Source organism: Periophthalmus magnuspinnatus, chromosome 17, assembly GCF_009829125.3.
Source record: "Periophthalmus magnuspinnatus isolate fPerMag1 chromosome 17, fPerMag1.2.pri, whole genome shotgun sequence".
In the NCBI taxonomy this organism is placed as follows: Eukaryota; Metazoa; Chordata; class Actinopteri; order Gobiiformes; family Gobiidae; genus Periophthalmus; species Periophthalmus magnuspinnatus.
The window spans coordinates 12653125-12932165 of record NC_047142.1 but is presented as its reverse complement, the minus strand read 5'-3'; the positions used below and the strand labels follow the sequence as shown (position 1 = coordinate 12932165).

The following is a 279041-nucleotide window of genomic DNA, read 5'->3' as shown; positions in this document are numbered from 1 at the left end:
TGGATCCTGCTACAGTCTGGTACCTGCACTGTCTGTCCTTTCTACATTCTGTTTGAGTCCAGAAGAGTCTGGAACAGTCCAACCACAGCCAAACTGTATCATATGTCTCTCAAATGCAGAAGACATCTCCTCCCCAAAATTCCCTTATCAGAACAAAATATATAACTTCTTTTATTTGAGATACATAACAGTTTGGTGCTTTACTTGTTGATTCAGCATAAATCCCTTTTTAGGTCATATTGTGCTATAGCTATAATCTATGACATCTGTGGATTATTGTTAGAATTTGGACATTTTATAGTGCAATACTGATAAAAAAAAACGACTTAATAAACGAAACAAGTCCGCTCACTTCTGCATTAGAAAATAGTGGGAGTTGACGTCGCCCCAAAAATCATCACAACAAAGAGTCGGCACCTCCAATGTTTAGCTGCAGATCACACTAGAGACCCGTTGATTTTTTAAATTTGTACCAAAATGACTACACGACACTACCAAATCCTATGTGTATCACTTATTAAGAGAATTCAATTGGAGAAAGAAGTAAGTAGAGAGGAGTATGTGTGTACTGATGGCAGTGAAGAAAAGGATTTATTAGCTCTGAAAAGGTGTGCTTTAATGTGAGTCGCCACGTGTTTTCACCCAAATGGAATCCAGACGCACTCGTCTAAAGTGGGTGTGGTTCTCGCTGGACGGGTACAGTCTGGTGTCACTGATTTGAAGAGAAATGTATCTTTTATAGGAATATCTATGCATTTTGTGGTTTGTTTACATTGTAGATCCAGGAGAATAAAAGCAGTTTTTTATCCATGTAGTCTGATTTGTTAAAATATTGTCAAAAATGTCCGTATACTATTTGTACTATAAGTCACACATACATTATTTATACCTTTACTTGTTGTTTTATGTATATTTAAGAGTTATATTTCAAAAGTTCACTGTGTAACATTTCAGAGGGTATACAACCTGCTTGTTACCATGGATAAGAGATTGCTTTGTCCAGAATGTTCCCCAATTATGGTCATGATGAAGACAAACCAGACACCACAAGGCCAAGTTATAAGTAAGATCTGTGGAGAGGAGAGCCTGGTTAGAATGCATGTTTTAATGCATTTTTGTAATAAATTAAAACTCCTGTAATTGAATAACACAAGATAAACAAGTCTATGTCATACTATGGTACACAGCAGGCAAAGCAGACAAGCACGAAGCTGATCCTCCACTGGAAAAGTTACAGAATGCATCTTTAATCTTTAACATGGCTGCTGTTTTGTAGTGTGGTTTTGCAACACTGTAACTACCCTTTAGTAAAGATGATCTAATTTTATCTTATTAAAAGCTGTGCCTAAGTTACATTTAGTTTCATTTGTACATAAACCAGCCCGCCTCTCCATCAGAGCTCGGCTTGGCTCCACTCCGTGATGTCATCAGGAGGTGATTCAAGAAGTGCTCCTTACCATTTTTAGGGGTGCTATTGGAAATGCCTGGAGATGCCTGGAATGCTCCGCAGTATGGCATTAGACTATCTCCATGAATAAGTAGGCAAGATGTCATCTGGTGTTGCATGTTTTTTCCCAATAAAATAACCAGTTTTTTAATAAATCCAAAATAAGTATGTTAAATGCCATACTGTGGAACATTCCTCGTAAAGCAATAACATTATGGAAAACAAGTGTTGCACCTCTAACCATGAAAGTGACATAGTGCCCCTTTAAAGATATGCAGATTCAAAACTAGAACGTGTTATTTTTACCTTTGTACATGTTTGTAGAGGGTTAAACTACAGCGTGAGCCTCTTTTATACAACATAACACCCTATGGAGACACAGGAACATTTAGTTCTCAAAGAGGACAATATATTCGCTAATTATTTAAAAGCTTTTGCTACTGCCTACCACTTAATGACAAGTCTCAGTGAAACCTGCACAACACGTATCCATCACATGAGATTTTATTTGCCTTTTCTGTTGGAACAAAGACAGTGAAGAAGACAACATGCAGCTTCATGGACATGTTGAAATGGACGGATTCAGTAGTGTTCCCCAGAGTCCTGCAGTGTCCACGTGGAGGTAAGTCTGTCCTAGTGTCTCCTGTCCTCAGCCCGGTTCATTGCCATGAACCAGGAAACCAACATTCACATTTATATAAACCAGGAGGGCTGACAGCCTTAAAGGATGCCAGAGACATTTCAACTCAAATTCTGTTATATTCATACAAAATTTGTTTCATAATCAAATCTTTACAAAAATATCTCAGTTTGGTGTTTTGAATTTTAACGATTTACTTCTCTACCTAAACGGCAAAGTGCAACTAACTGAAAATACACAGGGTAACTTCACAGGTGGAAATCTGCAACCTGCTTATCTCTATGGAGATGTTTATTCTTCCATGAAATGCTCCACAGTATGGCATAAAACTGAAGATAGATACGTTTAAAGTGCACATGACATGTTAGACTACCCACTTCACCATAACATAGTTCACACCTTTATATTTAAGATTTTACTACTTGTTTAGGTTTTTCTAGTTTTGTAATTTTGTTGAAGTTTCTAATTTTACTGCTGGATAGACTAGGTGGAATTTTCCATATTGATACTTTGCAGCTGATGTCAACAACATTCCCTGGGGGCATGATGCTAACTAGTTAAAGTTAAACTTTAATCTGAGCTTTATTTGAACACAAAATTTGACCAAAAAACTGACTACAGGACCTACAACAGGTGAGCTGATTTGTGCTGTTAAATAAGTCCCTCTCAGATAAAATTACAGTCATAAACTAGCTAGCATTAGCCAACAGTTTTTCAGATAGTCACTCTCACCTTTTAGTTGATAATCAAATACCTAAACAGGACCATGAACGCTCATATCACAGGCTCCTGAAAATGTGTTGTTTAAAATCATTTTGTATTTTTACTAGAGTTCTCAGACAATCTTAAAACTTTTATGGCAATGTTTGCTACTTTGTGTGTTGTGTCAACACTGCTCAGCATTCCGCCATAGGAATACAGCCAGAACGCCCCCAGCATGTTTTCACTGCAAAGTATCAACAGATGACAGAGGTAAACGGATTTTGTTTTAGATGTCTAGTTCCTTGTTTTGGCATGTTGCTTTTGTCATTCGTTTAATAATGCGGAGCATCCCAGGCTAAGCATTCACATCACCACGACACAAACAGGTAACCGACACTACACCAAAAATGTTATATAATCGTTTTGCAATCTGTGAAAACAAAACAAAAAAAAAAAATAAATAAATAAAAAAAACAATATTGACATTGCTTGATTCGTTGTTGTAATGTTCTCAAATACAGAATTTCACTCACAGCCTTTTGGTTCTCAGCCCTCAATTTGTAACAGTTTACTCTATAACCAAAAGATTCCAACATATTTTACCCCTAATGATCTGTAAATCAATAATAATCATGTTTCAAATACATTCAACCTGGGGCTGGGTACTGTTTAAATGCTTCCTCATGGTATAAGGAAGGGGCATTATCCTTCTGTGGGGTATTAACTGCTTGTACACAACATATTTAAATCACCATGTTACCTTTTACGTTTTTAAAAATGCTATATTCGCCAAAAACAATGTATTAACATGTTAAATAAGTTTTTGTTTTTGACACTCTGAGTCTCCCCTCCCTTTGCTCTTCGTGCTAACTCACTCAGTGTGCATTCTGCAAATGAAGCTTCTGCACATCACAACAGGTTTGTCAAGTTACTGTGTACAGTTTTATATCATTTTTTAAATAAATTTATGGATAGCTGTCGTGTGGCAGCATGGATGATGTCGGCCTGTGGGCAGAGCATTAGACAGAATCTTACAACTAATCGTGAGGAGGGTTAGAATATGACCTGGGAAAGATCACTAAATTACTCAAACATGCATGGATGACATCTAAAACCTCTTCAGGCATGTTTTTGATAAGGGAATGTTATAACATGGTAGAGAGCTCAAAAAGTAGATTTTGCATAATAACCTCAAAAAAAAAAAAAAAAAAAAAAAGTTACAGTACTGAACTTTAACCAAAAGATTTGATGTCTGTTGAATACTGAGGAAAAACCCTGATTATGAGGCAGAGGCATTGACACTGATGGAAAGTACCACAGCCAAATTTGTACTCAAGAAAAAGGGTTACTACTCAAACTAGTAGTTACTTTTTTTTTACACAAATCAGATGAATTGTGTGGTTTGAAACCACAATCCGCTTATTCTCTGAGCTCTGCCCAATCAGGACTGACGACGCAGTGCTCTTAGGAGTTATGTAACTAACTCCTATGATTAAAAAGTAATAAAGAACAATTACATGGCTATTACAAGTTTAAATATATATCCTCAAAAAGTACAATTCAATTAAAGTAACCCAAGAATTTTTTTTGTCATTAGTTACTTCCCACTCCTGGGTAACGGTGAAACAACTGTAAACCACGTACTTAAAAAATACATATTGTGCTTGTGTTTGCTTTATATTTATAATTTCTGACACCAGTCGATCATATCATTGCACATTTTAAATCGCAATATTCATCTCAAACAACTTAATAAAAGAAACACGTTCACTGACTTCTCTGTTAGAAAACTGTGGTGCCCAGTAGGAGCTGACATTGCTGTAAATGCCGTCACAACACAAGAGTCATGTAGCTGTCAGCACCTCCGATGGACAGCTGCACATTACACTAGCGAGTAGCGGATCCTTCGACCCTTCATGTATTATGGATTAAGAAAATAAAATTGGAGAATGAAGAAAGTACAGAGCAGTGGCTATGTACTCATGGTGGTGGAAACGAGGGATGATGATGATAAGCGATTAAAGATTGCGCAAACATGTACTAATCACTCCAAATATAACTTCGGGTGAGTAAATGAGAACATGGTTGAAAGCTCTGAAGTTGATATTGCAGAATAGGTCTGCTTTAAATACTGGTCCCGAAAACTACTCTCAAACAGTATCCAGCCCTAGTAACACCTTCATGTAGCCTTCACATGTTGATATTGTACCTTATGATTGTAACAGAAGTATTGTAAACAGACAATAAAAAAAAACAGCACTGTGGAATGTTCAGTCAAAAAATAGATAAAATAAAACACTAAAAAAAAAAACTTGATGAAATCCAAACACTGTCAAGGTGATTAGGTGTAACAACTTTCTGATATTGACCCATGGATTTCAATATTAAGAGAAACTGGCAATGGAGGCGAAGTGTCTTGCCCCATGGCACAAAACATGCTCAGGGAAGGCAACCGATACCACTCACAACCGTCCTTGAAAAGTTTGACATCACTGACCACAAACAAAACATTGAGGTTACTGGTCCTTCTGTTCTTTAAAGGGAACTTGGAACTTTTCTGGGAGAGAATGCTTGTCTCCATAGAGATCTTATGGCTTTACCTGGAACGCTACAGTACGGCAATAAACTTCTACTTCTACATAGAGACAAGCAACGCAACCTTGCTCACAGTATGCATGTTTTTCAAGGTATTTTTGACCAATAAAATTATAATTGAATAAATGCAAGATATATAAAAGTTTAAAGCCATACTGTGGAACCTTCCAGGCAGAGCAATAACAAGTCCATGGAGACAACCAGGCCTCAATCTCAAACAATCATTGCATCTTTAAAGAGGGGGTATTACACTTCTGTGGGGTATTAATTGCTAACACATAATATATTTAGATCACCATGTTACCCATCATTGTTTTGAAAATCTTATATACACCATAAAACAACTATTACATTTTTTTTTTCAGTTTCTGTTTGATGTTAGGCAGGCTTGTGGCGCTGTCGTACTGCTAATCAAAAGGAAGGTTTGAATAGGGCCTGTGAGAGATCCCTAGATTACTCAAACATGCACAAATGATTCAGGAAACCACTTCAGACATTTTTTATGCAGGAACAATATTATAACAAGGTATAAAGCATAATACCCCCTCTTTTTGTTTCATGTAATGGAGGAAATTTAAAGAAACTATAAGGATTTTACTTTTTTATCTGAAGTTGTCTATTGCGTGAGGATTTGCACACATGCCTTCGAGTTTCCCTTTAGCGTTGGCTTCATGAGGTGAGGTGGTGGCTCATATACAGTATGAACACACATGGATCCACAGACAGACACAAACACTTATATAGTGGTCCCGATGACTCTTGATGCGTTTTTTTCATCAAAGCTTTTTCAGTCTTTTTTTCTCCCAAATAAACAAAAAACTCCAGCAGTAGCATAAACTAAAGATGTCTATGAGCTCAGCATTGGCCCTCCTCTTGGGTCCGTCTGAGCTGTGGGTGAGGCTCAGTGGCGTCCGTCATTGGCCCAGGTGCAGGCGGATGCGGTGCTCGAACAGTGCGATGAGGAGCATGATGCTGAAGCCCAGGAGGATGCCGGCATTCTGTAGGCCGAAGAAGCCCCAGTGACTGAAGCCGTGCTCCCCCGCGTCGTTGTGCAGCATCTCTGGCATCTGCACACAGCAACGGAGGAGCGGTTTAGATTTAATGTCTTATATTCATATATATTTAAGTCTTATATCCAAGAGAATCTGCCAAGAGAATCTAAAATCTAGACGTCAGGGACTGATAGTAATTTCGCATTAGCACTAGAACTTTGTAGCAATAATTTCTACAAAACAATGATATAGATATAACCAAACTTGCAAATAAATAAATATATATATATATCACTCAAAAGTTTGGACACACTTTCATTCATGTTTCTTCTTTATTTCTATGATTATTTACATTAGATTAGTTTCACAATGAGCTTCTTCATTAAGAAGTTCACTGAGAGAAGGCAACCCTGTCAACAAAGTAAAGGGTGGCTACTTCGAGGATTTGAATAGTTATGTTACTTTTTTTCTTGGCTAAATAATTACAGAAGACATCAAATATATGATGCGAGATATCTGGATGATTCTAAAATGTAGAAATTACTAAACAAAGAAAAAGACATTGAATGAGGAGTTGTGTCCAAACCCTGGTAGAGTAAATAACCAACAACTTATTTACATTGTTGAACATTTCGTTTTCAGACATGCTACAAACGCTCATAAGTCAGGGTTAGGGTTAGTGTAGTGGAGAGTAAATGACACTATAATAGTAGCTGTATTGTGGTTGTACTTGAAAATAGGAATATAAAACAAGCTTCTTTAATGTACTTTTAGAGTCGAGGTACAAGGCTCACACTGTCCTCTGCTACACTCAACTCATACTGGACTAGTGTTGTCCCTATACTAACGTTTTTCAATATAAAGGAATAGACTTTTATATTACTCTGTGGTCTTATATCTGTGTAATTCCTCAGTCGTCCACATAGGTTCCATAGTGGTCCATGGGTGTATATTAGTCTACATGGTCTTATACTTGTTCTGATACAGCTCAAGATAAAATAAAGCTATTAAGGAAAGGTTAATTTCTGCTGTGACTGTGACTATTTTAGTACTGATATCTGCTCAAATGAGTATTTAGTTTCGATACTAGTTTTAGTATTGAATGCATCTGATTTTGGATTTTTCCACAGTTTTTTTACCCTATAATGGACAGAATGCCTATGAACACTTGTCAGCACAATGAGCTGTGCAGTAAGGAAGGTATAAAGAACAAAACTGTCTGTACAAGCCCTCTGACTGAAGGGAAGTGGTAGCGGTTAGACATTATTGATACTTTGCAGCTGGTGTCATCAAAATTCCCTGGGCAAGCTAATGTAGGCACTGCTCTGTCTAAGGCTTTGTTACTTAAATTAAGACTTTCATCTCAGCTTTATTTTAACCAAAGGCATTAACATAACATAAGCCTTTCCTACAAATTCACTGTAATTTGACTAGATCCAGCTCAAGAGAACGACTGATAATAAATGTAGAGAAATCAGTTCTGGTTTTGTTCATACATGTTCACAAACACTAGCTATATAAAATTATTATATTAATGAATTATGCTAGGTTCTGAAATAATCCATGTAATCTGGGACCATTTGATTTCTGCTTTGAAATGGGAAATTCAAATTTGAAAAAACAACCAGTTCCCTGTTTCCCAATCTCCTAAAATTGATAATAATCGAGACATAATCTGATTTTGGATAAGAAAAATGTAAATTGGAAAACGTTATTTCATTATTTACTGTAAATTATCATTATCACTGATAAAACAGACTGAATTTCCTCTGTTAGCCAATATGATTATTCAATGTCACCAGTCCTCCCATGGCCTGGGAGGACTGGTCTGGGAGCCCCTGCTCAGACTGCTGCCCCAGCGAACCGGCCTCGGATACGTGAAAGAAGACTGGTGATATTATACCAATATAATATTACACAAGGACTGGTCCATCCATCATAGGAGACAAAACAAAAACCCTTCAAAAGTTATCATGGCAATGGACAGCACAGGTCTGAGCCAGCAGAGGGCAGTATGTTAACAATGGCAGTAGCAGAGTTCAGTGTATGCTCCTCAGCAGCTGCTTATGACAGTGGAGAAGGTGGTGCAGACAGGCACTTCTTAAGAACAGGTAAATGCAGACAAGTACCAGACTGACACTCCACCTCATAGCTCTCCTCCACTCTGGCACAGGCAACGGGTTCATAACAACCTGAACGGAACCCTTTTTTTTGTAAAATCAGTCTTTTATTACATCACTGATCACGTGCGTTTCTCTGGCATGGGAGGATAGTTGATATCGGTTGTTGCTGATATAGATATTCAATTTATTGCCGCAGCCCCACCCTCTGTGTGCCCATATATCATTCCCGGTTTGTCCTTTTGTGCATTAGAGTTGTCATTATGTGGTTTTACAGTTAGACCTTGACCAGTAGGGTTTTTTTTCTGGCTGATGCAGATACCAATTGTTTAGACTACAGAGCAACCAACTGACCCCAAGCCTTTTTTACCACAACCCCATAAGAGCTGTGTAGTCCTGTTTTGTGCAGCTATGTCTTCGTATTAAAGAGGTAATATAAAGTTTTGTGTGTATTTTTTTAGGCAGCAGACTAACCAAAACAAAACATTGGCCCTATGCTGCAGATTTAAGGCCGAATAGTCCAAATATCAGTCTGATATATCGGTCCATTTCTAGTTTGAGAGTGTTGCTGACAGTGGTCATAAAGTGTAATGGTACTGTCACTCACCATATCCACCAGGGCCACATACATGAAGAGCCCGGCGGTGAGGGCAAAGATCCACATGGACACATTCTCAGCGTAGTGTCCAATCAGGATGCCCGTGATCATTCCCAGGTATGCCATCATAGCCGACAGCACGTTGTACAGGATGGCCTGCTTCACTGTCATTCCTGCCTTCAACAGCACCGCAAAGTCTCCTAGGAAATGCAGTCCATATAGTGATCAAATCAGTTAAGACAACTTTTCTATTAAAGCCAGACACTACAAGCACTTTTTTTCTGTTGCTTGTTGCATCTGGCACAAAATGAAGCAGGGCTTACGTAAGACCAAGTTGTGCATTTGAGGTTTTAAATGCAAAGCCAAACAGCCCCGTTAATATCAGTCGGAGCCTTTACTTTAGTTTTAAAGCACAATAAAAACAGCATGTGTTAGCTTGGTTGTGTATGTGTGCATGGTCTATGTGGCCACAGCACACATATAGTGTCATACATCCAGTCAAAGAGGAAAGAAACTGTTGCTTCCTGGATGTGTATTTGTGCATCATGTTTCACAATGAAACCTCCCTTATTCGCTCTCACAATTTTATGTTTTTCACTATTTTATCTATTTTACACACAATGTATGTGCTATGGAAGGAAACAACTAAATTTAACTTTAATTTTAACAGATTTGCCTTAATTAGATAGACAGGTGATATAATTAGGGGACGGTATGACTCTGCTGGAGGTACTTACCGAGTTCATGTGGCAGCTCATGACAGAACACTGCCACACTGGTGCTTAGGCCACTGGACAGGCCCTGTGTGAATGCAGCCCCTAGACAGAAACACAGAGGGAATCAGACCAGCACCCCAACATTCTCATGACCAAGCACATCAGAGGTTAAGGGTTAGCTGCTTTATTTGTCATTCTACATATCTGTGGACATATCCACAGAGAGCCAAAAGACAGATTTCTCTTACCGATAGCTAGCCCATCACTGAAGTTGTGCAGGCCATCTCCCATCACTACCATCCAGGCGAGCGAGGCGATGCCGCCTCCCTGCAGACGGCTCATCCCGTGGGAGTGTGAGTGCGAGTGGGGGTGGTGGTTCTGGGAGTGGTGATGGTGCAGGATGTGGTGGTAGTCATGGTGATGGTGATGCTTCTGGTCAGGCTGTCCCACCGTGTCATGAAAGTGGGAGTGGCACTTGTTCTCACAGTCCTGCTCAGTGTAGCCCTGAGCCGAGAGGACCTGCACCGCCGGGGTCAACATAACCTGCTCCTCCTCCGCCACACCAGCAGGCAACGCCGCCTCCACCTCTGCACAGACACATTATCAGGTCCTGACCATTGCCTGTATAAGAAGTAGACTAAGGGAGTGCGACGTCACTAATAGTGTTCAGGTCCAGCCAAATGAAGCCAATCAAGGCTAGAAGTTAAAAAATTTGGAGCAGAGTTACAGATTTGGAATTCCGACCACGAGCATCACAGCAATCAAAGAGCCAATCCGGAGCAAAGCACTTGAAGGCAACACCTCTTCACACCAGCACTAGGGATGGTGCTTAACATCAAACCAGCCGCTAATGCTAACGGGAGCAACCTTGGGGAAAGAAGGGAGCTGATTTGTCTGTTATTAATGTTCATATCTTCTCGAGTGGGCTGGAAGCTCATGCTCACTTCCTTTTTGGAACACAGAGGCTACTAGATTAGTTATGAGTATTACAAGTTTCTTCAGAGTGGAGTGCTGACCTTCATGATTCTTGAGCAGATCCTCCTTCAGAGCGGCCTGCTCCTCTTTGTCTTGCAGCTCGGCTTTTTTTTGGGTCTGTTAAAAACAGTAAGCTCACTTTTAGTTGGAATTAAAGCAGTCTGATTGTGACTGTGCTTCAGTTACACCTTGACTCAGCCACAGTTGTTTCATTGTTGTTATTATTACCTTGTTCTTCTTGTCCTTGTACATCTTGCCTAGTGTGAGGAAGTGTTCGATAAGGAACATGAAGTAAACCCCTCCAAGAGCAGTTAGGCCCTTCCAGACCCCGTCCAGGCTGTCCTCCTCATGCTCCATGTGGTCCCCGTGATCCCCATGGTGTTGGTGATGTTCATCTGAGTGGTGGTGTGCCACCAAGGACTAGACACAGAGAAATGTTTTAGTTAAAGCTGCACATACACCTAGTTTCTCTCTGTGCACTAGTACAGTCAGACCTGAATTCTGATAGGAAACATTAAATTAGAAAGCTCTTTACTCGAGTACTTGAGTTAAACACACATCTGAGTGAAAGGAGTTAGAACACTAATGATCAGAAGGACTCTGGTTAAGGTGTACGGACGTTTAAAACAGAGGAGCTCATTCTGGGTTTGTTTTCGGTTGAGGAAACATTGGAGTAAACAACAGTGATTGTGATCCTCTAAATTAATTATTAATTAATTAATAATTATTAATTAATTTGATAGGGACAGAGCATATTAATGAATATCTGTAACTGTTACAGCGTAAGTATGCCAGGTAACTGTCTGTCTCTGAGTGACTGACAGAAGAAGTGGGTGGAAAAAACAACAGAGGTTGACAAAACATAGGATTTCAAGAACCCAAATAATGTCCTCATCAAAAACATCCCTGGTGTTGTGTTTTATTTCATTTGCACGTGTTTAACACACAAACCCTGCATATTCAGGCTACGTACTTCTCTCAAAAAAAACCCACTCTGTTCCAACTTGCGATGTCATATGGTAATGTAGGAAGTGCTCCACTGTGTTTTTAAACTCCATACACCTTCACTAGAATCATTTGGATTATTTCAGATCTGGAATTGGCAATCTCTACCGAACTAGATGTATAAAGTAGCTGTTAAACTACCACTACCTGACATCACAAAATGGAACATAGCATTTTGAGCTTTGGTGATGTAAACAAACTAATTAGCCAGGATTACTAAAACATATGTGAATGAAACAAAACACAGCTCCAGGTATGTCTGAGGTGGTAGCAGCATTATAGCATGGCTTAAAGCTCACAAGAGTCAATTTTGTGTAATATAGAACCTTTTAGCCAGTCACTTCACATGTAAAATTTCATAAGAAGCAGATAACTTTATTTACCTCGTAAAGGCAAAAGTAAAATACAAAGTGTCCTTGAATCATGATACATACATGTATAATGTGTACTCACGTGGGGGATGAGGTGCAGGAATGCATCTCCACTGAGTGTGCCCACAGCCAAAGCCACCAGGAAACTGAGCAGGAAGTTGAAGAAGACCTTGTTCATGAGGGGAATGAGGACCACTCCCAGCAGAGACAGCAGGCTGATGATGGTGATGGAGGTGAAGCCCCCTGCCCACGCTGCACACAGGTACGTCACAGGTACGTCACAGGTACGTCACAGGGACGTCACAGGGACGTCACAGGGACGTCACAGGGACGTCACAGGGACGTCACAGGGACGTCACAGGGACGTCACAGGGACGTCACAGGGACGTCACAGGGACGTCACACTGTCCTGCATGCCTGTGTTGTGCCCGTGTTGTGCCATGTTGTGCCTGTATTGTCACATCACAGGCACATCACAGGTACACAGGACAGTCAACACACCAACTAGAGCTGACATTATTTGAATATACATTATCATACAATTATTAATTTAAAATTAAATATTAGTCACCCTGAAAATGGTTGATATCATTTATGTTATTTTCTTAAAGCTGGGGTACCTAATTTTTAAACTGAGAAAAATTAAGTATGTCTTTAAAGATATATAATATTAAATCTAACTAGTCCCTAGCTCTCAAACAACTCTTGTAAGAATTATGTAGCCCTTAGCGCAGCTGTAGAACAGCTTTTTCAGACAGCTCTCACGCAGCCAATCACCTTTCTTTCTTTCTTTCTCTTTATTTATACAGTGGAACTCATTGAGAGCACTAGGGCTCTTGTTTTCATGGGTGCCCTGTTTAAAATACAATACAAGCAGAAAAACAAACAAGTATACAAGTCCATATAAAACATAAAAAACAGGTGCAGGTGTGTGTATAAAAGTTTGTTACCAGATTATTAAAGTGCAATCGTGTCACTAAAGTATCCAATGTTGCTTTTCCTTGGAGTGTATTATATTTTTGTCAAGAAAAACAGCTAAAAGCCCTCTTTCAGGTCTCAGTTTTGGTGCATCTAGTCCTTGGCCGTATGTAGTCATGTGATCTGGTATTAAATGTTCCGTTATCAATGATTAACAAGCACGTGAGTTATTCTAGCACTTTTTGAAATAGTCCCTACATTTCATACAGTGCTGTGTAGGGCATTCACTTTGAGTACCTGTGAGGACGTTCCTGCTCTCTCCAGCAGGGGTGTCACTGTGCTCCATGTGGCTGTGGTTTCCATGGTGATGCTTGACTCCGGTGCCAAGGCGGGGACCATGCTGGACACAGGCCCCTAGGTCCAGCTGGTCCAGCAGGGAGGGACACAGCAGACTGAAGTCCCCCATCGTCAGCCCTCCATCTGGGGTCAAACCATGAGAGGAGAGGAGGGTGGAGGCGTTCAGGCACTGTGGGAAAACACACATGCATACAGATATACTATCATGTACTGGTAAAGATTTCACACTAAAGCCTACATCAGCACAACTCTATCTCTATAAATGCCTGTTCCAACAGTTTTAGTCAAAGGTTGCTGTGTGTTAGCAATTATTACCCCATAGATCAACAAGTTACCTTTTATTGTTTTAAATCTATCAACTGGACAAATCGTAAGAGTAAAGACGTTACGCTGTTCATCCAAGCCGCTTCTTCAGTTCTTCAGAACTGAATTTAAGCTTCATCTTTTGCTATGGATCAGACCTGGACGACTGAGGGTTTACACAGACATCTTTTATTGTTTTGAAAATACTATATTCACCAAAAGCATCAGGTATCAGGTTTGTGAAGTTGTAGTGTATTGTTTTGTACCCTGCTTTTGTATATTTATGGAGAATTGTCTTTGTGGGAGCGTGGGTAACTTAGGCTTGTGAGCTGAGCTTTGCATAGTTTTGAACAGCTTCAAATAGGGCCCAGGAGGGAGCACTAAATTACATGCATAGATGACATCTAAAAACATTTCAGGCATGAGGGAACGACAAAATGTTGATTTTGCATAATATCCCTCTTTAAATATTTTGTAACTAGATTTTTTTTTAATTATCATCTCTTATGTTACCTTTTGAGACAAATGAGCTGTGTACACATGTTTCAGGCCTTGTATGGCAGTTTTAGAAATGAGTCCCCCCAATCAAAAGAAAGTAAACTATAGATCCATGGCAGGCACCACCTTAACTGTTTCAAGGCAGTCCATTTTTCAGCGCTTTTATAGTTTTTATATTTGTTTCTCCTCACCATTTCCTCATCCAAAATTTTATTTGGAATGATTAGTGCATGTTTGAGCAATGTACAGACTCACAAAAAAATACAACAAGAAAGCAGTATGGTACCTAAGCAACACAAAGAACCAGGAGGTCCTTGGAAAAACAAAACAAATACCAAGTAAGATTATATTTTCAACCAAAAACATAAATAAACATACATTTGTGAAGCTTTATACTAAGGCCAAACATGGGAATTTCAATAAACAATTGTGATGATTGTCTGGAGTCAGTCCAGTGTGTATTGATACTTGTGACATCATGCTGGGGGTGTTCTACCTTTATGTCTATGATGGAACATTCAACAGTTACCATGGAGACACAATATACACTTAAGCAAACAAAAACGTTTTAAGATCGGTGGGAAAACTCATGGATTTAAACAACATATTTTCAGGAGCCTGTGATCAATACAAACATTAATGGTCCCATTTAGGTGATTTTCAACCAAAAGGTGAGAGTGACGAACTGTAAAAACTGTTGGCTAATGCTAGCTAGCTTCTGTGAGAGACACTTGTTTAACATTACTAATCAGCTTACCTGTTGTCCCGCCATCTAATTAAGTTCTTTACAGTCAGATAGTGTTAAAATAAAGATCAGATTAAACTTGCGTAACAGAGCTTCAGACACAGCAGTGTCTACAGTTAGCTTCACATCCTCAGGAATATTGATGACATCAGCTACAAAGTATCAATTTGCTTATCTAAATTATGACTATGAGGAGCATATACTCAGTAGGTGGTTAAATATTTCACATGTCTGTAAAAGAAAGAAGCAGAGACCTAAGCCGTGGCCTACCTGCGACTGGTCCAGTGTTGGATCCTCCTGCTCACTGGCTCCCTCCTGTGGATGGAGGGGGGTGCTCAGGTTGCGGGCGCTGGTTGGATCCTCTCGTTTCACTCTGCGCACTCCAGAGGCTGTGGTGCTTTCAGGGACCCTGTTTTTCTCAAACTCATCTTTTTCCACTTTTGGCCCCGCTTCGCTCAATAACTTCTTAATTGGCAAATCAGACTTTTGGTCCTGAGCTTCATTATTGTGGTCATGAGTATGCCCATGATTGTGGTTGTCGTGGTGATTGTCAAGATGATCGCGGTCGTCATGGCTGTGGTCGTCATCGCTATGGTTATGATTGTGGTTGTCATTATGATCATGGTCGTCGTGGCTGTGGTCATCATGGCTGTGGTCATCGTGGCTGTGGTCATCGTGGCTGTGGTCATCGTGGCTGTGGTCATCGTGGCTGTGGTCATCGTGGCTGTGGTCGTCGTGGCTATCCGGTTGCTGGTTCTTGTCGTGTTTCTGGACCGTATGGCTGTGATTGTGGTTATGATGGTGATGGTGTTTGTGGTTGCCGTGGTGATGATGGTGATGATGGTCATGGTGATGGTGGCCCGGTTTCTCGTGGTGCTGGACTGTCACGGTCCTGATCCGGTCCAGACCCAGACTCTGCAGCAGACGCCTGAGTCCAGCCAGAGAGATGGAGCCATTCTCCCCATATCTGAAACAATTCAGTAGAAAAACACATGAACAAAGCCAGATACTACAACTCAGTTCTTAAATCAGACTCATTCTGCAAAATCAACTTTTTAGAGCTTTTAACTATGTTATAGTGGTTTCCCCTTCTCATTTACTGTCTCGAAGTTGTATTTGGAGAGATTCACGTATGTTTGAGCAATCTTTAATCACTTATTTTCAAGATGCTATATTGCCAATCAACCCCCGTTTTAACTGCCTGTTTTAAGTGCCCGTTTTAAGTGCTCGTTTTAACTACCCATACGCCCACTGCTCTGTACTTACTTACTCTCCAATTATTTATTTAAAAAAAAAAACAATTTAAAAAATAGTAATTTTGATACAAATGAAAAAAATCCACTACTCGCTGATGTTCAGCTATCCATCAGAGGTGCCAACAATGTCACAGCTCTTTGTTGTGATGTTTACAGCGACGTCTGCTCCCACTGGGCACCACAGTTTTTCTAACATGGAAGTCAGCAGACTTGTTTCTTTTGTTAAGTCGCCTTATATAAATATTGTGACTTAAAATGTAATGAAAAATGTTAATTATAACAAAAATGCTCCATGAGTGTCCAATTATAACTATGTAGCACACAAAAGCAAAATATGTTCTTTTCTTTACAAAGTAAACAGGGGTATTTTAAAACAAACAGGCATGTATTTTATTCTACTGATTGTCCATAAATTAGGAATAATATAATATTAAGAGCAGACCTTTTGAAGAGCGCCTCCAGGTGCTGTCTGTGGCTGAGCTCGGCCTTGTGTCGGTCACTCACGGAGGACAGTGAATGCGTCGTTGTAGTGCTACAGTCTGACCCACTGGACGAGTTTGCCGGAACACACACCACCAGGAGCACCAGGGCCCAGCAGCCACGCCACATGTCCTGTACAAGACCAGACAGCATGGAGGGAGTGTGGAGAGGTGTAGGAGAGGAGAGGGGAGAGGTGGGAAAAGGGGGAGGCAGTGGGATTCTCATTAAAATATCATGACAGTGCCTCAAAAGTTCAAGGTTAAAGGTGCACTATTCAACTTTTCTGGTAAACAGTCCGCCACCTGCTTGTCTCCATGGAGTTGTTATGGCTTTGCCTGGAATGTTCCACAGTATGACATAAAACTTCTGTATTGCCATGGAGACAGGTGGTGCATCAAGCCAAGTTATAGTTAGTCAGTCAAGCTCGTTCACAATAAAAATGCAAAAGTTTTTCAGATATTATCAGAGCAATAAATACACCTGTAATTGACAAGTCCCTCTGCTGCTGCAGTACACTCTACATACTGAGAATGAGGAAAAACTTGTATGTGTCTCTATCTTCAGGTTAAAGCGCTGGTAACGCAGGTTCAGTGGTGATTCATTCTGGCATCTTTTTAAAACGGCAAGAGCACAATTCAATTCAATTCATTTTATTTTTGTAACGCCCAAAATCACAACAACAGTTGTCTCGAAGGGCGTTCATGTTTTGGTTGATGGGGGAAACCGGAGTACTCGGAGGAAACCCATCCAGACTCGGGGAGAAACATGCAAAACTCCACACAGAAAGGCCTGGGCGACCCGGGGATCGAACCAAACCTTCTTGCTGTGAGGCATGAGTGTTGCCACTCAGCCACCATGCTGCCTACACACAAAAACAAAACAGGAAAAATCTGACAAAACAAGAACAAAACGGTACATACAGTTCCTTTAAGAGGAGCCAGGTGCATGCAGTTTTGACAGCCTCCTGTAGCTGCACAGTTTGACCTAACAAATTTTGAAGTACAATATATTGCTACAGAAAAATATCACATTACAAAAAAATATTGAATCTATTTTTTACCACTGACTCCATAACCCTAAAGTAGGATTGCAGTAAACATTTTTGTAAGTGAACCATAGAACTAGTATTTAGTTTTCAGTATCTATAATGTGTCAAGTAAATTATTCCATTATTACCAGCAACCACTCAAACGTTATCAGATAGCCTTAATACTCAAAAAAAAAAAACAACAAAAAAAATTACACCCTATTAGTGCAATGAAAAGGTACACATGATAAATACTGAGCCTAAAACATATTGTTCTACCTTTCATATATTGAACGATAAGTCCATATAGTAATCAATGTGCCAGGCCTATGTACAGTGCATGCCACAAAAATTCTGACCCAGTGCTCTGGTTCTATCTCTGAAGGATTGCCAAAAAATGTTGCTACCAAGATACTAATTGATACAAAATCTCAATTTCACTACTTCGCCATATTTCAAACATTTGCATACATTTATATTTTAACAGTTATGGATCAAGAAATATGTAGTAAATAACTAAGGTATAATATTGCAATACTGTTCACAAATTATATCCAAGAGGATTAACCAACAGAGTCCATTAACACCATTTAGTGTTGTGTCAGGAGAAACAACCTCCCACAATACTTTTAAAATGAACATTGTGTTATCAACATCTATATCAAGCCTTTTCCTTAGACTCAAAATTATGTATGAAATTTTAGTATTGTGAGAACACTGGGTGAGACTAGCTTGATATACTTTACTATAGCCTATAGAATAATTTCTAAAAACTTGAGAGCCATAAAATTATAAGAAAATACTGGAAAAATCAACACCATAACTTCCAAATATAATTTTTTGCAGCCTTCACTGAATCCCACCCCACGCAAGTACTTGATAATGAGCTTGTTAAAGCAAAAATATGTACAATTCACAGTGTGGTAGTTTATAAGTGGAACATATTGTTATGGTCTCGTAGGCCATAATTTTTCCATCCATAAACCGTTTGATCTGGACAGTAGGCTGAATTAGTAGGTCTACTACCAGTGAAACAGTTTGAACACAGCATCTCATTCAATGTTTTTCTTTATTTTTACTACATATGAAAGACAAGTAAAATATATGACATAAGATACATGCAACTCTGTAGCAAAGAAAAAAGTTAAATAACTCATCCTTTTTTTAATTTTACATTCCCAAATCTTCCAAGTAGCCACCCTTTGCTTTGTCGAAAAATATTTAGTTTTTTTTTTTTTTTTAACTACATAATTCCATATACCTCCAGAGTTTGGACTGGTGTTATTCTGTAGGAAACACTGTGACTAAATTGCTGTATTAATCACTCATTTAACCCCATCTGCATTAAACATCATTGGCCTATAAAATGTTGTGATGTCATCTGAAATCCTGCAAATGCTGTTCCAATCTCTTAAAACTAAAGTTATTGAGGTGTTTTGGCCCTTCCCTCCATATCCCTCTTTTTCTATCTGAGGTGGTCGCATTAACAACAACTTACACGACCAATAATGTGCCAAACAGTGGGATACAAAATGTCACTTCCTCATAAGTTTCAAGTCACTGTCAACATTATAAAGGCATTGTGAAGTCATCCTTCAACAATGTTTACTCTTGAGGTTTAAACTAGAAATGATGTCACTTTATAAATCATTTAGCTACACTTTAAATCCCTTGTTAAATATAGCTTCTCATGCGCGTTAGCCTGTTAGCTCCACAGTTAGCATGTAGCTATGTCTGGCTGCGGGCGCTAACAGATGGCACAACCGGAGCGTGTGAGGCCCGGGCCCAGTCACATGCAGCGGCCACACGCCTCTCATTGCGTCCATGGGCCTATGGAAGTGTTTGAAAATCACATTTCGGCTCATTTCGCAGCATGTGCCCCACGCTAACTGCACCGCGGCTCTGCACGGCGCGGAGGTAAACAGAAACACGTTGTTCTGTGCGCTCGGCTCTAAACGCGCTCCCAATGCAGTGCCGTGTGCAGTGCAGAGCTTGGCCGTGTGCACGCAGCCTTTGAGGAAACCCGGGAACAGAGCGAGGCGAGCGGATACACAGCAGCACAACACCGCGAAAACACAGCGTACGGCGGGTTTTTGGACACTCACGGTGGTTTGAAGCGCTCGGTGTGCCTTTGTAGCAGATCCCGGTGTCGTTTTGGAATGTGTCCGTGTCCGTGCTGCGAGGAATCAGCCCTGCTTTGGTCGGCTTTGGTTTAGTGCTTCCAGCCAGAGGCGTTCATGCGCTGTCGGAAATGTGACGCGCTCGGTGAGAAGAGGAGGGAAAGTACACGATTGCTTTGTTGATTTCGATGTGTGAGGTGGACATATAGGGCCAATGAGCAGGACACAGATAGCACTAAAGCTGGCATGTCCAAATTAGGGTCCCGGGCCCAAATGTGGCTCTCAGACCAATTTTTTTCTTTTTCAAATGATCAAAATCGGCACTTTTTTAACTGCAAAAAAATATTATCAAACATTTTAGTGTGTTTAATTTAAAAGGCCCGTATTACGCTATTTTCTGAGCTATGTTATAATGTTTCCTCATCATCAAAACCATACCTGGAGTTTTGTTTTGTTTCATTTACACATGTTTAACACACAAACTCTGCATATTTAGGCTGAGTTCTCTCACAGCAGAAAACACACTATTCCACCTTGTGATGTCATGGGGTAACATCGGATTATTTCAACATTGGAATTGCCAGTCTATTGAATTAAAGGTAAAAGGTATCTTAAATCTACCACTCGATGACATCACAAGGTGGGCCACAACATTTTGAGCTTTCAAGGTGTAAAAAGACTTATAAACCAGGATTACTCAAACATGTGTAAATGAAACAAAACACAACCAGGAATGTTTTTGATGAGGTAACGTAACATGGCTAAAAGCTCACAAGAATCCATTTTGTGTAATATAAGACCTTAAAGGTTTGGTGGCTCATTCTGACCTGTTTTAAAGGTAGCCTTTCCATTTTAATAATTTTTTGTAACACCAGTTTGACCTTGATTTTGTGTTTTAACATGTGGCCCTTGATGACAAATGTTTGGACACCTTTGCACTAAAAAGTCATCAAGTCACTCCCTTTTACAAATATGCATGAACTGTAGACTGTATATAGCAACATGTTCCAACCAGAGCTTACTCTGACCCTGGGGGTACGTGGAATGATTTCAGATTTTAAGGAAAGATAATAATAATATTGTGGTGTGAAATGTTAGTTGGTTTGAGTCTTAGTTTGTTCACATGATGATTCAAATTTCAAAAGACCCAGATCTATCCAGCGGTTTAAAGTGTTAAATCTGTCTGCTAATACCTAACCAAAACAGTAAGCCCAAATAAATATAAGATAACACACATATGTTTATCTTTGGTGGGGCATATTTGTTTTGGAGGAGTGGTTAGGACCTAGTGAGATGTTGCTCTTCACACAGTTCACTGACCCCTAGCAGGAGGGTCACAGCTTTTTGTTTTGATCTGATAGCAAGAAACTTGTATTGCAATATTGGTCCAATACCACAGATTTTTTTTTTTAAAGCCCCACCATGTAACATTTTAGCTAGTGGGAGGCTAGTGAGGGACCATAACTGGGATTTTTGGTTTGATCTGATAACAAATAATACATGATCTGTATTGCAATATTCATCTGATACCAAGTAATACTATGGCCTGTATTGTGATATTGATCGGATTTATTTTAATTTTTTTTATTAAGGCCATTTTTTTTTTCTTAAAGCCCCACCATGTAAGTTCTTACCTTATACGGGCTATGGGCCATACTAGGGATTTTTGTGTCAATCCAATAGCAAGTAATACTATAACTTGTATTGCAATATTGATCTGAGTTGTTTGTTTGTTTTGGGTTTTTTAATGCCTTCTCTGCATATGTCAAATTATAGGCCTTTGTTAAAAATGCTATTGTTGTCAGTTAGTAAATATTTTAGATAGTCAAAAGTAAATAAGACAGGTGTGTAGAGTCGATCCCTGCAAATGATAAGGTTCAACATGGACATCTCTAGTCTAGTCCAACCTTTCTTGTGTAGTTCCCCCAACATCCACTTGAAGGCAGTGTTCAGCTGAATATGGGTTTACCACAGGCTTAAAGTTTCTGTACCTTATTTTTACTGCAAATGTGAAAAACAACTAGATCATTTTAAACAGTTTGCAGGGGTCCAAGTTATTCTTCACTTACCTTATGCATTCTGAGCAGCTGCGAAGTGCTTTTTACAACTTTCAGAGACCAGAGCTTATTTTTTTGGATTTAAAACTATGAACAATTCCTTATGCACGATCTGTCAAAATCTTGTTAAGTGAAGTTGAAAAATTTGGTGTTGGTGCTACTTGAAGTAGTAGTACTAGCCATAGTAACTAAAATAAAAGCATGTTTCATTTCATTATTACCTCCAGAAAGTTGCATACTATCTTTAAGGGCTGATCTTCTTTGACAAATCTCAAATGACATTTCTTGAGCCAGAGCCAAACATGTTTGTCCAATCAGATTTTTTTTTTAGTGACACATGTGAAACGAAGGAGCTCATTAGTCACTGATCATTTTGAATAAAATCACATTTCTCTCCCCTCAGATGAATGGTTTAGTGTGCAGCTCATTGATTCTGCAGAAATTTGCCAGGTTTTTCAGTCCACTGTGATATGTTTCCATTTTTTCCCTCCTAAGCAGCTGATTTGGCCTTGATTGGCTAATCCACCTGTCATGCTCATCTGAACTCGGAGAGATTCACCGGTGACCAGACTTACATCTTCATAAAGTATTGAAAAGTGTGTATTCTGGATCCCAGGCAAGTGATCTTTAGGTCCCTATGTGAGAAACATGCATTTTGACAGAATGCCTTTTGACGTTACCATGTCCCACGTTCTATCTATGGCTGCAGGCTGATTAAATAATAGTCTAATATTTAGTTGTAGATTTGACAGTTTTGTTGTGTCCAGGTGAAAGCGTGCATGTTGAGAGCAAAGTGGCCAACTAACCATTGCCTGTGGTAGTTCTTAAGAGAAGAGCATCAAGTGTAATGAGATAATGGATGAGCAGCTGATGAGAGGTTTAAGGCTTCTCTTAAAGTTCATTTTTTAATCCTGGCTTTACGGGGTTAGTCTCTCTCAGCACAGCAGGGGGCAGTGTACTCAGTGACAGACTGAGCCTAAAGGACCAATGGACAGTGACCATCGAACTGGGACAGTATGGTCTTTAAGTTAGCTTTTTTTTTTAATTGAACAATAGTTATGATTTTTTTTCTTTTGACAACACCTTTATTTTGTTAAATCAAGGTTTAAACTGCCAGAAAAATACCCTCCTTGCTTGTAAATTGTCTGTGATTTGGAAATTCCAGTGTTGATGACATAGATAGAGGGATTCTGTAACGCAGCGTTGCTTTTTTTTTTTTTACTTCTCAATGATTTGTTTAGGTTTTTTTTCCTCAAACCGCCATTTACCTGATGTAAAACTATGATAAATACTGACTTCATCAAATCAAGTCAGAATTAGAAAAACATGAAAACCATAAGCACTCTGTGGCACGGGCTTAGGTTTGTCAAAAGTATTAAAAATCACATGCTAATCAATACTAATACCAGTATCAAAACTAGATACTCATTTGAGCAGGTATTGATACTAAAAAAGGCACATTCACAGGATGGAAATTAACCTTTCCTGAATAGCTTTAGGATGATCTTGAGAAGTATAAAACCACATTGACTAGTATACACCCATGGACCACTATGGAACCTGAGGGATTACACAGACAGAAGGCCACATGGTAATATAAAAGAAAGTACTACACGTTAAGGTTGAAAGTCACATTCTATTGACTAAAGAAAGACGTGGTATCTGATTCAGTATTGAGTATGATGTCTATTCCTTAGTATGGAAATCGTGTTTGAAATTTTTGTATCATGACAAGAGAGCGACACAGGTTCAGTTATGTACTACCTTTTTAAAGACTATAAGAGCTCAGGCTACATACAGTTCCTTAAAATGTTACATAACTTAAATCTTTCCAAGAGAATTTGTATGATTGGTCTATAAAATGAGGGGGAGATTGTTGGGGGGCAGACTGAGCTGTTTCGGGGGTACATATGGAGCCGGGGGCGTAAGCCGACCACAGACACAGGATCAGACAAGCTTAGACCAAACGCAGGATTAAGCTCAACCTAAAGCCTGGCTCATTAGCTGATCACCACAGGTCTCACTGAGAGCACATGAGAGTGGGGTACAATGTTTTCTGTCGGGGCTTTTTGAGATTTAAAGCTGTACTGGTGGAGGTCTTCTTGTTTCCATGCCAATGTTACAGAAGGTCCTACAATATTGCATTAAATTTCTCCATCTCCAAGACAACCAGGCCAAGTTACGCGTCAAATCTGTGGAGAGGAATGCATGTTTCTTAAGGTATTTTGAAGCAGTAACAAGCAAAAACTGCATTACGTTTTTAAAGAATTTTAGGGGATTTTTTATCATTATATTCTGCTTCAAACAAAAAACAAACTACACAGACCACACATGTGCTTTTTGTAATGTTCTTTTAACTCATAATTCTGTTTAATATCACTCATTACAAAAAGACATTCGTTCTTTTTCAGTTTTTGTTTGTTAGTAAGTCAGAAGTAAGACAGTACTACAGTGTTTTATATGGAAGCGTAGAAGTGACAAACGAGGATTAAATATATTTATAGGCTTAGGTCGTTATTACAAGAAAGTATTAAATTAAAACAAGAACATTTTCTCGTTAAAACGTAGTCATCACAGGTTATAACGGCTTCAGCTTCTTGTTTGAACAATATCAGTTTTTTTATTTTACTGTAAACATATCCAAAGCACTGAAGAGGGGCCAGTCACTGTAAGTAGGTCCGAGTGTGTGATCTGTAGCAATGTGCAGGGGAGGACTATGCACTTAATGATTTTGCTTATGTTAAATGACAGGGCAGGTTGCATGACACCCCTGCTCATCCAGCTCGTAGGCCTACCGTAACAAGCTCGGGACCTGACTTTTAAACGTTGTGCCAAGCCGCCTTGAGACCAGAGCCCACATCCAGAGTCCGTTTGTCTATGGGTGACCAAATGCACTGTTCAGTCATAACACTTAAAGCTGAAAGGGTCAACTGTGTGCACATATGTGTTTATCCCACACTGCTGCGTTTGGTTCACTAGTTGCTCCAAACTGTTCCATAATTCTGCTTTATATTTGGGTTTCAAGAAAAAGCTGGTGCCAAAATCTTTTTCTGTGTAGATCCAGAGCGGCTGTTTATAGCCACTGATTCCACGGCTTCTTCCCATGTGCCAAAGAGCACGCGGGCCTTGGCCTGCATGGAGATCTAAAGCGAGCCATAAGCTTGGGACATGTGTGCCTAAAGGATTTTTGCTCTGCTCGAGTGCAACAGCATGTTTCTGATACATGGGGTTGGAGTAACTCGGGTTCCACATATGTTCAGCGGTCTGTTCTGTGGAGGGTAAGGCACATCTGAATGCGGCACGCCAAGGAGTGAAGCAACCATAGTGCACATGCATAGCCTCGGAGTGTTAGACGAGATGGGACATGACTCACTGAACAAGAGATGGTGTCTGGACGGAGCTACAGGTCATTTTCAGTGCGATGGCCTCTTGTGACCATGGCCAAACCATCTGCTCTCCCTGAGTAACATCTTTGAAATCGGAGTGTCCAGGCAGTGCACTCCAAACAGAGGAAATGTGTCTGGTTACTGTACACCTGTATGCAATGTGTGTACTTTGGATTTCCCCATTGAACCCAAATGGATCTCCCAAGCTACATGAAACAGTGCAACAGTGATTATTGACGAAATTGAGAGGGCAGGGCCTGTTTCTGACACTGGTTATGCAGCAGACCTAGACAAGCGCTGGGTCTCCCTCCAGTCCCTGTCACGCAAACACCAGGTCTGTGGGTGCCGTGATAATAACTATAAACAAATGCACACATTCAATAACCGGTCTCCAACAATGCAGACCTGCCACTCATCTGAGATCGTTTTCACACAGGTTAATGTGCTCTGTGGACCAACCCCAGTGGCAATAGATTTAGTTCTGTTTACTTCACTTTTGGATGCGGAGTTTTTAAATGTCAACTATGCATGTTTAAGTATTTTAGCGACCTCTCCCGAGCCCTGTTCAAACCCTCCTTATGTTTAGCTGTAAGATTCTGTGCAATGCTCCGCCCACAAGCCAACAAAAATATGATACTAAACTGTACACAACAACTTGACAAACTGATGCGGTAGTTTCATTAGTGGGATGTATGCTGATTGTGTTGTGATAGCGCTCTGAAGGGGGAGTGACCTAGCACAGAGAAGGGAGAGTAGACTCAGAGCATCAAAAATAAAAGTGAAACTTGTAAAACATGTTAATATGTTGCTTTCTGCGAATATAGCATTTTCAAAACAAAGGTAACATGGTGATTTAAATATGCATTAATGATGAATACCTCATAGAAGTAAAATAGCCCCTCTTTAAATAAAAAACCTTTGCAGTAGCAGTTTTATATGCTATTCATAAATTAATTCAACACAGCAGCATTGATGTAATGATGGATTGATACGGTGTAGTTTTAATAGAAACCTTTGTGAAATATGAGCTCTCATTCTTTATCCTCTGACTCACTTGATTATGCATTTAAATCTGTGCTATGGTCAACCACTCTTCTTGTTTCCATGCAAATGTTACTCATGGAATGGTATTATCTTATGTCTGTCCATGTAGATAAGCACAAAATCACGGGTCGGGTCTGTGGAGAGGCAATCCTGGTCACAGCTAAGTTAAGTCAAGTTATTTTGAGCAATTAAAACAACTGTGCTTGATTTGATCCAAGACAGATAAGTTTAACGCCAATCTGCACGGAGACATACAGGTGCCGACCCTCAACCAGAAAATCACATGCTATAATGTTGTTTTCTAATCAAAAACACACCCAGAGTTGTGTTTTGTTTCATTCACACATGTTTAACACACAAACTCTGCATATTTAGGCTGAGTTCTTCTCTCAAACAGAAAAAACAGTTCCACCTTGTGATGTCATTTAGTAATACAGGAAGTGCTCCACTGTGTTGTTAAACTCCATACACCTTCACTAGAATCATTTGGTGATAAAGATGGGCTAATAATAAAGAGTTACTCAAACTTGTGTGAATGAAACAAAACTCCAGGTGTGTTTTTGAGGAGGTAACAACATTCTAACATGACTTAAAGCTCACAAGAGTCATTTTTGCATAATATAGGACCTTTAACTAAACTGACAATAAGCTCCATTAACCCAAGGATTTCCCAGCAGTAATGCACGTGCTCTGTCCATGGTGCTGAAGGATTAAAACTACTCCTCATGACAATATTGTAAAAAGTCATTTGTAATCTCACTTATATTTATTAAATACTACTAATACAGAAATAGCTGATAAAAAATATAATATTAACATCAATTAATATTAAAAAGCAATAAATGTCCAGTGTGTACCTCAACCTCTTGACTTTTAATTCAAGGTGTACTATGTAACGTTGTCTGATGGAGGATACAGCACCTATTGGTCCAAAGTTACTCCTCATTTATCTGATGCACTCTGATCTTATTGAATTAGAAATTAACCCAGGTCAAATCAGGTAGGCCTAACAAACTACAAGCTATAGGCCTACAACCTATTTGGAAAAAAAAGTTATGTTTGTGTTTATGTCATGAATAAATAAATCTTTCTCCCCTCCCTTCCTCCCTCTTTCTGCCACCTTTTCGCTGCCCCTCTCTTCCTCTTCCTCTCACTCCCTCTCTCTTTTCCTCTTTCTCTTCCTCTTTCAAGCTCTCACCCCTCTCTCTATTTCTCTCGCCCCCCTCTCTCTCTGTCTCTTTCTTTCTCTCTTTCTGGCTCTCTCTCCTCTCCCTCCGCCTCTCTCTCTCCCTCTCTACTCTCTTTTTCTCTCTCTCTTTGTCTCTGTCTTCCCCCTCTCTCTCCCCTCCCCCCACTCTCTCCTCTCTCTACCCCCCTCTCGCTCTCTGTCTTTTACTCTTCCTCTCCCCCCTCCCTCTTCTCTCTCTGTCTTTCTCTCTCCTCCCTCCCTCTCCCTCTCTTTCTCTCTCTCCCTGTCTCTAACTCTTCCTCTCCCCCCACTCTCCCTCCTCTCTCTGTCTTTCTCTCTCCTCCCTCCCCCCCTCTCGCTTTCTCTCTCTCTCTCTCTCTCTCTGTCTCTAACTCTCTCTCTCCCCTCTCTCCCTCCTCTCTCTCTGTGTCTCTCTCTCCCCTCTCTCCCTCTCCCCCCATTCTCTCTCTCTCTCCCCTTTCTCTACCCCCCTCTCTCTCTCTGTCTCTAACTCTTCCTCTTCCCTCTCTCTCCCTCTCTGTCTGTCTTTCTCTCTCCTCCCTCCCTCTCTCTCTCCCCGCCCCCCCTCTTTGTCTGTCCCTCCCCCCTCCTCTCCCTCCCTCTCTCTCTCCCGCTTTCTCTCTGTCTCCCTCTCTCTGTCTGTAACTCTTCCTCCCTCCCTCTCCCCCCCCCTCTCTCTCTCGCTTTCTCTCTGTCTCTCTCTCTCTGTCTCTAACTCTTCCTCTCCCCATCTCTCTCCCTACTCTCTCTCTGTCTTTCTCTGTCCTCCCTCCCTCCCCCTCTGCCCCCCCCCTGTCTGTTCCTCCCCCCTCTCCTCCCTCTCTCTCTTTCCTGTCCTCTTCCCGTGCATGTGTCTTTATTGTGTGTGTGTTTTTTTGCCGTGCTGTTTTCTTTACGCATCACGTCTGCAGCAGAGGCACCGCGCCTCCTTCACCGCTGTGGCGCGAGCCTCTGACGCGCTCCGCCGCACAGCAAACCGCGACACGAGGTGAGCGCTGCACAAAACAACTAATTTCTGTCCACGCGCGGGGAGATTTTCAGTCATAGGATTTCACTTCCTTTTTTTTTTTTTTTTATCGCCAGGATGCTGCCCTTGAGTCGCACCGCTCTCCTGCGCCTGCATCGGATCAACGTGGCCGAAAACGAAGCATCTTAAGACGGGCATCTCCTCAACGAGCACTCCCCTCTCCACGGACCAGGCCAGCGCTCCATCCCCGGACTCAGACTCGGTTCCAGCCAAACTCCTGCGTGTTTTCGTCTCGGTTCAGTTCGACTGCGTCATGACGCGCGGGAGAGCTCCGGACAGGGGGTTGGACAGGGGCCTCCGGTGCCGGGGCTGGTGCCGGGGCTCGGTGTACTTGCTGTGGCTACTGCTGTACGTCCCTCCGGCGTGTGCGTCCTACTCGCCCCAGAGCGGAGAATGCCGAGGCAAAGGCCGCGACTGCACAGGTGAGCGGGACCAGGGGGGTTGTGGAGCTTATATCAGCCTACTGTTTATTTATTTGTTGTTATTTATTTGGAAAGGTAGCTGTAACCAAAAGGCCTACCAAGAGTTTAATGGTCCGCAAATTGACTCTTGTGAGATTTAAACCATGTTAGAATGTTGTTACCTCCTCAAAAACAGACCTGGAGTTGTGTTTTGCTTCATTCCCACATGTTTGAGTAATCCTTTATTATTAGTTAGTCTACATCTCCAAAGCTCAAAATGCTCTGTTCCACTTTATGATGAAGCAGTAGTTTTAAAGTTAACAGCTCCTTTTGCCTATATGGCTATGCTGAAAAACAAATTCCTTCTGGGACATTGTAAAAATATAACAAAACTTGCTTGTAAAAACAAAACAAAACTGAAACACTTTCTACTTCTATATTTCTATGATGAAATCTGAGTTTGTGATAGGCTCCTCTGTTGTGTTTGTCTAAGAAACCACATTCAGGTGGATTTCACTGTAGGACTTTGTTGAAGGACTGATCCTGAGGGCTGAGTACACAATGGCATCACATGGGGCAAGCGGGATTCTTTTAGCTTCAGGAGGCAGAAATTGGGGGTATACTATAGCCCAATGTAAATATGCAGGTCATATTTTTACATTGTGTTCATCGCAGACCGCAATATTGGGCTGAAGTGGCTTAGTAACAGAAACAGATTGAAGGAACTGTGTGTCACCTGGGTTTGTACTGTTAAAAAGGTCACTTAATCTGGGTTGCCACAGCTTTAACCTGCAGATAGAGGATTTTTCTCTAGTTTTTCTCATATTCTTTGTATGGATAGGCCTTATGTGAAAGCTCAGAACCTCCAGAATTCACTCACTAGCTTTGATTAATGAGATGCTTGGGTTTAAGTAGCACCGGATCAGAGAGAGGCATTTTAGGTTTAAACCAAATGGATTGAGACTGGCAACCCAAATACGAGACTCATGTGAAGCTCATTATGTTTTCACGTTTAGAACTAATTTAACAGCTACTTAAAACTTTACCTTTTACCATTGGCAATTCTAGAGTTGAATTTATCCAAATGATTCTAGTGAAGGTGCATAGATGAAGATGCGCGTCTGTATTTTTTATACAGAGGGGTCTTAGTTAGTCTGGTCCCCACTCCCTTTGTCACGTCTCAAACCAGGTTTAAACTCGTCTGTCCAATCAGATTTGTTTATCTCAGTGACACAGGAGAAGCAAAGGAGCTTATTGGTCACCCACCGTTACAAACAAAATGACATTTCTCTCAGTTCAGATTAACAGGGTTTAGTGCTTCGCTCATTGATTCTATAGAAAACTGCAAATCTGAAATGTGATACTTTTTTCCTTATAAACAGCCATATTTGTTTTGATACGGACAGACCTTGCACGTCTTTGTAAAGTATTCAAGAAAGAAGTGTATGTTCTGGATCCCCGGCAAAGTGACTCCTAATGTCAGTCAATATGCTTTTTGTGCCAGTTTTTTTTTATGTTTTGTGACCGTAACTCTATATTTACAGAGATATTAGCCATAAACCAGGCCAAAACATCTACTTTGACTTCCGAACTATCCTCCATCTTCATTTTCTTTAGCATACTGCATCTCATTATCAGACCTTAGACCCCGCAGAGTCTTGGTTAAGTCCCGGTCCTGTTCAGATCTCAGTTATTTTTGTCCTTTTGGAAATCGAGCACCAGGAGAGCGATCAATATTCCCCATGCACCGCCGAGCCCATCCGCATTCTCCCACATAGTTCTGGTCTGGTCCTGGTTTTATGAACAAGCCAGTGCGCCTCTTCTTTTATTGATGCAGAATAATGGAGTGTACAATGTGAGGGTAGACTGACCTGTTACCATGGTTACAACCAAAACAATGAGACAAGCGCATAAATAATAGAATGCTCTGGGATTTATATCAAATCAATATTTCTCCCTCCAAGAAGAGAGCAGCATGCGGTTTAGTCCTGGTCCTGGTTTAGTCCTGGCTGAGTGCTTGTTAAGACCTGTTTAGGCCTGTTTAAGTTCTTGTTTAGTCCTGGTAAAGTCTTTTTAAAGTTTTGGATTTAAGAAATGGTTTAGTTCTAGTTCAGTCCTTGTTTTGTTCTGTTTTAATCCTGGTTTAGTCCTAGTTTAGTCCTGGTCTTGCTTAATTCTGGTTGAATTTTGATGAAGGTCTGGATAAGTCCTGGTTCTGGATTTAGTCCTGATGGTAGAACTGGTTCAGTCCTGTACTAGTCCTGAATTAGGCCTGGTATGGTCCAGGTTTAGTTCTGAATGTAATTCCAGTTTAGTCCCAATTATGAGGTGGTCTATGCTCAACTGTGAACACACCTTTAGTTTAGTCCTGGTTTTGTACTACTTTGTTACGAATGTGTCCTGCTATAGTTTGAGTTAAGTGCAGTTTAACCTGGTTTAGGTTCTTGTTTAATCCTGGTTAGACCCTGTTGAAGTTCTGGTTAAGATTTGGTTTTGCCTTGATTTGGTCCTCAAGTCTTGGTTTGGTCCTGGTTTGGTCCTGGTTTGGCCCTGGTTTGGTCCAGTTTTAGTGCTGGTTTAGTCCTGGTTTGGTCCTGGTTTGGTCCTGGTTTGGTCCTGGTTTGGTCTTGGTTTAGTCCTGGTTTAGTCCTTGTTTGGTCCTAGTTTGGCCCTGGTTTGGTCCTAGTTTGGTTCTGATTTAGTCCTGGTTTAGTCCTGGTTTAGCCCTTATTTAAAACAACCACTATGACAAATGAGTGATGTGCAATGATTATTTTATTCAATGATTAAACTCAAAGGGACCTATAGATTCTGTTGGTGACAGTGAAGAGGAGCAGATGGAAAGGCTGAGGAGGCTGGTCGTTCTGCTGCTGCAGTGGCGATGGGGCAGAGTATCAAATATCAAGAATCAAGTATTGCACAGAAAGCGTCACGTTATTTCATATTGTAAACCACAATATTCATCTAAAACCACTTAATAATAAACAAAGGTCTATTGACTTCCTGTTTAAAAATGCAGAACAAAGAAACCCTGCCTCGTCATATAACACACATGTTCAAATATGGCTATGTGACATTTGATCATTTACAAGTAAGTACAGAGGAGTGGTTAGAAACAGGGGGTGACTACAATATTTTTCAGACCACCAAAGCCTCAAATGCAGGGCCATACTTTCTCAAACACTCATGTATCACGCAAAATACAACGCTAAGACAATGATGAGGGAACACCATTATTACATGGGTAAAAACAAAATAATAAAAGAAGAATGAAAAAAAAGATGATTTTACATAATATGTCCCCTTTAATTTTGGAGTCCATCTCTAAAGGCAAAAGACGCAAGCTCAGTATCCTCTCCACCTGCCTATGCACCAACATGTTTCCATTCAATAAACTCCTCATTACTCCACACTCATTTACTCATGTCTGATGAATTGTACCCTGTTGAATTGTCCATAAGTCTCTTGACTGTCCCCTGTGTCCCCACAGACTTGTCCCAGAGGAAGAGTGACCTGCGCGTGTGTGATGAGTGGAGCTGTCGATATGGGGGCGTGTGTAGAGATGATGGTGCTCAACTCAAGTGTGTCTGCCAGTTCCAGGTCAGTGTTCACCAGCAGCGCCCGGGGAGCCTTCCCCTGGTCTACAGCTAGATCTATTCTCAGCCCCAGTACAGATATACTGTAGTCTTATAAGCAGCTCTTCAGGTCAAAATAAATCCTTTGTGTATTGGCTGCATCTAATTATAAAGTATTTTATTGTCTGAGAATCAAGAAGTGCACAGTTAGCATACTAGTTGTTACTGGCTTTACCCTGACAGCAAAACTACACCATGTTCTCTCTAAGCACTTCTAAAATCATTAAAGTGAATAATTTGGATGTTCTGGATGTATAAGGTAAGTGATGAATAACTTTGGACCACTGCAAACTGTTTAAAGCAAATATGTGTGGTTTTTTTTTACGTTTTTAAGAGAGTAAACATCAGGTAGAGTCTTATGCTGCGTTCAGAAAAAAGCCACTCTCTCAACCTGATCTGCCATTATTCACAAAGAGACTGGGAAAACAAAACATCCAAAGGCACTCGTAGACCGCAACAGTCGCCCTGGATGAACGTCAAGCAGTTTCCTCTGATGTGTGTCCACTGTGTCCATGACGTGTGAGAGGCATCTGCCCTCAAATGCAAATGCACCCTACTAGAAGCGTCCAATTAGAGACGTCCAAAGTGATTTTGACGCTACAGTTTGAACACAGCATTAAAATCTTTCTTTACACAGCACAATTCTGTTTTTTTTTATATTTTAATCAGATAATTTTTGCTACTTTTTTACTGACAATAAAATTTATATTTTTATTAATCACAAGTCCAAAACAACAAAATCAATTTTTCGATATCCCACCTGTAGTCCACTCTGTCCATATAGTCTCCTCTGTCACACATGTCCCCTCTGTCACACACTGTCACCTCTTTTCCACACTGCCCCCTCTGTCCACACAGTCCTGTCTGTCACACACTGTCCCCTCTGTCCACACAGTCCTGTCTGTCACACACTGTCCCCTCTGTCCACACAGTCTCCTCTGTCACACACTGTCCCCTCTGTCCACACAGTCCCCTCTGTCACACACTGTCCCCTCTGTGTTTACACTGTCCCCTCTGTCACAGACTGTCCCCTCTGTCCACACTGCCACCTCTGTCACACACTGTCCCCTCTGTACACACTGTCCCCTCTGTGTTTACACTGTCCCCTCTTTTTACATTGTCCCCTCTGTCACAGACTGTCCCCTCTGTCCACACTACCCCCTCTCTCTCTCGTAACACGACCCATTGACCGCCGTGTGCAGGGGTCAGAGGTCGGCTCAGATTGATGGCTGAGGTTTAATTGGATATAGATTCAAAAGCTGTGAACGTGAGACGTGTCCACAGATAAACAGCTGTGTTCATAGGACTGTGGTGGGGACACAAGCCTCGTAAATTTCTATTATTTATTATTCAATCAATTTATTATTCAATTAACATTCCACTGCAGTGTTCTGTCTGAACTAGACTCATGCATATCTGTCACATTTATTGAAAACACGTTCTGAATAATTTCATGAATAAATTAAACTGAAGCCTTAAAATTATGACCAAATTGCAGCTAAAATAAATATTGTTAAAATGTAGATTTTTTTTAATATTGTGAACTGTAGGATCCAATTACTCACAAATATTCAGGGTCAACATTTGTGAATGTAACTTAGATATTTTTAATGAGAATGCAGTGTAATCAACAGAGAAAAATGTGCCTTTCCCGCCATCTTGGAGTACGATATCACCTTCTACAATCTGAAAATCACAAATGGTTAGATAAATTTGTTAAATAAATTAATAGCAATATAATAGTAGTAGATCAGTGAACATTTATTTTAGCAGCTGAATATATGCAATATAAATGTATTTAATTAGTCTAATAGTCAAACAATCATTTATATTGTACAACATTATTTTAAATAACTGAAAAATTACAATTTTCAAAAATAAATTCAATTTCCCATGTTTTTGCAATATCAACTTATACTACATAATATACTTAAGAGTCTGTATAATCCAAATAATACACAACAAAAAAAGAAGTTGATTAGTAACAATTATTTCTTCATTGAACCCTAATATTCAGCTTCATTATTAAATGTATTTAACTAAATGTATTACTACCTTATACCCACTTATAGTAACACACTCCGTTGTTGTTGTTGTTGTTGTGAGCTGGTTTGGCTCACTTCTCCCACATGAATCCGATGTTGTCTCTTAATTTCAGTGTGATAAGGACTACATCCCAGTGTGTGGATCTAATGGAGACACGTACCAGAATGAGTGTTACAGACGCCAGGCCTCCTGCAAACAGCAACGTCTCATCAGCAAGCTGTCCGACGGGCCTTGCACTCATGGTAACACTGCATACGCTTCACAGTAACACAAGGCATCACCATTACCACATCACTGTAACACCACACATCACAGTAACATCACATACACATCAATGTAACACACATGAGTATAACACCACTGACTGTAACACCATATACACATCACAGTAGCACACATGCAACATCACCATGACCACGTTACTGTCACACCACACATCACAGTAACACTACATGCACGTCACTGTAACAATATATCACTGTGACACACATTACTGCAACATCACATCAGCACCATACCACACACATCACTGGAACACCATATGACTATAACACCACATACACACCACTGTAATACCACATGAATGTAACACCACACACTCATCACTGGAACACTACATATATATCACTGTAATACTGTAACACCGTAACGCCACACACATCACTGTAACACCACCCACACATCACTACAATACTGCATTCCTGCAACACCACATACACATCACAGTAACACCACATCTCTGTAACGCCACATACACATCACTGTAACACTATATACCTGTTACATCACAAATGCATCACTGTAACACTACATGCTTGTTACATCGCAAATGCATCACTGTAACACTACATGCCTGTTACATCACATACACATCACTGTAACACTACATGCCTGTTACATCACATACACATCACTCTAACTCTACATACATCTTACATACACATCACTTTGACACCACATCACTGTGAAACACATCACTGTAACATCACATACACATAACAGTAACACACACGGCACAATAGCACACACGGCACTGTAATACCACATCACTGTAACACTACACACATCACTGTAATACCACATACACATAACTGTAACTCTACACACATATCATTGTAACATTACATCACTGTAACACACTCACAAAAAAATCCATAACACCACATGAAGGTAACACTGCATGCATGTCACTGTAACATCACTGTAACTGTACATCAGAGTAAGTAAGTAATGTTTCCATCAAAGTACTCAAGGACATAGCTTGGTGGTGGTCTAAATCAAGTATTTTACAGTTATATAATAATTTTTCTACATGCACCACACTTTCCCAGGAAATACCTCTGCTGTGGTCCTGACAGACTGGACAGTTTGGTGTTGCTCCAGACTTGTACTGATTTTTCCTCTGATTGAGTGGCAGATCAATTTTAATTTGGAACCATAATTACCACTGGATTAAACTCATCATGCTGAGTCAAAGGCAAAGAGAGCCATCTGGTCCTCATCTGGTGCTTTCCTGATCTCTGGTTATTGTACCTTGTCCTGGTCAGGTCCTGGTTTGATCTTCATATGATCTCACTTGGGTCTTAGGAGTGTTAGGGATATCACAATATAACATTTTAGCATTAAGATTATTATGAGCATTGCAATTTTTTATGATTACTCATGATTATGACAACATGTACAAACAATAGTAAAATCCTAGAGGGGAGACACTACAGGAAAAACTTTTTTTTTTTTCCCCAATCTTTATGTTTTTTGTTCAGTGTGGTCTCTTATCTTTCATGTGGAAACAACAAAATCGTTCACTCTGCACCAAAAGAGGTTTTAATATTTAATCAACTTGCATCCATAGAGTTAGTACAAGGGACATGTACCTTCAAAGGTCGTGTTCCCAAAATGCACTTTTCTCCCGTAGTAACATGAGTATTTGTAATTAGTAATGTAACAGTAATGTGAGTATTTGTAATTTGTTATTTTCCACCCCTGCCCAAACTTAGTATTCTAAATACATATTTACACTACATGTGTTTAGTTACTTCCCAACACTTAACATTTATTTATTTAATTTTAATTTTTTATTTTATTTGTATTTTTAATGTATTTTATATTGATTACTTGCTGACCTGTTCTCTCTATGTTTGCCAGAGCCGGGCTCGGGTTCTGGAGATGGAGATGGTAAGTGGACTTTTATTTTGTAAGGGACATGAGGAAGTCCTAACCTCCACAGTCCTCACCCCTGACCTCTGACCTCTGTGTGGTATGCAGATGCTGAAGGCTCCACACCAGACCTTAGCCGCAAGTTCACCAAATGTAGCACCTGCAAGTACGGCGCCGAGTGCGATGAAGACTCTGAGGATGTGTGGTGAGGAGCAGCCACAGCTGGACTGCACCAGGACTGGACTAGATTAGACCTGGAATGGACCCGGACTAAACCTGGACTAGACCTGAACTGGACTTGGACTAAAGCTGAACTAAACCTGGACTGGACTTTGGCTAGACCTGGACTGGATTTGGACTAGATCTGGACTAGACTTGAACTAGACCTGGACTGGACTTAGACTAGACTTTGACTAGACATGGGCAACACTGGACCTGGAATGGACTAGTATTGTTATAATACAACAATTTCAAACTTGATTCAAGATTCAAGATTTTATTGCCTTTGTAATAGAAAACAACAAAATTACGTTTAGAGCATCAAACACTGCATAGTTTTGACGTAATGTGCAATGCCAAAGGTGCAAGAGCCCAACCAGTAACTCCATAAATAACCCTAGTGTAAACATGAGCGCAATAATGACATTCAGGTTAAACTAATTTTGCTAGTGCACGTGTACAGCACACCAAAATGTATTCAGTACTATGGAATAGACTCAATACTCAATACTGATTCCGATATCACGATGATATTTAAACAAACTTTTAATTCAGACAGTAGAATGTGATTTTCATCATTTAATCATAGTACTTTCTTTTATCTTCCATGTGGCCTTATGTCTGTGTAATCCCTCAGTGGTTCAGGTCCATGGGCGTATACTAGTCTATGTAGTCTTATACTTATTTGTATAAGATGCAACATAGGATTAAAAACAGCTTTATGTTTGTTTCACAGTTTGTTATACATTTCCTGTCACTAATTAGAGAACAAAAAATGACACATGCACTCACCACAAGAGCAGTGTTTTTCTCACTGATACTGTGCAGACTGAAGCCTAAATTGTTTGATCAAATACCACAATGTTATTGTTTTAGTAACTGTAAGTAAATGTATTCTGAATACCAATCAATGAGTAACTTGATTCTGGTGGTTACTCAACATTCGTATTCTGAATACATATTCATATAAATATTCAATTACTTCAAGGAGTGACATTTTTAGATTAGTTGCTTTGACACATTTTTCAGACCAGAACATAACATTTCATACCAGTACTTCAAATCTTTCAGTTACTTTTGTAAATCATTAGGCCATTTTCTTATTTGAGTTTCCAAAGAGCAAATCCTTTGGTGCATTGTTTCAAGTGATTTTCTTACACTATCATGTGCCAAATTGCATTATAGTGGTTCCCATCTATTTGGGCAAACTATTCCAAACATTTAAAGAGGGTGTTTTACTTATATTAGGGTATCAACTGCTTTCACACCTATTAGCATCCTGGTTAGCCCTATTGTTTGGTCTGAGATGACATTATCGAGGGGAGAAAGATGATGTCTAAGGCAAGGATTGTTCTTCTTAACAAAAACTGCTTCTTTAACTCTTCTCTGAAACCATTCCTTTTCTTTGGCTCACTATCTTCAAAGGAATAGTTAGTGGCTTTGAGCTGGAGACGTAAGGCAGACTGGGGTGCCAAGGAGCTCTCGACGTTGTTGGTACATTCTCATCTATCTCCCCTCTATGACTTCATCCTCAGACCCAAATCAAAACAAAGAAAACAATAGGACTAGTCAGGATGCTAATAGGTATGAAAGCACTCATTAAGGATCCATTAGGGCCCTGAATGATAATGCTAAGTATGGCTCAGGCACAGTGCACAGTTAGTGTAGCTTAACAGACCTATCCTACGAACAGAAACTGTAAGCAATAGGTGTTTTTTGTTTCAATGTAGTTAACTTCCCCTTTAGATAGATTTAAGGCAGTGTCCACCAGTAATCTAACCAGAACTGAAGAAGCAACTTGGATGAGCGGCGAAACGTTTTCACTCCTACAACCTTTTGTCCAGCACATTACATTTTGCTTTTACTATGGATTATACTCGGACGACTGAGGGATTACACAGATTTAAATAACAAAAATATAAGGAAAAAGTTGACTAACTTCTATGAACTAAAACTGGGAAAAAATACTCATACATACTTATACGTACATATTCAAACTATTTACCCAAACTCATGTGAGACTCATTCTGCTTTCTGATTGGATAATCGCCTTGAGAACCAAAACAGCAAATTATTGTCTGATGTAATGAACTTGTAAACACAGCATTAGAATTGTAATCATTAAAAGCGATATTTGATTTGAGCTTGCTTGTAGTTTACCTCATATCTGGTGATACAGATAGGTCATGTCTATAAAATCTAAATCTTACAATGGTTCTTTTAAGATAAACCAGGATTTAACATAACCAAGACTACAGCAGGGTAACCCAGAACTACACCAAGGCTATATCTGTGGTAAACTTAACCAGGACTAAACAAAAACTCACTCCAGACTCAACAGGACCAGACCAGATCAAAATCAGTTTTTTATAGCTGACATACTGTTGTCCAGGTGCATCTGTAACATCGACTGCAGCGGTCACAATGAGAACCCGGTGTGTGCCACAGACGGACACTCGTACTCCAACCCCTGCCTGGTCCGAGAGGCCTCCTGCATGAAGCAAGAGCAGATCGACGTGCGCCACCTGGGCTTCTGTGCAGGTCAGCACTGCATTACCCACAATCCATCAGTCAGTACCACATTACCCACAGTCCATCAGTCAGGACAGCATTACCCACAATCCACCAGTTAGGACCGCATTACCCACAATCCACCAGTTAGGACCGCATTGCCCACAATCCACCAGTTAGGACCGCATTATTCACAATCCTACAGTCAGGACCGCATTATCCACAGGCCACCAGTTAGAGCTGCATTACCCACAATCCTTAGGTCAGGACCACATTACCCACAATCCACTATTTAGAACCGCATTACACACAATCCTTTATTCAGGACTGCATTACCCACAATCCTCCAGTCAAGACCACATTACCCACAATCTACTATTTAGGACCGCATTACCCACAATCCTTTATTCAGGACCGCATTACCCACAATTCGCCAGACAGGACCGCATTACCCACAATCCTCTATGCAGGACCGCATTATCCACAATCTTTTATTCACGACCGCATTACCCACAATCCACTAGTCAGGACCGCATTACCCACAGTCCACTATTTAGGACCGCATTACCCACAATCCTTTATTCAGAACCGCATTACCCACAATCCTCCAGTCAGAACCGCATTACCCACAATCCACTATTTAGGACTGCATTACCTGCAATCCTTTATGCATTATCCACAATTCTCCAGACAGGACCGCATTACCCACAGTCCACTATTTAGGACCGCATTACCCACAATCCTCCAGACAGTCCTGCATTACCCACAATCCACTATTTAGGGCCGCATTACCCACAATTCTTTATTCAGGACTACATTACCCACACTCCTCCAGTCAGAACCACATTACTGACAATCCACTATTTAGGACTGCATTACCTACAATCCTTTATGCAGAACCACATTGACCACAATCCACCAGTCAGAACCATATTACCCACAATCCACCAGTCAGGACCACATTACCCCCAATTCTCTGGAAATGGTGTTATTTTAGCGAGAATATTCCACAGTAGGGGATAACACATATCTATGTCTGTGGGGAATGTTCCCAAGTATGGTTTTAAATTTATATTTCCGTAAAATCATGCGGGTCAGGTAACTAGCCACCTCCATAAAGTTACACACTGTACCTTCAACACTGATGTCACCTTATATATAAAAATGGACTATCACTGCTCATTGCATCAAAAGAGAAGCAAGACATTTTTAATGCCTCAAGTTTACATCTGAAGTTATTATCAGTGACACTCAGTCTGAATGTCCTGCAGCCTCAGATACCAGGGGCCAGTCCCATGTACAGTCTATGATTTCAGAATGATCTTTGTGTTCACAGCTGACAAGGAAAAAATGGGAAAGAAGGATGACAACAGCCCCTTCAAAGTCCTGGGTAAGACAATTCTCCCTCACTGTGCTGCTGCTGCTACTAATACTACTGCTACTGTTACTCCTACTATTATGACTACTACTACTACTACTACTACTGTTATTACTACTACTGAAGAGACATGTGTTAGGGCATCCTTGCTGTGAGTAACTCAGTGCTAACTCATTTCGTCCCTGTGGTAGACACCGGAGTGGACCCAGGGGAGGGGGCTCGTGCTGGGGTGCCTGTGCCCTGCTCCAGCACCTACGCTGGATACTGTGTTCACGGCAACTGTGAGATGCACTACAACACCGCCACCTGCAGGTCAGACACAGAAACAATATTGGTTATTTTTTCACTACAGTGTTTTTGAATGATTGAACTTTTATGCTGTGAGTGTGAGGCCTTGTGCTTGAATGTACATGTCTGACAAAACAGCAATTAGAGGCCTTCCTCTTCTCTAAATTCACAATGTTTGGTGCAGTAGAAGGAGCTCCTCCATGTTTTTAAAGTCCACACATCTTTCTTTATGGGTTAAAGCATGTCATTTTACTATTGTCACTATACTGAAATGTATTGATTTTGATCATGTGATTTCAATACGACAATCATAATTTAAAAAAATAGAACATAGAAATGATAAACTGAGTGTAACAGTCACTTCTTTACATTATACCATGTGATCTTTGTATGTTCTGATATTGACCAAGACCATATAAAACAATTCACGAAAAGTCCAAGTTTATCCTATTTATGTATTGATTTCTATTGTTTTGATAACTGTATCTCCTAATGCTCTGATACTTGCAGCTAGTATTTTCACCTCATTACTTACTTCACACTCCCCACCTTTACCAGCAGAGGGCACAAGCGCTGTTTTAATATACTGTCAGTGCTTAACTACTCAGTCTACTGTACATATTATAAATATAAGTTATAAAATATGTTATAACAATACTCAAAGGAACCGTATGTTAGATTTAGATTTTTTAATTCAAACAACAGGTTTCCAGATACGAAGTAAACATGTTCAAATCAGGTACAGGTTTTATTGATAACAAAAACAGTGGACATGATGTCCCATTTATTTATGTTATAATTTAATGTTGTCCAGTCAGAAGGCAGAATGAGTGTCACATGAGTCTCTACTGCAGCCTCTGCAGCTCAGTGAGTGAATTCTGGAGGTTCTGAGCTTTCACATGAGGCCTGTGCATATACTTAGAATGAGAAAAACATGTATGTGTCCTGTATCTGCAGGTTAAGACACTGGCAACCAATGAGTGCAGGCTACATACAGTTCCTTTAAGATGCCCAAAGGTGTATAAAATAGCAGAAAGGTTTAAACCAACTGGATTTCAGCATTGAAACTGGCAACCCAAATGAGAGACTCATTTGAGGCTCATTCTGCTTTCTGATTGGATGTGCTTTGGCTGTCTTGACAACCAAAGCACTAAATTATTGCATGAGGCATGTCTAATGTTTTTGTAACATGCATTACAATTGTTATCAGTAAAATCTATATGATTTGAATATGTTTACAGGGGACACAAACAGGACATACTTATGGAAATTTAAGTCAAAATGTTACATACCATTCCTTTAGCAATTCAAACACTACAAAGTACATAGGACAGCAGCTGGCAAAAGCACAGACTCTAGAGTTTCTGTCTCTGTGAGGTTCAGTGAGCTCTGATCTGATCTGTGCTATGTGTGTCCTCCACAGATGTGATGCGGGGTACAAGGGCCCTCAGTGCACTGAGCCCCAGGACTTCAACGTGCTCTATGTCGTCCCCAGTGGACAGAAGCTGCACTACGTCTTGATCGCTGCCATCATTGGAGCTGTGCAGATCGCCATCATCGCTGCCGTGGTCCTGTGCATCACCAGGTACTAACCCCACTACTGAGCACTTCTGTCCAGTTTGTTGTTGTTTTGGGGATGTCTGAAACCACAGACCTGAGCAAAGGTGGTCAGAATACTGCATTTCATTACTTGTGGCAAAGTAAAATACTCCTGGTCAAATATTACTCCAATACAAGTAAAAGTACCACTGACAAATGATTACTCTTAAAGTACTTTAGTATTTGTTGTAGAAATGACTGACAAATCATTTTAAATAATGATTCAAAATTAATAAAATACAGTACTTCTAAAGACAAGATGCAAATTGTATTTTGTTTGTATACTGTTCAGTTCAGCCTGTAGAACTGATGTAAAAGAGATTACAATGATAAAAGACATGATTAGAATGGGTAAATCTCAAGCAGGAATTCAATATATTTACTATCAAAAAATTAATAAGTACATAAAATAAAAGCAACAATAAACAAACTCCAAGCTTCTTAGAACTGCAGATGTTGTTACCAAGAGCCCTAAAATAGAAACAAACTGGATAATCAGTGGCATTGCACCCACAACCTGTGCACGAGCAAACCTTCTCCGGTGAATTTGTAACAGCACATCCTCCAAAGCACTTTGTACTTTTTTGTTTTTATGTAGTGAAGTAGAGAGTACTATATTTCCCTTTCAAATGTAGTGGGGTCAAAGTAATAAGTACTCAACTCAAATAGGAGATATAAGAATAGATCCTCAAAATCTATTCTTATATATCCGAAGTACTGTACTTAAATACTGATTTTGAGGATCTGTACGGTACCACCTCTAGACCTGGAGTAGTTTGTACTAATGATTAGTTTGTAGCAGGGAGCACACACCTGACTGTGTATAATATGGATAATGATGCTTTAGATTTATGATCCTCAAAGCAGTTGACATCATTCTGTTGCACTTTACCATCTCATCTGATTTGATCAGCCCGTGCTTTTGTCATTTCATTTGCAAGAGAACAAAACACATTTAAATCTTCAAATGCATGACCATTGACCATTAGTAAAAAGATATATTATCAGACCAGTTGTCCTCTAAACATATTTATTTATAACAGGTATAATCATAGGCACCGATTGATGTTTTTTTACAAACACACATACACACATAGGATCAGCCCCTATGGGTACAACAGTTTAAACATATTAAAGAGGCGGTGTGTGATCATGGTGTTTTTATTTTGCTATTTTATATGAACATTAATAATGTTAGTAACAGGTTTGACTGACAGCGTTGCTCAGTGCAGGCAGGAGGGGTGTTACCTTCAACAGCCTCGCTCCGGATTGGCTCTTTGTTTGCTATGATACGTGCTTGTCTTGCCCTAGGACACAACAGCACACACTGTACGAGTATCACCTGGGATTGAACTACCAACCTTTATGTATAAATCTGAAATCTTGTGTTTTTCAGAAAATGTCCGAAGAACCAGCGCGGTCGCCGACACAAGCAGAACCTGGGACACTTCCCCTCAGAGTCCAACTCGCGCATGGTATAGCTCTGCCCCCTTCTGGAGCCTTCTCACAATTTGGGAGGGCATCTGGACCACAGCAGAGGGCAGGGCTGGTATACGGGGCCTTACCACTGGACCTCCCTCTTTTTTAGAGAGACTTCTGGTTCTATGCCCAATGCCTAGCTCCAAGGAACAATGGCCTTGATTGTCTTGTGGTGGAGGAGACGTCTGCAGCTTCTCCAGGTTTGGTCCATGATTTTGGGTCATCATTTTGGTTGGTTCATTCTGATCTGTGATATTATATTATGGACTTTGTTACTTCTAAGGTTGTGTTATTGTCTTGTAAATGAAACCTAATTTCTCATGTCAAATTTAAGTCGAGACACTGCAGGTGAATAGGATCAAATCTTAAATGTAGAGATATACATTTCAAATTTCTTCTGTAGTTTACTTAGGTGAGTGTAAGAAAAAAATATATTAAAGTTTTTCATCATGTAATGTTAAGGCATTTTATGTGTAAAAATGGCCAAAATTGACCATTTTTGGGACATTCTTATTTCTTTCTTTTTTTATTTTATTTTATTGTAATATTAGATACTAAAACATACAGAAGGGATTTTGGATCATATTTAGAATTTGAGTAAACTAAATCTCACAGAAAAATTGCCTAAATAATCAAATTTTGCCAATTTTTTTTAACTTAAAATTTGAATAATTCAGACTTGGAATTAGATATCAACAAATCCTTTTGTACGTTTCATCAAAATCTTGTTAAGTACAAGACTGTAAAGTCTGGTGTATAGTTGCTACTTTAAGGGTGATCCTCATGTCCCAATGGGGGGAAAATGCATTTTGAGGAAACCTTTGAAGTTACACTGTCTCATATGACTCCAGGGATGCAAGTTGATTGAATTAAATACATCTTTCATTACAGAGTGGAGATTTTTTTTGTTTCCACATGAAAGCTTGTTGCTAAGAGACCAAACTGACCAAAAAACTAAACATAAAAAAGAGTTTTCCCCTAAGTGTCTCCCCTTAAATGTTTTTGTTTCGTTTTCCTCCATCTTCAGACATTGACCGTTGAATGTTTTATGAATTACCTGGAATGTAAAAGCTGATCACCAAATCACTTTCTGTTTTTTGTTGCCATCAATTCATTTTAGTACTTTTTATCACAAAAAATCTACATGATGTTGCATTTGTAAAAAAAAAACTGGTATGAAATTAACACATACATAAAACAAATAAAATAATAATGAGTACATTTCCCCAATGCATCTTTGTGAGAAAAACAGTAATGCATTGTACTTTGTTTGATCTTTTTTGTTTGTTTGTTTGTTTGTTGATCTGGTGTTTCCATGGACCTTTCCCACTGATGCTCACAGCTCAGGTTTTGAACAATATGTCATATGTTTTATATTTATTGACATTATTGACAGTTTTAAAGCTGCACTTAACCTTACAGCACAGTAACAGCACAGTCACAGTATAGTAATAACATTGTAACTGGAGTAGCCTTGTTTCCTTATTAAGCTATTACCAAATTTTTCCCTGGGATCCAGAAGTTATACTTTGCAGTGACATATACCTCTATGGTAGAATCGTCAGCAATGCACACATTAGCAATACGAGCATTCATGATCTTGTTCCAGCTAAGTCAGTTCTTTCCGGTCAGATTGTATTAAAACAAAGCCCTGATTAAAGTCTAACTTGAGTAACAAAGCTTCAGACAGGGCAGTCCTTCCAGTTAGCGTCACACCCCCAGAGAACACTGGTGACATCAAGTATCAATACACACTTGTCCGATATTTTACAAAGATGTGAACCTAATCTCCAGTGAATCTCCTTGATTTCAGATGGGCGTGATTGACAGGTAAATTAGCCAATCAGGGACACACATGGTCCATTTGTATCAAAACAAATACAGCTTTTGAAGACATTTTTTTTTTTTTTTTTTTAGATAATTCACTGTCTTGATACTGGGTTAAGGTCTCTATTGGATTAATGATTTTCTTTTTGTTCCTTTTCTCTTAAAACCTTTTTGGCAGCGTTTGCTACTGTGTGCACTGTATCACCGTGGTAACTGCTGTACATTCCACCATACACATAGATACAGAACACCGCACCGTGATGTTACTGCAAATTGTCAATTACTGTGCTGTATAGTGAAGAGTTACCAGTGTTTATTAGAGTTTATATAGAGTCTTAATTTCCTGGTTTTGTCCTTGCATTATTGTTGCTTTTGTTGTTGAAAATGAATCATCTTTCCAAAAGCACAGCCCATTGTTCAGCGTTTGTGCGTCCAGCGTTAACATGTTTGTATTGATTTGTTTTTTCGTTTCAAATGTTGTTGTTGTGGTGAGTTCTGATTGGACGGTCAGAGGAGAGGAGGGGTCTACAGTGATGTCCTGTACTTGTCGTATTCTGTGAACTGGAACTGTGTTATGACCACTTTTTCTGCATGTTTCCCATTGGACTCAGGAGCCATTTTAAGCCCCGCCAAAATAAAACTTCTTTCTACAAAATAAAGGACTAAAGTTTTTTTTTTTCCTGTTTCATATTTTACTACTTTGTTAAACAGCCTGTATCCGATTCTTTACATGTATTTGAGTCCGCTGTGTGCATTTTTTGTGTCTGATAATTATGAAGTGCCGGTTAGCATGCTAGTGGTTGTTAACATTAACCCGATGCCAAAACTCCGCTCTGGTCTCTGCAAGTTGTGAAAAGCACTTATAAACTCATCATGGTGAGTAATTAAGATGCTCTGAATGCATAATGCACCACTGCAAACCATATCAAATGAAGCAGTTCTCTTTTTTTTACGCGTTTAAGACAGTAAAAATCAGGCACAGCGTCTTTAAAGTGAAAAACTAAAACATGGTTCACACAAATTTCTACCTAGTCTTCTTATTTTGACACTTTTACGTAAAGTTTATCGTTTTACTTACACAGGGTTAGAAGCATAGATTGTATTAAGAAGTAGACTAAGTGAGTCTGACGTCACCCATAGCGCTCAGGTCCAGTCAAATGACGCTCATCGAGGCTAACAGTTACAGTATTTGGACGCAAGTTGTAGGTTAGAAATTAAAGTGGGTTAATACGCACATTTTAAGACCCAAATGATGAGCCTGACTGCAGCAGTTATGGAGAGAGAGGCGACAGCTTTTCAATATAAAGTGAATTGGAGCCAGAGTTGATGGAACAGGAAGTGTGCTCGTGATCACTTCCTATTTGGAGTTCAACGGCTAGCAGGTTAGCTACGTCCATTTATACATACAGTCTATGGTTAGAAGTGACACAGGTAGAAGTAATACTATAGCTGTTACTTAGCAACCACGCTATAAACACGAGTCAAAGCTAATTTACACAATGAAGGTTTAAACAGCTAGAAAAATGCCTTCCCTGTGTGCAAACTGTCTCTGCATTTTAAATAGAATAGACAGAGATAGGTAGAGTTATTTCTTTTTATAACCCAGCATTGATTGACAGGGAAGAGACGGGTAGTTAGCAGTGGTTAGCAGTCCAGTTAGCATGCAGAGTTAGCAGTGATACCCCTGTCTGTGGAGGAGTATTTTTAGAGCACTACGGCTGCACTCGGGTGGGACAGGACAGCTGCTGGCTTCACTCGTCGTATAAACACAGAATGTCCATGTCCCGCAAGTGTCCAAGCCTCAGAGACATCCTCACACTGTCTCACACTGTCTCACACTGTCATCTCACACTGTCCCACACTGTCCCACACTGTCCCATGCCCCCTCTGGACTATACTGCAATTTAAGGCTGCACAATATGGAGCTCAACAGTGGCAGTCTGCTCAGGTTAAGGAAGTACATTTTCCATTCATTTTTTCCATAGACTTTTCGAAAAAATTCAAATATTAAGAGTTCAAAGGCATCACCGTTGTTGTAGCTGATTATCTCCGAGAAAGCTTTTATTATACTTTTTTTTTGGAAAGTTTATGAGAAAAATCAATGGGAAATTTAGTTCTTGAACCACAGGGTGGGGGTTCCCTGTTGAGCTCTATTGGAAAATCATGTGATATGGCTGTTAAGAAATGTGATATCGATATTATTGTGATATTTAAATACAGTTTTGAATAAATAATTTTAGTAATATTAAAGTCATAATTTTGTGAGAATAAAGTCGTTGTCAAATAAAGAGCTTAAATAAATCATACGTATGATGGATGTAGAAGTTTTTATTGCTGACCCACATTGCTGACGAATTTATTCTTGTATTTATTTTTTTAAAGTGACCCTTATAAAGTACAGCTATAATAATAATGATTAAAAAATAAAATAAAACTTTAATTTACTAATGAAAAAGTGCCTATGACATTTTTCCCAGTGTGGCAATTTTTTGGGTTACAAATTTTACTTCCTGGTTGAAATCATGACATCACACTAGGGAATTTCATAACTTTTACCTAGCAACCATTTTGTACACTGGGCCAAAACACTGTGAATATACACAGAAATTATTTTTTTAGCAAATAAAAATATACAAAAACACCTTTATTTTGTTGAAATAATGTTTAAACTTGCAGGAAAAAACATTTTTGTGTGTAATTTGTGCTGAACTTTTGGAAAATCATTCAAAGGAAAGTCATTCATAAAGTCACATCTTTACAAAAACAAAATGCACTTTTGTCAGATGAAGAATCTTGGTGTTACTGAGCTTGTTTTGATATATTGCGTGTGTTTCGATATACTGAGTGTGTTTCGATATATTGAGTATGTTTCGATATATTGAGTGTGTTTCGATATACTGAGTGTGTTTCAAAATACTGGGTGTGTTTCGATATACTGAGTGTGTTTTGATGTATTGAGTGTGTTTCAATATATTGAGCGTGTTACGATATATTGAGTGTTTTTCGATATATTGAGTATGTTTCAATATATTGAGTGTGTTTCGATATACTGAGTGTGTTTCGATGTACTGAGTATGTTTCGATATATTGAGTGTGTTCAACATAGATTATTGCATTAGTCAATAACGCGATATTGATACTTTTGCAATATATTGTGCCGCAATACTACTACTCGTTAACATCATTATCATGCTTTAATCTTCATAGCTTCCTGTTGTATGGTGCCATTTTGAGGACAAATGACCATTCAAAAGGTATAATATTTTGTTTTGACTTGTTAATTGCCATGGTAGCAGTCCTAACTTTTCATCATTCTGAAACCTTGGACACAGATTCTAAACATTCATATAGGTCTATGAAGATGGTAAATGTTTATGTATTACATGTGTTAATTAGACCTAAGTTTTACAGTTAGAGTAATGTCAAAACATAATATGCACACGCGTTTCCAAAGAATAGACTATAAAAAAGAAAACAAGTCCCTATTCTCATAAGGAAACTCTCGAGTATTCTGATTGAAAAGATATTGAACTTTGTGCCAGTTTTTGTATCATAGATGGACCCAGTGATTACATAGATATTAACCATAAACCAGGTCAACACATCTGCATTTTCTAACTAATCTATGACAGTGGCTGCTCAGTTTATTTGAACGTGTAATACTTTAGTGCAATTACAGTAAAGGTACTCCTCCTAATCTGTGTAGAACCTTTTGGTAGTGGCACACAGCCTGCTTTGAGTGTACAGTAGAGCTAGCGTGACAGTAGTAAAGTTTATATTAGCATGAGTGCAGTGAGAGTGAGATCATGTCCCCAGTGTACTCTGTCAGCTGTGCTCTTCTTCCATCACCATCCTCATCCTCATTATACACTCCAGCGATCACCAGTAAAGTATGTAATCTGAACATTTAAAACTACTTTAAAGGTACACTGTGTAGCTCAACTACCTGTTTGTCTTCATGGACAGGCTTTGCCTGGAATGTTCCACAGTATTACACTTACGCATTACACTTATCTCCACAGAGACAAGCAGGTACAGGTCACATCTGTGGAGAGATGAGCCAGCTCGAAGTAAAAATGTATGTTTTACAATGTTTTTTTGACATGGCATTCAAAAAATGCAAGATAGATGCCACACTGTGGAAAAATCCATGCAAAGGAATAACATCTCCATGGAGACAAGTAGGTGATGGACCGTCACCAAAAAGTCACATAGTGTATCTTTAAAGTTATTCTAAAAGTTCAGATTTGATTTCAGCCTTTTCTAAAATTGACAATAATAATAATCATCATCATCATCATCATCATCATCATCATCATCATCATCATCATCATCACCATCATCACATTTTTATTAAATTTAGGTCAGAGTATGTAACTTTTTTTTGTTTATTTTATTCGTTTTTTTTTTTTTTTTTTTTTTTTTTTTCATTTTGCTTGTGTTTATTGCACTGGAAATCTTAGGAAACACACGTCCTTACTTGCATCTCCACAAACCTGACTCATATTGGGCCTGGAGGAGGGGCTCCTCTTGCTTGTTTCCATTGAAATGTTGTTCCCTTGGCTGTACTATTCCACAGTATGGCATAAAACACATCTATCTCTATGGAGAATGTTCCAAAGTATGGTTTTAACTTTCTATTTCCATGGAATCGTGCCTCCAGAATGTTCCATATATGACTAATGAAAGTACCTTTTCTTGCAGACTTTTACTATTAATCAGCTAAGAATGGCTCAAAGCTCTAAAAAGACAATTTTGCTGAATAGGTCTTCTGCAATTATTAAAACAATAGCACTGCCAAAATACCTCAGATGTGACGTATTTTAGTGTGTCTTGTTGTCATGTGTGTACCTGGACAGATAAACCTGAACTGGACCTGTATAAGAGTATGCGACCCCTCTCCCAAATGAGTGGGGGGTTTCCGCTGTGCCCTCTCCCTCAAATGTCAGATGATCAGCTTTCAGAGCGAGCTAAGTTTAGCCTCTCAGGGGCCACACCTCGGGCCCCAAATCAGGACTGAAGCCACCCGGGGTCTTTTTTAAACTCTGTCAGCTGGATGTCCCCTCCTCCGCATGCTGCACTTCAGCTCTCTCCACACACTACACAAAACTTCTCAACTTTTTAAATGAGAAATTGAAAGTTACGCAAGATTTTTTGGCCACCGGTGGAATCGTATTTGACGAAGCAGGACTACAACATTGGGCATCAAAGTAAGTTCACTGACGATGTGGCTGATAAGAGAGAATATGTGTGTGTCAGATGCCCTACCATTAATCTATATTTGTGTTTAAAATGGGGGCAGGTAAAATGTCTCTAGTTAATCTGTAGATGTTGTGGTGTGGCTGGATAAATATAGTAATAACCAGAAAAAAGACCTTGTCCCTAATTTAAATGATCAGGTTCAACATAATGAATTTTCCATGAGGATAATCCCTGTGAAAATATAGTAGTGACGAAGTAGGCCCTCATACTGAGAGGTCTCTGGTTCCAAACGAGCCCAAGGTTGTGTCTTCACTCACCACACCCATGTGCATTTGTGTGAGTGTGAATGGTGGAGGGTGAAAATGCCTTATGCACAGAATGGCAGTCATGTCTCCGTTAGTCCATCTCAGGACAACTGTGGCTACAGAAGTCAGTGCCAGTGACGCTGTAATAGACATGCTATATAAATCCAATGCATTAGTGTGATGATCCCACAGATAGCTGCTGTCATTGTGTCCTCAGGCAAGGCACTTAACCCACCTTGCCCCCAGTGTCTGTGTACACTGGTGTATGAATGTGTGTGTGAATGTGTGAGTGGTTCCTTCTTGTAAAGAGCTTAAAGTGCCTTGAAAGTGAAAAGGCGCTACATAAAAACGTGACTATTTACCATTAACCATCATTTTACAGTGGAATTGAGGAGGAGAAGTGAGCGTTATCACCGTACCAAATTTAACTTAACTTAAAGGTACGGTATGTAACTTTCCAGAGGTAGCACGTCACCTGCATGTAGTTAAAAACAAACCTTGGGACATTCTCCATGGGGATAGATCAGTTTTACGTATTGTAGCTTTAAAGTTGCTGCTAAAGAAAAGGCCAATTACCCGATACTGATTTCAATACCACAATGATAATTTAAAAATAATTACATTTTCAACATAAATCATTAATTAGTCTTAAATATTACAATGTGGTATAGCTCTGATATAGCATACACTAACACAATTTAGATACATTTTTTCCCAGTTTAAGTAATATTTTGTTTCGCATAACTAGCTGTTCAAATAAGTATCTAGATTAGATACTAGTCTGACAATCGATATCTGGGCAGTATTTGTCTTTGATAACTCCAGGTCATGCATATGGCTGCCAAATATCTGTCAATCTGTCCCAGGGCATCTGAAGGAATTGTGCCATCTGTGACTGGTGAGAAATAAATGAATGAGTGTCAAAGCAAACACTACACTGTTGAAAACTTGTACCCAAATGATTAGACTCATGCGTCGTTATTATCATTGGAAACGGGAACACTGTCTATGCTAACATTCACACCAAAGCTCTGATTAATATCGGATTTCAAGCATGATCAGATTATGGAAATTCAGTTACATTTGATGTGCGTAATCGGATTTTCTTCTGATTGTTCAACCTCTGCAAGCTTTGATTTAAGAAATTATGCAAATCGGGCAAACTAATGTGGCAGATACAAAAATGAAACCCAAAACATGCACAATAAAATCCTCCAGCTAACGTAGTGCTGACCAAGACTAGCTTAAGAAATGTAGATAGGTCCCCCTGCTCCTGACAAACGACATAGGTGACCACAACTGGGTTAAATGAAGAACACGCAAATGTACCTTAAAGAGGGGGTATTCTGCAAAATCGATTTTTTGAGATTTCTACCATATTATGACGTTGTTCCCTCACCAAAAACATGCCTGAAGAGGTTTTAAATGTCATCCATGCATGTTTGAGTATTTTAGTGATCTCTCCCAGGAGCTATTCAAACCCTCCTTATGGTTAAGTGTAAGATTCTGTGCAAGGCTCCGCCCATAAGTCTACATCACCCATGCACACACGTGACAATCCTCCATAAATACATAAAAACATGATACAAAACTGTACACAACTTGACAAACCTGGTGCAAATTGCAGTAGTTTTATTAGTGGGATGCTGATTGTGTTGTGATAGCGCTCTGAAGGGGGAGCGAGTTAGCATTAGGAAATCCAGAACGTTAAAGCCATGAAACTTATAAAACATGTTAACATATTGTTTTCAGTGAGAATATCAAAAAAACAGAAGAGAACATGGTAATCTATGTCATGTGTTAGCAGTTAATACCCCATAGAAGTAAAATATCCCATTTAACCTAAAAATATAGTGATTAATAGAGGTGTTTTTAAGAATCAGATTATTTTTGTGCACGTAAACACACACCAAAAATCAGATCTACTTATGACCAGATGTCCATATTTACCTGGGACAGTCCCAGTTTTGACCCCTGTGTCCCCTGTCCCAGTCGATTTATCCAAAACCACTAATTTGTCCCAGTTTTATGCAAGAAATGTCCCAGGTGTCTCTATTCTGACCATTTCATTTGAAAAGTAAAGAGGGGCAGAAATTGTCAACCATCCCAACCCGGGCGTGTCCCTGTTTTAAATCTATGCCAGTTATCTGCTTCCACTGACCATATGATTGTACCCACTAACAGAGGGAGCTCACCTGGCTACTGTCTGAAAGCTGAGTATTAAAGAGCGATGGAAGCCCAGAAGAAGCTGGAGATTGTGGGGGTGGAGGACGAGGCCGGGAACCCTATCAGCGCCCTGACAATCCTGTCCTTGCTGGAGCGCGTGGCCGGCATCATCGACAACGTGCAGGCCTGTCAGCAGCGCATGGAGGAACGCCAACAAGAGCTGGAGAACAGCATCAAGAACATCCAGGGAGACGTCCTGAAGCTGGCCAAGGACCACGGGGACACCAGCGGCACCGTGGACAAGCTGCTGCAGAAGACACGCAAGGTCAGCGCCAACGTGAAGGAGGTGCGCAGCCGCGTGGAGAAGCAGAACGTCAGGGTCAAGAAGGTGGAGTCCACACAGGATGAGCTGCTGACCAGGAACAAGTTCAGAGTGGTCATCTACCAGGTGAGAGAACCAAGCATCAACAACACACCAGGCTCAAACTTAATGGCCTATATTACACAAAATTGAGCCCTGTGAACTTTTAGTCATGCTATAATGTTGTTTCCTCATCAAAAACAGACCCGGAGTTGTTTTCTGAACTTTAGTAAAATGAGTAGTCTAACCTGTCCCCTTTAAAGTTGGACTATCTATCTTTTTGGTGGAGGTCTGCTACCATCGAGATGTTGTTGCTATGCCTGGAATGCGCAACAAGCATTGAACTTATCTAGTTTGTATTTGTTCTTTTTAGTTACGTGCTTAGTCTGAGCAGAGTTATCTTTCCAGATCTGACCTATAACTCAGCGTGTTTGTCTCCATGGACATAGATTGGTGTAATGAGAAAATGCAATCTCTCATTTATTTGTTGAGAAGGTTTTAGAGTTAGTCATCTGTTTTTGGAATCAAGACCGTTCGACAGTACTGGTCTGAGACACTGATATTTATTCTACTCTGAAATGTTTTCAACTCAGTGTAGTTTAAATAGCTGTCTTGAATGCACAAACAATGTCCTCTCTACACTCTTTACAATAGATTAGTATGATGCAGTACTATGGAACATTCAAGGCAAAGCACCAACACTTTTATGAGACAAGATCCACCACCAGAAAAGTTACTACATGCACCTTTAAATGAGGACTATGGATTAAAACGGTGTAAGGCAAAGCATGGCAAGTTTATCTGTATAGCACAATTCATACACACAGTAATTCAAAGTGCTTTACAGAATAAGAACAAATAAAAACATTAAAATAACTCCCTTAAAACATAAAGGAGCGGGCAAACAATATCAGAATATAATTTTCATTTCATCACAATTAAAGTACACTTTTTTATTTTTCTATTGCCTTTAAGAGACAAATAAAGTCAACTACTTCCTCTGAAGGTGCACACTTCACCAGGATTGGCCGAATCCAACTCAGCCCGAGCCGTATAGAGACTGACCAGTGGGTGTGTTTGAGCAGACAGCTGCGTTAAATAGAGAAATAGTGAATCATGATATGACGATATCACCAGCACAGCTTACAGTCACAGGAATGAGATCATAATTCAGTGTATTTTAATCACCCTATCACCAAGCCTTAGTTTAAAATGATTCATAAAATTGACACTCTTACATTTGTGTACCCCACCCAGCATCCCAATGACTCTGGCTCTGTACCATCGGGTCCTCTGGAGGCCTGCTGGTGAAAGCGAATACCTCAGCACTGGCATAATATCATGAACACAGCTATAGTGTAGTAGTTAGTAATGAAGCTGTGTATGTGCCCAAGAATATGACTTATGATTTATTCTCAGCGTCCACTACTATTTTTATTCTACTTACCTGTACATATTTAAGTATATGCACATATGAACTAGTAGGCTGCATTCTGTGTCCCTTCTAGTCCTATACAAGTGGAGGTGTCAGTGCAGGGGTTTATATGAATAGCATTTCATAAGTGTGCTCTATTGGTCTTCATTAAGTTGGACATATTGTTATTGGTAACTATTTCTGTGTAAGGTTTATATGTTTAACCTATTACTGAAATGATCCCTTATCCAAATGTATCAAAGATTTCAATTAAGTATTCTAATTCCACCCTGTAAGAACTTTTCTGTGTGCTATTAAATATAGAATCCTGACAAAGTGGTAGCTCTGCTGTTCCTTTGCAAACCTTTCTGATCACTGGACGTAAATTCTGACCAACAGCTTCCAGGTTTTTACATCTCAGGCTTTGTATTTAGCATTATGGACGTTTCAATATCAATCATTCGTTTCCCAGTTTATGGAGAACTGTTATTAAAACCAAGGTGCCAGGGTACTTAGGGTCACTGTTGGGTCCTATTGTGTCGTAGTGAGTGTAGCGGACCAAAGGATGCAGACTCGGGGAATATTTACAGGATTTATTGTAAGAAAAGGACAAGTACAAACAGCGGGTGATCCGGAGGTGAGCAGGTGAGCAGGAACACAGGAAACACAGGGACCGGGGACATGAAGGGACCACAGGACGACAGGCAGACCAGAGGGGCAGAGCAGGCAGGAGACATCCAGGGCCGGAACACGGAACGCAGGAACAGACAGGAATGCAGAGACACGACAGGGATGAAGTGAACACGACAATGATCCTGCCAACCATGGACCAAGCGGACTCGGGGTTCATTGGACAAGACTACCAGCCAACCCTGCTTACCTGTTTGTCTCCGGTTCACGGGCCTGTTCCCCATTGGCCGTCCAGTACCAACCGGTCCACTCCCAACCTGTCTGCTCCTCGCCTGGACCGTTGTGGCTCCGCTGGACACCGTTTCCCGTCCAGGGACCTCCTCGTGTCTTCTAAACCTTGCCTGGACCGTGGTAGCTCCGCTGGACACCGTTTCCCGTCCAGGGACCTCCTTGTGTCTTCTGAACCTTGCCTGGACCGTGGTAGCTCCGCTGGACACCGTTTCCCGTCCAGGGACCTCCTCGGGTCATCTGCCCCTCGTCAGGACAGTCGCAGCTCCGCTGGACATCATTCTCCGTCCAGGGACCTCTTCTTGTCCTCTGCCCCCTCGGTGGGACCCTTGCAGCTCCGCTGGACACAGCTTTCCGTCCAGGGACCTCGTTGTGTCGTCCGCCCGTTTCCTGGACCGTTGTTGCCCTACTGGACAGTCTACCGGCCCGCACCGGTGACATTTTTGCCCTCCGTCCGGCTCCCCTCCGCCCACCCGTACCAATTTTTGGGCCACCAGGAGGTGGCCCTTAGGGACGGGGGTACTGTCATGATCTGCACTGTCCACTCCTGGTTTTACTCCTGTCCTGCTCCTTCCCTCCCTCACCTGCCAGATCTGGGCTGGGCTCCTGGCACCTCCCACGCGCACCTGCAGCCCATCAGTGCAATCAACACGCCTGCTGTGCATAAAAGGAGCTGGGAGAAGAGACTCAGGGCGGGATCATTGTCGTGTCACTACCTTCCTGTCGTGTCTCTGCATTCCTGTCTGTTCCTGCGTTCCCGTGTTCCGGCCCTGGATGTCTCCTGCCTGCTCTGCCCTACGCCCGTCTGGTCTGCCTGTCTTCCTGTCGTCCTTTCATGTTCTCGGTCCTTGTGTTTCCTGTGTTCCTGCTCACCTGCTCACCTGCTCACCTCCGGATCACCCACTGTTTGTACCTTGTCCCTTTTCTACAATAAATCCTGTAAATATTCCCCGAGTCTGCATCCTTTGGTCCGCCACACACACCCGTTACGACATATTACTAAGTATGAGTGTATGAAGTATCTTCTTTATAGAGACACAACAAATATGCATTAATTGAACTGGTAACCATCTGGTAAGAGGGAAGACCTTTACCAACAGTGCCACACTCACTGTCATAACACTCCTTAAAACATAACCTTTACAAAAGTTAGATAAAGACCAGACAGAACACACTTCTAAACATTTTAAATCACTACATGAGTTTGCCTTTATCATGGTTCAATGTTTCTATTTCTATCTCCAGGGTGAGACCGAGGTGCCGTCGGTGGCTGTGACCAAAGGACCCAAGGGTGGTGGTCTGGAGGCTGTGGAGATCGAGCCGGACACCTACGACGCCCCCGCTGACCTCTCCTCCGACGAAGACTACCTGAGCGTGGAAGATACCGAATCCTCCCGCACTGCCCGCATCAAGAAGTCCGTGGCCAAGAGCACCGAGACCCTGAAGGCCGCTTTCTCCAAGGAGAACATGTCCAAAACCAAGGACAACCTGGGCACCAAGTTCCACAACCTGGGTGAGAAGGTCATGCCTCCAGAGCGTAGGGAGAAGATGCACCAGGCGGGCGAGAGGCTCAAGCAGTCCGGAGAGAGGCTGAAGGAGAACATCGCCAAGAAGGCCCCCACCAAGGAGACCTTCAGGATCAAGCTGAAGAAGGAACACGCAGTGGCTGAGGGGCAGGAGGGAGCGGAGGCCGAACCAGAGGCACAGCCCGCAGCCGTCACCTACACCGAAGTGACCACCGACACCAAGAAGGACGAGGGCCGGACAGCGGAGTAGAGAATCTTCATAGGAGACAGAGGATGGAGATACAAGAAGGACAGGATGGAGAGATCTGGAAGTAACTCAAAGTATGGATGGAAAGAACTGCGATAAACAGAGGGACTTGAGAAATGAGAAAGTAAAGAGAAGAAAATTTCAGAGCACGTTTGAGAGAAACATGAGAAAACCTGTGGAAGAGGTCGAGGGTTGGCACAAGGAGGATGACAACCACACTAGAGGAAAACTGGACCTAACCATGATCGGACATGGTTCTCACTGTATGCTTTACAGAGAAAGTCCATTTCGTATAAATCCATTGGAGTTTGATTTTAAGAGGTTTACTGTATGCCGCCCTGATAATCAAACCAACAGTATCGAATTAACTTCCTCTGTGTAGAATTCAATGAGAAAGACATGAAGCTAGACAGATTCATTCACTCAGAAGGTGCTACAGAGGTCCAACACACAAGATTTTTACCCAGTATCTGAGAGCAGAAGAAGCCTAGAAGGTCTTGAAGGCAGGGGCGTGTCCAGACTTTTTTTTTTTTTTTTAACTGGGGTCACTAAGGTTGCAAATTTGGATTTTAAAACTGAATACATTTTATTCTTTCTAAAATACATTCAGTTATTAAATAATTAAATAACTACCTTGTAAAACAATTATAAAAATGTGTGAAATTTCCTTTCTTTTGATACATTTTTGTTAAAATATTATAAGTAAATGAAAATAGCTATTTAACCCCAGCATATTTCTTCAGCTCATCAGCCAGTCAAATTGTAGGCGGTCATCCCAGTCGGTGTCCTCATTGGCGCTGCTCATTAAATCTGTAGTTTGGTAAAAGGTGGTTAGCACATGTGGACTTTCCATCTGAGAAAACCGGTTCTCAGCTGGTTTCTGAGAACTACAGCCTCTTCTCCTCATCATAACCGGAGAAGCAATTCACTACACAATTTCCAAATACTCGTGTATATGTTTTCAATCACAACTACGTTTTTAAATATTAGATCAACATAAGTGGTAGACACAGAATGTATTTCATGTTTGAAGCCTGTTTCTAGCTAGAGTGGGAATGAATTATTTTATTGCATAGGATGTCTACGCAAGCCTCCTGATTTGTGATGTGTGCTTCTTCTTTAGACAGCTGCTCCTAGAAATGTATTACTCTTGTATTATAAATGTATTGCTCCTGTTGGTGGATTTCAGACTCTACAGTGTAATGACATCATACTCACAGATGGGGGCAAAAGCCAGAATTTACCATTGAAAACATTGTACTTTTATAAGAAATATCTAAAAGGAAAATGTGCAAATGTTGAATTGGATCATTTATATTTGTAAATAAACCTTCAAACCAGCTATATTTCCATTTTAACAATATTTATTTGAGCTGCCCCCATCTGTATTAAACAAAATTGACCATTAGAATGTTATGATATCATCTGAAACCCAGTAATTATGAGGTTACAGCTGAATAGCAGATCCTACTGTAACTCTTATAATACGCCATCATACAAGACCTAGTTAAAGAAATTTTGTCTATCTGTTTATTTATGATTGTCCTTGTTGGTTCTTCTTGACTTAAAATCTTTGACAAAAGGGGAGTTGCACAAGGCCGTTATAGGAAGTTGTCAAAAACCTTAAAGAGCCTATATTATGCTATTTTTGATTTATGTTATTATGTTTCCTCATCAAAAACATACCTGAAGTTTAAAGAAAGACCCTGCTTATTTAGGCTGAGCTCTTCTCTCAAACTGAAAACGCTCCATCTTTTAACAGAGGAAGTGCTCCACTGTGTTTTTAAACTCCATACACCTTCACTACATTTTGCTCATCTCTAATAAACAAAAGGTAAAAAGAAAACTACCACTATATGACATCACAAGGTGGAACGGAGCATTTTGAGCTTTGGAGAGTTAGACAGACTAATAATGCAGGGCTACTCAAACATGTATGAATGAAACGAAACACCAGATATGTTTTTTGGGAAGGTAACAGCAACATTTTAAAGCTTACAAGAGTCAATTTTGCGTAATACAGGACCTTTAAAATGTAATATAAGTTGACATGTAACTTTGTGTTGTAGAACATTTTAAAGGTGGAGTCTACTGCCACCAGTTCTGATGCACTGTGTGTGTGTGTGTGTAGTCGCTTGAGTGAACATGCTTGAAAAAGATTTATATTTATTTAGTTTTGTGTTGATTATAGACTATAGAATGTTACCAGATTTTAACCTGCGCTAAATGAAATTGTCTATGAAATGATATAAGGCCAGCAAGTGTGCAATACTACAGGTCTGTCCATATACTATGCATGTTTTACTACACGGCTTATCCACAGACGCCGACTCACATGCACATTTTTTAATAAACATGATTTAAACAAATGTTGTCATTTCTTTTTTAGTAATTCCTTTAGCATATCATTGTGGGAAAGTGTAGGGAACATGCTAAAGTCAGGAAGGATGTGGTATGACAATGGACAGGAGGCCTGTCACTAAGCAACTCTTCACTAGGACTAAAGCAGACAAGAGTGAACACACCTAGATGAAACTGACAAGAACGTACCATCTTACACCTTTGATAAGACAGACCTATGGTGATATATTAATCACTGCCGAGATCATCTGAAAACTAACAAATATAAAATGGATTTAAACTGCACATTTTCAGGAGCCTGTGATCAAAACGAGCGTTCATGGTTCTGTTTGAGTGTTTGATTTCCAACACAACGGTGAGAGTGCCTGAAAAATTACTGAAAAATTGTTGGTTGTTGTTATCAAGCTTGTGACTGTTATTTTATGTGTGACAGGTTTGTTTAACAGCACAAATCATCTCACCTGTTGTAGTTCCAGTTAAGTCAGCTCGCACTGGTCAGATTGTGTTTAAATAACTCTTAGACAGAGCAGTGCTTACAGTTAGCATCACACTCCCAGGGAATGTTGATGGCATCAGCTGCAAAATATCAATAGGTCTGACAATAGCAAATGGATATGATATGACGATATGACATTGGGCAGTAGGCCTTGAACTAAGCAAATGGCTAAACATTAGCATAAAGTGTAAATATATACATACATATAATAATTTCTATAAAATGAATACACCTTTTCAGTTCAACAAACACAGCCAAAATGAAAAAAAAACAAAACAAAAACAAAAACAAGCAAACACACAAATGAAAACAAACAAACAAGCATTAATTTAAGCATATTTTTACAGCAGAGTTCCATACTGTGGCTTTTAGTTTGTTGCTAAAGACTAAAAGGGATGGGTATTGGAATAATAGGGGCATACAGGCCTAATGTATTTAGTATGACTAAATTTGTAGCTTACTAACTCAACAATAAAATAAATGCATAAAAAACTAAAAACAGTACAAATACCCCAAATACTTGGTCCATTTGAGTGGCGTTATGTGTAATTAATTACTTTCCCTTGGTATGTTGGAGTTGTGGACCAGTGTTTTGTTTTGTTTTGTTTTGTTTTGTTTTTTTGTATTGTACAGTGACCCGGGGTGTCCAGCAGGGTGCAGTGACGTGCTGTATAAAACACTTCTACAACAACATCCGCTTCTGTTGCCATAGCTCCTGAGGTGTATTCCGAGAAATAATGTTTTAATCTGAACTCATTGACGCTTTGACTAGTTGATGTGAATTAGAGTTTTCTTTCATTCTTATTTACAGAATTACGGGATTGAGACAGTAAAAATACACTTTGAAGGTACATTTTTTACCATTTTTATCTCCAACAGATTCCGTTAGCATTAGCTCATCGTTGCCCCTAACAACCGAGCCAAGCCAAACGCGCGTCTTGTTAGCTCTGCGGCTAACGTGATTAAACAGCAGACACACCGGCTGAATGCTGCCTAAATGTGACCCGGCTTTGTGTCTCTGAGCACCGCTGGATCATGGCGGAGGACGGGCGGCGGGGAGAGGAGGAAGACCGCGGTCCCGGAGCGGTTTACCAGGTGTATGTGTTAATGGAGAACCTGCTGGAAAAACTGAAACTGCTGCGCTATGAGGAGCTGCTGGCCCGGCATAACATGAAGCCCCTGTCGCGGTGAGTGACTCCGGGGCTCACCCTGATCATGGGAGGACCACCTGACCTGTCATCACCGTCCTTACCATGGATCTATTATAAAATCGGTCCCTATGCACTAGAAACTTGGATTAGGTTACTATACACTTCTTTATGGCTAATCAAACCCTAAAGCTAATACCATACAAGACTAAACCTGGATTAAATCTGTTCTACCTCAAGATTATGCCAAAACTAAACCAGGACTAAGCACATACCATAAACTGGGACTAATTTATGTCAGATGTCAGGACTAACCAAGCATGGTTTTGTCCTGGTTTGGACCTAGTTTAAGTACTAATGTAGATTTCGGGTCTAGTCTTGTTTTAATTCTGAGTTTGGTGTCAAGCTTGCTGTGGTGATTATGAAGTGTGAAAACGCACCAAACAAGGTCTAAACCTTAACCCCCAGTTCAGAACTAAACTGCTCTAATCCTGATATAATCCAGGTCACAATCAGGACTATTCTGACCAACATGATGAATCTAAATAATTGTAATCTTTGCTAATTTCCTCCATACAGTTTACAATTACAAATTGACTCTTAATCAGCCCTCATAAACATTTGATTGACATGTGGAGAGGTGGGAGATATAATAAAAAATTGATGATAATAATATTGGAGCTATGCAAAATTAGAATTTTGAATTATGGTCATGGAATTACATTTACCGGTACAGGCACATTTTAGCACATTCCTGATGTATTGTTAAATTATTATCTGACCACTGTGATCAAGGTAATACAAAACAATAAAGTAATGTTGTCATGATATTACATTACAAACTCAATATTGATACTAAGGAATAGACTCAATACTCAATACCAATTCCAATACCACGATGAAAAAAAAACACTCTTTCTTCAGACAATAGAATGTGTTTTCAACACTGAATCATGATACTTCCTTTTAAGAATGTGATTATTATTATTTTTTTGTAGTATTGATTCAGTTTCAATACTAGTTTCAGTATCGATTTGATTTTCAATACTTCTGACAATCCTACTGAGTACTACCAACCACTTTACAGAGAGGATAGGCAGGTGACATGTGCCTTCTCTCCTGTGTTCTGTTTCAGTCATTACTTTGTATCCAGTCCATACCTGGTGGCTAACCCGGGAGAGCAATTTTTCATGTTCACTGTGCTGGCGGCCTGGCTGCTGAATGCAGCTGGGCGGAACTTCACAGAGCCGCAGGAGTTTGACGAGCCCAATGCCACAGTGTCCAACATCCTGGCAGAGCTACGGACGTTTGTACGTGAGGCACACTATATGTATGTGTGTGTCCAGAGCTGTATAGAAAGTGTAGAAAATTTGTTTGGTCATATTCTGTGATCCTCAAATGTTTCACTACAAACACCACCAGGGCTAATACAGGTCTAAATGAAGACTAAAGAGGTTGTCTATGGTAGATTTTTGCCTTGTAATAATAACCCGATTTATAATGATTATCTATGTTATTACTGGGCCCAAACTCCCTCTATCTGAGCTCAAAGGAATATATTGTTAACAAAACTAGAATATTCAGCTAACCCTCAACTTTTCCCTTGCCTTCAAACTAAATTTGAAGCTCTACAGAGTTGCACAGTTTTATGTAAACAATATCCACTCATAACAATGTTTTTTTCTCCTTACAGAGCCTAAAATTGAGTATTATGTGTAATTATCCAAACTTACTCTTCCTAAAGTTGCACTGGCCTGTGGAGGGTCCACTACATGCTTGCTTTAGCTAGAGTGCTTCTCTTTAGATGCGTCTATCTCCATAGGGACAAGCAAGTGATGCTTCCAGACCAAGTTATAGGTCAGGTTTGGGGAGTGGCTACCCCACTCACATTAAGAAATTCTTACCGCAGGACTCCAGACTAATTTGAATGACTGTTTGTCAAGGCATTTCCTTTAAACAATAGTACTTGCATAAATGCAAGATGCTGTACTGTGGAACTTTTCCATGCAAACTAAATCTCCCTGGAGATGACCTTTAATATAACTGTACAACTAAATGACACTTACACATTTCAAAATAACAGACAAACACAAACAAACGTATGTATGTTTTAATTTAATTGACCTAAAGTACACAAAATAAATGTTATCACAAGATTCAGCTGCATACAGTGGGCTGGTCTCCTGACATTTGGATCTTTTGTGTTTTACTTTATAATTGTATCTGCATGTGTGCTCTCAGGGGGTGAAGGTGGACTTTCCTCCCTCCAAGCTCAAGTCTGGCTCTGGAGAGTACGTGTGCTTTGTGCTGGACCGGCTTGCTGAGGAGGCGCTTAAGAAGCGGGGTTTCTCCTTCAAACGGTGAGTTCAGGGATAGTTCAGAGAGTGGGGAGTAAAAGGAGAGATCAGAGGGTGGTACGTTCAGAGAGAGATCGGCAACGGGTCTGATAGTGGTGTGTTCAGGACAGGCTGAGGGTGGGTGACTGGAGCACTCTACTTTGGGATGGTACATGTGTGTTTTGTGTACTGTGTTCAGGCCCATTTACCCCACAGAGAGTACTGAGGAAGAGGAGCAGATGGAGGATGATGCTGAGCTGACCCTGAGTCGGGCTGAAGATGAGCTCATGGTGCGTTCACTGACATGCACCTCATTACAAACTTTGAAATTATTTTAAAGTCCACATGACAAGGTTGGACTACTTTAGACAACTGATTTCACTACAACACTTTCACTTGAACATTATATTAAAGTTTTTAATAAAAATTGTGATTTTTTAAAAATTTATTTTATTTTGGTGGTGTTTATCAATTTACTTCCTGGTTGGACACGGGCAGCAGATGTGACATACATACAAACTCCTAGTTACCTAGCAATAGTTTTGATTAGTTTATTATTAGAATAATAAAACTAAGTAACAACACCTAAAATGAGAATTCAAATGACCAGAAAAATCTGTCATATTGGATGTAATTTTTGGTTTTGATGACAAAGGGAGAGGAATTCGATTTTATTACCCTAAAGAACTGACTTTGTTGAAACTACAACAGGTGAGCTGATTTGTTAAACAAGTCCCTCTCGTATAACATTACAATCACAAACTAGCTAGCATTAGCCAATCTCTTTTTACTGCATTGTGTTTCCTTGGGAACTATTGAACATTCCACCATAGAGATACATGTAGAACATCCCCAGCATAATGTCACTGAAAAGTATCAATAAACACACCCCAAATAACAATGTATTTACTAGAATAATTTAGTTATGAGATGTACCCATAACTACATTACTGAACTGTGTTGGCTGAAGGTCAAAATGCTTGTCACGAGATATTACTGCTATGTGTGAATTGGTCCACAGTATGGAATTTAACTTATTCACTTCTGTGGAGACAAGCAAACACCTGTATTTAAATAAACTCAAATTAGACATGTTTAATGCCATACTGTGGAACATTCAGGCAAAAAAATAGCATCTCCATGGAAGTGACTTACTAGAAAAGTTTCATAGTGCAACTTTTAATCATCTTGAGGTGATGTTGGTGCTTTGCATTCACTGACCTTCAGTATTTCATGACTTTATACAACTTGCTGGACATTCAATATTTTCCAAGTCCAGCTGTGATTCCCTGTGTATCTTCTAAAATGTTTTATGCATGTTCAGGAGGAGGCAGATGAGGAGGAGGAAGCCGGGATGGACCTGGACACTCTCAAACTGCGCTCCACTCACTTGGTAAGATCAAGCTCACCTGGTGGAAGCCTCTCAGATGTCCTCAGATGCTCCTCACTATGCTCCTGTGTGTCCAGCAGCAAGAGCAGGAGTCCCGCCTGAAGCCTGAGGAGATCCTGGAGTCCACAGTGGATGCAGCCGAGTGGAGCCTGGAGGTGGAGAGGGTCCTGCCTCAGCTCAAAGTGACCATCTGCACAGACAATAAGGTCTGCACCCATAGCACATGTTCAGTGGAGCAATCTGATAACTTTAGGTTTACTTTATGTACACTAGTATTGAAGCATCAGTCCTACATATAAAATATAAAAAGGACATGCCTTATCAGTAGGGCTGGGCGATATGGAGAAAATAAGAATCGCATTTTTTTCTCACATTGATGGATCCTGATTTTCGATTAGCTTTTCTTCCATCTTGTTCAAAATACAGACAGGTGGACTTCAGACATAGGGAGCACTACAGACCCAAACACACATTCATGAAACAGTGCCAGAGAGGCTTGTGTGAAGCTGACGGGCACAATGTCAGTGTGAGCTTTGAGATGAAGTTGCACTCGCATTCTTGTTCTTGTACTGTAAGTGTGTTCATGTGTGGTCATATGTGTGCACAGGACTGGAGGATCCATGTGGACCAGATGTACCAGCACAGAGACGGCATCAACTCTTCTCTGCAAGACGCCAAGGTGTGTGTGACCACTGCCCCCTGCTGGGCCTTGGTATTCGCCAATTTGAGTCAGAATTTGTGTCAAAATTTGTTACGTGCATGCCCAGATGGTTCTGTACAATCACACAAATGTTTCTCACTTACTACACTAACACATACATGGACAAACTAGATGTAATATGCTATCAATTTATTTTAGGCTTTAAACATGCATAAAAACACAGCATTTAACTGTTAATAAACCTGAGCAAACATATCAATACACTGAGGTAAACTGATTTGTGTAATGTAATATTCAAAGTGACTTTTTCGAGCTTTCTACCATGTTTTAGATCAAAACATACCTGAGGAGGTTTTAGATATCATCCATGCTTGTTTCAGTAGTCTAGCAATCTCTACTGGGCCTATTTCAAACTCTCCTTACTGTTATCAGTGTGATTCTATACAAAGCTCCGCCCACAAGTCCCACCCATGCTCCCTCATGCTTGCATAGAAGAATCTTAGTCCTGATTTAGTGAGTGGGTTTACCTGTGCTGTACAGAGTCACCTGGACAAACTGCAGGAGGATATCAGCAAAACTCTGGAAAAGGTCAGCAGCCGGGAGAAGTATATCAACAACCAGCTGGAGGCACAAATTCAACAGTACAGAAGTGCACAGGCTAAACTACGAGAGGTCAGTGAACGCACCTCACAGCCAGCTCATCTAATAGTCCAGGCTTTACTAAATGTTTAGCAGAGTTATTTCATTTTTGTCTTTACTACATAATTCCATATATCTCGCTTCGTATATTTGATGTCTTCTGTATGTAAAAAGTAGTCAAACTAAAAAAAAACACGGAATGAGAGGGTATGTTTAAAGTTTTGACGGATAATGTATGTCCGTTTGTGTCTTATCCGACTGTGAGCTGTATTTGTGTCCCAGGTGAGAGAGCAATACAAACAGGCAAGTGGAGGAGTCACAGAGAGAACCAGAATCCTTGCCGAGGTCAGTGAACAATCATGTATTATTGAAAACTGTTCAAAATCTGTAACAATGAAATACATAATGATAATAATACAGCAGATTTTATTTTATTTTTTTCTGTGCTCTGAGTCAGATCAGTGAGGAGCTGGAGAAGGTGAAGCAGGAGATGGAGGAGAAGGGCAGCAGCATGTCTGATGGAGGTACGCTCTTGGAGCTCAGTACAGTACAGTACAGTACAGTACAGTACAGTACAGTACAGTATGTGGACCTGGTTTACCCTGATGTTCTCTCCTCTGTCCTCCTCTGTACCCCCTCTCTGTCCCATCTTTGTCCCCTCTTCCAGCTCCCGTGGTTCGTATTAAACAGGCAGTGATGAGGCTGAGGCAGGAGACACAGCAAATGGAGGTGAGGATGGGCGTAGTGGAGCACAGCCTCCTCCAGGCTAAGCTGAAGGTAAAGAGCAATATGACGCGAGAAATGCACCACGTCCCTGAGAGCGCCACGGGGCCCTTCAGCTGAGGGGAGAGTACCTACAGCTCCCTTCGCGTCAGAGGCCCCGGGGAAGACACCAGGTCACCAAGAGCGCCCCTTGATAATAACCCTGTATATTTGAATGTAATATAGAGCAATGCTTTTTATGATGGATGAACTGTCAGCAGCGCTACTATGGACTCATACACAGAAATTAACTATCCCAGAAGTCTATGTTTTAATATTGTATAGTTTTTTCAGGAATCTTTTGGGGAAGGATCTATATAATACAAATATAATATGAACAAGTTTAGTAAATGAGATGAATAGCTTTTATATCAGTCAGTGGTGTTGATTCCACAGTGCACCAATCCAGCACCCAGTATCAGGACCACTTACAGAAGCAGAGCAGTGGTCTGACCTGGCTCTCCACATGACGGGGGGAGCCCATTAAAATGCCTGTGCCTAATTTCAAACCATGAGTCAGAAGCATGTTTCAGTTTGAACTTTTAGTCCCGCCCACTTAGTCTTTTCTGCTACTGTGACATTGCACCAGGACACAGAAACTACTGTCTAAGATGGTCAGACAGTTGTTTTCCCATGATTCTTGGTAACAAATTGCTTGATAGGATGATAAAAGGTGAACCTGTCAGCAGCTTCTGTATCAGTTATTATCTGACCAAATTATATATCAAATGAATAGGTTATGCTTTTCTGTCTCAATGTTAATTTCTCATCTGGCAGTTTTTACCAGACAAAGTTGATGTAAAGCATATATCTTGACTAGAATAAACTAAAAGTAGGTACAGGCCCTTTAAGAAGATCCTCACAGTGCCTCTGACTGATGTACTACTGTGTATACTTTATAATATATATTTTTTATTCTTTTGTATTGTTCAGGACTAGAACTATAATACACCTTGCTTTTAAAATGTATTTTCTGCATCTGTCCTTTTGTCCACACAACAAACAAAAAGCATAAATAAGTTGCACCAGATGCCCTTCCTCTCACAACCAATGAGAAGAATACATTGAAAATGTTTTTAGTTACGGAATATGTAATACCTGCATTAAAATGTATTGTAATGTATTCTACTACATGGGCCAATCAGGGCGCTGTATTCTTAATATTTAGAATACTTTTACACCGTGTTGCATTATATTATAGTGTAAAAAACAACATTTCAAAACAACCTGTTTGTTGTTTCCATTGCATTTATTTATCACTAACAAATTGCACATGCACTCATCACAAGAGCTGTGTTGTCTATTTTCTTCACTCCAGCTTAAAGCCAAAGCTGCGTGATCAGGTAACACAGTGTAATTCCTCGATTTTAGAAATGTAACTATTCTGAATACCATCAAATGAAAGTGTAACTACCAGAATATTGTGGAGTAAAGTTTCACAGGGGCACATGACAGTATGTGTTTGGGTGGAAATAGAACCAGCAACCCTTTGGTTCATAGACAGGTGCTTTAGTCACTATACTACTGCTTCCCTATTAAAGTATTGTAAAAAAAAACAAAAGAAAGACAAACCAGTAAATTATTATTTTTAGATAAAGTTATGTAATAAAAAAGTAGAAGAAACAGTGGAACCATATGGGTCTGAATCTTATAAATGCCTCTTTATAGATCTATATTGGTTGTTCATCAATGGACACATAGGACGACATTTTCAGATTCTCTTTTATGTTATTTCCTCATCACAAACATACCTGGAGTTGTGTTTTGTTTCATTCGCACATGTTTAACAAACACACCCTACACATATAGAGTTCTTCTCTTAAACAGAAAACACTGTTCCACGCTGTGATGTCACGGTGTAATACAGGAAGTGCTCCAATGTGTTTTTAAACTCCATTCACGTTCACTTAAATTATTTGGAAAATTTCAGCACTGAAACTGGAGGTGGAACGAAGCATTTTGAGCTTTGGTGATGTAGACAGAAAAGGATTAGTCAAACAGATATGAATGACACAAAAAACTATTTTGGATATATTTTTTGATAAAGAAACAACATTATAACATGGCTTAAACCTCACAAGAATCAATTTGATGTAATATAGGGCCTTTAAGATGCAAAAAAAAAAAAAAAAAAAAAAGAATTGTAAAGCGTTTCCGGTCTGAGTACTTTTATTTTGTAATAGTTTCCGGTTTGTGGCTTGACTAACTTGAACTTGGCAGGTTTGGAGAGCGCTGCGCCGTTTCCTGTGTTTTCAGGGAGAGGCTGTCAGCTGCTGCTCACGGCGCACTGCTCCCTTCTTCACTTTTACGGAAATATTCACTTCAAACTACGGGAAAAAAACAACAAACCAAGACAGAAACCTACTCCAGACTAACCACAGTCCTTTTGGAAAGTCCGATTTGAGCTTTAACCCCACGGAAAACCAACAAAAGGGTAAGTAAAGTTCCGTTATCTTTGTCCTGTCTTTTTTCTAGTCTAGAGAATGCATCCAGCAAAATAACTTTATTACGCACACAAACGCACAAAAAGTGGCTCTTGTATTGTACCGTCTTTTGAAGTGCGTAAAAGTGGTTGGGTACTACTTTTACGCACTGCTGTAGTTGGACAATAATAGTCTGTAAAGCCTTTGATAAGGATTCTTATGTAAGAAATGGAGAGACGCACTAAACTTAGCGCAGTTATCAGCGCTGGTTGAGAAGCTTTCTCCACTTGGTTTTCCTTTACATAACTATCTAAAGCTCTACACTTCTAAAATGTTCCGTATTGTGCTGGCTCTAATGCAAAAAGAATAGAATTTCAGGAAAATTCTTTCTATTATGCTCCCTTGAATATGAATGTGTTATTTTTGTGCACCTTATTCTATAGGTTATTTTCTACGGTATAAGCCAAGCGTCTGAAAAATAAATACATAAATAAAAAAATATAGTATTGCAATTTTAGACTATATACATTTGCAGATTGTAGAAATATTTACAAAAAAGCAGTATGATTCATTTATTCCAATAATAATAAAATCATAATAATATAATTTAGTTGAATTGTATTTGTCAGTGCAGGTTGTGTCCTTTATTTACTTTCCGATCAATTAAAAATGAAACTGTAGAGTTTGAATACGACTGTTGTAAAATGGTAGAGTCCAGGTGATGACGCGATTAGCTCCAGCATCAGCAGCTCCCTGTTGTTCTCATAGACACCACTGCAGCAAGGCATGATGGGTAATGTGTTGGGAGTGGGCGAGACCACCACAGAAAGAATGGGAGGAGGAGGAGGGACCCCGCTATGTGCACAGTCTACAATGTGACCGCTTCCATTCACTTTGCAACCAGATGGAGCAGAGGAGAGGGTCAGAGGAACAGACGATGCAGAGGAGAGGGTCAGAGGAGCAGAGGATGCAGAGGAGAGGGTCAGAGGAGCAGAGGAGAGGGTCAGAGGAGCAGGATGCAGAGCAGAGGGTCAGAGGAACAGAGGATGCAGAGGAGAGGGTCAAAGGAGCAGACGATGCAGAGGAGAGGGTCAGAGGAACAGAGGATGCAGAGGAGAGGGTCAGAGGAGCAGCCATCAGCTGCAAAGTATCAATAGAATGAATGTTTCAATAGAATTAATAAAATGAATGGAATATCAGTAGAACTCAACATTCCCTGGGGATGTGATGCTTCCTGAAGGCTCTACTCTGTCTGAAGTTCTATTAGACTCAGCTTTTAACACAATTTGATCATAAAAAGCTGATATAGTCAGAGCTACAACAGGTGAGTTGAATTGTGCTGTTAAACAAGTCTCTCACACATTAAGAAAAATGAAAGTCACAAGCTAAGTAGCATTAGCTCACAGTATTTCAGTTAGTCACTCTCACCTTTTTGTTGAAAATCAAACACATAAACAGGATCATGAACGCTTGTATTCATTACAGACTCCTGAAAATGTGTTGTTTAAATCCAATTTGTATTTTTCTTGAGTTTTCAGACAATCTTAAAACTTTTTGAGCAGTGTTTGCTAATATGTGCATTATGTCTCCATGGTAACTGCTGAACATTCCACCAAAGAGATACATATAGAACATCCCCAGTATAACGTCACTTCAAAGTATGAATAGCACTTTTATACCTTCAAGGCACTCAAAGCACTTTACATCAAGGAACCATTCACACATTCATACACCAGTGTACACAATAAATACTGAGCCCCAAAATATATTCTTCCAGCTTTCATATAGTGAAGGAAAAGTCAATATGGTAATTATCGTGACAGGCCTTAGTCCTCTTGTGGACCTGTAGCACAGTGCCGTGGTCTGTTGGTTATTTTCAGTTGAATGCATAGTTTTTTTCTGACCCACTTTATCTGAGAACAACGACTCTCTTTGGAACAGTCCCTTACAACGGCTCATGTTTCCTCTCTCTGTTTGAAAGATGCACTTTTAATCACAAGGGAACAAAATAACCCCCAAAATACCCTGGTTTAGTCCTGTGGCTTAATCATGTTTTAGTCCTTTTGTGTCCTGCTTTAGAGTGCATTCACACTTGTTTGGTCCTGTTTGAGTTCATTTTAATTCTGATGTAGACTTGGTTTGGTCCTGTTCTAGTCCTGGTTCAGTTTCTGTTTAAGTCTGTGGTTAGTCCTGGTTTAGTTATGGTTCACTCCTGGTTTAATCCTGCTTCCCTCACGGTTTAGTTCTAGTTTAGTACTGGTTTAGTCCTGGTTCAGTCATGGGTCAGTCCTGCTTTAGTTCTGCTTGTGTCCTGGTTTAGGCTCGCTTTTGTCCTGGTATAGTATTTCTTTTGTCCTGGTTTAGTCCAGGTTTAGTCCAGGCTTAGTCCTGTTTTAGTCCTGGTTTACTCCTGCTTTACTCTTGCTTTAGTCTTGCTTTAGTCCTGCTTTACTCCTGCTTTACTCCTGGTTTAGTCCTGGTTTAGTCTGGTCCAGTCCTGGTCCAGTCCTGCTTTAGTCCTGCTTTAGTCCTGCTTTAGTCTTGCTTTAGTCCTGGTTCAGTCCTGGTTCTGTCCTGGTTCGGTCCTGGTTCGTTCCTGGTTTGGTCCTGGTTCGGTCCTGGTCCAGTCCTGGTCAAGTCCTGGCATAGTCCTGGTATAATCCTGGTTCAGTCCTCCCTTGTAATTGATGTTTGTTTTTCTCTTTGCAGATCTCACAGGACTCATCATGTTCTCTGGAGCTGTCACCAGTACGTCTCACTTCTGTTATGTCAAATAAATCATACACTGTTTGAAAACAATCATTCATATTCTTTGGTTTGTTTTTAGGTTCACCCATAAAACGCAAACTCAGGAGCAACTTCTTACACAGGTAAATACTAAAATTGTGGAACTAAACATTGTAGACCTGCTTTAGTCTTGGTTCAGTCCTGGTTCAGTCCTTGTTCAGCCCAGTTTAACCCTCTCTCTGTTGCAGTCCCGATGAGTCCTTCCTGTCCCCGGACTCCTCATACTTTCTGGACTCCTCAGACAGCGCCCCCTGTTGTTGTCGCCGCTCCCCGCGTCTCCTCACCAACGGCTACTACGACGTGACCCAGGGCAGCTTCACCTGGGACGAACACGGCAACGTCTCCCTGGCAACCGGCAAGACCAGTGTGTGCTACAAGGAGAACCTGGTCCGGTAAGAGCAGGGTCCCTTTAATCCGAGTTTAGACCGAGTTTAGTCCAGGTTTAGTGTGGGTTTAGACCTGATTTGTGGGGCATTTCTATATCATTTTTTCATATAAGAATTCACTTACCGTTCAAACATTACAAACCTGTTGTGGAGTATTCACATTTGGCAAAGACTGAAGCCTGACGTAATTACCTAATCCAAGACTCCCATGCATTTCAGAGCATGTGTGTAGAGGTCTAAACTACAGGGTTAGCAGGGTTAGCACTGCAACTTTTCAGAACAGGTTTGTAGGGATCTAAAGGACGTTGTACCGTGGGAAAAAAAAATCCAACTGTAATTTTGATATGATTTCAATGTACTGTGTAGTCCTACTCGTTGATCTTCAGGCTCATCGCAACCATCGTGTACAGTATTGTTGTCGTGTTGTAGTATCTCTGGGAACAGCCTGAGCACATGTTACAGTCACATTCCTCTGAGCTGACTTCACCTCACATGTCACACACCACCCAGCTGTGTGCTCTGACTACACAATATGTCACAGTCAAATCAGAATCACTGTTTGGACTGGTGCAAAGGCTACAGTTATTTTTGTACAACAATAAAATATCCTGTAATGTAATGAGGGGGAAAAGCCTTGTTTATTCTGTCGTATACATCCATCTGAGCTTATTGCAATGGTTGATTGTAAGAACTCGGGAACTTCAGTGTTTTGGTATTCTATTTTAGGCATTTCCCATTTTAAACACAACCAGCTCTGCTCTTTGGTTTTATAAATTACACATTTGACTGGAGTGGCCAAACAAGTGATCTCATTTAAGCTTAGGTTCTGTATCTCTCTTTTATCCTAACCTTCATTTGCAAATAAATAAGTGAAAAGTCCCTCTTGAACTGACAAAGAAGACCCTCTTGTTGTACCAAAGGGGCCAAATTCCAGTGTCCAGTCACTGTTAGCGTAGTGTCCATGAGGATTTAGCAAGGTGAAGGTTAGAACAACACTCACTTCCTGTTTCCTGTTTGTCCTCAGGATCTTCAGGCGCAGGCGGCGTCCTCATAGCGCCCTCGTCAGTCTGCTCCACGACGTCAAGGACAACTGTCAGTCATGGCTGGACCAAAGGGTGTTTGGAGGGATGTTCAGGACCAACCAGTGCCAAGATCTGAGCCAGGATCTAAACCAGGACCTGAGTCTCGACCAAAGCCTGGACCAGAGCCTAGATCAGAGCCTAGACCAGACTCTAGACCGTAGCCTAGACCAGAGTCCCTTCCTGAGTCGAGACAGACCCCGCTGGGACCTAGATCAAACCCAAGATCAGGACCTGGACTGGAGCAGGACCGACGAGAGTCTGTGGACCAGGCTCAACAGTACCGAGATGGAGGACAAGCGGGACTTTGTATATGGTATTTATCCAGACCCCTCTCCTCCTCATTCTCCCCTTTAGTCCTCCAGACCTCCACCTCCCCTCTCCCCTTTAGTCCTCCAGACCCCACCTCCCCTCTCCCCTTTAGTCCTCCAGACCCCACCTCCCCTCTCCCCTTTAGTCCTCCAGACCCCACCTCCCCTCTCCCCTTTAGTCCTCCAGACCCCACCTCCCCTCTCCCCTTTAGTCCTCCAGACCCCACCTCTCCTCTCCCCTTTAGTCCTCCACACCCCACCTCTCCTCTCCCCTCTCTCTCCCCTTTAGTCAGCCCAGTTTAGCAGCTCTGTCAGAACTGTGGCAGTGGATTGAGATGAAAGTGCGGCGTGAGTTACTTTATTTTAGCAGAGTTCATTATTTATTCCAGTCTAGTCCAGGTTTAGTCCTTTGATTTGTCTCTGTTTAGTCCCAGTTTAGTTAATGCAGGGTTTGTGTGAATGCACCCTAAGACTAAACCAGGATTACACTTGGACTAAAGCAGAACCACAAACCTGGATTTAAGTGGGACTATACAGATTTAAACCCAAAAAATATTTAATTTTAGTATAAACCAGGACTCAACCAGAATTAGACCAGATTCAAATCAAGACTAAACCAGGACTGCACTAGGACTAAAGCAGGACTATAAACTAGAAATTTAAACCAGGACTAAACTAAGGCTTGCCCCTTTTTGTGTAGTGGGTATCAAACCTACCACATTTTGGTTAGTAGCTAGGTAGTCAACCAACCGTGATGAAACTACAGCACTCCCTCCTCCTTGTCTGTAGCATTTCTGATCTGTAGTATCACTTCAGACCCTACCAGAGATGACACAGCCCTCATACTTAAGGCGTCTGGTTGGGTTTTGTGCAAACAGAGCCAGAGTCACAAACAATAGTCCTTTATGTGATCTTCTGGCCCTCCTCTGTACATATGACTGTAAACATACTGCAATCAGTGTGTACTTGGGCTCTAAGACTAAGTGCACTAAGATTGACAATGCAGTTTGAATGGAAAGGAGTGTATTATTATAATGTTCCTGTTCCACTGTGGGGTCTTATTCTGTGTAAAAGCTGCTAACCCTGTAGCTTAGACTTCTACAAACATGATCTGAAATGTATGGGACTCTTGGATTAGTTTAGTTAAGCTGTACTATGTAATTTTTTCTGCTGGAAGGTCTGCCACCTGCTTGTCTCCATGGAGATGTTACTGATTGCCAGGAATGTTCCACAGTATTGTATTAAACCTATCTATTATGCATTCCTTCAGTTGCAGGTATATCTAATGCCTTGAGAAACAGTGAACGGTGAGCAGACTTGCCTCTCCACAGATCTAACCTGTTATTTGGCCTAGTGTCATCATCTGTTTGTTTCTATAAAGGTATTCAAGTTTAATGCTATACTGTGAAAGATTCTAGGCAAAGTAATAATCTCAGGTGACAGTCCCACTCCACTCTGAACTGAATCTTGATTTTTAAATTGATCCAAAATCTTAACTCAATTATTGATCAGGATATTAGATTTTTTTTCTGAACTTGTGTATGTGTGTGTGAGTTTTTTTGTGTTTTTTTTTTTTTTTAGACCCCACTGAAGCCCCGCCCCCTCCAAATAAACAGCCAATGATCCAGGAAGAAACCCACCCTGACACCTGTCAATCACAGGACATCTTCAGCCAATCCGTGGGAGGCTTGTCAGAGGTCCCGCCCTCCTTGTTCTCCCAGAGATGTTGTTGCCAGATGTCAGAGCAGAAAACAGGTAAAAACTCTTTACTCGTTTGGTTTGTTTTTACTCTTAACCTTACTGTCTTTAACTGTATTTATCCCAGGTTTAACTATGAGAGGCTTCCTCCTCTTCATCTTCACACTCTTCATCATGGCGGCTCTGTACTCACGGTAATCACATAGTTTTGTTGTTGTTTTTTATTACAGTTTTTCCAACTACACAGTTACGATGTCGTTGTTCTCAGCTAGGTAGCTTCCATGATGAGCAGTAAATGCAAATGAAAATACTGAATTCAATTCAATTATGAAAATAACAATGATAATTTACAATCCACAAAATATCAACACCAGAGTTTTGTGTTTTCAGATTAAAATGAATAATATAAAATTGTACATATGGGTGTGCTTTTAGCATTACTGAAATGACTGCTTCCTTTTTAACTATTATTATTATTATTATTAAAAAACAGCACTAAAATATTAGCTACTATATACTCTTTAAAGGCCCTTTATAATGCAAATTTGACTAACTGCTGTTACCTCCTCAAAAACACACATGGAGTTGTGTTTTGTTTCATTCACACTTGTTTGAGTAACTCTTTATTATTAGTCTGTTTACATCTCCAAAGCTCAAAATGCTCTGTCCCCCTTGTGATGTCATGGAGTGGAAGTTTTCAAGTTAAGAGCTGCCGTTAGCAATCCAGGAATGAAATTGTCTAAATGATTCTAGTGAATGTGTTTGGAGTTTAAAAACACAGTGGAGTATTCCCTGTATTCTCACATGACATCACAAGGTGGAACAGTGTGTTTTCTATTTGAGAGAAGAACTTAGTCTAAATTGCAGGGTATATGCAGGGTTTGCGCGTTAAACATGTGTGAATGAAACAAAACACAACTCCAGGTCTGTTTCTGATGAAGAAATAACATAAGCTAGATCAGAAAATGGGTAATATGGGCCCTTTAAGATCTGTTAGCTCAACGTAGGTAATGCCCAAAAGCTCAAGTCAGTTTAGCTAAGTGCTTTGTAGTTTATACTTTTTGATTTCTGCTCAGAGATCCTATGTTTACTCTGATGCTCATGTGTTGTTTGTGTCAGGTGTGTGTGGTGGAGCTCGGCGGTGACTTTGGCTCTCTTCCTCACAGTCTGCACATTCATGGGTGAGTCTCGTACATAGAACAATAACTCTGTAGCTCATGTTTGCAAAATGAATATACAGTAAAGTATGTGTCATTTTTACATCAGTGGATAAACAGCCGGGGTCTCAGTGCCACACAATGTTCTAAGACGTCCACATCTCATTTTTGTTCAATGATAAATCTTGATAGTATTAAAACACTGTGAGAGTTGAACATTATTGTGCTTGTGTTTTTCAGCGTTGACAAAGTCTGGTCCCATGGGCGAGTGGAGAAGGGCCAAGACAGAGGTACAGCTCCTCTGCTTTATGTGATGGTCATACACTGGACTGGAGCCTGCAGTTTTATTTTGAGTGACAGGACTTCACCTGACGGCTGCACTACGAAGCTGTTTGGACATAGCCAGGCTTTAATTCAGCTCAGCTCAGAGATAATGAGTATCATGAAGCCGGTTAGAGACAGAGTTTGTAAAGCCAAAGTTTGAGCTTCAGTCTGTGTGTGCACCAAACAAAAATAGATTTCTACGAATTGAACCATATCTAGCAGATGTGATTTGATTTCCTTAACTCAACATTCTGCACATTTTAACAGGTGCAGTTTACTGAAGTGTAGCCTATAAATGCAAAAAAGAAAGTAAATGATATACTTATATTATCATCATATAGTGATTTAAAGTGAGCTGTCTTCATGATACAGGAAATCCAGGGTTTGAGCTTAGTCACCTATCTTGCTTCGTACTATACTGCTCTCGATCTGAACCATGAATAAAGCAGGTCTAAACCACTAACACCGAACTAAAACAGACAAAATCCCATGATCTAACTCTGGTTAAAATGTTGCTAAACCCTCATGCATCCTTGATTTTTAGACATAGTTTAAACCTCATACTAGTTAAGATCTAGTGTAGTTAGGGTTAAATTCTGATTTTATACAAGTTTAGTCCTGGTTTCAATTCTGTAAATTACACTTTAGAATCTTTAGAGTCTTACGGGTGCTGATTTAGTCCTGGTTTAGTCAACCCAGGATTACTAAACCACATCAGAACCAGAAATAAGCCAGGTCTAAATCAGGACTTTCTTTGTTCATGTTTGTATATTAAAAAAAGGACAGTGTCTAACAAGGTTGTCTTTACAGGACATCACCTCAAGGAACGAGTAGATGGAACGAGTAGATGGTGAGATGACTACACTCCAAAATGTCCGCTATGAAACCGTGTAAAGGTTGTCCTCCTGTCTCTGAAATATCCACTGCGAAACACTCCATTTGCATGTCCTACTTTCCACTGCAAAATATCCACATCCTCCTGTCCACTCCAAAATGTCCCTATGAGACGATCCTGAACCATTTTCCTGTCCACTCCAAAATGTCCACTATGAGATGATCCTGCTGCTTGTTCTCCCTCTCCACTCCAAGATGTCCACTAAGATGCGAACTTGATGTGTGCTTTCCTGTTCACTCCGAGATGATTCTGAAGCATCCTCCTGTCCATTCCAAAATGTCCACTATGAGACCATGTAAAGCTTGTCCTCCTGTCCACTCTGAAATGTCCATTACGAGACACTCCATGTCCCATGCATGTCCTACTGTCTTCTCCAAAATGTCCCCTATGAAACGATCCTGAAGAAGTCACCTGTCCACTCCAAAGTGTCCACTCCGAGACGATCATGCAGCTTGTAAGGTTCATAAGGGAATATAGAGGACTCAGCTCAACCCTTTAGTGCCAATCGAGGAAACAATTTGGACTCAGAAACAAGACTAGATTTTAAATATCTCAGACTCAGTATATTTTGTAATATTCAGGCTACATTCCTGCTTTATTTTTGGAGAATACAAAATTGGTACCTACTATTTACCCAGACGTATAGCTACTATTGTGATCGTACATTTGTGTTTATTGAGGCAGCTAACTGAGGTGGTGTCTGTATATTCTGTAGCAGCCTGTAGACTCGTGTTACAAAATGATAGTATGGGTTTCAGGTAGGTCCATCAGGGATCCTAGAACTAAACTTCTAGGAACAGGAATCTAACCAAATGGTAACATGTCCATTCTGTGGCTTAGAGTTTTGTACGCCTGAAAATGCATTAGTGATGGGCGATACCAGTGTTTTTTTGGCAAGTATTGCGATATACCAATGCTAATACCAGTTTGAATCTTCTATATAAGATCTTCGCTCCACCCCAGTTTGAACTGATCTAAAAATTAATACTTTAGTCAGTATTGATATTTTCTATATTCTTCTCTATATTCTGGCTGCAGACCTCCACCAGGATGCACCTCCTCAGACATGCCCCTCACCAATTTTCATAAGTTTACTTTATAGACAACTTAATTACACTTTCTATTAGTTGTTGCCTTTGTCCATTGTCTACTAAAGGTCATTAAAGGTGACACAGCTAATTACTAATTGTTTAGGACGAAGCAAAGGCATTTAATCAACAAGACATTTGATTGGATGGAGGTAAGTCACGTGAGGAGGTGCAGGTCTGCAGCCAGATCCCTCTCCATATTCTGTTATCGATTCACCCATCACTAATGGATATCATTTTTAATAGTTTTTGTTTAGGGGACTGTGCATGCTAAATACAAGAGACCCCTGTAAATAGGCTATGCTGGATTTTAGCCTGTCCATGGGTTTTAAATGATGTGAAACTGTGACTGTTGCCATGGCAAAAACATTGAATTTACAAAATAATGCTCTTTTATCTTTTGGATTATGAAAAAGTTCTCAAAATGGTGTCACAACAGAAACCCATCAATAGGGCAAGATCTCATCCATCATACTCACAACAGTGGCTCAGGGTGTAGAGTGGTTAACCTGTAATGAGAAGGTTGCACGTCTAAACCCACCGCTGTTGAGTGTGACATTTAACCTCCTTTACTCGAGTATAACTGTGTGTAAGTCAGCCAGCCTAAAGGGAACTGTGGCTACAGAAAAATCAAGTGAGAATGAAAAGATACTGAATAATGTATAAAATTGTGCAGTGTGCTTTGAGTCTGGAAAGGCTGTGTGGGACTATGGTGTTTTTTTTTTTTTTTTTTATAGTGTTGTCATTATATGTACAAATGAGCTTAGACCAAACCAGCATGTGTTAAATCATACATTATACTATCATGATTAGAGCTGGGTGATGACCATGGAGCAGGCTGATGCACTCTCTCCACAGGGGACTGCCACCGGACCTGCTCCTCTAGGGGGCGCTTTATTATTATGTTACAACATTTTTATTAAGCATATTGTTTTGCTATAGTGACAAATGTACTGTATGAAATTATGGGGCTGTTGTTTCATAAAAAACAAAAACAAATGTGTAGGAATTCTTTCAGATATGATCAGATCTGAGACAAACTGATAATGAAGTTGAATTGAAATTTATATCAGAGTTTTATAATAATGATGTGAATGAACCAGCGCAGGAGGGACCCTTTCCCTTTTGTTTTAGCAGGTCTGATTCATAAAGGTAGTTATATTATTATATCAATCGTAATAAGTTATTAACTAGTGCACTAAAACTTTTCTAAAAAGCAAAAGTAAAGCACACAGGGAGGTAAATGGGGAAAAGCCACATTTCAAAGTTATCCGAGCCCTTAAAGCTGGGATGTGTACTGTGTGTAATTACATGTGCTTTTGTATTGATTATGTGGCACTTACTGTGACTCACTAGAGTTGTACTAACACAATGTGCATGTGCTGAACTCTCAATAAATGAACTTTATACAAACACTGCTCTCATCACTTTGGTCTAAAAGCAAGAAACACATCCACAAACCCAGTATGTGTGGCTAATGGAAAATAATCATGCAAATAAAGAAAAAATAAACAAAAAAGTGTCCAAAGTGATGGTGTATAAGCCTCTAAAACAGTTATATGAAGAGCACACATATTGAGATTATGGGTGCCTCTAGGTGATGCTGGCTTTTAGGGGCCTGAGGGTGCAGAGCCTGTGGGTTCAGCTCAGTGGTTTAGTTCTGGTTTAGTCAAATCAACAGGCTTCACCATGAAACCCAAAAACAGTTAAATCAGCGCTCCTTGTCTAAATCCCTTCTACATAGAGACATCTAGTGGTGGTGATTGTATTTATTTTTATTTATGCAAGGACACCCAATGAGAGAACGTAGACTCTTTTTCGTGAGCACCCTGTTCAAAATGCAATGCAAACAAAAAACAAAACAAATCAGTATATAAGCTTTGATTGTGAGACCAGGAAGCAAGACTGTAACATTGATTTAAACAATGATTTAAACAAACCACATCCTATTATTTGATAGGAATACGTTGATCAAATTTATTTAAAAATAGCCCATCTTATATCTCCTTCTACTATGCATGACATCAGTTCATTGTTTCATGAATCCTCCTCCATTTGAAAAAAAAAAAAAAATCCTCCTAGTCCTGACATAGATTCTGTTAGTCCAGTTCTTGTCCTGGTTTAGTCCTGGTCTTATCCAAGTTTATTCACAGTATTGAACCTTTATTGTCCCAAGGGGAGTTTGTCCTGCACCTAAAATTACAAACACGAATGAAGACAGAGACAAAAGGAAAAGTACAGTATAGCCCATGTGTCAGAGCATAAACAGTGAGGTACAGTTTAAAGGGCCCATATTATATGATCTGATCTATGTTATAATGTTGTGTCCTCATCACAAACACACCTGGGGTTGTGCTTGTTCCATTCACACATGTTTAACACACAAATCCTGCATACTTTGTTTCTTCTCTCAAACTGAAAACTGTGCCACTTTGTGATGTCATGTGGTAATACAGGAAGTGCTCAATTGTGATTTTAAACTCCATACACTAGAATCATTTGAATAAATTCAGCCCTAAAATTTCCAATATCCACAAAACAAAAGGTAAAAGTAAGCTGTTAACTTGTAAATTACCACTACATTGCACAAGGTGGAACAGAGCATTTTAGGCTTTGGAGATGTAGACGGGGTTAGACAAACATGTGATAATGAAACAAAGCAAAAGGTATTTTTAGATCAGGTCACAACATTCTAGCGTGGCTTAATGGTCACAAGAGTCAGTTTTGCATAATATAAGACCTTTAATGAGCAGTTGAAGACAGTGTGGGACACAGGAGATAACGCCTCTCCCGATCTTCATTCCCAACATCACCGTTGTCCTGATGGTAGAAGACAAACCACAGAGGAGGTGGCGTTGTGTCCACTGTAATCTTCTGAGTATGATTCAGTAGTGTATTTGTAGGCCAGACATGAGATGCTGTCCACTTGTTTCCCTAAAAGCTTGCTTCCTGGTCTCACAATCAAAGCTTGTTTGTGTTTCGCTCCACCCGTCATAGAATGCACAAAGCTAAAAAACATTCAATAAAACTTTGGAGTTTTTGTGCTGTTTTCTTTAAAAAATACAAATGTTAGATTTTTGTAAACCTGGCTGGCAAAAATAAAATCTAATAAAAAAAACAAAAAAAAACATTTGAACACTTTATGGTAATGATTTGAATCAAAGTCACTGGTGACTGCGACGTGAGGTAGAGAGCTGAAAGACACTGCACTGACTACATGGCCCACTGCTAGAACTCTCTGTGGAAGAACGAACAACAAACATGTGTCTATCATCACAGATTTAACTACATGAGACACACCTAACAGGTCTTATGAAGTAGTCACTAAACAGGTGCTAGGTTTTAGTTGGTCCTTTCTCCGGAGATGACCACAAGGGAAATGTACGAAAAAGCTGCAACTGTTAACCACTCTCTGCACATTTTTCACATCAACAAGTATTTGATGAATTTCATTTATTTGATTAATCTCTATAGCCCAGTGGTTCTCAAATAATGGGGCGTGCCCCCCTGGGGGGGCGCGGTGAGATGCCGGGGGGGCGCGTATGACTCCGCGTATGACACTGTAGTACTGTACGCAGCGCGCGCACAGCAAAGAGCAGGAGAGAGCGAACAGATCGTGACACAGGGCAGTGAACAAGAAACACTTTTGCTAAAGAGACACTATGGAAAACATTTTAACAGGGATGAAAAGAAAGGCAGATATAGACGGAGGTAAAGTCACCCGAAAAATAAGACGAGGAAGTCTCATGAAGAGTATTTAGCACTTGGCTTCACCGTGACTCCGGTGGGACACGAGGACAGACCGGTGTCTGCTGTGGCAGTGGACAGTTTGAAGCCAAATAAGTTAAGGCGCCACCTCATTACACCTCAGTCACGCTGATAAGACGCTGGAGTTTTTTCAGTGTAAACGTGCCAAATATTAACAACAATCATCCACTTTGTAAATGTCACTTAAAGCAGCAAGCACTGAGCATCATGTAAGGTGGTGTAACGAATTCCTGGGGGGGGGGGCATGATAGAAAATAATTGAGATGCACTGATATAGCCCCACTTGGCTGTAGAGTTCACAGTAAAGTCCTTTTTTAGACATGGTGTGTGATTTTCCCATATGGACTGGTTTTAGTCCTGGTTCATCCCTAGTTTGGACCTGTTTCAGTACTGATTGAGTGATAGTTTGGGTGCCACCTCTTCAAGTGTGCCTGCAGGGGCCCCGGGGAGCTGAAGCCGCGGCTGCAGATGGGGCATGGGTGGGGCGGGTTGCCGTGGATACTGAGGCAATGAGACTTAAGGTGACATGCCTGGGTGAACCTCTTCCCACATTCTTCACACTTAAAGGGTCTCTCTCCAGTGTGGATCCTCATGTGGGACTCCAGGGCCTGCGCTGTGGCCAGGACCTTCTGACAGATGGTGCAGTCAAAGCGCTTACATTTAGGGCCAGAGCCTCTGCCTCTCCCTCTGCCCCTCATCCTCACTCCTGATTTCTCCACAAAGCTCTGCCCAAACCCAGGTTCCATTTTACTGAAATCTAAAGTGGAGTTTTCTGACAGGCTCCCGCTCACACTGACCACATTCAGCCCAAAGGCGTCACAGTTCTCCGGTTGGTAGGTCTCAAATGAGCTGCTCCAGGCCGAAGGTATCTCCACCTTCTGAGCTGGAGTGTGCGTGCTCACCACTGTTGAAGAGGAGAAGATGGGTCCACAGGCTGAAGGTGGATCCAACGGATGCTGCTCCACCATTTGGAGGTCCAAATCTAACACTTCACACTGAGAGAGAGAGAAAAGGTGATGAGCACAAGATATTTGTATTTATTCAGTGTGTTTATGTTGCACCTTTTCACCGAATCAAGTTCCTAGTTTGTGAACTGTGTTCACAGACTATGGCAATAAAAGTCTTCTGATTCTGATTCTGATATGATGAAGTGTTTTGTAGAGCTGAGGAGCCTGGAGGGACCAAGAGAAAATTGAAATTTTGAGTTGTAGAGCATAAGCAAGCTATCAAAACTGGTCATCTTCAATACAACATGGCGGCACATTCTAGAAAAGCAGGGCATGGGAGCTGTAGCCTGAAAATAGTGGGCATCATATACATAAGCATGCCTACATGGGGTGGAGACAAGCTTATGCCGTTACTCAAGGAAGTCCTTTTGGACTTATACACCAAAAGCTACAAAATCTCCTGGCCTAAACTATGACCTGAGTTTTTTTGTGATTAGAAGTTCATATTGAAAAGAGGAACATAAATAAAGTTTATGCTGTTTGTAATTAGCTTGAAATGCATTCTGTATCATTCTGCACAAAACTGGAAAAATAACTTTCTAACACCGGTCACTTTAATAAGTCATGTTTGCACTGTTGTTCTGATGCTGCTGTGGTATATATTTTCTACCTCTAAGTATTTTATATTTAAGCATATCTTTTTTTTACTCTGTGCATGCACTTATTTATATTTGTATTTATTTAGTGTGTTTTTATGTTGCACTTTATCACCGCAGCAAGTTCCTAGTTTGTGAACTGTGTTCATAGACGATGACAATAAAAGTCTTCTGATTCTGATCTTTGTCATGTGAGAAGATCATGTGACCTGCCCGTATAAAAGAGGCCTGGCAGCCATTTTGTTCTTTTAATATCTATGCCCTTGTGAAGGACCATTAAGGCCCAAAAAGAAATCATTAGCCACGATTGAATAAAGGCTTTTTAATATTTTCCAAATCCCATGAATGGCTTTAAACGTTGCCTGATCCTCATCCAGAAGAACATCTAAAACCCTCACTATGGCAAAGACACTCAAGTAGCATTCCAGTAACTTGGCTTTGAAGCCTGGAAGATTACTCAAAACATACAAGATACAAGAAAAACAGGATGGAAAAGGGCTAAAACTCAATGCTCAGAAAGTAAATTTAATGCAGGAATAATTTTATTGCTTTACAAGTTTCATAATTACAGCAACTTGGAGTGACCAGTGGGAGTAGACAATAGTTTCAGATTTATTCATTAGTGTGAAAAAGTATCAAGTTAAAATGAGATACAGGACCACAGTTCAATAATAATAATAATAATAATAATAATAATAATAATAATAATAATAATAATAATAACCACCTATGTTGCCTGTTCTATTCTGTCACAAAGCACAAAAACACAAAATGAAAAGCACTCTGCTCTTCCCCTGCACATGGGTACAGTTAACACCTAAAAGGACTCTCTCTGATCTGAATGGTCACTTCCTAAAGCCCAGGACCTGCAGCCAATCATGAATCATGAGTGCTAGTGCAGCCTTTGCACCTCAGTGAGTGAATTCTGGAGGTTCTGAGCTTTCACATGAGGCATGGCCTGCCTGTCCATACACTGATAATGAGAAAAACAGGTATGCATCCTCTATCTGCAGGTTGCATTGGCAACACAGGTTCAGTTGTGATTGTAGTACCGTTTTAAATCTGTCACTGGCCACATACAGTTCTTTTAATGCCTGTAAATATTCTTATTCTTTTAAAATTCTTATCTAATTACTCCATATTAGCAGCTAAAAGCAAGAGCACATCTCCATTTTCCCTTATACAATTTAACCTAATTCAGGTAATTAAGATCATTTGGGTTTTGCCTGAGCTCACCTTGAACGTGGGGCTGCTCCCAGGCCCACTGGAGCTTGAGCCTGCCTCCAGACAAGGTGTCCTCATGGAGGTGCTGTCTTCCGTTCTGTTCATGGGCGCTCCTCTGCTGTCCCCACACTGAACATCTGAGAAACAGATAAATATGAGCCAAAACTACTATTCACGGCCATGTAACGTTCTATACAAATGTCCCTGTGTCTCCATGGGGGCTTATTCTGTATAAAAGCTGCCAACTCTGTAGTTCAGACTTCTACAAAGATGTTCTGAAATGCCCTTGTGTGCCAGATGTGCTCCCCGTGTCTCTGATGCCCTCCCCTGTGTCTCATATGCTCTCCCCGTTGAGACTTCTACAAACATGTTCTGAAATGCATGAGGTTCTTGAGTTCAGGTGAGTGATTAGCAGGTGAATTAAAGGGATGGTATATGGTACATAAAAACTATATGGCGGTTTACATGTAAGAAACATTAACATTTGAGAGAGGGCTGAAATATTAATAAAGAAATTAATTCATACATCTGGTGCAGTTCATGTTGATGGGGGTTAAAAACTGTCCACAAACCAAATCTCAATATTGCCTAGTCCTACCTAGTTGTCTTTTCTAGGTTTGTAATATTGGCAATTGTCTGTGTAATCCCTCAGTTGTCCAGGTCTGATCCATAGTAAAAGCTAAAAGTTAAATCTGTCAACCAGACTAAAAGTTGTAAGAGTGAAGATGTTTCGCTGTTCATCCAAGTTGCTTCTTCAGTTCTGGTCATATGCCCTTTAAGCTCTCCATTTAGTTATCTTGTTTCCTTTTGATAATTATCATAATTACCCTATTGCACTCTCACCTTCTCCCACTGCACCTCCCAAGTCCGGGTCTTCATGTTTGATTCCCACCACTTCCTGAATCTGCACACAAAATATGACCAAGAGTTATTCTCATGACAGATTAGACCACTCATTTCATTAAAACAAATTTAAATGTTTAAAACAGAAAATAGAAAAATAATAATAAGAAGAATAAAAAGGTATTTTACTTCCTGGTGGACCAATGGACACAGGCCGCAGATATGACATACCTAAAGGCAATTCTATAACTGCTACCTAGTAACCATAATGTAAAGAAGGACCAAACATGTATAAATTGGGGACCAAAACCTACACTATAGTTATGACTAATAAAAATACATCACAATACCATTATTCTGTTAAATGAATTTAAAAAAAATAATAACTAATAATAATAATAATAATAATAATAATAATAATAATAATAATAATAATAATAATAAAGACCTACATTTGAAAAAGAGGACACAGAACTGTAGTTATGACATTTCTATGGAGTGAGTGGCAGAGTAGTTTCAGCTGTTTGTAGTCCATGACAAGAACAGCAAAATGTCTCTGTGCGACTGAGTGCTCAAGACCTTCTTCTTCAAGTGCATATGTCACATTAGACACAAACAGCAGATATGACATATGTAGGGCTATGTAGCACACTTCATTAGCACTAGTTCAGCTGTAACGTGTCTAGAGCTTACCTGGTCCGGCGCTTGCACCCCCTGCAACTCCTCTGCACCTGAACCTCCGTCTGGCCCCTGCTCCTGCAGACAGAGGTGGGTACTAGTACTTGGTGAAAGGTGAGTTACTTCAAAATATTACTCAAGTTGTACAAACATACCAAGTAGTCGTCAAACTAATTACTCAAAGTAAGAGTAAAAATATATTTGAGGAAACTACTGCTCATGTAATAGTATTTTAGTTATAATTTAAATGACAAAATATTATCTGGCATTTTCAAAGGAAACACCACAAAAATTTTAAAAAAAAAGCTTTAACTTACACAGTGGTGCAAGAAAAAAAATTAAAAAAAATAATTTAATATTTAGTACTAATCATGTGCAATTCTGTACCTTAATCTGAATCATCTGCTGTACAATACAATGTAGTCACTTTACCTGCTCTTTATTCTGTCCGTTTGCTGCACTGTATAGTCAGAGCCACTTATTGTAGATTGTGTTGTATTTGCTTTTATCGTAACTCTACTCAGAGTATATTATTCTAGTTATACATTTAAATTGTGATAGTTTATTTATTTTTTATTGCATGTTCTCCTGCTGTTCTTGTACTACAAATTTTCCCATTTTGGTTCAAATACAGGTTCTTATCTTATGAACTTATTGTCACTTGCAGGCTTATTCACAGTGGAAAAGTACCAGAACTTTTCTAGTAAGAATTGTACTACTATTAAACAGTGGCGGATGAAGAGGTACTCATTTTTGTTACCTCTGAGTACAGATATGGAAGCAAGAAAATACTCACGTAAAAGTAGTGAAGTATACACCACTGCTGTTACACTTAGTCACGATAGAAACTATATTGATATATGGGTTTGCAGGTCAACATTTATCATGTGGGTTATTTTTCTGTACTATGACGAGATGATAACGAGATGAGCAGGGTTGAATTATGAACTTCTATACGTCATTATAGACACAAACTCACTACTTAAATCAGGCATGCCCAAACTGTGGCCCTGGCCCAAATGGCTTCCAGGTGAATTGACCCATATTACCTTAAACAGTACTTATAACTGTACATTTATGAAAATCTACTTTGACAAGCCCATATCAAATATTTAATGTTACACAGTGAGGATGTAAGCATGAATAAAGATCTAGTGGTTCAGTTTAACTTGAAATAAACACACAGATGTGTCACCAATACAGTGAAGTATTCACTGTATTGGTGACCAGTTTAGGGCCCTCAGCTTTGTCTGTGTTTTTCTATGTGGCCCTTAATGAGAGAAGTTTGGACACCCCTGTCTTAAGTGTTGCATGTTATTCATTTATTTCATCTTATGTTTTTAACAATATGTAAATTTATAATAATTTTAGGGGAAAAAGTGTTTTATAGTCTATATTTTCTTCAGCATTATATCGCACTTAAGAATGTGTCATCGTGACTCAAATATGAATGAAAATATTCTGTCTGAAAATTACTACAGTACTACTGAATACTGAGAGAGGTACTGTTTTATTAAAAGGTAAATGCAACTAACTGAATGTATCCCGAGTGGTCTACTACCCACTTCTCTTGTCCCGGTGCTGTTCACCACGATGGACTCGATCAAGTGCAGTTTCTTCTTGAGCTCCTCGTTCTCCTTGTGCTGGCGGAGGAGCTCTGCCTGCAGCGCGGAGAAGCCCTGGTCCACCACAGCGCACATCTGGGACAGCGCGGCCCGGGACAGCGTGGACATGATGGCGGCCAGCTGCTCGTTGATGGCGCGAGCGTTTAGAGTCATTTTCGGGACAAACTGAGGCAAAAAAGCCGGGGAAGAATGATACAAAATCGGACAGAGGAGGGAGAGGATACGCCGCTCTGGAAACAACTGACTGAGGAAGTGTTTTTGTTTAGGTCTAGGTACTTCCGGTAGCGTGCGCGGTTTCACAATAAAAGCCTACATGTGAGAGTCACGTGACAAAAATAAAAGTCTACATGTGTGATTCACGTGACAAAAACAAAGCCGGACTACATTTTTATTTTACGGCATTTCCTTTCTTTTTATCCGTGTATTTTTACGTGTTTCGCTGGGTTTGTAGAATTTTGAATATTTTAAATCAAAAATGCATATTCAACTGTATGCATATAAATAAAATTTAAGGTTGTTATAAAATGTGCTAAATGGATTGGGTTGGATAATTTAATGGCTCAGAATATTATAGCTAAAATACGGCAGGCACCTAAGTTTTCACAAGTAAAACTCCTAATTAATTATTTTCAGTAGCAGAATATTTAAAGTGCATATTACAGGTTAGACAACTAATTTCTCTAAATCATAGTTAACATGATTAGACTTAAGATTTTACAAAAAATCTTGCCTAGACTTTTCTAGTTTTCTAATTTCAGTGAGGTTTATAATTTTACTTTATTTATTTGTTTATTTAATGAAGGACAGTGTGCAGATACATTAAAAAGATGGCTGCACCAGATTTAGCAAAATGCTAATTTCCATCTGTAGTCCTTGGTGTCTGGTTGGACAGAGGCAGAAGATATGACAAAGATGGTATGTTACCTAGCAACCATAATGTTAACAAGGGCAAAACTTGTCTAAATTACACAATAGTTTTCATTTGACAAACACAAAAACCTTTATTTTGTTAAATCAGCTGATGACAGTCAATGAGGGATTCTGTTTTAAAACTCAGCGCTACTTCCCGTATTTTACAACTTTTATTACACCGTTTTTTTTTAAGTTTTAATTGCATTTTGTCAAATTTACAAGTTTTCAATATTTTCTTTGTTTTGATTTACTGGTGTTCCCATTAAATGAATGGGACCTTCTGAAATGATGTGGATGAGCATTGTTGCTTGTCTTCTGTAAATAAAAAAATATGACATATTTCAACATTAATATTCAGAGTGTTTTGAGTTCTGTAGCATGTGAATGAAACAAAACACAAGTCCAAATAGTCTTTTGATGAGGAAACACAAACACACTGTTACACAGAATGTAGCACTTGCATTAAAAATAGATCTGTTCAGACAAAAGTTTTAAAATCTCTCACTCTTTTATTTACAATTGAATACAGCACCATCCAGAACTGGAAACCTGAGGAGCTACTATCTGCCTGCTCCTGAAGTGATAAGATTGTGGTGTTTGGGAAGCAGTGTTGTTCAGATTACTTTCAGATTACTCCGTCAGAATATGACTATTCTAGTTACTTTATTTCAAATGTAATTAGTGATTGCTCTTTTAGTTCCTTTGAAAAAAATGAAAGTTACAGCTCAGGAACCAATTTATAAAAAGCATCAAATCTTCACACTAATTACACTTCTTGTGTAGGGGCAGCAGAGGCGCTCACATGGCCCTCACAGCTGATCTGCATCTGTCACCAAAAGACATGTATACTACCTGTTCATCTTTTTCATACTGTTTTATAACAGAGTTCTAAGGATTATAAAACATTTTGGCTGGGAAAAAGTAACTAAAAGTTACTAGGGCTAGTTCTTGACTTGTAATTAGTTAAATTACTTTGTTACTAAAAAAAAGTAATTGATTACTTTGTAAGTAGTTACTACCCAACACTGATGGGTAGACACAGGGGTAAAAAATGTATTTTTGTATTGCATCCTATGCAGAGAAATTCAGTTTGACTTTGCTAAGGCTGTATTGATACTTTGCAGTTGGTGTAATCAACATTTTTTCTTGAGTTTTCAGACAAATAGTAAAAAAACAAAAAACAAATCTGCCAACTGGACAAAAAGTTGTTGGAGGGAAGACGTTTTGCTGTTCATCCAAATGGCTTCTTCAGTTCTGGTCAGATTACTGGTGGACACAGCTTCTCCCTTCAGATAGATATAAAGCAAACTACTTTGAAACTAATACATCTATTGTTTACAGTTTATGTCTGATGACTAGGTCTAATGAGCTACATTAAATGTGACCTGTGCCTGAGTCATGTTTAGCATAATCATTCAGGACCCTAATGGGTGCTCTCACACCTATTAGCATACTGGTTAGCCCTACTGTTTTCTTTGTTTAGATTTAGGTCTGAGGATGGAATTAAAAATACAAGATAAATTATGTCCAAGGCCCTCATTCTGGTGCAAAAAAGGATTGTCTTTCCTATTAAAAATTACTTCTTTAACTCCCCTCTCAAACCATTTCTTTTCTTTGGCTAAGATCTGATTGGGTTCCCAAGGAGCTCTCCTGACGGTGTTGGTACATTCTCTGGCGGTTTTGTTTCTCCAATATAAAGCTCACTGCAGTCTTCACTACACTGGACGGAGTAGACGACATTGCTTTCTTTGTGGTTCAGAGTTTTGTTCTTTGGGTGAACCAGTGTCTGTCTTAAAGTGTATGTTTGAAACAGACCGGAATTTCATGCTGTCTGAAAATCAGCTATGTAAGGAATGGTTACACCTTTCCTACTAAGTGATAATTCTCTGTTGTCCTGCTTTTTAGATCTATTGAAGGCCGAGAGAATCAAACAGCCAGTATTGGTCAATGTGTGTGGGCTTCCTGTAAACTTCTACCAGGAGTCGCCATCCTCTCCTATTGTTACTGTACAATCTAAGAAGGCCAGCTTGTTCTCCTTGCCCTCTTGCCATGTTGATGTTCAGATCCACAGCATTAATATGTGCAGTAAAGGGCTCCAGATCTTGAATGTTGATTTTGGTCCAGTTGTAATCCACATATCGAAACCAATATGTGGGCGAAGTGCCTGGAAATGAGGCCAATGCCTCCTGTTGAAATTGTTCCATGTATAAGTTAACCATGATAGGAGAGACCAGTGAGCCCACGGCACAGCCGTGGATTTGCCTGTAGTTTCCAAGTTTCCTCTGAACTGGAATGATGTGGTATTTAAACAAATTGCCAGCAGTTGGCAGATCTGGTCAGATGACAGTTTAGTCCTCTTTTTTGCTCCTGCATTAGCCTCCTCCATGCTGTGGGGATACAAATGAAAAGAGAGGTCACATCAAATAAAATAATTGTCTCATCTGGGTCAAATTGGAGAGGTTTGACTTTTTCTAAACAGTCCTGCTGTAAGTTGGCAAAATGTTGATGCTGTGGTCCTTCTCAAGAGCGGTAATAGTCTTCCTTTCCTCTGGAGGTGTTCATCCCCTTGTCTCTCCAATCCCTAGGGTTAGATTGTTTATGGAGTTGCATAAACTCCTGTGACATTCTTTGGTTTCCTTGTGTCGTTTTAGCTGACCTGTAGCTATATAGTTGCTCCTCTGAAATATTTCTTCTGGGAATAAAGTAGCCATCCTGTTTTGCAAGCTGTTTTGTAAGCTTTCCATTTTAACCTTCAAATTCAAATTCATTATTCCTGGATGACTATGGGATTCCACAGACATCTTTTCAGACAAAACTATGTTAAATGCACCATCTGAATTATCCACTGTATTGACCACTGTGGCCCTCCGTGTCGAATATTTTTCAAGATATGGCCCTCAGTGAAAAAAGTTTGGGCACCCCTGTCTTAAACCTTTTTGACAGTATTTGCTATTGTGTGCGTTGTGCCATCATGCCACAACTAACTGCTGAACATTCCACCCTAGAGATATCAGTGTTCTCCAGAGAATGAAGAATGAAATATACAACATCAGAATTCTTCAACCAAAACATTAACAATGACCACATCAGATCAATTTTTGTTTGTTTTCAAACTAATTAATTCTTAGGGAGTCCCAAAGGGGTTCTTAGGGAAAGTTCCAAACTTTCTAGAGTTCTGTAAAGTATTTCATAGTCATTCCCATTCTATAACATCTTATTTACCAGACAATAATATTGTCCTTTTAAGACAGTAGCTTCTCAGGTAGAAGGATGTTAGGGTCACCAAAGTATCCATGGATAAAATAGATGTCGTTAAGGTTGGGAACCACTGCTCTATAAAATTGTTAAATGGTCACATTTCTATAGCCAGTGCTTTTCTAATCTTCAACCTTCACTCTACCACTCCACTGCCACTCCACTCTACTCTACCTGCCACTCATTTGTCAGTTAGGGGACAATGTCGCTTGTCAAAGATGAGATGTCAAATGATGTCACAACTTTTTAAAAAGCTTATAGTTTAAGTTAAGTAGGAGTTTAAAAATAACACTTTTATGGTGCTAAAGATTCAAATAAAGATGTTTTGACCTGGTTTCTGGTCAATATCTCTAATTACTGGGCTTATCCACATGAAATAAAAACTGTTCAGCATCTTTTTTGCCAGCATCAAGCTGCTTGTTTGCCTCCATCTGCTTATGTCCTGCTCTTGATCTCTTATGTCACGGTGCTTGCGGTTCATTAGGGTGGTGCTTCTGCTGATGTATCCTCAGGTTTTGCTTCCCAGCAAACCTTTTACCACAGTGCAGGCAGCCAAAGGGCCGGTTCCCAGTGTGCACGCTCTGGTGGGTCTTGAGGTGTCCAGACTGGGTGAAGCGCTTTCCACACTGCGCACAGCTGAAGGGTCTCTCCCCCGTGTGTACCCTAATGTGAGTCTCCAGGCCGCGTGCCGACGAGAAGCCTTTACCGCAGTACGTACAGACAAACCGCCGTTCACCATTCAACTTCGTCACTTCCAGCTGCGTCGCACTCAGGCCAATGAATGGGAAGGCATTTAAGTCCCGGTCCGGCCTTTGCATCGTGGGGACACGCCGCGTGCTCCGGTTGGGCCAAGTGTTGTGAGGGGCAGTGTCATTGGCAGACGGGATGTTATGGGAGGGGTTTAGGGTGAAGGGTTTGTGGGTGGGCTCTGGGGTCAGGTCTATGACTGTGTGCACAGCGCCCCCTGGCGGAGATGACTCCACAGGTTCACAGTGTAGACTGGAGGGCCCTGCAGCACTCACTTCTGACTCTGACACAAAGAAAGAAAGAAAAAGAAAGAAATTTGAATTTTGGATATGTGCTCAGCCATGAATGCAATTGCAAAGTATCTAGAAATTTACCATTTAAGATTTAACCCATTTTCAAGATTCTATTAAATCCAGTGTTTCCACTGCACTCTTTGTGTGTGGATCTTGGCCACCACTGTCAAAAGCCCCTGGGGTTTAGACGTGTGTCACATCATCAGTGCAAAGAGAATACGCTGTTGTGTAGAACTGATAGCAGCTTATGCCGCAACTTCATTAAAACAGTTGTTGAGGTGTGTCACTGGAGTAACTTTCCTCTTTCTCTCCACCCATGCATATACATACACACAGGGGGAGACTTATGTGGCATTGCAGTGAAAAAGAAGAGGAGAAATGAACGGGATATTGGCACTATTGTTAATAACTTGGCTGCTTTGATTGTTGTTAGCTGCACAGGACAGCCTCACTGGGATGTTCCACAAAAGTAAACTAAATAATATACAGCTGCCTTATGTTGCCTTTGTAATATTTCAGGTGAAATATTATGAGAACTACAGAGCACATTTGTAGGACTGGGCAAAATTGAATCCTTGACTTGTTCATGTTATTGCACAGTCTTGTGAGTTGCCTCACCTGTGTGGCTCAGAGGCTGTTGGTCTGGAGCTGCAGGACTGTCGTCGTCTTCCTCCTCCTCTGTGTCCTCCTCTTTTATCAGCACCACATCTTCACTGTCTGCCTCCTGTGTCTCCTGTGTGTCCCCTGTCTCCTGTGACCCTTGTGTCTCCTGTGACTCTTGCGTCTCCTGTGAGCCTTCCGTCGCTGTCTCGTTCCTCCACTCTATCTCCTCTATCTCCTCCTTCCACTCTATCGCTTGTGTCCCTTCTGCAGCTGTCAGCCTCTGTAACACAAGCATAGTCAGTCAGACACCACCACAGCGCCTTAGGGCATCTGAGAGAATATGTCCTGCAGCCCCTCTATTCTCTCACCAGGCTGAAGTGCAGAGTGCTCTCTGCGGCTCTGGGACTGCACCCATGGGTGGTGGTATCAGGAGGAGACACAGCAGAGCCGTTCCTCGTCACTGTGGCCCCACGTGCTGGAGTTGTATGGCCCTCTGTGTAAACACAAGACTGGTATTATACTGGCATTAAACAAGTCACACAACACAGATTTGGTCATATTCACCTCATGGCTTCTTTCCTTTCATGTGACATCAGAAATGAGAAGATTGAATAATGGCACAGTTTTATATAGTTATTGTTGAAAATAAATTTTAAGGCAAAAGAAAATATAATTCTGTCAACTGGACCAGAACTGCAGAAGCTACTTGGATGAGTGGCAAAATGTCGTCACTCTAAACTTTTGTCCAGTGACAGAATTTCATTTTCTTTTTCTATGGAACCTACCTGGATGACTGAGAGACTACACCGACAATGAACTGAAAATGAATGTTGTTCTTGATCATTTTGCTGGCAGGGAAGATGTTAAACTTTGTGCCAGTTTTTTTTACATGAATACACTATGTATTTAACCTCCTGAGACCTGATGTCCTTATCTGTGGACAACACATTTTGGGTAGTTTAGGCCACAGTGCAAATTTTTAGAAGAACAGCAACAAGAACATGTTCAATTTTGAATATTTCTAAGAGTTTGGAATATTTATGTATTTTTTATTTTATTTTAATTTATGTATTTATTTTATTTATTTTTTTATTTAAAGGCATAGGTCTTCCTGCACCTGTTAGCAGCACAAATGAGACACATTGTTCCTAGAGGCACAATTGTTTCTCATTTTGTTTACACAAAATGTATGTGTTCAAGCACTTAATAGTTTTTGCAAATAAAGTCCTGCAAGAGCTCGGGTCTCAGGAGGTTAAGATAATAACCAAAAGCCAGGCTAAACATCTACATTCTGACTGTTAAAGGAACTGTATACACTCTTACCATTAAAAAAGTATCAAGAGTACAATTACAAATGAACCTGGGTTGCCGGTGCCTCAAGGACATATCGCGCTTGTGCCTGCTACATAGGTATAATTTATGACACCCGTGGATCATTGTGCTATAATTTGCACATTTGAAATATTTTAATAAAAGAAACAAGTCAGCTGACTTCCATGTTAGAAAACTGTGGTGCCCAATGGGAGGTGGCATTGGCGTAAACATCATCACAACAAGCAGAGAGGGCTTTCTCCACATGTTGCTCCTCCTTTACTTTTCCCTGTGTTTGTGGGCACCACTTGAGCTCTGTGGTGTAGTGTCCGGATCACTTCGAGTTTGTGCTGCAGTGGATGGTGTGAATCAAATAGCAGGTATTGGTCTGTATGTGTAGTTTGTTCTCCTCGGGAAGAAGCCAAGGAGAACAAACTGGCCTTTTTAGATGTAGTAACAATAGGAGAGGACCGGCGACTCCAGTAGAAGTTTACAGGAATCAGAATCCTTTTATTGCCATCGTTTGTGAACACAGGAAGCCTACACATACGGATCATACAGAGCAACATGTGGAGAAAGCCCTCTCTGCTTGTGGATATCCAAAATGGGCCTTCAATAGATCTAAGAGAGCTAAAAAACAGGACAACAGGGAATCTGAACCTAGAAGGAGAGGTGTTACCATCCCTTACACTGCAGGTGTGTCTGAAAAACTTCAGAGAATCTTCAGACAGTATGAGATTCCTGTCTTTTTTAAACCTACAAACATGTTGAGGCAAAAATTGGTTCACCCTAAGGACAAAACCCTGAGCCATAAACAAAGTAATGTAGTCTACTCCATTCAGTGTAGTGAAGAGTGCAGTGAGCGTTACATTGGAGAAACTAAACAGCTGCTCCATAAGAGGATGTACCAACACCGGCGGGAGAGTTCCTCTGGACCCCAGTTCGCCGTGCATCTCCATCTCAAAGCCACTAACCACTCCTTTGAAGATAGTGAAGTTCAGATCTTAGATAGAGAAAAGAAATGGTTTGAGAGAGGAGTTAAAGAAGTTATTTTTGTTAGGAAAGAGAATCCTTCCTTAAATGGGGGCCTGAGACATAATCTCTCCCCCATCTACAACTCCATCCTCAGACCCACAACAATGAGAACAATAGCAGGGTCGTTAAGGGCTGAATAGGGTAGTTTCAGCTGAAACTGGAGACAATAGCTGTTTACAGTTTCAGTGTAGTTGGCCCCTCCCCTCAGATAGATTTAAAGGCAGTGGCCACCAGCAATCTGACCAGAACTGAAGAAGCGGTTTGGATGAGCAGCGAAACGTCTTCACTGCTACAAGATTTGTCCAGTTGACAGATTTAACTTCGTTGTTTGCTATATATGTATTTAATTTAAAATCTAAATCTTACGTGGTCCCTTGTCCTATATTACACAAAATTCAGTCTTGTGAACTTTAAGCCATGTTATAACGTTGTCATGTCATCAAAACACACCAGGAGTTGTGGTTTGTTTCATTCACATACGTTTACCTTGAATATTAGTCTGTCTACACCCCCAAAGCTCAAAATGCTGTGTTCCCCCTTGTGATGTCACATCACTGTAGTTTTAATGTTAACAGCTACATTTTACAGCAGACATAGACAATTCCAAAGATGAAATTATCCAAATGACTCTAGGGAAGGTGTAGAGTTTAAAAACACAGTGGAGCACTTTCTGTATTACCACATGACATCACTAAGAGGAACAGGGTGTTTTCTGTTTGAGAACTCAGCCTAAATATGCAGGGTCTGTGTGATAATCAGAATCAGAAGACTTTTATTGCCATCGTTTGTGAACACACTTCACAAACTAGGAATTTACTGGGGTGATAAAGTGCAACATAAAAACACACTGGATAAATACAAATAAGGGCATGCACAGTTAGTGTTGAAAAGATATGCTTAAAAATGAAATAAAATACTTAGAGGTAGAAAATATATACACCAGCAGCATCAGAACAACAGTGCAAACATGTGAATGAAACAAAACAAGACACACCTCCAGGAATGCTTTGGATGAAAAAACTACGTTAAAATGGAGTAATATGGGCCATTTAAACAAAAAAGTCCACTCCGCAGCTCAGACCACATTGTAGCAACAGGCCCGTGTTTGTTTATCCAGCACATGCGGCACAGCACAGACTCTCACCGGTGCTCGGATCCAGCCTCTCCCCGTCGCACTGCTCCTCTCTGCCGCCGTACACGAGCACCTCTCCCCGGGGCGCTCCGCGGGCCACGATGTTCTCGATGAGCTGCAGTTTGTTCCGTAGCGCCTCGTTCTCCCGGTGGCTGCGGCTGAGCTCCTGCTGCAGCGTGGAGTAGTTAACGTCCAGCAGCTCGCACATCTCCGCCACCGCCGCCATGATGGAGGCCAGCTGCGCCCGGAAAGCCTCGTACCCAGACATCCCGAGAACAGGCACCGGACACCGAACCGGAACTGAAGAGCACTGCTACCCGAGCGGAGAAGAAGCAAGCCCCGGAGGAGTGGAGAGGAACAAAGCCCGGAGGAGAGGAGGAGGTGTAGCGTCGCCTGGTTTATGTCCCGTCTCCTGTGGATGTGTCTCTGCCCCGCCTCTTCCTCTGTGTCCCTGGCAACCACCGGAACTCGCGCCCTTTCACAATAAAGTGCTGTGTTTTTGTGTGTGTGTGTGTGTGTGTGTGTGTGGGGGTGTGTGTGTGTGTGTGTGTGTGTGTGTGTGTGTGTGTGTGTGTGTGTGTAATTGAATCTGAGCTTAACTGTTTGGACGCTCATTGAAACACATTAGAATGTATTTGGCCTGTCTTGTTTCTTCATCATGACTGTGGCACATATTGATTTTATTTTTGTTTGCCACAGTTAGTGTTTCGCCCATTTTCTGGTACTTTGAATCAGGCCAACCCACCAGCCCTCCACATTCTAATAATGGGACAAATAGTAGGACCAAAAGAAGGGTTGAGGTCAGGTTATCATTGACTTGGAATGCCACAAAATGGTACACTTGGCTCTCCTCCGTTGCTAATTTATATCTCCCAGGTTAGCCCAGTCTGGCATGTTCACCTGCTTATCCAAAACCAGAGTATTTAGTTCCCATACCCTTCTTTTGTATTTATCTGCCTCCTAGCCCTTTGTCACCTACTGCATGTCTTGCTCATATGTTGTCATCTCTTTATGCCATGCCTAATGTTTCTGGCAACCCTATACAAAGTGATCCCTGCAGACATTTTCCTTGGCCATATATGCCTGCAAATATAAACCCATCTCACTTCTCCAAATTTCCCACAGTACAATTAGAATGCATACAGAGAGCCCACACCCACCAGTCTACTTTAACTGGAAATCTCACTACAACCCTGTGTTTTACCATCACCATAGTTAGTGTGTGATGGAAATTTAAGTGTACTCATTGTGTAAATGAAGAGACCCAGACCAGACGTCAACATGTGTAAAGGCTCTGTCCCATCCTCCAGGAAAGTCTTTGTTGTCTTAGCTGTCCTCAGATGTAAAAGTTCATTATCTCATGGGTGTGAAACAAAAGTCACTACTTTGAAATGCATGTAGCTTGTAGCGTGCAAGTCCCTGCTATTTAGTGAACAGTCACTAGGTGAAACTCCTATCTAGGCTTACTAACTAGTAAAAAAGAAAAAGGGTGAGAGTCCCTGCGTAGATAAGTGTTGAAGACTTTTCTCATGAGGGAGAGTAAATTCAAAGGGGCAGTGCACCTCCATCAGGTCTAAGAATGTAGATATTATGTAAGTGCCTCATCACTGCAGTGAGTTTATTGACATGCATGTCCTAAGAAAAGTCCAGCTGGTACCAAAAACCCTCCTCAATTGTAATTGTAAAGAAGAAACCAAATTCTTTCACGAATTCCCAAAATGTTAATTAGCTCTCTTGAAAACAAAATGAAGGCTTAATCAAAGCCGGTAGTGTCTTGACTGACTTCATCATCCTTGACGACTAAGCGCCTGCGATTTCGTTATTTTATTTATTTATTTATTTATTTTTATAGGAGATGCAGATGCTGTATAATTTATCTTCTTTTTCTTTACATGTTCCTATGAAATAATCACACACTAACAACACAAACAACTAACAACTAACCAATAACAGTTTTGTGATTCACAAAATGCTTCTTTCAGAACTGCAGTTTACCCAAAGTGTCGTCTTACAGCAGAAGATAACTAGGTCAGCACAGATGCCTGATCTGAAAATTGACACATATATCTATGTGTATATATATATATATATACCAGCTAATATTTATTTTTGATGCAGTTGTTATACCTAGAGGTGTGCCCAATGAGAATACAATTGCTGACCAAGTTGCTGTGTGCCATGAGGCATGGTGTGAAAAGGGGCAATTGTAAGGTATCTACACTTAGCAGTGTGCACTACAACAACAACAACAACAAATTTAATTTATAAAGCGCTTTTCATACAAGAAAAATGTAACACAAAGTGCTTTACAGTGCATTAAAACAGTCCCACCCACCAAACCCACCCAACCACCCCACAGCCAAACAACCCAACCCCAACACATCAATAAACACAACCAGACAACCCCCCACCCCAAAACACACTCCCACCCCCCACCCCAACACTTGTTAAAATACCTTTGGTTTCATTGAAATACGTTTAAATGCCATAGGCTGGATAAAGATGAACCAGATGAGAGAGCGCCACCAGAGGAACCATCTGCACCAGGAGCAGGGTCACCCGCAGCCACAGGACACCAACCCAGGGCCCAGAGAAAAGATGAGGTCAAGACCAAACCTCCAGGGCCCACGAGCCAGGGCCCAGCAGCCACAGCCAACCACAGCTCCCGGTGCAGAGGCCTCCTCAGAGGAAACACTGGCAAATCTAAAATTATTAAAAATAATAAAATAAGTCAAAGCTAAACAAGTAAATAAAACATAAGTAAAACATTTATATCAACATAAACACACTAGCCAGCCTAAATAAGCCTAAATAAATACAGAAGTAAACTAAAGTGATAAATACTAATCAAAAGCTATGCTAAAAAGATCAGTCTTGAGCCTGCTTTTAAAAACCTGAATTTTCTCTGTGGCCCTGAGGTCCTCCGGCAGACTGTTCCCTAGACGGGGGCCATAAAACTAGAAAGAGGCCTCTCCATGAGTGTGTCCTGACTTTGGGGATGACTAGGAGCCTGCTGCCGGAGGAGCGCAGGGGCCAGTTAAAAACCAGTAAAAGAACTTTAAAATCGATCCTGAAACACACAGGGAGCCAATGCAGGGATTCTAAAACCAGTGTAATGTGGTCCCGCCCCCTGGTCTTAGTCAGGACACGTGCTGCTGAATTTTGTAATAATTGTAGACCTGAAATAGCCTTTTTGGGAAGACCAGAGAGCAGGGCATTACAGTAGTCTATACGACTGGTGATAAAAGCATCAGCGTCTCTGTGTTGGCCCGAGAGAGAATGGGACGGACTCTGGCTGTTTTTCAAATGGTAAAAAACAATTTTTGTGATGTTTTTAATATGTGGAATAAAAGTCAGCTCAGAGTCAAAAATAATGCCCAGGTTTCTTACTTAAAAGACTGTGACTGTAATTTGGGTAAAAGTTTCTCTCTCTGGGCCTCAGGACCGATGATTAAAACCTCAGTTTTGTCCTGGTTAAGCTGGAGGAAGTTTTCTGCCATCCAGGATGTGATGTCTAAAATACAGTTAAAAAGAGCATCCATTGGGCTGGTGTCATCAGGAGACATGGAGATGTAAAGCTGTGTATCATTTGCATAGCTGTGGAAGCTGATTCCATGTCTCCTGATGACATCACCAAGAGGGGAGCATGTACAGGTTAAAAAGTATAGGACCTAAAATGGAACCCTGGGGCACTCCACATGTGATTTTATGAACCTGAGAGGAGTAGGTGTCTAAACTTACCATAAATGTTCTGTCTGTAAGGTAGGAAGTAAACCATTTGTGTACAGTACCAGAGAGGCCGACCAGGTGTTTGAGTCTGTTTAAAAGAATAGTGTGGTCTACTGTATCAAAGGCAGCGCTTAGATCCAGTAGAACCAACACTGTCACCTGTTTAGAATCATAATTTAGTCTAAAATTGGTCTGCAAACTGCTCACAAAGGGAATCAGTGGGAGGGAGTTTGAAATTGTTAAAATTAGTGTTAGTAAGATGGTCGATAGTGGAGAAAAGAATTTTGGGGTTGTTTTTATTGTTTGTGATTAGTTTGGAGAAATATAAGTTTCTATTTTTTCTGATGGCATTATTATATGTTTTTAGATGTTGGTTATACATTTGAAAGTTAATTGTGATTTTGTTTTTCCTCCATTTTCTTTCTGCCCTTCTGCAATTTCGTTTGAGTTGTTTTATTGATTCAGTTTTCCATGGTGCCACAGGTTTGGAGGGGGCCTTGCTTAATTTAAGAGGAGCAACTGTATCTAAAGTGGATTGAAGTTTGCTGTTAAAATCATCAACAATAAAATCACAGGAGGCAGGTAAAACAATGGAGTGTTCTTTAAAATTTGAATAAAATTTGTAGCCACTTCAGGGGTAAGATGACGCTTCCTCACAGTTCTCACAGAGGTCTCCCACTGAATAAAACCAGTGATATTAAAAAACACACAGAAATGATCTGACACAGCCAGGTCAACAACAGAGGACACACTCGCAGACAGGCCATGAGTGATGACCAAGTCCAGAGTGGGGGAATCTAGGAAATCACAACTTCTTCTTTAAGAGGCTCCTCTGTCCTCCACTCGTTACCTGTTTTAATGGCACCTGTTTGAACTCGTTATCAGTATAAAAGACTGCCTCATTGTTCACTTTACTTGTGTGGAGCTCATTAAACCCTTCTGACTTTATTTTTCAAACTCTTGGCCCTCTGTGATGCTTGCACCAGAAACAAACATTCTTATAGTTGGCAAGCAGGCTTGGGGTGGTCATCAATATTTAGTCAATAAGAATTTCATAATACCACTTTTATACAAGCTAATAGCAAATTAGTATACCATATTAATAAATACATCAATAACCAGAGTCAAATTAGAGAAGCCTAGAGCTCCATAGTTTATTAATATTTTTATATATTAGACTGAGTATATATGAGTGACATACAGCTCTACAGATGTGTGATGCACTTACGGCACAGAATGTACATTCATGAAGAGATACTAACAACAGTGCACTGGCCAGACAGGTGCACAGGTCAGACACGTGCACAGGTCAGACAGGTGCACAGGTCAGACAGGTGCACTTATAATACAGCCTCATATGTTGACCAGTAGGGTGTAATAAAGGACACCGTGACTTCAAACATGCTTCAAACAGGCAGTAAAGGGAAAACGGGTTTATTTGTATATATTTCGAAAACATTTAATTATAATTTTGACATGCGATGATTTTAGATTTTACTGGACAGGCACTGCTTGCCTTGATTGCCCTGAGCTCACGCCATTGGTCCACAGACAGAGCAGACGGTCCACAGACAGAGCAGACGGTCCACGGACAGAGCAGACGGTCCACGGACAGAGGAGACGGTCCACGGACAGAGCAGACGGTCCACAGACAGAGGAGACGGTCCACAGACAGAGCAGACGGTCCACGGACAGAGCAGACGGTCCACGGACAGAGCAGACGGTCCACAGACAGAGGAGACGGTCCACAGACAGAGCAGACGGTCCACAGACAGAGCAGACGGTCCACAGACAGAGCAGACAGGGCTGTGTGCGGGACACGTGCGGCGGAGGCAGCTGTTGCCACGGCAACGCCCCACAACAACCCAGGACCATGGTGCACAGTAAGAAACCTCTGCTCTCGTTCTAAGCAAAGTTTACTCCATTATCTTTATTTTATCTTACTAACTTTTGAACTGAGTGAAATAATAGAAATGTTTCCTAGACTCAGCAGTTAATAAAGCCCCTTTAAACAGCACGTGGTACGTTAGCTAACGTGCAGCAGGGCCATGGATCTACTGAGCACAAAGGCTAAAGTTAGCTCTGTTTGGAGGCTGTTATTACTTTGGCTCTGTTTTTAATTCAGGAGTATTTGAGGCTGTCATTTAAAACAGAATATATCCTGATAAATAAATATACAAATACTATACAAAATTATTTTGTAATCTTGTTACTTAGAGAAAGAACATTAAACATTTGACATAACCTATTAAATGTTTCATTCATTCATTCAGTCATGAATGAATGTATTCCATAGTGCAGGCAGTGGTTTAACAAAGACATTATGTTGTAAAAATGATCAGATCCTTAAAAAAATTATATTGCATGTGCAATGTATCAATAATCACATTATGTATTGTGATATTATCGTATTGTGAGCCATGCATGGTGTGTCGTATTGAATCATGAGCAACCTGTGAGTAATTCCTTGTTGTAACATTAATAAAGGGAAAATGTCTAGACAAAACAGTTATTATCAACAATAGTAGGGCATGACTTCATATCCAAAAGCGTACCTACATTTGGAATGATGCATCACTATCCTACAAATCATAAACTGTTCATTGTTAGTGCTTCTACCATCATTATCATTATCTCTATAGAAAATTGTGTGTCAGACTTGAATTTTCTGGTTCACGTGCATTAGCTTGAGCTTGAGCATGTTTGTCCCCAGTCACAGAGGAGCTGGTGCGGAGGCGTGCTGAGCATAATGATGGGGAGCTTTTCTCTCTGGAGGAGCTGTCTCTGCACCAGCAGGACATCCAGATGATCCAGCACCTGGAGCACTGGTGCAGACAGCTGCGCATCCTCTACCTGCAGAACAACCTCATCTCCACCATTGGTATGTCTGAACAATGACTTAAAAACAGAGTTTAGCTTTCTGGAGGTGGCTCCTGCATGATTCCATGGAAACAGAAAGTTAAACCAAACTTTGGAACATTCTACATGGAGATAGATAGTGTTATGTCATACTGTGAAAGATTATATCCAGAGAAACAACATCTCCATGGAAACAAGCAGGAAGAGGCCCTATTGCAGGCCAAATAAGTCAGGCTTGTGGAGATGCAAGCCCGTTCACAGTAGGAACACATTTTTTCTGTGCTTTTTTGTACAATAAAAACATCCAAATTGAAAAAAACAAAATTCTTTTATGATTTTTTGGCTACATAGTTCCACATAGGGACTTTAAGGAACAGACAGAGAAGTACAAAGGTTCATCATATTTATAAAAGCATTACTTAAGGATTGAAAGCTACACTTGTCTATGAAAAAAGATATCTATGGGAACAAGCAGTTGACTTCACAATGTGTGTATTTTTTTCTTTGCAAGCAAGTCCTGTAATCGATTACATGCAAGATAGAGAAATTTAAAGCCTTACTGTGGAATAACATACAGACTTATGCCTGTAGTTTACAGTTTACACTGTAGTTTTACATGGGCACAGTTTTTGGTCACTCCACTGTGTGTGTCAGTGATTGTTTTGAACATCAATAGTTGGCTTTAACATGACCCTCATCAGAACATAACACATATGTGATTATAATGATCAGGATATCATAAGTTGTGTTATAAAACCACAACAAAGTGTGACTGTGTGTTGTGTTTTAGAGAACGTGGGGAAGCTGAAGAAGCTAGAGTATTTGAACCTGGCTCTCAACAACATCGAGCTCATAGAGAATCTGGAAGGTCAGGATCTGTTTGGACCACATTTCAATTGATGATTGAATATGTTTTTAGATAATGCATTTAGTCCACATTTTGTAAATAATATTAGTCATAAGTGTTGGCCCTCTAGTGTTGGCCCTCTAGACCATAACACAAACGGAAATGTTTTAAGCCCTTCAGTGGAGCATTTATTGAAATTCCTGTTTTCAGTGTGTGTGAGTCATGTGCTGTAGGTAAGGAGACATGTTTTTCAGTGCAATGAACACAACCAAAATTAGTTTTAGTCTTTTTTTTGTCAAAAAGTTGCATGCGATGGCTTAAATTAAGTGTTTTTTTAATCAAACCTTCAATTAAATATTATTAGTGACACTTTAAATGTCATTTTAATAATTACATTACCTGAGTTGCTGTTTAGTGTTCTCCTCACAGTCGTTGTGACCTCTGTATATGACCTCTCTCCAGGCTGTGAGTCATTACAGAAGCTGGACCTCACAATAAACTTTGTGGGGCATCTGAGCAGTGTGCAGTCACTCACACATAACATCCACCTAAGGGAACTCTTCCTGGTGGGGAACCCCTGCGCAGACTTCCAGGGCTACAGGGAGTATGTGGTGAGCACTCTGCCCCAGTTGCAGGTCAGTATTCTGGGCACACCAACCACAGCTCGGCCTTCCTACTGGGGCCTTTATACTGGGGTTTTAAGTTAAAGGTTCTATATTACGTAAAATTGATGCTTGTGAGCTTTAAGCCATGTTAGAGAGCTGTTATCTCCTCAAAAACAGACCTGGAGTTGTGTTTTGTTTCAATCCCACATGTTTGTGTAATCCTTAATTATTAGTCTGTCAGCATCACCAAAACTCAAAATGCTCTGTTCCAACCTGTGATGTCATGTGGTAATAGAGTCAGGAAATGCTTCATTGTGTTTTTAAACTCCAAACACCTTCACTAGAATCATTTGGATGATATTAGCTCTGGAATTGCCAGTTATAAAGTCAAGGTTAGCTGTTAACTTGAAAATACCTGCTTCATGTCATCACAAGATGGAACAGATCGTTTTGAGCTTTGGAGATGTAGACAGACTAATAATAAAAGATTAATCAATAAAACACAACTCCAGGCATGTTTTCGATGAGGTAACAACATTCTAACATGGCAATAAATGTGTGTAGTATAGGACCATTAATCTGTGATATATGAGTTTTAACAAAGGTTTGTCTTTTTTGTTTCTCAGTTTCTGGATGGCACAGAGATCAGCCGCTCGGAGCGACTCAGAGCCGCTCAAGGATTAGACCAAATCAGGGCTCTGGTGCACCGACAGGAAGAAGAGTATGTGAAGAGGAGGGAAAGAGAGAAGGAGGAAGAGGCTAAGAAGGAGGAGGGAGAGAATGATGAGAGCGGGTACCTGCAAAGGAGGGAGAGAGAGGAGGCTAAGAAAGAGCAAGGAGAAATGGAAGGAGAGAGGGAGGAGGGAGAGAGGGAGCAAGGAGATAAGACTGAGAGAGAGAAGGAGAAGACTAAGGAGCAGAAAGGAAAGGACAGGAGACCAGGCTTTGATGGGCGCTGGTACACGGACATCAACAGTACACAGTAAGTACACAGTAAGTCTGAATAACAGTTTCAACATATTCTACCTCAATAAAAAGTCCTATAGTGTAACACTACAGTGTGAGCTTAGGTTTAACTCTGAGAGAAATCCGATTTACACTACCAGTCAAAAGTTTGGACACTTTTTCAGTCATTTTTCTCATTCTTATTTCAATGATTATTTACATTGTAGAAGGCATTTTTAGCCACCCTTTGCTTTGAATCCTGGTTTGCACGTTTGGCATTCCTTGACCCTGACATGGCACAGCTGCGAAGTGAAAACTATTTCAGGAAATTCCAACAAGAAGCTCATTGAGAGAAGGCGTGTGGATACTTTGAGGATTTTAATATAAAAAATAAAACATATTTAGTACAGTTATTTAACTTTTTTTATTTACTACATAATTCCATATATCTTGCTTCCTATCTTTGATGTCTTCCGTATGTATCTAAAATGTAGAAAGTAAGAAATAAAGGAAAAAAAACAACAATGAGAGTCCAAACTTTTGACTGGTAATGTATGCATCAGTAGTATCTAAGATCTTCAGCTACTTTACAGCTGTCTGGAGATGGGAGGGAGGCCAATCCTGTCTATTTCTTAATATTTTAAGTCAATTTAATCATACATTTCTTTGCAGAAGAAACTTTTTATCTGCAAACTGTCATTAGATTTGACCCTTTACCTGCTAATGTGCATTCATTTCTCCCTTTTGTCTGTCCCATATTACTTGAGTCTAGCACTTGCTTTGTTTTGTCTTCCTCTAGTGGTGCAGAGCAGAAGCAGCAGACACAGCAGGAGGAGCAGGCTGAGCTGGACTTCTGGCAGACTCCATGCTCCTTCAGTCCTGAGTCCAGACTGGCAGCTCACAGACACTTGGAGAAGAGGCGCATGGCCCAGGACAAGTAAGAACCCAAAACCTCACATCGTTACGCGCCTCTAAAAGCACTACTCTGTTATCAGTTTTCATTCATTCCACACAACGCATAATGCTGTTCCTTTTATGTGTAACTTAAAATGTTACTTAACTTAAACAAAGCATAAGATGAAAACTATAAATGTGTGTTTATTGACTGTATGTTTGTGTTGCAGGGACGCTCAGAAGAAGCCCCCTCCTCCTCGGACCCTGATCACTGCAGACGGACGAGTGCTCAACGCCAACGAGCCCAAGTGAGGACCTGCTCTAGTGCTGTTTGAATACTTATTTCTATTTTACAGAGGGTATTATACAAAATCTTTTTTTTTAGCTTTCTACCTTGTTATAATGTTGTTCCCTCATCAAAACATATCTGAAGTGATTTTAAATGTCATCCATGCATGTTTAAGTGTTTAACAAGCTTACATCACCCATGCTCCCACAAGACAATTCTCCATAAAAATTCAAAAGCATGATACAAAACTGCACACTACAACTTCACAAACCTGATGCGATGTGGAGTAGGGGGGATGACTTAGCACGGAAAGCAAAGGAACAAAACAATAAAAGGTAACATAGTGATCTAAATATGTTATGTGTTAGCAATTAATACCCCATAGAAGTAAAATATCCGCCCTTTAAACTGTCTAATAATGCAGTTTTAGACTTGGTTTAATCCAGTTTATAGTTTTACTTAATCATGGTTTAGACGTGCTTCAGTCTTGATACAGACCTGGTCTAGTTCCAGATTAGTTTGAGTTTAGCCCTGGTTTGATCTGTCTTTATTTCTGGTATAGACCCAGTGTAGACCAGGTTAAGGCCGACTTTAGTTCTTATTTAATTTTAGTTTAGACCTGCTTTAGACCTTGCTTGCTTGTTTGTCATATCGACAGTTTTTGTGGAGCCCTGTGAGGCCATTGCAGCTGTTGTAACATTGGTAAAAAAAATAAATGTAATTGAATTTAGTGCTTCATGGATATTATAGTTTAGGCCTATTTTAATCCTGGCTTAGTCCTGGTTTAGTCCTTATTTAATCTATCCTATATAGACCTGTTACCTTATTTCATTATGTTTGTCAGCTCCCAAAGCCCTCATGTTAACCCTTTATCTGCCTTAGGCTGGACTTTTGTCTGACTGAAGATGAGGAGAACAACACTATTGTTCTGGACCTGGCTGTTTACAGGTGAGCAGGAGTACAAAAGTAAAAGGACTGTACTTCACTTTTTCATGTGATAGCTTTATTTCTACTTAGTTATTTTGCCCACCCATGTGGAGAGTCCCTGCCCCAACTGGAGGAGTTCAAGTATTTTGGGGTCTTGTTCACAAGTGAGGGAAGAATGGAGCATGAGATTGACAGGCGGATCGATGCAGCGCCTGCAGTGATGCTGTATTGGATTGTTGTGGTGAAGAATGAGCTGAGTCGAAAGGCAAAGCTCTTGATTTACCAGTCAATCTACGTTCCTACCCTCACCTATGGTCATGAGCTCTGGGTAATGATCGAAAGAATAAGATCAAGTGGTTGAATCGAGTTTCCTCTGCAGGGTGGATGGGTGCTCTCTTAGAGACAGGATGAGGAGGCCCCAGGGAAGACCTAGGACACACTGGGGGGACTATGTCTCTCGGCTGGCCTGGAAACGCCTTGGGGTCCTACCGGAGGAGTTAGGAAGTGTCTGAGGTGGGGGAAGTCTGGGAGTCCCTGCTTAGACTGTTGCCCCTGTGACTCTAGATAAACGGAAGAAAATAGATGTATGGACAGTTATTTTGCTCCTGTACTTCTGTACTACCAAAATGAAGTACTTCTTCCACCACTGCCGGTTAGACACATACCTTGATTTTAAATAGTCTGTTACTATTATTGATATAGCAGAGCAGTAGAATTTTCCCTTACTGTCAAAAGGCAGATATTTGACCTGGTTTAAGGTAAATATCCCTATAATTGGATCTATCCACATGAAACACTTCTCTGTCAGCAGAACGAACAAAGGTGAAATTATTGTTTTAATCACAGTGGCACAAAGCTGAGATATTATTCACTCTCACCAACGTGATTAGCATGCATCCCCTTATAAATATATAATTAGTATTTTTACTGCAAGTGAATTTCCAATTTAAGCTTTCTAAAATTAGAGTAGAAGTAAATTTGAGTGAAATAACTGAACAGAAGATTAACCAGGCCATAAATTGCTATATTAATCTTGTGGCTTTAAGTCATTTCAACCGAAAACAGTTCTGCTAGTTTCCCCATTTTGGCAGCTAAAGTGCCTTAGACAGGTTAGAGTACTCATTTTACTAGAACACAGTTAAGATCATTATAATTCAGATTTTACCAAAAATGTTACAGTTTTTTCCCAGTTTGCTCAATTTTTTTAATTTCAGATTTTACTTCCTGGTTAGAAATGATGACATCTGTAACTGTTACCTAGCAAGCATATTTTACACTGGGGCTAATGTACAGAAAATATTATTTGACAAAGAAATATAACAGAAAACACGTTTATTTTGTTGATATAATGTTTAAAGCATCAAGAAAAAGCTTCCTGTGTGTAAATTGTGCTGAACTTCTGGATAGAATTCTCTGTAGTGTGATGTTGTCAATATAGAGCTCTGTATATCCTGTAATCTCAACGTATTTTTCAACTTTTCTTCACAAATTGTTTCTCGATATCATTTATATTGACAGTAAGTATCATTCCACCATGTAACATTTAAAAAGTTGTCTAAAATCAGTTTGTATGTCTCCTCTCAGACACTTGGACACCTCTCTGATAGACGTGGATATTCAGCCCAACTACGCCCGAGTCCTGGTCAAAGGGAAGGTGAGATGGTGAAGAGCTCGTAGTTGGTTCTATCCTAGATTAGCCTGATGATGTGTTGGTGGTTGCAGGTGTTCCAGATGGTGCTCCCCACTGAAGTAAAGCCTGATGCCTCCACAGCTCAGAGGTCCCAGAGCACAGGGCACCTTGTCCTCACCATGCCCCGGGTAACTGCGATAACTACACATTTTATAAAGTGCTTATGACTTATGAAATTATGACTTTGTTTGCTTCGGTAATACCTGATTAATGAGTTTAGTTTCATACCAGTCATGTAGCAGTATGTGAAGTAAAATAAGGTGAGCAATACTGAAAGTAGTGCTGAGTTCTCTACACTAAAATTAGAATTAGTGACCATTCAAATCAAAGAGTTCTTTTAGGTTTAAACTAACTGGATTTCAGCATTGAAACTGGCAACCCAAATGAAAGACTCATGTGAGGCTCATTCTGCGTTCTGATTGGATAATCATCTTGAGAACCAAAACACAAACAAATTATAACTTGGTCATCATATCCAATGTTTTGTAATTAAGAATGTCTGTTTCAGGCTGAAGGGGAAATCCGAGTGAAGAAACAGAAGCCTCCTGTCCCCAAACACAGGACTACAGCAGCAGGTGAGCACGTGGACTACAGCAGCAGGTGAGTGCCACACAGCCTGGGTCATATTGTATGTCAACCAGCAAAAATTCACAAATACTCCTTAAAGTGGGACTAAACTAAACACTAAATATACTTTTTTTGTTTGCTCTTCAGTCGTGTATATGATTTTAATACTATTGGCTATTGGTCCTGATCCTTCTTGGCATTTTTAGTACAACCAGGTCAATTTGCAACTTTATGGTCAAAAACAGTCAAAAATTGAAGGTATGCTACCTTCATAGGTCACTGCAGTATCAAGTACTACATGACTGCCCTGATTACAGCCACTTACACTTGCAGACCCCATCCATCCTCCACTCTCACTGTCCACTTTAGTCCTCCAGACCCCGCCCCTCTTCCCTCTAAACCAATCATAAACTGTATGATGAATATTTAGAATACTTTCATATTGAGTTGCACTGTATTATAGGACTGGCTCAGCCCATGAGAGTTTGGAAGTAGATTCCAGCAGACGGGTGGATTTCACAAACATCGTCCAGCGTCCTCACAGCAGAGAGGGTCCTCTAGAGACCAGAGGAACAACTGTCCAATCAGAGCCCAGTGTGTCCCCCGAGTTTGTGGACGACCCAGATGTCCCGCCTCTCATGTAGGACATCGCTCAAGACATAAGTATTTAACATGGACTGGACTGGATTTTTGTTTATGGGGTAATGTCAGATGTTCTCCGAAATTGTACATAAATAAAATAGTTGAAGTTGTATTTTATTGTCGTGTCACCTTTGCTAAAAAATTATTTGCTTACAATTTTTGTATTTTTAGTATTCAGAAGGGCCACAGGATACATGTTTTGTGGACAGTGAATTATATTCCTGGAAAGCTACTTTGTGTAATTTCTGAGGTATTTTTGCTCTTGCTTGAGTACAATTTAATACTCTATCCATCAATGGTCTTTTTGACAACAGATTTTTATTTAGTCTTGTGACTATTATTATTTATTTTTGAAATATAGTTGACTAAATATAAAAAAGCTTGTCGACCAAACAAGAGATTTGAAATTGCAATGCTTCATAGACTTTCTGCAACATGTAGAACTGGATTTGTTCTCTAGACAGAGAGTTTAAATGGTTTGGTATTTGAATGCATTAAAATTGCAAGAGCATAGATCTGGTCTTTACTCATCCCTTTTTCATTTATATCTGTACTTAAGTCATAGTTTTAGTCATCACAGTTTAGTTTTTATTCAAGCTTTAGTCAGTAAAAAAATGTTCATTAACAAAAACTATGACAATATAAGTCAATATAGGTGACGTATCACTCAAATTACATTTACTTTTAAATCAGGCCCCATACTGTAACTTTTACTCTAAATAATATATTATATAGGGTAAAAGTACTTTTACTTGAGTAAAATTAGTTGTTATTCTTTCAACTATGAGTAAGTCTTCAAGTGACAAAAGTTTTATGTCGACATTATGAAATGATCTGAACATTTCTGTTTCTTACACTGCCTCTTCAAATGTGATTTAGTTTGTCACATTTTTGTGTCTGTCCTTTGAAAATACCAGATTATATTTCAAATCAGATGAGTTGAAGTGATAAACAACACAACCAAGACGTAAGAAAAGTAGACCCCTTTATTGTCAGTTTAAATAGAAAAGAAATACAAAATAAATATTGTTATTGGACATCGGGGCCGAGGGGGCGGGGCAAGGGCGGGGTGTAAAAAAAAAGGAAACAGCACAGTCTTTATCCTCCGTTTTAAAAGCAACATTCATAGAGGCGCCGTTTGGAGGCACCTGATTGGTCGAACAATTGCAGTGGGTGGGGCCAGAGGTAATGTTCTGTTGGAATGTTTCAAATTCAATCTTTGTTTTATTCTTTGCTCCAGTGGCCTGTATGTCTTACTGACTGGCACGGCATCTGAAGGAATCGGCCCACTGTGAGCTGTTCACAATCATGTACTGACCTACGAATTACAAGGTGTTATCACATTGTTCAGACAAGGTCCCAAACCCATGATATTAGTGCTAGAATTGTTGAATAGAATTGCTGAAATGGAGAAAATCATAGCCAAAACTGCTACAACAAACCCTTAAAGATCCCATATTTTGCTTAACAGATTTTATATACCTTTTTGAGATTTGACAATGGATACTGGTGTGTTCCTCTGTGTTTTTAAAGGACACATATTACGCTATTTTCTTATCGATGTTATAATATTGTTTCCTCGCCAAAAACAGACCTGGAGTCATTCACACATGTTTAACATACAAATCCTGAATAACTGACTGTGTCGGCTGTGTTCTTCTCTCAAACAGAAAACACTCCCACCTTGTGATGTCATGTGGTGATACAAGAAGTGCTCCACTGTGTTTTTAAGTTGCATATACCTTCATTAGAATCATCTGGATGATTTCAGCCCTGGAATTGCCAATTTCTTCAAGACAAAATCTAAAAGTAGCTCTGTTAACCTTAAAACTACCACTACATGAGATTGTGGAAAAGAGCATTTTGAGCTTTGGAAATGTAGAGATTAATATAAAGGATTACTCAAACATGTGTGAATGAAACCAAACAGAAGTCCAGGTTTGTGTTTGACGATAACACCATTCAAACATAGCTCAATTTCATGTAATATAGGACCCTTAAAGCCCATACACTTTCACCAGATTCTACTGATACTAGCCTCATTTAAAGGCCCTGTACCTAACTTTTGTTCATTCGTAAACAGCCATTTAATATAAGAGAGACTGTGTCATGAACCATTGAGATCGTGAACTCGAAAGGACTCGCTGGCGGTTTAAATCCAACTTTCTACGTTACAAAGGGCCTTTAAACTGCCCCACTCCTCACTGTTTCCAGCCATTTGCAATACACTCAAATGTGACGTGAATTCTTCATTTAAACAGGAGTGTAAAGTAACTAATTACAAATACTTACTTACTGTACTGTACTGTAATTGAGTAGAATTTTGGGGTAATTGTAATTTCTGAGTACATTTTTCAGCCTGTACTTGTACTTGTCAGTGGCTATACTGTATCTTTAGCCATATTATTGTAATTAGGTTTAAATCATAGAAGCAACTGAGTACTGTAGTACCTAATTGTCCTAATCCACGACTGTCTCTGCTTTTTCTACACCGACAAACTTCTAACAGCACTGCACCTGCTCAGAGAATATCCAATTTTTGATTTATCAAGTTTTGACCTTCTAAAAAAAGTAAATAGTACTCAACAACTTTTACTTGAATACACATTTTCAGTACTCTTTCCACTCCTGCTTAAACATAAATGTAAAGGGACTGAGTCAATTTTAAAAACAGATTAACAGTTTACACGCACGGCAGCCATGTTTATTTTGATACAAAAGGACAAAACATAGCTCCTGATTGGCCAATTCATCTGTCAGTCACGCCCATTTGAACTTTGAAAAGTGTCCAGAGTACTTGTCTTTGTAAAGGATTGAAGAAGCATGAATTCTTAGCTTCCCAGGCTACTTTTGCTAACAACAACTGGCCTGCCAACACTGCACCAGCATTGCTTCCGGGTTCACGATCAACATTACAGTATCTGACAAATTAAGTTCACAACCCAAGCTAAGGCCTCTCAAAATGAGCTTAAAAAGTCCAAAAAGCATAATATGGGAACTTTATAATATGTATTTATGTCATTTAGACGTTTGAGATCACTGGACAAAACCAAGCGTGACACTGGACACACCACCACAAACCATAACCCAAATCTTCATTATCTCCTTTTTTACGCCTCTGTTAAATAAGTTAGCCTTTAGCGTTTAGACTTTAGCCTTTAGCTTTAGCCTTAGTGACACCCGCTCTTCCCCTACATTGCTTTGCTCATAAATCCCTGGCTTCGGATCCGTTTTTGTGCCATCTCTTCAAGTGTTTTTTTTTTTTTTTTTTTTTGTAATCGCTGTCCCTCTCCTCCTTTCCTCAGGACAGCTCGGTTTTATCGGTGGACTCGGCGTGGTGCCCGCTTGTGCTATCCGATCCCGCGGGCGCTAACAACGTCCTGCGGTTGTAATGGTGTCCTTTCATGATCCCAGAGTTGTTGTTTTCATTGAGTATCTGCTTCTGCTTCTGCCGGTTGAGCGACTGCACCAGACCCAAGACCACGGCGGCTAGCGAGTACTGCCCGGTGATCTTGCGCGGTTGCAGGATGAGCGGGTTGGGTTGCACGCGGCCCAACAGGAAGTGGGTGCGAATCTTGCCCTCCTGCTCGCTGATGCCTTTGACGTAAATCTCTCCGCGGTACTCGAAGGCAAATCCGCGCTCTTTGAGAATCAGGTAGGTCTCCTCGGGGACTTGGATCTTGCCGCTGACCCCGGTGCTGTCCATGCGGCTGGCCAGGTTCACTGTTTTGCCCCAGATGTCGTACTGGGGCTTCTTGGCTCCAATCACGCCGGCGACAACCGAACCATGAGCCATGCCTGCGGGAGGAGAGCAGAGGAGGTCAATATTTTTCACTTCTACACAAAGAAAACTACACCAATATGTATTTTTGATTTTTTCATGACTGATGCCGATACCGATTGTTTAGAATACAGAGCAATTGATGGCTGATATTTTTGGGCCGATATATAGCGACAGTTTTGATGGTTTTCCCCAGTATTTTTTGTGTTTTTTGATTATTTTGATTATTTTTTACAAGAGAGATGTGTTGTCACTGTTACTGCTTTTATACATATTTCTATATATATCTCTAACACATATGGAGCTCAGTAGTGACCACCCACCAATCATTTTTCCTATAGATTGTCCAAAATAAATAAGTAAAGTTTGAAAGTTTGCTCAAGGCTACTCGCTATATGGTAATGACCACATAGGTTACTTATAATATAATATTTAAATCTGTTTTTGAAACTTTATAAACTACTAATTTATTAAACATTTCACTTATTTCAGGTGTTTGAATTGAAAATAACCACCTTATGGATATGAGTTACCACATAGCCAGTTAGCATCTGTGGTATCTTTCAATTCTTAAAGGTCCTATATTACGCAAAACTGACTTGTGTGAGCTGTTACCTCATCAAAAACACACGTGGAGTTGTGCTTTGTTTCATGTTTGAGTAATCTTTTATTATTAGTCTGTCTACATCTCTGTTCCACCTCGTGATGTCATGAAGCTGTTGTTTAAAGGTTAACAGCTCCTTTTACCTTTAGTTCAGAAGAGCCAAGGAATTCCATAGTTGAAATGATCCAAATGACTCTTGTGAAGGTGTACAGAGTTTAAAAACACAGTGGAGCACTTCCTGTATTACCACATGACATCACAAGGTGGAACATAGTACTTTCCCTTAATATGCAAGGTGTGTGTGTTAAACATGGGTGAAAAGAAACAATACTCTGTGTATGTTTTTGATGAGGCAATAACATTATAACATGGATCAGAATATAGCGCAGTATGGGCCCTTTAATATTGGATTAAAAAAAAAAGTCTAAGGAAAAAATGAATGAGTAATTTTTCTTTCATCTTTCAAATTGAGTAGGACTGTTAAGCTCCACTTGGTACTATTATGGGATGCCCCAATGCCAATATGTTGTGTTCCAGTCATTGTGAAAAATAACATCACAATTGTACACCATTTCTCTAGGAAATAACCAGTTGTATGAAATCCAATATTTTACGCGAATTTACATTCCAAATATGCAGTACTAGTATATAATATCGGAAGAGAGTTCTTTAAAGTTTAAGTGGTATCGTTCGTGTGTTTGTCTTACCAATCCTCAGCTCAAAGTTGTTGAAGGAGTGTTTATTAATCTCCTGGATGCTCTCGTTCAGCGCGATGGCAAAGTCGGCCAGAGCACAGAGGTGTCCCCACTTATCCTCGCACTGCTGTGAGGGGAACAAGCACAACAATGTTAGTCACAGCAGTGAAGGGGACAACACAACAATCTGACACACAGGGACATTTCAGGACATGTTTGTAGAAGTCTAAACTACAGGGTTAGCAGTTTTATACAGAATGAGACCCTATGAAGCCGCAGGGAGGACATCTGACATGCAGGGATTATTTAAACATATATTAAGAGTGTATGGTCCCTGCAGTGTGTCCCTCACCTGCTTCTCGGGGGACAGGCCGGACACTGCCATGTATGTGCTGCCGATGGTTTTGATCTTCTCAATGTCCTGGAAGCGTTCCTCTCCCAACAGCTGCAGGAGAACAGAAGGGTAGTATTAGTGGACTGCTTAGGTCATGCGTAGAGGAGGCATGATTCATTTTGTGTACAATATGTTTTATGTATGCATGTAGCCTGTGCCTGTGTGGGTTGACCAAGCTGTAACCCACAGATAGAATAGAGTACACATCAGTCATCATCATTTTTAGTTCAGAGTGAGGTCTTTTCGATTCAAACCAACTGGATTTTAGCATTGGAGTATGAGAGGGATGGATGTGGGTTTGCTCGAAAGGTATAGCTGGGTGGATATTGCCAAGGTGTAGAACGTAAATGATGAAGAGGAGTTGGCCAAGTACAGAACCCTGTGGCATACCAAAAGTGGGTAAGGATTGAATCTGAAGGACCAGAGAGGTAAAACTGAAACCAGAGTGCCTCGAGTTCCATTCCTAATCTACATTATATTGAAGAGTCATTTGTGTGCATTTTTAATAGTTAATCTTTAGTTTTAGAAGGGTGCCTATGTCAGTAGAGTGAACACATGAAAGTGCCGCTCACCTCGTCGAAGTCTGCGATGATCTCGTTGAGCAATCGCAGACACTCTACACCCTGGTTATTCATCTCCGTCTGCGAGTAAAAGTCTGCAAAGCCCGGGATGGAGGCGAACATCACACCAACTGCATCATATGACTGAGAATACAGCTCCTGCACACAAATACAAGTACATATATTATAATACTACTACTGCTAAGTGAACATCACGTCCACTGCGAGAATACAACTCCTAAAAACACATCTACAAATACATATATAATGTTAGTGCTACTTCTCATTCTATGTTGTTTGGCTGAGAGTACAGCTCCTGAAAAACATATACAAGTACATTTAATACTACTACTACTGCTCATGGATACATAAGGACATTTAAGAATTTGAAATAGTCCCTAATCCCAAAAATGGCACTAAAACAGGAAAGAAGAAAGAACAATCCAACAATCAAATAAATCCCACTCCATGAACTGTGAGTCTGCCTGTACTTCTCTGGTACCACCACCAGAGGACAGTATGTACCAGCTGTATCCATGGGTTTCAGAGTGATGAAAAAATGTGCCCTTCTGCCATAATAATTAACCATTCAAAACAAATGGTTGTATCTTTTGAATCACTAATATTCATTGAGCCTTTTATTGAACTTTAGTTTATCAATTTTGTCCTCCTCCAACCAGCCCCAATGAGATGCTCCTGCCAAGCATCTGGTTATAGCTTCAGAATACAGGAGGTTTAGGGCAGCCACTAAGTCTCCCCCTTCAGAGTGCTATCACAATGCAACCAGTGTACCTCCCATTAATGATACTAGTGCACATCACATCAGGTTTGTCAAGTTGTTTTGTACAGTTTTCTATCATGTTTTTGTGCATTTATGGAGAATTGTTGTGTAGGAGCATGGGTGATGTAGGCTTGTGAGCACAGCATTGCACAAAATCTTACATCTAACTGTAAGGAAGGTTTGAATAAGGCCCGGGAGAGATCGCTAAATTACTCAAACATGCATGGATGTCATCTAAAACCTCTTCAGGCAAGTTTTTGACAAGGGAACAAGCATGCATGTTTGAGTAATTTAGCAGTCTCTCCACTATTTGAGCCCTCCTTAAGGTGTGCAGTACTATGACACAAGCCTACATCACCCATGACCCTGCACAGAAATTTTCCATAAATATACTAAAGCATCATACAAAGCAATACACTACAACTTCACAAACCTGGTGCGATGTGCAGTAGTGTCATAAGCGAGATGCACACTGATTGTGCTGTGATAGCGCTCTGAAGGGGGAGTGAGTGAAGTGGAGAGCAGAGCATGAAAACTGAAACTGAAACTTTTCAAAACAATGAAAGGTAACATGGTGATCAAAATATGCTGTTAGCAATTAAAACCCCAGAAGTAAAATATCCTCTCTTAATGTGGACTACTACCAAGTACACACTTTATACACTCTTCTTAGACAGGCATTAACATTTTCTCACATTTCTCTCTTGTTTAAACACTCTCAAAGTTCAAACCTTCGTATATTATATTCCCTTTCCTCTATGATTGCTTTAAATTTGTTGTTCACGTCCCTCTGCTTCAGCGGTATACCTCTCCGTGCAGAGAAACACTTCAGTCCAAAGTGTTTCTGAAATCTGTCTGTGCAGAATGTTTTATCGACGTGGGTTTTGTCTGGGACAAAACTTGCAAACATACAGCACTTCAGAATTATACTGCGATCAAACATTTATGTAAATTTGGCTGAACACATCTGTACTGTACAGAAGACACAGCATGTCCCTTAACCAATCAGGATGCAGAACACAATGCACATTCATACACAAAAAAAAAAATCGCGAAAGGTGAACCGCGAAAGGTGAACCGCGATATAGCGAGAGACCTCTGTACTTCAACGTAAAGAATATTATTGTGAAGTAACGTTACTCTTTCTTGAGAAAATGTTTTGACTACTCTACCCACCTCAGTCAGTCAGATGAAAATTTAGCTTGTAGCATTTACTTGTACTATTACTATACTGTCACATTGTCATTTTAGACTCTGACCTGTGTAAAAGATCACATGACCTGTTTGACCTGTCCAATCAGAGCGTGTGTAAACAGGTCTCCATAATCATGAGCCATAATCATGAGCCATACTGAATAATACAGTACTGATGACCCACCTCTGCTCACATGCATCTTTAATCTGATCGCTTTAATTAGCACCACATCCTCTGCTCCTCTGTTGAGCACCACCACGTATCCCCTTTGTGTGGAGCGCAGCGGAGAAGGGGACTCACACACAAAGATATTAGCAACAAATTAGTCCTGGTTTAGACATGGTTTAGACCTGATTTGGACCTGGTCTTTGTGTGGAAGGGTTAGTGAATGGGACTTTGCTGACTGGACACTCACATGCAAGGTTATAAGATACTAGTAACAAGAGTCAAGAGTCCTGATTTAGAACTGGTTCAGACCCGTTATAAGCCTCTTTCAGACATGGTTTAGACCTGGTTTAGACCTAGTTTGGAGCTGGTCTTTGTTCAGCAAAATGGACAATCACATGCAAAATTATGACATCTACGGGCTGCAAGTTAATTTTCGTTTAGACCTGATTCAAACCTGGTTCAGACCTGGTTCAGACCTGGTTCAGACCTGGTTCAGACCTGGTTCAGACCTGGTTCAAAACTGGTTAGACCTGGCTTAGACCCTGCTGAGACCTGGTTAAACTTTATTTAAATCCAGTTAAGACCTGGTTTAGACCTGGTTTGGAACTGGTCTATGTGTGGAAGGGCTAGAGAATGTGACTTTGCTAATTGGACAATCACATACAAAGTTTTATGATTTAGCACCTAAAACTAAATCTTGGTTTAGACCTGGTTCAGACCTGGTTAAACCTTGTGTAGACCTGGTTTGGACTTGGTTCAGTTCTGGTTGGGTCCTGCTCTTTGTTCTGCAATTGGACAGTCACAAGCAAATAAGATCTACTGACTACAAATTAACCTTGGTTTATACCTGGTTGAAATCTGGTTTACACCAGATTTAACCCTGGTTTAGACCTGGTTCAGTCCTCATCTTTGCAAATTGGACAATCACATGCAAAATTATGTGATTTATCCATCCATCCATCCATCCATTTTCTTCCGCTTTTCCGGGGCCGGGTCGCAGAGGCAGCAGTCTAAGCAGGGACTCCCAGACTTCCCTCACTCCAGACACGTCCTCCAGCTCCTCCGGTGGGATCCCAAGGCGTTCCCAGGCCAGCCGAGAGACATAGTCCCTCCAGCGTGTCCTAGGTCTTCCCCGGGGCCTCCTCCCGGTGGGACATGCCCAGAACACCTCCCTAGGGAGGCGTCCAGGAGGCATCCTGAGCAGATGCCCAAGCCACCTCAGCTGGCTCCTCTCGACGTGTAGGAGCAGCGGCTCCACTCCGAGCTCCTCCTGTGTGACTGAGCTCCTCACCCTATCTCTAAAGGTGCGCCCAGCCACCCTGCGGAGGAAACCCATTTCGGCCGCTTGTATCTGCGATCTTGTCCTTTCGGTCATTACCCAGAGCTCATGACCATAGGTGAGGGTAGGAACGTAGATTGACCGGTAAATCGAGAGCTTTGCCTTTGGGCTCAGCTCCTTCTTCACAACAGACCGATACAGCGACCGCATCACTGCAGACACTGCACCGATCTGCCTGTCAATCTCACGCTCCATCCTTCCCTCACTCGTGAACAAGACCCTGAGATACTTGAACTCCTCCACTTGAGGCAGAGACTCACCACCCACCCGGAGAGGGTAAACCACCTTTTTCCGGTCGAGAACCATGGCCTCGGATTTGGAGGAGCTGATTCTCATCCCAGCCGCTTCACACTCGTCTGCAAATCGCCCCAGTGCCTGTTCTCCTGGGGGACTTCAACGCCCATGTGGGTAACGACAGTGACACCTGGAGGGGTGTGATTGGGAAGAATGGCCGTAGGCCGACACAACAGTGAGAGACCTGTCCCCGACCCAAAGGCGCACTGGGGTGAACCCCAACACGAAGCGGCTGAGCTGTGGGGCAATGAGCAAGCCCACACCAGCTCGCTGCCTCTCCCTGCGGGCAACGCCAGAGAAATGGAGAGTCCAGCCCCTATCAAGGAGTTGGGATCCAAAGCCCAAACTGTGCGTGGAGGTGAGGCCGACTATATCTAGTCGGTAACGCTCAACCTCCCGCACCAGCTCAGGCTCCTTCCCCCCCAGCGAGGTGACATTCCATGTCCCCAGAGCCAGTCTCCATGTCCGGAGATTCGGTCGTCGAGGTTCGACCGCCACCCAGATCTCCATGCACCAGATTTATCGGCTGCAAATTAATCTTTGTTTAGACCTTGTTTAGACCTGGTTTAGCCCTGGATTAGTCTTGATTTAGTCCTGGTTCAGTCCTGGTTCAGTTTTGTTTTAGTCCAGTTCCAGTCCTGGCTTAGTCTTGCTTTAGTCCACATGACACCCTCTGCTCCTACATCCATAATGCAGTGATCTTTTATCTGGAAGAAGGAATAGAACATGACTCCTTTTGCCCAGAATCATGTAGCCATTTTCGGGTCTGCTGCTCTACAATGAGACCTCACAATGGACCATCTTTTCCGGTTTGGTCCAGGCTTGGTCTACTGGACACGGAACAGTGGAGATGGAACCCAAGCTCCTCCTCAGGCTCACATAACAGGTGATCTTTGGCCTTTGGGTGCTGTGCTCTATTGTCATCCACATAATGACTGATTGAAGAAGTACTTCAATAGGTTGGGTTGCCATGACATCACACATCAGCACATTGTAGAATCCCTTTAGTTTAACCTGAGCTGGACGACAGGGCTGAGCTCTGTGGTGGAATTAGCTGTTTTGTTGACCTGGTTTATGGTTAATATCTTTGTAATCACTGGGCCTATCCACATGAAACAAAAGCTGGCACAAAGTTCAGCATTTTGTCTGTTAGCAAAAATAAACACAAGTATTTTGGTTTTGTTTTTTTGTTTTTTTCACAAAAGCTTCAGAAAGAGGCGCCATCAGATTAATATGGCAAGTTTGTGGAGCTAATTTGTGGATCATAAGTTTGGCAATTTCTTTAAAAAATAGTGAATCTCCCATAGAGTCATCCAGACCCCTGCACAACATCTGAAATAATAATGAACAGTATTATATTCATTCTATATTCATAATTATATTCAGTCTCCCAGTCCAAAAGCTAAAAGGCTCAATTCCACAATGGGACATTAAGTGGTCTGTGCTTTGTACAGTCTATTTTGAGTTCTTAAAGTCCCAATTTGTAGTTAGATTGGTCAACCTGGCCCTGTTGCATTCTCACTTAACACCACTAGACACTATCTATGTTACTGCCTCTCTGACACATCCATATCTAAATCTTGAACTAAAAGAAGATACTTTTTTCAAATAAAAGTACTAATATTTCTGTCAAATGATACAAAACAGAAATTAAAGAGGGGGTATTTTACCTCTGTGGGGTATTAACTGCTAACACATAACATATTTATATCACCATGTTACATTTAATTGTTTTGAAAATGCTATATTCACCGAGAACAACACAATGTAATGGTGTGATATTTTGCGTTTAGTTCAGAGTTGACACCTTTTGTTGTTCTTGAATCTGTTTATGTGTTTGCTGTTAATGTAACTGCTTTTGTATGTGACACTTTAGCTGTTATGTTTATGTCAAGGTTTTATTCATCAGACTGGATCTAGTGAGTTGAGTCTGCTGTTGTTTTGCTCTTGTTTTGGCGTGGGTGACAGCCTACAGTAGCCAGTGTGTTCAGAGAATAAACAATTTCGCTGCGTTTCCTTACAGCAGAACGCTACGGTATTAACATGTTTAATACTTTTCACTTTCGCTGTTGACACTCTGAGTCTCCCCTCTCTTTGCTCTCCACGCTAAGTCACTCTCCCTTCAGAGCGCAATCACAATTACAACAGCATGCATCCTGCTAATGAAACTACGGCACGTCACATCAAGTTTGTCAAGTTGTAGTGCATTTTTTTTTATATCTCTTTTGTATAGTTGCAGAAAGTGACTGGGAGCATGGGTTACATAGAGCCCCAAACCAGCCCATAAACAAGCCCAACAAGCTCCGTGATGCAATGACATGGGTTGTGGGGCAAATAGAAATACATCTTGTGGTTGACTAAGATGATATTTCCACTAACTAAAACTAAACTAAAACCAAAAAGAATCATTATTTGCTGCTTGTCTGGGGGATTTACTAACAAAACACTCTCCAAAACTCTCTCTTATCATTCCCACTGCCTTAGCTTAAATTCAAATCCATTTTAAGGTTGCAACTAGCAGTTAAGCTTTACTCCTCAGTAACTTTAGCTCCACAGTCTGCTATCTTTGTCTCTCAACCACTCTCCAAGACATCAATGTTTGTGAGAAAAAGTACAAATACTAGAAAAAGTATCTCTACATTGTTCAGTCCTTCTCAGTATTAGCCCGTGCTGTTTCCCGTGCGGTTGCCATGTTGGACTCTCCATAAACAGCAGGTCGTCTTTGCTTTGGAAAAATCAATGTTTGAGAAATGAGAGACTGCACTTAGGGACTTGAGCAGCAGACGAGAGGCACGGGACCAATGCAAAAACACAGGAAGGAAAATCAATGGGAGCACTCCAACTGGCAGCATCTCACTGCAGCCAGAACTATCTTTCCTCCTCTGCACAAACAAGGTATTTATAGAGTCCAGTCTAAAAGTTCTGTTTCATGCATGTGGAGAAAGTTTGTGTATTTGTGTGTACTCCCAGATGGCTGTCAAGATTCACATTTCACTATTAATAACATTGTCCTTTGTCATGAAATATCCTAAAAGTTTACACAGAAAGGTAAGCATAGCCTTTTATATCAGTGACTAGACGCATTAACTTGTGATATTACAACAAAAAAGCTACATTTTAACTGTATTGTAGTGTGAATGAAATGAAACACAACTGCAGGTACATTTTTGAGGAGATAAGAGCATTATAACACAGCTTAAAGCTCAAAAGAGTCCATTTTGTGTAGTATAGGACCTTTAACAAATCTGTCCCCAGTGTCTCACCTCATTGTCGCGATCTTTCTCCAGGAAGTGTCTTGCCACGTGGCTAGGTAGGATGTTCCTTAGCATGTTCTCGTTGTGCTCCCTCAGCTCTTTCATCTCATTGATCTCCTCCTTCGCCTGGACCCTCCACAAGAAGTCCAGACGTGCCGTGTACTCCAACTGACAAACAGAGAGACAAGAAGGTCAGAGGATCAGAGGATGCAGACGATGCAGAGGAGCAGGGGATGGAGAGAAGAGGATGCAGAGGAACAGAGGATGCAGAGGAGAGGATCAGAGGAGCCAAGGATGCAGAGAAGATCAGAGGAGAAGGGTCAAAGGAGTGGGTCAGATGGAGCAGAGGAGTAGAGGATGCAGAGAAGAGGATGTAGAGGAGCAGAGGAGAGGGTCAGATGGAGCAGAGGATGCAGAGGAGAGGGTCAGAGGAGCAGGTAATCAGAGGAGAGGGTCAGAGGATGCAGAGGGGTATCATATGAATAATTTATGTAACTAATACATTATAAATGGCATTACTATGCTGCAGCATTTCCAACACGTTGCTACAGAAAATGTGATGTTAAACTTTGGACCAATAAAAACATGGCATTCCTGTAAACACATTTCTAAATTAAACATATCATAAGATGAATTATGCAGCTTTTGTGGTGAAGGGCCCACCACCTGCGCCATGATGGCTGAGTGCTAGTGATCTCACCTCACAGCAAGAAAAGTCTGAGTTTGCCAGTTTATCTCATCCACCTAAAACATGCACAATGCAGCTAAGGTACTTCGGACCAAGGCTAGCTAGCGACAGTATAACATTAAACATATCTATCTCCATGGGGACAAGCAACTGCTGCCACAAAGAAGTCCCACCACCAGAACATTTAAATAGAGTACCTTTAAGGGGAAAAACATGAGCTGCAATAAATAAATAGGACACCCCATAAAGTAGTGTATCGGTATCGACCCTCTACAAATGTAATGAAAGGTATATCTGATCAATACTAAGATGTTTGATGTATTGATGAGTAAATACAGAGTTAACATTCAAGCAGGCGCACGCATTACTCTGAGAAGTGGTTTATTTTAATCTTTTTTTCAATCAGGAAATAGATGCATGATTAAACAGCATGATAATAATCTTTATGAACACAGGTTTGGCGATATTGAAAACACATTAGCAGACAGGAGCTGTGAAGTGTCCCTAAGCTGCAGTGGTTTTACAGTTAATTCTCAAATCAATTACCGATTTCAATTAAATATGAGCGAACAGGCATTATGGGAACACGGGTTAGATTTTAATAAACACTTGATGTCTTTATGCTCCACAAGAGTACAGAGGAGTGGAGAAGATGGAGCAGAGGATGCAGAGGAGCAGATGGACGGAAGATGAAGAGGAGAGGAACAGAGGATGCAGAGGAGAGGGTCAGAGGAGCAGAGGGTGCAGAGGAGAGGGTTAGAGGGTCAGATGTAACTTGAGGAGATCTCCACAGCCTAACCTGCTGTCCATGGTAGAAGACGGCCAGGAGGAACATGGCCATGAGAAGAAGAGATGTTTCTTTGGTCCCCAAGAAGTTCCTACAACAACAACAACAGACAAACACATAATTTTGGGAAACTGAGATTTTGACTGTTTGAACTGTTAAGTATAAGGCTGGGTGATATTGACAAAATATCTTTATTCTGTCGATAGCAATAACCCATCCATCCATTTTCTTCCGCAGCAGTCTAGGCAGGAATTCCTAGACTGTCTTGGTTGAGAATCAAGTCATGTTATTGCTTTGCTTGGAATGTTCCACAGTACTGCATTAAAGTTATCTATCATTCATATTCATATTTTTAACACTCAAAACATGAATTCTTACTACAAACACGGTCACCTCTCCACAGATCAGACCTGTAACTTGACCAGGAGGTGCCAACAGCTTGTCTTCATAGTTACGTTCAATGCCATACTGTGGAACATTCCAGGCAAAGCAATGGCCCCAAAATGAATTGATTAAATCCATCTTGGAAGCTTCTTTCCTTATCTCTGACCTAGACGTGCGTCATTGTCAACCACGACAAGCACCATCCAAACTGATCAGTGAAGTTAGGAAGGAGTAAGGAAAGGAGACATTATTCTTCATTTCAGAACTTCTTACCGCTGGCAGTAAGAAACTATGAGGCATCCCACAATCCACTACGCAGATCAAACTAAAAGTTTTCAGATACTAATTTACAAGTTACACACTGCTGCAGATTATTAATTAAAATCTTCTGCATAAATAAACTCAATTTATTTTTTATTTTTTATTTTTTTTACATTATTATATCCTCATGTACCTACCACTTCTGCTGTGATGAAAACATTGACTGTAAAGATTGAAAGGTTGAAATATTTCCCATAAGACTCGGTGCAGAAGTAGAGCATAGTGGGCTTGTTATAGTCGTTTTTTTGGTTGTTGTGGTTTTTACTGAACAGCTGTTGTTCTCACCTCTGGTTTTGAGGATTTGGATTAACTAAAAACAGTAACAGCTACTCCTCCTTGGTCCTTATAATTGTGACCCCATGATGTAAGTCTCAAAGGTCAAGGCTAAGGAAAAGGAAGGAGGTCTTTTTGCCCCATTTCAGACTGAGCCGTTCTCTACATCTTGGATCCTCCACCAGAAAAGTTACATACTGCACCTTTCATTTTTCTGACATTTTAAATGACAAAAGATGAAAATGACGCCAAAATTCAAATATTTTAATCTAGTCTAATGCTATGACTCGAGGACCATATATATGCATAGCAGTGTTTGTGTCACATGACCCGGTGCTGTCAGAGGAAAGGTCGTGGTGCATTCATGGCCTGCCTGAGGGTGGGATTTCTCACCTCTGTGTCATGTGATCAGAGCAAAGGCCAGACCTGCTCACACCTCTGCAGCTCCACAGCTCCACACTGCTGCATTCATCATGGGCTACTGCTGTAACTGTGGTACTTTTACTGTGGTATTTTTACTGTAGTACTTTTTCTGTCTAAAAGCTGCAAATAACTAACTTATAATATTGTTTTGTAATATTGTTACTTGTAGAATAGGGTATTGATCATAACTGGTAAATCCTAGTTTGGTCCCGGTCTAGTTCTGCTTTAGACCTGGTTTAGTGCTGGTCCAGTCCTGGTTTATTCCTGGTTCAGTCTTGGTCCAGTTTTGGTTTGGTCCTGTGTACTCACTGTGTATTATGGTGAATGGGATCTACGTTTAGTCTGGGCTTAATTCTGGTTGAGTCTTGGTTTAGTTAGGGTTTAGTCCTGGTCTTGGTCTTGGTCAATTTCTGGCTTAGTCCTGGTTCAGTCCTGGTCTAGTCCCTGTTACTCACTGTGTATTGTGGTGCACAGTATCATATCGAACAAACAGCGCAGTATAGAAGGCCTCGGTCAGCAGAGAGTACACTCCCATCATGAGGAGGAGGATGGCCAGTTTGAGCACAGAGTTGAGGCGCAGGAACACAGCGCAGGTCACCATGGCCAGCACGCCCGTGAACACAAAGTACTGAGGAGCAGAGAAACATACTTCAAAGCAAATCCAAACTTTACAGACAAGATAAACGGGTGTAGTGGAATTTTGGGGCAGAAATGAGTAACATACAATTCATCTCTATTCTATACAAAATATCACAATACATAAATAGAGAGAGTGTATTTCGACACTTATACTGTCCATCCACACACTGGACACTGGACAGTATAAGTGTTGAAATACATTCACATGCATTATCATTAGGAGCCGTTGAAAGTTGAGGGTGAGCTTACCTCTGGGTAAAGGCAGATATCTGGGACTGCTCCTGACATGTTGTATGTCTGGTTTCGGAGCGTGCTGGGTTTATCAAAGTCACACCACAACTGTAACACACGAGGACAGAGAGCTGCAGTCAGGCTGACTGTACGGGTGGACGATAATACAGTTCTAGTATGAAAATCAGACAATGAAGATTTGTCAGTATCAGTACTGGCTGATATCAGTATTCGATACCAATATCATTTTGGCTCTACCCATTTCTCACATTGTCCTCAGTGCAACAGATTAGTCTGTTTGAACAGACAAATAGACTATCTATGGTTGTATTTTTACACAAACATGTAATAACTGATTGTATGTCCCATTTAAATAAATGTTGTTAATTTATGATCTTAACAATTTAAAATACATTTGTGGGCCTTGCTATGGATTTTAAAAACTGCATTGGAATTGCCAAGTATATCTTACCAGTCACAGCAGCAGGAAAGATATCAGAAATCGGCATCAGCTCTACAAAAATCCATATTGGCCCATCCTTAGCTAACTGTACTCAATTTAATAGCTCATGATATTGGTATTAAATATGTCTTGAACATTCTCAAGAGGAGACTGCCGCTGCATGCCAGAGGGTTTCAGAATAATACTGCATTGGATTTATATAGTGCCTTTCAAGACACCCATTGCCCTTAACAGTGCATTATTCATTCACTCCACACTCTGTGGTGGTAAATTACTACTGTAGCTACAGTTGTTCTGGTGCAGACTGATGGAAGTGAGACTGAACCATCTGCCCCTCCGACCACCACCAACACTCACACACACACCACTTTTATACTAGGCAATGTGGGTGTCTTGCCTGAGGACACAATGGCAAGGCAAGTTTATTTTGTAAAGCACAGTTCGTACGCAACGTAATTCAAAGTGCTCTACAGATTAAGAAAGACATTAAAATCACAATATAAACAAAGAAAAACATTTAACATTAAAAGAGAAAAGTGCAGATTAAAAACCTTTCAGTCATATGCACAGCTAAACAGAACCATTTTGAACCTGGATTTAAACACTGTCAAAGTAGAGGCCTGTCTCACATCTTCAGGAAGACTGTTTCAGGTTTGGCTGCAGGAGACCAGTCCCTGAAGTCCTCAGAGTGTGACATGGTTCATATGGCACCAACATGTCAAAGATGTTCTTTGGTGCTGGTCCATGGAGAGACTTGTTCACAAGCAAAGCTGCTTTAAAGTCTATTGTCTGAGCCACAGGAGCCAGTGCACAGACCTGAGCAGAGGACTGTGCACAGTCTGAGTCCATTATTACCCCTAGATTTCTAGAGTGATTTGAAGGTTTTAGAGAGAGAGACTCGAGGTGACTACTGACTCTTTCTCTTTTTTTTTCTGTGCGTCAAAGGCTATGACTTCAGTCTTGTCAGAGTTTAGCTGGAGAAAGTTGTTTTGCATCCACACACTGATCTGTTGGATGCAGTGGCAGAGTGAATCCACTGGTCCATATTCACCTGCTGCCACTGAGTGTCATCTGCATAGTTGTGGTAGGACACATTATTGCTGCGTTTTAAGTGGCCTAATGGCAGCATGTAGAGTTTGAACAACAGGGGTCCCAGGATTGACCCCTGGGGCACCCCACAGGTCAGCGTCATTTTATCCAAGACCCATTTTCCAGTTTCAACAAAGTACTCCCTGTTTTCTAGATAGAACTTGAACCAGTTTAGTGCAGTACCAGAGATGACACAATGACAAAACTTGGTCCATTGCTCTCACCACTGAGCCACTGTCACCTCACATGCACATCTGTGCTGCTGTCTTGGCCAGGACTTCCTTGAAAAAGAGATTAGTAACTAGTGGGACTTTCCTGGTTGAATAAAGGTTAACGCAAAGCCTCTCATGAGTCTCTCTTTTGGGTTGCCAGCTTTAATGCTGAAATCCAGTTGGTTTAAACCTAAAAGGACTCTCTCTGATCTGAATCATAGCAATTTAAACCCCAGCACAGCAAAAATATGTATGTATCCTCTACAGGTTTAGGATCTGGCAACACAGGTTCAGTTGTGATTGTAGAATAGAATATTTTTAAACACAGTGCATGCTACACACAGTATCTATAATATCTTGGTGTTGCGGGGTCACCTCTCGACCATTTGTTCTACACCTTTTCTCCCCATGTTACATTGCAAAATGACAAATAAATGCAACTAATCACAAATAATACATCCCCTTTATGTGTGTCGGCGTCACTTACGATGTTGATCATGGCAGCCAGGAAGTTGATGAGGATGGAGAGGCAGACGATGGCGTTACGGGCGGAGGCGGTCTCGTTGACCCAGCAGCACGCAGTCCTCAGCACTAGGGGGAGACACTTGTAATCCTCTGCTGTGGTGACCAAGAGCAGGCAGGAGTGCAGGGCAATGAGGATGGAGAACTGTACGCCCATCGTCACCATGCTGAGAACCACAGACACTACAGCTTACAGTGGGTTCAAGTGGATGTTTTATTGCTGGAGGTTGTAACACATTATCACTCCACTGTAAGTAGTCTCTTTGTATGACAGAAGGAGGTCACGTTTACCTGGCGGAGGGCAGCAGGCTCTGGATGGACGTGATGAAGATGAGCACGATGAAGGCGCACACCAGGTTTGACTTGAAGACCTCATCCCTCATCTGAGAGTACTGCGGGGACAGAGGAAAGGGTTATTGAGAGACGGAGCTGCACTGTTCTATTGCAAAACAAGCATATCCACATGAGTTAAAATGGCTAGAATTCAGAATAATTTTTTTTTTATGGTGTGTTTTTATTAGTTTATTTATTGATGAGGTCTAGATTATTTCAGTTGGTTTATGACTTAGTGTAAAATGTTCTGAAATCAGACTTAGCCTCTTACTTAGAGCTCACTAGGGATGCACCGATAGAGCTTTTTCAGTTACGATACTCAAATCAATACTTGGACTTATATCTGCCCATACCCGATTTTAACCAAAATGAGGGTAGGGGTGGAAAATGGCACTTATTTCCTTAAAACAGTTAACTTATCACACAAGAGATCCAATTGTGTTATGTAACTGTTATTTTATTCATAAAGTAATTACTGAACAGCTTTGTATGAATAAAGGTTCAAATATTATGAGACATTCTAGGCCAAAATCCGCCTGAAAATAGCCTTACTACATCCAGTTAAAAGCCCAACCAGGATATCATCTTAACCGATACCATAGAACAGATACCTGATACCAACTAATAACCGATATTTAAGCAGTATTGTCCCTACCAGTATCGTATCGGTGCATACCTAGAAAAATATCTCTCTATTGTCCAATTTGTTCTCTGTTTACAAAGCAAACTCTAGGACTAATTAACAAATGAGTCAAGACACATCAGGATTGTAATGCTGAATTCATTTTAACTCATGTAGATATTTATTTGATGAACTACGCACAAAAACACACCATGGGTAGCACACGACACATGCAGGGGACCAACACAAGCAGCAGAAAGCAAAGAGCAGAGGCTGGAAACTCACTGATGAAATAAAAGTTAAAGTAGACCCTCTATCTACCTTCTCCACTTGACCCACTCTGGGAATCAGACCGGCAATCTTCCTACTGTGAGGCGAATGTGCCAACACAACTGTTCTGATATCATTTTTAAAATCCGATCCTCCTCAGATGAAGCTAGTGACAGCGTGTACCAGACTGATCCTAGCCTGCTGTGTGTCTGCTAATTATGCAGAGTATTTAAGTCAGTGTTAGCCTGGTGTCAACTTATTTTACACAGTTTTACACCTCTAAAAATAAAGGCATTAAAAGAGGTATCATTTTTTGTATTTTTAGAGCTTTCACAGTCTGTATTTAAGCTGCTCAGAGCATTGTAAAAAGCTGCAGCTCTCAAGTACATGGTCTTCCTTCAGAAATATACAGTATTTGTCAGGGAATTGGTTTGGGTGCTCCTCGAAATCTGAAAAAATGTGTGGTATCTGAGCGTTTCCTGCTACACATATCAGTACTGGAACAACCCATTTGGCATGCCTTCTAAAACGGAGAGAAAAGTCAACTAAAAAACATGGGTCTCTACCAGTGCCAGAAGCTTTGTTAGCTTGTTACCAAACACTGGTGCCAGAAGGGACATAGACCTCAATGCACTCTCACTGGCAGATTTAGCATAGCACTTTCAGTTCAGTTTCACGCCTGTTTTATACAAGCCTAAGTAGTCACCTGACCAATCATGTGACAGGAACGCTTATGTACACAAATGAACCCAGCATGCAATCAGAACTTTTTATCAGATGTGCATGTCTCAGTACTAGTATCGACAAATGATAAGGGATTCATTTATAAGCTAAAGACTGCTTCGTGGGTGTCCATTAATATGCTTTAGTAACTGTGAAATGTTTTTACTGTATATTTTGTAATAAACTAAACAAAAAACAGATAAATTAAAATCTTACTAGCTTAGTTTAGTCAGTTTTGGGTACCTTTATTGAAGTGTAAATCAGTATGCACTTTTAGACAGATGTTTTAATATGAAAAACAATTCAAAACAGTTGCCGAAGCGCTCCCATTATACACGCATAGCTCCTCACAGATAATTAAAGAGACTAACTACTAACTGTTCCTGATGCCGTACCCTTAACGCTCTTTTAGTTACCTAGAACCACCTGGGAAATTAGGTAAACGTTTCCTTCAGAAAGAACACAGAATCCTCCACGCACAGTATCTTAAAGCAGGTACATGAGGAGAGAAGCCCACAGAACACAGCCAGCTACAGAGCACAGAGGGGAGGGGCCAAACCATCACCCAGAAGGTCAAAGGGCAACACAACCACGACATCAGCAGCAGTGCGTTACATTCACCAAAGAGGACAAATCTGTGGAAATGACCTTTTAAGCACTTAAGGAGAAGATTGCATGCTTTAAAGGAGCACTATGTAACATTTCTGGAGGGAGGGGGAGGGGTCTGCCAACTGCTTGTCTCCATGGGGATGTTACTGCTGTTTGCCCACTACACCACTAGCAAAAATTAGATATATAGATAAACTCAATACCATACTGTGGGACATTCAGTGAAAAGGAATAACATTTTGGAGACAAGCAGGAGGTCGACACCTAACCAGAAAAAAGTTCCATAGTGTATCTTTAACTTTCAGTGTCCTTCAGTGAATGTAAGGCAGCAGAGAGAGGAGGAAGTGGTCAGGAGGGAGCACAGCACAGAGGCACAGGACTGTCTAGAAATCAACTCTACTTGAGTGAATGAACTTATCAGTCAATTCATCTTCAGAGATACTAAAACCCCTCTGTGTAACATTTCATCCGTCAGGTATTTTTGTTGCTCAAAAATACCTTATAACACAAACATTATTAACATTAGGAGGCTTGGCTTTCCTTGGAACTTTACCTGCCAATGTAAATGTTGCACAGTGGAGCTTTAAACTGAAGTTAAAAAAAATCAAAATGGTTACAGCATTTGACGTGTCAGCTCGTGTTGAAATCAAGCTGTTAACTTTTTACTGAAGCTTGACTCAAAGGTGAACACAGTAAAATTACTTTTCTGATGTTTTGTTATTGCCTCTGTGCTTGGTTCCTCATGAGCTGGTCAGTAGGCCTGTCACGATAAATACTACACCGACTTGACGTTCAATAAAGGATGTATGAAGTTGTTGTTTTTTTGCTTCATTCGTAACCCTCTGAGCACTCATGCTCAATGCTCTGTTTGCATTTTACCAGTTTTGTTGCATCATAGATAAAGCTTCAGACTTTCCGGTGCAGTTTTTAAGCCCATAAACCACCACCAGATGTCTGCAGTCAAAGTGTTCACAGGAGATAAGGACCTCATTTGTTTATTTTTAAAATGTTCTTTCTAACAGCAAAGGGAGCTCCAGCGCCTACATTGGTCACTGGAAACAGAGGTGAAGTTTATAAAGTGAGTTTTACAAATGCAGACATTCTTTTAAAAGGCTTATATTACACAATTTTCTGATCCATGTCATACTGTGGTTTCCTCATCAAAAACATGCAGTTTCATTCACACATGTTTAACACACAAATCCTGCAAATTCTGAGTTCTTTTCTCAAACAGATGTTTCTGTTCCACCTTGTGATGTCATGTGGTAATACAGGAAGTGCCCCACTGTGTTTTTCCATACTCCATACACCGTCACTCGAAACGAATAATTTCAGCCCTGGAATTGCCAAACTCTATTGAACAAAGGTAAAAGCTAGATGTTAATTTGAAAACTATAACTACATGACATTACAGGGTGGAAGAGAGCATTTTGACCTCTGGGGATGCTGACAGTGTTAATTTATTTCCTTTTAGTCAAACATGTGTGAGTGAAACAAAACACAACTCTGGGTATGTTTTTGATGAGGTAACTACATTCTAACACACGATAGTTCATTTTGTGTAATATAAGACCTTTAAATAAATGTGAATTATTTATTATACAATGTCAAAAAGTACGTTTAAAGAATATTAAAGCCACAAGAATGCATAATATGTGTTCTTTAAGGTTATTAAGTGAGTGGCATTAATTAGTCTCCATAGTATTGTTTATAGTATATTTTACTGTATTTCGTGACAGGTCTACTGATCAGAGAACACTCCAAAGCCCTCTACCTTCTCTTCCAGACTGGAGACTCTAAACATGAGTGACAAAAGCTTCATGTGCTCGCGTCTCAGCTTATCTCCGCTCCTCTGATGGATGGAGCTGGCTATGCGCTTGTTTATCTCCTCGGGCCCACACTGGACATGCAAAGCTTGGGCGAGATGGTTTGGAAGCAGGTTAATGGAGTTTCGTGTTAGAGCGGCCAGGGTCTACGGGGGAAGCACATGCAAACAGCAAAATCAACCCAATGTCCCATGTCCCAGACCGCACAGGTACACATCCGGTATAGGTACACTTCCAGCATAGGTACAAATCCAGCACAGGTACACATCTGGTATAGGTACGCATCCCGCACAGGTACACATCTGATATAGATACAAATCCAGTATAGGTACAAATCTGGCACTGGTACATATCCAGCATATGTACAAATCCTGCACAGGTACACATCTGGTATAGGTACACATCTGGTATAGGTACACATGCGGTATAGGTACACATTCGACACAAGTACACATCCGGCATAGGTACACATCTGGTATAGGTACCCATCAGACATAGGTACACATCCCGTATAGGTACACATCCGGCACAGGTACGCGTCTGGTATAGGTACACATCCGGCACAGGTACACGTCTGGTATAGGTACACATCCGGCACAGGTACACGTCTGGTATAGGTACACGTCCGGCACAGGTACACGTCTGGTATAGGTACACGTCCGGCACAGGTACACATCCGGCACAGGTACACATGCGGTATAGGTACACATCCGGCACAGGTACACATCCGGTATAGGTACACATCTGGTATAGGTACACATCTGGTATAGGTACACATCTGGTATAGGTACACATCCCATATAGGTACACATCTGGTATCTGGTATAGGTATGAGGCATGTGCTACGGGCGACATGCAGTGAGCACAGTGATCACCATTTCGTGTCAAGCTTTACTATAGTTAATTCCATAGACATTCATAGATGCAGAATTCTCTATGTCCACCTGCTGCTACAGCTCGATCACTCTTTCACAGACAAATGAACGGTGAAGCAAATCATATTAAACTATATACAATGTTTGTTCATGATATGCATGTCATTTATCTGTTTTTTTCACCAGTAACAGGTAAAAGAGGAGGTTCAGTGCACACTAGATGTTTAACAGAAGCACCCAAATCTAAACTGAAAGTGCTTTTAGCTCAGATGTCAGTTTTATGCTAATAATTATCTATAGAGAACATCAAAAGGTTTACACACTCAACAATGTGTCTAAATAAGGCTCTGACCTAAATGTGGTGATGGGTTGGTACCAGCTGATACCCTCTGGATTATTCAAAATATTTGCGGGCTAATGCTAACAGCTATAGGACAAAATACAGGGGATTGGTTCCGGTATTCCAAAATCTTTCCGGACTAGCTGAGTTGCTGAGTGGATAATAGCATTAGCATCGAACGCTGCGTCTACTGCTATATGTTATATTCAGGAAGATGGAGAAGGTGTTTTGGAAAAGGAAAGTCGAGGAATGGGTCGGGAACAAACATGAAATATATGATTTTAAAGTATTGTTCAAAGGTCCGAGTAGGGCTCGGGTGTCTATAACATCAACTAAACAGTATTGGTAAAAGTAAACAGTACATTGTATTATTCATCGGACAAAGGTTAAAATGTTGGCTTGTTTTGTCCTCAGTGAAAGGAAATGTATATTCTGTCACTGGACAAAAGTTTAAGAGTGAATGTGTTTGACCCATAGACTGTGAAAAGAAATGGACTAAGGGAGTTTGATGTCACCCATGGCACCCAGCTCCAGCCAAACAAAGCCAATCAAGGCTTTTATTGGCTGTGGAGCTAACTACACGGAATCTTCCACACCCTCATTGTTTGTAGTCAGGGGTATCTGTTATTAGTCAAGTCCTAGAACCACCCTGAGGTGTGGACTGTCATCTGAGCTATATTCTGCATAATAGTTCCTGTGCTTAATGACTCATCCAGCCTGTATTAGTTTTCCTCCCCCTCCATCACCATCTCAGCAGTAAAACAACCCTCCTCCTTCTCCTCCATCATCACCTCAGCAGCAAAACAACTTTCCTCCTCCTCCTCCTCCTCCTCCTCCTCCTCCTCCTCCTCCCCATTCTCCTCCTCCTCCTCCATCACCTCCTCAGAAGTAAAATAACCTTCCTCCTCCTGCTCAATCACCTTCTCAATGGTAGCACAACCCGCGTCCTCCATCACCTTCTCCATAGTAGAACAATCCTCCTGTTCCATCACCTCCTCAGCAGTACAACAACCCTTCCCCTCCTCCTTCATCTCCTCAACATTAGAACAACACTCGTCTTCCTCCTCCATCACCTCCACAGCAGTAGAACAACCTTCGTTCTTCTCCTCAATCACCTCCTCAGCAGCAGAACAACCCTCCTCCATCACCTTCTCCACAGTAGAACAACCCTCCTGTTCCCTCACCTCCTCAGCAGTACAACAACCCTTCTCCTCCTCCAACACCTCCTCAACAGTAGAACAACCCTCGTCCTTCTCCTTCATCACCTCCTCAGCAGTAGAAATCCGCTCCCCAACACATCCTAGATACGACTTGTGATACATGACTCTCGATGTGATAAGACAATCTTGCGATATGTACTTTTTTTCAGAAATGCAAACATTTTGACAACTGAACAGTATTTCTGCGCTAAACCACAACCCACAACCTGCACAAACAGGTCCCTGTACCAGTTTTTTCCATGTATTTCTGGACTTATTTACAAAACCTTTTATTGTTCCATAGTTAGGAAGTGTGCGGTTAGCATGCTAGTTGTTGTTGGTGTCTGAAAGTTGTGAAAAGCGCTTATAAACTCATTATGGTGTAGAACTAGGATGCTCAGAATGCATGTGGTAAGTGATGAATCAGACCATTGCAAACCGTTTAAAATGAACTAGTTCCAATCAGGTACAGTGCCTTTAACATCAAATACATACATTTTAAAAATACAAAAAATACAAAAAGTTAAGTTAAAGTTGATAACGAGAGCCCCAATTCGTACAGGCCAACTGTCAGGAGAAGTGTAGTGACCAGGGACCCTCCTCCAGATCTCAGAGTACCTAGCTGAAGGATTAGCCTAGGATACTGTACATGTTTTGGGTTACTAGGGAAACTCACCCAGGCATAGGAAGAACATGCAAACTCCAAACAGCCCCATAGTCTAGGATGCAAACTCTGAAATGAGGAGGTTCTTAAATGAGGTAAAACTAATGAGCACTTTGTAGCAGTGATGCATCAAATATGTATGAGGGGCTGGACCAGCTCGTGATATGGTTCTCAGAGATGTTTACAAGACTGCTACTTTCCACTGTGCCAAAACACATTTGTACATCGTAAATCACTCGATCTAAAAATACATGTCTTGATGTCTTAAAGGTGCACTATGTAACTTTTTTGCTATCAACTCTTTGTCTTCAGGGAGATGATCATTTTGGCTGGAAGGTTCCCTGTATGATATTGAACTTTTCTGACTCTTTGGAGATAAGCAGGGAGCACCAAGACCAAGTTACAGGTCAGATCTGTGTAAAGGTGTGCCTGGTAACACTAAGAATGCAAAAAGAATGTTTCACAAGTATTTTTTAGCAATAAAAACATGTTATTGAAAAAATGCAAGATAGATTAGTTTAACTGTGGAACTTTCAAAGTATTAACATGTCCATCAAGACAAGCAATTAGTATATAATCATCCAGAAAGGTTACATAGTGCACCTTTAGCTTTAAAGGAACTGTATGTTAGATTTGAAGAAACTTGCACATCATATCAGGTTTGTAAAGCTGTAGTGTACTGTTTTGTATCATGCTTTTACATATTTATGGAGAATTGTTATGGGTGACATAGACTTGTGGGCTGAGCATTGGACAAATCTTTGACTAGGGCCTGGGAGAGATCACAAAATTACTCAAACACGCATGGATGACATCTAAAACCTCTTGAGGCATGTTTTTGATGAAGGAAAAACATTATAACATGGTAAAAGCTCAACCCCCCCTTTAACTAACATAGATCTATTTTTGCACTGTATAAGAATCCCTCCTGAAGGTGACATTGATGCACGGTTCTGGCTCCGCCTCCCCGCCGCCCATGCTCTCCGCTCCAGTGCTCTGATAAGACACTGCGGCGGCATGCGTGGACTTGACCGCTGCCCCTCTGTTGAATATGGATGCGGCCGGGTAAGCGCGCACTGCTCATTATGCCCGGGACAATCGCTGACATTTGGACCAATCAAAATGAGAATACCAGGGGTCAGAGTTTAACAGCGGCCCTCCACATTAGCGCGTCGGTGAATGGAACTGTACACTAAAAATAGAACCTGTCTTTCCCACACACACGTCGAGTTTGCTAATATCGGAATCACGTGAGTGGGAGGGAAGGCATCATTATCTAAGAGAAGGGAGAGGAGAGATGCTGTGTAAGATAAACAATGTTAGACCAATCCAGGCTCAAGACATAATGCACAGTATTGGCTTTAATGATACTTGTTTAGTCCGGGTTTATTCTTAGTTCGGACTTGATTTAGTTCCGGTTTAGCTGTAGCTTAGAGTTTTGAGAGCTTTTTTCAACCCTAGTAGTCGACCTTCTTTGGTAATCAGGGCCGGAGACAGACATTTTTGGTAGGAGGAGCTAAGAGCGCTAAGATATTCAATGTGCGTGCTCACTTAACAAGTTAATTTAGAGTCTTTTAACAACTGAGTGTAGCCCCCACCCACCCAGCATGTTTGTTCCGCTGTTTTAAACTAATGAGTGACTTCAAACCCAGCAAGGAAGTCTCATTTTGAACAAATCTGTAGGTGCCATTTGAATGTTTTTAGTCGAAACTGGATGTGCTATGAAAGTGAGGAAAAATCTGTGGGGGAGCTATAAGGGAGCGTTGGTCATTCTTGGGGAGGATACTGTCCCCTGAAGCCCATCCGCCTGGTGCCGCCCCTGTTGGTAATGATTATTGTTGGTTTAGTTCTTGTCTAGTCCAGGTTTATTCTCGGTTCAGACCTGTTCTAGTTATGGTTTAGATGTAGCTTAAGAGTTTTGAGAGCTTTTTCCACACCCGCTTTTCAGTCAACCCATCGATTGGCTGGACATGTCTTTGGTCCACCAAGAATTTCTTTATTTGACCACAGCCCTAAAAGTAGAAGACCTTCTTTAGTAATTCTTATTGTTGGTTTAGTTCTTGATTAGTTCTGGTTTATACTCAGTTCAGACCTGCTTTAGTTACAGACCTGGTTTAGATATTCTGCAATATTGGTTAGTCGTGGTTTGGTAGTGATGATAAACGGTCACTTTTCCACCTTCAATTCACTCCAAGCGCTTTACGTCAAGGAACCACTGACCCATTCACACACACACTCATACACCAGTGTACGCAGACACTGGGGGTGAGGAGGGTTAAGTGTCTTGTCCAAGGACACAGCGACAGCATTCATCTGGGCCAACGCTCTACCGTTTATGTCGAGAGTGGGATTCAAACTCTCTACCAACTGAGCTACTGTCGCCCTTCTTAACTCATACTTGCAATCCTGGTTTAGTTTGTCTTCAGTCTTTGTTTATACTGGATTAGACTGGATTTATTCCCTTTTGATAATTATTACATATCGACTTATCATTCAGTATATGAGAAGATGCAACAATATTTATCGTGTGCAGATTTTCTTTGCAATAATGGGGAGATTTTTGTTATGTTTGTTGATAAGATTTGAGCTGTAGAGGATTGAATATGTAATTTCTATGGCTACATATTGCTTAAATCTGCTGTTCATCTGTTGCAGCTCAGGTCTTTTAATGATGCAGCTTATATTAAAAATGATTTACTGGGATTAACCCGCTTTACTGCTATTTTGTCAGTGGCATAAAGCAGTTTCAATATTATTGTTTATTGTTATATTTCTCTGTAGCGACATATATCATGCTTCAAAATGTGTTATCATGACAGGTTTAGTTCATGTTTATCCTTGATTCAGATCAGGTTTAGTCCTGGTTTGGATGTAGTTTAGGGTATGTTGGAGTTTAGTATTTTGAAATATTGGTTTAGCCTTGGTTTAGTAGGAGTCCTTCTTTAGTAATGCTCACGATCCTGGTTTAGTTCTTGCTTAGACCTTGTTTATTCTTGGTTCAAACCTGGTTTATCCTCTAGTTTATAGTAAAATAAAAATTCAAATCTGCCAAATGGACAAAAAGGAGTGAAGACATTTCGCTGCTCATCCAAGCCTCTTTTTCTGTTGTTGTTTAGTCCTAGTTCAGTCCTTGCTTAGTACTGCTGTAGACCTAGTTTGGCCCTCATTTAATCTGCATCAGAGTAAATTAAACACGGAAGACTGGATTTCCTACTTGTTTAACCAATGCAGTCTCAAGTCATAATGCTCAATATGGTTTACAGATGGTTAAGTTCCTGGTTTATTATCACACACATGTGCTAATATCAGAGTCACGTGAGCGGGAGGGAAGTTATTATTATCCGAGAGAAGGGAGAGGAGAGATGTTGTGTAAGATAAACATGGAAGACTGGATTTTCTCATTGTTTGACCAATCCAGGCTTTTTAGTGATGGTTAAGTTCACGTTTAGTCCTGGTTTAGACCTGATCCAGGCCTGGTTTACTCCTGGTTTAGACATACAGCTTAGTCCTGGTTTGGTAGTTGTGTAGTCCTAGTTTAGTCCTGATATCGTCATGGCAATTTTAGATGTGCTTTAGTTCACATACAGTCAAAATTTAAACCTGATTTAGACCCATTTTAGTCCTGGTATAATCCTACTTTGGACGTCCTTTTAGACCTGCTTTAGTCCACATACAGTCTTGGTTTGGATCTGTTTTAGTCGTGGTTGAGACCTGGTTGAGACCTGGTATAGCCCTGGTTCAGCTCTGACCCGGGGCTTGGTTCATTATTCTGTTGTGTAGATCTTTGAGAGTACAAAGGCCAGAGACTGACATTTGTGATCTGCACTGGAAACATGTATGGCCCATAGGAAACATGTTACACGGAGAGCTCCGGGAAATGCCACGGAAAGGCCACCAGCGAAAAACAACACGCTATCAACACAGAACACAAGGCACCATACAGCTGTTCAGACTAAACAACAACACAAGGCACCATACAGCTGTTCAGACTAAACAACACAAGGCACTATCCAGCTGCTCAGGTCAAACAACAAAAAAACAACAACACAAAGCACCATACAGCTGCTCAGATCATCACACAATACACTATCAGAGCGGAACACAAGTCATCATGCAGCTGTTCAGACCAGACAACAACACCATCAGCCAACATACAGCTGATCATATTAAAGACAACACAAGCCTGCATACTACTGGTGAGACAAATTACTATTACTATATATATAGATCACCTTACAACTGCACAGTACAAACAACATAATCGCACATATCAGCTGCCATACAGCTGATCAGATCAAATAATATACAATCACTACAACACTAATGATGATATTATTCAGACCAAACAACAACACCAGCCACCATACAGTTGATCAGACCAAACAACATGTGCTTACCATGACATCAGCAATTATACAGCTGGACAGACTTGATACCATCACAACATATATCCACCATACTGCAGATCAGATTTCAATTCACCAGCAACCATACAGCTGATCAGACCACTAGGATCACATCAGAAGGTGGGGTAGCTATGAATTGCACTTGAGTGTTAAATTAAGTAACCTTTATTTAACAAGGAAAACTGCCCAAAGACTCTGTCCTGTCCCCTAATATAGGCCCCCAGGATTCCTTAAATGTAGGTTCTGCCATACAGACATGAAAAGACTCCATAACATTCCCATCGTCATGTTCAGTAACTGACCACCAGTCTAACGCCTATATTCTGTATCAAAGACTGATCCCGTCAGATCTCAGAAGCGCCTAGTATGAATGTGGTGTGTGTGTGTGTGTGTGTGTGTGAGTGTTGGTGGTGGTCTGTGGGGCCAGTAGTGCAGATTGGCAGCTTGGCTTCTGTCATTCTGTCCCACTGCCTCTCTGACTACAATAAAATGAATGAATAAAGAATGAAATTGTAAAGCAACTTTACATGGAGCAACTTTGTCCTGGTTTGGACCTGGATTTAGCCTAATCTGACCTCAAGAGTATACTACGAAGCATGATAGAAGGCTAAATTGGGTTAGTCAAACTCAAACCCTGGACTTCCACAAAGACGGCTCACTTTTCAACCTGGCTGCATCACTATAGTAACAGAACGTCAGAGCTAACCCGGTCAGGAGCAGGTTAAGAGCATGAGTTAAAACTTAGATCAGATCTGTCTCTCTTTGAACAAGTCTTTCTGCACATGTTGATCAGTGCTATACTATAGTTAGTGTGTAGATGCTTTGATAAACCCTCTCCATCACATGTAATTACTTAGAAACACGAGTGCTCAGGTGAAGCTTTAACTCCCCAAGGCTTAAAAGGTGTAGCACTCACCAGAGGGGGCGCTCTTACACACAGCTCCAGTCCTTTACAAGGTTGCTTTTCTCAAGGTCCTCTGAGAAAAAGTCAGTCTCCAGATTCATAAGTTTTATATTCCATCCTATGGGCATCATCCTCCTGGAGCCTCTGGAAAACCCCACTTGGTTTGTTTGCACACTGGGAGCAATGTGTAGAATATTATGCACACCACGCACTTATGCTCACAACTACATTATAGGTGAATGAAGCAGTGGGCAGAAAGTGAGCTGAGTTTTGAGCCTGGCTATATCCAATCAGCTTCGTAGTATACTCCATATCAAAACAAGTAAAAATGTGTAATATGTATAAAACACGTTGTCTGACATGAATAGGAGGAGTATGATGGGTAAAGGTATAGGTAGAAGGGTTGTACAAAAAAAAAGATGCCCAAACTACCATTTAAAACTACCATGAACAAAGATTAACTTCACAATAAACAAATAGTTTATTAAGAATAATTCAGAATAATTCCCCCCTTGCTCCCCATGCTAAGTCATTCCCCCTTCAGACTGCTATCACATAACAATCAATATGCATCCCGTTAATGAAACACAGTGCACATCGATTCAGGTTTGTCAAGTTGTTGCGTCCAATTTTGGGTGACCTGGGCTTGTGAGCAGAGTATTATACAGAATCTTATAGGTTACCATGAGGAGGGTTTGAATAGAGCATGGGGAGAATAAATATTCAAACATGCATGAACCTCTTCAGGCATGTTTTTGATAAGAGAATACTGTAATATGGTTGAAAGCTAAAAAAAAAAAAAAAAAATACCCTGACTCCTAACCGTAACTTCTCATTTAAGTACTTGCTAAGCCCGAGTCATTCTTTAAGGTCCTATATTACACAAAATTGACTCTTGTGAGCTTTAGTAATTTTTCGATGAGGAAATACTGTTATAAGATAGACCAGAAAACAGCGTAATATGGGCCCTTTAATAAACTATTTGTTCATGATGAATTAAATCTGTGTTCATGCTTTATGAAGGCTAATTAATGTGCACTTATCACCATGACAACACTACCAGAAAAGGCTAGCTTACGTTCTGCTTGCCCATGATGTTGTCGAAGGGCAGCTCGGGGCTCCACGATGCCTCGTTGAAAGTGGCGGTACTGGCCCTGCGATCGGCTCCGCCCCCCGCCTCCTTCATGATGTCCTCGGGGGGGCTGAGGCTGCTCTCCTCCGGCTGCTTGATTAGGAACGTCTCGATGTTGTGCCGGCGCAGAAAGTCATTGCGGTCCTTCCCGTGTCCCTCCTCCACCTCGTAGTCTCCGTTCAGACAGTCCAGAGCCGCCTTGGAGATGTGGATTCTCCTGGAGGGAGGAGGAGCAGGGAGATGTTTGGGAGAAGGTGCTTTTGTTTGTGTTAACCCATAATGTTCAGAACAAGATGATGAAGAAATTATCACCGCATCATAATTCTATCCTAACATTTGTTTATTTCTCCTTTGGTCCTGGTTTACTCTTGTAGCAGCCCTGGATTAGTCCTCATTTAGACCTTGTATCCTAATGTAGTCCTGGTTTAGTCCTGGTTCAGTCCTGGTTTAGTCCTGGTTTAGTCTCGGTTCAGTCCTGGTTCAGTCCTGGTTTAGTCCCTGTTCAGTCCTGGTTCAGTCCTGGTTCAGTCCTGGTTTAGTACTGGTTTAGTCCTGGTTTAGTCTCAGTTCAGTCCTGGTTTAGTCCCGGTTCAGTCCTGTTTAGTCCTGGTTTAGTCCAGTTCAGTCCTGTTTAGTCCTGGTTTAGTCCAGTTCAGTCCTGTTTAGTCCTGGTTCAGTCCGGGTTTAGTCCTGGTTCAGTCCTGGTTCAGTCCTGGTTTAGTCCCGGTTCAGTCCTGGTTCAGTCCAGGTTTAGTCCTGGTTTAGTCCTGGTTCAGTCCTGATTTATTCCTAGTCTTGCTTCCAGACTTTCATCACAGTTCATCCATGAGTTGATTTTCAAACATTCTGTTGGTTAAATCAACAGTTTTTTTGAAACTCTGCGACACTACTGCTGTTGAAATTTTGGCCTCCACAAAAAAATACAGTTTTCATCAAATAAATTCAGCAGTATAATTAGAAACAGAACATATCCTCTCTTACTAACTTGGCTACATCAAACCGTGCTCACTGGTGGGAGGGTGAGATAGTGAGACCGGGCAGAGTTCCAGAGCAGACTGTGCCGGTCCACAGGGGGCGCTCTCAGTCATGTGTGCTAATGGAGCATGTCTGTGGGGTCAGAGGTCATGGTGGTGACATCACAGGGTCAGTGAGCAGGTGAAATGGTCCGGACAAGGCTGTGGAAACGGCGGTATCAAAGGAGCAGACCACAACAGCTTCGGTCCAGATTCGTGTGGCATTCATGTGATCTCGAAAACTTGAAAATAACTACGTTCTTTCTAAAATCAGAGGGTTGATGAGAGCCCCCTGTGGAACGTACGTGGAACTGCAACAATAACACACATGCATAACTTTGACTTGATTATCTTTACTGGTTCATTGGAAAGACACCAAAAATAATGTGAATGGACGTGTTATTTCTTTTAGGTAAATTCATGATAGACAAATTATTTAAAGTTGGGGTATTTTACTTCTATGGGGTATTAACTGCTAACACATAACATATTTAGATCACCATGTTACCTTTCATGGTTTGGAAAAGTCTACATTTGCTGAAAACAACGTATTTATAAGTTTCTGTTTAGTCTATCCTCATTTTGCTCTCCATGCTAAGTCACTCCCCCTTCAGAGCGCTATCACAACACATCACCGTACATTCCGCTAATGAAACTACCGCATCAGGGAACAATTATATAGCATGGTAGAAAGTTCCAAAGTTGTATTGCTGATAACTTCATTAATTTGAATATAATGCTGAATTGTGGGTTAAATAATAAATAATAATAAATAATAAATGTTTTAATTTGAGAAGTAGAACCACCATCGTATTTCAAAACACAGCACGTGTCCAGCGTCCAGTTTAATTTGCCTTTTTAATATAAATACCAAAAAAACCCTCTCTCCCTTCCTCTCCTTTCACCCGGATGCCCTCCCTTACCCAGGAATGCCTCCAGACTCCAGCTTGTTGGCGATGTCCACGTCCCAGGACCACACGTCGAACTGCCACTTACGCAGCCCCAGGACCCCACAGAGAACGGAGCCTGAGTGGATCCCGATGCGCATGTCAATGTCGTGTTTGGTCCGCGAGCGCACGTACCTGGAACACAGCACAGGCATAGCGGCACAGTGGGTTTAGCATATGCCCAACAACCATAAGGTAACTGTTTCAAACCCCAGGAAAGAGATTTACATATATTACTCCATCAGCATATATGTGAAATGTGCTGGGGGAATTCTGAAACTGAAAAATATACCATGTAAACCAGGACTAATGAAGGACTAACATGAGAGTAAACCATAAAACCATAAAACAAGAGGACTACAGCGGAACTAAACCAAGAAGGACATAGTACTAAGACTTTTTTTTCATTTTGGTTGTGTTTATTGCACTGAAAAACATTGAAAAATATGCATCCTTGGTGTGAGCAGGCTTGCATCTCCACAAACCTGACTCTTACTTGGGCTGGAGCACATGTGTCAAACTCAAGGCCCGCGGGCTAAATGTGGCCCTCCACATCATTTTAATAATTCATTGAATAATTGTAATTTGAAAAAGTAACAAATTCAGAAACAGTTAACAGTTTTTAAAAGTAGTTACATTTATTTTACATTTGGCCCTTTGACGGCAGCCATTTTGCTGATGTGGCCCTCGGTGAAAATGTGTTTGACGCCCCTGGCCTAGAGGGAGGGATTCTCCTGCTTTCCATAGAAATGTTGTTCCTTTGTCTATAACATTCCGCAGTGTGGCATAAAACCTATCTATCTCCACTGACTATGTTCTGAAGTGTGCTGTATATTAAGGCTGAGTTCTTCTCTCAAACAGAAAACGCTCTGTTCCACCTTGTGATGTCATCATGTGGTAATACAGGAAGTGCTAAACTACATAGACCTACACTAAAATCATTTAATGGTTTCAGCTCTGGAATTGCTCATCTCTGCTGAACTAAAGGTAAAAGCTAGCTGCTAACTTGAAAATTATTACTTCATGACATCACAAGGTACAACAGAGTATTTTGGACTTTGGACATGTAGTCAGGCCAATAATAAAAGGTTACTCAAACATGTGTGAATGAAACAAAACACAACTCCAGGTGTGTTTATGTGAAGGTAACAACACTAACATGGCTTAAAGCTCACAGGAGTCAATTTTGCGTAATATAAAACCTTTAATATGTCCCCTGGTTCAGAGACAAAAGCGTGTGAAGCCTGGGTCTGCTCCCAGCGCACTGCGGCACTCATTTCACGCCTCATAAGCCCTCTGTGCTGAAGGCCAGGTGAAAGGCATGATGGGAGTTTGTAACAGGTGCGGTAGGGCAGGCAGCACAGCACCAGGGGCAGAGCATTAGCCCCACACTGAGAGCAGCATGGGGCACTCTTAATGTCTCAACTTATGGAGGACTATTTATCCAACACTGGGATCTTACTCCTGGTTTAGCTTTGGTGCAGTCCTGGATTAGTTCAGTTGAAATTCTGGTGTATTCCTGGTTTAGTCCTGGTTTGGACCTTGTTTTTTCCTGGTATAATCCAGATGTTGTCCTGGCATAGTCTGGTTCAGTCCTTGATAAGATATAATGTAGTCCTTGTCTAATTCTGATGCAGCCCTGGTTTAGTCATGGTTTATTTATGGTTTAATTCTGATTTAGGCCTGGTCCAGTCCTAGTTACGTGCTGGTCTAGTCCTAGTTCAGTCCTGGTTTAGCCCTGGTCTAGTCCTGGTTTATTCCTGATCTGTTCCTGGTCTAGTCCTGGTTGATTCCTGATCTGTTCCTGGTCTAGTATTGGCTCAGTCCTGGTTTGGTCCTGGTCTCATCCTGATTTTTTCCTGGTCTATTCCTTGACTAGGCCTGGTCTAGTTCTGGTCCAGTTCTGATTTAGTCCTGGTCTAGTCCTGGTTCAGTCTTGGTCAAGTCCTGTCTAGACCTTCAGCCCTGCCCAGGTCCCAGTGTAGTCCTGATGTAGTCCTGGTCTAGTCCTGGTCTACTCCTTTTCTAGTCCTAGTATAGTCCTGGTCTAGTCCTGGTCTAGTCCTGGTCCAGTCCTCACCTGATGGTCTTGATCATGCTGAGGCCCATCTCCACGCAGCAGTGGGCGTGGTCTGGGCGGGGCTCTGGCAGACCCGACACACAGTAGTAACAGTCGCCCAGGATCTTTATACGCAGACAGTGGTGCTCCTGGAAAGAGGGAGAGAGGGTTAAAGGGAGGAGAGAGGGGTAAAGGAGGAGAGAGCGGTAAAGGGACGAGAGGAGGGGAGAAAAAGGGAGGAGAGACGGGGCAGAGAGAGAGGAAGGAAAAGAGAGAGTTAAAGAGAGGGAGAAGAGATGGAGCAGAGAAAGAGAAGAGATGGTTAAAGTGAGGGGGAGAGAAAGACAAAGAGAGAGGGGGGGCGAAGAAAGAGGGTTAAAGAGAGTGAGGAGAGAGAGAGAGACAAAGAGAGAAGAGAGGATTAAAGGCAGGGATGTAAAAGAGAGAGAGGAGGAGGAGGAGGAAGGTTAAAGAGAGGGAGGAGAGAGACAGAGAGAAAGAGAAATGAGAGAAATAGAGAGGTGAGGGAGTAAGGGTTAAAGAGAGGGAGGAGACATGGGGTAAAAAAAGAGAGAGAAGAGAGAGTTAAAGGGAAGAAAGAAGGTTAAAGGGAGGGAGGAAGATGGGGACAGAGAGAGATAAGAGAGACAGTTAAAAGGGGGGAGGAGAGAGGGGAAGAGGAAGGAAGAGAGAAGGTTAAAGAGAGGGAAAAGAGAGACAGAGAGAGAAAGAGAGAGAGTTGAAGGGCTAGTCCTTGTGAGGTCCAGAGCTGGTTTGTCCTCCTATATCTGCTGTGACTCTGGGAGGTGCAGGCTTTCCGGAGAACGGGGTTGTCATGTGTTTAGATCTGATATAGTCACGTTCTACACATTTCCTTTTTTTCCCTCTCATCCTTTTTTCAACCCTTCTACAGAGCTGACATTTTCCTCACACTTTTTCCAGCTCCTCCTTGGGCTCCCACACCAGAACAGACACAAGGCCCATATCTCATTTCTGCCCTCCAGCTTCCTCCTCTGCTGCAGTCCTCAGCTTTCAAACACAACCCCCTCTCTTCTCCTTGTCCATCCACTCGTTCACTCCTTCTCTTATCTGTCTGCTCCCTGTACTCAACCCTTTCTCCCCTTCTCTCAGTCTTCTTCCTCTCCCCTTCTCTCTCCCTATCTATCCACTCCCCTACCTCCCTCCCTATCTATCCACTCCTCTATCTCTTCTTCTGTTCTCTCTCTCTATCGCTCTGCTCCCTCCCTTTACCTTTTCCTTTCTCTCTTTGTCTCCCTCCCTTTAACCTTCCCTTTTCTCTCTCTCTTTTCTCTCCCTCTTTCCTCCCTCACTTTAACTCCCTCTCTTCTCTCTCTGTCTCTTCTCCTCTCTCCTCAGAGGACCCCTCAGAGGAGCGAGTGAATGAGATTATAACATCGGCCACTTCACTTCTGCTCTACTGAGGAAACAAGGAGACTGGGGAGCACAAATGGAATATGTCCCTGTCTCTCCAGTGTCTCGTCGGGACACATATACCAGTAAACTGCCGGGTACAAAATGCCAGAACACACAGCGGTGACCCCCATTCACACACGTCCCAGTCCCAGAAGGTTGCCAGGTCTGCTCTGTTCACACATAAGTCAGTTTACCTGGTAAGTTGCCGGATAAAAACTACAGGAAAATCAACTCTGGTTCTGTTCACACATAATCCTGCTCTGGCAAAATGCAGGTAAATTCCTGGGTTATGTGAATGTGTGAAAGGGGCTTCAAGTGTGTGAACAATGTGTGTGATTGTGGGGTGTAGTTTGGAAGACTTTCTCACCTCAAAAACAGACTAATTACTTGCAATTACAATACGTGCATTTGTTTGTCTCGCATCTCCACATCTCACAGTATGACATAAAACTTATTTCCATGGAAAATGTTCTGAAGTATGGTTTTAACTTTCTATTTCCATGGAGATGTGCCACCTCCAGAAAGTTACACGCTGTTGCTTTATGTCTACGTTGATTCCTAGTCCTGCCTCAATCTGTCAAATCCTGGATTATTGTTATTCCTGGTTTAGTCTTTGCTCAGTCCTGGTTCAGTGTTTAGTCATTTTGGTTCAATCCTGGTTCAGTCCCTGGTTTTACTCCAGTCCGCTCCTGATCCAGTCCTGGTTCAGTCCCAATCCGGTCCTGGTTCAGTCCCGATCTGGTCCTAGTTCAGTCCCGGTCTCATCCTGGTTAAGTCCCGGTCAGATCCTGGTTCAGTCCCGGTCTCGTCCCCATTCAGTCCCGGTTTTGTCCCGTTACAGTCCCGGTCTGGTCCTGGATCAGACTCACATGTGCGAGGCGGTCGAAGCGGGCGAACAGTTCGTTGAGCATACGCACTAGCTCCTGCGCAGACAGCGTGGTGGACAGGTTGGTGAAGCCTTTGACGTCTGCGAAAAGAATGCTGCATAAAATATGGACATGTCACTGTCTGATCCACAACAGAGGAAGCATCAGAGAGCGCCCCCTACAGGCAGCTACGGGAACCACAGGAGACATGCTAGGCTATACACCTTTACATTGATGTTTCATGTTTTATACTAAATTATTACAGAAATACAGAACTAGCTCATTTTAAATTGTCTGCAATGGTCCAGAGTTTATAAGCGTTTCACAACTTCCAGAGATGGTAATGCTAACAACAACTAGCATGCTAACGGCGCACCAGTCTTACTTAATCTTAACTCTTACTGGTTCACAGATGATAAAACACTTTATAATTACATGCAAACAATAATTAGACACTTTGACAATATAGCTGTACTGGGGCTAAGCTAATTTTAACTATACTTATACTTTTTATTATATGAAACAAATCAGGAATAGCCCTTATAAAATCCTGTCCTATTTCAGGGTATAGAAAAGCTCCCAATGATGGTAACCTGAAGTCGGTTAAATGAGGCTATTCTGGTCTTTTTTTTTTTTTTTAGACAGATAAGAAAAAGGAGAGAGAAAGGAGAGAGAAATAGGAAAGCAGAGGAAGATAAAGAGCCAGATTAAACTCTCCTAAAGGTTGGAATTAGCCTAGCCTAGCATGTCTCCGCTTCCCTCCTGTGGGGCGTACGATTCCCCAATTTGAGTCAGAACCAAATTTGCGTCAAAATTTGATATGCTCTTATTCAAATGCTTTGGTTACGGCAACACATACATGGACAAACTACAGCTAATATGCTATCACTTTATTTTAATATTTAAAAATGTTTATGTTACTTTAAATATAAGCCAAATATGTATAAAAGCAGAAAATTTAACTGCTAATAAACATGAGCAAAGTATCAAGGCTAACTGTTTAGTTTAGCTATTTTTGTTTAGTATTCGGTACGGTGGTATGGTGATTATGACATGAGTCTGTTTCTAAAAATAAACATCATGAAACTCTCTTTGCAAACTTGATTTCAAGTGGAAATAACCACTGAATCAACTGTTTTGCTATCGTGTTTTAATGGCATCGCTAACTAGTGCTTTCTGACTATATTAGTACAAACTATTTTGTAGCTTTTATGTTCGAAAACAAACAAAAAACTGAGTGTGTGCTGCCTCCAGTGGCCACTGTAATTTCAAGCAACGAGGGACATCAGGTAGGACTGCCCTGATTACAGCCAGGTGTTTCTGATTAAAAACACCTGGCTGCAGGGGCGGAGTTTGTAGTGTGGATACCTGTTAGACCAATCACACTGCTCCTCCAGCAGTCCTCCAGGTACTGCCCGGTTTAGCAGCTCTATTTGAAATGCGATTGTGGATGGAGTTTAGGTGTTTAGTCCCATTTTATCAACGCTAATATTGATGACTTATAACATTTTTAACCGTATCAACAATCATTAAAAAAAGTATTCAAGCTAACGACTAGCATGACTGACGCAAATTGGGTAAGTGACTCAAATTCGGGAATGCAAGTGTGTGTGCTAGCTAGCTCACCTGACATTCTCATAGCGGTGGATGTAGATGCGGTGGAACTGGTGCTGTAAGTTCTCATCCTCCACATTGGTCATGTCGTTGATCATCTCCAGGACGACGAAGCGCGGCAGCACTGACAGAACCAATCGCTCCTGAGCCAAAGCAAAGGAGAGCAGGTGAGAGACATGCTGTTGATCACATATACCACTAGGGGGGCTGCAGCTGGGGTAGAGAGTGGGGTGCAGGGTCTTGCCCAGGGACACAACAACAGGATGTCTGGAAATTTCCATAGTCTGGCATATATCCATCTATCAATTTATTCAGTTACAGATGTTTTTGTTGCAGAAAAAAATGGATACACGCAAACAGCTATTATTTAGCCGTTTGCTAATTTAGCTTCTGAGATCTCATGAGATCAAGCTTTGACAAGGAGGTCTGGCCACAAACCTCTGTTTGGCAAATTGATTTGAATAAATGGCAGATAGATGAGTACAAAGCTATACCATGGAACATTCCAGGTGAAGCAATAACATCTCCATGGAAACACACAGGTGGCAGACCCCACAACCACCACACAAACAGTTTGACACCTTTGCATTTTTCTTTTTTGTTCTATAAATTAGACCCAATAGGCGAGTATGTAGTATGCATATGTGTGTGTATAGATGAAGGAGAATAGACTAATAGAAAACACAGGACTTGCTGGATTGCAGCAGGGCATTTGGAGCACAGGATTATGCAGGATTATGGAAACATGAAATGAGTTAAAGAAAAATACAACTCTAGATTCAAAACTGAATTTAGCACATTAGACAGTTACTGTTTTGTAGTGAGGGAGTGTGTAATCTAATACTAATGCTAATCTCAGTAAGTACACAATGTATGTGTACAATATCAATTTGCATATGATTAGGTACAGTGCTTTAGTGATTGTGCTGGTGGAGACTGGAGGAGCTGTCCATTGTTCTGAAACAGATTTGAGGGCAAGGGTCAGCACTGCCACTGGATTCTTGTGAGTTTGAGAAATCACAAATGGATCTTATTTCTTGCTAAAGTGTTGAGGTTTTCTTTGTAGATTATATAAGTGTTTTTTCCTTCAGATTTGGAGGGGCAGAGCCAACTCATTTCATTCATAACAAAACAGAAATAATGTGTGTTCCACTCTACAGTTTTGCAATTGATTGGGGGAGTCACTGACCAGCTTGTTTGCAAAAAACAGATCCGCTTTCTTTGAGTGGACTTGATCGAGCAGTGATGGCATAACGTTTCGTGTTGCACTAAAAGAAATTTGGCTTTTCAAAACATGTCGTGTGTAAAGAGTAAATTGAAAACCTAAGATTTTTTTCTTTCACTTGGCACTGATCTGTTTTAGCTAATGCAATTCTGATTTGTTATGACACAGAACTGATTATCTGCACAGCCCTACCTCAATTACTTTTCCAATCCAAATATATTTGGGATTGTAAAACTACTTTACTACCTAACTTACTAATTAAATAAATACACACATACATCAATCCATAACTAAATCAAGTAAGAACTCAAAATCTCCTCTGCTCAGATGACAGACTTGTAGATGTGGCTGTTGGCTCTTGGCCCTGGTCTGTCCCTGTCCTCGCACAAATCCTCCTCAGGTCATGTGACATCATCAAAACGCCATGCCCACAGAACAGCTCTAAGCCCAGACAGGCGGAGTGCAGCCAGTCCTGTACAAATGTGTCATACACTCAGAGGTGGGCTGTGCTCAGTTACATTACGCAAGTATGGCTTTTCAAAGCCTGATCTCATCAGATCTCAGACGCCAAGCAGGACTGGGCCTGGTTGGTACTTGGAAGGGAGACCATTGGGAATACCAGGTGCCACAGTGTCAAAAAACTGTCGTTGTGTCCTTAGGCAAGACACTTCACCCACATGTGAATGTGTTGTGTGTGTGAGTGTTAGTTGTGGTCAGAGGGGCCAATGGTGCAGATTGGCAGCCTTGCTTCTGTCAGTCGACCCCAGGGCAGCTGTGGCCACAGTAGTTGCTTACCATCACTGAGTGTAAATGAATGAATAATGCACTGCAAAGAGCTTTGGATGTATTGAAAGATGTTATATAAATCCAATGGTTAATTTTTAAATAAAATGATGCGTGTCATGGACACCACGGAAGCACGTCAGAGAAAAATACTTGATACACGTGTCCATTGCGGTCTCTGCGAGTGCCTTTGGATGTTTTGTTTTCCCTGTGTCATTGTGAACGCTGCAGACCAGGTTGAGAGAGGGACTTTAATGCATTTATTATATAAAACCCATCAATGGAGGATATCGGCTCTGTGGCGGCGTGTCTGGGTCCGTGACTAGCCTTTAAGCTAGCAGGTGCACCCTGCACAATTAAGTTGCCGCTAGTTTGTGGCTGATGTATTTCTACTTGTTCCAGATAATGATGATAGGTTGATGCTGCGCATCAAACGCCAAAAAGTTCAGCTTTTTCAACTTTTGGACACGCAAATAAAGCATCCAACGCCTGGACGCTCAAGGAACGCCGCATCATGCGTCAGAGCAGCACGAATCTGGCATTGAAGACGTGCTGCAGAAACGCAGGGCAGCCAAGACGCGCGTCCACTAGAGACTTTGCATGTGAACTTGACGCCCTGATGTCCCAGTGTGAACGCACCATGAGAGTACTCTTACCTGAGTAATATATTGTACAGTGTACCAGTACTCTTGAGTAAAAGTTGTGGTTACTCTTCCCAGTAATTCTATGAAGTCTATTTCACAATATGAAATGATTTGAACATTTGTGCTTGCACCGCTCCTTCAGATATGATTTAGATTGTCTCATTTTTGTGTCTGCCAGATGTTACCTCCAGACAATTACTCTGTCAAAGTCGTGAGCAGCACTTATACTCATTGAGGTGAATAATTAGAATTCTCAGAATGCATAAGGTAAGTCAGGAATAACTTTGGCCCACAGCAAACTGTTTAAAATAAACTAGCTCTGTTTTTTATGTTTTCAGACAGTAAAAATAAGGTATTATCAGATGTCAAGAGTGCACAGCAGTTTGTTTTTGCCACGTGCTGCTTTTATAATATACTTTATGACAGAAAAGTACTTTCTCCTAATCTCACCCCCTGTTGCCTGTCAGCCAATAAGAACTCTGCTCCCTTCTCTTCTGAAGTCATTCATATAAACTCGCTCTCAGGGGATCTTGAACCTTTTGCCATTGTGTTTTTGTGAATGGGTTTACTGTGACTCAGACAGAAGGGGGTCTGGTGGGGAGGGGGGCAGACTCTACTGTATCTTCGGGAGAGGTTATGAGAGCTCTTGAGCCCCCATGAAGAGGCTCTGCTCTGACAAACTGCACACCGCCACAACAGGCTTAGATCACCTCATATGTGCTACCACAGCTTTCTGAATGAAGGCCAAACTGACACAGAATGGTTTGGCCTGGGTAGTCTGGGGTTCTCTGTATATTATCTAAAAATCTCCCAGTCTGGTCACTATCTCTTCCTCTGTCACTACGTTTACATGCAAATAGAAGTCAGAGTTTGCGAAACAACCAAATTTAAATTATCAGACCACTTGTTTCAATCTATAGCAGGTCAAAGAACTGACTAGGTGCAAATGGGGGGCTAAGAGGCGTTCATGTGAGTCTAGTAAGTTGCAGCTATAATGTCAAATAAAAAATGGCTATCATACATTTATCCTCATTTTTGGCAAACACAAATAAGTGGCATCTCATTTAAGTAGATCATGTGATTTTTAGACATGTTAGGAACTGCATTATTCACATGCAGCACAAATAAACACAACAAAGCTCTGGTAGGTTTCACTTTCACTTTAATATAGCGAACAAAAACAATGAAACAACACAAAAGACCGCAATAGAAGGACTGTATTTCATCATAGCTGCTGATTCAAAATGAGTTAGTAAACGTCCAAACGCATGTCTAATATTTTCCTGGCTGTTTCTTACCCAGTGAAGTTGAACGCCTCTCCTAGTCTGCGCCATGTAACTCGTATTGTGCTGTTACATGCAGCAGAGTATCCAAGTATGTACTGGCTTCTCCAGATGTGTTATTAGGATCTTTGAGATTTGAACCATGACGTCTTAATCATAATCCTCAGGTCTTTTTAAATTGGAGTAGGTCAATTATCTAGTTTTCCTGACATGCATGTAAACGGAGTGTGTCCAAGGCCAAACTCAGACAAAGCCGTCCAAAGAGGTTTGTTTATTTCAGTGACACATGGCACAATGGCAGAGCTCATTGGTCGTTATCATTTTGAACAAAAACTAATTTCTCTCACCAGACTTAAAGCTACCATTTGTAAGTTTCGATTTCTTTGTGTCAATAAATGGCAGAAACCATCCTCCCCCTCCCTTCATCCTGTCACTCAAACCCCTTCATCAGTGTCTGAAATCAGGCCTCCAGTGATGTGGAAAATGCACTGCCCTGTAAGAAACACATTTTCTGACATTTAAAAGAAACAAGAAACAATAAGCCATTATACTTATTTGCAAACCTGTGATAACCATTTTTATTTACTATATTTTTGCGTTCCGAAGTTTTATTGTTTGACTTTCTCAGTCCCTCTGAATGCATCACAGCACTACACGTCTCGCCTGGCTGTATTAGACTCAAACTTCACTCATGGCAGATATTGGATTATACAAACAAATGGATTATGGATGAAGAGGCAGATGCTTTATCAGCTGACAATCATCTCTAAAACTTTCCCTTATAATGCTGTGTCTAGTAGTGTTAGCGAGCTAGCTGTTAAAAGTTGAATCTAAACAGGGAGTCAGCTATGATCCATGGCTCTGATGACTGATTTTGGACTCATGAGGTGGGGACTACTGCTGTGTTCTTGACTATAAGAATAATAATGCCTTACACTTGTACACTTGCTCTTTACAGGCTTATTGAAGCCTCTTAAAGCACTACACTGTCGTCATTATTCACTCGCTCTATACTCATTCGTGCTAAGATACTATTGTAGCCACAGCTGCCCTGGGGCAGACTGATGAAAGCAAAGCTGCCAATCTGCACCAGTGGCCCCTCAGACCACCACCAACACTTACATACCACTTCCATACTAGGCAAGGTGTGTGAAATGTCTTGCCTAAGGACACAACAACATCAGATTGGGGGACCACTGCTCTAACCACTGAGCCACTGTCGTCCTGAACTATACTAAAAACTGTCACGCAGTCAGACAGTCACTACGTTTAAACTGGTTTATCAGAACGCATATAAATGAGATGTCATGAATTGAATGTCAAAGATTAATAACACATCTGGAGAAGCCAACACTCAGATGCATGAAACAGCACAGTTCGATTTACATTAGGTGCAGACTAGGGGAGGCATTCAACTACATGTGGTAAGAAACATGTGGTAAGAAACAGCCAGGAAAATATTAGACATGTGTTTGGACATTTACTCACTGATTTTAGATCAGTAGTGATTGCAAACTACAGCCACTTCATGGAGCACAGAGATTATATTTGTGCAGCGGAGAGTAAATAACTTATGAGTAATGCAGTTCCAAGCATGTCTGAAAATCAAATAATGAATGTAATAGAGATGTTACTAATCCATTTCTACCAAAAGTGTGGTTATATTTTGGGGCAAAGACAGTTTGAATTTGGTTGTTTAGCACACTTGGATTTCCCTACGCATGCAAATATAGAGTGGTAACACAGAGCACAGGGGTAGGTAACTTTTTTTTTTTTTTTTTTTTGCAGTGGGACAAATTAGACAGACCAAGGTCCAGATCTGGCCCCCGGGTTGTAAAATGCCCACGTCTGATCTAGCATCTAGTGATGTTATGTGAGAATACAATAGGGATCAAGGCGATCAATGTAATTACATATTAGGGGTTTAAGTGCTTCACTTATTGATTCTACATAAATCTGTGATGTTTTTCAGTCCTGTGTGATTTCTTTATTTCATTCTTTTTCCATTCTTTTTGTTTTGATGGGGACAAATCATGTGTGTCCCTAATTAAAAGATAAAAAATCCATAATATGTGTATCGTAAATTAAAAATATGTTGAACTATCCATAAAACTTAAAAATGTAGCATCTTCTCTATAAAAAATATAATTTAAGAAATCCATAGCAAGATGGTACTGAGTATGGATGCACTGGTGAAATGGTGAAGAAAAGATAAAATAATCCCACAATGGTCAGTGTTCAATGTTGCAACACAATAGGAGTAGAATAGAGAAAATATTCTAGGTTTAAACTAACTGAATTGCAGCATTGAAACTGGCAACTCATGTGAAGCGCATTCTGCTTTCTGACTGGATAATCACCTTGAGAACCAAAACACCAAATTATAACATTAATAAATGGGTCGTCATGTTCAGTGTTTTTGTAATTAAGAAAAAAATCAGCATTACAAATGTTATCAGTAAATGCTATATTTGGTTTGAACATGTTTACCTTGTATCTGGAGACACAAATAGCTCATGATTGTTAAATTTACATCAGAATTGTACATACAGTTCCTTTAATGTAGTGCATAAAAGACAATGAGACACTGGCAAGATCACAGTATAATTTGTGTCATCGCTGATCTAAACTAAGTACGTCCAAGCAGATGTCGAATATTTCTGTTTCTTTCTTCATGCAGTTGAACGCCTCTCCTGGCACATTTGACACTATTTCTCCTTTAGTTTTCAGACTCTTCATTGATCCAAATGTGCCGAATTGAAGTGGCTGTGGCATTAGTGGTACCTGATCACCTGCTGAGCCCTGGGCACTCGGGAGATACGGGAGTGGCCAAAGAGCGGGGTCGATGCAGCAGTGGTCAGTCTGTGTGTTTGTGTGGATCAATGCGTGTGGTCACTGCCTTATTGTTCACATTAGAGACAACAGAAACATTTGTGCTGTCCGATCAATCACTCAATCTCCATACATGCCAGATGGAACAAAGAGGTCAGAAAATTACACCGATCACAAGAACAAGACTCAGATTTTGACAGCTAATGAAAACCTGATTGGGTAGATTTGGTCATTCTCACAGGTCACACACCCAAATCACTCACTAAGTTTATACGCAGGCCAGGAAAAGCCAATTTCTTACTTATAAGGCGGTTGGCATTCAAATCTCTCAGATTGCATAAACATGGAGCAGCCCTGTCATACATGGATGCCCACTGCATGCAAGCGCAAAGTTCAATTACATTAGGCAGACTAGGAGAGGCATTCAACTGCATAAGGTATTTTATGTAAATAAGCAGTGTAATGTCTTCTGTACCAAATAAATGAATGAAGAAAAATCAGCGATGACACAAACTACAGTCTTTCTGCGGACTAGCTTGTGTTGGGTCTTGTGTGGTGTTTCTTTGTTTTGGTCTGCTATGTGAAAGTAAACATAAAAACAACCAAATCTTTAATGTGTTTAATTGCACTGCAGGAGAGGTAAATAACTGGACCATACCTACCACTCCCAATTATTCACAACTATACACAGATATACACAACTATGATTGGTATTTCTCATCGCATCTATTTTTCTACAGAAAGCAGACTAAAACAAGTGCAGTTGAAATATTTAGTGTATGCAAACTGGGTCAAGGGCCATTGTCTTTATTTCATTTTCTCTGTTTTGTGTCTTACCCTGATTCTAAAACAGACTTAATGCCTTCTCTAATCACCAAAGACATCAGGGGCTTGGGACAGAATCACAGACAACAAGCGGCCAATCACAATATTGACACATGCATTTGAAAAAGTAAAAAGAACAATGAAGGTGATAATGGAAAAGAGGACATCAACATGTGAAATGATTTGGTACCAGGACCAGGCCATACCGGACCCAGCCCAGCGCACCGACCTGTCTCTGATTCTCCGTCTCCAGCCTTAGTCGAGCTTCGATGCAGCGTCGTGTCTCCAGAAAGGCCTGTCTCTGAGCGCGGTCCGAAAGGTAACTGATGAAGACCCCTGCAGTGTTCACGCAGAGGAAGAGCACCGCCTGAGCTGCCACCTGAAAGAGAGATAGAACCGTCAACATAACCATAAACCTCATTATATATAACGCACTGAACATGTGTAAGAGAAACAAAAAGGAACCATCAACAGAGCTACGGAGCAGACTCACACCCACAGCACCAGTATATCCATACCACCAACATAACCATAGCACAAATATAACCATAGCACCAACATCATGATAGCACTCACATAATCATGCCACTAATATAACCATACATCCAACAAAACCATGTCCCAATACGACCACAGCACTAATATAACCATGCCACCAACATAACCGTACAACCATACCACCCACATAGCCATACCACCCACATAATCACTAACATGTCCATACCACCCACATAACCATCTTACTAAAATAACCATACCGTCACCATAACTACAGCACCAACATAACCATACCGCCAATGTAACCATACCACCAAAATAACCATAGCGCCAACATAACTCTGCATCCAACATAACTATACCGCTAACATAACTACACCACCAACAAAGCCATACCACAAACATGACCACACCATACTATTTCATAAACGTTACCTCAACATAAACATCAATATACAACTATACAATCACCATAACATAGCTTTTGCACATAATTTGGTCTGAATTGTATCGTAACCAGTAATGATTTAGTTAAACCTGTCTCTCTTTCCTCAAAGTTTTTTTTTTTTTTTTTCATGACTGTCCCCACAAATCCAACGGCCCCCAAGAAGTGAGTGTGTACCGATTCCCGTCCCCACAATGTGCTGGATACCTCCACACACACAGCCGGTGGTGGGCCCCAGCTGCGGAGGTTAGCGTAACAGAGCCTGATGAGCTGTGTCTCTGGGGGGCCTCTGTTATTAGGTTCAGGCAGGTACAGACAGGTCTGCCCCCCTCTCCCCTCAGTCCCCAGGGACCACCCAACGTACTCCATAAATAACAGTCACCACATCTCTCCACTGCTGTGTCCTCTGGCGCTAAGCTAACACTTGTCTTTGCCACCCCATGAGTATTCCCTGGAGGTGAGAGTAACTCACTTTTATTGTCTCTTTAACCTAGCCAATAAATTGCACTTTTAGGAGCATTCAATTTTTAAGACGGTTATTCAATCAGAAAGCAGAATGAGCCTCACGTGAATGGCTCTACTGTACCATGAATTTTCTCAGAGCATTACCCTGTGGCTAATGTGCGTTGAAACCACGCACAAACCAACTGATAGGACCTGTAGTTCAAAACGGTGCAAATAAATCCCATTGTGTGTGAGGGACATTTGATCTTTCACAGAGCTACAGAGTAAACTCCTAAGATTCCTCCCGGTCTTTGCTTGTCCTGGGCACATTGACGTTTGCAAAACACCCCTAAGGCTCTGTGAGGGGCCGGTCTTGTGACGCGCCAGGGAACATGTCCACATCTCCACTGTCTCCACTGCTCAAAGTCCTCCAACAAACGTAGCCTTTGAGATGGCTTCATGGTCCATTTGGAGACCGGGACATGTGATGGAGGTGCATGTAAGAGAGGACAAACAGGAAAAACTAGGAATGTAAGCTTCATCTCAATCCAATCGATATTATAATTAGTAAAGGCTGCAATGTTTTATGTACAATAATTTTCTCCACAAACAATATCTCCTGTCTTATTCTGCAAAAAATACTGCTACCCTGTAGTTTAGATCTGTACAAACATGTTCTGAAATGTGATTCTTGTATCAGTTTGTCTGTTCATATTTCAGTATTTTTGTAAATTCTTTGGGATATGTTGAAAATGTGACCTTTTGAGCTGAATCATATTGTTAAAACAAATCACAAATCACAATCATAATATTTGTTAGAAATATCACAATTACATATTGATCACACCTGGACGACTGATGGCTTACACAGACAGAATTACATATGTTTGGAGGTTTTACTTCATAGAATACTAATTCTAAAATAAAATATTTTACCCAAACTATCCTAACTCTAACTCTCTTCAATGTTTGATGATTTTGGGAGCTAGGTACCAAAAAATTAGCTCACAAGAACTGTACCACTGCAAATATCTTAAAAATGTTTATTATCCTCTGCATTTTGTTTCCTAATTGTTCACCATGCTGAGTTTATAAGCACTTTTCACACCTCTCACCGACCAGGATGGAGTTTTGCAGTGATGGTAATGCTAACAACAACATTAAAAAACTGCTTATAAAATATTGTATCATCCTATAATCAGGAAGTTCATGTTAGCATGTTAGTTGTTGTTAGCTTCTCAATGTTGTGAAAAGCTCTTATAAACTCATCGCAGTAAATAATTACGATGGTTGGAATTAACACTGGACCATTGCAAACCATTTAAAATGAACCAGTTCTGTTTTACATGTTCTTAAGACAGCGGCTTTAAATACTACCAATTGTGTGCGAATGAGTGAGTGGTTGTGAGTTTGAATGGAAGACTTTATATGGAAATGTCCCCATGGCAACAAGCCACAGCGTTTTTTCCAGCCTGATGCAAACTAACAAAAACAAATCATTGTACTTTCCCATAAAAGTCACACTGAGGAGCAGATGAAACGGGGTTATAAACTATAGCTGCTAGATTCAAAATGGACTCGTTTAGATAAATATGCAGGATTACTCAAACAAACATGAATGAAACATAGCACAGCTCCATGCAGGCTGTAATGAGGGAACATTATTCTAACACGGTCCAAATATGAAATACAGGTTTATCTGAATATTAAAGCTCGCCCTCCCGTAACCTCTGGGCACGTGTTACCATGGCGATTTACCCTCACAGACATGTTCACACGTGTACACACATCACAACTGGGCCTAGACTAGAACTAAACCCAGAACTGAGAGGACTAAACCAGGACTAAACCAGGATTAAACCAGGATTAAACCAGGACTAAACCAGGACTAAACCAGGACTAAACCAGGACTAAACCAGGACTAAACCAGGAGTAAACCAGGAGTAAACCAGGACAACCTGAATCAAACCATGTGGCTAAGTAGCCAAAAGCTGTACTCAAGTGAAATTACTGTTACTTTAAAATAATATTATTCAAGAAAGAATACAGTAGTGGTACAAAGTAAGAGTAAATATATTGTATTTTCAAAAGATAGATACAAAAATGAGACAAACTAAATCATATCTGAAGTAGCAGTGCAAGAAACACAAAGTTCAGATCATTTCATACTGTCGACATAAAACTTTTGTCACTTGTAGACTTACTCACAGTGGGACGAGGAACCACAACTTTTTCTCAAGTAAGAGTACTGTTACACTGTACAACATCTTAATCGAGTAAGAGAAGAGTACTGTACTCAAGTAGGAGTAAAAGTATAATGTTTTATAGGTGCACTTTGTTGAGATTATGCCACCTGCTTGTCCTTATGGACATGTTACTGCTTTACCTGGAATATTTCACAGTATGACATTAAACTTTCTTTAATTAAAAGTGTTTTATGGCTTAAAAGTATCTTGAAAAACATGCATTCTTACTGTGAGTAGGGTTGCCTCTCCACAGAGCTGACCTGTAACTTGGCTTGGTGGCATTATCTGGTTGTTTCCATTTAAATAGCAAGGTTTAACATCATACTGCTTAAAGATCTTATATTACACAAAATGGACTCTTGAGCTTTAAGCCATGTTATGTTATTACCTCATCAAAAACATACCTGGCATTGTGTTTTGTTTCATTCACACAAGTTTGAGTCCTTTATTATTAGTCTGTCTACATCTCCAAAGCTCTAAATGCTCTGTTCCACCTTGTGATGTCATGATGTAGTTATCAGGTTAACAGCTACTTTTTTACCTTCTTTTACCTTTATTGCAGTAGAGATTGGCAATTCCAGAGCTGAAATCATTCAAATGATTCTAGTGTATTACCACATGACATCACAAGGTGGAATGGGGTGTTTTCAGTTTGAGAGACGAGCTCAGCCTAAATATACAGGGCTTGTGTGTTAAACATGTGTGAATGAAACAAAACACAACTCCAGGTCTGTTTGTGATGAGGAAACATTATAAAATAGATCGGACAATAGCGTAATATGGGCCTATTGGCGTTCTAGGTAAAGAAATAACACCTCCATGGAGTCAAGCAGGTGACAGAAAAGTTACATAGTACACGTTTAATAAAATAAATGTAACTAATCACATCTGGTGCTAAATAACCCGCATTTGACTCATACAGTGTTTTAATATCTTGTTTAGATTTGAGCAGATTTGAGCCTGGCTAAAATCCGAGTGGACCCACAGACTGCAGACTAAGTGGACCGTGTCAAAGCGCACTCACATCTGCTCACATTTTGTCCTTTACGTTTCCCAATTTCCTCTGTGACATGTGACCCACATGAGCCTGTTTCCATGGAGACGGCTGAGGAGCAGACAGAGAAAGAGCAGCGTGTGCACGGCTTGTCTGCAACTCCAATGGGACACGGTGTATTTTTAGGGACGTTCCCACAGGTAGAAAACAAAACACAACCAAAAACTTACTGTCTTTATTCAGTCATAGAAATAGGGTGTGTACAGTGTTCATAAAAGGAAGAAAGAAAGAAGTGAAATGCGGGAATTGTCTAGGTTAAAGATACACTATGTAACATTTCTGGATATGCTTTTATACTGGTGGTGTGTGGTTGACATGGTCTGAGCAGTTTTATCTTAATTTTTTTTACTTTACTTTACAACAAAGAAGTGCATTTTGTGCAGAAGTTAGGACAGAGGTTAAGGATTATTGGAGTGTGAGATTTGAGCAGTTTGTTTTTCCGGTAACCATGGCGACCCTGCATGGAGATAGCTATACTAGTAAGTTACCTCTGAAGTGGTATAGACTCTTTACACCAATGCAAGGAGCTTTCTACATCAAATATGACAGTGGACGTTTCAAAGGGAATGTCCTGTTTCATTATTGCATTTTACTGCTCAATGTGCTTAATTTGCCCTTCGGGGACAAATAAAGTGATACTCAGCCACTCCCTTCTACATTCTGTTTGGAATCGGACCACAGAGGATTATAAACCTCTGTCCTAAGTTTGAACAGTCCAACCACAGACGCTAATTTGTATCATGTATTCATGTATCTCTCAAACGCAGAAGACATCTCCTCTTGAAAATTCTCATATCATTCAGAACAAAATCTATAACTTCTTTAACCTGTGATAAATAACAGTTTGGTGCTTCATAAACTTGGTCAGGAGTACCAAGATGAAGAATTAGCCTGTTGTGCATATGTTTGGTTAATAGGAAACCAGAGGGCCTGAAGTAACCGCCCTTTACATGAGGAGAACGTGCAAACTCCACACTGACAAGCCTCACACCGCCTGGGAACCAAACTTGACATCCTCTTGCTGTGAGGGAATGGTACCAGCCACTAAGCCATGAGAAAGATCAATGTACGTACACATTGGCATTAAAAAAACCTTTTCTACAGTCTGGGCCTCCTTTAATACATTGCTGGTACTTAAACATATGGATCCTTTCTGGAAACATATGCAAGACCATTCATCCACATTATATACGGGCCCTCAGGAACCTGCGCTTTTGTGGGGGATGCTGTCTGGTGCTTGTATGATGTCTATAAACATTACACAAACGCTGCTCAAGGTGAAGTGTCTTTTACTATAGTGGCCCCTCAGGTTTAATACTCTTCATTGTACTACAGACTACTAAGGATCACGTGTACTCTGCAAGGGCCCGTTATGATCAAATCAAGGGCCTTTTAGGATCTGCCTGTTGATCTGCCTACTTTCAGTTTGGGCGCAGGATTGTCTGTGATACATCTCAAGTCAAGTTTTTAGCCGCCATGTTGTTTTTGATATAAACTGACTATTCTTGTTTGTGATGCAACAAACTGTAAAAAACTTTAAATCTGAAGACACAACATTAATTATAAAATATAGGAACAGATAGATAGTGGGCAGTTTGAGGTGGTTAACAATCCTCAGGGCAAAAGTGTCTCATCTACTCTGTTGTTTCGGTTGGTGATGAGACAGGCTATTCCTTCAAAGTATTTCCTCTGGACGGTCTGTAGTGCTTCAGAAGTCCATAGCTAGCTCCTTAGTGATTTCCTCGCTCTGTCTCCGTGGATACAGGAAAAACAAACAGCTCATTTCACACACAATACAACATTTCCTTAATTTCTGTCCACAAGCTGCATCTGTTAGTTTTCATGTTAACAAGTCTGACAAAAATCTGCCAGCTGCACAGCCACAAGAGCAGCTAACCACTCAGGTGATGTATCTAGCCAATGTAACTACTGGCCCCTGTGGAGGAAGTACTTAATCTTTGTGTCTATCCTGATTATACATTGTACTGTAGGGGCCCTAATATAGAGGCCCCTCAAGGTCCCATTGATTTACCATAGGTCACTCACGGGCATATTATAGGGCCTTTTCCACTGACCGCTCCATAGATCCGCCCTGAGCTAAAGTCCCTGGACATGTCTGCTTGTGTGTCCTCTGGGGACACTATCGATGTGTCTCGTCTGAGCCTGCTTGTTGACCACTTAAAGGGAAACAACATGGCGGCCACTGAAGGTGCTTTAATAAACGTTGCCGTGGTGATAGCGCGGGGCCCGGGGACAAGGCTAATTCAATCAGGGTCCCGCGGTGAGTACGCAGCCTGCTCAGAGCGCACCGTCCTGGGATCAAAGCAGGGCTGGAGACGGAGATGCTGGAGGCTATAGGGCTGGAACATGGCACTGGGAGTTTTTATTGTGTTGTTAGAATTTAGGTCTACAGGTTAAAAGTGCACTATGTAACTTTTCTGCTGGAGGGGCGTTACTTGCTTGTCTCCATGGTGATGCTATTTCTTTGCAGATGATGCCACTAGGCCAAGTTACAGGTTAGATCTGTGGAGAGGAGACCGTGCTCAAAGCGACAAAGGATATTTTTTCCTGTTTTGAGCAATAAAAACACCTGTAATTAATAATAAATGTAAGATAAAAAGATTAATGCTGTATTGTGGAACATTGTAGGCAAAGCGGTACCATCTCTATGGACCCAAGCGGATGGCAGACCCCACACCAGAGAAGCTACATAGTGTGATGAGGAAACAACATTATACCATAGAAAATCAGAAAACTGTATAATCTGGGCCTTTTAAGAAAAAAACATTTTCACTTAATTTTTCACCCATCTCCCTCTGAAAAACAGTAAACAAACCACTATGTTTACAATGTGGACAACCAAGATCTGATCATGATCTCATTTCTAGAGTTCTGGAGTCACATTATTGAAATATGATGTAAACAGGTCCATCTGATCTGAGTAAACTGATTTTGCAAAGAAAAATGAGCAAAAATAGCAAAGTCATTGTTTGGGATTCAGAAAACACACTTCTTAAATACTTCACCAGTGAATCTCTCCAAACTCAGATGGGTGTGATTGACAGGTGGATTAGCCAATCACGGACTGGTCTGTCTGTATCAAAATAAATATATTATTATATTCTGTTCAAAATGACAGGTGACCAATGAGCTCCTTTGTTTCACATGCGTCACTGAAATAAGCAAATCTGACTGCACGATTATGTTTGGTCGACCTAATAAACTGTATAAAGCAGTGGACTAAGGGACTGTGACGTGACCCATAGCGTTTGGCTCCAGTCAAATGAGTTATTCAAGGCAAACAGTTAAAGGGGCGAATTTAGAGCCAAGTTCCAAATTTAGCATTCCAACTGCGAGTATCATAGCAACCAAAGAGCCAATACGGAGCAAGGCTGTTGAAAGTAAGATGTTTTTGATAATCAGACAACACCCACCACAAATCACATCTAATTAATGGGTTATCTGCAGTGGTGGAAGGTAACAAAGTAAAAGTAATAAAGTATTGTACTTAACTATAATTTTTAGGTATCTGTACTTTACTTAAGTACATGTGAAGTGGATATTTTTTACTTTTGCTCCAGTACATCTGAGAGCAGGTATCTGAACAATCCACTCACTGCAATTTTGAGCTGGACTGAGAAGTAAAAAGTACTGATTTGAGGATTTTTTTTTTTTTACCATGTTTGTGGTAACATCCTGAGTAAAGTTTTTCAAGTTCAAGCTTCGGCTTTGAGTAAACAAAAATAAATACCCAAAATTAAGAAATGGATTCATATTGGAACTGTTGCCCAATATATATATAATTTTTAATTAGTATCACCACATTTAACACTTTAACAACACTTGTGTGAAATACTTTTACTTTTTACTCTTAAAAAGTACATTTCTAAATGGGTACTTAAATACTTCTGTGCTTCTTTATCTGCACGTTTACTTAAGTAAGAAAAGTGCTTCATCCATCACTGGTTACCTGATTACTGTAGTTATCTGATTTCCACGTTGCCATGTTATTGTACCTGTGTTAGCGAGGGACCATTACAGCACATGGAGGTATGGGAATCCTGCCCTCCTCTCTTTCTTTTCACTTTCTGGGCTTGTGTTTGTCAGGTGTCTGATCATGATGTGTTCACTGCAGACAGACTTCTCAGCTTTGTTCACACACGCGGCGGGTGTGAGATTCAGGGACCCGGGAACAATCAGACAGATGCAGCGCTATTGTGTAACACCTTGTTTCATATTTAGACAAACATTTGGTGGATAGTGAAACCAAAAAGTGTGTGATAACCCATGTGGTAAATTTACGGTTTTGTTTATTGTCCTCTGCATTTGACCCGTTCTTCAGCGCTCCTGGGTTAGCCTGTCAGGAGCAGTGAGGGACCCAGGGACATGTCTCCAGATCTTGTGGTAGCCTTGGTCAGGACTACCTTAGCTGGAGGAATTGATCTATTGTACATATTTTGGGTTGATTTTGGAAGCTTAAATGGTTTACAATGGTCTATTCACTTTGGGGAATTTTAATCTCCATCAAGACTTTTTTTTTTTTTTTTCAAGACACAGGCATATTTTAGCACATTTGATACATTACCATAAAACTGTGTGAATACTGTCTCCAGGATAATCCCCAAAATGATTTAAAGGTCCTGTACCTGTTTTTTCCTATATATTTGAGCAAAATGTGTCTCTTGAGGTCAAAATAGTCTGTTGTGTACTGTCTGCATCTAATTTTACAGCATTTTATTGTACAAGAAGCTAGTTCTTATTAGATTTACCGTAAAGGCAAAACACGCTCTGGTCTGATAGTTGTGAAAAGTGCTTATAAACTCATCATGGTGAGTAATTAGGATGTTCAGAATGCATAAGGTAAGTGAGGAATAACTTTGGAGCAAACTGCAGAACTGTTTAAATGGTTCTATTGTTTACGGCACATCACATGCGCGATTCTATGGAAATAGAAAGTTAAAGCCATACTTCGGAACATGAATATAGATAGAGTTTAATGTCACAGAATAGTATAGCTAAAGGAACAACATTTCCATGGAAACAACCAGGGGGAGATGCAATTAAGGACAAATGTTTTTCTATGTTTTTCATTGCAATAAGAAACGATTATTATAAAGAATGTCTGTCTATTTTTTGGCTAAAAAGTTACATGATGGAGCTTTAAAAACACATAGGGACAGTTTTTGACACTCTGTGAAACATTCAAGGTAAAGTAATAACATCTTTCTGGAAACAGGTGGCAGAACCCCATCAGAGACGTTGCACAGTGCTCCATTAAATAAAGTTACATAATTCTGCTTTAATTCAACATATGGGCTCTTTTATCTAAACAGCAGTGTGGTCAGAACTTAAAGTGACAAAATTGACTTTCTACCATGTTATAACGTTCCCTCAACAAAAACATGCCTGAAGAGGTTTCAGATGTCATTCATGCATGTTTGAGTAATTTAGCGATCTCTCCCAGGCCCTATTTGAACCCTCATCACGGTCCACCCACAAGCCTACATCACCCACGCTCCCACATGACAATTCTCCATAAATATACAAAAGCATGACGCAAAACAAAACACTACAACTTGACAAACCTGGGGCGATGTGCAGTAGATTCAATGATTGTGTTGTGATAGCGCTCTGAAGGGGGAGTGACTTAACACAGAGAGCACACCGAGGAGAGACGTGTTTGCAGTTATACCTCCTCTTCTTGTATATGTCAAAGAGGAGTATTGCGTGTTCTTATCTAACCCTGGCTCGTGCTCTCTCTCTCTGTTCTGTACTGTGCTGTATGTGCGTAGTTTTTTCAGTGTGTTCAAGTCATCTGATATCATACGTCTCATGTGATGTCTCTGCTGGAGCTGGGACGGTATGGAGCCTCTGGGGGAGGAGGGGCCAAACGCAGAGGAGGACAGCACATAGCATATAAACACCAAGGTAAATAAGCTGTTACTCTATTAGTGCGGCAGTATTTAGAAGAAATGTTGGGGAAAAATAGCTCAATGCACTTTGGATCATTATAAAAGATTTTTGAAGTCCATCCAAAATGTGCTAAAAATAAATGGTCTTTTTTGTAATTTACATACACTAATTAGTATTAAAACTCAAACTGAAACTTATTTGGACAGGTATCAACATTGGGAAAAAAAAAAAAAAAACTTGAAGAGGCTGTGTTTTACTTTTATGGGGTAACTGCTACCACATACACATTTAAATGACCTTTTATTGTTTTGAAAATGCTATATTCTCAGAAAACAATGTATTAACAACTTATTTTCACTTTCGTTTTTGATGCTCTGAGTCTCCCATCCCTTTGCTCTCCGTGCTAAGTCACTCTCCCTTCAGAATTGCCGTGTAGAAGCATGGATGACGTGGAGAATCTTACAGCTAACCATAAGGATTGCTAGACTAAAACCTCTTCAGGCATGTTTTTTTGATGAGGGAATAATGTTATAACATGGCAGAAAGCTAGAAAAAAAAAACTCATACTGAAACTAATTTGAACAGATATCAATACTGAAAAAAATAGAATAATCTTGAATTTTATCATTTTGACTTTGCCGATGTTGATATCAGTACTTGAAAATCTACAGTGACACCCACACATTGAAGCAAATAATAAAAAGTAACCGCTTCATGACATCACAAGGTGGAACAGAGCATTTTGAGCTTTGGAGATGTAGATATACTAATAATAAAGATTACTCAAACATGTGTGAATGAAACAAAACAGGAGGTAAAACATTCTAACATGACTAAAAGCTCACTAGTGTACTTTTTTGCATAACATAGGACCTTTAAAAAAAATCCATGTATCAGCCAATGCAACTTTGTCGATACAGTGCCCATTTATACATCTTGACTCATGTGAAAGTTACACAAACACGACAAGAGCAGCTACGACTCCTTTGTGCCAAATGAATGTATTTTTTTCTGTTTGCAGTCTGTATTAAAGACCTGTGGTGCACTTGTGTCGTGTGTTTACGTTGGCGACAGGACTAAACCTGTGCCTGCGTCTTGTGGTCAGCCCTCTCCATATTTGAAGGATCTCCATAATCCGGCTTTAGTCTGCTTTTAATCTGCTTTTAATCTGCCGCTGATCCTGTTAAACACTGACCCAAAGAGGAGCCGAGTGCGGAGTGAGATCAGGTCTGGGAGCAGGTCTGGGATCAGGACTGGGATCAGACCAGCTGGAAGTCAGGTCTGTAATCACCACTTCAATATGCCCACATAAATTCTTTTGTTGCCATGGTCACGATTGGATGCTCTGTGTCGCTGATAGGCTGGCACACTGAGCAGCTACTAAACTTTTTTTAATTTTTATGTTACATTTTTGACTTGGTGTTTCTGGGTTTTGACCAACTAATAAGTGAAGGACGATTGTATTGTGTGATTTGAGCAGTTTGTTTTTCCTGTATCCATGGCAACCCTGATTGGACATAGCTGTTCTAGCCAGCTAGCTCTGAAATGCTAGAGACTTTTAACAACAATACAACAGACTTCCTACACCAAATATGGCAGAAGATGTTCCAGAGGAAATACACGGAGGGACTCATCTGTTTCATCACCGATCGAAACAACAGAACCGAGTGAGAGCGAGGCATAGAAGAGGTTTTCCTCTGTCTCCAGAGTTCAGCTGGTGCTCCCCGGACACTGCTGTGATACTGCAGGACACAGAGGAGGGACACTTTTGTCCTGGGGGCTGTTACTAACACAAATTGCCCTGACACAAGATCTGCTGACCATACCTGTTGACCTGCACTTTTCTATTATTATTGTACTTTACTGCTCAGTGTGCTTAAATTGCCCTTCGGGGTTAGATAAAATGACTTTGATTGATTGATGACCCGGTCTGTAGTGCTTCAGTACAAACTGGTCTAGAACAGTACAGCACACGTAAGCTCCCTTCAACAACGACAGTGAGAATCCAACTACAACACGTCATAATTCTCTTTAGCTCTGTGTCAGAGCTGCTGCTGACGGGCAAACGGCCCGGTCAGCTGCTATACTTAACACACATGCTGTTTGTAACTACTCAGGTTAGGACCAGAGTCAACATCTGTGGGACCACAGATACAGGACAAGATTTTTTTATTACTTGCAAAATGTTCCTATAAAGCTATACTATACTGCATATTACTGTCACTGAAAAAATAAAATATAAAATCACATTAAAGGTGCACTGCATACATTTTCTGGTGGTGGTTATAGGGTGTAATTTCATTTATTTCATGAATAAATTAAATTGCATTTTTATGTTTTCTTACAGTATGATTCTGAATTCAAATTGTTCAAGCTTGGGACATGCTTTGACCTGGTTTGAACCAGAAGCTGCTGACAAAGGATACTACTAAAGTGTTGCATTCTGCTATTTATTTATCTGTCAGTTTGTGTTTTTTGTGTTATTGTGACAGGCCTAGTTTGCTCATGGTGTTATAATCGTGATGATCATTAAATCATTATGTTTCTCCTCGCAACAATCAAAACACAAAATTTTGATACAGTGATGTCCCTATTGCAGATGTGTAACTGCAGTTATAGTGTGCTGCTGAGGTCAGAGGTCAAAGGGCAGGGGCCAGGGGATCACTACAGATCCATCGCCATCCTGATCAGTAGTTAGTCACCTGAGGACGGCTTGGCTGGTTATGGTGATAGCCTGTATATATATATGGAGGTAGCTGCTAGCCGCCATGTTCCAAATAGGATGTGAGAATGGGTGTGCGTCCAGCTCCATTGACTCTTTTCTATTGAAAAACTGTGTCCCCTCTCTCTGTAACTGCTGCTGTTAGGCTCATCGTTTTGGTCTTAAAATGTTTGTATTAACCCGCTCAACATGATCCTAGCATTTTGCTATTCTGTCTGTAACTCAAGACATGAACATTAATAAGACACAAATTAGGCACCTTCTTTCCCTGATGCCTCTCCCTTTAGTGTTAGCAACAGGTTTGACTGACAGCGTTGCTAAGTGCCCGCTCCCCTCAAAACCAGCGATGCGATGTGGGAAGGGGTATTACTTTCAACAGCCTTTCTCCAGATTGGCTCTTTGGCTGCTATGATACTCGTGGTCAGAATAAGAAATATGGAATTCAGTACCAAATTGTCCTCTATAAATTCTAGTTTCGATGAGCTTCAATTGAATGGAGTCAAACATTATGGGTGACATCAGACTCCCTTAGTCCACTTCTTTATACAGTCTATGATCAAAACACATGCAAAACTGGGAACTACGATTGAGGTGGCATGAATCAAATTTCAAAGATCCCAATAACACACCTAGAGACTCAAATGCTCAACTTAAATCAGATGTCGCTTATCTGTTTCTGCCAAAAGTGTGGTTGTATGTATGATAGCCGTTTTTAGCTATTACAACTGCAGAGTTTTAGTGTAAATGCTAAATTACTAGACACACCGGAGCGCCTCAGAGCCCCCCAATCAGACCTATTGGGTTCTTTGATCTGCAGTAGATTTTGGAGGTAAAGATGATTTGAATTAGGTTGTTTTTGCGCACTCTTGAGTTCTCTGTACATGTAAACGTAGTGAATGGTGTTTGAGAACTTGTTTTTTATGTATACAACAGCAAATGGATATTACATACTGTACATAAATAATAAAATAATAATCACTGTTCCCATGGTTTACAATAACAAAAGCGTCATCACCGCAGGAGCATGCTATTAGCCCCAGGTTTTCATAGTATCATTTCACTGTACGAGCACATGGTCGGGAAAAACAAAACAAAAAAACTGCAAAGTGAGCTTAAAATACACCTCTGAGTCAGCCAGTGATGAGGGGGAAATATTTTAACCTCTAAACGCTCATAAAAGTTGATTTTCCACGCGTCACCATCTGGCAGTCAACCAGAAAGCTCCGTGACGCACCTGACAGCCAGAAAACTCTACGACGCACTTCACAGCCAATCAGAAAGCTTAAATGAGTTGATGGGTTCTTTATATCTGAACACATTGCATTATATAGATGAACTACATATGATTCTATGCATATTATTACTTATTTATTACAATTTATAGATAATAGATGTCACTTATTGCCTCTGCTGATGAAAAACACTATACACACACTATAGTTACTTCATAAAAACGGCATAAAGTAAAGCTTGTAGTATAATTTTCTGTTTAATTTGATTTTAGACTATGGGGGCGAAAATTAGACTATGCTCGGGGTGGCGGGTCGTGTGTGTGTGTGTGGACGGGTGTTTCCCATCATGCCTCAGTGCAGGTCAGCTGTGTGTATTGCAGCAGGGGTCAGAGGTCACGCTCTTTAAAGTGAGCAGTGACTGAGAGGCTTTTCTGTGAGGGAGGGGCTGTCATGTGATCCCTCTTCACCGTTCAGTCCCGTCACAAATGTTTGAATAATCGTACTTCTTGAGACCTGGAAACCATCTCCCCTCTTTCTCTTTGCTCCAGATTTCACCAGTTTGTGTTGATCCTTTCAGCTCTAATGTTGTTTATAACCAACTCTGACTATCCAGATCCGGATGATTTTTAACAGCAAATAAGTTCCATATGGAGTACAAAGCTGTTTACAAGCCTCCCAGAGAATCGGAGCAGTGTTGACTCGTTGGGTCACAAGAACATATGACTTTTTAGACGAATAAACCTACTGTTGTGGACAAATGACTATATTTTTCCTGATCTTGATGAATAATAATCCATTTGCAAAGCCTGGTGAGTTATGAAATACAAAAAGATTTATTCTTTGTGGACAGTTCGGCAGGTAGAACAACATAGAGTTTCCTGTGGGACGGAGCCTTCACACGTGCTGTCTGCTCTGGGTCTGATAGACTGAAGCAGATCAAATTCATTTACACAAAAACCTACGATAAGACTATTTTCTTCACAACATGAGTGCAGATACATTTCCATCACAATACTTTACATCAGTTTTCTCAATTTCCTGCAAAAACTGGAAGTGCCACCACAAAGAACGTACATTTAGTAGCATTTAGAGTCAATAGTCAGTCTAAGAAACGCCAATGTAGCAACCAAAGTCAATCAAAGCTAAAACAAAACCATAGCCAAACACTAAGACCTCCCGGCCGCCCTTCATTTGTGGGCGCAGCACTTTTGATAAAGACTAGACCTGCACGATATTGTCAAAAAAAAAAAATCTAATTGCAGTTTTTTACACAGAAAAAGACCCCATGGAGACACGGAGAGGGCATCAGACACACAGGGACATTTCAGAACATGTTCAAAATTACAGGTGCAACAAGATTTTTCTATAAAAATTCAGAATATCTACATCTATCTAGAAATATATTTTGATATAATTTTTGTGCAGGCCTAATAACGAATGAATCATGAATTTGTTCGGGATTTTCTGGTTAAGGCAAAAACAAAAACTCTACTCTACTACTCAAATTTCACAGATACGCAAGAAAAACACACAGCGTTTGTTTAAGCATCACTAACAGGGAGAATTGTAACTGCGCGATGTGTTCTGAACTTTAGACTGGTGACTCCCCAAACTAAATGGGTGCCAGGGCTTCCTAGAAATGTCCAAAACTAGACACTTGGACGCTTCTATACTAATGACATTTCATAATATCCAAGTTTAGTTTCCTTATAACACAGGAGTTGCAGGAGGATGGGTCTGTAACGTATCTATTAATACAAAAGAACTCACTGAGAGGAAGCTTTAAACGGGCGAAAGTAGCTCAGTTGGTGCAAAATACTTGTCGTTGTGTCCTCGGGCATGACACTTAACCCGCCCCGGCCCCCAGTGTCTGCGTACACTGGTGTATGAGTGTGTGAGTGTGTGAGTGGTTTGATGTAAAGAGCTTTGAGTGTTTGACGGTGCAAAAGTGCGACATAAAAACGTGACTGTGAACCATTTCAAGTTTCATTTATCAATAACTCCACAAAGACTCTTAAACTCCCTGCGTCTCTCTCTTGTCTCTCTGCCTTTCGATCTCCTGTTTGTCTCTTTCCCCCCCCCCTTCTCACACTCTCTGTCCATACTTCTCTCTCTCCCTTCCATAGTTTCGCAAACTTTCCCTCTATCCCTTTTTTTCTCTTTCTCTACATATTTTTCAGCCAATGCAGTTCATCCCCAGCTCTCTCTCACTACCCCCTTCACTCTCTCCCTCGCTGTCTCTCCTTCCCCCTCTCTTTCTCTCTCAACATGTCCTTCAACCAGTGCAGTTTTTTCCATCGCTCCCTCTCTTTCTCTATCGATTTTTCTTTATCAGTGTCTCGCTTTTTCTCTCTCCCTGTCCCTATCCCCTTTTCTCACACTCTCTTTTTATAGCTTCACAAAAATATTCTTCAACCGATATAGTTTTACCCCACCAACATTCTCTTTCGCTCTCTCTCTCTCTCTCTCTCTCTCTATTCCCTTCTCTTTCTATCCACTCCGCTCTCTACTCTCTCTATCCCCCTCTCTCTATCCTCTCCTCTCTCTAAATATTCTCCAACCAATGCAGTTTTATCCCCTTTCTCTCTCTCCTGCCCTCTCTCCTGTTCTCTCTCTCTCGCTCTGTCTCTCTATCCCCCTGTCTTTCTCTCTCTCTCCCGTTCTCTCTCTTGCTCTGTCTCTTTATGCCCCTCTCTTTCTCTCTCTCCTTCTCTCTCTCCCATTCTCTCTCTCACTATGTCTATCTATCCCACTCTTTCTCTCTCCTTCTCTCTCTCCCATTCTCTCTCTCACTCTGTCACTCTATCCTAATCTCTTTCTCTCTCTCCTTCTCTCTCTCCTGTTCTCTCTCTCTTGCTCTGTCTCTCTATCCCCCTCTTTCTCTCTCTCTCTCCCGTTCTCTCTCTCTTGCTCTGTCTCTCTATCCCCCTCTCTTTCTCTCTCCTTCGCTCTCTCCAATTCTCTCTCTCTTGCTCTGTCTCTCTATCCCTCTCTCTTTCCTTCTCTTTCACCCGTTCTCTCTCTCTCTCGCTCTGTCTCTCTATTCCCCTCTCTTTCTCTCTCTCCTTCTCTCTCTCCTTCTCTCTCTCCCGTTCTCTCTCTCTTGCTCTGTCTCTCCATCCCACTCTCTTTCTCTCTCTCCTTCTCTCTGTCCCATTCTCTTTTGCTGTCTCTCTATCCTTTCTCTCTCCTTCTCTCTCACTCTGTCTCTCTATCCCCCTCTCTTCCTCTCTCCTTCTCTCTTTTCCATTCTCTCTCTCTCACTCTGTCTCTCTATCCCCCTCTCTTCCTCTCTCCTTCTCTCGTTTCCATTCTCTCTCTCTCACTCTGTCTCTCTATCCCCCTCTCTTCCTCTCTTTTGGTCTTTGTACATATTCTTCATCCAGTGCAGGTTTTCTTTCCTTTGCTGCACAAGAAACTTACAAACTCGGCCGCTGCTTTGACCAAACTTAAATCAATAACATTGTAAATAATTCAAACAAATGTGTCGAGTGTTTTGGCCCAACCCCATTTTTCCCATAAAGTCACATGCACCATCATCACTTCTCAAATTATAATCCCATAAATTAATCCATAATCCCTTTATAAAAACCAAACGCAGACATATGCTTCAGTGTAGTGCTGAGCGGGGCCCTTCTCTCATGTGGCCTCCAGGGGGCCCTCTCTGTCCTCTCAGGGCCCGCAGGATTAAAGACTCTAAAGTATCAAGTGACACTATAGGTATTAAGGGAGCATTATATAGGAGACCATAGTACAAGGACGAGGACAGGACGAGGCCAGGACGAGGCCAAGACGAGGCCAAGACGAGGCCAAGACGAGGCCAAGACGAGGCCAAGACGAGGCCAAGACGAGGCCAGCACACTCAGCACTGAGGCGGCTTAAGCTGAAGGTGATGAAGAGTATGATGTGGAACCACCCAGAGAGTATAGAAGAACTGGAACTATGTTATGTGCAATACTGTGGAATTACCCATGCAAAAAGTATTTGACATTACCATCATATCCTTCCAGTACTTGCCGTAGAGGACACATACTGCACAAGGTTTTCTCATTCTCAGTTTATGGACAAGCCTCATGTGGAAGAACCTCCAGAATTCACTCACTGAGCTGCAGATGGATCAATAGGTAGATGGACGGATGGTTAACTCCCAAACTGGAGGAGTGTTTACAGCAGATCCCAGGAAAAACAGACATCTCAGTCCAGAAAAGTGCAGTACCAGGAAGAGCAAAGATACTGCGCAGAACCCTCAAGCTCCCAGGCCTCGAGTAAATGCCAATTTGAAAGCCTGAAGTTCATGTGTAGTGAAAAAAGGAACTCTAAAACTGAGATATCTTCCAGAAAACAGAAGCGAGGTTATAATGAGGAACATTTTACACGTGTCCTAGGAACCTTCAACTTTGTCTAAAATTTGAAGTTTGTGGCATTTTTAGTTTTTGTGTAAAGCTTATTGTCTCTCTCTCTCTCTCTTTTATCTCTCTATTTGTCTTTCCGTCCATGCCTCACTCCCTATCTCTCTCGATTTCTCTCTTTCCCTCCCCCCTCTCCTTTTTCACAAGCTCTACCCATTCTTTCTCAGAGTGAACTGTGTTGACACACGGTTCATACGGCGAGGTCGTGCTCCAGATGATCTGCTTCAACATATGTGCAAAAAACGCTCTGGTCTAAGCAAACATGTGATCAGAGAGAGGAGAAAAGAGAGAGAGACGGAGAGGGAGGGAGAGGGGGAGGGAGACGGAGAGGGAAGGAGGGAGGGAGGGAGGGAGGGAGAGGGGGAGGGAGGGGGAGGCGAAGTGGAAGAGAGAGGGAGAGAGGAAGAGAAAAGGAGGGAGAGAGAGGGATGAAGAGAGAGACGGAGAGGGAGGGAGGAAGAGAGGGACGGAGAGGGAGGGAGAGAGGGGGGATAGAGGGAGGAGAGAGGGAGAAGGAGGGAGAGAGGGAGAGGGGGAGAGAAAGAGAGAGATGGAAAGAGAGGGAGGGAGAGGGAGGGAGAATGAGAGGCAGGGAGAGAGCGGGATGGCGAGAGGGAGAGAGCGGGATGAGAGAGAGGGAGAAGGGGAGAGAAAGAGAGACGGAGAGGGAGGGAGAGAGAGGGAGGGAGGGGGAGAGAAAGAGAGATGGAGAAGGACAGAGAGGGGGAGAGAGGGAGAGAAAAACAGAAGAAGAGAGGGGAGGGGAGTAAGAGAGAGAAAAGGATGGATGAGGGTGAGGGACAGGGAGGGAGCGAGGGAGGGAGAGAGAGGGAGGGAATGAAGAAAAACAGAAAAAGAAAGGAAAATACAGAAAGAGAACGAGAGCTGCAAGAGAGAAAAGAAAGAGAGGATATATGGAAAGAGAAAGCGAGAGGAGTAAGAGAAGTAGAGGAGTGAGACAAAGCAAAAAACAGGAAAAGAGGGGCAAGAGAGAGAAGGAGAGGGGTGAGAGGAAGAGGGATATAAAGACACAGAGAGAGGGAGACAGAGAGGAGTGATTTTAAGGGAAAGAGGGAGAGAAAGATCAAATGAAAAAGTGAGAGGAGTGTGGGAAAGACAGAGAAACAGAGGAGCAAAAGAAGAGAGGAGCAAAAGAAGAGAGGAGCAAAAGAAGAGAGGAGCAAAACAGAGGTGAGTGATAGAGTGATAGTGAAGTGATAGAGAACAAGCAAAGGAAAGAGACAGGGAAAGGAAAGGAAGAGAAATGGAGAGACAGAATGAGAAAGAAGAGGAGTGAGAGAAAGAGAGGAACTTAGAGAGAGGAGGAAGACTGGGGAAAGTGAAGTCAAGTGAAAGGGAATGAGAGAGTGAGGAGTGAAAGAGAGAGGGAGTGAGAGTGAGATGATGGAGAAAGAGAAGGAGTAACAGACAGAGAGGAGGAATAGATAAAGAGAGAGAGAAAAAGAGAAGGGAGAGAAAGACAACAGAGAAAGTGAAGGAGAAAGGGAGAGGAGGAGGAAAAAAGAGAGAAAGTAAGAAAGGAGGAATAGATAAAGAGAGACAGAGAAAGAGAGGAGGAATAAATAAAAAGAGACAGAGAAAGAGGAGGAATAGATAAAGAGACAGAGAAAGAGAGGAGGAATAGATAAAAAGAGACAGAGAAAGAGAGGAGGAATAGATAAAGAGAGGCAGACAAAGAGAGGAGGAATAGATAAAGAGAGACAGAAAGAGAGGAGGAATAGATAAAGAGAGAAAGAGAGAAGGAGTAGATAAAGAGAAAGAGAGAGACAAATAAAGAGAGAGAGAGAAAGAGAGGGAATAGATAAAGAGAGACAGACAAATAGATAAAGAGAGAGAGAAAGAGAAGGGGAAGAGATAAAGAGAGACAGAAAAATAGATAGAGAGGGAAAAAGAGAGGGGGAATAGATAGAGAGAAAGAGAGGGGGAATAGATAAAGAGAAAAAGAGAAATAGATGAAGAGAGAGGGCCTGTGCCCACACTATCAGGGCTCATATCCCACTTTGAGGAGGCTGACTGCATTATTCCTGTGCTCAGAGCATTATCCCCCACACAGTAGAGCTGTGTCTTCACCCCCCTCCCCCCTCCACGCACACACACACACACACACACAAGGAGGGGAGGGGCCACGAGGAGGGCCGATTAGCCGTCGCTAGCTTCCCGTTTCAAGGTCAAACGGAGCTTATACCTGGAGCACAGCTGTGGAGGCGAGATAGGACCATACTCCGCTCAGCTCAAAGGGCCCCTGTGTTTCCTCTTTCAGGGGCCCCAATCAAAGAGCCCCGCACAGACAATAAAAGAGAGCTTCAGAGAATCTTTGTAGACAGCGCAGCCAATGAAGCGAGAGGATATCAAAGTCTGCGTCAGGCTCTTAAATACTGCGAGGAACGGTTAAAGGTTCCTTCAAAGCAACGGCGTGCTGTCAGGGCAATCAAGGCAAGCTGTGCTCGTCCAATAAAACCTAAAATCATGGCGCGTCAAAAGTATAATTAAATAGCTTCCAAATATATCCAAATAATCCCGTTTTCCCTTCACTTCTGCCTGTTTGAAGCGTGGTTGTAGTCACGGTGTCCTATAGTACACCCTACTGGTCACTGAGCAGACTGCAGCAACTACGGTACCGAACATCTTATTAACTTGTGTTGTTCTGTGCTACGGAGGTTCTACCACGCCACACTCTATACATGTGCTTTTAAAACCACAGAGGCCAGCACGTTGTTTTAGAGGCTTGTGCATTTGAGACACACAGCCGCTCTGAATAAACCCCATGAAAAATCCACGGAGGAATCTGACAACTGAGGAGATTTCTAGAGAGGGCGCATGTGCAGCAGGAGACAACAGAAATGAAAACTTATTTATTATTGCTTTGAAAATGCTATATTCGCCAACATATTAATGTTTTATAAGTTTTACTTTCGTTTTTGATGCTGAGTCCCCCTCCCTTTGCTCTCTGCACTAAGTCACTCCCCCTTCAGAGCACTCTCACAACACAATCAGAGTGCATCTCACTAATGAAACTACTGCACATCGCATCAGGTTTCTCAAGTTACTGTGTACAGTTTTGTATCACACTTTTGTATATGTTTGGAGAACTATTGTGTGGGAGCAGGGGTGACGTAGGCTTATGGGCGGAGCATTGGACAAGAGGTGTGGGCTTGTACTATTAACCCGCTCATGCTCAAACATGCATGGTTGACATATAAACCTTTTTCAGGGATGTTTTTAATGAGGGAACAATATTATAAACCCCAAAAGGTTGATTTTGCATAATACCTCCTCTTTAAATAAGATGATTGTGTCTGTTATATAGTTATAATGTATGACTCCCATGGACCATTACTTTGAATTATAGACATGTGACATTGCAATATGGTAATGTAAAATGACTTCATAAAATAAAAGAGGCCACTGACATCCGGGTGAACACTCTTGAGCTGATTCTACCTGCACATGTACAGTGTGTCACCTTTAAGAGCGTCGCAAAAGTCTGTCATCCACAAACGGCCCCTCTGCTGGACCAGGTTGTTCGTATAGGTCACTTTAAAGAGCAGAGCTAAAATGGCTGCGCAACACTGCAGAATATTTAAGAAAAAAACAAATGAAAGAACAAAGTACAGTGCAGTGAGCGTGTATGGGGGCACGGGTAAGTGATACGGGAACATTTAATACCACATCACATGACTGTATAAGGTTAAGGAGACGGGAAAGAGGGCTTTTAGCTGTTTTGCTTCACAAACATGGAATATATTTCAAGGACAAGCAAAACTTGATACTTTGGTGCCACAAACGCAATTTGATAATCTGGAAAGAAACTTTTATACTCACACCTGCACCTGCTTGGACTTGGAGAGTTATCCATGCATTTGTCTCCAGTAGGTTAGACTACTGTAACGTCCTGCTCACTGGCCTCTCCAAACGAGCCTTAACACAGCTGCAGTACATCCAGAACACTGCTGCTCAGGTCCTGACTAGAACCAGTACTTCACACATGCGTCCTGTGCTCAGGTCTCTGCACTGTCTCCTGTGGCTCAGACAATAGACTTTAAAGCAGCTCTGCTTGTGTATAAGTCTCTCCATGGATCAGCACCACATGAATCATCTCACACTCTGAGGACTTCAGGGAAAGGCCTCCTCCAGTCAAACCTGGAACAGTCTTCCTGAAGATGTGAGACAGGCCTCTACTTTGACAATATTTAAATCCAGGCTCAGAACAATTCTGTTTATCTGTGCATACGACTGAAAGGTTTTTAATCTGCACTTTTCTCCTTTAATGTTAATCTTATGATGATTATGTTTTGATTTGTTGTATTGTGATTTTAATGTCTTTCTGTCATAACGGTGGGTGTAGCGGACCAAAGAGTGCAGACTCGGGGCAGACTTACAGTGTTTATTTTACAGATTGTGAAATAATTAACAAGAGTTCATTAACCCAGCAAGGAACTGGGAGCAGGGTGTGAGCCAGAGTCCGGGACGAGACAAGAGGGTGAAGACCAGGAGTTGAACAGTACCGGGGCCGGAGCGGGAGACGTGGAGCAAGCTGGAGTCCAGGACGAGACAAGGAGGTGAAGACAAGGAGTAATCTGTACCAGAGCCGGAGCAGGAGGTCAGGAGCTGAGCCAGAAGCCAGGAGCTGGGACGAGCGAGGGAGCAGGGACGTAGACATGCGGACCCTCTGGCCACAACCAGGATGAAGCAATGTAGGAATGCAGGAACGAAGGAACGACGGCACAGAACAGGGTGAAGGAACGACGACGATCTCGCGTGTGTCTGGTCCCAGCTCCTCTTATGCTCCGCAGCAGGTGGAGGTAATTGCGCTGATGAGCTGCAGGTGCACGCAGGAGGAGCCAGGAGCTCAGCCCAGCCCAGGTGAGGGAGGGAAGGAGCAGGACAGGGGGTAAAACGTGGAACAGACGGTGCGGATCATGACACTTTCTTATTCTGTAAAGTACTTTGAATTACCTTGTGTACAAATTTTGTTATACAAATAAACTTGCCTTGCTTTTCAGTGGAGTTTTATACTTATTTGTTTTGTTTGGGTTTTTTATTTTTTTGAATTTTTTCTGTATTTTGAACAGGGAACTCACGAAGAAGAGTCCACAATTATAAAGATCTGTATTGTCCGAGAATCAGAAAGTGAGCATTAGCATGCTAATTGTTGCTGACCATCGCAGTAAGCTCTGCTCTCGTCTCTGAAAGTTATGAAACATGCTTATAAACTCATCTCAAGAAATGACCACAAAAAAGATAGATTGCTACAGATAACATAACTAACGTGCTAGCCTCCGCTTTCCAAATAAGAATTCCAGTTCCAACTGCTAGCCCCAATGAGCTTCATTTACCGAGTCTATGCTTGAAACCCACAAATAACTCACAGAAGTTAGTTATTCAACCATCTAATCTAAATCTAAGTTATTCAACCATTTAATCTAAATCTAAATCTCATCATAGTACAGCAAAATAACAAAAGTTCCCCACTAATATTAAGAAACAGTACCCACAATAAATACTGACCCCAAAAAATGATTCTTCTGTCAATTTAACATTCATGGTGACAGGCCTCAGAATGCATAAGATAAGTGAGGAAATACTGGCACAAACAGTTTTTCCATGTGTGAAGAACATGTTTCAGAATGAACTGTTGGCCCCGCCCACTGAGTGTCTTCTCTCACAGTGATAATGATCCATGACACAGACACAACTGTCATCTCTTCTGTCCCTTCACAAATGGCTGCTTTTACAACAGACTTGGAGTAACAGATAAATACATGGCTGATCTCTCGTAGTAGAAGTATCTCTTGTACAAGTGTGAGATCTGAGCCTGCAGCTGTCCTCTGTGTGTAATACAGAGTCATGTGATCTGTGGTGTTTACAAGAAACCTCATCCAAACGTCAATAACACCACAACTATCGCCACCTCTCTGTCAATATACACCCGATCTAAGTCTAGCCTGGGCATCTTTCTCTGCACAATATAAACCCAAACTCCATCTGACCCAGGTCTGCTCCTCTGCATTTATTTAAATGATTTAGTACGTGAAAAAGCATAGAAAACAGCTTGAAGAGTTCATGCGCCCTCTGCTGAAAACTGTGAGGGGACTGGCACGAGGTCCACCAAACCAGGACTAGACCAAGACTAGACCAGGACTAAACCAGGACTAGACCAAGACCAAACCAGGACTAAATCAGGGCTAAATCAGGACTAAACCAGGACTAGACTTAGCCTAAACCAGGACTAGACCAAGACTAAATCAGGACTAAACCAGGACTAATTTAATTTATTTCTTTATTTGGTTGGGACAATGCACGTTAATAAACAGACATGATTCAACATTAACATAAACACACCGGATTACAGCCAAAGGCTAATTTCCATCTGTTGTCCCACGGGCTTGGATCACAGAAGGGTTCCAAGACTAAACCAAGACTAGACCAGGACTACTCCAGAACTAAACCAGGACTATACCAGGAATAAACCAGGACTAAACCAAGACTATATCAAGACTAAACCAGGACTATATCAGCACTAAACCAGGACTAAACTAGGACTAAACCAGGACTAAACTAGGACTAAACCAGGACTAAACCAGGACTAAACCAAGACTAAACCAACACTAAACCAACCAAACCACTGAACCAAACGAAGATGGACTCGGCATGAAACCAGAATCAAAATAGGTCTAAACCAGGTCTGACTCCAAGGTTCAACCAGGACTAAACCAGGATTAAAGCAGAACTAAACCCAGTCTATATCAGATTTGGGTATCTTTGCCCTGTGAGTGTCTATGTCTGACCTGCGCCCGGTCACCACACTCCCTCTCTGTCTCTCTGTCTCTCTGTCTCTCTGTCTCTCTCTCTCTCTCTCAATATTTAATGAAGGCTGCTCTTTTCACAGGCTTCTGGAGCTCTTAGCATCCCCCACCCCCACCCTGCCCTTCTCCCTCCTCTTCCTCCCACTCTCTCTCTACCTCCTCTCTCTTCACACCTCCATTCCCTTCTTCTTCTTTCCCTCCTCTCTCTCCAGTCATCTATCCCATCTATCACCCCTCCCTTCTTACCTCTTATCTGTCTACTCTCCTTCCTCAGTGTCTCTCTCTCCACCATCTCCCCCTCCTCCTCTCTTCCTCACTCCCTCTCTCTCTCTGTCTTCTCTTTTTTCCAGACAGCTCCCGCTCTTTCCCTCTCTCTACACCTTCCTTTCTCCTGCTTTCTCTCTCTCCCTCTCTCTCCCCTCCCCTCCTGCTCTCCCTCCTTCCCTCTCTCAATCACCTCTCTTGCCTCCCTTCTCTCATCTACCCTGCCTCCCCTGCCTGCTCTTCCTCCTCTTCCTACCTCTCATTCCCTCTCCCCCCTCCGCTCCTGATTTCCCTCCTTCCCTCTCTCAATCACCTTTCTCCCCTCCCCTCTCTCATCCACCCAGCCTTCCCCCTTCCTGCTCTTCATCCCTGCCTGTCCCTCGCTCTCCCTCTTCCCCTCTCTCAATCATCTCTCTTCCTTCCCCTCTCTCATCCACCAGCCTCTCCCCCCTCCTTGCTCTTCCTCCTCTTCCTACCTCTCCTTTTCTCTCTCTCTCTCCTCCTCCCCTACTCCTCTCTCTTCTAATCATCTCTCTCCCCTCCCCTCTCTCATCCACCGGGCCTTCCCTTCCTGCTCTTCCTCCCTGCCTCTCCTCCCTCCCTCCCTCTCTCTCTTCCCCTCCGCTCCTGCTCTCCCTCTTCCCTTCTCTCAATCATCTCTCTCCTCTCCCTGCTCTTCCTTCTCTTCCTACCTCTCCTTCTCTCTCTTTCTCCCTGCTACCCTGTCTTTTAATCACCTCTCTCCCCTCCGCTCCTCCCCGCTCTTCCTCCTCTTCCTGCTCTCCCCGTCCCCTCCTCCTTCTCTCCGTGTGCACCCTGATATTAGCGTTGATGCCAGTGTGTTTGAGCGTGGATGTGGGCGCGGCGGAGGTTTGTTGTTGCCCAGCAGTGAGCTCATGTGAGGGGCTAAGTGCTCCAGGCTGCAGCCCTAAACATCACCACTCAGGTCTTATCATTGTGGCTTTGCAAACGTCTGTCATCGCTGCCTCCCGTCCATTTCCACCGGCTTTTATGGCCTTTCAACTGGGCTATAAAGTTGCTACACACATACAATAAAAAGAGATGGAAGCTAAAAATTCTGTCAAAGATTTCAAAAAGCAGAGACGTACTGACGCAATACCGGTATCAGATATCGGTCCCAGTGTTGAAAAAATTGGATCTCGGTTTCCATTGCTTCGATATTCTGGTTGGACATATAAATTTGTGTATTAAGATTATGTTTAACAAAGTTTTTCTGTAGTTACTTGAGCGATAAACAACAGCTACATAACATATTTGGATCAGTTCTGTCTTATTTTACTTATGTTGTAAAGAAATAAATGCTGTTTTCAGTCTCTGCACTGGTATCGGTTGATATCGGGGAGGGGCAGATACTTGAAGTTATAGTATCGGAATCGGTATCGGAACTGAAAAAGCGAGATCGGTGCATCCCTATCAGAAAGCTTGTTCGTAGAGTTCACAATACGCAGAAAACTTAAGGTGAAGATCTTTCGTCTTACCCCATGGATTTATTCGTATATTGCGCAACTGACTCTTGTGAGCTTTAAGTCATGTTAGAACATTGTTACCTCATTTAAAACACACCTGGAGTTGTGTTTTGTTTAATTCGCACAAGTTTGAGTGAACCCTTATTAGTCTGTCTACATCGGCAAAGCGCAAATGCTCTGCTCCACCTTGTGATGTCATGAAGTGGTAGTTTTCAAGCGACATTTTATATTTAGTTCAGCAGAGATTGGAAATTCCAGGGCTGAAATCATCCAAATGATTCTAGTGAAGGTGTGTGGAGTTTAAAAACACAGTGGAGCACTTCCTGTATCACGTGACATCACAGAGTGTTTTCTGTTTGAAAGAATAACTGTCCTGTTTTAGATGTTATAGCTTTGCCTCAGATGTTCCACAGTAAGGCATTATTAAACTAATCTGTCTCCATGAACAGAAGCAGGTAACTCCACTATAGGCCAAGTTACAGGTCTGATCTGTGGAGAGGCAAGATGGCACTGTTCACAGCAAGAATGTATGTTTAATAATACCACCTGTGATGAAATAAATGCTGTTGTTCACATCCACCATCTCCCATCAGAAAAGTTGTACAGTAAGCCTGATCTAACATGAAAGCATACTGTACTTTGGAACTGGTGACCCTCTGGTACATACGTGGAAGTTGGACTCACTACACCACTCCTCACTCCTTACATCATAGGTTTATATGTGAAACGTCATTGCTTTCATTCACACTGCATATCTCTTGCAACTGACCAGTACAGATATATTCTAAAAAAGGTGAAAATAGGGCCGACGTCTGCTGTCTGCATCTAATTATAAAGCATTTTACTGTTACATCAAACAGGAAATGCACGGTTAGCATGCTAGTTGTTGTTAGAATTATAAGCATACTGTGAAATGTGCTTATAAACTCATTGTGGTGAGTAATTAGGATTTGTTCAGAACGCATAAGGTAAGCGAGGAATGACTGGACCACTGAAAACCGTTTAAAATGAAGTTCTGTTTTGTTTTTAAGGTATTTTAAGACAGTAAAAATCAGGTACAGCGCCTTTAATCTAATCTGCAGCATAAACCTCAAACCTTCTGAATAAAAAACAAATCCTGCAGCCATCACTTTTGTTGGAGTAGAGCACACTAATATAACGAGTTTCGCTAAAATTCTCAAGAATGTATTTGAAAACTTCTCTCTAATACCACACAAATATCGATTAGCTCTTTGGTCTTGACATCCCTCTACATGTGGGACAATACAGGAACACTCACCCACCACAACCAAGCTAATGGTGGAGAACAGCACTATGGCTAAAGCCTGATTTTGCACAATACATCTCCTTGAATATCAACCTCTAAAAATTAGCCAAACCTAGCAACGCACACACACACACACACACCGCACTGCGCCCCACTCTCATTATAACACAGAATATGACCTCCGCAGACAGAACCGATCATATTTGAGTCATGTTTTGGAGGCCTGCGTGTGATTGGTGGAGGGCAGCATTGAAGCCGTCCTTTGGTCCTGGCGACTGTTGCTATGGACACGACTCTTTGTAAAAGCTTTCATTTGAGCCGAGACGCAGCAGCAAAGGCAGAGGAGGGATTCTTACGAAAGACCATGTCCTGGAGTTAGACTTGGAACAAACTGTTACGCACAAACAGCACAGCCAACAGGGGGCGCTACACACTGTGATGCATGATGGTGTCATTTGGATATCAGTGTATTTGTCTTACTGTTGTACACGATCCATGGGTTTCAAAATGGTGAAAAATTGGGACTGTTGCTATAGTAATTAGCCACACTTGTTCCAGCGAATATCTAGATTTGATACTAGTTTTAATATTAGTTTGTGCATCTAAACGTTTGACAACAATAGTGTTATCACCAATATTTGCAGGTTTAGGCAACACAGGTTCAGGTTTGTGAACGTAGCTACTTTTTTAACTTAACAACTTAAGTTTTGTGAGTGCAGGCTACATACAGATCCGTTAATATTTTAGACGCTATGGCAGGTTGTAGCAAAGTTTAGTCAAATTCACACATCAAATATTCACTAGTAAAAAATTAAAGGACTTTTCTTGTTGAGATTCTGACATCTTCTGCTATTACTTTGCCCGGTATGTTCCACAATATGGCACAACACTTATCCATCTCCGTGGAAACAAACAGCTCATGGCACCAGGTCAAGTTACATGTCAGATCTGTAACTGTTTGCAGGTGCCAGACCCTACATCACAGTGCTCATTTGATAACAAAACATAAAATTTAATGTCTGAACACACAGCCTCACCTTAAGCTTCACATTTTTTTCTATTTCCAAAGTAACTCCACAGATAAGGACGACCTGGGAATGACACATGGACACAGACTGGACAAAACCAAAACCTATTGCTCCTAAAACTCTGGGATTTTTTTTTTTATTCGGATACATGAAAAAATCCTGCGCATTGGCCCATGTTAGTAGTGTTATTGTGACAGGCTCCCTCTCACGCTGCATATTTCTCGCTGAGGAATGGTCCAAATAAACATGAGTGCTGAAAGTGTTGGTAGTGAGGCTGAGAGGAGCCGGGTGAATGGGACATATGTGAGAGAGAGAGGGAGAGGGAGGTGGACAGCTCCTGGTGCTGAAACGGGACAGCAGGAGGTTATCCCGAAACTTTACATGCACTATGGCTCCAAATGTAAAGTAAAATATTATGAACACAAAAGGCAAGCTTATATACATCTTGTTATAAAATGTAAATGAAATAATACTAATAATAATAATAATAATAATAATAATAATAATGATAATAATAATACTAATAATACTAATAATAATAATAATAATAATAATAATAATAATAATAATAATAATAATAATAATAATAATAATAATAATAATAATAATAATAATAATAAATCATTGCGGGGACAGGCTGACACCGATTATTTAGAATCCAGAGAAAACGATTCTTCTCAGGCCGATATCTAGGGCTGATTCTGATCATTTCCACCAAATTATGCATTTTAAATTTACTAAAAACTCTCCCACAGCCCCTTTTTATCACAAACCTTTATGAGGGAGGTCTAGTCATGTTTTGTGCAGTGACCTCTTCGCATTCAATACAGTTTTTTGCGTATTCTTAAGGCAGGAAGACGGCTAAAATAAAATATCGTTCTGTGCTGGAGATTTAAGGCCAATAGCTGATATGCTAAAAAGAGCAAATATCGGCCCAATATATTAGCCAACGGATATATCTCTTATTTTCAACACTTAAAACAAAGAAACACTGACCCTAAATAAGCAAGTTCCTAGTTTTGACAATGGCAATACAACTTATTCTGATTCTGAAAACACACTCTGGATGACAAAGACTGACCAATACGAGGAAAAGGTGGAGAAAAGTGGACCTTAAAAAGACTAGCTGGGGCAACAGTGGCTCAGTGATTAGAGCAGTGGTCCCCCAATCCTAAGGTCAGAGTTTTGTCATGTCCTTAAGCAAAACACTAGACTCACCTTGCCTCGTATGAAAGTGGTGTTAGTGTCGGTGGTGGTGTGAGGGGTCGATGGTGCAGCCTCGCCTCTGTCTGTGTGACTACTGCCTGCTGCTATGGAATGAAATAAACAACGCAGCACATAGAGAGGACTCAACGAGGCTGTAAAGCGCATTACAAGTGTGTTATTATTATTATTACTAGCAGCCAATAAATGGGCAGCAAATGGAGAACCTAATAAGACAGTAAAACATGTGAGGTTCAGAAGAGAGCTGCAGTGAACAGAGAGCCATAAAACTATCTCCAGACAAGCAGATCCTCAGTCAGATAGAGCACAGGCCGTATCAAACCAACACATCGCCTTCGCCGAAATCCACAACCACATAACACTTTCTATACCCTATATTCATACGGAAGACGTCAAATATATGAAGCACGATGTATGGAATTATGTAGTGAGAAAACACTGAAATAACGCAATGAAATATCTTTTATATGTTATATTCAAATGCTCAAAGTATGCACACTTTGCTTTGTGGACAGCACTGCAAACCCTTGGCCTTCTCTTGATGAAGTCTCCTAAACAGTTTTCACTTCGCAGCTTGTCAGGGTCAAGGAATGGAAAAGTACAAGGCAGTTTTGAGTTATTGTATATTTTGTTTACTATGTTCCACTTCCATTCATAGTTTTGATGCGTTCAGTGAGAATCTATAATGTAAATAATCATGAAAATAATAAGAAAATGTGTCCAGATTTTTGATGGGTGGTGTAAAAATGGAAGATCACTTTTAGGGGGGGTCAGTATGTATCGCAGGAAATTTTTCTTTGCACTAGTCGGACATTTTTGAGACAAAGAGATCTGATCTGTAGAAGGTCAAATCAGAAATTTCTATGACGCATTATAGATACAAAGTCGCTACTTAAGTGCTGCATTCTGTCACTTATTTATTGCAGCTCATGGTTTTTAACAATTTTGTACATTTAGAATACTTTTAGGGGGATAATTCTGCTTTATAGTTTGGTTTCAATATTATCTTTTATCTCCTATATTTACTTCAACAGTATATTACACTTCACAATCTGTTATGGTGACAGCCCTGAGTGAGCGTCTCTTACCTGATTGGTGGACAGCGTTGCCGTGCGGGACAGAAACATCTGGACCAGGATGTGCAGAGTGGCGGTGAGCAGCCCCGATGCGATGGCCCAGGTGAGGGGTAGGGGCAACATGCTGTAGGTGGCGAACAAGGTGAAGAGCACATAACCAACCCCATCGCCTAGCAACCCGTACCCCAGCCCGGCTGATAGGATCTGCGTCGTCATGACAACCCAGGTCACCACTCCGCTGTACTGCAGGTAACTGTGCGACGCCGCGTCCTTCCGCACTACCACCAAGGCACAGACCACCACCTCGATGCCCGTGAAGAAGCCTAACAGCGCCCCCTTGACCGGGTCCATGCGCGTGGAGGCCAGGGTCAGATGGAGCACCAGGAGCGTGAGCTTGGTGACCACGTCGAGAAGGTTCATGACCACCACGGATTTGCGCCGCTGTCCCAGGAAGTAGCGCTGGTAGAGGCGCTCCAGGTCACGAGACTTGAAGGCGTTGCGCAGCGTGGGGAAGATAACACCGCGATACGAGTAGCCCCAGTTCAGGAAGAAGTCCGAGTTTGTGGGAGCGCAGTCGATCTGGAGGAAGCCCAAGTCCGACGTGCGCTCCGGGAACACCTACAAACAAACAAAGTAACATCAGGTTCACTTTGTATACAACCACTCAGAAGTTTGTCTGAAATGGTTTTTACTTCACAGCTGCGCCACATCAGGGTCAAGAAATGCCAAAAGTGCAAACCAGTGATCAAAGCAAAGGGTCACTTTTTTACAAAATTAAAATCTAACAAGTCTGAAGTTATTTTGAGTTTATTTTTTTGCGTGCTACATCCCACATGTGTCATTCATACTTTAAATGCTTTCAGTGAGAATCTACAATGTCAATAATCATGGAAACAAAGAAGAAACAAAAAATGAGAAAAAAAAGTGTGTTCAGTCTTTTGCCTGGTAATATATTTGTCAAATGTGCTGTAAAATGAATCACAATCAAATAAAATTTGCACTTTCAAGATTGTTTTATATATATATATATATATATATATATATATATATATATATATATATATATATATATATATATATATATATATATATATATATATATATATATATATATATATATATATATATATATATATATATATATATAAAGTGACTTTTGGGACCAGTGCCCATAGGTGAGTATAAACACAAAAAGTCAAAATACAATGCAATTTACCATCTTACTCAATTCTAAACCATATAAAGGCCAGTCAGAGCTTGTTTTTATATATACATATGTCACACCGGGATGTTCACTATTTTTATTAAGTGCTCGAAACAGATCTGGATTGATGCAAAAGCTGCTTATTCACACAAGGCTCTTTACAATGCTACAACGCTCAGTCTGATGGATGCCCTTCCATTCACTCACTCTCCAACCTCACATCGAATCACACTCTTCCCCTCGTTCTCACCTTGGAATTAAAAAAAGATGCACGTTCACATGAGTCTGTTCACACCATAGCCTAAAGCATGTGACTTTACCTGTATTTAGTCTTAACGCTGCGATATCAGATTCCCTCACATCCTCGTCTGCCCTCTCTGTCGTCAAAGTGCATTTAATATTGTGAACAAATTAATCCCATTGTGCCACTTTGGCTCATTAAAAAAGTGAGTTGCCTGTAATTTAGATTCAGAACTGCTGCTCTGCATGGGAGGCTTGGGAGCAGGCTCAACTATCCTCAGAGAAGGGGGAGAGTGGAGTGTGAAAGTGGAGGAGCAGAGGGGATGAGATGTAGCCAATGGTTCAATAAAATGTGGGCTCAATTCATCATTTATATTATTCAAGAACTTAAATATGAAGGTATAACTCCAGTCTAGTTACTGGATTAAAGAAAACTGTTGGTGGAACGTTGCTAGATCCTGTTCTGGTTAAAATTAAGCCCTGTCTACACCCAAATCAAATCAACCCTGAGTCATAAAAGTCCATGCACCAGTGTCCACTCTCCAGGGGACATCTCTCTTTGTCTCCCTTTCTTCACTGCAGTCTGTAGCTCCAGGCTCTAAGTTTGTCCATTTAATAATCTCTTCACTGTACTCACTCATCTGTCTGTGTTTGATCAGGTCCCTCCGGTTCAAATCATTAAAAGAGACAACCTTTACTTTGGTTCACTTTGGTTTTATTTATGGCTACAACTAATTACAGCCACATTTTTCAAAATTTTCTATCAATGATCAAAGCGTGAAAAAGTACATTTGAATTTAAGTGGAACTAAACACGAATTTCTTTCACATTATTTGCTACTAAATTCTCTCTACTGCAATTTCAAGTACTATGTGACATCACGCAACACTGTCTTGATTACAGCCAGGAGTTTGTATACACCCAGAGTTCTTTCTACTGCCCTCTGTCTCAGTTTACTATGTTCAATTTATAATGTTGCAATGTCTGATGCAATGTCCATTTGCAGTGTTAAAAGACAGTACAATCCTAACGAGTGTAATCTGCAGCACATTTTTTATGTCCACTATGCTTTTTTTTCTGCCTCTGTTCTGTGGTGGTCTCTTGTCCAGCCAGAACCACACACTTTGACAAATGTTAGAAAGACAAATGGGTCTGGAGCCGTACCCTGTCTCGCCAATTCCAGGTGGATTAACTATTCAGAGAAACCCATGGTCCACTGTGTCAAAACAAACATGGCAGCTTATACTGGGGGGTCAAAACAACACAGAGGACTGAGAAACAGAGAAGGTTTTGTCAGAATCAATGAACGAAACACTAAACTCTTATTTATCTCAAGTAAAAGAATTGATACCTTACTCTGAATGATATGATAATCTTGGAGAGGAGAGGCGCATGGCAGTGGTTTGAACGTCCCACGTTGGGACGGAGGTTTGTCACGCTTAATGGTTTGATTCCAGACCTTTCTGGATCTGAACAGGATGTAGAAGGGACTGGCTGCTCAGGCAATGAAGTCTTTGCTCTGTGGTAGAGGCAGCTCAGTGGATGCCCTCCGTGCTCCGCTGGATACAAGACACCATCGGACTGACAGGTGCACTCAGATACACATTCTGACAGGCGCACACAGACATACATTCTCTTTAGCTTCATCCATGAGACAGATACAGCCCACAACATGATGCTCCCCCACACAAGGCAAACACAAGCAGGCTCCAGATGCTCCACACCCATGTCAATACCAAGAAAAAATAAATATATTTGTTACACAATAGAATGCCTGATCTTGTCAGATTTCAGAAGCTAAGCAGGGTTGGGTCTGGGTAGTATGTGGATGGGAGACCACTGATAATATCAGGTGCCACAGAGGAATGCCAGGGGCAATAACCATTGTTATGTTCTTAGGCAAGACACTTCACCCACATTGCCTAGTATGAATGTGGTGTGTGTGAGTGTTGGTGGTGGTTGTGAGGGCAGATGATGCAGTTTGGCAGCCTCTCTGTCACTCTGTTCCAGGGCGGCTGTGGCTACAAGAGTAGCTTACCACTACTGAGTAGAAGTGAATGAATAAAGCACTTTGAGATGAGCTATTATGGTATCCAGAATAGAGAATAAAGACTATAAAGGTAAGACGTTATTTATAACCTTGACATGTTTCTACGGTAACTTAACAAACAAACAACAAAATAACTTTACAGAGTGGCAGCTGTTCAATAGGAGGCGCAAGTGCACCACACTCCCAAACCTAACTTAGATAAAAATGCATTTGTTATTTTGTTTCAAACTGAACGTGTATCTTCATATACATATATTTATAATGTTAAATGTGGTCATATTATTTTATTTGATTCACCTGTTTGCTCTTTGAGTGCGCTGGGATGGTGTGCACTGAATGGAGTTCTATTAGACAGCCCGAAGTTTTGAGAAAATTTGATGCCCAATCCAGTGCTTCTACCCAGTACTTTACATTACAGCTGTGACGTACGTTTCTGGGGCTCAGACAGGAGCACACTCGAGTTAAGTGATTGGGCTTCATAAATGTATAGCAGACATCGGACCTATCAGGATTCTGTACTAGTGCTGATATAGATTTAAAAAATAATAATAATAACAAAAAAAGAAAAAAACGTAGAACCTTTTATTTAACAAATTATGTTAATAAATTTATATTTAAATTTTTTTATTTTAGTATTGATTCCAATCTCCAGTCATCTTTTTCTTCTTCTTTTATTTTATTTAATTTATTTTTTTACAATTCTAATATCAACACTTAGTAAGTGTTCAAACAAGTTTCTAATTCTGATTTGATTTTAGAAAATCCCAGCCTGGACAATTTCAGTCCTCTCTCAAGTGTGTACACTCCTGGTGTTGTCTACAAAATGCACTTGGAACAGAATCAAACTCTTTGAACATAAACCCCACATCTAATACAACCAATCACAATACTCCACCCCTCTCACCTTGGTCCCTCCGTTGTTATGGCTGAGCGAAGCACGACCTCCAGACTCCTTCCTCTGGCCCTCCTCCGGCCCGTACTCCTCTTCGTCGCGGCTGCTGTGCTCGTGGATGAAGCGCTGCTCGGTGATGTGCCGTACCGCATTCTGCCACAGGAGGCGCTTGGCCCGCCCGGAGCTGGGGGTTTTGTTAATGGTGTAGAGCTCCTCGCTGGCCCCTGAGCAACGCACCTCCGACAGCTCCATGGCCTGGTCTGAGTGTCCTCCAGCTAAAGAGGCAGCATTCTCTGGGGCTTACATGAGGGAGAGAGGACAGTGCGTGACAGCGAGCTACTCCTCCCTGTGGCTGATAGGACTAAGCTTCTACTACTACTACTACTACTACTACTATGTCCACAGTTGGGCCAGAAATTGTTATACTTTTTACTTATAGTATGCTAAATATGTTAAACGTGCAACAGCAAACAACTCTTAGATTACAACTTCTAATTTCTGCTAAGATAACTTACATATATTGTTAAATATGGTTAAAATGTTCACTGTATTGTGCTTGGATACTTAAAAGTAACCCCGATGTAACCATGGTGCTCTGAGTAAAACCTATTTACAGTCATTTAACCTCTGCAAATCACTTGCACTAGTCAGTTGCAATTTACTTTCTACCTAAACCTACAAGAACCTAAAGGAGGGACTACTAGACTATATTTAACTCCTAGCGCTTTGGTTCTGCGGTTTTTACATTGCAAAGCTGTCCGCTCATCCACTTTTGAGCACCAGCGAGATGAATGTAGGTCTATGCACGGTCTTTCCTGCATGTCCCAAACATTTGCATCTTACTGTTCCTCAGCTCCGTAACATCTGCTAACTGTCACCAAAAACACCCCAACCCAAACAGCTCAAATTCTACGTGTTTTAACCTTCAATTTCTGCAAAATTATGTCACTCCTTCATCAAATTTCCACAGATACCTGTGCACAAACACCACCTTCACCAAAACACCATGCCAAAGTCTGTCAGAGCAACTCAATCCCTGCGTTTTTGTTACAATTTTAACAAAATTAAGTTACTTCTACTTAAAAATTCCTGCTACTCAATGTTAGTAGTACACGTTACTATTTTGACACAATATGTTACACTAGCTACAGGATATTTTCAGACTACATTCTCTTATATTTGCATACAAAAGCAGCATATAGCTTCCCCCCCGGGCCTCGTTTACGCATCAAAGCCACAGAGCTGCAAGCCAAACCGCTATCAACAGGATCACTGCAGTCGCTACGGCCAGTGGAGACGGAGCAGGAGCGCTGGAGAACGCTTATGTCCCCGCCAATGTCATCAATGTTAGGCGCATGTCCTCTGCACCGCGCGCGCTAGGGCAGGGCACCTCCTCTCCGCGCTACTCATGTTTTGACACTATACAGAAGCGCAGGTGCATTAATTTGCTAATAAATTAATAGAAGCTAGAGGGGAATGAACTTGAACCATGGCTATTCTGGGTTATTCTTGGATAACAGCGCGTAAACAGGTGAGGTTAATGTATGTTTCAGGGTATGGCAAAGCAGTTGAAACACACTGATTGCGTTAAATGAAATACTTGATGATTACATGGATAAGGGCTAAACCAACACTAGATGCATGACAGGAGGCAACATGTCCAGCTGTTTAACCAACGTCTTCCGCAGAGCTCCACAACAATCCGTGAGTCAAATTGCCAGTTTTGGGGGGTTTTTCTTCTTATTTTTGAGTTTGTTTGTTTTTTTAGAACGAGTCTCTTCCACCTTTAACGCATCCACAACCAGCCAGCGCCGTGCCACGAGGAGCAGCACCAAGGCGTCCCTCCCCGTCTCCAGACCTCTCCTCCACGCTGCGGTTTATCCAACACGGCGAAAACACGCGCGTCACAGGCGACAAACGTGCCACCGCCGCGCCAAAAGCCAGTGTGCTCCTACAGTCCTCCGCATGCGGCAGGACGCGGCCAAAAAAATTGAACCAAAAAAGACCGCGCTGCGCCAAAGTATCCCGCCGCGCGCGTCTTTTCCCACCCCGTGCCTCGGTAGTGTCCTGTCCTTTGTATTCCGCTCTGTCCTCGACGCGTGGAAGAAGAAGAGTGATGAGCTTCTGAGAGGCGCGAGTCAGCTGCCGGCGCCCTGACGTCACTCCCGCGCGCGTGTACGTCTCGGTGTGTGCGTCTTATCAGTGCGTCTCCGCGTGTGTGTGTGTGTGTGTGTGTGTGTGTATGTCTGTGTGTGTCTCGGCCCACGCGTTTCTTATGCGGCGTCTTGTTATAGGGCACTGTCTGCGCTGCACTGATGGAATTTACAGGAGGAGACGTGGGAGTAGCGCCATTAAGCGGGACTGAAGAAAAGCAGAGTCTGTGGAGCCAGATTTGGTCCAAGTCCAACAAGACCAACACCAATCCAAGACTCAAGTGGAGACTAAACTTGAGACAGGATTCAACCAGGGCTTAACCTTGAGCCAAAGTCAAAGCGAAAGCGAAGAGTAAATGGCAAATCTAATGGATGAGATAAGATTCATTGGGCTAAAGGTGCACTATGTCACTTTTATGATAGGAGGGGGGGCGCCACCTACTTGTCTTCATGAAAACGTTAGGCTATTTCCTTACCCAGCATGTTCCACAGTATGGCATTAAAACTTGTGTCTGTCCATCTGTCTTTTATTCAATTAGGGTTTTATTTAAAGGTTACAGTGCACCTTTAAGGGCCTATATTATTATGTTATGCTGTTTCGTTCTTGGGGATTTGTTGTTTCATTCACACATGTTTAACACACACACTCTGCATATTTAGGCTGAGTTTTTCTCCCAAACACTCGGTTCCACCTTGTGATGTAATAATGTGGTAATACAGGAAGTGCTCCACTGTGTTTTTAAACTTCACACACCTTCACTTGAATCATTCAGCTCTGGATTTTCTCATCTCTACAAAACAAAATGTAAAAGGTAGCGCTCAACTTGAAAACTACAGCTTCATGACATCACAAGGTGGAACAGAGAGATACTAAGTGTGAGTGAAACAAAACACAACTCCAGGTCTGTTTTTGAAGAGGTAATAACATTCTAACATGGCTTAAAGCTCACAAGAGTCAATTTTGCATAATATAGGGCCTTTAAGGATATAAACCAGTCAATCCAGGCAAGGTTCCAGGCCCTAATGAACGAGAGTGTGACCTCACATTAAACTGGGATTATGGGATCCAAAATTGTAATCCTCCAAATGTGTTTTAGTCTTCTGTGTGAAAACAGATGAATTATGTGAAGTGGACTGGAGAGGTTAAAATAATACTTTCATTCTTCTTGTATTAAAGGTGTACTGTAACTTTTCTGGAAGAAGACATGCCTGTGTGTATAATATTACTACTTGTCTGGAATGTTCCACAGTATGGCTTTAGACTTATCTATCTCCATGGAAAGAAGCAGGCGACCAGGCCAAGTTACAGGTAGTCTGTTTCCAAGCAATAAAAACATGTGTTGAATAGATGCAAGATAGAACAATTTAATGCCATATAGTGGAACATGCAAGGAGGTGGAGCAGAGTGGTAGAACTTACAGCAGGAGGTGGAGCAGAGTGGTAGAACGTAAGAGGTGGAGCAGAGTGGTTGAACATACAGTAGGAGGTGGAGCAGAGTGGTAGAACTTACAGCAGGAGGTGGAGCAGAGTGGTAGAACGTAAGAGGTGGAGCAGAGTGGTTGAACATACAGTAGGAGGTGGAGCAGAGTGGTAGAACTTACAGCAGGAGGTGGAGCAGAGTGATAGAACTTACAGCAGGAGGTGGAGCAGAGTGGTAGAACATAAGAGGTGGAACAGAGTGGTTGAACATACAGTAGGAGGTGGAGCAGAGTGGTAGAACATACAGTAGGAGGTGGAGCAGAGTGGTGGAGGTGGAGGAGAGTGGTAGAGCATACAGTAGGTGTTGGGGGAGAGTGGTTGAACATACAGCAGGAGGTGGAGCAGAGTGATAGAACATAGGAGATGCTGAAGAGCGGTAAAACTTAGAAGGTGGAGCAGTGGTAGAATTTATGTGGTGCTGCAGAGTGGTAGAAATTATAAGGTGGAGCAGAGTGGTAAAACTTTATAGGAGGTGCTGCAGAGTGGTAGACTTTGGGGGGGGCAGAGTGCTAGAACTTTATAGTAGGTGGAGGAGAGTGGTAGAACTCAGAAGGTAGGGCAAAGTAGTAGAAGGGTTGAGGCGGTGGAGCAGAGATTGTGGTGATTGTAGGTGTAGGTGGTTTGAAGTTTCTGTGAAGGACCTGCAGTAGGGGAGATGATAAGTGAGGGTGGGGCTGTACTGTGGAGATAGTGGTGATGAGACATGGCAGTGAAAGGTGGAGCTGAGCAGGTGGTTCTTCTGACAATGTATGGTGATGGAGCAGTGGTTTGATGTCAACGGGAAGAAGCTGCCGTAGAAAGCAGGAGGAGATGTGGAGGTGAAAAGGTGGTGCTAAGCTGTGGAGCTGGTAATGATCAGATGTGATGATGGTGAGGGATGAGGGTGGTGCAAAGTGGTTCATGAGCAGAGGAAATGATGTAGAGTGGTAGAGCTTAGGAGGCGAAGCAGAGTGGTAGAGGAGGGGGAGCAGGTGGTAGAACTCAAGAGATGGTGCATAGTGGTAGGACTTACGAGATGGAGCAAAATGGGAGAGGAGGTGGAGCAGGGTGGTAGAACTTAGGAGGTGGAAGGCTGTAGAACGATGAGATGAGATATAGTGGTGCATGGAAACAGTGCACATATGAGCTCGGGAGGTGCTTCTTGTGTTTCTGGTTGGTGGTGATGTGTAGGTGGTTTAAAGTTTGTAGGTGGAGCTGCAGTAGATGGTGAGATGGTAGTGAGATACTGTGATGGATGATTCTTAGCAGATATGAGCTTGGGAGGTGCTTCTTCTGGAGGTGGTAGTGCTGTGGAGGTGGTTTGAAGTCTGTGTGAAGAAGCTGCAGTAGAAGGACGGTGGAGATACAGAAGTGAAATGGTGGTGATGAGATGTATTGATAGATGTTCTTTGCAGAGATGAGTTAGGGAGGTGCTTCTTCTGGAGGCGGAAAGGAGAATATGCAGCAGAAGGTGAGAAGGTGATGGTGATAAGATGACATGACTGAGGGTAGCGGTGCAAATATGAGCTTGGGAGGTGGTTCTTCTGGAGATTGTTGGCGATGCTTTGGAGGTAGTTTGAAGTCGATGGGTGGAGCTGCATCAGAAGATGAGATGTTGTAATGAGATGCAGTGGTGGATGGTGGGTGTAGACATGAGCTGGGAAGATGCTTCTTCTAGAGGTGGTTTGAAGTCTGTGGGAGAAGCTGCAGTAGATGGTGAGAAGGTGATGTGATGGTGTGATGGATGATCTTTGCAGACATGAGCTTGGGACATGGTTCTTCTGGAGATTGTTGGTGCCCCTGTGGAGGTAGATGGTGGGCAATGGTGGATGGTGAGTGAAGACATGAGCTGGGAAGGTGTTTTGAAGTCTGTGGGAGAAGCTGCAGTAGATGGTGAGATGGTGACGAGATGGTGTGATGGATGATCTTTGCAGACATGAGCTCGAGAGGTGGATCTTCTGGTTCTTCTGGTGGTGCGATGAGATACTGTGGTGGACAGTAACAGTGCAGAGATGGTGCTGGGTAGGTGGTCCATCTGGAGGTGGTTTGAAGTCTGTGGGCAGGAGAAGCAGGAGAAGATGAGATGTTGTGATGAGATACTGCGATGTCTTTAGATGGTGTGGGTGCTTCATGTGGAGGTGGTTTGAAGTCTGTGCGAGAAGCTGCAATAGATGGAACACTTTGACTCATGTTTCGCTCAGGGCCAATGGAGTCCGCCTCATTTTTGTTTGGCTATTTTTACCTCGTCTGCTTCGGTGCACATCTCCATCTCTCCTCTCTTCTTTCTCCTCTTCTCTCCTTTCCTTTTTCTCCTTTCTTCTCTTTACTCTTGTCTCCTCTCCTCTCTTCTCTCTTCTCCTTTTTGCTCCTCTCATCTCTCCTATTCGCCTCTTCTCTTCTGTCTTTTCTCTCCGCCTCTCTCCTTCCCTCTTCTATCTCTTCTCTCTTCCCTCCTCTCTTGTCTCCTCTCTCCTTTCCTCCCTTCTCTCCCCTTCTCCATTCTCTTTCTCTCCTCTTCTCTCTGCTCTCCTCCCCTCTCCTTTTTCTCTCCTCTTCTCTCTCCTCTCTTCTCTCCTCTCTCATCTCCTCTCTCCTCCTTTCTCATCTTTTGTCTCCTCCACTTCTCTCCTCTCGTTTCATCTTCTCTCTGCTCTACTCTCTCCTACCTCCTCTTCTCTTCTCTTCCCTCTCCTCTCTCCTCTTCTTCCCTCTCCTCTCTCCTCTTCTCTTCTCTCTCCTCTTCTTCCCTCTCCTCTCTCCTCTTCTCTCCTTTCCTCTCCTCTCTCTTCTTCTTCCCTCTCCTCTCCTTTCCTCTTCTCTTCCCTCTCCTCTCTCCTCTTCTTCCCTCTCCTCTCGTCTCTCCTCTTCTCTTCTCTCTCCTCTTCTTCCCTTTCCTCTCTCCTCTTCTCTCCTTTCCTCTCCTCTCTTCTCTTCTTCCCTCTCCTCTCCTATCTCCTCTCCTCTTCTCTTCTCTTCCCTCTCCTTTCTCCTCTTCTCTTCTCTTCCCTCTCCTTTCTCCTCTTCTCTTCTCTCCTCTCTCCTCTTCTTCCCTCTCCTCTCGTCTCTCCTCTTCTCTTCTCTCTCCTCTTCTTCCCTTTCCTCTCTCCTCTTCTCTCCTTTCCTCTCCTCTCTTCTCTTCTTCCCTCTCCTCTCCTATCTCCTCTCCTCTTCTCTTCTCTTCCCTCTCCTTTCTCCTCTTCTCTTCTCTTCTCTTCTCTTCTCTTCTCTCTCCTCTTCTTCCCTCTCCTCTCTCCTCTTCTCTCCTCTCTCCTCTTCTCTTCTCTTCCCTCTCCTCTTCTCTCCTCTCCTCTCCTCTCTCCTCTTCTTCCCTCTCCTCTCCTCTCTCCTCCTCTCTCTTCTCCTCTCTCATTACCTTTCCTCTTCTCTTCCCTCTCCTCCTCTCTCCTCTCTTCTCTTCTCTCTTTTCACTTTCTACTCACCCTCCACTCATTCACAGTCATTTGGATGATCATTAGTTGACATAGGGGCTGCATGAGAAATGGCTAATATGCTAACTGACTCACTCTGCTAACGGTCAAATTCAGTTCGATTAATGATGGACTAGAAGAAGAAGAAGAAGAAGAAGAAGAAGAGTGAAGAATTGTGATAGTGAAAATAGCTACAGCTTCAAATAGTATAAATGTATAAAGGTTTGGGTTTGATGGTTGTGGAGCCGAAAAAACTAATTTTTTAAAGAGGAATAAAAAATGATGTAACCCTTTTCCATTAAACTGTTTGATGTTGGTCCAAAGTTAAAGGGCCTATACCCGATTCTCTCTCATGTATTTGAGCAAAATCTCTCTTGCCTCAGTACAGATATATTGTATAAGCAGCTCTTGGGGTCAAAATAACTTAGGTGTGTGCTGTCAGCATCTAATTATAAAGCGTGCTGTTGTCCAATGATCAGGAAGTGCGTGTTGTTATTAGCGTTACTGTGACGGTGAAACTCTACCCAGGTCTCCAAGAGGTGTGAAAAGCGTTTATAAACTCATCATGGTGAATAATTAGGATGCTCAGAATGTATAAGGTAAGTGAGGAATAACTTTGGACGACTGCAAACTGTTTAAAAAGAACTAGTCCCATGTTCCATTCTATCATGTTATAACATTGTTCCCTCATCAAAAACATGCCTGAAGAGGATTTAGATGTCATTCATTCATGTTTTTAAGCATTTTAGCGATCACTCCCGGTCCGTTTTCAAACCCTCCTTATGGTTAGCAGTAAGATTCTGTGCAAGACTCCGCCCACAAGTCTACATCATCCATGCTCCCTCATGACAATTGTCCATAAATATGCAAAAACATGATACAAAACTGTACACAACAACTTGACAAACCTGATGTGATGTGCAGTAGTTTCATTAGCGAGGTGACAGTGACAGCGCTCTGAAGGGGGGGGGGGGGGGGGGGGGGTGACTCACTTGGAGAGCAAAATGAAGGGGGACTCAGAACATCAAAAATAAAAGTGAAACTAAACATGTTAATATGTTGTTTTAGGCAAATATAGCATTTTCAAAACAATAAAAGGTAACATAGTGATCTAAATATGTTATGTGTTAGCAGTTAATACCACAGAAGTAAAATAACCCCAGTTTTCCTGTATTGTCCTGCATTTGAGGCTTATTCAGAAAATGTCTCTGTACTTTCTTTAGTTTCATGTGGGTGCTTTTAACATTGGAACGTGCCTGTGACATTCTCAAACCATATATATGCACTGGAACCTAATTCGTTTTTTGAATATCATTGACCAATATGTCAATGGTTCAAGTGTTTAACAATCAACAAAAATAGAGATCTTGCGCAGTGAGATTTTACCCTCTTTCTTTACATTTGGCGCAGATATAAAAGGGTTTAAATGACTACATTTTTACCATGGAGCAGGCACTTAGCCATACTGTCACTCAAACCTGTTGCTAACGCTAGCGGGAAAGATGGTGCCTGATTTGTCTGTTATTAATGTTTATATCTCGCATCATAGACAAAATAGCGAAATAAAAACAGCAGGATCATGTAGAGTGGGTTAATACGAACATTTTAAAACCAAAATAACAAGGCTCACTGCAGCAGTTACAGAGAGAGGGGACGATTTTTCAATGTAAAGTGAAATGGAGCCAGAAACGCGCCCATGATCACTTCCTATTGGGAATGCAGAGGTTAGCAGGTTAGCTATGTTCATTTATATATACAGTCTATGGTGGGATTCACACTGCATAATTTGTGTTTAAAGCATACAGGTTGTTTAATGCTTTTAGGCGTACGATGAAAATGATTTAATCTGATCGTTTTTATAACTCTATCATCACTCGTCTTGTGAAAATTCTGTACATATGCATAGTCTGTCTCTCATTTTAATGTCCAACCTTCACCACCACACAGCCTCAGTATTTTGTTCAAGCATTTTGCAAAAACATGTACAAAGGTCTGTGTTATTATTGGTTAAAAATACATTTAAAAGCATGCATTCTTACTTAGAGCGGGGTCTCCTCTCCATAGCTCTGACCTGTGACTTGGCCTGGCGGTGTCACCTTCTTGTCATCACAGAGATTGATCAAACAGTTTTTAATCACTTATTTCCTTATTGACTATCAACTCTTGTTTTCACCACCACTATTACATGCTCACTGCTCTGCACTTAATTTGTTTTCCAATTTTATTTTCTTAATCAGTGATACGCGTAGGATCTAGTAGTGTTGCGTAGATATTTTGATACAAATTTTTAAAAAAATCTGTGGCTCGCTAGCTTTATCTGCACAGAAATCAGCGGACTTGTTTCTTTTATTAAGTCATTTTAGATCAATCAACTTAAAATGTGCAAATTATAACATAAAGATCCACGGGTGTCATAGATTATAACTATATAGCGGGCACAAGCACCATAGATCGCCTTGAATAAATATATCCAGTAGTGTACACCTGCAGGTCCACGTACCCCTGGTTGGGAAACACGGCCATAGACCAGAGCAGAGTGTGAAATGCTAAAAGCTCACAGCGTCTGAGCGCCTCTTCCTGTAAGGCCAGGGCACAAATGTGGGGTTGTTTTTGGAAACCTTCTAAATTTACCTTCTGACAAACACTGAACCTGCCCTCACCGGGAAGTGCAGTCTCCCTGGAGCAGAGCGCGATGGGCCAGACACTGTGGCTCCTGAGCACTCACAACTCTCAGGAACCTTTTGCCCATCCTGCTACCTTTTAGTACCTGTCCCACTGCACATTCACACTGTAGCTCCTGCTCAAGGTGCAGTTAGACCGGGGACCTTTTGGTGACATGCACAAACACATGTACAACACTGGTTTTGGTCGTGACATTTTTCATTCATTCTCAGACTTATACAAATTAAACTGGTCCACAACTGAACTAAAATTACTTGTTCTCACTTCCTCGATATTTTTTTAATTTTTTTTTTATTTAATCAGAAGGTGCTAATTATAATTCTGAGTAACTGTGGTAATAATTGTTCAGGTAATTCTGTTTTTATGTGCATGGTTTACACTGTTCAGTAAATAAATAAATAAATAAATAAATAAATAAATAAATAAATAAATAAATAAATAAATAAATAAATAAATAAATAAATAAATAAATAAATAAATAAATAAATAAATAAAAATAATAAATAAATAAATAAATAAATAAAAAACTGTTAATCAAGCCATGGTCAACAAAGAAATTACTTTGAAATTTAGAGGAAACCTGGAAAGGAAAAAAAAAAAAAAAAGAATGAACAGCTGAAAGGGTTTTTGTGTAAAGGTACTCCAAATCAAGAATCCTGGATCACACCACAGTCAGAAAGAGTAAAGACACCAAAATTATTGACGTTTTAAAAGTAAAAGTAAAAATACAGGAAGCAGCACTGACTTCTTAAACTGAATCCCTTTACTCATGTCGTAGAAACGTAGAAAAATCCATCCAAAATACACAAAATTTACGCACAAGGAAGGTGCAGTTTAAATATTCACTTAACAACATAAAGCAGTTTTCATCTATTTTTATTTGTATAATCATAACTATTACACATTATAGACATTCAATTTAGACATGTTGCCCCGTGTTAACATTATGGTTGCTAGGTGACAGTTATGACTTTTCCTCTACATATAACAAAAGAAGCAATTTAAATGTGTCAACTGGACAAATCGTTGTAGGAGTCAAGATGTAAACAGCTATTGTCTCCAGTTTCAGCCTTAATGACCCTTTTCAACCTGTGGTGGCCCCTGACTGTTCTCTTTGTTCTTGTTTGTTTTGGGTCTGAGGATAAAGTTGTAAAATTCGTATTTTGCTATGGATCAGACCTGGATGAATGAGGGATTACACAGACATTTCCTGAACGTATGTCACATCTGCTGTCCATGTCCAACCAGGAAATAAAATAATAAACTTCACCAGAATTACAAAAAAAATAATAACGTATGTATTAAGCACAGAATATGACACTATTTGAAAAATCCGTGCGGGTCTCGCTCTGACTCCAGATTGGGGGTTTGTGCCTTGGTGGTAGGAGGTCACAAAGGTCACAGAGGTCAGAGAGCTCAGGTCTAATGAGCCGCAGCCCACACACACACACACACACACACACACACACACACACACACACACACACACACACACACACAGAGGGTTATCTCCGTGAGGGGTCTAACCTGATACGCTCTACAGATCATCTCACACAGAGAGATTTAAGTGCTCTGCAACAGCCTCAGATCAATACACTACATTCAATACCGAAAAGGGAGGATTTATAATGAGGGTATTTCAGATTCCATAAACATGATCTATCTGTGTGCCCTGATACGAAGTAAATATGTTCAAATCACATATTGTTTTTACTGTTAACAATATTGTAACTGTATCTGCGAGCGGCAATGATCCCCCCTCGTCTATGCCGTGCGAAATGGTGAAGGTGCACTTTATGGTTCGCTGTGTGGTGTCTGCATCTAATAATAAAGTATTTTAATGTCCAATATTCAGGTCGTTTGTGTTAGCATGCTAGTTGTTGTTAGCTTTATCATGACACCGAAACGGCTCTGGTCTCTTGCTTTGAGTAATATTTGTATAAGTTTGACTTTCGTTTTTGGCACCGTCAGTCCCCCCTCCCTTTGCTCCCTGTGTCACTCCCCTTTCAGAGCATTATCACGACACAATCAGTGTGCATCCCGTTAATGAAACTACTGCACATCAAATAAGGTTTGTCAAGTTGTTTGTATCATGTTTTTGAATATTTATGGAGAATTGTCCTGTGGGACCGTAGGTGACGTAGGCTTGTGGGCGGAGCATTACACAGAATCTCACAGCTAACCGTAAGGAGATGCTGATAAGGCATGAGAGAGATCCCTAAATTGCTCAAACATGCATGGATGACATCTAAAACCACTTCAGGCATGTTTTCAGTGAGGGGACAATGCTAAAACGTGGTACAAAGCTCAAGAAATCAATATTAAAGGCTCTGTACCTGATTTTTTACAGTCTTACAAACATAATCTTATTCACGGTTTCAGTGCGGTGCCATTTGATGGGACACGTGCACATGAGGCCTGAGTGATTCATGTTGGAGCACTTGTGAATGTGGTGCTGAGACAGTGACGGAGCGTGTTTGACACCAACACGATTCTGCCATACAAACTGTCAGAGCTGCTTCACACTGGAGCCAGAGCAGTGTCTGCCTCACACCACAACAGGACACAACATATCATAACAGGACATACGGTAACCTACCACCAAAATATACCATTATCATATCATCCTCTGCATGTTTTTCACAAATAATCTGTATTTCTACAATAACACATTGAAGTACATCTGTCTGTCACCATGTTTGTTTTGATTGGTTTGGGTAATTAATCTTAATTAACACTACTTAACTTACAATATTCATACTTTAGTAATATATTGTACAGTGTAACAGTACTCTTACTTTGTAAGAGTACTGTTACACTGTTTGTAAGTTGTGGTTCCTCTTCCCACTGTGTGTAAGTCTACAAGTGACGAAAGCTTTATGACAATATGAAATGATTTGAACGTTTGTGTTTCTTGCACTGCTACTTCAGATATGATTTAGTTTGTCTCATTTTTGTGTCTATCCTTTAAATACATTTTGTGCATTTATAAAAAAAAAAAATTATAAAGGTCATATTGAAAAAACTAATTATGCAGGAGCTAAAAGAATAAAGCCGTAACACTTAGATGTAAAAGTCAAAATTTTATGAGAATAAAGTCATAATATTTTGAGATTAAAGTCATAGCCAAAAGAATACGTAATTTTACCATTGTAGGCCAATGATTTAGGGGTCGACTCTGAATCAAAGCAAACACAGACCACAAAACTAGCACTAGTACTTAGATGAGTGAAAAGCTTACATAAATGCTCATAAAGGAGGTCAAACTTTGAAATACTGACGTTTTGCACATCCCATAAGTCTGTAAGTTATTAGACAGAACTGCACTGCACTTTAGCTGCCACCTCTCCACTCATACACATCAGTCACAAACTGTTGAATGAAGTAGGTTACATTTTCTCCCTGTGGAGCGACTGGACTCCTGCTTGGAAAAAGCCTGTGGAGCGTGGCGCTCCCTGGGGCTCACTGGGCACTCACAGGCTATGCCCCGAGCCATAAACAGGTGGAGGAGTCTTAGCGCACACCCATACTCCCCTCAGCATGGCTTCTCTACTTTTTTAAATGAGGGCACTTTTCACAATCACCTTTTAAAGACATGCTCATTGTGGATAATTTCAGCCCTTTGTTATGGGCTTGTGAAGCTGTGCACAAGGGGCAGTTTTACGCTCCGATTATAATGGTTTCAGTCTCTGACCATGAATTCTTTATCTTTCCCCAGTGAGGGTCTGGAGCAGTGCGTACAGCCCGTATCCATGGATGTTCAGGTAGACTGCGTAAAACATGAGTTGCCAGAGCCTGGTTGCGCACGGCTCCACGAGTCTGTAAACAAGTTTAAAAAGTGGTTGAAAGCCCAAAGCCAACGGAACGGGTTAATGATGAAAATTGCAACAAGACGGTACACCTCCTTTTTTTTACTTTACTGAAATACTGTTATTATCCACATCTATCATGCTTTTACAATACTGTGCTTTAAAGTGCTACTGGTAAAACACATCACTATGCCATTCTGTACCTCCAGCTTTCAACCACCACCAATTACACAGTTACACCCACATGGCATGGTGGGTGTCTTGCCCAAGGACACAACAACATCCTTAAAGGACCTGTATGTAGCCTGTGCTCTAGAATAACAACTGAAAATGTGTTACCAGTGCCTTAACCTGCAGATAGAGGACACATACAAGTTTTTCTCATTGCCAGTACTAAATTATAATATAAAAAACTGCATAAGTAGTTTCTGAGATGGCCGTAGTTACCGCCAGCGCCATGGTCCTGTTTGTAGAATACTGTTTGGTGGTTTGAGGTGGACTCATTAGAGATGATTGCAGTTTTAGTTTGAGTCTGATCTCTTAATACGGTTTCACAGCCTACTTCCTGTTTGGACCAGAATAGAAGGTGATTAACGTGGACCTGATCAAATCCAGTGTAGTGCAGTGGGATTTGCTACATACACAGTTATACAGAAGATACATCACATCAGAGGGATTACTTCAGCTGTGATTAAAGAAGAGCTCAACTCAACTGGTTCTCATTTTGAATTAACACAATGACACCAGTTAAAGGGCCCATACTACGCTACGTTCTGATCTGTGTTATAATCACAAACATACCTGGAGTCTTATTTCTTCAAAGGTCTATTCTGTCTTGTATTTGCTTTCTTACTGTTACCGGGTTTGCCCCTCCACAGGTCACAGGCAATAACATCTCCATGGAGACAAGCAGTTGACATATCCTCCACTAGAAAAGTCACATGGTGCACCTTTAAACGGTTGAGTGATATTACACAGTGACAAGCATCAACATGACAAATATTCCTGGCCAAATTATTAAATTATGTCTTTATTACTATTTATTAAACCAGACCTACTGCGCTCGTGTCTGCTGTATAGTTATAATCTATGACACACATGGATCATTATGATATAATTTGGACATTTTAAATCACAAAATCCATCTAAAACAATTTCATAAAAGCAACAAGTCCGCTGTCATCACAACAAAGTGCCACATGCTCTCAGCCCCTCCTATGGACGCTAGTGAGAAGTGATTTTCTTTTCTTTCTTAATTTTTTTTTTTTACCAAAATGACTATGCGATGCTGTTGAATCCTACGCGTATCACTGATTAAGAAAATAAAGTTGGAAAACGAAGTAAGAACAGAGCAGTGGTGGAGAAGTGAAGCGGGAGTTGATCGCCAGTGTGGCATCTTGAAAATAAGCAATTAAACATGTACGAGCCACTCCACAAACAAATGTAAATGAGAAAGGAACTATACCGTGGTTAAAAGCTCTCAAAGTTTATATTAGAATAGGTCTGCTTTAATATATTCAATATGGACAAACATTCCCAAAATGGCACAAATGTAAACATCAAGTTTTGTTTTGTATAATGCTTCATGTTATCATTTAGTTTGTATTAATGTTTCTGTACTTTAACATATACAAAGTTTTCAGAAGTGAAAAGCTTAAATTATTTTCGATAACTTCACCATCCCTTGCCATCTCTTAGGTTTATTGTCCAGGATTTTATTTGGCCGTTTACACAGAGAAGTGTAGTATGAGAGATGAGATAAAAATCATCACATGCATGTACATAGGAGCGTGTCTTGTAGCTCCCTCCAAACAGTCTGCAGCTGTTCCAAGAATAAAACATGCTATACCATTTCCATTTGAACACATAGACTATATCAGTGATTTGACGCAGTGGCATTTCAAGTCCCCCTCTGGCCAGTGCTGCTCCTCACTACATGCTTCAGTGAGCGGGCCCCAGGAGCCTGCAGTGCCACACACACACACATACACACACTGTACACACACACACACCGCTGGGCCCTCCCTCCACTCCTTGGGCCCCTGTCTCACTGAGCCTTGTCTCGCCGGTGCCTCGAGGGCTGTCACACACAGACCAGTGATGAAGTGAAGACTTGATCTCAACATACTGTATGAAGCCTGAGGGCCAGTTTGAGGAGGCTCCTGAAGACATCATCCCTATGTGTGGAATCACAGGGAGCACTCAGAACATACTGTTCAGAGGGACACCAGAGCAGAGTGTAAACCAAAACATGCACCATAGGTCAAGCCCTCCAGCTGAACTAGTCATCACCAAGAGTAGCTCAAGATCTGGAAATGAGTCCAAAGATCAGGCACTGCTTCTGACAGCTTGTCCCAGAGGCACTGGGTCAAAATGCAGAGGATGAATTTCCCTACATGGACAATAAATTGTACCTTAAAAGTAATACATTACACAAAATTGACTCTTGTGAGCTTCATTCACACAGTAACACTTTAGTATTAGTCTCTCTACTTCTCCAAAGCTAAAAATGTTCTGTTCCACCTTGTGATGTCATGAAGTGGTAGTTTTCAAGTTTGCAGCTCCTTTTACCTTTAGTTCAGTAGAGATTGGCAATTTCAGGGCTGACATTATCCAGATGATTCTAGTGAAGGTGTATGGAGTTTAAAAACACAGTGGAGCTCTTCCTGTATTACCACATGACATGGTAATACATGTCATGTGGTAATACACAAACAGCACATGGTCTGTGCCGTTTGTGTGGTCTGAGCTCCTCTCGTTCAACTTTGACTTATTCAGAATACTTGTGGTCAGTGGACCACAGCTGCACTGTGTGCAGTCTGAGCCTGGTCTTAACCTGTACTGCTACGGAGATCAGAGCACACTGTTCAAAGGGACCCTGTTTCATCCTGGTTCAGTCTTGGTTCAGTCCTGGATCAATCCAGGTTTGATCTTGGGTTAGTCAGGGTTTAGCCCTGGTTTCAATCTGGTTTCACCCTGGTTTCACCCTAGGAGTAGTCCTGGTTTAGCCCTGGTTTAGCCTTGGTTTTAGCCCTAGTTTAGCCCTGATTTAGTTCTGATTTAGCCCTGGTTTAGTCCTGGTTTAGCCCTGATTTAGTCCTGGTTTAATCCTAGTTTAGCCCTGGTTTAGTTCTGATTTAGTCCTGGTTTAGTTCTGGTTTAGTCCTGGTTTAGTCCTGGTTTAGCCCTGGTTTAGCCCTGGTTTAGTCCTGGTGTAGCCCTGATTTAGTCCTGATTTAGTCCTAGTTTAGTTCTGGTTTAGCCCTGGTTTAGCCCTGGTTTAGTCCTGGTTTAGCCCTGGTTTAGCCCTGGTTTATTCCTGGTTTATCCCTAGTTTAATCAGGATCTTGTCCTTGGGAGCTGCTTATAAAGTGTGAAATTGTGCTCAGAGGAACATGACAGTTGATTGACAGGACAATGATGGATGGATCATTACCCACAATGCATCTCTCTGGAGACAGAACAGCAGCCAGGCACCCACATTAGAGCAATTGTTGCATGGATGTTTCAAAATATAACTTCATATTAGCTTTTAAAGATGTTATAATGTCTGTTTATCAAGACCACACCCTATACTATTTATTTATTTACTCTAACATCATAGTGTGTGTGTGTGTGTGTGTGTGTGTGTGTGTGTGTGGGTGTACGTGTGGGGGGGTGTGTGTGTGTGTGTGTGTGTGTATGTATATATATATATATATATATATATATATATATATATATATATATATATATATATATATATATATATATATATATATATATATATATATATATATATATATATATATATATATATATATATATATATATATATATATATATATATATTTATATATATATTTATATATATATTTATATATATAAAATTAAATATTTGCTATAGATCAGACCTGGACGAAATTAAATATCTATAAAGTTATATATAATTATATTATTATTATTATTATTATTATTATTATTATTATTATTATTATTATTATTATTATTATTATTATTATTATTATTATTATTATTATTATTATTTATTTATCCCAACTCTAGTGTTTATTTATTTACCCTAACCCTAGAGTATTTATTCATGCATTTTGGGGAGAGTAGATATTAATAAACATTTCTTTAAATATTCCTGAATGTTCCTGAACATGCTAACTCCTTGGTGCAAGCACAACAGCTGAACTGCAAAAACACTTAGTTGCAATGTGCCATAACAAATTGAATCCTGATGCGCTCCACTCCACATGACTTTGATATGTTCTGATACTGCACAAAAAAACAACTACAACAGCCAATGCTTGTTTATTCATGTATTTCTCAAAGCTTAGATATATACCTGCCATAGAAACACGTGACTATGTCGTGTTTTTTTTCCCCACTGGTGTAGATTTATAACTAAAACCATAAACTATGAAGGTGTCAGGAGCAGAGGCCAAACATAAGCTGGAACATCAGCCGTAAATCCACAACACACATTTGTACAGCTCTGTATAGACCTTCATCGCGTGTAAACAGAGCGGCTCCATTCTACAGGCTGCTACTGATCCATACAAACGGCCCGTGCACCTGGAAATAATGTGGTACGAATCAGAAAATGAAAAACAACCAAGTATGTGGAAGTCGAGGGGTTAACAATTTATAATAGAAAAACAAGGCAATCACAAATCCAGGTTTGGGAATAGACCCGATGTATTGGTGGGTTTCAGATGACATCACAACATTGTATAGGTCAATAATATTATATACAGATATACAGCTAAAATTTGTATTGTTAAAATGCAGTTTTCTGTTGTAATACAGTGAGTTCTTGGGTCTAGTCACAAATAGAAATAATCAGGTGCAACATTTGTGCATTTACGTTGGATATTTTATAGCAAAGTACAATGTAATCAATAGGAAATACTGGCTCTTGCCCCCGTCTGCAGTATGACATCATTACATTCAACAATCTGGAAAACTCCGAAAATGTCTAAAAGGTAAATGACCCAAGAATGACTAGACCTAAGAATTTACTGGATTACAACAAATATTTTATCTGTCTCTGTCTGAATTAAATATTATTGACTTACAGCATGTTGTGATGTCATAAGAAACACAGCAATAAGGTGCATCAGGGTCCACTTACTTTACACTATTTTTTTTTTTTTTTCATATGGAGGAAAACATGTAATAATGGATCCCTCTCAGTTCAGTTCATTATAAAACACCCACATCACCTTGAGTTCACCAAGCGTGATACTCGAGAGCTGGGCGCCAAAGTTCCATGAATGAGCAGCACCGATCTCAAGATAAAGAACTCCACAGCTGATCAGATTAAAATGTAAATCAAACTAAAAATCTTTCTACCATGTTATGATGTTGTTCCCTCATCAAAAACATGACTGGAGTGGTTTTAAATGTCATCTATGCATGTTTGAGTAATCTAGTGATCTCTTCCAGGCCCTATTTGAACCCTCCTTATGGTTAGCTGTAAGATTCCCACGCTCAAACGCAACAATTTTCTGCAAATACACAAAAACAAGATACAAAACTGTACACAACTTTGCCTGATGCGATGTGCTGTAGTCATTTGAGGGATGTGAACAATTGTAATGTGATAGCGCTCTGAAGGAGGAGTAACAGAGAGCGAGAGGAGGGGAGACTCAGAGCATCAAAAATGAAAGTGGATCTTGTTAATATGCCACTTTATAGCATTTTCAAAACAATAAAAGGTAACATACCCACCCAAACCACTGATGGACTATGGATAAGTGCACAATCCCACTTGATAGCTGGGGATCCAACTTTACGAAGACACAAATTGGACTTTTACCTGGGCCTGGGCATGAAAAACAGAGCAGTCTACGCAGGGACCCGGAGCTGTGTATGGAAAAAGGGAGAACAATGAGAAAAGAGCATACATAAAGTCCACCATGTGTGCCGTGTGGTACCAGGTAAACACACTCAACAGCTGTCTTAATACAAAGTCACTGCTTATTTTCACAGTTTAAATAAATAGACCTATTTCTCTATTTCTCCTTGTGTAGAACATGGACCCGTAGGAACCAGGGAAGCTCATCAACCTCTGAGGGTCAAAGCACCAGTTGCAGGGCAGAGTCAAAGCTCCAGATAGGCAAAGATGTTAGGCTAACTGTAGACGTTACTCCCTCTGAAGCTCTGTTACTCAAATTAGACTTTAATCTGAGCTTTAATTTTAATGCAGTCTGACCAGAAAGAGCTAAACTGGTGCACTGTGAGCTGATGTGTGCTGTTAAACAAGCCTGCCAGACATCACATCACAATCCAACAGTGACTCTCACTTTTTTGTAGAAAACCAAACACCTAAACAGGACCATGAACGCTTGCATTGTATCACGGGCTCCTGTAAATGTGTTGTCTAAATCCAATTGTACTGTATTGTATTGTATTTTTTCAGACAAACTTAAAACTTTTTGGCTGTGCGTTGTGTCACCATGGTAACTGCTAAACATCCTGCCATACACATACATGTAGAATCCCTCAGCATGATGTCACTGTATCAATAGACAACTCCTTTTTTGAGACGTAGTAGTCCGAGGAGGAGGGGAACACCGCCTGAGGCTGCAGACAGACCTCCGCACTGCTCCTCTGGCTCAGTGGGGCTCTCTGTTTTCACGACACGCTGCTGCTTCTGATCTTTCATTTGTCATGAGTCCAGCGCAGACGTAAGCTACCCTCCATTGACGGCACAGCGGGGAGGAGCTCACAGGGATTGAGCTCAAGTTTTGCGGAGTACATTCACATCAAGCAGAACCGTGGGACATTTTAGCGGGATGTGCTCCATAGGCTGCGTGAGGACAGTGCTGCGGTGTAGAGTCAATGGCACTGCAAACCACTCAGTAACAGGGCTGCCACTTAAAGCTACCAACTGTAATTTGCTCTGTGCACACACGAGTACCCGGCTAGTTCCAATCAGAGGGACAGTCAGACTGACCATTACCTTTTTTAAAACACAGAAACTTCCTCTGGTGAAGTTTTTCTCACATTTGCAAAGCGTTTAACATGTTGCCAATGACGTCCACCTGCAGCTCCCGGGCCACTGCCTCATCTGTCAGGATTTATTGACCTTAGATCAACTTGGAACGGTCTTGTTTCACAGCTAACATGTACTGGTAAATAAAAAAATCAAATAAACTTACAGATTGTAGACTGAATTGACTAAAACAGGCCATACCGAGTGAAGCAGGAGGAGGTAAGGACATCCCCGTGTGACATTTACAGTTTAGCATAAAGAACCACTCAGTAACATTTCTTAAATCTAACATTATGCGAGCTAAATTGCACCAAAAGCCAAATGCACAAACCCTACTTAAATTAGTGAACTTTATAAATGCAGCTGGAAGTTATTTGAACTGAAAAATATCGACTCTTAACACAAATGTGGTCCAACAATGAAATAAATGTTAGGTGGATTTGTCTATTCCCATATTCAGGAACTTTAGACCTTTAGAACTTACAGGCCAACTCATGACAGCTCCACAGAGACAGTTATTTTCAGACCACCCAATGGAAAAGTTGCACAGTGCACCTTTACAAACATTTGCTCTTGGACTCAGATCACTCTTGCAGTGTTGCTCTCTTATTATAATGGACCATCTTGTTGACGTTGCAAATTTTGTCGTATTCTTGGTTCAAACAGGAGACTAGGTTATTTTCACCGTCGCTGCCTGGTAACTTGTGTTTCCATAGCAACAGCACAGTACAGCCTTGAACCTTGATGTGTTTCAGGAGTCAAGATGGAGTGGAGTTGTACAAATGCAGGATAAGTAAAGAGACTTGAGTGTACTCTGTTTGTGAATGTAGAACCAAGGGGAGAAGAAAGTAAGTAACAGACTCTACCACATGGGGGCGCACTCACTAAAGTTCAATACGGTCTAGATATAATGTCAAGAGACCATTTTGTAAGAGAGACGGGGAGTGGAAGAGATTAAAAATACATTAAAGGTGCTGTAGCTGGAAATGTGAAAAATGACTTGATGACAGTTATTCCTCACTTACCTTATGCATTCTGAGCATCCTAATTATTCACCATGATGAGTTTATGAGTGCTTTTCACAACTTTCAGAGAGTATAGTGGAGTTTTACTGTCAGAGTAAAGGTACACACGCACATACACACCCCCACCTACACACACACACGCACAGACACACACACCTACACACACACGCACAGACACACACACCTACACACACATGCACATTAGATACAGACAGCACACAACAGATTTATTCTGACCTCAAGAGCTGCTTATGCAATATATTTATACAGAAGCAAGACAAATTCTGGTCAAATACTTGAGAACAATTGGGTACAGGACCTTTAAAGAGGGTACCTTAAAAAATCTAATTTTGCAAAATAGATTTTTGAGCTTTCTACCATGTTATGCAATTGTTTCCTCATCCCTTTAGATGTCATCTATGCATGTCTGAGTATTTTAGAAAGCTCTCCATAAATATTAAAAAAACATGATACAAACATGATACAAAACTGTACACAGCAACTTGACAAACTTGATGCGATGTGCAGTACTTTCATTAGCAGGATGCACTGATTGTGTTGTGGTAGTGCTCTGAAGGGTTAGTGAGCAAAAGGAGAGGGGACTCAGAGCGTCAAAAATTAAAGTGAAACTTATATGACATTAATACATTGTTTTTGGCAAATATAGCATTTTCAAAACAATAAAAGCTAACATGGTGATCTAAAGATGTTATGTATTAACAGTTAATACTCTGCAGAAGTAAAATACACCCTCTTTAGGAAAGTGGGGAGTAAGTTTGGACCATGGCACAGTTTAATCTTAAAGGTGCACTTTGACACTTTTCTGGTGGAGGGTCTGCCACCTGCTGGCTTTGTTGTTTCGTCTACAACATTCCTCATTATGGCATTTATCAAGCAGATTACCCAGTATTTACATAATACTATTATGAATAAGTCCTCCTCGAGTCCTAGAAAACTAAAACCCAAAACCATAAATCTTGTGTTATTTATTTAAAAATATATATATTTTAGAAATACATTTTCCATTTTCCATTCCCATAGACTTTTCCAAAATTTCAAATATTAAGGGTTCAAAGGCATCGTGGAGGCTAACTAGACCAGACGTGACTCTAACCGGTGCACATTAAAGGGCCCATATCACACTAGTTTATGATCCATGTTATAATGTTGTTTCCTCATCACAAACAGACCTGGAGTTGTGTTTTGTTTCATTCACACATATTGAACACACAAACCTTGCTTATTTAGGCTGAATTCTTCTTTCAAACAGAAAACACCTAGCAATGTCATGGAGGAAATGCTCCACTATGTTTTTAAACTCCAAACACCTTCACTAGAATCATTTGGATCATTTCAGCTCTGGAATTTGCAGTTCATAAACTAAAGGTAAAAGGAGCTGTTAACTTGAAAACTACAAGCACATGACATCACAAGGTGGAACAGAGCATTTTGAGCTTTGAAGATGTAGACAGAATAATGATAAAGGATCATGTGTGAATGAAACAAAACACAACTCCAGGTGTGTTTTGAGGTTACAACATTCTAAAATGGCTAAAATCTCACAAGAGTCAATTTTAGGTAGGACTTCAGCTAAAGAGGAGGAGTGTTTGGACTCAATTCACCCGCAGCTGCTGTACTTCTTTCTACTGAGCTATGTGAGCTGCCCAAACCGTGTGTCCTGCAGGTGGATGCCAGGGGTCAACAAATGTGTCCCTGTGACAAAGAGTTCTACAGCTCCTGCCCCCATCTGAGCTCCTCAGTGTGAACAGTGAATAAGCTATTGATCATTTCCTCTCCAGTCCACAATGAGCAGACTGACAGAGTGAGTGTGTGTGTGCGCATGGGTGTATGTGTGTGTGTGTGTCTGTCTGTGTGGGGGGGGTATGTGTGTGTATGTGTGTGCACGCGTGTGTATGTGTGTGAGAGTATGTTATCTCTCCATCATTGTGGAGGAGTGGACAGAGCGTGTGCACGTTTGTGTGTGTGTGTGTGTGTGTGTGTGTACGAGTAGGGGTGTGTGTGTGAGAGAGTATGTTATCTCTCCATCAGTGTGGAGGAGTGGAGCGAGCGCGTCCTCACTCTCTGCTGCCGCCTGTCTCTTCATCTGTTTGACAACCGGCCACCTGCTCCTGCTCCTGCCACGGCAACGCTGGTCATGTGATGCATCGGCCGGCACGCTTCAGTCATGTGACCCTGAACACGGCTAAGACATGTTTATTACACACACGTTACATCACTCAGCAGGGCCTGGCAATAATATAATGATAATATGGGGGAAGACCTACTTTTTTGCATGTAAGATCACCAAATTCTGAAAATCATAATTCAAATTTTACTTAAAACTATTTTGTTTAAGTTTTTTGGTGAGGGTCACACGTTTGTCTCCATTGAGATGTTATTGCGTTGTACAGAATATTCCAAAGTATGACATAAAACTCATTGAACTTGTATTCAGGCATATCTATTGGTAAAACTACATTGACAAACATGGATTCTCGTTGTGTGGGGACTTGCCTTTCCACAAATCTAACCTGTAACGTGGCTTGTGTAATGCCCTATTATGGAACATTGCAAGCAAACCAATCACATCTCCATGGAGACAAGCAGATGATGGATCCTCCAGAAGAAAATGGGAAATAGATTAGATTAAACAGAGGATATGTGAGTCATTATACCTCCCCAATGAATACACTAATGAAATAACTTAAAGGGGGTATTTTTTTGGAGCTTTCTACCATGTTATAATGTTCCCCCATCAAAAACATGGCCAAAGAGGCGCTGGGAAGGGGGGTGACTTAGCATTAGGAGCAAATGGAGAGGAAACTTATAAAATTATAGCATTTTCAAAACAATAAAATGTGTTGTGTATATTGTTAGCAGTTATTACTCAGAGTGTTGTACACAAATTAAACACATAACAAACTAAATACCCCCTAGTTGATGCTCTGAGTCCACCCTCCCCTCTCCCTTTGCTCTCTGTGCTAAATCACTCCCCTTTCACAGAGCTTTTCTAATGTTCTTATGTCTAATGTTTTAAAAATTAAATCAATTCTATATTTTACCCGTAACCAGTGAAGAGATGATAAAACCAGGTAATATGGGCCGTTCTGGGGGTTCCTGTTGAAATCCACGCAGCAGAGTTTTGCACGAGCTGAAGTCTTTGAAGAACTGCCTTATTAAAACAAGCAAAAACTGAGCTGCAACAGTTGAGACGAGACAAGATGAAAGCACGCTCATGCCCAGATCAGTGTGTGACAACATTTTCCTCACTTTTAAAAGGGAGTTCAAATAGGGCCGGGGAGAGAGAGATCACTAAATTACTCAAACATGCATGGATGACTACCTTTTAACTTATTTAATCTTGTTTATATATTTGATTACTCTCACGGTAGTCCAACAGTCACATCATATACACATTCACACTTACATCACCCCTATAACCTCTTTGTTTTCTGTTATTCTGTTTTTGTGCCTCTGGGCAAGACACCTCATTGCACTCTTCCACACCATATGGAGCGTTGTGACACTGCCTGGGGTTTGAACCTTGTCCCTTTGTCCCTTGTTGTGTCGTTCCTTTAAAGACAACAACACAGACATTCATTTTGTGTTGTTGTTGGAACCATCTTTTGTTTGAATAACTTTATTTTATTTAAATATTAAGTCAGCTAAAGCAACTGTCCTTTGTATCAACATGTCTGCACGATGCTGCCAAATCGTACATGTATCACCGATTAAGAAAATAAAATTACAGGGGGAAGTAAGTACAGAGAGGGAGCGGCGAAAACGGGAGTAGATCGGAGCAATGAAGTCTAAATGCAACTTACTAAAAACAACAAACACAAATACAACAACGTAAATGAAAGAGGAAACAACTATGACACGACTAAAAGCTCTAACAAGTTGATTTTGTACAATATGTCACCTCGATTAGAGCACAATGTATTTTTGTGAATTCAGACGCCCGTGTTCGGCTGACAGGGCATCCGCAGCTAAGTTCACAAAGTTCGAACAAACATTTGAAATCCTCAGATTGTAAGTTGTTTTTTTTTTGGGTGGGGAGTTTGCGTCACTGAGCTTAGGCCATTGAAAACAGCACGACGCCGTCTTTGGTTCATCTTTGAGATCTTGTTATACTTCCATGCTGCTAACCTGGGCACTGTGTAGACCGGGGTTTAGTCCTGGTTTAGTTCTGATTTAGTCCTTGGTTTACGCCTGGTTTAATGCATCATTTAGTCTCTAGTTTATTCCATAGTTATTCTCTCTTATCTGATACTCCCAGAGACTAGCCAGGGTTCAGATCTGGTTTAGTCCTCTTTAAGTTCTGGTTAAATTCTGGTTTAGTCCTTATTTTATCTCATGGAGTTAACTGAAAAGACATCATTAACTGAAACATTACCAAATTGTACCATTTTTGTAAAAAAGTTTGGCACTGTGAATGTTTTGCTCTTCATACAGCTTTAGAAGGTTGTTCGGAACACTAACGGTGAATTGTTTGATGCGCGTGTTTCTCCGTGAAATTGGGATTTATTTCAAGGTGTCCCTGGCTATACACCAGCACAATGGTTGAAAACTGAGGGATTAGAGTACAATATATCATGCTCAAGACCAGTTTTTAGTCTGGGTTTAATCCTGGTTTAATCCTCTGTTGTTTGTTGTTCCTGTGGTCCCAGTTGGCATCTTCTAGATCTTCTTAAACTTCCATGCCACTAGCCTGTCCACTTCCCCGTCAGAGCTGGGTGGTGCATGCTGGGATTGCGTGACATCTTCTCCAGAGCTCTACATACCCTCATTAGAGTCCCCTATACACCGGACCACCGTCTGAATGACCTCCCCGGTAACAGTGATAGATGGACCCTGGCTTTATCGAATGCCTGTTCTCCTAATGAAGCTCATCAGTGTCCATAAGCGCTGGTGTCCCATTAGACTGATCTGTCCAGAGTCCATCCATCAGGGACAGGGACAGGAGATGGAGACGTCCTCTGACATCTGACCTGTGAGGGACAGTCCTGGATCAATCCTGAACAGACGGAGAAGCGGAGGGCCCATGGTGTCCAATGTATTCTCCGCAGACACTGCTCGATGTAGTCCCCGCGGGTGGTGCAGGCAAGAAGTATGGATCCGACACTTATGGAGGGAAGAACGGGTCTGCGGAGAGGAGAGACATGCACGGGAGGAGTGCTTGGTTTTGTCTTGGATTGGTTGTGTATATGGTTCTGCCTTAGTCTTGGTTTGGTCATAAATTAAACCCAGTAACTAAATAACTGTACCAAAACTACATCTTCGGAATAGTACTTTGGAGTAACTATTTTGGTCCAATTCCTTCTCCTTTAATGGTTCCTCCTCATTTTTCACTATACAAACTATATTTTTCCTGGCTCCCAGAGATTTGGCAAAAATATGACAAGTGACAGACCTGATGTAAAACTATGATAAATATTTACCATAGGTTCTATCCAACCAAAACAAGTTTTTTTAAAAAGTACTTTTAAGAACACAAGCTTTTAACAGCTTTATAACATGGCTCCCTCATCAAAAACATACCTGGAGTTTTATTTTATGTCATTCACACTGGTTTCTTTTGTCTTTTGTCTTTGAGCCTCAGGGTTTTCCAGGATTGTTGCCTTAAAGGTACAAACCTGATGCAGTTTGTAACACCAAAAATCATTCTCAGACTTGTTAAAAGCAATTCTGATATCAAGTCATGTTCATTACAACTGCATGCTTACATCAACATTGTGGGATCGTGATTAACTATTTTTCCCCATGGTAATTCCCACTGTGGTCAGTAGATAGAGCCCTACACCAGATGTGAGTATGAGGAGCGTCCAAGCTGGAAATGAAAGTGTGACTTCATATATGGTCGTCAGTTGAAGTTCTAAAACATGAAATACCAAAACAAAGATACTCCAGAGCATGTTTAAAGGCCAATAACAATACAAATACTGCATAATATGTGCCCTTTAAATCCCCAAACCCTCCACTTGAGTTCAGCCCCTGTCTCCGTTGTGCCTTCAGTCCTGTTATGACGTCCTTTTGAAACAAATCGCACACTTGAACACCCCACGGCCCATGAAAAGAGGCATGTGCTTCTTTTATGTGGAGATCAGAGTGCTTGGCCCAGACACGTGGTCCATTAGCCCAGCACAAAGCCCCCCCCCTCAGGCCAGACTAGACCAGGCCATACCAGGCTAAATGAGGCTCAGGCATGAATGGGTGTGTGGACTGAGTCATCTCCTCACTGTAAAGGAGCATTCAGAGCTGCGTGTTCTGCTAGACTGACTTCTGTAGAGCCTTAAATCATGGTATTATGTTGTTTTAAAATAACAAGTATGGATATTATAAGCTGGTTTATTTATGGTTTAGTCCTGGTTTAGTCGGGGTATAGTTCAAGATATACATGATTTAGTCTTAGATTATATCATGTTTAGACCGTCTTTAGACCTGTTTTTTCCCCCTGGTCCATATAAAGTCTGCTCACCGCTGTTCTTAGACACGGGTTAGTTCTTAGTCCTTCGTTTAGTTGTAGGTTTAGTCCTTGTTTGAATGCTGATTTAATGCTGGACCTGGTTCTATTATGATCTGGTCTCTGATCTGGACCTGGTTTTGTCCTGGTTAAGTTCTGCTTAAATTCTGATTTGTCCTTGTTTTATCTCATGATTTACTCCTGGTTTGGTCATTGAAAAATTTTTGCTTTTCATACTGGGGGGGGCTTAGAGGCTTAGAACAGGCTTTCCTGTGTTTCCAGATTCCACCTGGCTCCAGCTGGAGGCTACTGTGATGCTGCAGGACACAGGGGAGGGACACTTTTGTCCAGAGGGTTGCTACTGTGCTCACACTGCCCTGACACTCAACCTGCTGACCTGACCAGACCTGCTGCTGAGCTGCACTGAGGCCTTTGATTGAGTTCTTCTATTATCATTGTATTTTAATGTCCCTCTGGGATTAATAAAGTTATTTTTACTGATAGAACAGCATGAGCATGTTACAGAATGGGCAATGGTTAAAATAAAATAAAAGCAGGACTTCCTCTTCGGGGAATGACATTTGGAGCACACTTAGGCGAGACTTTGAATATTTTCTGAATTTTAAATGCAACATGTCCAGAGGGGTGGCAGTTATCTGAAGTAGGTCACCTCCTCACGGCCCGCAGACAGGACTAGAGATGGTTTTTTGGGGCAGGACCCTCTGAAGGCTGCTCCTCTGAGAACACATGTCTTCCCAACTCAGACCTGTGGGGATATAGAAATGTGATACAGTTCCATAAAATGAGCATAAAACTCCCAAACTGAATCCGTAATCTGCTTTAGGAGTTTCTCTTTCTTGGGTCCCTCGGTCCACATGTCCTCTTTGTCTCTGTGTCCAAATGTCCCCAGACTGGATCCATACCCTGCATTAGAAGCTGTATAACTCAGCAGAAGCTGGTCGATGAGAACTCAGAAGACTTTGGGCGTTCTTGGGTTCGATATGTTCACCCGCTCTGACATTTGGAGACACTCTTTGTTACATGTGGCAAACAGCAGGGGGCAGTGCTAACTCCACAGTGAGTTCAGGCTCCTGCACTTACCCCCCCACAGGGAGGCTGCGGGTTCTATTCTGGGCAAGGCTGAGTGACAGTGTGTAAAAAGTGGATCTGCTCCACTCTCCTATATCCATACATACATCCACACATTCACCAAAATATAAAGGGCTTAAATTGAACTAGAATCCTGAAAAAAATTATAATGAACTTTTTTCTTTCTTTTTTTTTTTTTTTTTTTTTTTTGTATTTTTAAAGGTTTACATTTAAAAACACAAAAACAGAACTAGTTCACACTAAACAGTGGTCCAAAATTCCAAAACCACGTACCTTACGCATTCTGAGCATTCAAATTATTCACCGCAATGAGTTTATAAGAACTTTTCACAACTTTTAGAGACCGGAGCTATGCTTTGCCATCACAACAACTAGCATGCTAACAGTGCACTTCCTGATTCAAACAATAAAACATTATTCTTAGACGCAGACTGCATACTGAGGTCTCGTTTTGACCCAAAAAATAGGTAGAATCCCTTTAAGATTTATGTTGCTCACTGGTGCTAATTAAGGTGTTTTTTTTTATTTATTTTATTTTTTAACAAAGTAGATAATTTTGCTTTAAATGTGAAAAGACAACAATCACCTGCCTGGTGATTAGACCACCTGCTTATGTCCAGAGAGATTGCTTTGCATGGACTGCTCAAAAAAAACTGATCTGACCTGCAACTTAAGATGAGAACATTTTTAATTGTCTCCCATGGGAGAAATGTGTCTGGGGACAGGGGGTCACGTGCTTTAACACAGAGAAAAGATGTCAAAGCAACATAAGCCCAAACAAACACCATCCATTGCTGAACATAAATAAGAGCACAAGTATAACCACAAGTAATACATCATCAGAGACCTTTAGTCACTACACACACACGTCACACTCTCCTGTTATATTAGTAATCACACATTCCCTCCCATAAGCCTATGTACAGTTTTGATTGCTTAACCTGGTGAGGGCATCTGCTTGTCTCCATGGAGATAAACCAGTTTAATGCAAACTCTGGGATGTTCCAGGTAAAATGTTATCATCTCCATGGAGTTAAGTGTGGCAGACCTTCCAACGGAACAGTTACACAGTGCTCATTCATGAAGTGTTCTTACAAACAAACTTATAATTAAACACTTCTTACAAAAAAATAAATAAATAAATAAAAAATAAAACAAGAAACAAAACATTCATGAATAAGGCCCATTGTGACTGAGCTGTTGTGGAAAGTATAAGGGATAAGTCAACAGCTCATCTTTCCAACAAGGGAAGCTCTTTACATTTGTGTACTTACCACAGTCTATTATTTAAGACATGGTAAACTGCCTCTGTTACATTTGTATCGATATGTGATCTCATTTTAATAGTTAAAACAAGAATGAGATCTATTTTTACAAAATATATCATTCTTATTTTAATTCCACAATAACCCTGCTTTGCAATCCAAATATGTCTCTGTGATGTGTTAATCCCAGAGTGCTCCAGAGACACAACTCAAGTGTGCCCCCTATGGGTGGAGTTGTGCGTGTTCTCCCTCTGGGGACTCAGGCTGTCTGCAGACACTTTGTGCCTCTGGGATTATCTGGACAAAAGTGTGACTAAAGCTGACATCTATGAGAACTACACACATGAGTAACCTTGGGGCTCAAACATTAGCATACACACAGAGCTTAAACCATCCATTATGCAGTACAATATGATTACATGTGAGAAGGACCAAATATTCTTCATAAAAAAGGTTTGAAATACATAATAATTTAATGTTTATTTTTCTTTTCTACTACATAATCAAATAATACAATAAAATAAAAATGTCAATAATTCAAAACTATTTTTAAAAGATTATAAAAGATGTTATCTGCCTAAAGCAGATGTTATTACTTTGCCAATGTTCCACTGTATGGCATTAAAGTCATCTATTTTGTATTTGTTTAAGTTTCATTATGAGCACACTTGCCTCTCCATAGATCTGATCTGTAACTTGGTCTGGTGGCGTCACCTGATTTTTAATAGAACACAGTAATAACAGTAGTAACATCTCCATGGAGACAAGTAGGAAGCAGACTCTCATAAGAAAAGTTGCATAATACACCCCCCCCCCCCACACACACACACACACACCCACATCTGTACTCACACACACATCTGTACTCACACAAACATCTGCACTCACACACACATCTGTACTCACACACATCTGTACACACACATCTGCACTCATACACATCTGTACACACACATCTGCACTCACACACATCTGTACTCACACACATCTGTACTCACACACATCTGCACTCACACACATCTGCACTCACACACATCTGTACACACACATCTGTACACACACATCTGCACTCACACACATCTGTACTCACGCACATGTTGTGGAGAAAGACTCCTTTGTAGGCTCTGATGAATGTTGAAGCAAAGACAAAGAATGTATTTCCTGCCAGATTTAGGTCAACAACATCTCCCCCAAGTCAGACCCCGAATGATGCAAATCACCAAGTTTATATAGTTTGAGACGACCAGAGGACACACATTTCAAAGTAAGGATGTGGCACTCCTCCTGAGGTGTGGTCAGACATGCTCCTGGTGGCATTCGTGAGCTGGATCACCTCAGGATGTAACATGTGGAGTTACAACAAAACAAGATGTGATACACGTCAAAGGAGAGAGACTGATTTGCTTCACATACAATACAAACACATGTTAACAAGATTAACAACCAACTACACACACGTCTGTACTCACACACACGTCTGTACTCAGTCCTTCTGTTTCACTGCAGTGTCTCATAAGTCTAATGTGTGGCATTTGTAAGTGGCATTTGGAGTGACAGAGAGTGGACAGACGGATGTGAAAGTGGCTCCGTTTCATTATGTTTTCTTTTGTTTGTTTAAAAAAAAGTAGTAGCTGATAAATTGGTATACATAGGACTGTTGTTAAATATGATAGATTCTGAAATTCTACTTTCCTTGTTAAATTAAAAATATCTTATGTGTTTTTGTCTGGTGGTGGAAAACGTGATAAGTCGCCTTGGAATTTGTGGTCAGGAGAGATAGATACTGGATATTCTCCTAGTTGTGTTGTGAAAAGGGGAGGTCCATGGAGCTTTTTGAAGCTATGACATGAACACTGAGTGGGGGACTCTCATTTGAACCGGCTGTTCTCAGAGAGTTGGACATCGCTCACATTCAACCATGGTTTTGTGGGGCTGTATCATAGACTTCTTCACCTATGAGTCCACCAGGTTTGTGGTGGTCAAGAACTGGTCAGTGGGAATTATCAACCGGATTGTTCAAGTGGCCATTATCGCCTATTTTGTTGGGTTAGTAATGTATTTCTCTTTTGCATGTATGGCATTATAACTTCAATACACTGTTGGTAATATTAAACTATTAAACTAAAGTATGTATTTTGGGTACACGAAGGCTCACAATATTGTTCATTACTGAATTCTGTGCAATGATGTTTGAGGAAATTGCTCACTGTCACCATATCCACTTAAGATAAACCAAAAAAGTCAATACAATGGCCATAGCTGCTTGAAATAAATATTCCTATTTATATAATTATGAATGAATATAATTAATATTTTTTGTCAGCTCTTTTTGCATACTTTTGTTTTGTAGCTATGTCTTCATCCATGAGAAAGCGTACCAGACGAAAGACACAGGCATAGAGTCTTCAGTCATGACCAAAATCAAAGGGTTTGGACGACACAATGGTCAAATTGTGGATGTTGCCGACTATGTGTTTCCTCCGGAGGTGATTTTCACACATGACCTTTGACCCCAGCACCCCCCCCAACACACACACACACACACACCCACACACACACATACATACATACATACATACATACATTAATGTATTTTACCTTTGTTTTTCCAGGGCACAGATGTGTTCTGTATAATGACCAGTCTTCATGTCACAGAGAATCAGTTCCAAGGAAGATGCCCAGCTGTGAGAAAATGTTTTTCCTGATTCCACAAAACTGGGACGTGGGACACAATACAATAATACACATTACAATGTTTGTTTTTCAGCCATGGCCGTACACTTGTAAAATGGATGACGAATGTAAGAAGTTCTATGGATTTGTCTCACCCAAAGGTAATAAGATACTTTTTAAACCCCATTCAGTGTTTTCAATTTGCATATATTAATAATTTTTGATAACTGACCTTGTGTACAGTGGTCAAACTCAAAGCCGAAACCTTTCCCAGGATGTGTTGGTCCCAGAAGTGGGAAATGTATAGAAAAATGGATAAAATGGATAGAAAAATGGATAATATGTGGAAAACCACCCTTGTCCGTACTCTGCACAGATGTTTCTGTACACTACGCCCGCCACTTGGTCATGCCGCTCCATGTATGCTTTCCCTGCAGCATCTTACACCCTGCAGTTATGTGCTGGATTGTTTCAGGGGCCTCTTTGCACAGGCTACACCGTGGGTCTTGTCTGGTACGGTAGATTTGGGCCTCTATCGCTCTGGTGCTCAAGGCCTGCTCCTGTGGAGACAGGATGAGTGGCTCTGTGCTGTCCTTCAGTCCAGCTTTCTCAAGCCATTGGTAGGATTTCTTGATATCAGCCATTTCAGTTATGTTCCAGTAATACATCCCATGCAGGCGCTTGCAACTCTTCCTCTGCACTCCACTGTCTGAAACTTTCGCTGAGCATGCCATCTGTTGGGGCCTTGTCCTTGTTGTACTTATGGATCTTGGATGTTTCATCCTGGACTGTGGCTCTCACACCCTCTAGTCCCCGGCCTCCTTCCTTATGGCTTTCGTACAATGTCAGGTTGCTGGATTTGGGATGGAACTTGCGATGCATGGTCAGGAGCATTCGGGTGTTAACATCTGTGGTGTGCATCTCCTCCTTTGGCAGGGCATAGCTGTTTATTGTCTTGTTCTTGCCATTGAGCTGACTCCTTAGATCTTGCCTTACTTCGTACTTGTAACTGTCAATATTGTTCCTTCTGGGAGTGAGACCCCTTCTGTGTGGACTACCTTTCCTCTCTTTGTCACCATCCGGCTACACTTCTCAAGCCCAAATGACATTCTAATGTCTGTGTTGTAGATCCTGGTGTGGATCAGTGAGTCGATGTCTTGCTCATTCTTAGTGTACAGCTTGATGTCCTCCATGTAGATGAGGTGACTGATGGTGGCCCCATTCCATAGCCAGTGTTGTTGATGATTTGGCTGAGGGGGTTCAGATCTATGTAGAACAGCAATGGGGACAGTGCATCTCCTTGGTCTATGCCACATTTGATGGTCACTTGTGCAAGTGGCTTGCCATTGGTCTCAAGGGTGCTTTTCCACAACCTCATCAAGTTTGCAATGAAGGTTGATGTTGAACAGCTCCAGGCATTCAGTGATCCGTGTGTGTGGTACTGAGTCGTAGGCTTTCTTGTAATCAATCCAGGCACCTCTTGGTGAGTGGCCAAGGCTTGGAGCCTTTGTTTGGCAGTTTCCAGTGCTTCCGGTATGGGCACTTGGGTACTTGTTTGTTCATTGCATCTCTCTGATAGTTGGCTCACTTTTCTCCACGCTGCCTTGATTTTTGCCTCTAATCGTTGTTTCTTATAGCCAAGCATCTCTAGGAAATCAGCTCATTGATTTCTGTGATGGTCTCAATGCTGCATTCACATCTTCTAAGAGAATTTCAGATTTCCTCATCAATCTCAAGTTGTGATAGAAGTTGCTGTTTGCAGATGTAAGCTTAGACGTAAGTTTCGAAGTAACCATTTTTCCCATCCTTAGACGTGGCCGCCAAGCCTTGTAGGTATCATCGCACTTGCCACACGTGGTTCTTGCCTAAGGACCCACAGTGGCTGTTGGTAATTGCTCATCGTGCCCTTGGTGATTCGAACCTAATGAGTGATTAATTTTAGTTTAGAATCATAATTAAGCGTTAGCAGAAGAAAAATAGAATCTGTGAACTGGACAAAATGTTGTAGGAGCTCTGGTCAGATTATGCCTTATGTCTATCTGAAGAGAGGAGCTAGCTATCCTAATCTGAATCGTAACTAATCCATCTCTTATACTCATCACGGGCAAATGTCTCATAGAGGACAACGGAAGCCCGGGTTTCTGTGAGGTGGAAGGCTGGTGTCCGACTGAAAATGAACCTATTCAAACGTAAATTTACACCTCAGATAACAATTATATCGTTAGAGATTATGTTTATGCTAGAGGCTTGTCTCTAGGGAACCCATGGGTGACATCAGAAACTTCACCATCTTCATCAAGAACAGTATCAATTTTCCTCTTTTTGACGTCAGCAGGTATTGTCGCTCTAAGAAGTCGTTTGCTGGCCAACCTCTGTTTTAACACAAATTTTATGTTTTTCAGAGGTAACGTTCTATCAACTATGACGCTTGAAGAGATTAGAAAATGTACTTATCATCCAGAGAAAAGCCCATTTTGTCCCATTTTCAGGGTGGGGGACATTTTGAGATATGCAGGACAAACTGTGGAGGAACTCATACAGAAGGTGTATTTTCCAGTCTATAAGTCACACAAGCCAAAAAAATGCATAATAGTGAAGCAAAAAACATGTATAAGTTGCACTGGACTATAAGACACATTTTTATCAGAACAGACATTTTATCTTTAAAAGCAAGTTATAATAATAACAATGAAATAGAGAACAACAGGCTGAATATCAGTACAGGACGCTAAAGTGACACATTTATATTTATTCAGCTACATGAAGCATAGATAGAACTGAATACGTGCCTGTTTTGTTAGCGTAAGATATTAACAGTTAATCAGATAAATAAAGCATAACAAACAAGCTAACACGTTTACTCTGGATCTCACTCCAAATAACTAAATACATTGAATTCTTTATCCTCTGTGTCTCTTGTGAACAACTCTGCCAACTGTGGAGGTAGATGAAGCGCCGCTTCCTCTTCTGTGTGGCTGTTATCAGACTGGGTAGAATATGAATTTCTTTTAGAGGGTTCAGTCTTTCTCAGATGTCTTTTAAATTACCGAAATGTTAAAATTTTTAATTCTCAATGGTACAGGAGTAGTACACAAGCCTAATGTGCCCTTGCGCAGTTGTCAGTGTCACAATGACAAAGATGTGAAATCGTTATTTTCATAATTTCACATACAAGTCGCATCTGAGTATAAGTCGCACCCGTGGCCAAATTATGAAAAAAAAGTGTGACTTATAGTCCTTAAAATATGGTACATGCTCATTTTACCACTACTGGAGAACAAACGAAACAATCTAACTTCTTTGTCTCAATAAGGGAGGACATATTGGAATAAAAATTGAGTGGAAGTGTAATCTGGACATTGATCTTGACTACTGCGTCCCACAGTATTTTTTTGGAAGATTTGACAATAAGAATGCCGTATCTAATGGGTACAACTTCAGGTAATACTAAATGTAGTTATGTTCTTAGTCTCAATGAGCTAAACGAGCACTTCTTTACTCACACGCAGATTTGCCAAATATTATAAATCTGACAATGGCACAGAGTACCGGACCCTCTATAAAGTGTTTGCGATCCGTTTTGATGTCATAGTCACTGGAAATGTGAGTTTGAACTTTGGCTTTTGTTTTAGATGTGTTTTATATATTTAAATGACTTTTGTGTTTGTAGGCAGGAAAGTTCAACATGGTTCCAACGCTCATAAATGTGGTGGCTGCTTTGACATGTCTTGGACTGGTATAGTTTAAATCAAATTACATAATTTTTATCTTGATTTACAGTATCAAAAGTTTGGGTACAACCTCTGATTCATTTTTTTTCTACATTTTGTATACAACCAGAAGACATCAGATAGATGAAGCAGGATATATGGAGTTATCAACAAACATACATATATAAAACATTCTCTAAATAACTAAATATTTGGATATGATATTTGACATAATATTTTTTTCTTTGCTATAGAATTGCATATATCTTGCTTCATATATTTGATGCCTTCTGCATGTATATAAAATGTAGCAAGTAGTAAAAATGTATAATAAAAAAAAAACATTGAGTGGGAGGGTATGTCCAAACTTTTGACAGGCTTCTGTGTTTCTAGAGTACAGTTCTCTGTGATATTATTTTGCTGAAATTTCTCAAAGGAGCTGAACAATACAAAGCCAAAAAATTTGAAGAGGTAAGAAACTATTCTCTGGTGTAAATAATAGGATTTAACCATATTTATGTAACACGTTATATCCCTCAGGTTTCACCAGCTCAAACTGATGAATCTTTTACGCCCATCTTTCAGTTCTGACACCCGACTGTCACTCAAACCAGGAACCAAGAGCTCGTTAGACTCTGGAATGCCTTCATTTTCATTTTCAGACCAACGTGTGTGACCGCTTCACTCATCAAATCTCTTATCACCCAAGTACAAGTGTGTATGTGTTCATATTTATTACAAATATGGAAATGATTCAGTACTTTTTAAGCCCTGGTGTATGCCTACATTGTGCTGTAATAATAGTACTGTTCTGTAATAATGGTTTACATTTAAACTTTCATTCATTAGGAAGTCTTTATGTCGATGAACTTTTATAGTGATTCAAATGTATTTTTGGCGTACATAAGACTAGGCAGAGCTGTAGAACTAGAACGTGTGCTCACACTCCTATACAATACTACTTCATTTCATAACCTGTTGTATTCTGTTATATCTAAATGAATTAAATTCAGTGGAAAACTATGATATATTGTGCTTTTATCTCAAAATGTAGGACACAAGAGACGCAAATATCATTTACAAACTGGAATAAATTAAAAGTTTTGCATTTGTGGCAGAATTTTTATCTTGTGTGGCTTTGATTTACCTCCTGCACATGCAAATAGATAAGTCAATAATACACCTTATAACGGTGGCCATTGTGGGGTAGAATTGCTTTTTGTTGTAGGAGCCTGGAGAGGAAAACAATGCTTGTACTATAAAATATATTTATTTTATACACAAAACATTACATTTTACAGATTCTTTTCTTAATGTTTTTAATATTGCATATTCTGCTCACTTTCGTTCAAGGCACTAATATGTCTGCATATGTGTGCATGTCTGCAGAGGCTAAGCTTCAGTGGTACAATAGATGAAAACTCTAGAAAGGACAGTAAATTCAATCAAAGAAATTAACATAATGCGTGATAATGTGAAGCATTTGCAGGATTCACTCTGTCTCTTTCACTGAACAGACTGAAGTGTGAGGAGCGGACTACACTATATGGTAACACTTTAGAATAACTCACATCTGTTTAACTGCACCAGTGGGTTAGATTATATATAATGATCTATATCTAAATAAACAAACACATTCACTGATATAAGTTTGATATAAATATCAAATGCACTGATGTTTATGAAACAGGTTTATAAGGTGAAGAAATGCTTTAAAGGTGCACTATGTACCTTTTGTGGTGGAGGTTCTGCCACCTGCTGTCTCCATGAAGACGTTATTGATTAGCCTGGAATGTTTCAAAGTATGGCATTAAACTTATCTGCTTGCATTAACTTAATAATAAGTGTTTTATTGCTAAAAAACAACATGAATGTAATACCATAGTGTGGAATATTGCAAGCAAAGCAATAACCTCTTCATGGAGACAAGCAGGTGCCTGGCCCTCCACCAGAAAAATTACATAATCCATCTTTAATAATAACACCTGAATTATTCATATTATAGTAGGATTTATTCTATAGTGTTACATACTTACAAAGGAGCGTTCATGCAGAAGTGTCACTATCTGGGCTTTTTTCTTCTTTCTTTTGAGCGCCCGTATCCAGGCGGGTAAAGCAGTTCGTCTGGATGGTGCCATTAATTGCAACTCGTTGGAACTTGATATGATTTCATATGACTGGTGCTGTCTCTTCCTGCTGAGGCTCAGTCGGTCTCTCAATGATGATTTATCCATTGTATTTACCTGAAAGTAGATGACAAATTAGTTTGGGCATTTCCTTTAGAGCTTTAGAGCCTTTGGATCACAGCCTGCAGACTCACCTCTGTCTTGGTAGAATGCTGTCGCTGTGGCTGATCCACACTGGCTGTAACTTGCATGTCTAACTGGCTCTGTCCATGGTCCATTGGCTCTAACTGTGTTTGTGCTGTTATATCCATGCTGATGTGTGAGGGAGGCTCAGGAGACACCTGTGTCATGGCAATGTCTCTATCTGATGCCTCTCTACTTTTCCCAAATATATTTGTATTAGATCCAACATAGCGTTCATTCAGCATTGACTTAATTCCTGACTTTTCATCTTGGTAACTGGTTAATGTTCGGTCCATAGTCTGTTGTGATGGTCCCTGTTGAACTGATGCAGAGACTCGATTTAAGAACTTGGCCCATTCTTGACCACTGACGACTGCACTCTCGCACACGCACCCCCCCCCCCCCCCCCCCCCACACACACACACACAAAGGCAGTGCAGATGAGGTTAGAGTTGACCTGGTCTAGTCTGGTCCAGTCTGGTCCTCTCTCCAGGGAGCCTGACTCAGTTTCAGCCCGGGTCGGCTCATCGATCCTGGGTTATTTCTGCTCCGAGTCCTGGGACCCACTCCTCCACTCCAGTGTCACTCTGCCCTGCTAAAGTCAGACACGACTGAAATAGAACCAACCAGAGACTGAGAGAAAGAGCGGGACTGATAAAACTATCAAATGAAAGTTTAAACCGCTAGAAAAAAAACCCTTGTGTGTAAATTGTCTGTCTGTTTTGGATGAAATCATTGGTGTTGATAACATAGGCAGAGGTATTCTATTTTAGAACTTAGCATTACTTCCTGTATTTGCGTACTTTTCAAACAAAAAACAATTAATTATTAAAATCACGTCCACTTATTCCAAATTATGCTAGTCTTACTTGAATTTCTTGGCTAATCTACGCACTTAAGAAAGGGGTAAAACTCCCAAATTATTGCCTGGGATCAAGAATCCTCTTGTCCAATACTTTGCAACAATGTGAGTCTGGTCACTGGTGAATTTCCCAGAGTTCAGATGGCTGTGATTGACAGGTGGATTGGCCATTCAGGGACAGACATAGTCCATCCATTTCAAAACAAATTGGCCGCTTACAAGAAGCAAGGAGCGAAGCAGTAAACTCTGTTAATCTCAGGTGAGAGAAATGTCATTTTGTTCAAAATGATAGATGACCAATGAGCTCCTTCGATTCACATGCGTCACTGAAATAACCAAATCTGATTGCACAGCCGTGTTAGAGCTGCTCTCCCTGCGCATGCACGTCCACAGTATTACAGTAATGAAATGTTAAATATGTTTTGCATCTCTAATACCCTGGCCCTGTCTCTGTGCAGTGTAGTAGAATACAGTGTACCATCTGCCTGAGCTCTAATCAGCTCACAGTGCAGTCAGTGGTCAAACAGCAGAGCCCTGAGCGGCTTAGGCTTGGGCCCCTCCTTCCTCTGCTCATTCTCTCACCACAGGGCTGGACGATGTAACACCAGCTGACCTCTACATGCTAATAAGCCTGACCAATGGCTACTTTGTCCAGTGACTTAAATTTACTTAAACTGTGGCATTATTCAGTAAACATTAAGTTAAAACTATTTGAGTTTAAAACATGTCTAAAGCAATAAAAAGTTACAAATGGTTATAGATTCAAGATTCAAATGTATGTTGTACAGGTTCCTACGCCATAGTTCATAGCTCAAATATCCAATTTAGTTTGGTACAAAGTGACTTACACTTAAGGGGTTTGTATAGCAAATTGCTGCATGAAATAAAACAAAGCTCTGGTTGTAGTGGATTTTCTAAAAGCTTGTGCTTTTGTGCACTGGAGCACTGACTGTGGGAGGGCCTGCGGCAGTGTGCTTGTGTTCCACACTACACCCAAGTGGACGACTCCCCAGGCCCCTGGCTCTGCTACAGACCGGTGTAGGAGTCAGACTGCCCACATCAACCTGGAGGAGATGGCCGTAGGAGCAACAGTGTTGTCTTATAACCAGATGGTTTATGATTCAATCCTTGCTCGAAACCTAAAAGACAGTAAATTAAAAGTATTGGATTTATATAGCACCTTTCAAGAAACCCAACTGATTCATTTATGTGCTCCTTGCACACATCGACAGGGACATTGGTGCATAATGCAGAAGCAATGGTGGAAGAAGTACCACCAAGAAGTACCACTCAGAAATTCCACCACTACCCACCAAAAGTGAGGGTGTCAATCTGCTTCATCAGCCCCTCCAAGCACCATCAACACTCATGCACACACCGCATTCAGGGTGGATGAAGTGTCTTGCCTAAGGACACAATGACTACAACAACTAGTTTTCCAGTAGAGTCACTGTGGCACAAGGTAAAGGTCATCACAACAATGCGGTCAGCTCCTCCTATTGACAGCAGCAGATTTTTCCTTAAATTTGCACCAAAATGACTATACAATGCCCCCGAATCCTATGCATATCATCGATTTTTGTAAAATAAAATTGGAGAAGGAAGTAAGCACAGAGCAGTGAGCGTGTCCTGGTGGCGGTGATAATGGGAGTTGATTGGCAATATGCCATCATGAAAATTAGCAATTAAAGATTACTAAATCCTGCGCAATCAACCCAAATGCAACTTGAAGAGGGTAAATGAGAAGGTGAAACAACTATTGTAGTGAAGGCACAATATTTAACCGACCCACTATGGAGAATTTAACTCAAGAGGAAGGGAGTACTTTGAGAATATTTATTGGTAGCCAGACTCACTTACATTACATTGCATTTTGATCAAATACAGTAAACTGATAACAAAGCAATGAAGCAGCACACCCTCACATCCCGCCGCTGTGCACCTGCGCCTTGGAGCTGCGTCTGCGCGCTCTGCCTGCACCGGGATTACTCCTTAAAACTCCCACCTTGCCAAAAAGTGCCGCCCCTCCTTTTGCGAAGCTTTATCTGGGTAATATGAATACAATGAGAAGGTAAATGGCTTTTCCAAAGTCTTGACTAGTTTAATATCAGGTTTTTGGGAGTACCACGTCTTTATTAGATGTAAAAACATATACAATTGTACAAGACGTAATCTGCTATGTTCGGGCCTGGTGCTGCAGAAAGGGGGGGTGTGCCGTGTGCCGTGAGCGCCGCCCGCCTACCCAACACCCACCACATACCACGCTTCCTTCCGTAAATCTGGTTCCCAATGTTGTGATCGTGCATGAGCGAAGTCCCCGCCCTGGTGCTGTCTGCCTGCAGGTATGTGCCCTCTACCCGCCCCCGTGTACCCCTATCTGCCCCGCGTGTGTCCATACGTCCCCTTTCTCCTCCTACGCCGCATGCACCAAGCGTAATGTGCGTGCGTAACTTTCCTGCGCCTCCATCCTGCAGGTACTTACGGTAGTTAGCTGTCGCGGCTAATTCCACTGCTAACAGGAGATTATGAGCGCAATGTCAGTCAGTTATAGACACATCCATGTTTGCTAGATGCCTGACACGTGTTATACGGTCAAATAACGTGCGTATTTCTCCATACAGAGTCGTTGCGCGGTGCCGGGACAACCAGCGATGCTAAACGGAGGCTAACACCGATCCAAAGTGCTGAGAGGAGCCGTGGTACCGTCCAGGATGCCCGCCGGTAAGACCCATGGGTCCGACCAGTGTCCTTGTGCCTGGTCACACGGTGTCTTTGCGCTCTCTGACCGGGGACAGATTGTGTTTTGTCCCGCTGTACCTCTAGGACTGTCAAGTTGAAGTTTTGGCACTATATTGACATGTTGCGTTCACGGCCGCTGTCTGGCTGTCTGCAGTGTGCCGTGGTGCGTTCACGTGGTGTTGTTTACCTGGGGATGTGTCTAATCTCGTCGTTATTGGTGTCCTGCAGTGTTGTTTGCTGAAGGTGGCTGCTGTAGGTTATTGCGCAGTGGTGTCATAAATTGGCCTAGTCAGGATTTTGTGCCTAGAATAATTGTCAATCAGTGTCCACAGGTTTAGTTCTGGTGTAGTCAAAGTTCAGGCCTAGTTTAGCCCTAGTTTAGTGGAATGTTCCGTAGTATAGCATTACTATACTGTGCGCAGTAGCATGGGATGAAGTTTGCCTAATAGAAGTGGAAGTTAACTTGACACAGCGGTTCTCAAAATGTGGGTGTGTCCAAAAAAGGGGTGCATAGTGTTTCTTTAGAGTAGTTTGTTTGGTTTATTTAAAACTTAGATCAAAGTTAGTGAGATGAAATGGAGGTAGATTTATAAAAAACAGTGATAAACATGTTCCCCAGTGATCTTAAGGTCTCAGTCTTGTCTCGGTCTAAACTCTCAGAGGTCTTGGTCTTGTCTTGCTCTTGACCTTTAAAAGTCTTGGTCTTGTCTTGGTCTTCACCCTCAGAGGTCTTGGTCTTGTCTTGGTCTTGACCTTTAAAAGTCTTGGTCTTGTCTTGGTCTCCACTCTCAGAGGTCTTGGTCTTTCATGCATTTCAGGCAAAGCAGTACTATTTTTTTTTTTCCTCATATTGATTTATCATGACTTTTGATTAAATGTTATTTTATTTTAATTAAAATATCTTTCAATATTAATTTCCTGAACATCAACAAACTTGATGTCATCAATTGTGATGCTAACTGGAGGCACTGCTCTGTCTGAATCTCTGTTGAATGTCAAATTACAGTAAACTAAGCTAGCGGTTTTTCAGTTTTTCATTCTGCAAGACACCAGACTAACAATTTGAGTTAAGTGCTCTGGTGCACCTACGATTTTTTATTTTTGTGCACCAAAGCCTGCTTTTTATTTAAGCCAACATAAGGACTTTGTTGATACTTTTACCCGACTAGACAGTTCATACTATTATTATTACAAATAAATTAAATATTGCATTAATGGCTAGTGTTATCTATACAAAATTATTTTATCAAATGATATTAAGTTATTACTTTGTCTTTAAGTTAACTCATATAGACTTCTTACTTATTTAGTTTTAAGTAATAAAAAGCTATTAAATAATAAATATTGGTTTCAAAAACTAGTCAAAGTGAGAGGTCTGTGCCTTTTCTTTACAGTTCACTGCAGTAAATGCAGAGATAGACCTCTTACTTTCAGTTTCAATAGTTGCTCTTTAATGTCTTTGCCATCTAGTTTTATTTTTGTTTTTACCTTGCACAAAAACAGCCTCATTTGAGTCACAACACACAGTGTGGAGGATAAACCTGCAGATCCTCCACACTGTGTTTTGCTTCTCTTTAAAGTCATTTATAATGTCTCATTCACAAAATAAAGCCAAAAAAGCCAAACTTATGAGAACTTTGATAGATATTAAGCTCTGTGCATCAGAACGCACTGGTCAAAGCAGCACGGACCTGGGCTTGGCTTTAGCGTCTGGTCAAAGGTGAGGGCAGAGTGAGGGAACTGATGCTTTTTTCTTTTTAATTGTCAATTAAACAATCAGTAAAGTTTGTTTTATATTATTTAATCCACACTTATGATGAGGAGAGTGGACACATGAGAAGGAATGTGATGAGGATCTGTCAGTGCACACAAGGAACATTTTTAGTTGCACCTGGTTAAATTTTGGCCAAATTGGTTGCACTCTGGGCCCTGGTTAGTGACTCTCACCTTTTATGTTGAACTTCAAACACCAGTGTTTCAAATCCATTTGGTTGAGATTGTGATGGCTGTGATGATTTTTTTATTTGAATAGTTTATCTCCTTCCATTTGTGGAGTATAAATGCCTCACTGCCTATATTTAAACTTTAAGCACTAATTTTTGAGCAGTGTACGCTTTTAAAAAGTGTATAATAACACAGTGAGCAAGAAAGTCTAATTTTATCATGCCAGTATGTAAACCATGTTGTTTTTATACCATAGGGAAGAATTTTAGACTATGGCGTGCTACCATAGTCTCTTGTATTAATGAGAGCAACAGAAACACCTAAACAGGCCCATGAATGCTCGTATTGCTCACACGCTCTTGAATATGTGTTGTGTGCATTGTGTCCCCATGGTAACTGCTGGACATACTACCTTAGACATACATCTAACGCAGCCCCAGTGTGATGTAACTGCTAAGTTCCAATATCTTACCCCAGAGTCTTCCTTCTGCTCCAAACTACATGCTTTTACTCAGAGGACTGGCTGTAGACCTCTGCAGTGAAAAGGCCTGATCAGTATCACGTTGTAGTGCTGTTTATTGGCTCGTAAAGTCAGACTACCTTTGGCCTCAGACTGATCTGCTTTTGATAGTGTTATTATCAACTACACACTGCTTGTTCTTGTGTATGGCAACGTCCATTTATTCCACATCTGAGTTTTCTGAATGATAAATGTTCTTTTTTTCAAGAACTAAAAAAATGAAGTCACTGATATGTGACTTTCATTTTCATTTAACTTTAAATAAAAAGTTAATTTAAATGTAAAATTCTGCTGTTTTTGTCACTTAACTTTATTTTATAATTTAAAAACGTTCATTTCATGAGCTTCTCACACTCAGAGGAATGGTGAACTATTAGATTAGGTATTAAGCTTTTAGTCAATGGAGTCTTGGCCGACCAAAGTTTTTTTTTATTTTATTGGCATTATAAGGATTTATATGGAGTGAGTTAGTTATGAAATGAGCCTTTTTTACACCAATGAGACATTTTAAATAATGTGTGTGTAGGTCATGTCAGATACTACTACTGAGCGTGCCATTAGGCCTGTCACGATAACAAATTTTCAAATTCAGTATATTGCTGACGTAAATATAGACGATAAACAATAATACTTAAACTGATTTGTGACGCTGATGCAGTAAACCAAGAGCAGACTTAAACCAGAAAAACTAAATTCTAAATCTACGATCCATCCATTTTCTTCCGTGTATCTGGAACCGGGTCGGGGTCTACAGTATTGTTAAAAAATCTTGAGCTGCAATAAATAAACAGCTGAATGAAAAACTATAGTGCGTAGTTGTCTGTAATGAGTCATAGAAGTTATTAATTCAACCTTCTACAGCACAAATCTTATAATACAGCCATAAAATAACCAAAAATTTCCCAGTGGTGCAAAGAAAAAATACACACAATAAATATTGACCCCCCCAAAAATCTTGTTCCAGCTAATATATATTGAACAATAAGTCGATATAGTCATTATCGAGACAGGCCTACTTGCCATGGGCGCTGTCTTTATCATTGTGATTGTTATAAATTAAAAAGCTATTTTCAAGCTACACATTATTCCTATTGAGGATTTTGTTGTAAATTGTTAATTGCTATAGCAATGCTCCTAATTTTTCATCATTCTGATATGCATTGATAGGCTTACTGTTGCCTATAAATAACCATTGATTGCAGCTCTTGTCCAGAGTGACTTCAGGCTCATTAAAGGGAAGGCTCTCGTCGAAGACTACATTTCCCATCAGGCCTTGTGTGTGTGTAATTACAGCTGGTGCTAAAGTGCTGATGACATTAGTGTTAATGTGATGGCCCTGTGTGGTCCCAGAGCCACTCCGGTCTGAGCCACTCCAGTCTGAGCACGCCTGTGTTAAGATAACGCTCAGCCAAAGAGTACTGCCTTTAACATGTCAGTAATAATAATCCATAAGTCGTCTGTAATGTGATCTTTAAATATTCATAGATTTTTAGCTTGAAATTCAGCTGAACTTTTACTCATGGATATGTACATATATAAGGGCACTCAGTCCAATCAGGTTCATCTGGGCTTCTGTTAATCAAGTAATACAAATTTTGGTCAACTAACACTCCCATCGACCGAGTAATCTACCAAAGGGCTGCAGTGTCATTTGACATGTTGAAAATCAAGCAATTGCTTTCTAGTATGTATGTATGTATGTGTGTGTGTGTGTGTATATCGGTGGAGGGCCGTGTATTTGACCCGTGGGCCTTCAGGGACGTCCCACTTACACATTACAACATCACCTCAATTTAGGCTACTCAAGCAACACTTAAATCCAGGAGCATTTAAAACCAATAAGCAGCATTGCATTCACAATTAAGAGTAGGAAAGTTCACAGATACTGTCAAAAATTTCAAATAAAAATGCAATTTAAAGATGCCAAACTAAATACCACCAAAATTACGCTATGTGAGCTTAAACAAGTCCAATAAACTGTGCAAAGTCGCCGTTTCATATAAGACACCAACCAGACAATAACAAAATAAACCATTCTTTGAAAATAATGAAAACAGATCATTTGCATTTTTTGACAATAGACTATACAACAGCAAATAACTGAAAAATGTGGCGCAGCTGAGATTGAACGAACTTTATTGCACTGAGGTGACTTCAATGCACCACGTTATTATTAACATTATAAACTCACTTTTTCATTGTGGAGCTCCATCTCCCTGTGTCCACTTGAGTGTCTCCAAATGTTTTTAAGTGCACTGTACCTTCTAAGTGCCCAGCCAAACAACAACAGTACAATTTGCAGCGTTTCTCATAATATCCAGCTTTTCGTGAAAGGCCCGTTGTGGAAAGTATATCTGCAGCCAAATCAATCTCTTCTTCTCCTTCGGCTGTTATAGGTTAAACATACAGCAATAGCTGTTGGATCTCCGGGTTTAGTTTGACATTCTGCACGGTATATCCAATGCGTTTGCATATCTGATCACTAGCCCTGAAATGCAGAATTGAGATCTGATTGGCTATTGACACTGATTGTGTCTGTTTCTACTTACAGTGGACGGGGCCTGCTCTGTTTAGTCTGAAGGTCCCAAGAAAATGAAATTTGCCTGACAACAAGCTAGCTGAAATATAATTGGATAAAAACTCTACCACAATAAACAACATTGGAAGTCACTCAATGAAGTGGATATAATATGACATAAAGAGAACAGAGAATATTTTTGTTTACATATTTATGAAAATAAAATAAATTTACTTTTCTGAGCATGTTTAGGCCAGCAGAGATGCATATTCTCCAGTATGTATTTTTTTAGTACATTCTTTTTCCAGACCAAAGTTTAGTTTGTTTGCATACGTGACGGTTTGGACTTCTCACTAGCTCTGTTCCTCAAAGTGGTCACGTGATGTTGCTGTGACATGTTCAGTCAGCTGACTTAAGCAGGTTGTGGTGCTGTCTTCGTCGACAGAATGTCCCCCCCCCCCCCCCCCCCCCCCCCCCCCCCCCCCCCATATATATATATATATATATATATATATATATATATATATATATATATATATATATATATATATATATATATATATAGGCAATTGCTTGATTTGCAACATAAACATCATCAAATGAGACTGCTGTCCTTCATCTTAACCAATATTTCTACTTTACTTGATTGGAGAAGTGGGTTGGCTGAAAATTTGGTATGTTAAAGTATATTAAACTCATGAGTCACAAGTTTAATCTGTCTTTATATAAATACACTATTTCCTAGTATTTTTTTCTGTGTAAATAGTCGTTTTTGCATGAACTCCCCTGCAGGTGTAGTCTTATGTAGCAGTTTTGAGAGCTTTTGCCTTGTCAATCGATTAATCGTTTCAGCAGCACTGCAGCCCTTGGACCTAACTTTGAATCAATAAAAGCATCACCCAACATCACGATATCTATTAAAACTCATTTTTTGTACTCTCTGATGCTTCTCAAACTCGTGCATCAGCTTTTGTCTGTTCAGTGCTGGACCTGTGGACTAAACGTTGCTCCTCCCCTCCGCTTGACTTCCATGTTGAAGATCTTGTATTATTATTTCTGGTGGTACCAAAATGTGCTTTTGTTCACTCACACAGGGAGCTGGCCTGCCTCCCGTACCAGTGCTGCAGTTGCCATTTAAACACTGAAATGTCATTCTTCTCTGAGGCTATGACCCAACAAAGCAGGGCCACACGGAGCTGAGAAATAACACATTTTCTGCTGTTCGGCGTGCTCCAGTTTTGATGAAGAGGCTCAAAAATCACGATTGAAATGATCACAGTTAGCAAATCATAAAGGCTAAAGTTATAATTGTAATTTCCTCTTTGAGAACTAAATATCTCTATAAATGAGGAATAAAATGAGAAATGAACAACACAGAGCATCCTTTTAACAATATTCAGATGATATTATCAAGCCAACAGAAATGTGTTAAAACCTGTCTTTAAAGGAAAAAAACAAACAAAAACGGTACATCACAACTGAACCTGAGTTGCCTGTACCTGCAGACAGACACATACAAGTTTTTCTCATTCTCAGTATATGGACAGGCCTCATGTGAAAGCTCAGAGCCTCCAGAATTCTCTCGCAGAAGCTGCACTAGCACTGATTCATGATTGGCTGCAGGTGCCGGGGTTTAAGTAGTGACCATTCAGATCAGAGAGAGGCATTTTAGGTTCAAACTAACTGGATTTCCTGGATTTCATTTCATTGAAACTGGCAACCCAAATGAGAGACTCATGTGAGTGGGGCTGAAAGGATTAATCGAGGAAATTGAGTAATTTGATTGCAAAAATGCTTTGATTATTATTTTATTGCCTCAGTGATTCATTTAATTTACATAATTAATTAAAATCACATGAAACTGAATCACACAACACCATTGCGCCGCTTGTTTCTGCACAGCACCAACTGCTCAACAGTTAAGGGCTCGGTGCATGTCAGATCCACAAGTGAGTTTAAGTAGTGGTGTTTTGGTGTGTGTGAGAGCCCGGAGGACCACGATGCTGAAAACAAACAAGAAAAAAATACAGCAGCTAAAGTGAACGACACACGGAGCTAGAGCCTCAAAATGACTCTACCTCAGAGAAGCTTGACCAGTGCACAGAGCACAGAGCTTAAAGCACAACATGATAAACACACGAAGATGTGAACTTTGACCTCAGCTGAAGTGATGTCACATACAGCTTAGATAATGATTAGCTGCTGTGACAGCAGCTCAGACTGGTTCAAAGGACGGCCTGCTGACAAGTAATGAGTCATTTATAAACTTTTGGATTTTGGACTGGTCCACCTGTCTATAAGTGAAGTACTGTAGTTTTGTGGATATACTGATTTGCAATTAAGAATAAAATGTGTTATTTCAAGCAGACATTCCTTATTTGTAATACCTTTGAACCATAAATCTTGTAATCATGTATTTAATTATCTTTTAAGGATGTACTGTATTATTATTTAAAAAAAGAACGATCAGTATTGTTATTGTTATGTTGTTATTATATTGTTTATCTCATATCTGGGGACACGGACAGGTCATGTTTATGGAATTTAAAATCTAAATCTTGCATAAAGTTCCTTTAAATTGATTGGATGTGGCTCAGACAAAGACTGACCCCACAAGTGGCTTTATTTGGTTTTGGTTTATTCTTTTTTTCATTATTAATCAGCTTTTTTGCAGCATTTCAGGGCTGCACTGATATGGACATTTTTGGCAGACACAGATATTTTGGGAAAAGCTTGGGCCACTAATCGATTTTAGGCTGATATTTTTTCTCCATGTTATTTAAAATGAAAAAAAAAAGTACAAAGTTTGAGTTTATAATTTATTAAGCACTGTTTATAGATAGTCTAGACCTTGTGGATTTGAACAGAATGCAGAAGGGACTGGCTGCTCAGGCAATTACACGGTCAGATTATAGAGATATTTTTATAGTTCTGAGAGTTTTTTCCCTGCCCCCTTTTTAGTCTACTAATCTATCTGCTGAACATGTCTTTAGCCAACCAAGAATTTCTGAAGTCGACTACAGATCTAACATACACAAGTACTGAAGAACGTTTCAAAAAACAGGTGTGAACTTGTATAAAAAATGTCCGTACTCTGCCCTAATCGCACATCCAATCCCATTATTTGCCTGTAAAATGACCCCTCTGTGCTCCATAGCCTGTTCGAGTCTAAATCGTCAGTAACCCCGCGGAGGCGCTGGTCTCTGTGCGGTGCTTTTGAAGTTATATTTAGTCCCAATCCTTCACCAAACGCAGGCTGCACACAAGACTCCATCTCCCACACAATTAGCCACGCATCACAACAAGCACTGCCGCGTCACTAGCTTTGATTCGGCCGCACCGCCACCTGGGACACTGATGCATTCTGGGTAAAAAGTCCCGCTCGCCACAGCTTTGAAGTTGGTACAAGGTGGGCGGCAGAGACGGAACTTTTACCTGGATGAAACAAGCAGGATTTGAAAAGGGCTTAAGTGTGGTTATGTAAGAGTGGAGACTTGAAAGCACTTGGAGAGCGGAGCAATGGATGAACTTTTGACTGCAGAGGAAATGCGGTGAAATTTGACTGAAAAGTTTTTCTGTTCAATTTGTTTTTGTAGAGCCCAAAATCACAATAGCAGTCACCTTGCAGAGCTTCAGTCAGAAAATCACTAATCAGAAAAACAGTGAAAGAGTCACTGGTCATTAACAGACGATGAGATGACACAAGCAAAGGGAGAACTGTCCCAGAGCGCCCCCTGTCCTTAGACCCTCCTTCTGCAGGAACAACTCCAACAAATCCCGTGGGAAAAATAAAAACCTCGAGGAGAACCACAGTGAAGGAGAGAACCAGGACCAGGACTGGACCAGGACTGGACCAGGACTGGACCAGAACTGGACCAGGACTGGACCAGGACTGGACCAGATGGAACATTCAAGGCGCAAAGTGGAGTTTCATTGATACTGGGTTGCTTTTACAATAAACTGTACTGAGGCCAAACTGATTTTACTCCATACTACAAGTCCATACTTTTAAATAAGTACGAATCAGAAGGTTGACGGTTAAAACTAACTTGGCTAGGAAGATGAATTCTTGTGATATTTGTGAGTTCACAAATTCTTGGCAAGCTCCCACTGGCGTGATGGGGCGCAGATGCTGGTGGTTCGGAGACTGGACCAATGACATTGTGCAGTGCAGCACTGTGGTGTGGGCGGAGCCAGAAAGAAGGGCTCAAACAAACCAAAACAAACATATCGACGCTGATAGATGTACCTCAACCTATTTCAGAGAAAATATTTTCTAAAATCTTTAGTGTTTGAAAAATGTGCAGAGAGAAGAGCTTTGTGCATTTGTGGATTGGAAAGCGGTTTGTGCTTTTCTCTCAACTGGATTTAACGCTCAAAGGCATCTGGCATAAAACATGTGACAGTGACCATACTGACGAAACTCATCTGTGTTCATCACTCCAGTGTGAACAGCTCTGCAATGTGTGAATTCTTTTGTCCTTATTTGGCTTTGTTTTGGTCTTTGCTTTTTATTCTAATCCAGTGTAAGATGCATACTTCTCTGATATCCAGTTCCATTGTGGTTGTGCTTCAGATGGAGCTGTGTGCTGCAGTCAGAATGGTGCAGTGGTGAAGGGCAGTGTGTCCTCTCAGTGCTGGATCTCTGCCTCTGGCCCCTCGGCCCCTTTGGCCCTTCTGGCCCCAACTCCACACTGGACTCTGAGTTTGACCTCTGGCGCACACACATCCAGGAACATTAACATTTCAGAGAGACTGGAATAGCAACATGCTAAGCTAATGCTAAGCTCCCGTGCATTTATCAAGTTTTACAGAATAAGACCCCGTTATTTCTCTGTTTAAGCATAGACCTGCATAAAACAGAGAAGCAGACACACCCACTATTTGTGTTGGTCAGTCTCGGTCATGATGAGTGAGTGACAGGTGGGTTTAACCAATCAGAAATGTAAAGTTTGAAGATGAAGAAGAGTGGGCGGGAGCAAACGAAAGCAGAGGAGGAGCAGTGAAACAGAGGAACAGAAGAGGAGATGACAGGAGCATAAAGGAGCAGCTCGGAGGTGCAGACAGGAGCATTGCTCACTTTATATGGACATCAGTCATAAACTCTGAGTTGGGCTGTGGACCGTCTAGAAGATCTCAGCTGATACTGTTGTCTATGAATTACTATGATAACATACAGACAAAGAAAGCTGATTACTGCATCCTTAGAGGACGCAGTGGGGCTGTAGTCCTTTAGTCCTTTAGTCATTTAGTCGATTAATGATGGTGCCTTTTGTATAACTCGACTAATTATTTTATTTTGATTATAAGGATTTATATGGGACAGCAGAAAGAAGGTGGGAGAGGGAGTGAATCCTGTGTTTTATTTATTCTTTTTCCATAGACTTTTCCCTAGTACTTGTCTGTATAAATATTTGTTTCTTCATGCAGTTGTAGTATTTTGAGTAGAGATGTAACAATATCCAAATCTGATAATACATTATTGTCACAGTATGTGTTTCGCAATACAATATTTATTGCAATACTTTGACGCCTTTAACAGAATTGCAGAAATACTACTTTTTCCTTCACAAACGTTTCCATTATGACAGTAATGATTCACACCAAACAAAGTGCTTACTAACAGTTATTTCTTCATGCTGTCTGCACTGAAACAGAGCAAAGGATCATGGTCTATGTAGTTTCCTTAGCTGTTACTGCAATAAAAAAGAAAAGATGTTGTTTAAAATGTATTGAAATTATGATGATTATGATGATATTACTAAGAGACTTTTGATGATTGACTATAGTTACATGGCCCAATCGTATAGGTAATGAAGTGCTTTTGCCGCTAGGGGTCCGCAAAATGAAATATTGATATATCGTATCATTTAATGTGATGATGCAGTATCGGTATCGGAGGGTGCTTTACTGATATATCACCAAGAATATTTTTTAGATATTTTGCCAAATTATTTTGTGACAGCGCTCGTTTATACAATACATCTGACATATTGACTGATTTGATGATTAAAATGGGTGTATTTCATATAAGGTTTTCACAGGAAGTGATTTAACAAAGACTTTTAGCATCACAGCCATGATTTAGTAGCTCTGTTGGGGCCCCTTAAAGCAGTAAAAGTAAATGCTGAGCTCATATATGCTACAAATGAATAAGCATTGACCAGTGCAACGGTTGTGTCCTATTGAGTAACATGCACTAAACGCAATGCACTTAATGTTCATTCATCTTCAATAAATGGAAGATAAATACATTATTATTATAATTTATTTATTTATTTTTTTTGTGCTGAACCATCTTGAAACGATCTCAAATATATATCGTAGCAAATTTTATTGATGCCACGTCCCTTTTTAGTCCACTAAACGATCGGCAGGACATGTCTTTAGTCATCTACAGCCCCAGCACACAGGGAGCCGCTCAGGAGCTGTCGGTAAACTGCACACCTGGACACGTGTCTTCTTACACAGGAGACCTTAACATGTGTCATTAGCTGTGGAATGATGTGTGTGTTCTCATGATTGTTCATTTTGTCATGTCAGCACTAGAGGGCATCATGTGTCACTGTCCCTCTGCCAGCTGCCGCGGCTCAGACCGTGTGTACAGCTCCGTGTCAGTCTGTAGGGACATGATCTCCGGTCTGACCTTAGGGGTCCTAACTCTCCATCTCTCTCACCCTCCCATCTGAGCATCTGGGCACACACCTGGAGTGTGACATGAGCAGCTCAAGGAGAGTCATTTTGATGTTGGTCATATGTCCATAAAAAAAAAAAAAATCCAAAATTCAAGTTATTCGTATCCTTAAATGATTCTAAGGGCCCAGAAACATCAGAACTCTGAAAATAGGCCAATAACTATATTTTAGTTTGAAGTTTAATTTCGGCAGATGGAGCCCTGATTATATTAAATTCATATATATATATATATATATATATATATATATATATATATATATTCATATTTATGTTTGAAAAATAAAACTCCTTTCTATATTTTAACTACCCCCTCCCTCATAATGGTCAGGTAGCAGGTCAGATCTGTGGACATTCACATAACCATCGCAAGTTTCACATACAAACTTTAGTCACAGAATCCATGGTGTCTTCCTGTATTTTGTCTCGGGGGCTGGCATGTCCTGTCCTAAGATGGACTGTGTGAGTGGACACGAGACAGTGGACAGGGAGTGGGCTGGTGCATTCTGGGTGAATGATGACAATGCCTGGAGCTGTGTGAACATGTGATTCACATTAGGTCTGATTCAAAACATCTTTTCTGATTCCCTCCCAACTCTGAAAGCTGCTTCAGCAAATCAATAATATTAGCAGCTTTTTTTTAAAAAGCAGACCTATTCAGCCCAGACCTATTTTTTTTTTTAGAGCTTTTAACTATGTTATAGTTGTTTAACTTCTCATTTAGTCTCTAAAGGTTGTATTTGGAGTCATTCATGCGTGCAATTTTGAATGGCTTATTTTTAAGACACCATTTTGCTGATCAGCCTCTTTTCATCAGCATACGCCCACTGCCCTGTACTTTTATTTTCTTAATCGGTGATACACACAGGATTTGGCAGCGTCACACATTTTCATCATTTTGGTACAAATGAAAGAAAATCTGCAAGACGCTAGCATGATGTGCAGCGATCCACGGGAGGTGCCAACAGTTACACGGCTCTTTGTTGTGATGAGGTTTACGGCGACACCTGCTGCTAAAAAAAACCTGTTAGTTTTTTAATGTGAAAGTCAGTGGACTTGTTTTGAAGTTGTTTTATGTGAATATTGCGATTTTTAAAAATGCATTTTCTATCACCATGATCCACGGGTGTCGTAGATTATAACTTTATAGCCGACACAAGAACAACATGTCTTCTTTAACGTAAAACTTTACCATTCTATTTAAAAGACCCAAGCTGATCACTGACCATTAGACACGACAGAATCTCACTCTTGATTAGAATTTGATGAATTGCACCATTGCTACTTATTTGTTTGTAGTATGATTTTAAGGCTCCATTATTTTAAGTATTGAAGTATTAATTTACGTCAGCATTCCATTTTTTTTTGCCTTGTTTGCCCCCACAGAATCATTTGAAAGTAACCCAGTCCATCTTCTGATCGATAGCTACTGTTGCACATTTCTTTGTTTTCCACTGACCCCCTCTCCTTGCGCTTCTGGTGGTTTAAACCGGGCAGGGGTGCATGAGGGATGGCGTTCCCCTAAGCCCACAGAGGAGGACTCTCATTAAAGTCTGGATGTGACAAAGGACATACCCGGCCCGTTCTCTTCTAAGGGGCCCAGATGTGCCACTATATGAGCCGCTGAGCACAGGTGGGAGCGCAGCGCAAATCTCATCATAAATCTAAAAATAAAAATAAATAAAAATAACCTCTGCGCACTTACACAACGCCAGGCTCAAGCAATAACTCCTGAACGCGGCGTCTCGTATTTATCACTTTAGCTCGGGAGGAATAAAAGCGCGTGGGAGCAGGTGGGACAGAACTGAGGATATCATAACATCTCTTTTGTCTTCTTAATTGCAGTGTAACCATTACGAAGAGAAGAATTATTGCAGTCTTATGCATATCGGCTGGTGTAATGTGATGATAGATGAAGTGTGGGAGCCAGGATCTAATATGGAAAAGAAGGGAGAGACAGTTTGCAAATTGCTGTAGCTAGGGCTGTGTAATTATTCAAATTTTTATTGAGATGGTGAATAATCAGCTTTTTTCCAAATTAAGAGTACTTTGAAGCAATACTCTTGGCTGTGTTTTTAATTTAAAGGTGTAACTTTTCTGATAGAGGGATATTATTGCTTTACCTGGAATGTTCTGCTGTACAACATTAAACTTGTCTTGTCTTGAAATAAATGAATGGGAAGTGTTTTTACTGCTCAAAATACTTTATACTTTGAATAACTTACACTGTTGCATTGAACGGACTCGCCTCTCTGCAGATCTGACCCTTAACTTGGATTGGTGATATCCCCTGCTTGTTTCCATGGGGATAATACATTTAATCAAAGCAATAAAATGTACATTCAGACAAGCAGCCAAGACTGTCCACCAGAAAAGTTGCATTGTGCTCCTTTAAATTGCACTGAATAAATGTCTGTTTTGTCTATGTTCAGGAAATTCACATCCAAAGTGATTTACATTTTGTTTTTGAATGATACCCAGTTCATTGCTTATACTATTTATCACTCGTCACCAAGATAATCAAGGAACTTTTTAGAATTCTGAAGCCAATCCATTATATATTTTTATTAGCATTAGAGAGAGAATAAACAACAGGTATAAATATATTGATTCAAGCGCTGTTAGTAAAATCCCTAAACTTTTCAGGATGATTCTTCTTACTGTCCATGAATCCACCTGTTCCTCGATGGATCTAAAGCTGGTCTGGGGCTGGTCTCTGGTGTCTCAGGACGATTCTACTTAACTGTTAATTCTTAATGAGGCTGCTCTCAAATCACAGGACTCCAGTGACCTGCACTGACTGTTGTTTCCACTCACAATTAGTTTATGTTGGACTTGTCTATATTGTGGCTTTTAAAGCCACGTTTATTTTTGGTTGTTTTTATTGCACTGAAAAACGTTGATCCTATGAGCGGGTTTGTATCTCCACAGACCAGACTTTTACTTGTCCTGAAGGAGAGCCGCCTCCTGCTTGTTTCCATAGAAATGTTTTTCCTTTGACTATAGGCATTAAGGTGATGTATATAGTTTTAACGTTGTATTTACATGGCATCATGCAGGTGATGTACCACCTCCAGACAGTTACATACTGCATCTTGAAGTACTTCTGGAAAAGTTTCTCCAATTAATGATTTCATTATTATAAATTGTTGCAGCCATACAATTTTGTACAGATATCAATACATCCAGGTCTGCTTTTGTGATCCAAAGATTTATTTATTCATAAAAAAAACCTATTGATTGATTAACAACAGACCAGTTTACTGAAGGCCAAACTATGACCTTTGAACTAATGCTCCTGAGTTTTGGCATTACATTGAATACGGTAACAACTGAAAGAATAATAAAATGTACATGCTGCTGAAAGGTACAGAGCAGGGGTCTGCAACCCACAGCTCTGGAGCTGCTTGCGGCTGTTTCATCCTTGCATTGGATTTTAGAAACACCTATTCGCGGACTTTAAAAACAAGAGTGAAACTGTGCAGAATATCAGATATTTGAGTGAACTGGCTACATTGAACTATGTTAAAAACAAACATCACTTGCCACGACGACCCCTTACAGTCCTGCGTAAAGATGAAAGTGACGTTGTACAGCCCTGATTTGCAGACACTGTGCACAGAGGTTCAGGAGCAGAAGTTTCATTAACCAGGTAAAATAAATATTTATGCAGATATTTTGCAAATATTTCTTTTTCATTGATATACAGTGTTGTCTTCCTTTTAGATGTAAAAAAAAAGTATTTGCGGCTCCCAGCGTTTTCTTTTCTGTGGAAACTGAAAAGACAACACTGGCTCTTTGGGGGTTAAAGGTCGCCGACCCCTTGTGTAAAGGATCTGTTTTCTATTCTGTTATTCTCTAATCCACACAGGATCTGTAAGTTTTGTGGCAAATAACAGACAAAAATGAAATGGCTGCTTTTTTTCCCATTTCATTTGAGAAATGTTATAAATAGCTGGAGCAATAATTGTAGTCACATTGAAACTTGATTATTCTCACAGCGCTGCCCAAATGAAATAGTTGAACTGACGTCATGATAGTTCTGAACACAATGTTTACCTCTCCTGCTTTTTAAAGCACATCCTGGTCCTGCTGTTGTCACCTAATCTCCAGCTCCCCTTGGCGTCCGGTTTCATTTGCATTTACACAGGGCCGAAACCTGAGCCTATAGAGCCAGGTGAGCCTCGCCCACTGCACGCCCAGCACGGGCTCCTATTAGCTCACACTCCTGTTTGTCACAGGACAGGTGAGTTACAGCAGGGCAAGAACTGGTGTGTTGTTTGCAGTGAGCTTAACCTGAAGGATTCTCACCACTGCTTTTAAACCGGTCTGTTTTTTACAATTTTGGAATTTTGGAAATATGTTTTTGAAAATTTAAAGGAAAAGGAAAAACATTCAACTCAACATTTGGGATTTTAGTTATTGATTTGGACAAGGCATTGGCTTTTTGGCTAAACTGAGTTGAGCTGGAGTTCACAAGCTCGATTATCATTGATTGAACTTTGAAGGCTTGTGTTGAACCAGTGGAATACTTGTTGGTGTTGTTTGGAGATGTCTGCGCTGTGTGGCGGGGTGCGCAGGGGGCTGCTCCGGAGGTACAGGCAGGTGCCCAGGACTGAGGCCGATGGGACCTTCAACCTGAGGAGAAACACTCCCCGCACAGGCCTGCTCCAGTCAGGTACCAGCACGACATCTCAGCTCTGCTGCATCCTCGAGTTATCTGCTCATGTCACTTTCAAGAAACGTAAAGAAGTTAAAAGAATATGACAGATGAAGTTAAGTAGGGCTGCAACAAGTTTATCGATTAATCGCAAGTAACCAATTATTTCAAAAATTGTCAACTAATTTAGCCAGCAAATAATCTTTAGTTGGTCATTCTCCAAAACATGTGCTGAGAGAAGAGGTTTCTATGTTGTGTTTTTGATTGAAAAAAGTCAAAATCTCTCGTTTTTGTGCTGTAATGACTGCTAGATTAATTGATTAGGCGTGGGATGATATTTCAATTTTGTGCCACGATTATCATGCCGAAAATAATTGCAATTAATGATTATATCACAATAACGATTTAGGTTTAAAAATGTTATGGAAATGAATAATTGCAAATTTAATGTTACCAGTAAGTTCCATATTTAAATAACTAACTTTTATATAATTGTAGTTTATCAGTGAAAACAACTACAAGCGAGCAAAGAACATTATAGATTAGTAGCTTTTTTTCCTGCACATTCTGGTGATACAATGGCATTATCTTTATTGGCTATTCATGATTGTATAAAACGCCCCATGAACGGTTATTGTCGACCGATTTTTACCATGATAACCGATATTATTTATTTTCCCATCCCGACTTAACATTTAAACTTAATCAAATCCAAATCAAGTTGGTAGGAAAAAATCCTGTTGTACATGTAGTTTATACTTCAAACTTCTTGTATCAGTTTATCAGTTCAGATTTCTGTTTTCTGTCAGATGTAAACGCTCATGGAGGTGTTTATAATGTACACTCTGAACACAATCCTATTTTTTAAACGTATATCGCAAATCAAATCAGAAAAATCATAGTTAGAGGTGTTTTTTTTTTTCTAAAATCTTGCAGCCCGACCCAAGTTGCAGCCCTAATGTTGAGGTTTTTGTTCAAAGTTCTTGTTCAAATTGCCAGAACTGGATGAGTAGTTGGTTTGATTGCAAAGTGCCTGTAAATGTGAGACTTTACCACATTTGACTGAGGTAAATCAAAAGCTCTGATGGAGTTAATTTACATTCAAATGGGTTTTACATTAAAAACACAATTTGTACAGTTTCATTGTTACATTTTGGAGTAATTATTGCCCTTTCTGTTCTCTCAGGTCCTGGCACAATTTGGAGTTTGTATAGTTCTGAAAACAACTGGTTACTAGTAAATACGTTTAGATTATTTCAATAATCAAGAGATCGAGATTCAGTTTAGTCTAATTATCAGTGATTCTCTATATACTTGGGTCTTTTTAATTAAAAGCTCCACAGCCAGTCCTCTGTCAGTAAAGCATGTGAGCACAAGACTTTGGGGGAAGAAATTTGACTTTTTTATAATATATATTTTATTTAGTGGTACTGTCTGGGTTAAACGTTCATGAAATAAATATGGGGCATATTTTAGCATATTTCTGATGCTAAAACATGCCTGTAAGTATTGCACAATTAAGCCCATGACACCTTTCCTGTCTGTCTTGGAACGACACAATATCAAGCCATAGTAAAAAGCAAAAGGAAAAGCAAACCTCCGTGTAGTTGAAGGACGCCAGAAGCCAGTGTTCGCTCCTGTCAGTGCCCCTGTCAGAGCTCCTGTCACTGCTCCTGGTCACCGCTCTGGACTGTGGGGCAGTAGAAGCACTAATGAAGCCAGGGGCAGGTGTGTTGGCTGTTTCCATGGCAACACATGGGCACAATAATGTCGGGTTTCAGATGACATTAAAGCAAATATGTATCTATGTTTAAATGAGATGGGAGCTGGTAAAATATATATATTTTCTGTAATGATATGGCATCTGCTCGTGTGGTTACAAAGGTTGTGAAAAACACCAGTACCCAGATACTACTTGATACCAAAACTAGTGTTGAAAGTAGCAAAGATTAAAATTAGAGGTTTCCAGAACAGTGTTATAATGGTCTGTATCTCCATGAGAACAAGTATCCATGGGTTTCAAGATGATGAAACATTAGGAGCATTGCTGTAGTGAGCAACACAAATTATTCTGTCTTTTGAATGGAGAAAACTCCTCAAAATACTTCAGAATGATGAAAAATTTGGACTGTTGTCATGGCAATTTGCAGCAATTTATATCTTTTTGAATAATGAAAGCCCTCAAAATGTCACGGAAAACATGAAAACCCATGAATAAGACAAAATACTTAAGAAGGAAACTATTATTTTGAGTTGATGTTTACATTATATTGTATTTTTTTATTGTCATGTATCAGAGTCTGTATCGAGTAACGAGCCTTTTCCTTTAGTATCAAAATCGAGTTTGAAATTGTAGTAGCATTAGTGGTAACGGCACGACTGAGCTTATGGGTGCGGGCAGGAAGGGGTGTTACCTTTTTAATTGCCTTGTCCTGGATTGGCTCTTTGGTTGCTATGATACTCTGTCGGAATTCCAAATATGGAACTTCACTCCAAATTGGCCCCTGTAACTGCTCTAGCCTCGATGAGCTGAACACTATGGGTGACTTCACACTCTATTTGTGCGCTAGTCTATGACCCCAACACTGTAGTAAAGCACTGTACGACTGTGTGAAGGGCCACATGTGACAGGTGCAGGGATGTGACAAGTGCAGTCGTGGGACCTGCAGTGACTGGGGCAGTTCTTATACAGTCTGACACATCACCTTAAATGCTCTAAGTTCATATGAGCAGTGAGAAAACATCAGTGCCTTAGCTTCAGAGCAGGGTTGCCCACTGCAATAGTAGATAAGTTTGGACCCCAGGCACTGGTTTTGTAACACTTATAAATTAAACATTGCGTCGGCTGCTTTAATAAGTTGAATTCTAATAGACGAGAATCCACATGGGTCACACACATAGTATAATATTAAAGGTCTCAGGGCGTACTTTTACCTTCCGTCTTAAAAATATGAAAAACAGAACTACCGGTAGCTCATTTTAAACAATTTGCAGTGGTCCAAAGCTATTCCGCACTTACCTTATGCTATGCGACTGCACCGCAATGAGTTTATAAGTGTTTTCACAATTTCCAGGGACAACCATTCGCATGCTAACTGCACACTTCAAGATTCTCTGACAATAAAACGCATTATACTTACATGCCGACAGCCACAGCAGTCTTCTTTTGACCCTAAGAGCTGCTTTTGCAATCTATTTATACTGGATGCCCAAATGATAAGGTACAGCCACTTTTATTCTAATAATACTATTTTGTGTTGAATGTAGTGTTGTAAAAAATGTGAGTGTGAACCATGAAGGACCCATATTATGCCATTTTCTGATCTATCTTGTTATGTTGTTTCCTCTTCACAAATATACCTGGAGTGTTGTTTTGTTTCATCCACATGTTAAACACACAAATCCTGCATATTCTTCTCACAGAAAACACTGGGTCAGTTGCAGAGGACACACTTCCCTGCAGGGACAATAAAGTGTACCTTAACCGTAACCTTGACCTTGTGATGTCATGTGGTAATATAGGAAATGTGTGTTTTAAACTCTAGTTTAAACTTAACTAAAATAATTTGGATGATTTCAGCCTTGGAATTGCCAATCTCTACTGAACAAAATTGTATTTGAAGTGATTCGTGCATGTTTGAGGAATCTTAATCATTTATTTCAAAACGCCATATTGCTGATTGTCCCTGTTTTCACTGCCACCGGCATATGCCACTGGCATATACAACTCCATGTATGTTTCTGAGGAGGTCACAACCTTTTAACATGGCTTTAAGATCACAGGAGTCAGTTTTGACCTTTAAGGATTATGATGTGAAAATTTTCACCATATCAAAAGTTAGAGTCTTTGGGATGGAGGTTAGGATATGACTCTGCAGTTCATCCAAAAGTGCATGAGAGAGGCGGAGCTGCACTATGGTGATGCAAATGTACATTGTAGCTTTGCATTATATTTGTTTCCTTATTTGCAAAAGAAATTCTCCTATAAACTGGATTATTCTGTCTGTGTACAGGGTCATCTGCAGCTGCTACTAAGTCATTTCAGAATTTCAAACTGGCAGTTTATGTTTTAAAGTCTGGATTCTGTTCAGAGTGCACATTTTAAACATCTCAGTCTTAACATCTAAAAGACGACAGAAATCTGATCTGCTAAATGAATCCAATAATCCCATTCTTGTCTGTAGAGGTCTAAACTACAGGGTTTGTGACTTTTACACAGAATTAGATTGTTGTTGTTTGTAATAACTACTGCCTTTATGATATGCAAATTAGCTTAATTTTTAAACGCTGCCAATGATACATGGAGAGGAGCACCCTGTAACTGTGAGTGCTTTGTGTTTCAGGGGTGTGTGGCTGCTGTGGTCCCCTCAGGCCCCGCTACAAACGCCTGGTGGACAACATCTTCCCTGAAGACCCCAAAGTAAGTCTGCAGCACTGCTAGTGTCTGCTGTAAATATGATATGGATTTTCCAATTACAGTTATCCAATAACTGATATTTGCTGACACCGATATTTAGCTTTAGCTCATAGCAAGGCCCACAAATCTATGTTATGCTGAAGTAAAAATCACAAATCAACTTATCAGTTTTATAAAAAATCTATTTATCTGGGATATAAAATGATGTTACATGTTTGTGTCATAAACATATAGTGCTCTTCTATTACTGGAGCTAATATATAGCCCATCCATAACTAACACAAGACAACTATTACATCTACTACTGATACTCTGACTCTGCTACTTACTCGTGTAGCTACTGCTACTACCTCGGCAACTACTACAACACAACTCCTGTCACATTTTTGTGTACATAACCTCACCCTAACAGCTCCTTGCACAAAACTAAAGTAGCCACATCTGTTTATTTAATAGAAAGGAGTTTCTGAGAAATGCATAACCTGTGTTACTTGCACTGGGCTGTTTATAAATCCAGGCTGAAATCAGCCTGTGTTCCTGCAAAAATATAAAGGAATGATTATTGCCGCACAACACAATATCTGTATTACAAAGAGCTGTCCTTGGAATGTACTATGCTGTCCTGAATTTTAGACTAAATTGTAACCTCTGAAACTAGTGTCTGACCAGTGCTATTTATCCATAAACTAGTGTTGTGGGAAAACTTGGGCAAAACTCTTCACACAGCACTGCAAAATATTTAAAGACGCTGTGTACACGGCCATAAAACCCACTGCACTCTCAGTACCCCCAGTGAATGTGTCTGAAATCTTTTTAGCACTGTTAATCTTCTGCACTGGAAGAACCTCATAGTAACAAGTCATCAAATCATGGCATTACTGACGTTAATCCGATTACTCCCAACACTGATTTCATGCAGCCCTTATGGGCTTACACATGAACTCCTTCTTGTGTTGAAAACTCGTATGCCTCAGAACCTGTCTCTGACCTGTCTCTGACCTGTCTCTGACCTGTCTATTATTTGAAGGATGGGCTGAGTAAATCGGATATGGAGAAGCTGACTTTCTATGCTGTGTCGGCCCCTGAGAAGCTGGACCGCATCGGGGCGTATTTGGCCGAGAGACTGAGCCGAGATGTGGTGCGCCATCGCTATGGGTGAGTGACACACTCCAGCCGGGTACTCTGTGGCTGGAGTGTGCACCCCCGCACATCTGTGTGGCCTCCGGCATTATGAATGCATGGCTTTTCATACAACACACATATATTATTTCCACAATTTAGGAATAAAGACAAAAACTGCGTCTACCGTATTGTGCTGATTGAGTATAGAGGTCTTGATGAAGATAATGTGATAATGTGCTCATCTTTGTTGCTTTGAGCTGGAGTATTTGAGCTACTGAACCACATCAAATTAAGTTCATTTGAGTTCATTAGCAAAAACATGTTTCTCTGTTTTGAAAATTCTGTTCATCATCCTATCATTGCAAGCATATGCTTGAAATATTGATACAAATGTATCAAAACTGCCACAGTAACAAAAATATTAAAAATGACAAACATTCTGAACTCATGTCATGTAGATAGAACTTTTTGCTGCAGACATGAACGGTCACGACTTGCTACTGTTTGCTCCACTTCGCAGCAGACAATAGTCTGTGTCCCGAATAGAAAGTGTAATCTGAATAAATGAAGTTTGAGTGAAGTGTCCTCCTGAGAGCTGCTGTCAGAGCGTGACCACAAGTCATTTCCTCCAGAACTGAGGACCTCATTAAACTGAGTGTGAGTGGGACGGAGCTGACAGCGCTCCACAGACAGTCCCCAGTGTGAGGGGGACGAAGCTGACAGTCCACAGACAGTCCCCAGTGTGAGGGGGACGAAGCTGACAGTCCACAGACAGTCCCCAGTGTGAGGGGGACAAAGCTGACAGTCCACAGACAGTCCCCAGTGTGAGGGGGACAAGGCTGACCACAGATGGTTCCCAGTGTGAGGGGGATGAGGCTGACCACAGACAGTCCCTGGTGTGAGGGGCCTTAGGCTGACTAGAGTCCACAGTTTGAGGGGGACGAGGCTGACAATGCAGTCTCATGCCAGTCTCCGACACCTCCGACATGTGCCTTCACCTTCCCAGCTCAAATGAAAGCGTTCCGGTCAGATTGACAGTGGATTGTTCCGTGAAGTGAACGCAGTCAAGCAAGTTTATCACAACTCCTGATGGACCAGGTCTGTGTGGACATGTCTTCAGAGACTCAACATTCAATTTCACTTCTGAAAGAACTTAATGAAGCTTGCCAAGATACTGAATGGAGTTGATTAAACAAGACCAACTTAACTATATGAAGTGCATGTATTTCAAACCTTTGTGTGTCCCCAGATAACTATTGTGAAGTAACTTAATCACAAAAAAGTGGAAAAAAAAAACACATAAACATTTAGGCCTCAAGTAAAATCATAAACATGGTCACATTTTATATAGCACTTCACCTTCAAGTCACTCAAAGCACTTTACAACAAGGAACCACTCACCCATTCACACACCAGTGTACACAGACACAGACACTGGGAGTGGGCTAAGTGTCTTGCCCAAGGACACAACGACAGCATTCATCTGTGAGAGCTGGAATCGCATCAGCAACCTGTGGGTCAGCGGATCTGAATGCTCAACCAATGATGCTTATGTCAAGAGCGGGATTTGAACCGCCAACCTTTGGATCAGTGGACAAACACTGTACCAACTGAGTTACTGTCGCCGAACAAAATATATAATTTACAATATTCATAGTAAATTCTGAAATATAACCTGTCATATGCACTTTAAAAGCAATCTTTAAGTTCTAAAATATATTATGAACACAAAATAGTACCTTATGAGACATATTTACATGACAGTGAGTGTGTTTTCATTTTTATTGTCCTTGTATCCCTTTATACAGGAACGTGGTGATTGCGATGGAGGCTCTGGACCAGCTGCTCATGGCCTGTCATTCCCAGAGCATCAAGCCGTTTGTGGAGAGCTTCCTGCACATGGTGGCAAAGCTGCTGGAGTCCAGGGAACCCGACCTGCAGGTGCTGGGGACCAATTCGGTGAGTCTGAGGAGCGCCCCAAAAATGCTCCTATACTAGCTGACCCAACCAATGATTCAGTTATGTCATCGTCCAACTAGTGCTGAAAGTGGATACTCATTTGTGCATTAAACTTGTTTATCCTTTGAGACAAGTAGGTGAAGTTGCCAGTCAGAGTTATGGGTCAGATCCTTGCAGAGGTGAACCATTCACATGTTTTTCACAGTATTTTACAGCAATACAAAGAAGAGCAATTAAACAATGCAAGATAGAGAAGTTTAATACCATACTGCGGAACATTAATTAAGATGCATTTGTTGGGCTTGCTGTGCAAAAAAATCCATATCGGTCCATTCATATACATGACAATAGGGATTAGGTCTAAAAGTGGCCAAGCAGAGGACATTACAAAGGTTAAACCAGCATGAAAACAAAGCAGCCCATTTCACAGGCGGACATTTAAAGCAGTTGTTAATAGATGTGCTAAATGTGGCCCGAGGGATTCAAACCTTGTCCATTAGTTTAGCTGTGCTCCTGCTGTCCTCCCTGTCCTCCCTGTGCAGACTCATCACATCATTTAGCACGGGGCCTTTTTTAGCTCTGCGTTTAAGAGCTGGGAGAGCACTCCTGACACTTAACTGCTGAGCTCTTTGACAGCTGCCTGTGAACACCATTATGAATTGCTTTCCTAGAATTTTCCATTTTATGGCATTAAACTATATTTCTGGAATTTATTAATAATACTGTAGAGTTTTTATTGCAAAACACAAAGTGACTTTAAAGACATCTTGGAGAGCTTACAGTATAAATTAAACTTGAAATAAGATAAATATGTCACGTAAATTAAAGCCAGTTTGTAACTTTTTAGGCAAAAAATAAAAAAAATAAAAAAATTGACAAACATTAAAGCTTTTAAAAACATTGTTTTTTTTATTGCACTGAAAAAACATAGAAGTCCTTATTGTGAGCAGGCTTGCATTTCCACAAACCTGACTCATATCTGTCTTATTTGGCCTGGAGGGGGGGTCTCCTCCTGCTTGTTTCCATGGAAATGTTGTTCTTTTATTTCTAGCTCTACAGAGAATGTACCACATGGTTTTTACTTTCTATTTCCATGGAATCATCCAGGTCTCATGCCATTTACTTTGTTTTATTGTTAGAATGTTTTATTTATTCTGCAAAATTTACTGTTCACAGCCTTTAAACATATTATACTTGTTTCTCTTCTTATTTACACTCTGAAGTTATATTTGGTGTGATTCGTGCATGTTTGAGTCATCTTTATTCTTCTGTATTCATAAAGTTATTGGTTCGATTAACCCCTGTTTTCACTGCTCTGGATAAATGCCCACTGCTCTAAGGACAGTTGGCGCTTTATTTAATTAAATTTTCTTAATCAGTTTTATTTTCTTAATCAGTGATGCACATAGGATTTAGCAGTGGAGGAGGGGCTCCTCCTGCTCATAGTCATTTTGGTACAAATGAAAAAAATCAACTGACTTGTTTCTTTTATTAAGTCATGGAAGATAATTTTTGAGATTTAAAATGTCCAAATTATAACATAATGATCCATGGGTGTCATAGATTATAGCTATACAGCAGGCACAAGCACTATGTCTTCTTTAAATAAGGAAAGGTCTTGATCAAGATAGTCACAATTAGCAACCCCCAATCCTGTATTTATTTAGGAAGTATTGTGTGCTCTGCAGAGAACAAAATCTGCCCTGGTCTTTGAAATAAAACCTGCTTACCATATGGCAGCAAATGATTATAGTTGTAAACTTGTCACCCTAATTTATTTATTTAAAAATATTTTAGTGCCTATTTTCAGTACAAATTTTGATTATTTATTTACCACAAAGACTCTAGTTGTGAAGCAAAGTAAAAGCTCCACAAACATGTTCTGAAATGCATCTACATTAGTCTCGTGATTAGCTGTTCTCTCTGATGTTAAGGCTCTTGAATGAATTATTGGTTAAAAAACAAATCTAATTGGAATCCATGTGGTGATGGCTGCAGATCCAAGTCCACCTGGAGCCTTTAGCGTTAGCATGATGAGTGTGTCTGCGAGCTGTGTGTCAGACAGTGGCTCTGCTAATGGCCGTCCTCAGGGAGACATGGGACTATGAATAGAATGCTATTTACACAATGCATCATTTGTTACATCACTTAATTATGCACTCATAGGTGTATGTTAATTACTCAGCATTGATTGCACTTTTTATTGCCCAAACTTTTACTCAAGATACTGTTGTATTACTCCAGCACAAGTCAAACAGTTGATGTGATAAGTTTAAAAGTGCAACATGCCCAAAAATGTACAGAGAAAGTATCAAGTTTAAAAGTTCCACGATACACCATCTTGAATCAATACACATATTGTATCATAGCTCTGGGGAACCACTGGATTTAAAGATGCAAGACATGTTTTGGTAGAATGAGCAAATTGAAAATGAAAATGTAAATTTACTTCCTCAAAAACAAAAGCATGAGTAAGCCAACTCTATTAGACAAAACTGCCTAAAATAGCAAGACCCAACAGCAAACTGACTAATCAGTACTGCTGTGTCCTGTTCCGTGCTGTGAGTCACGTCTGCACACCTCTACTCTCTGACTGAGCACCATAAAGCAAGCCTTATTTGAGTTATTGTTGTGGAGTCAAAGTACTCAACTAAAATACAACTCAAGTAAAGTAGATACTGGAAAGTGGAAAATGGTTCACCGTATATATATATATATATATATATATATATATATATATATATATATATATATATATATATATATATATATAAATAATATGTAACTTATTGTTGGTCAGGAGTACCATACAGACACAGTGAGAACATGCAAACTCAGCACATAAATGGGCCATACATACTTCTGGAATTGAACCTGGAACCTTCTTGTTATGAGACCCCACTGCCACTGTATTCAATAGTAATAAAACAAACGTCTCCATTTATGTCCTCAGAAATCTCGTTGAACTGTCCCCACCTGACCATCCTTTTGTCTGCATGAATTGCCCGGCTCTAATTGCCCAGATTCTGATAGTAGTCTATAATCAGCCAGTGCGGTCTATTGTAGGAGCCCAGGCGTTCAGTGCGGCGGTCAGCATGCTCAGGTGCAGATGTGTGAAATGCCCGGCGTGTAGTGAATGGAGCGGCTAAGCGCTGATGGGCTGAGAGGCTCTCAGGCCCCTCTCCACTATCGCTAAATTACAGGCTTCAGAGGCAGCCATTACTGAGAGCTCCGGCCCTTCAGTCCAGAGCACTACAGGGACACGGCCTGGGACCTCTGGGGCCGGGGCCGCTCTTACGTCCATGTGGCCAAATGATATTGTACACAACCAGGGTCAGAAAAGAATATCATCATTTAGATTTTGACAGCTATTGATCCTTTGGGCATACCAAACCATTCCCTGATGTGTTCAGACTTTGAGTTATACCCTCCCTAGAATGGCCCTGGTCACAGAAGCAAAGTAAAAATAACCTCAAAAATTGAGTGATTTGACACTTTCTACTTTATATCTTCACTTAAAGGCACAGTAACATTTTTACAGTCCTAAAACATGAAAAACATGAAGTTTATTTTAAACAGTGATTCTTATTCTTGACTTTCCTCACACATTCCAATTAAGTAATTAACTAAACAATAAGTGCTTGAATGACTTAGTAGTTATCTTGATTTGAGTGTATTATTCACGGCAATGAGATGTAGTTCGTCCTCCAATTTTATTTTCTTAATCTGTGATACATGTAGAATTTGGCAGGAAATGAAAAAAACAAAACAAATAGCAGACACAGGCACAGTATGTCTGTTTTAATGTGTGGCTCCTGCAGTCATGCAATGAATTATTCCTAATAAAAACTAATATAAATGGTTATTAATAATTTCCTGAACTTGTTGCCATTGTTTTACCAGTTTCTTCCTCCAAAGTCTTTTATTTACCGCAGTCTTTTGTTTGAATTCAATCAAGATTCAATCATTGCCACAGCACTAACTGGTCATCTTTGGTTTGGTCATTTTTTGGGTAATTTTTAAATGTCCTGTTTCTCCTTTAATTCTTTCCAGTTTGTGAAGTTTGCCAACATCGAGGAGGACACTCCGTCTTACCACAGACGCTACGACTTCTTTGTGTCCCAGTTCAGTGCCATGTGCCACTCCACCCACGAGGATCCCGAAACTCGCACCAGGTACACCCCCCACTGCCTGCTCAAAACATAACAGAACCCCAAACCTACACCAGGTATGCCCCTCCCACTGCCTGCTTAAAGGCAGTGGCCTTAACAGGACCCCAAACCAACAACAAATAGCCCTCCCATTGCCTGCCCAAAACACAACCATGAAACTTGCACCAAGTTGGCTTCCCACTGCATGCTTAAAACATAACAGGATCCCAAACCCACACCAGGCTCACCTCCCCTCCTCCTGCCTAATACCGGGCATACTGTAAAACCAATGCACAGTACCACACTGGCTTCGGGCTAGCGCGCATCCGGGTGCGTTGCAGTTGTCACAATCGGTGTAACAGGCAATATCCAAGTAATCTGCTCAAAGTACGACCGGAGTCTGACCAGCTGTTAGTGTAAACCCGGTGTAAAAAACAACCTCCCAATTTTTGTGCTACTGTCCTTAACCTTAGTCATGTGTTCTGGTATTAAATGTTCCTGTATCAGTGACTAACAAGCAGGTGAGGTATTCTGACAGTCCCTTAGAGATACATTTCATACACTGCTGTTCTCTTCTAATAGACAGTGATGGCCAACCTACTTTTTCATACAGAATTCAGTGAAGGGTTTCAAATCCATCACCTGTAATAAAACAAACGGCCGAGTGAAATAGTGGATACTTAGTGGATAATAGTAGAACTTGTGAGTTTTATAATACAGCCATATGACACCCTTATATTTCAGAGTCATTAGTCTGTTCTAAAAGGGCACACAGAGGAATGGGGCAGTGCAAAAAATATTGGTAACAGATTTACTAGCGAGTATGTGAGTATGTACCGATACCGTCCAATACTGATACTGTGCTCAATATATTGTCCCATCCCTAACAATCATGAGGCAGCCCTATACTTCTCCTCTTTCATCTCCTCCTTTCTCTCCGTCTATCTCCGTCACCACCTGTGCGTCTGTGGCCCTCAGATGATAACATGTTCCGCGGGCACATTGGGGGGTCCACAGCTTCTCCCTCCGGCTTCAGCCCAGCGCGGTACAGTCGTCTTTAAACACGTCTGTCCCGATCCATATTTAATGTGCTGCGTCCCCGCGGAGCCCGACGGGAGGTCTTACTCTGCACCAGCCAAGTGTGAAGCGAAGCACCGAAGAAATGGAGCGGGAAGCAGCACCGATCTCACCTGAGCGCGGCTGCGTTTAATGCGCTCTCCACGGGGTACTCTGGGGGCTCGGGGGGCTTAGACGTAACTCCATATGATCAGAAACACTGAGGACTCTTGTGTGCAGTGAGGCGAGCAGCACGAACAGCAACAAGTCATACCCCTCATTACACAAGCCCATTATACTGTAGAGCTCATCTGTGGCAGGCTCTGACTCATTGTAGCTTAAAGAGGAAAGGTTAGACTTCTATGGGGTATTAATGCTATAATGAAAATGCTATAATCACCAAAAACCAACATATTTACATGTTTAATTAGTTTCAGTTCAGTTTTTGACGCTCTGGCCCCCCCCTCCCTTTGCTCCCCGCATCACTCCCCCTGCAGAGCGCTATCTCAGCACAATCAGCCTGTGTCCCGTTAATGAAATTACTGCACATTGCATCATTTGCGAAGTTGTAGTGTATTTCTATTCTTATGGAACAATATACTTCAGCTTCGCAAATTTATGGAAAATTGCTGTGACGTAGGCTTGTGGGCGGAGCCTATGCTCAACATAAGGAGTGTTCTAAAAGGGCCCGGGAGAGATCACTTGATTGTTATTTTTTAATTAATAAGAGATTATATTTAGACTCACATTTTAATAAATTTTGACCCTTACAATAGTTTTTTTTTTTCTTTTTTTAATTTACAGATATTTTACATATTTTATACTTTTTGTGAAGCTCCTAATACAATTGAGATGCTAGAAAATTTTAATTTTTCCCCATCCTTTGTTATAGAAAATCTTATTGACAGTCCTTAAGAAAATCATTTTAATTTTAGTCTGATGTCCGCTAATCATTCAAGACATGTTATGCTGTGCTTCAGTCGTCCCATTATGGACTTTGGACATTCTGATGGCATTGTAATTTAAAGGGTCCATGGGATCCAGGTGAAGCTAAAGTGAGGTTTGTTTTTTTCCATTAAAAATTGTATGTTCTTATTTTTTTATTTACCAAAACCTGTGTGTGTGTTTGTGTGTGTGTGCGTGCAGGATCCGAGTGGCCGGGATCAAGGGTCTCCAGGGAGTGGTCCGAAAGACTGTTAATGACGAACTGCAGGCCATCATCTGGGAACCTCAACACATGGACAAACTCATCCCCTCGATGCTCTTCAACATGCAGGACAGCGAGGACATGGACAGGTGAGGGGGGGCATAACACATACAGGACAGAGAGGCTCAAAACAAACTGGAGTTGTATCATTATATAGATTTTAAGAACAAATACCAACCTAGATTACCACCTAATGATGTCAACAGGTGGGGCAAAGGTTAAAGACACAGGATTACTCAAATGTGTGCAAACAAAACATAACCACACACATGATTTTAATGAGGAAACAACCTTCTGGCAGAAAAGCTCGCAGTAGTGTGTGTGTGTAAAGGACTTTTAAGGCATAAAATGGTGACACTGCCTCATATCCTCTGCACAAACCCACTTAGCTGCACTGTTTTAATGTTATGTAAATCCCTGAGCCACTGAGCCGTCCATAACTATATCACTCAGGGATTCAGAGCCTCGAGTTCCATGTTAAGGGGACTCATTTTGGGGGAAAGTCTAGCTGTATTTTATTTTCTGATAAATATAACTATAACCTTGATTTTGTTTTTGAAATGCAGACTCTATCCCTATTGCACTTTTTAAATCGCACCAGGAGCATGTGAACTAGTACAAGAATCAAATCCTAAAGGAGCACTTTTAACTTTTTTGGTGCAGCATCCAGCACCGGGTTGTTTCCATGGATATGTTATTGTGTTATTGTGTTGCCTGGAATGTTCCACATTATTGTATCTGTTTTTATTTATCCATAATATTACTCAAAAATATCTTGAAAAACATGCATTGTGACTGTGAGCGGGGTTGCCTCTCTGCTGATCTGATCTATAGCTTGGTCTAGTTGTGTCACCTGCTGTTCTACATGGAAATGAATAAGTTTAATGCCTTTTATTGTGGAACAATTCAGGTCAAGGAATAACATCTCCATGGAAACAGGCAGGTTGTGCTACAACCAGAAAAAATATAGCACACCTTAAATAAAGTAAATACTGAACAGGCCTATATAACACTGAGAGATTCACTGTTTTTGAAAGAAATCGCCAAACTTATGAACTACAAACAAAATGAACCTTAGAATTTTTTTTTTAATTTGCCGTATTAATCTTATGGTTTAAAGTCCTTTCAGCTGACAACAATCACGTCTTTGAGGTTGAACAATGACACCACTTTCTGAAGCTATTGGGTGAAAGAAATTACTGTAGTTTTGCTGACAGAGAAGACACTGAACAGCTCCACCATAGAATTGTCACCTGTCTCTAGCTCAGTTTAAACTATAAGGATACTACAATGTTGTGATATCACGTGAACCCAACCTATTGCATGGTTTCAGATGACCAAAAAAAAAGTCGCCACCTGGATTTAACTAAGTAAATAGGTACGAGCCTGCTGCAGTTGGCCAAGATTCATCGGGCTCAAATTGTGAAAGAGCAGTTCAGGGAGCATGAAACATAATTTTCACACATGGATTGTCCAGCCCCTCTCAAGGAGTTGGGTACCAGAGCCCAAGCTGTGCGTGGAGGCGAGGCCGACTATATCTAGCCGGTACCTCTCAACCTCCTGCACGAGCTCAGGCTCCTTCCCCCCCAGTGAGGTGACATTCCACATCGCTACCGCCAGATGCTGTGTCTGTGGACCGATTTGTCGAGACACCCGTCTTCGACCACTGCCCAGTCCTCTTTGCACTTGACCCCTGTGAAAACCTCTGCGGTTGGTGAGCCCACGGGAGGGCGGACCCACGTCGTCCTTTCAGGCTGAGCCCGGCCCGGCCACCAGGCGCTCGCATTCGAGCCCCAACCCCAGGCCTGGCTCCAGGGTGGGGCTCCAGGGTGGGGCCCCGGCTGCGCCAAACCGGGCGATGTCATGGTCCTTGTTATTTTCCTCATCGTAGGGGTATAGGGAACTGCGCTTTGTCTGACCTGTTACCTAGGACCTGTTTGCCATGGGAGACCCTACCAGGGGCATAATGGCCCAGGCAACATAGCTCCTAGGATCATTCGGGTACGCAAACTCCCCCACTACAATAAGGTGGCAGTTCAAGGGGGAGTCAATGCAAGATCTTGGTGAAAAATTAATGCAACACTGGATGGAAATAAATCTTGTGACATTGCAGAAGCTTATCAAAACTATGCCACAGTGAATGTGTGCTGTAATCACAGCAAAAATAATTTAGTTAAAATGCAGACTTTTGTTGTCATACAGTGAGTTTGTGGGTCTTGTAGTTAAATGATCAGGTTCAACATTTGTGAATTTACCTTTTGGATATTTCATGACAAAGTACAATATAATCAGTTGGAGATACCGGTCCTTGCCCCCCATTTTTTATGACATCAACACAGATGAACTTGATTTCTATACTTATCTATAATTTAATTTCTAAAACAAGACACTGGCCCTTTAAACTCTCTTATCATCTTTCAGCCATATTAGAATATTATTACCTCCTCAAAAACATACCTGGAGTTGTGTTTTGTTTCATTCACACAGGTTTGAGTAGCCTTGGCTTGTCTACATCTCCAAAGCTCAAAATTTTGCCTTGTAATCTCATCAAGTGGTAGTTTTAAAGTTAACGACTAATTTTAGCCTCAACTGAACTGCTTCACTCAACAATACACAAGAAAAGTGTTATAGCTGTTGCCTTAAAAAACAAAAAAAAAGTAATGTTCAGTTGAGATTGCCTCAGAAAGTCTTATTATTACTTATTATTCAAGGAGTGTTTTCAGGTGAGAAAGGATCTCAGCTTAAATATGCAGGATTTATATAAAATATAAAATATATATATATGTATATGAAACAAAACACAGGGATGTTTCTGATAAGGAAACAATATTATAACATTATAACATAACAATTGGCATCATATAGTCCCTTTAAACTCCTGTGTGTGTGTTTCCAGGCCTGGCCACCCCTCATCCCCCTCGGCCCCGGCTGGAGGCCCTGAGCTGGACGAGAACCCTGCGGCCCTGGCTGAGAGCTGCTTCAGAGAGCTGCTGGGAAGGGCGGCCTATGGGAACATGAACAATGCTGTCCGGCCCGTCCTCGTGTGAGTATCAGCGTGTCATCAGCAGCATCTAGGCCTGTCACGATAACACATTCTGAAGGACAAAATATTGCTCAAATAAATATAGACGATAAATGATAATACTGAAACCAAACCATAAAGCAGAATCATCCACATAAACGTATTCTAAATGTACAAAATTCTTAAAATTATGAGCTGGAATAAATAAATGCAAGACTTAAGTGGTTAGTTGGTGTATATAATGATTCATAATTTGACCTACTACAGCTCATATCTTATAATATAGAAAAGTAAACAAAATGTTCCCATTAGAACAAAGAAAAAGCACTTTCAATAAATATTGACCCCAGAAATCATTATATTGAACAATAAGTCAACATAGTAATTATCGTGGCAAGACTAATCTGATCTAATCTAAACATGCACACAGTCACAGAGAATGGGCTGTTAGGGGCGAGGTGGCCATCTTGTTTTTCAATTTAATAAAGAGATGAACCAACTGCCAGTCTTGTTTGTTTGTGGTTATCCCTTTAGTCCTGGTTTAGTCCTGCTATGGTTCATATTAGTCCTGGTTTAGTCCTGCTATGGTTCATATTAGTCCTGGTTTAGTCCTCATTTAGGCCTGATGTGGTTTTCATGTTGTACTTGTTCAGTGCTCATTTAGTCCTTAGTCCATTTAGTCATGTTTTGCACCAACACCACATTAAATTTAGGACTAGATAGAGACCAGAACAAGTCTACATCAAATTGGGACCAAACATGTAGAAGTGTGAACACAACATTTAGGCCCAACCTTAGGCTTCTACCAAGCAAAACACACGTAGTAAACATAACTTTGTCTTAAGACTTGCACACCCCTTAATGCACCAGTATATGTGTGTGTACACTGTGTGCTCAGCCAGTCAGCTCTCTCCTATAATCTCCTGTCCTATGACAGAAAGAAAGGCGATATACAATACTCATAATTTCTTAACTGGATTATCATTGTTGTTTCTCAATAGCCTATTACAGTGCATTTGGTGTTGTGACTACCGGTACTTTAGATAGAGCATACAGTTTATATGGTCAGCATCCTTGAAAACACAATGAATGTAGTGCTGTGTGCAGTCTACCTCTCACTGCACCTAAGTAGTTGGTTTGTATCTATAATGAGTCATAGAAATTCATAATTCAACCTTGTACATCTCACATCTCTTACAGAAAAATAACCAAAATGTTGTCACTAGTACAAAGAAAAAGTACCTCTGATAAACTTTGACCCCCCAAAATCATTATATTGAACGATAAGTCGATATAGTAATTATCGTGACAAGCCTAATCTAATCTCAACATGCACACAGTCACGGGAAATGAGCTGTCTGGAGCAAGGTGGCCATCTTGTTTTTCAATTTAATAAAGATGTGAACCAACTGCCAGTCTTGTTTGGTTGTGGTCATCCCTTTAGTCCTAGTTTAGTCCTCTTTTTGTCCTGGTGTGGTTCTTATTTAGTCTTAGCCCTTAGTCAAATAGGACAACTTTATTTCTTATACTATTAATGCCAAATGAAAAAGTGAGACAAGAACAAAATGCATGGTGTTCTGTGCACGGGACAGTTACGTTATCTAAAGCCTACAGTTTAATACACATCGCATCACAAAGAATGCTCCAGTGTGAACAAGGCACGCTCGGACTATATGCAGGTTTAGTCTTGTTTTAGTCTTTCTTTAGTCCTCTTTCGGCTCTCATTTTGACTTAGTACGGATTCATTTTGGAGTAGTCCTGGTTTAGTCCTGTCTTAGTCCTGTCTTAGTCCTGTCTTAGTCCTGTCTTAGTCCTGTCTTAGTCCTGTCTTAGTCCTGCCTTTAGTCCTGCCTTTAGTCCTGCCTTTAGTCCTGCCTTTAGTCCTGCCTTTAGTCCTGCCTTTAGTCCTGCCTTTAGTCCTGCCTTTAGTCCTGCCTTTAGTCCTGCCTTTAGTCCTGCCTTTAGTCCTGCCTTTAGTCCTGCCTTAGTCCTGCCTTAGTCCTGCCTTAGTCCTGGCTTAGTCCTGGCTTAGTCCTGGCTTAGTCCTGGCTTAGTCCTGGCTTAGTCCTGGCTTAGTCCTGGCTTAGTCCTGGCTTAGTCCTGGCTTAGTCCTGGCTTAGTCCTGGCTTAGTCCTGGCTTAGTCCTGGCTTAGTCCTGGCTTAGTCCTGGCTTAGTCCTGGCTTAGTCCTGGCTTAGTCCTGGCTTAGTCCTGGCTTAGTCCTGGCTTAGTCCTGGTGGCATGATGAAGCCAAACCAGTAAATATTAAGTGTGGACAACTTCTACCTGTCCTGTAAAGTTACCACGCACATTAAACTACTAGCAACTACTTGAATGAGTGCTCTTATGTCCTCGCTGTAGCAGTAGCGTTCCATTGTCCTGTTGAGTTTACTCACTTTGACTTTGCCTGCGTGTCCTCTGTACCTCGGTAAACTCCAGCAGGGACAGCCTTCATTCTAATCCTGTTAATTGTGCTCGACTGTGTTTGTAATGGACCCATGGATCCTCTGGGGAGTGTGCCAGCCCAAAGACACTGGCACTGAATGCATTTAAAGCCCATCAACACTTCATAAAATCAAACTCCATCCTGTTAGCTCTTAACTTTAACCACTTGAACATGAAGTACATACTTTAAGATGAACAAAGTCACTTAAACGTTTCACATAGTAACATGAAGTAGTTTGAGTGTTGCCTAAACCAGGACTAAACTGTGTTTAAACTCGGTCTAAACTCGGTCTAAACTGGGTCTAAACTGGGTCTAAACTGAGTCTTAGCCAAATCTTGGCCAAGTCTACACACGGCCAAATACCACTTCTAAACCAGGTTTAAACCAGGTCTAAACCAGGTCTAAACCAGGTCTAAACCAGTTCTAAACCAGGTCTAAACCAGGTCTAAACCAGTTCTAAACCAGTTCTAAACCAGGTCTAAACCAGGTCTAAACCAGGTCTAAACCAGGTCTAATCCAGGTCTAATCCAGGTCTAATCCAGGTCTAATCCAGGTCTAATCCAGGTCTAAACCAGGTCTAAACCAGGTCTAAACCAGGTCTAAACCAGGTCTAAACCAGGTCTAATCCAGGTCTAATCCAGGTCTAATCCAGGTCTAATCCAGGTCTAAACCAGGTCTAAACCAGGTCTAAACCAGGTCTAAACCAGGTCTAAACCAGGTCTAAACCAGGTCTAAACCAGGTCTAAACCAGGTCTAAACCAGGTCTAATCCAGGTCTAATCCAGGTCTAAACCAGGTCTAAACCAGGTCTAAACCAGGTCTAAACCAGGTCTGACATGCATCAGCGCTAACAAAACATTCTATAATTTGGATTGTGAAAAGTCCTCAAAATGTCACCTGCTGACATTCCTGAGTAGGTGCCCAGCGCAGATGGAGTGGTGCTATATAAATGTGAGCGTTTAATAGCTTTGAGTAGATGACAGCTCTACACTTGATCTCAGAAGTGAGACCTTATGAGGGTCTGACTCAGAGTGCATAATGGCCTCGGTGTGTAATGTGACAGTCCACCTACAGTTCTTAGCCAAAAGGACTCTTCACCCTAACCACCCAGACCCCAGTGTGCTGTGTGAGTAGAGCAGCAGCACCTCCCTCTGGACACCTGCTCACACAACTGCCGCATCACACTGGCAAAAACAGTATAATATTTATTTGTACATTTCATATTAACTACTGCTGCACAATATGATAAAAAGATGCAATATTCGATAACTTGGTTTTGTTATTGTAATGATCTTGTTGTGATATTTTATTAGAGTTTTGGGACAATGAGTTCTGTTAACAACAAAAAATTTAGCAGAAAAAACAGCAGCAGAGACATGACCAAGACCACACCAAGTCTACTTAATAATTTACATTGTTGAAAAATAGAGAACTTTTGTTGATGTGATTATATTTATATTTCTGAATGTAGACTCCTTGGTTTGGTTCCTCTCTTGGTCTAGAGTCTCTGGTTTTGTCCTTGTCTCAGTGTAGACTCCCTGGTTTGGTTCCTCTCTCTGGATGTGAAGTTCCTGGTTTGGTTCCTGTTTCATGTAGATGCCCTGGTTTGGTTCCTCTGGATGTAGACTTCCTGGTTTGTTTCCTGTCTCAGGATGTAGACTCCTTGGTTTGTTCCTGTCTCTGGATGTAGACTTCCTGGTTTGGCTCCTCTGGATGTACACTTCCTGGTTTGGCTCCTCTGGATGTAGACTTCCTGGTTTGTTTCCTGTCTCTGGATGTAGACTTCTTGGTTTGGTCCCTGTCTCAGGATGTAGACTCCTTGGTTTGGTCCCTGTCTCTGGATGTAGACTTCCTGGTTTGGTTCCTCTGGATGTAGACTTCCTGGTTTGGTTCCTCTGGATGTAGACTTCTTGGTTTGGTCCCTGTCTCTGGATGTAGACTTCCTGGTTTGGTTCCTCTGGATGTAGACTTCCTGGTTTTTTTCCTCCTGATGTAGACTTCCTGGTTTGTTTCCTGTCTCTGGATGTAGACTTCTTGGTTTGGTTCCTGTCTCTGGATGTAGGCTTCCTGGTTTGTTTCCTGTCTCTGGATGTAGGCTTCCTGGTTTGTTTCCTGTCTCTGGATGTAGACTTCTTGGTTTGGTCCCTGTCTCTGGATGTAGACTTCCTGGTTTGGCTCCTCTGGATGTAGACTTCTTGGTTTATTTCCTGTCTCTGGATGTAGACTTCCTGGTTTGGCTCCTCTGGATGTAGACTTCTTGGTTTATTTCCTGTCTCTGGATGTAGACTTCTTGGTTTGTTTCCTGTCTCTGGATGTACACTTCCTGGTTTGGCTCCTCTTGATGTAGACTTCTTGGTTTGTTTCCTGTCTCTGGA

At 40.9% G+C, this 279041-nt stretch overlaps 11 protein-coding genes across 15 annotated transcripts in view; 7 read left to right on the top strand and 4 right to left on the bottom strand.

Annotated features, from left to right (window-relative positions):
- Positions 1-1935: 1935 nt before the first annotated feature.
- Positions 1936-19957, bottom strand: slc39a6 (solute carrier family 39 member 6). The gene is made up of 11 exons (XM_055228726.1): positions 19851-19957; positions 16681-16850; positions 15253-15949; positions 13377-13605; positions 12244-12413; positions 11014-11205; positions 10827-10902; positions 10059-10397; positions 9832-9912; positions 9104-9294; positions 1936-6451 (listed from the first exon to the last, which is right to left on the bottom strand). Exons 2-11 carry the CDS (start codon positions 16845-16847, stop codon positions 6299-6301), a joined length of 2295 nt encoding a protein of 764 aa, XP_055084701.1. The 5' UTR covers positions 16848-16850; positions 19851-19957; the 3' UTR covers positions 1936-6298.
- An 8494-nt stretch (positions 19958-28451) lies between these two features.
- tmeff1a (transmembrane protein with EGF-like and two follistatin-like domains 1a) lies at positions 28452-46780 on the top strand. Its single transcript, XM_033982701.2, has 10 exons — positions 28452-29011; positions 32481-32590; positions 34784-34913; positions 36817-36846; positions 36937-37033; positions 39440-39588; positions 40895-40948; positions 41128-41248; positions 42648-42809; positions 44220-46780. Exons 1-10 carry the CDS (start codon positions 28843-28845, stop codon positions 44302-44304), a joined length of 1107 nt encoding a protein of 368 aa, XP_033838592.1. The 5' UTR covers positions 28452-28842; the 3' UTR covers positions 44305-46780.
- A 4379-nt stretch (positions 46781-51159) lies between these two features.
- cavin4a (caveolae associated protein 4a) lies at positions 51160-59896 on the top strand. Its single transcript, XM_033981880.2, has 3 exons — positions 51160-51339; positions 53821-54250; positions 57741-59896. The coding sequence occupies exons 2-3, from the start codon at positions 53867-53869 to the stop codon at positions 58269-58271; spliced, it is 915 nt and encodes a 304-aa protein (XP_033837771.1). The 5' UTR covers positions 51160-51339; positions 53821-53866; the 3' UTR covers positions 58272-59896.
- A 1939-nt stretch (positions 59897-61835) lies between these two features.
- On the top strand, positions 61836-69028 carry ift57 (intraflagellar transport 57 homolog (Chlamydomonas)). Of its 2 annotated transcripts, none has more exons than XM_033982605.2 (11): positions 61836-62312; positions 63409-63583; positions 64515-64633; positions 64809-64899; positions 65934-66002; positions 66080-66205; positions 66607-66678; positions 67201-67332; positions 67582-67644; positions 67757-67823; positions 67967-69028. In XM_033982605.2, the coding sequence occupies exons 1-11, from the start codon at positions 62161-62163 to the stop codon at positions 68140-68142; spliced, it is 1242 nt and encodes a 413-aa protein (XP_033838496.1). In that variant the 5' UTR covers positions 61836-62160; the 3' UTR covers positions 68143-69028. The 2 variants fall into 2 exon arrangements, with proteins under 2 accessions (XP_033838496.1, XP_055084362.1); XM_055228387.1 differs by having other exon boundaries at positions 66077-66205.
- A 1275-nt stretch (positions 69029-70303) lies between these two features.
- tmem71 (transmembrane protein 71) lies at positions 70304-81619 on the top strand. Its single transcript, XM_033981879.2, has 10 exons — positions 70304-70495; positions 73194-73232; positions 73312-73354; positions 73460-73663; positions 74682-75052; positions 76629-76802; positions 76873-76939; positions 77865-77926; positions 78143-78192; positions 79037-81619. The coding sequence occupies exons 2-10, from the start codon at positions 73211-73213 to the stop codon at positions 79058-79060; spliced, it is 1017 nt and encodes a 338-aa protein (XP_033837770.1). The 5' UTR covers positions 70304-70495; positions 73194-73210; the 3' UTR covers positions 79061-81619.
- A 2584-nt stretch (positions 81620-84203) lies between these two features.
- LOC129456979 (flt3-interacting zinc finger protein 1-like) lies at positions 84204-90176 on the bottom strand. The gene is made up of 5 exons (XM_055228240.1): positions 89891-90176; positions 88341-88403; positions 87648-87708; positions 86817-86941; positions 84204-84972 (listed from the first exon to the last, which is right to left on the bottom strand). Exons 1-5 carry the CDS (start codon positions 90101-90103, stop codon positions 84346-84348), a joined length of 1089 nt encoding a protein of 362 aa, XP_055084215.1. The 5' UTR covers positions 90104-90176; the 3' UTR covers positions 84204-84345.
- Positions 90177-90929: 753 nt separating this feature from the next.
- si:dkey-7l6.3 (gastrula zinc finger protein 5-1) lies at positions 90930-99691 on the bottom strand. The gene is made up of 4 exons (XM_033981878.2): positions 99251-99691; positions 96129-96253; positions 95776-96040; positions 90930-95147 (listed from the first exon to the last, which is right to left on the bottom strand). Exons 1-4 carry the CDS (start codon positions 99504-99506, stop codon positions 94579-94581), a joined length of 1215 nt encoding a protein of 404 aa, XP_033837769.1. The 5' UTR covers positions 99507-99691; the 3' UTR covers positions 90930-94578.
- Positions 99692-104840: 5149 nt separating this feature from the next.
- On the top strand, positions 104841-113234 carry dnaaf11 (dynein axonemal assembly factor 11). The gene is made up of 12 exons (XM_055228628.1): positions 104841-104850; positions 105666-105848; positions 106617-106694; positions 107136-107308; positions 107905-108071; positions 109023-109160; positions 109348-109425; positions 110289-110354; positions 111918-111987; positions 112056-112151; positions 112532-112623; positions 113054-113234. Exons 1-12 carry the CDS (start codon positions 104841-104843, stop codon positions 113232-113234), a joined length of 1332 nt encoding a protein of 443 aa, XP_055084603.1.
- Positions 113235-114229: 995 nt separating this feature from the next.
- Positions 114230-198531, bottom strand: adcy8 (adenylate cyclase 8 (brain)). Its single transcript, XM_055228236.1, has 19 exons — positions 198292-198531; positions 193906-194511; positions 161987-162136; positions 154178-154308; positions 152555-152666; positions 150273-150400; positions 148169-148327; positions 146179-146449; positions 136661-136858; positions 132621-132721; positions 132295-132496; positions 130062-130151; positions 129629-129801; positions 127785-127863; positions 126307-126465; positions 119279-119425; positions 118665-118757; positions 118325-118439; positions 114230-117030 (listed from the first exon to the last, which is right to left on the bottom strand). The coding sequence occupies exons 1-19, from the start codon at positions 198529-198531 to the stop codon at positions 116534-116536; spliced, it is 3651 nt and encodes a 1216-aa protein (XP_055084211.1). The 3' UTR covers positions 114230-116533.
- Positions 198532-230560: 32029 nt separating this feature from the next.
- LOC117384722 (P2X purinoceptor 3-like) lies at positions 230561-235821 on the top strand. The gene is made up of 12 exons (XM_055228627.1): positions 230561-230706; positions 231011-231146; positions 231273-231344; positions 231428-231494; positions 233453-233522; positions 233591-233668; positions 233736-233877; positions 234647-234774; positions 234843-234936; positions 235004-235069; positions 235437-235514; positions 235584-235821. The coding sequence occupies exons 1-12, from the start codon at positions 230579-230581 to the stop codon at positions 235632-235634; spliced, it is 1110 nt and encodes a 369-aa protein (XP_055084602.1). The 5' UTR covers positions 230561-230578; the 3' UTR covers positions 235635-235821.
- A 4675-nt stretch (positions 235822-240496) lies between these two features.
- efr3a (EFR3 homolog A (S. cerevisiae)) overlaps positions 240497-279041 on the top strand; it is a 64903-nt gene continuing 26358 nt past the window's right edge. For 2 of the 4 annotated variants that reach the window (XM_055228239.1, XM_033982670.2), the window contains exons 1-8: positions 240497-240556; positions 240836-240935; positions 261632-261708; positions 262733-262860; positions 264636-264786; positions 268840-268961; positions 271140-271289; positions 274097-274243. In XM_055228239.1, the coding sequence (XP_055084214.1) occupies positions 240926-240935; positions 261632-261708; positions 262733-262860; positions 264636-264786; positions 268840-268961; positions 271140-271289; positions 274097-274243 (785 nt within the window). In that variant the 5' untranslated portion in view covers positions 240497-240556; positions 240836-240925. Of the gene's footprint in view, positions 240557-240633; positions 240751-240835; positions 240936-261631; positions 261709-262732; positions 262861-264635; positions 264787-268839; positions 268962-271139; positions 271290-274096; positions 274244-279041 lie in introns of those variants that run through there. The other 2 variants (XM_055228238.1, XM_055228237.1) reach the window with 2 other exon arrangements.

What these genes read in the sequence shown, in the direction of transcription:
- slc39a6 (XM_055228726.1), bottom strand. Translation starts at nt 16,847, where the DNA reads ATGTGGCGTGGCTGCTGGGCCCTGGTGCTCCTGGTGGTGTGTGTTCCG. An exon ending in CAGTGATGGGCTAGCTATCG is followed by an intron (nt 9,913 to 10,058) that starts GTAAGAGAAATC and finishes GTTTCTGTCTAG; the next exon opens with GGGCTGCATTCACACAGGGC. An exon ending in TGAGCTGCCACATGAACTCG is followed by an intron (nt 9,295 to 9,831) that starts GTAAGTACCTCC and finishes TGCATTTCCTAG; the next exon opens with GAGACTTTGCGGTGCTGTTG.
- tmeff1a (XM_033982701.2), top strand. Translation starts at nt 28,843, where the DNA reads ATGACGCGCGGGAGAGCTCCGGACAGGGGGTTGGACAGGGGCCTCCGG. An exon ending in CAAAGGCCGCGACTGCACAG is followed by an intron (nt 29,012 to 32,480) that starts GTGAGCGGGACC and finishes GTGTCCCCACAG; the next exon opens with ACTTGTCCCAGAGGAAGAGT. An exon ending in GTGGTCCTGTGCATCACCAG is followed by an intron (nt 42,810 to 44,219) that starts GTACTAACCCCA and finishes TGTGTTTTTCAG; the next exon opens with AAAATGTCCGAAGAACCAGC.
- cavin4a (XM_033981880.2), top strand. Translation starts at nt 53,867, where the DNA reads ATGGAAGCCCAGAAGAAGCTGGAGATTGTGGGGGTGGAGGACGAGGCC. An exon ending in TCAGAGTGGTCATCTACCAG is followed by an intron (nt 54,251 to 57,740) that starts GTGAGAGAACCA and finishes TTCTATCTCCAG; the next exon opens with GGTGAGACCGAGGTGCCGTC.
- ift57 (XM_055228387.1), top strand. Translation starts at nt 62,161, where the DNA reads ATGGCGGAGGACGGGCGGCGGGGAGAGGAGGAAGACCGCGGTCCCGGA. An exon ending in TGGCAGAGCTACGGACGTTT is followed by an intron (nt 63,584 to 64,514) that starts GTACGTGAGGCA and finishes GTGTGCTCTCAG; the next exon opens with GGGGTGAAGGTGGACTTTCC. An exon ending in GGGCTGAAGATGAGCTCATG is followed by an intron (nt 64,900 to 65,933) that starts GTGCGTTCACTG and finishes ATGCATGTTCAG; the next exon opens with GAGGAGGCAGATGAGGAGGA.
- tmem71 (XM_033981879.2), top strand. Translation starts at nt 73,211, where the DNA reads ATGTTCTCTGGAGCTGTCACCA. An exon ending in GTTCTCTGGAGCTGTCACCA is followed by an intron (nt 73,233 to 73,311) that starts GTACGTCTCACT and finishes GTTTGTTTTTAG; the next exon opens with GTTCACCCATAAAACGCAAA. An exon ending in AGGAGCAACTTCTTACACAG is followed by an intron (nt 73,355 to 73,459) that starts GTAAATACTAAA and finishes TCTCTGTTGCAG; the next exon opens with TCCCGATGAGTCCTTCCTGT.
- LOC129456979 (XM_055228240.1), bottom strand. Translation starts at nt 90,103, where the DNA reads ATGACTCTAAACGCTCGCGCCATCAACGAGCAGCTGGCCGCCATCATG. An exon ending in GGGAGGTGCAGTGGGAGAAG is followed by an intron (nt 86,942 to 87,647) that starts GTGAGAGTGCAA and finishes TCTGTTTCTCAG; the next exon opens with ATGTTCAGTGTGGGGACAGC. An exon ending in GGAGCAGCCCCACGTTCAAG is followed by an intron (nt 84,973 to 86,816) that starts GTGAGCTCAGGC and finishes TCTCTCTCTCAG; the next exon opens with TGTGAAGTGTTAGATTTGGA.
- si:dkey-7l6.3 (XM_033981878.2), bottom strand. Translation starts at nt 99,506, where the DNA reads ATGTCTGGGTACGAGGCTTTCCGGGCGCAGCTGGCCTCCATCATGGCG. An exon ending in GAGGCTGGATCCGAGCACCG is followed by an intron (nt 96,254 to 99,250) that starts GTGAGAGTCTGT and finishes GTGTTTACACAG; the next exon opens with AGGGCCATACAACTCCAGCA. An exon ending in GCACTCTGCACTTCAGCCTG is followed by an intron (nt 96,041 to 96,128) that starts GTGAGAGAATAG and finishes CTTGTGTTACAG; the next exon opens with AGGCTGACAGCTGCAGAAGG.
- dnaaf11 (XM_055228628.1), top strand. An exon ending in GGAGAGAATGATGAGAGCGG is followed by an intron (nt 108,072 to 109,022) that starts GTACCTGCAAAG and finishes GTCTTCCTCTAG; the next exon opens with TGGTGCAGAGCAGAAGCAGC. An exon ending in CTCAACGCCAACGAGCCCAA is followed by an intron (nt 109,426 to 110,288) that starts GTGAGGACCTGC and finishes TATCTGCCTTAG; the next exon opens with GCTGGACTTTTGTCTGACTG.
- adcy8 (XM_055228236.1), bottom strand. Translation starts at nt 198,531, where the DNA reads ATGGAGCTGTCGGAGGTGCGTTGCTCAGGGGCCAGCGAGGAGCTCTAC. An exon ending in AGAAAGATCGCGACAATGAG is followed by an intron (nt 119,426 to 126,306) that starts GTGAGACACTGG and finishes ATTTGTGTGCAG; the next exon opens with GAGCTGTATTCTCAGTCATA. An exon ending in CAACTTTGAGCTGAGGATTG is followed by an intron (nt 117,031 to 118,324) that starts GTAAGACAAACA and finishes CTCCTCCCGCAG; the next exon opens with GCATGGCTCATGGTTCGGTT.
- LOC117384722 (XM_055228627.1), top strand. Translation starts at nt 230,579, where the DNA reads ATGGTTTTGTGGGGCTGTATCATAGACTTCTTCACCTATGAGTCCACC. An exon ending in TGGATTTGTCTCACCCAAAG is followed by an intron (nt 231,495 to 233,452) that starts GTAATAAGATAC and finishes AATGTCTCATAG; the next exon opens with AGGACAACGGAAGCCCGGGT. An exon ending in ATGTCATAGTCACTGGAAAT is followed by an intron (nt 234,937 to 235,003) that starts GTGAGTTTGAAC and finishes TTGTGTTTGTAG; the next exon opens with GCAGGAAAGTTCAACATGGT.